The 288358-nt window shown below is 29.7% G+C and overlaps 13 protein-coding genes across 22 annotated transcripts; 4 read left to right on the top strand and 9 right to left on the bottom strand.

Moving 5' to 3' along the window:
- Positions 1 to 72570: 72570 nt before the first annotated feature.
- Positions 72571 to 108318, bottom strand: LOC148227843 (protein Skeletor, isoforms D/E-like). The gene is made up of 15 exons (XM_088202665.1): positions 108247 to 108318; positions 108035 to 108168; positions 102755 to 102892; positions 95747 to 95931; positions 94733 to 94895; positions 92523 to 92650; positions 91693 to 91824; positions 78482 to 78581; positions 78221 to 78405; positions 77307 to 77501; positions 76993 to 77229; positions 76760 to 76922; positions 76352 to 76545; positions 76058 to 76285; positions 72571 to 75423 (listed from the first exon to the last, which is right to left on the bottom strand). Exons 2-15 carry the CDS (start codon positions 108090 to 108092, stop codon positions 72922 to 72924), a joined length of 4608 nt encoding a protein of 1535 aa, XP_088058791.1. The 5' UTR covers positions 108093 to 108168; positions 108247 to 108318; the 3' UTR covers positions 72571 to 72921.
- A 15282-nt stretch (positions 108319 to 123600) lies between these two features.
- Positions 123601 to 133344, top strand: knk (cytochrome and DOMON domain-containing protein knickkopf). Its single transcript, XM_088202659.1, has 11 exons — positions 123601 to 123836; positions 123914 to 123990; positions 125950 to 126098; positions 126172 to 126411; positions 127313 to 127420; positions 127490 to 127766; positions 128475 to 128615; positions 128695 to 128830; positions 128897 to 129068; positions 132546 to 132919; positions 133000 to 133344. Exons 1-11 carry the CDS (start codon positions 123764 to 123766, stop codon positions 133308 to 133310), a joined length of 2058 nt encoding a protein of 685 aa, XP_088058785.1. The 5' UTR covers positions 123601 to 123763; the 3' UTR covers positions 133311 to 133344.
- A 431-nt stretch (positions 133345 to 133775) lies between these two features.
- m-cup (ankyrin repeat protein mann-cup) lies at positions 133776 to 146386 on the bottom strand. Of its 6 annotated transcripts, XR_015812068.1 has the most exons (14): positions 146166 to 146386; positions 139857 to 140021; positions 139594 to 139751; positions 139313 to 139493; positions 139075 to 139250; positions 137526 to 137621; positions 137277 to 137454; positions 137106 to 137206; positions 136879 to 137034; positions 136014 to 136166; positions 135494 to 135947; positions 135291 to 135425; positions 135087 to 135212; positions 133776 to 135014 (listed from the first exon to the last, which is right to left on the bottom strand). XR_015812068.1 is itself a non-coding variant. In XM_088202662.1 (13 exons), the coding sequence occupies exons 1-13, from the start codon at positions 146321 to 146323 to the stop codon at positions 134787 to 134789; spliced, it is 1992 nt and encodes a 663-aa protein (XP_088058788.1). In that variant the 5' UTR covers positions 146324 to 146386; the 3' UTR covers positions 133776 to 134786. The 6 variants fall into 6 exon arrangements, 4 of the variants coding, with proteins under 4 accessions (XP_088058788.1, XP_088058786.1, XP_088058787.1 ...); XM_088202662.1 differs by lacking the exon at positions 136014 to 136166 and having other exon boundaries at positions 135494 to 135627; XM_088202660.1 differs by lacking the exon at positions 136014 to 136166 and having other exon boundaries at positions 135494 to 135627; positions 139594 to 139767; positions 139858 to 140021.
- A 2535-nt stretch (positions 146387 to 148921) lies between these two features.
- LOC148227840 (luciferin sulfotransferase-like) lies at positions 148922 to 155039 on the bottom strand. Its single transcript, XM_088201150.1, has 4 exons — positions 154562 to 155039; positions 149814 to 150082; positions 149602 to 149755; positions 148922 to 149545 (listed from the first exon to the last, which is right to left on the bottom strand). Exons 1-4 carry the CDS (start codon positions 154758 to 154760, stop codon positions 149184 to 149186), a joined length of 984 nt encoding a protein of 327 aa, XP_088057276.1. The 5' UTR covers positions 154761 to 155039; the 3' UTR covers positions 148922 to 149183.
- A 3424-nt stretch (positions 155040 to 158463) lies between these two features.
- Positions 158464 to 163989, bottom strand: LOC148227839 (luciferin sulfotransferase-like). The gene is made up of 5 exons (XM_088202262.1): positions 163776 to 163989; positions 161275 to 161371; positions 159255 to 159429; positions 159019 to 159139; positions 158464 to 158952 (listed from the first exon to the last, which is right to left on the bottom strand). Exons 1-5 carry the CDS (start codon positions 163987 to 163989, stop codon positions 158567 to 158569), a joined length of 993 nt encoding a protein of 330 aa, XP_088058388.1. The 3' UTR covers positions 158464 to 158566.
- A 1420-nt stretch (positions 163990 to 165409) lies between these two features.
- On the bottom strand, positions 165410 to 171967 carry LOC148227838 (uncharacterized). The gene is made up of 19 exons (XM_088201250.1): positions 171727 to 171967; positions 171478 to 171656; positions 171324 to 171405; positions 171018 to 171245; positions 170821 to 170948; positions 168503 to 168629; positions 168345 to 168432; positions 168155 to 168277; positions 167989 to 168092; positions 167805 to 167921; positions 167608 to 167733; positions 167089 to 167196; positions 166858 to 167025; positions 166694 to 166789; positions 166520 to 166626; positions 166303 to 166450; positions 166124 to 166234; positions 165758 to 165889; positions 165410 to 165680 (listed from the first exon to the last, which is right to left on the bottom strand). The coding sequence occupies exons 1-19, from the start codon at positions 171832 to 171834 to the stop codon at positions 165534 to 165536; spliced, it is 2427 nt and encodes an 808-aa protein (XP_088057376.1). The 5' UTR covers positions 171835 to 171967; the 3' UTR covers positions 165410 to 165533.
- Positions 171968 to 174778: 2811 nt separating this feature from the next.
- LOC148227837 (hatching enzyme 1.2-like) lies at positions 174779 to 176678 on the top strand. The gene is made up of 6 exons (XM_088201505.1): positions 174779 to 175070; positions 175151 to 175268; positions 175337 to 175437; positions 175711 to 175935; positions 176005 to 176203; positions 176263 to 176678. Exons 1-6 carry the CDS (start codon positions 175059 to 175061, stop codon positions 176532 to 176534), a joined length of 927 nt encoding a protein of 308 aa, XP_088057631.1. The 5' UTR covers positions 174779 to 175058; the 3' UTR covers positions 176535 to 176678.
- A 2778-nt stretch (positions 176679 to 179456) lies between these two features.
- mRpS25 (mitochondrial ribosomal protein S25) lies at positions 179457 to 180148 on the bottom strand. The gene has a single exon (XM_088201596.1). It carries the CDS (start codon positions 180062 to 180064, stop codon positions 179528 to 179530), a length of 537 nt encoding a protein of 178 aa, XP_088057722.1. The 5' UTR covers positions 180065 to 180148; the 3' UTR covers positions 179457 to 179527.
- Positions 180149 to 181559: 1411 nt separating this feature from the next.
- LOC148227834 (putative gustatory receptor 28b) lies at positions 181560 to 241876 on the bottom strand. Of its 3 annotated transcripts, none has more exons than XR_015811959.1 (5): positions 241756 to 241876; positions 241596 to 241661; positions 183802 to 183870; positions 183648 to 183737; positions 181560 to 183146 (listed from the first exon to the last, which is right to left on the bottom strand). XR_015811959.1 is itself a non-coding variant. In XM_088201979.1 (5 exons), the coding sequence occupies exons 2-5, from the start codon at positions 185730 to 185732 to the stop codon at positions 183078 to 183080; spliced, it is 279 nt and encodes a 92-aa protein (XP_088058105.1). In that variant the 5' UTR covers positions 185733 to 185793; positions 185898 to 186202; the 3' UTR covers positions 181560 to 183077. The 3 variants fall into 3 exon arrangements, 2 of the variants coding, with proteins under 2 accessions (XP_088058105.1, XP_088058104.1); XM_088201979.1 differs by lacking the exons at positions 241596 to 241661; positions 241756 to 241876 and adding exons at positions 185682 to 185793; positions 185898 to 186202; XM_088201978.1 differs by lacking the exons at positions 241596 to 241661; positions 241756 to 241876 and adding an exon at positions 185682 to 186677.
- LOC148227835 (zwei Ig domain protein zig-8-like) lies at positions 189400 to 212072 on the top strand. The gene is made up of 8 exons (XM_088201980.1): positions 189400 to 189480; positions 204293 to 204502; positions 205228 to 205472; positions 208598 to 208674; positions 208756 to 208892; positions 209760 to 209940; positions 211517 to 211650; positions 211721 to 212072. The coding sequence occupies exons 2-8, from the start codon at positions 204436 to 204438 to the stop codon at positions 211828 to 211830; spliced, it is 951 nt and encodes a 316-aa protein (XP_088058106.1). The 5' UTR covers positions 189400 to 189480; positions 204293 to 204435; the 3' UTR covers positions 211831 to 212072.
- Positions 241877 to 242505: 629 nt separating the features above from the next.
- Positions 242506 to 250185, bottom strand: LOC148227833 (serine/threonine-protein kinase pelle-like). Its single transcript, XM_088203034.1, has 9 exons — positions 250004 to 250185; positions 247387 to 247585; positions 247229 to 247329; positions 246391 to 246453; positions 246187 to 246331; positions 245284 to 245427; positions 244744 to 244870; positions 243752 to 243916; positions 242506 to 243522 (listed from the first exon to the last, which is right to left on the bottom strand). The coding sequence occupies exons 1-9, from the start codon at positions 250139 to 250141 to the stop codon at positions 243153 to 243155; spliced, it is 1452 nt and encodes a 483-aa protein (XP_088059160.1). The 5' UTR covers positions 250142 to 250185; the 3' UTR covers positions 242506 to 243152.
- A 64-nt stretch (positions 250186 to 250249) lies between these two features.
- LOC148227832 (uncharacterized) lies at positions 250250 to 257356 on the bottom strand. Of its 2 annotated transcripts, none has more exons than XM_088203032.1 (11): positions 257153 to 257356; positions 256239 to 256401; positions 255995 to 256192; positions 255779 to 255928; positions 255279 to 255424; positions 255005 to 255210; positions 254444 to 254539; positions 254232 to 254366; positions 251199 to 251309; positions 251016 to 251127; positions 250250 to 250948 (listed from the first exon to the last, which is right to left on the bottom strand). In XM_088203032.1, the coding sequence occupies exons 1-11, from the start codon at positions 257288 to 257290 to the stop codon at positions 250655 to 250657; spliced, it is 1749 nt and encodes a 582-aa protein (XP_088059158.1). In that variant the 5' UTR covers positions 257291 to 257356; the 3' UTR covers positions 250250 to 250654. The 2 variants fall into 2 exon arrangements, with proteins under 2 accessions (XP_088059158.1, XP_088059159.1); XM_088203033.1 differs by having other exon boundaries at positions 255995 to 256174.
- A 2507-nt stretch (positions 257357 to 259863) lies between these two features.
- On the top strand, positions 259864 to 269637 carry sp3 (phosphatidylinositide phosphatase spermathreecae). 2 transcript variants are annotated; one of them, XM_088202459.1, is made up of 17 exons: positions 259881 to 260075; positions 260680 to 261086; positions 261150 to 261398; positions 261625 to 261815; positions 261881 to 262053; positions 262121 to 262313; positions 262374 to 262539; positions 262880 to 263041; positions 263106 to 263176; positions 263402 to 263656; positions 263980 to 264210; positions 266977 to 267145; positions 267211 to 267400; positions 267472 to 267578; positions 267645 to 267759; positions 267818 to 268908; positions 269101 to 269637. In XM_088202459.1, exons 1-17 carry the CDS (start codon positions 259979 to 259981, stop codon positions 269200 to 269202), a joined length of 3969 nt encoding a protein of 1322 aa, XP_088058585.1. In that variant the 5' UTR covers positions 259881 to 259978; the 3' UTR covers positions 269203 to 269637. The 2 variants fall into 2 exon arrangements, with proteins under 2 accessions (XP_088058586.1, XP_088058585.1); XM_088202460.1 differs by lacking the exon at positions 263402 to 263656 and having other exon boundaries at positions 259864 to 260075.
- Positions 269638 to 288358: the final 18721 nt, after the last annotated feature.

Raw genomic sequence — 288358 nt, 5'->3', positions numbered from 1 at the left:
GAGCAATTCTCTTAAAGCTTCGGAGAGATAAATGGTTTAATTAGCATACGAGCTAATATGTCTATAAATAAAAGTGGTGTTTGGGTATTTTAAAAGCATATTAGAAAGACTATTAAAAAATCGTACAATATTACTAAAAAATTAATAGTTTGTAAAAGCCGTAAGTAAAACAAATCGAAATAATCAATATGTTAAAAAAGACCAAATAAATTAATCAATCATAGAAAAAGAAATAAAATAATACTTGATAAGCTTAAAGTATACACAGTGTTACGTATACCAAAATTAAATAGGTAAAAAAAGCATTGAAATACGACATAAAAATGTGCTATTATTTTTTTTATATGAACTATGCTGTATTTTTATACCAAAAGGGCATTTAAAACATTTTTTTGCTTACGTCAGACTTTTTTGATACCATATAATATACTATTATAAGTATTCGCGTTTATAATCTTAATCTAAAGAAAAACTTTCCCCGAAAAATCGATAAAAAGTAATAATAATAATCGCAAATTTTGTTCTCATAAACACGTTAGAACTTTATATTTTGCATTTTTTAAGCTGTTAGTTAATGACTTAGGGGTAAGTTTTTAACATTGAACCATATATTTATATCAGGCAAAAAATAAATAATTTTCTTAAAAACCGTTAGATACCTTATGAAGCACGCTCACGTCTCATGTCCCACCTGTGACGTCCCTCTGAATGAATATGATGCACACAATTTATTAACAAGTAACACTAAAACACACACGTATAAGTAATATTATAATTAACACAATTAACTTGCACTGATCAATACTATTTGAAAAAATATAACACTAATAACGACCGTTGTAATAGTTGCTAGGCTAACAATTTGCTCTGTTTGAGAAACTCGCTTTAGTTACTGCATCCATAGTTACACCATCAACGGTTTTAATAACATAACTGGTTTATATAATTTAACGATCTTAATTATATATATATTTTTTAATTGACTTATTTATTTAAAAATGGTAAGTTCCGTATGTAATATTTTATTATAATTAAAGACAGAGTTTTACAACCACATTCTTGAGCTGAAAATTTGTTTGTATGGTATTACTTCAGTGTATGTATATATTGATGCACATAAATAAAACAAAAAAATATATGTGGCAAAATCTTGGGAGATCTAAATAGGATAACATTTATTTTCTATTTGGCAAAACCTTTTTTCGGACAACTTCGGTCGATATGGCTTTAATTGGTTTTTAAAAACAGGTATTTATCCCTTAAATAAAGATGTATTTTCTGGCTATGAATTTGTATCAGATCAAGAAGAATCGGAGAATGTTCTTATAATAACCCCTGAACCGTCAAAATGAACAAGATCCACTACTTTCGACTTTACTTGCTAACTTTAGACACTAGTTTTGAGTTTTATATATGTATAATAATTTAAGTAAATAAATAATATCCAGGAGTAAATTTGTTGCGAAGTACAATGTCCATCAAAATCTTATGTGTATAGATCCTCTATATTTTTATATTTAATTTGAGAATAATGGTTATAATAAATGGTATTAAGTAATAAAGTAACGTTTTGGCTTCGAATATATAAAATTCTACTTAAATATTTTAAGCAATATTTTATTAAAAATACTCATTGATTATTTGCTAATTTTACTATGATAGAAATAAATCTGTTTATTTAAGACATTTTATATATTTTTTAAATATCACTTTGGTAGAAGCGTTAAGTGAGTATAATAATATAAATTAACCTAATTTAGTTTACTCTCTCATTTAAAACCAAGTCCGTCTGTTCTGACGAATTCGATTCTAATTTTGCAAAATAACCCATCGTACGGGTACGATGGAAAACAAGAGCTTTTTATTAAACCTTTTGTGCGTCGAGTGATACTTATTTACATCACCAGCGATATCGTATATACCCACATTAACCCCGGTGCCTATTTACAACATGAACCGCGAGCATTCAGCATCAAAGCAAAAGGGAAAAACCGCAAATTTCCACCTAATGACCCGAGAGTGGCGCCGAATATTTTCTTTTTACGATCCTGCGCCATAAAGCATCCATCCCGGCCGAAATATCATTATGAAATAATAAAGATCTTATCTATCCAACGAAGTAAGGAGTACTATCTTTTTACGAAGAATTATGAGCCTTAACAGTGGCTTCCTATGGTCATTTTTCATTTTTAAAACCGCAATGAAGTATTTATATTTTTTTACATTAAATTTATAAATGTATCTGACACAGATTAAAAATTTATATAAGAGTGTGACTATTTCAGGGCAAATATTCAATAAAATTGTTAGATGCCTAGAGCTCGTATAATTTTTGTAAAAAAAAATATTATTAGATACCAGTTTTTTTTATCAAACAAAATTTAAGTCACGTACGAATTTACATATTGTTCTCTTTAGAATTCAAAACCGTAATGATTTTTATTTATGTTAGTGTCGTGATAATATAATATATTATATAAAACTAGATTCTCCAAAATTTTCCTAGAATCTCATAAAGGAAAATTCTATTATATGTCCTAAAAGGATATTGCAATTTTGTGGGTTTTTTGATGGGAAAGGCAACTCACATACATAGTTATATATTATATATAATAGCACATTACTATTTAGCATAATAAAATATAGTACAATTAAATGATTTTTAAGAAGGGATGTAAACATATTTTTTTTTAATAATAAAAATACTTATTTATAATTTATGAAGTTGTAGTAAGCCGTTGTTTTTAATTTTATTTCACTTAAAAGTTTTAAATTATTTAAGTACAGTGTGTGCAGCGACAATTATAAAGCACATATAAAACATAAATTGCTCTAGAGAAAATGACTTAATAATAATTAAATATTTGGTTGCATATTTGTATTTTATATTCGTGATGATCATTTGCTTTCAATGAATGTGATTTTCTCAGACTCTCGAATCTTAAATCGCTTGATCGTCTATCAATGTATCAAAGTGTCAGATCTTTAATACTCTTGACCCGAGACGTCTCTGTTGAATCACAGAAGCTGATGTTGGTTGGCCAATTGCATGGTTTTGCATATTTGATTAACAAAATATGTTTGTATTGTAAAAGTGAACATATTTTGAAAGTCATTAATGCAAAGAGTACAAAAAATATATGTGTATAGTTTCTATATTCTAAAAAGTCAGATACTATAATATATATCGCAGATCGTTTATTTATATTTATAATTTATTTTTGACAAGAGCCTTCATTAACCTCCTCAGACCTAGTACACATTGCAATGTACAATAATTTATTGCTTGTTTTTGAGACTATTTGTACATCAAAGTGCACACCATAATATTTTAAAATAAAAATAAATAATATTTTTAATGCCATTTTATTGTACTTTATTAAATAATTTAACAAAAATATTTTTTAAACGAAAAATACTAATTCTTAAGTATAGACCGAGACACAAATGTCTAACAAAACAGCCGCTTCCCTCTTTTCGTAAGCTCTGGTCCAGCTACGACATGCGATCTTTAGAGTTCAACCCAAAGATAAACACTTTTTTATAAATTGAATTTTATTTGCAGCTTACCTACAGCTGGTTATAGAAAAATATTTTTGGGAACAAAAAATTCAATTGAGATTCACAAACACCAAAAAAAATCTAGCTACTCTACAACGATAAAATCAGCAGTCTACGCAGAGCTACAACTCATCAACGATTCAATCAGGTATATTTGATCTAATATATTATTATACCTATGGTTGGTATAAATTTTAAAACCATATTGACTTTACTAGTATAATGAAGTAAAAGTGCTTTTTAAAAACCTTCAATAAGTCACTAATACCATCCAGATTATCTTCTCACGTCAATTCATCAATGAACGTACCATTTTGACACATCTTTCCCACGAGACAAGTTATTAATCAAAGTTTTTCACTAGGCGAGAAATAGGGGAAAAAACCAAGGCTGACCCAAAGCGAGACCAACGACCCAAACTGCGTGAATATGTATGAAGCATCCTCGACTTGCGAATACCGCACGCGGCCAGATCGTGTGTTTTATGGTGAAAACTTTTTGCAAATACGCGTTACACGTACGGCGTAGGGTGGTCCTTGAGGCAAAAGCAAAAAAGAGGAAAGCGTTCGCGAAAATATATGTAAAAGGGGAAAGAGGAGGAGTACTGGAAACAAGATGGAGCAATATTCATTTTCTTCCCTCGAATGTTCCGCTTTTATATCCGCTATTGAAACGTCTCGGGCATCACCTGCGACCAGTATTAATATGTTCTAGGTGTGTATTTATATATTATAGATAGGTTTGTATGTGTGGCTATTTTTAGATTAGATAATATAGACATTCAATATATATTCGTAAAGGGGCATTTTATGTGGTGCTATAGGTCAATCTATAAATAGCATCACAATATTTCGTTTATGTTAGAAAAACCTGCTTTTAAGTAATATAATTTTTGACATAATAAAAATATATTGATATTATATATAAATCAAAGAAAGTTATAATTTAATTTTAGTTTAAAAGACGTTGCAAATTAAATTTTAAATATTGTATAATTATATTATTAAACAAAATTAAATAATGTTATCTATAATAAATAATAATCATTAGTCTAAAAAAATAGAATTCTACGACTAATTTTCTCTACGTAGCATAAAAATTCTGTAATACACAAAAACGTAACTATTTTTCTAGGTGATTTTTCAGCGATTTTGTAGCAAAAATTCAAAATTTTTCATAACTCAAATAGAAATTTCAATATTAAAAAAATATATTGACAAAGAGTTAAGAGTTTCATAATTTTTGAATAAAATTTCTCTACGTAGCATATAACTGATTCAAAATATTAAAACGTTTCTGATTCTTTTAAAGTCATTTTTCAACAGTTTTTTTTTTGTTAAAACCCCAAATTCTGCAATAGTGTGCAAAATATTTGCAAATATTTTTTTACAAAATTTACAAATATGTATTTTTTCGTTCGTATGAGTAGGGCAGGTAAAACCAAACTAATTAATGTAGCATAAAAATTCTGTGATATTCAGCGATTTTGTTGTAAAAACCCAAAATGTTTATGAGTCAATTCAATTGCAAAAAATTGTTAAAAATGCTCATTCGTTCAGAATTCTAAAAGCAAATTACTCTTTGTAGCATAAAAACTGCTTCAACAAATTAAAACGTAGCTGATTGCTTAAAGTATTTTTTGAAAAAATCCAGAATTTTGCAAAAGTGTGCAAGAAAGAAATTTGTAAAATTTAATTAAATATTTTAATTTCGAATAATTTATGGAACAATATTTATTCTTTTAGAATTCCAAAACCAGATTGTTTAAAGTAGCATAGAAATACTTTAAAAGAAAAAACGTGACTGATTATGTGATTTTTTAGCGATTTCATTATGAAAACTCAAAAAACTATTATTCGATTAGTAATTTTTCACAATTTTTTGGCAAATATTTGTTTTTTATAAAATTGTAAAATATAATTGATTTACTTAGCATAAAACTGCTTTAATATATAAAAACTGAACTGATTTTTTTAAGTCATTTCCCAACGGCTGTTTTGTAAAAATCCCGTATTTTTAATTAGTTGATTATATATTTGCAAATAGTTTTGTACGAATTTACTGACAAATATATATTATATTATTCTAAAAATCTTAAGAATAATTGCTCTAATATTTTAATATCCAAAAACTTAGTAATCCATTTTAATAATTTTTAAAGACGTAATTACAAGTTATCTTAAAATTGCATTTTGTTAATTTTTTATTGCAATAATTTTCAATTTTTAATTATAATTTTTATGAATTTATCTAATAATATCTTATATTCAATGAATGTGATATATTTTTAATAATAAAAAATCGCAAAAAATTCAGTTATTGAAATTAAATATTCTTTAATCAGAGTTAAAATCCGATCACATCGTAAAATACGTAGAAATAAAAATAATAATCCTACAAGACTTTCATTTCTACGTATTTCAATTTCAGATTTGAGCTCTTTAAATATTTCTTATGATAATAAAGAATAGGTCTTATTTAACTTTTATATTACTTCAACAGACTTTGACATATAATCTTCACGATTTGGTACTTTAATTATTATTTTATATTTAATTTCAACACATATATATTTAATTAGCAATGATAACCTAAGATCTTGATTTAATTCGCTCTTTTGGTTTGAAAATAGACATAATCTTTACGTACCATTTTCCATGTCAGGTTTTTCCAATGATTCTTTATCATCAAATATAATTAAAATTTGTATTAATAATTATATATTTTGTTATAACATAAATGCCAGTTGCTACTAACAATATATAGTTCAATTTTAGACCGATAAAATTAAACTATTTTGATAATACATTTTTAGATTTAAAATAAGACTTTATAAATATAAATCTACTACATTTAACTATACTGAGTAATAAAAATTGTGTTTATAGTAAATAATTTACATTTATTATAAAACTTTACTGTGTATATTTTTATTATTCTATGAGTTGTTTTATATTATATAATAGATAATATTTGCAAGCATATATTTTAATTACCAATTAAATTGTAAATAAAAAAATGATATATACGGTCACATGGTATATCAAAATTGGAGTAATAAAAGAGAAATATATTCCAATGAAAATTTGTAAGTATTTTATACTCCACTGTGTAAATATTTTCCCAATACTCAATCATATATAATGGCATAATAAAATTGGTAACAAACCAGTTTATAAAATTGCGTTTTCAATAGGTAAAATACACAATATTTCATATTCAAAACGCACAATGAAATAGAAAAATATTTCGACGCTGAACATGTTTCTCGACAATTGAAAATTTCTCTTCGCTGAATTTTTCTCCGGGAAAAAGGGTTTGCGAGAAATATTTTTAAGAGCTCTCGCCTCTTATGACAACAGATAAATGGTATCGTCACACAGTGATAATATTTTCACGGCAAACGAAACGCGAAGTGAGGAGATTACTCTCGCGGTGCAAATTGTTAAACAAACCCAGACCGGTTTTTACAGAGAGAACACAAATATGAAACGCATTAGGGACTGTTTGCGTTGTCTAATGGCCCCTTGAGCACTCTGCGACGAAATCAACTTATTTTAAGTGAAATCTGATTGGATTTTCCAAACGCGTGTGAGAAAATTCTCTTAAAGATGCGTAGGAAACGGTTCGACGCCTCGTTAAAGTCGCCCGTGAAAGTTCTTATCTTTTGAAAGGGAGAGAAAACCTTCGGAATGGAATTGACAAAACCGAAAAAACAATCAGCACATTCACCGTCGACCAATAGGACCCCCGATGGGTAAAACTTTTTCTATCAATGGTCGATGAAAATGGAAGGTTTATTTAATTACTACCAAAAAAATGTCTTTAATAATTTAATTATCATTAAAGACTAATTTTGTATAATAAAAATAATTATATCAGATATTGATTATTTGACACTGAGAAAGCTCATAAATGATTAAAATGTTTTAATTAAAAAACAGAATTGCGAAAGATGCATTTTAAGAAGCTCTATAATAAATAGTCAATTACTAAATGCAATTCATTTAGTGACAAAAAAAACTATAGTGAGAGCAATATTTTAAGATTTTAAAAGCTCTCTGAAACGATAAATTGATTAGAATCCAATATAGTAAAAATATAGATTAGTATCATCATTGTTATAATATTATATTATATTTTTATTTTTTTCTTATATGATAATATTTTTAATAACAATTATACTATCATACAAAGTTATAAATTTTGTTTTGTGTATGAACTTTGAGCTTTGTATCTATTGTAGTTGGTAAGTTTAAGAAGAGCTCTCTAGAGACATAAGCACACGCTACATTGCAATGTTTGCGTTAATCAATAATCCAAAAGAGTTTACCAATTGTATAACTTTGTTTATTCTTATTATATAACCTAATAAAACTAGATAACGAAACAAACCCAAAACAATAAACCGTATAAATAGTATTATATATATATATATATATATATATATATATATATATATATATATATATATATATATATATATATATATATATATATATATATATATATATATATATATATATTCTTACCAGATTCATTCGCTATATTATTTTATACTAAATATCTTACACAGCATTAAATAAAAATTAGTTGTGTGAATCATTATATGAAATTTTATTTTATTGCGTTCAGTCATAAAATCATCCTTGTTTGCAGAGAGGGATCATCCTTCGATTCTCTGTCGCTGCCACGCCACGACCTCTGAGGATCTTCCACGGACATCATCCCTCCGCCAGCTTCTCCACCACCGCTCAGAGCATCACGAACTTGGCAACACCCCTTAGATGGCTTGATATGGTAGTATTATTGATCGTATTAAAAATTAAGAATAGTTTTCTTTTTAAATATATATTTATAATAAAATTCACGTTAATTTAAATGATAATTAGCTTCAAGTGGTTGTAAATTTAGCTATTTTATTTCCGCTTAAAAACAAAGACGTGTGCATAATTCTTTCGCAGGCTAATCGTGTAACCGAAGTGCCACAGGTTAAAATCCGACGAGTCTAATCTTAATTAACCGTATTAATCGCGGCGGCTCCGCGGGTGGGCGTTATTTGGGAAACAACGCGAGATTCGTTAGGAGAAATTAAACGAATACGAAAAGCAATGAAGGGCTGGGATGTTAAAGGGAAACAAATTAGCGAAAGGGCCACAATAACTCGTAAAGCGGTCGTGAGATTTTTATGCTTTCCGAAGAGAGAGAGAGAGAGAGAAAGATAGACCGCAGCGTCATCTGGTTTACGTCGTTGGTAAAGTAAAGCTGGAGTTACTGCTCTGTTTAACGTCGCATAATAAGCGTTAATTCAAAAGAAATGCAAAAAGTTTCTGTAACCTTTTCTGGATTTATATTATATTCAATATTTTCATTGCATTTATTTTTTAATTAAAAAAATATGTCATAATAATATTGTTATAATTATTTTAAATTTGCTAATAAATTAAAGTTTCACTAAATTGATTAAAGTGGTTTTATCGGTCTAAATAATACGTTATTAAGTCATAAATATCGGCGGGTAGTTGTCATAAAAAAGGACAACACCTTTTTTATTTGCAAGTGCTATTTGTATTATTTAACATGGTATTATGTTGCCACGTATACGTGTTAAAAATATTTACTGCCACAAAAGTACTTATTAGAAAGTAAACAAATTAAAAAAAAACAAATATGTCTTTGAGCCTTTATAATTCGCCGTAGTACAAAAAGGGGGCAAAAACAAAATCTCCTTATGAAGGGGCCATGGATCATTCACACTTGAAACATTCGCTTCGAGTGTAAGTGATCCATGTCACTTCAAGGGCTCTTCAATATGGACTTAATGACTTTATACGAACTTCAACCAAGAGAAAGCCGACCCAACTTCAGTTCATCGAAAGTCACGGAAGCTGCCGCTTCTCTCTTCGTATGCTCTGGTATAATTCGACGAATTAAATCCACTTCAGAGGTGACTGAATCCTTTGGATGCAGACATAGAGATAACTTCATGTATAACTAACATACAAACTTTACGTAAATGATATCAATTGTTGCAAAAAAATTTAATAATAACGAACTACTTTGTCTTAAAACATCACTAATACGAGGTCAGTATAAGTTCGCAAATAATGGTTAATAATTTTAATATAAAAATAGTTTAATTTAAATAAATTTATACAGAAATTGGTAAAACATTATTATACAAAATAAAACAGCAGTGTATTAAGTCAAAGAAAGTCGGAACTACTATAATATTTATCATGCGATGCTATTTTTTTCAAGTATGAGTCTTAACGAGAGCAAAGTGGCTTTGACGACTCTCCGAGGAGGCAAAATGAAAAATCGGGCAAATGAAAAACGCTTATTGCCCCTTTTCGGTCGTTTTCTTCAGTGCGCCGATACTGTGAAGTTTTTCTTTTGACTTTCTCTTCTCTCAATGAAATATCTTCGCCCGAGAGGACTGAAGACGTAGCTGCTTCTTTATTAAATTTTCTCATAAAATGCAAATATACATACAACATACTATAATGTACACACTTTATATAAATAAGCATTAAATTATAGTTTCGACGGATGCTGTGTTTGCATACTCTTGCTTGCAGTTTGAGCATGCAAATTAATGTCGTATATTTCGTATTGTGACGTTTTGGTACATTTACATACCTTCATAGGTATATTTCTTGTATGCTTAAATTAACACGTATAAGTAGTATATCTACTTTTTGTAATATAAAATGATTAATTGCGATACATAGTATTTATTGAATTTAATTAAAGTATAAATTTGGATATTAAAAGCAGTGTTATTTACAACTTTGTAGTTATAAATTGTTAAAAAAAAGATTGACATAGCTAGATTTTTTCAAACAAATTTATTGTTGTAAAATAAAATAGTAAATATTTAATGATATAGGATAAAACGATATTTGAAGACACGATAACTGCTGTAGTTTTTATCATATCAATATGAAACTTTTTTTATTAGAAAATCTTGAATAAGTTCTTTATTTAATCTAATCCATTATTTTGTTTCAAAATAAGGTATATATATAAAAATAAAAAATATGCAAAAAGTAAAGAGGATAAAGCGTTATATAATATTTAGAAACTAAATTAATTTCCAATTTACATGGAATAAAAGGGTAAAAGGTTTTTCTACAAAAAATAAAATAATAAAATATACTAGTAAATATTTATTGCGTTTTTAATTTATTTATGATTTAAAATAGAAAATATTAGAAAATATATTTTATTTATGTACTTCCTTGTATTTTAATAAATGTTTATTTTTTAAGTCTAAATTTTTTACTGCGCAAAAGTGTTAATAATACAATAATAAATGTCTCTTATCAGTGTTTATGCTGCTTATTTGTTTGTATAGTTAAAGTGTTTTCTCGTCAATTACAATAAATATTTCACCCACTTCTTAAAGTAAATACTGTTTTATTTGTTTGCGTTACATATTGTTTCAGAATATTACTCTGAGTAAACAAATATATATATATATATATATAATATTTGTTCCGGTCTCTCTCACTTATATTTCTAGTAGCACTCTCCATATAAAATTTCATTTCACACGATGCTTTTTTCTAGAAACTTGGAGTTCTGCAATAAATAATATTTTTAATGAGTTTTTATAATAAGAAATTCCAGAGCTTTTTTTTTAAACGTTACACTTTTATGGTGATGTTATGTTGTAATACGTTTAAAGCGCGCAAAGCCATTAAATTTACAGCGTTCCCAACATGTGTTATATAATCCGTTACACACACTCAGCTCATATATTCCAATATAACACAGGAGGGCCTATCTCTCGTAAGCAAATTGATAATTATCGACTAAAGGGACACGACCGTTAAGACGTTGCCTTTAATTATGAAACGCTTTTCGAGTACACGCGAGCTCCAACTTAATAATCCTCCTTAGCTCTTATAAAATTAATAAGACTTTATAATCGTTCGTCGCTCGAAACAAGTTTCGAAAAGTTGTCATGTCGACAACGGGCGGCGGGGGGTGAATATTTCACAGATTCAATTTTCAATATGTCAAACGGCAGTGTAAAAGTTGGTCTTCGGGTAGAGGGAGTGAGAGAGAAAGATCACAGGCGAAACTTTTTACCGAAAAATTTATTTTATTTCCTCTTTTCGGCGAAAGTCTCCAAAATTGGTTTTTGAGCAATGGCCGAGGGTTCGACGAAGAACAGACGATAATTTGGCGCTGCTCTCGTTTTATGGTTAGGTGCGCCAGAGTTTTATATGCGTCGCTCCTCCCAGGTATGGTATATTTTATGACGTTGTATATAAATCACCCTGATACTGTTTTCCCGAATAGATTCGGGTCACGACCCATTTTGTGGCGCATGGGTTCCAAAACCACATCACTGAGATTAAGTGTTATGAGAACCATAATGTATATAAACGCTTCACCTACACATACTTAATAACAGCTGATAAATAAAACATATTCTCGGTGTGCCATCTCCTTTGGAAGTGACTTTAAAACAAGAGGCGCACAAGAGAATAGATTACGAATGGGGTAGAATTACACGGAGCATAATTTCAGTCAAAAGTTTGTGTTTGATAAATGCATCTGTGGTAGAGTTCTTGGTGCATTTATAATAACGCTAAACAACAATTTTGCTCATATTTACCATATTTAATCTATATTGAAAATTAATTTCAACTTTATTTGTATTTAGTATAGAAAATATGTTTTCATTAGTTAATTTGTGTATATGTTATTGCAGTTTTTAGCTCTAGTTATGCGTGTTTTATCGCATTCTCTCTTTCATTCGTTATATGAATAAATTAAATTATGTTTTATTAACAATTGTCATTTTTACGCACCAGATGGAATTTTTATTTCTAAAATTGGATAGCAAAAGTTGTACAAATACAACATAAATTTAATTCATCGCATGTAATAAGTTTTATTTATTTTTATTTAATATATAAAATTTCATTCATATTTAATACCCACATCATATGTGGGTATATAAGCCAATAAATTCCAAATATATTTTTAAAGCTATTATTATTTATATTCGCTGAAATTTCTTGTTGTCTTGAAAAAAACATAAATAAAAATAATGCCAGAACATAAGATTTTTGTTTGGCAGTTTGGCTCGTGAAAACATATTAAACTCTAAATTTGTAAAAAAACACAATGAAAAATCTTTTTTTTTAAATAAAAAGATCGCAAGTCAAAAGCACATTAACTGGATAGTGTGTACTGTATTTTGTATGCAAATGAATTATTTATCTACAATAATCATGGGTGTCAGTATCGGGTGGCAGTGTCGTTGCACCGATTAGTTTTGAGTCGCTCAGGTCTCTGATTCACCCTGCTCAATCAAAGAAATTGTTTTGAGTTGTTCAACTCCGTTTTCCACAAACTTCCAGGTGAGCATTTTTGGGCGATCATCTGATAATTTATAGACTAATGTTTTTTTATAATAACGATTAATAGAAATTTAAAGACTATTAAAAGTAACTTGCTCGTGTTAAAATTCCGTTTTCACTCAGTATTTGTTTAACCAAATCTTTGTGATAGTATTATTCTAGAGGTTAATTATTAAATTTTGGATTTAAATTCGAAACCGAGTTGTAAATAAATACGAAAAATTTGTTATAAGCAACAAATTAAAAAAAATGTTAACAATACAAATAACTATATCTAAAAAAAATTCGTCTCAAAAGCCACAGGAATTAATTATTTTTTTGTATGTGAAAATGTGTAAAAAAATCAATTTTGATTTTTATATTATTTCAATATCAATTGAAAAACATTTTTGCTTTCTTAACTCTTTTTATGACTTTTTTAAAAATGATATGATTTTTTCCCTTATATACCGTTTTTATAGGTAAATATATTTTTTTAGTCTTCAGTTTATTTTAATATATATTGCCCTACGCTCTTTACCTGTCAATTTTTTTCAACAAAGTCAATAAAAAAATTTAAAGAGTTATTTTTAAAAAAGTTTTTTTGCTGATATGACTAAAACTACAGCAGTTATCGTGTTTTTATCTTACATAGCTGACATTCTAGATCATCAACAAGATGGTAGATCAGGCTGGCTAACGAACAATATGATTAAAACTGCGAGAGCTTTTTTACAAAAATCCTCTAAAATCGATATAAATGACATTGTTTAATTTTTGTTTTTTACTCTCTTCATTTTTTTGACTAAGAATTTTTAAGGCAAAGTTATTTTTAAAAGCCGCTATATTGAAACAACATAATGGATTAGAATGGGTAACAAATTAGGTCGAGGTATAACATAGATCTATTCTTCAAAAAGGTTATATACCAATATAAATAATCTACAGTTATTACATATACATACACATTTTTTATATATTATTTATATTCATTTTTAAACGTTTTTAGTTTACCATTTTTTAAGTTTGTTCTACAGTATAGATTTTATTTTTTTTTAATAGACGCTATTTTAAAATAAGATGGTAAACTGCGTAACAAACTTAATCGCGTATTTATAAAACAACTTTGATATAGTAAACATGATTAGAACTTGACTTGATAACTGACAATTATCATGTCCTTATAAATCTAAATGAATGCCAAAATTGTGATTTAAAAAAAAGTTTGTTTTTGTTAGGTTAAGTTTTTTTTAAATATATAGCAAATTAAACTAGCTAACAAATTAAATCAATAATTTTAGAATATCTATAAAAAAATTATAGAATAAAAATCTATCATAAAAAAGTAACATCATTTTATAATTTAACATATTATAGGATAAAATAGCGTAGTCCATACCGTCTTAGACTAAAAACTCTGAGGTTGTGGGTTCGAGCCCCGGCAGGGGCACTCGAATTTTGTTTATAAAAAATACGCTATTATAAAAAATTGGCCCAGCTACACATAATAATTTATTATCAATATAGATGGCACTGATTTCCAGACTTTCAGTCTGGTGATTATTACTTGTTTATAGGTATTCATTATATCTGATTGACTTACTCAGTTGGTAGAGATTTACCCGGTTGTAACGCATTAGGCTTATGCCTGTTAGGTTACAACAGAAAATTTAATAAAAAATAAAATTGAGGTTCTTTTATCTTTTACAAAAGAGTAAAAACTGATTGATTTTGAAAAAAAAATCCTTAACACAAAATTGAATATATAAATAAAAAACGGGATCATATAAGAAAACAATTATAAATAAATACTTTATATATTTTTTTATGTACAAAAAAAAATATTTACGCAATAAAATAAACATTAACGTTTTTTTAACTTAAATTTAACAGAAAATAATAGTATAACTTATTGATGCTATATTTACCTTCTTGTCATATTTTATGTTTTATTTTTATTAAATTAAAAATTTCATTAAAAATATTTACAATATTTTATGAATTTATTGTTTAAGTTACTTTTTTGTAGCAAAAATGTATTTTAATTACATTTAAAATTTTTGTTTTAGCAGAAAAGCTGACGAAAAAAAAAACGATTTTGCCATTAAGAGATATTACTAAAATGACCCCACTCAGTGGTTACTTCGCCGCCAGCGCAACATAAACTAATAATCTATATACAATATATTGATTATGAACTTTAAAGAACTGATTCTGCACTGAAAAAAGCCTGCAGTTAAGAAAATAATTATGCGTATGCCAAAAAACAGGGATGCCTCGAGATCTAAATTGACCCTTCACAAAATTTTTAGGCCCAGGTTTCAACCCAGAATTCTGGAGAAAATAACCAGAACCTCGCTACCTTAAGCGAAATGCTTATTATATCGTTGTGGTATTTTTTCCACGTCAAATAAAAAAAATATATTTCACAAAAAGAAGCGTGTATATTTATAAAAATAACCTCCCCAAGTCTTATATCCTTACCTTACTAAGATTTGATTAAATAAGTTTAACTTACTATTTACACTTTAATATTATATTTAAAAACACGACGTTATATTTAGCAAATATTATATTGGTTGGATGAGAAGTTTCTCATATAATATTAGTTGGCTCGCATCACAGACATATCTGTAACATATGTACCATATTAGCTCGGAACTTGATACTTCGCAGTATAATATCAATTAAGGCTTTTGTTTTGCTGTTAGCAAGCCTGCTGCAGATGCGGAATTGAAATGCATAGTCATATTCGGATGCTGGCAACATTCCAAAATCGAGTCAGTGCAAAGCCAGCAGCGTCAAATCGGGGGGAGGATATTTTGCACCTTTAATTAATCGCTTTGTAAGGAAATTTAAAAAAAGCTTCGAGATAAAGTCGAGCGGTGAATTTTATTGCGCACTAATGAGAGGATAAGGGAAATTAATTATCGGTTTAATGATGCAGAAAGGTCTATAAAATTTGCCTATAGCTCAGTGGTACATTGAGATTTCAAAACAAAAATGCTTTTTAATTTTTTTAAGAAATAGATTGATATGACTAATCATTAAGCCCCGTCTCGTCTAATTTTATATAATTAGCAGTAGATGAAGTTTTTGTATTAATTTATAAAAATGCTCTATTACAAATATTCATTCGAAGCACTGATACAACGAGGAATCCATCAATGAAGCTTTCAAGCTTTCGCAAAATTCTGCCTCTAACAAAAGTTTGCTTAAGAAGTCAATGGATACAAGTTAAAACATATAATATATTAATTCTATTTCGGTAAAGTTGCATTCGTTGCATTTGCAACCCGACGTACATATATTTCGCCGGCCGTTAGCCGTAGCCTAATGGCGTCTGGAAAGTTTCGATCTAAAATTCGCCAGTGGAATACAGATTTCGTGTCTGGCCGTGATGTTTTATTACAATATCGGAAGTAGTGTTTCCATAAAACTATTTTTTGTGCTGCCACACAGAAAAAGTTGCGGAAAATAATAAATAAAAAAGCTTCTCCGCTCGCGCATTATATCTTGTGTTATACACATTGTTATATAGAATGAAGCTGCTAAGCTATTGTGGCGTGAGTGGAGAGAATTGTTAAGGAGATGACAATGAAACTCAAAAAAGACACATAATACAATATATATTATATTCTCGAAAAAAAATATGTATTCACTGATGTTTGAAATGCATTAAAGTGGCTACCTTTCATATAAAAACAAGAAATTATTTACAAGTAGTAAAATTTTATTACCATCACTGACTAAATTAAAAGTAAATATTGAGTTGAAAAATCAATAAATACATAAAAGTATTTACGAATAACAATAGCTATGCTCATAACTTATGATTTATGTAGTACAAAAGTAAAATTATTACCAGATTTATTAACAAAATAAATTAATAATCACATATAAATAGAAAAATAATTTATTCTCGACATTATTCAGATGTACCAAAATTTAACTAGGATGAATTAATTTATATATAAATATCCTACCTATAAGTCTGTATATTTGATTAATAGCAGATATTAGTTATTATGACGTTTAAATGCTAAGTTTAGTTCATATTTTCCCAATTAAAACCAAATTAGTTAGACGAGATTATCCGTTTCGCTTTTGAATAACTATGATTAATCATTATAATCAGTTCATTACTATAAATACTTTATTATACAAATTATTTATAATACTGTCAAGTATTGTTCTCTTTCTGTTATATACTTCTGAGAGGCAGATTTAAAAAAACTACTGTGATCTTTAGATTTTTTAATCGCAAGAAAAAAATGTTACAATCTATCTTAGTGTTTTTTTAATTAAAAATTAAATAGTTGTTTACACGTCATTGATAAATAAACCAATAAAAATTATATTATTTTTAATGCAAAATATGATAAAACATAATCTTAAAATGTATATATATTTTTTTATATTTTTATTTAATTTTTATTTTTTTTTAATTGCTACTATTTTTTTAAATTATTCCTAACAAAGCGATTTTTTTTTAAATTGCTACCATTTTTAAACAAGATTCTGGATTAGACTGCGAAACAAACTTAGTCATAATATTTACATGATCTAATTTTTTAAAAGTGATAATTAATTGCATTTTAATTTAGATCATATTCGCATCAAAAGATGCTAATATTGAGACACGTCAGTTTTTCGAGGGTGCGTTTTTTTTTGGTAAAACAAATTGCAGTTGACCACTAGTTGCTAATTTGTAATGACCGTTTAAAGAGTAAATGCGACTGATATTTTAAATCCGCTCTGGATTATATCGCATACTTTGCAATTTGAGCTGCTAAAGAGTTTCTCACGGTGGTGTCCTAATTTAACAAAGTGACACACTTATACGATTAAATCGCTTTATGAAAAGTCGAGCTTTTTTATGTTTTAATATCAACAGATAATCCCTCTGATTGTGAAAAAAATCCTTTCTGTGTTATGCCGTATAATTTGCAACTTAAACTATTAAAAAGTTTCTCGTGGAAGTATCATAATTTAATAAAGTAAGGCACCTTTCTTAGACGATTAAATCGCCTTATGAAAAGTCGAACTATATTTTTTTGTGATTTATTATCAACATATAATTGTAACTGATTGTAAAAAGCACAGTGACTCAAATAATGAACACAACTATTGATAATAAAAAAATACTATGGAAGTAAATCTTTGCTTTCTAATGAAATTGTTTAGGATGTGACAATGAGTAATCGCAAAAAATACACATCTAATGAAAAGGATGAGAAATCTACGGTTACAATGGATCCATATTTCGAGATAACGCAAAACAAATCGCTCCTATATATCATCGATGCGAAAAATGTTACGGAAGTGTAAGGAAAAATAAACAACAGCGGAACGTTGTGCTGAAATTTATGGGATGGTTTACTTTATGGGAACCACTAGTGTATTTTGAACAATGGATATACATATATAGTTTATGTATGTATGCAGGATAGTGCATTTGGTCTATGAATAGCGTGCGACCTAATTTTGAATTTAAATTTATTAAAGCCAAGTTTGACTGCTGCGATCGAACATAATTCAGAAGGTAGCTGTTTGAAGTCATAGTAAGTTTTGAGTTGAGAAACTCGTTTAATGTAAAACGCTGTGGTTTTGCTTTTGAGTGGTCTTGCAGCAAAGTGAAAACTTGAGGCAGGTCAAGGCGTGTAAAGACTGCAATAAATTAATATGGTTTGAAAAGGATGGAAACTTTACATATAAATATTTTTAAAGCAATATATAGTGGCAAATTACAATGCATTAGACTTGACCCTTAAATATACATTATTTGGAATGTTTTGTTATGGGTAAGCAACCAATAGACAATGCGTAGTAAAAATACCATTACTATAGTAGCAAAAATAGATCAAGAAACGTAGTTTCATAAGTTTTAAGAATAAATAACAAACTCAATAAAAACATATAAACGATTAGAAAAGAAACTGCAATACAACCATTTAATAAATTATCGGCACTTAAAGAATATGAGTAAGGTCTCCAAATTCGAACTATAAATTTTACGTGATTTAAGGAAAACAGACATTCCATATAAAAAAATACTTATGTCAATATTATCTTGAAATATAAAAAATAAACAAGTACTAAACGAATATTTGCCAATTAATATATATATTATAATTAAATACCTGAATCCGGCTATACAAAAGTTTTTACTTTATAGTGAAACAAAATAAAGTAAAAACTTTTGTAAATAAATTAAAACTTAATATTTATAAAGAAGGAAACATTAAGTGCTGATTAGTAAATTAACTTATGTATTTGTAAGACATCCCTTAAAATAAATAGCCTATAGGCTAATATAAAATAAATTAAAACAAGTCAACAGCATTTTTAGTACAATATTTGTATCTTGACATTATTTTGTAAATTCAGTTAAAGCTTACAATTTAATGTAAGAATAAGTATTATTGCAATATTTTATATCCAATACATATCCTTATATTTATAAAAAAAATATAAATATTGAAAAACACTACCTTTATTAAAAAATCATTATATAAATAATCATAAAAACATTAAAAAAATAGGTGGTCTCTAAATTATAATTGACCCTTACGATACTTATGATGCTTTAAAAATAAAATGTATACACCTGTGTTCCGAAGAGCAAATTATAAACTTTATTACCGTTTTTTTTTTTAACACGAGACCACTAAAAACGTCAAAAATGGCCATTTATACGACGGCGATAAAGCACTGCCCCATACATATTTACGAGCTTTCGGAAAGGGACTTCGAATAAATATGGAACATAACCGATTCTCGAGCCAATGATATACGTGGCGTGAGATGACTAAGAATAATGTGAAGAGAGATTCAGGGCCGCATTTATAAATAAAATAATACTTTTTAAATATTATCTTAGTTTGTGCTTATGTATTTACATTCTCATATGGTATAGATTGCAATGTGGTAGTTTCTCGTCGTCTCCGATGTTTTAATTGGAATGGAGAATTGCGGTTCTGTATACGACGATATGTTGGCAGCGTTCACTAGTATTATATGTAATTCACAAACTAAAAATAAACCTACAAGCATTACATATAAATATGACATTTAATATTAAAGGTTAATAATATAAATATTTTAAAAAAACGTGCCTTATAGATTTTGCCAAAAAATATAGGTTGGACTGTACGTAACTTAATTTATATTTTAAATTAATACCTATACTACCCTTATATAATTTATCAACATATATACATATGAATCTATGAAAATGACTTAAATATAGATGACACAGTAATAAATATTGTAGCACAATTATAATTTTAGCAGATTTAGCAAATCTAACCTAATATTATAATAATATCTTCACTTGTGTTTCCAAATATCTTATTTATTTTATCGTTATATATATTTTTTTCGCGATCAAAAATATTAGAATACAACTTGTATGAATTATATACAATGCTAGAATTGTAATCTATAAATTTATATAGCAAATTAAATGTATATATCTCTATAGCAATATTTTAATTACAATTCCACATTTTTGAGCATATCTTAAATATTTTTTAGATCTATTTTAAATAAGGATCATATGCTTTTGTACCAAAATTAAAAAAAAAATTATATTAAATATTATTCGGTACTAAGTTTGACTAATTATGCTTTAAATCACTAAAAAAATATATGTTTTGCTTAGTTCTACAATAGAACCATAATAAATACTCCTTTTAAAATTATGAAGCAAAACTGTATGACATACAAAGACACTCCTCATAGAATGGAAAACTGTAATGAGGTGTTATTGTTTTTATTTCTTTACTATTTATCATTGAAGATTCGCTGTTAAAAATATATAACTGAACTTGTTTTCTTTCTGAAGAACCGAAGAAGCAAATATCGAAATTTTTGGTTTATTTTGGTTATATTGTTGTAAAAAATAAAGAATATAAATTGACACATATAAAATAAAATTCAGAAATGTTAGCTACAAAAAAGCTTAAAATAGTAATAAGGGTTTTAAATTAAAGATAAAAAATAAAATAATAAGAAAGAATTTAAAATTGATATTCAATAATAATAATATATTAGGCTAGGTTAGGTTGAGTTATGCTATGTTAATTTATGTTGGGCTAAAATATTTGCTTCTCAAACTAAAATAAAATTTGCGAATTATTAGAATTATTTTTTTTAATACAAAAAAATAAGAATAATTTTAAATTTCTGCGCACTAAGAATAACAAACGTTAAAATAATAATATTTACTAGGAATAACTTGTTAGGTTAGTTTGAGTTATGCTATGTTCATTTATGTTAGGTTTGAGTAAATATGTAACTCTCAAGCTAAAATAGAATTTAGAAAATTCTAAAAATTTAGTATATAAACAATAATTTTTAATTATTGTTAAATTAAAATAATTAAAAATATTTTTTTATTAATTATAACAAGCTATAAAAAAAATTATTCGTTAGGAGCAACTTGTTAAGATATGTTCAGTATTATAAATTCTTTTTTATTAAAAAAAAAAAAAAATTGATAAAAGAAGAAAAAACTTTAAGAATTTATCTATAATAATTTTTAATTTTTATTTATTCAAATAATATTTTTCCTTAGCCCTTCAATAAGTATCGCCGTACATGTACGGTTATGAATCTTTCACTGTGTAGGTACCCCAGATAGTAACGTATAACTGAAGGAACATTATAATTATATATTATTTAATTATTGTAATAATATCTATAAAAAATAATAGGAATAAATTAAACAGTACGAAATAAATTCACATAAAAAAAATTATAACAGCCTCTGTATTGATACATAAAAAAATATAAAAGTAAATAATATATATTAAATCTGTAAATTAAATTAACGAAATTTAATAATAAAATTGTTTAATAAATTAATAAAACATAGTTATACAAAAAAGCAGTGAAATAAATTAAAGCAATAAAACGCTGAGCATTACTGATTTTTTTCTATAATTTATTGTATTATTACAAAATAATAATAAATAAAAATAGAAAAATACGTATAAAAAACTCACTCTAAGGTGTATATTAACAAATTAACAAATGTGTATAAATTAACTCATTACTCAAAGGGTTAATAATAATCAAGAATTGGAAATTACTATTTGCTTGTTTGGATAGGTTGAGCTATGCTATGCTAATTTATGTAAGGTTAAAGTAAATATTTTATTATAAAGCTAAAACAGATTTTATAAATTATTAGAATAATTAAATATTATTTATATTCATTAAGAAAAAAGAAAGACATAAATTTTTTATCCATTAAAAATAACTTGTTGGGTTAAGTCAAGTTATGCTCTATTAATTTATGGTAATTAAGTGTCAATAATATTTGTTTAATTCTTATTCTTTAGGAATAATTTAGAATTAGTATTCAATAAAAATATTTTAGAAGACTGAGTTGAGGGATAATATATTAATAAATAATATGTTAGAGTAAATATTTTATTATATGTAAATATTAAATTTGCAATTTATTTTTTGTTAAGAATAACTTATGTTAAGTTGAGTTTAATAATGATGTATATTATGTTATAGTAAATGTTTGTATTTAATTTTACACATAGTACATTTTCAAGTCAAAATAAATATGTTTACTAAATTATTTTATTATTATATACCATATATTATGTAGCGTTTTTTCGAAACGTGATGATCAAGTAATTACAAATACTATATATAAATATACAAATAAATTTTAACATATGTTAAATCGCTATATATTACAATAACCATATATTTACTAGATGCTTAATAATATAATAATAAACTGATAAGAAGCTTCTAATTTAATTAATAAATTTATAAAAGATAAAATTGCTGAAATTGTTCTTAGAATTAATAATATAATGGAATTATTAATCCAGTAAATGTATAATAGTTTGAGCTGTTTCTGAATAACAAGCACCTAATGTCTAAAAATATGTATGTTCTAAGAAATCAAAATCAATTTAAAATAGGACTTTTAATAATAATAACACAATCTTTAAATATATAATATTTACTTGCGTTTTTATAAAATATAATAATAGAAATAAATCAGTAATGGTATTGTTTTAGAATTCTCACTATAATAAAAAATATGTAGATGTGAATTAAAAGTTATTTATAAAATCTGTAGCTTGATACAAAATAATCAATATCTTGTTGAAACTATCATTTTATCTGGTTTTTAATTTAAGTTTTAACAATCTTCACAATTTGATAAAGCTTAGATGTTATTCTTACGTACATTTCGAAAAAACGAAAAGAGAAATCAAAAGTTATAAAAGTTAGCCAACACACAGTATTTCGCACAACATTGCATTTATAAATAAAAATATTGTACAAAACTTCATCCTAAGACGTTGTTCCAAAATACGACTTTTTGTTTGGAAAGGATGCGCGCAATACAAAACATGTTACCCTGCGAATAATACTGTTTTAATACCAACGGCCAAAATAGCTTTTATTTTAATGCGTCAACACATTTTGTGGGTGTGTCCAAGAAACGATGCAATTGCCTCGCAAACATTCTTGTATGTGATTTGCCAAAGCTGTTTTAAAACAGCATTATGAAATATGTAATATTTTGTCACAAAGGGCAAGATGTAACAAAGAGATGAGGTAAGTCACGCTGAAGGGAGATGCATTGGAAGCACAGCAGCACACATTTAAACATGCGAGACATCAGCAAATCGTACAAGAAGCATCGCGTGAATACATAACGATAATACTAGCCGCTCTACCGACAATAATACAATTCGACACATTGTATATGTTTTTAAAATAAACTGTCTTAAAATCACACTTATTTGGATTCAAACTCTGAAATATTATATATGTTAAAATTCACCAAAAATATATTAAAACCAATCTTTTTTGTATTGTCCTAATATAAATTTTACGCTAGTTTAATTTAAAAATAAGTTTCTGAATATATGGCTTTTATTCATACAATAAGAGCAGACTATTATAACATACGTAATGCAAGTAAAAGTTAATTTACAAAATAAAACTATGGTTGTAAATATATCATATATATATGCCACAGAAATATTAAGGTCACATGTCACACGTTAGGAACTAAATCCTTACAGCGTGTTTTTGTTCTCATGCTTATCTTTTAGGTTTATATTTTTTGGTATAGGTCTCAACAGTCTCGCTGCCTGCGTCATCACATCTTAACCCGGCCCTGGGAGAATGTTATTCTTTGTGCGTTCCCCCATTGGATGCAAGGCCTCGGCGCGGGTGAAGGAAGAGAAAGGGAGGCTTTTCTAGAAACCGGGACATAAAGAAGGGACCGGTTCATTTTTATAGTCCCTTTTGCAATCTACCATAAAGCGGTGCACGCCGGAATGAGAATGGAGCGTTCGCGAGGCGGATACGGAAGTTTCGGCCCGTGAAACGTAGATCGTGCCAAACGTGCAAAAATGCCGGAACGCGGATTAGAGCCCGACCAATATCTGAAACTGGCCCTTTTAAAAAGGGTCGAGATAATTTTGATATTGGCGAGAGGCATGTAGCGAATAAACGAGCGAGTATTTTGAATAAACGTCACAAACTTTTGTTTGCGTGCCTGTATTCAGTTTAATTTTAACATTTTTGGACATGAATGTGGGAGTGATGCGAAAAACAATGCAAACAATGCTTTGGATATTTTTACTTAAAATAATATTTATAATATATATTTTAAAATTTATATTTACAGCAATATGTAAAAAACTGTATTATTCTATATTTTTATAAATTAAATCATTTTTTATTTGTAAAAAAAATCTACTATCACGTTTTGCTGAATTATTACTTTTGTCTAACAGATTTTAATTATTTTATTACTTTATAAATAAAAATATGCAGATCTGTGAAATAATATTTATTTTTTATAATTAATGTATTTTATTATTTTTTAAATGTTCAAGATAAATTATATCTGCATCATTTTTGCCAAAAAATATGTAGCGATTCAATCAAAAAGATACGGCGCATCTGCGTCTGAAGTCTCACGAGCAGTGCCTGCAGATCTAGCAGCCTTCAAAAAGTGTACAATCCCTTCCAACGTATATGGTGGGATACGGCTTACGCGTACGACAAAAAGACACAAAACCAGACTAGATACACTCGACTCTACAACGCCCCGACGCTCAGACTACCATTTCACTTCAAAGACTACTTTGCCTCTCCTCCTATTTGAGCATTACCTCTAAGACACGCGCTCAAGAATATGTATTGACGACTTTATGAACGACTAACTGAATAACTAATAACGAAGCGACTACGTACGTGATAGTCATATTATCCCAGAAAAATGGAGTGAAGGGATAATCAAGATTTCTAAAGTATTCCAGGGGTACAAGTTTTTCCCAAAAATAGGTAATGTAGCAAAGAAGAGTATTGGCGATGATTTGTTACGCTAAAAATATATAAAAAAATTAGCTACTGTTGCGACATATTTTCTGAAATTTTATTTTATGCGAATTATTTAAATTGCCATTAAAATATATTAAAAATATTGACTCATAATAATAAATTGACAATATGTCGTGTTTTTTTTGCTGTATAGGACATTTTTAGTCCTTTCATAATTTTTAGTCCATCTAAAATACTTTTCATAACAATATTACGAGTGAATCTAATAATGGACATCTAAACTAAATATTAACCAATAGAAGAGAGCAAGAAACAATTATCCCTTCGCAGAAGTAAAAAATTTAAGTCAAAAGCAATAAAGTCGTGTCGTCGCCGTCGCAATGGAAGCGCTCGTTACCGATCGTTCCCACTGTTATTAATTATGAGCATCTAATATTTATTCTAGCTGATGTATTCATAAACTTTGACTAATTAAGTAATTTAATTTTGAGCGCAACTGTATTAAAATTCAAGCCAAAAACTTACGGTTCGTTCTGTATATCATATTAAAAAATAAAAAATCAGGTGGGCCGGACGTTTGCCACGCTTGGACAGTTTGAAGCAAGCAAAGCGGTTAACGTCAAATTAAAATGAATCTACTGTAACAAACAGGTAAAGTAACAAATAGAGATCAATAATGGAATTTAAATCTTCTTAAACATCTATTAATGATATCTGTGGCAAAATTTAAACATAATTTTTTAACACAATAACCCAAAACCATAAGTAAGGAGAGCTCAAAATGCTCCATAATGGATTCCAAAATTTGTTTTAATTATATAAAACAAATTCAGCTTTGAGCCAGATATTTTATATGCAGAAATTTACAAAGCTATTAAAATACTGAAGATGAACAAGTCCCAAGGTAGTGATGAAGTTCCAATGGAAATAATTAATGAAATCGGAGACAATGGTATCGTCATCTTGTGTGATATATGCAACAAAATATATAAAAGAGGGATGTGGTTAAAGATTGAGTAAAATCTAGATGTATTAAACTCAAAAATTCAGCAGTTCTTAGCTTTGTAGATAAAAAGACATTTGATTAACAAGTTTATAAACAGGTTTATCTGCAAATCCAGAACACGAATATAAAACAGTAAACTTATGTTTTAATCTTATATAATCTAATATGTTCCATAGAATTTTTTAGTTCATTGATTAATTCATTTGGAAAGCTTTCTTTATATTGCGCATATTTTTCTTTCTCCAGAAAGTGAAAATATTCCAATTTGAACATTGAAGAAAATTGGAATTCAATTTGCTTACATATACTATTAACTATTGTTTTAAATAGTTAATTAAATGTGAACTTTTCTTCAATAACTAATTTACTTCTCAGGAGTCTGTGGTAATTTTTTTCAGATACATAAGAATCTCATAATTTATTGCAATTATTATCCTGTTCATATCAAGTAGTTGCAAAACGTCAGTAATTTTTTTACAGCAATATAATTTATCTAAAGATTTAGATTGTAATTTGTTGCATAACACATCAGTTATTCGAAAAAGTTTGAAAATATAACAAGAAGTCTTCTGTTATATTTTCGGTGTTTTTTATTACAGTGTTTGGGTCCCATAATTCACATTTTTTCAGGACGTCTTGAAAAAAGTCTATAAATTCGTTTCTGTAAATCGGTAAAAACCGAGAAAAAATTGATTTTCGGATAATTGAAAACTATGATTAATTGAGAATCCTATTCCTATTCACGATCCTAAGCAGTGAGGAAGCGATTTAAAAAAAGGAGCACATCTAATATAGATGATGATTACATTAAAAATATGCTACTATTTATTTTTTAATAATTATTTAAGGTACACCTTAATAATTACTGTTCAGTAATTGGCTAATTTAAAAACAACAGGCGTGGCTCGTCATTTAATTGCTGCAAATGCAATTACCACAATGTTGCACACAATCGTTGCTATTATTATTTATCAACACGCACATACATACATCACAATGTAATATCGCGCATTATTACACATCAGGGTAGTGTAATATAACAAACGTGACCCAAAGCTTAATAAAAAAAAAGCTGTTCGCGTCCGCGATATTAGTGTAATCCTCGTGTGTGGTACGTCAAAGCATACCTTTTCCCTTTGTCTCGTGACTGCATCTTTCTCCGCCCTTTTTGTGCGTGCACAAATTAAAAAGAAAAAATCTTTGAAGTGCCTTTTTTTACTCGCGAATTCTTCGCGTTCCCGAGTCGCGCCGGAGAATTTCTTTTTTGGCAAAGTTTTAATTACATGCTCACGTAGCCGAGGAAACAACAATAGGGCGTCGGCAACAATAGTGCCGTGTTAAAAAAATGCTTGTTAATAGTGATTTTCTACAATAGGTCGTTTTTTAAAGCGGGATTAAATTATTTTTGTTTAAAAAAACTAGAACTCGTTAAACCTACTGAAAGGGGCTGAAAAAATATTTTTATAACTTCTTTTAATTAGTGAAAGGTGAAATATTTATGATTGATATTTAAATGTAATAAAACTAAAGGTCATACTGTGCGTTTTGTTATACATGACAGTTTCATTGTAGTATAATCGTAAAATACGATGGTATATAATCATAAAATGAAATTGTTTATGCATGATTTTTTATATACTGTTATGAATTATTGCTGACTAGTAATCAAACTTGAAAATGTGACATTGACACTCATTACGTATTTGTAGAGTTTTGTCAAACGTATGATAGTTTTAAAAACTAAACTTTATACATATATGGATGTATAATATTTAGAAGTGACTCACTCTGTTGTTTTTTGATGTAGTTAGCGAAGTAATTATGGCATTATAAATTTTAATTTTAACAAAAGCATTCACAACATAGTCCTCTGTGTTACAAAGGAGCTTAAAATAATTTGTAGCAAAAAGTGAAAAATTAAAATCAACCATAACAAAACATAGTTAATCATATTTACAAAACGTACACAAATTATGACTTCGTCTCTCAAAGTGAATCAGGAAACGTATAATGGAAATTCAGAAATTTGCTCTAAGAGCTTACTTTCATTGCGGCTCTCATACTAACACTAAAAAGAGCGCGCTTGATACAAAAAAACATAATATACCAACAATTAACCAGACCTATTTTAACATCTCCTTGCTCGGTGAGGAGTAACACTTGTAATACTAATTTTATTCTAAATTGCAAGTTCTCTTTAAATATATCCTTATTTAAAATAAAATTATATACTTTTAGCTGCAAGCTTTAAAATGCCTAAACCCATCATGTGCTAGGTACGGATAAATCCGAATCACCACATAGGCTTGTAAGTGCGAAATTCAGATTTATCCCACGCTCAATAAAAAATAATACATTTTTTTAAATGCTGTATTAATTTTCATAAAAAGTTACGTAATTAGTCAATTATATAGTAAAAAATAAAATTAAAGATCCTGAAGGTGAATATAGATACAGCATAGAATTAATATGAAAAAAAAAATTATAAAAAAAAATCTTTAAATTTATTTTTCACTGTAAATTTGCCGAATTACGTGACTTATTAAAAAAATTATTTCAGCACTACCCGATAAAAACTACCTTTTTGTGAATCAAGAGCGCAATAAACAATGTGTTCACGAAATAAAAACCACAAATCTGATATACCTCTTTAAATTAACGACTTTTGGCTTGTGTTCATTTAGCAAAACTTTACTTATTCAAGGCATGAACAACAATTGACAAGTTGTTTTTGTGATTCGCAAAATCATTAATATAAAAGGTCTGACACTTCATCACATCACAGACGATTTTTCGATTCGAGATGAGAAACGATCAAGCGTATCGAGAGCAGACGACCACAATTCGAAACGACAGATATAGCTCGACAATATATCGCTTTTTTAAATTGTACAATTTAACTTAATAAGCTTTTAACAGCTTTCAACGTATATTTTAGCTACAAAGTCAAATTCCTTCAGGATCAAAACCCGAAAAAACTATTTTTTAATATTTTTTATAAGTTCCTTTCACCGAAGTTTGGTGCTCACAATCAGAGCAAGGTATATGTTGTATTTTAAAATGTGTAATTAAATACTTAGTAAAGATGCTATAAAAAATAAAAGACGTTAAACTTTTTCTCTACAAAAAATTTGAAGAGGTTCAGATTAAGGAACAGCAAAAAAAATTAGATATAACGTAAAAATCCCCCAAGCAAATACCACAAGATTCAGGTTGATTTATATAGATAAAAAGGTGATTTATGTATATAAATATATTAAATTTATATATTCAAATATTTTATAAAATATTTCAACATTTTTGTTAAGCCGCCATATTGCAACAAGATGGCGGATTAGGCTAATGAACTATAACAATATATTTTTTTTGTTTTATATAAATCTGATAAAAACATTCTACAATACAAATAATATTATTAAAATCGCAATTACATTAAAATATGCAGCTTTATGTTTATAATGACTTTTATATAAATACTGGAAGTAAGTTTCCAACGTATAATTATTCACTATTTTACTTAAAATATATGTATATAGCATATGAATACCTAAGGGTTGATATCTCGGGTTAAAACATATTTTTTAGAAAAATATGAAGCTTTATATATATAATGATTTTAATACGACTACTGAAAGTGTGTTTTATTTGTTTGTATAACATATGAGTAGCTTGGGGTTCAACATATTTTTAAATAATAAAACTATCTTAAATACAAAGTAGTTATAACTGCTTTTTGCTGTTGAAAAAAAAATTTGGTCTGCAACATTTTGATTAGGGGTGTAAAAAGATTTGGTTCTAAAATATTATACTTATATATATTTTATACAATATACTTTTAATACAACGAACGAAATATTAAGCTTTTATATTTTGACAGGCTATTACAGAACATGTCAAGAATTTTAATTATTTTTTATACAAAATGGAACGCTACACTTGATACTATACAGCACACATTTTTTATAAAAACCTTGTGTTTATAATGATATTATCAATGTTATACGTGATTCCATTTTTTTTCTTTTCGCCAAAGACCTTGAAGCATTCCTAGAAATAGATTATACTAAGGATTGTATGTAAAAATGTTTACTATATAGCATCAAAAAATATCATTTCATGGCCTTTTCTAGTGAAAGAACACAATTTAAATTAAATTATAAAATCAACGTGACATCGCAAACAAGTAGTAGCTGATTTATGTGTCCTACATAGAGAGGACTACAGATTCCATTAGCACACAGAAAACATGCAATAAAGCCTAAAAGATCGAAGAGCTTAATGGTACTGTGTGCCTTGCATAAACACATAGTGCGCAGTTAATTTATACACATTTGCCAATTTGTTAGTAAACACCTGAGAGTGAGTTAATTTTATGTATTTTCCATAATTATTTCTGTTGGTTTTTTTATATATTGCATTTAAAGTAAATTATAGGAAAAAAATCAATGATTCTCAACGTTTTATTGCTTTCATTTATTTTACTACTATTTTGCATAGTATGTTTTTATAAATTATTTTAATATAAATCAATTTTTTTTTTATCATGTTAAATGTTTTTTATACATTATTCAGATGCTGTGAATTTTTTGGCAAGCTTTTTTATATTTTGTACTAATTTATTGGTATTATTTTCTATACAAATTATTTATAATAAATCAAAATAGAAAAAATAATAAATAAACATAATGTTTTTTATTTATTATTTCTTTAGTTATATAAGTTAACATATAACTATCTGAGTTACCTCAAAACAGTGGAAGATCTACCACCGTACATGTACAGAGATACTCCTCAAAGGGTTAAGATTCATAAGATTCATATGTATATAAATAAGATACATTTTTATGACTAAATTCAAGTGGAAATAAATGGCGTCCCTGTTTTATAACAAAATCACGACTTACAATAAGTAAGAGTCGAATGAATTTATTTTTATTTTATTAATTTATTTAGCTTAATAGCTAATCTTTACATCTAACAAATTTAGTAAACATATATAAAAATATATAAAAAATACATAACAGAAAGAAAAAATATACAATAATAAAGACTTAATATTATAATATTTTATTTCTATATGTACGAAGGTGTTTTTTTATTCCATTCATAAAACCCGTTATATTTTTGCTGTTTCGGATTTCTCTTGGAAGACTATTATATAAATTAAAACCTCCGTACATAATTCCCCTAGCCGTACTCGTTTTCTTATACTTAATTATTTTTAAATTTTCTTTATTTCTAGTATTATATTTATGTACATCTTTATTTCTTATTAAATACTTATTAAAATAGTGTGGTAACATATTATTTTCTAACTTATATATAAATACTAATACATTCATACTCAATATTTCTTGAACATTCAACCATTCTAATCTATCAATCATACTTTTACAATTAGTTAATCTATTTTTATTTAAGATTACTCTCATTGCCCTATTTTGTAATTTTTGCAACATTTGTTTATCTAATTTATTCAACATATTTAAAAGTGTTGCTCAATAATTAAAATGGGGCAATATTATACTATTGTAAATTAATTTTTTTGTATTTATACTTAATATATTTCTTAATCTAGATAATAAACCTATTTTTCTACTAATTTTTTTTAATATGTAATTACAATGTTCTTTAAAGTTTAATTTTGTATCAACAATTACTCCTAAATATTTTATATTATCCACTATTTCTATATTAGAGTTATTTATTACTATTTTGGTACTATCATCTAACACATTTTTATAATTAATAAACATACATTTAGTTTTATTCTCATTTAATTTAAGTACATTATTCTTTAACCATATCTCTAACACACCTAATTATAACTATAACTATTTTCACGTGCAGAAATCGTTTTCTTTTGGCACGCTGCTAGCGCCAAAAACGTTTTTTTTATGTTTGTACGCAATTATTTAATTCTTAACGATTATTTTTTTTAGGGGTTCTCAACCATAATGAATCAGTGGCCACAATTTGTTATTAATATAGTCTTTCCACACGCTCCTACATCAAAGGTGGTCGTTTTTCTCTATTGGTTTATTACTTTAGAACGCCTACATATTGTATGCAAATAAATAAATGACTTTCTATTTGACAACTCTAGCGATTTAATTTTTTTTTTACTTACAGCACACATGATGCCTAAAAATAATATAAAACAAAATTAACACTAATACTTATGACGATTGTATTTATAGCATAATGAGTTCTGATTAAATTTTGGATACCGTTTTAATTGGACGCAGAAATTTTAATTGGTTCAAATGTAAGGATTTTTATACTTCAAAAATATATTTCGTTTACGACAATGTCTTAACGAAAATATAAGACACATTAATATATTTAGTAAAAGAGTACAAAGTAAAGTAAAAATAACTTGTATATATTTATATAGAAAAACATAAAGTAATCCAGATAATAAAAAGAAATGATATAATTTTTTTAAATGTCAAATTAATATAAGGATTACAAAAATGTGACTGAAATACAGATAATATGAAACAATATTTATAAGAATATTGTAAAATATGGCAATGAGTGTAGTTGTAAATAAAAATAGATCTACTAGTTGTAGAAGTATGATTAATAGATTGGAAATGTTGGATATTCGAAAAGTTTTAGTATTTATATATTAGTTAAAAAATAATAATAAGAATTTAATAAGAAATAAAAATGTACATAGATTTAGTACTAGAAATAGAGACAATTTGTTATAAAAAATCGAGTACGGCCAGGGGAATTATGTATGGAGGTGTTAATTTATATAATAATAATTCTAAGGCAATCCGTAAAAATAAAAATATAGCATGTTTCCTAAATGGAATAAAGAAACACCTTTGTGCGTTAAGAAGTAAATTATATTATTAAGTTTTTTTTATTTTCTGTTTATATTTATATGTATTATATATATGTTTTAAATAAAAATTAGCTTTAATGGCTCAGTGAATTTAAAATAATATAGAATAAAGAAACATATTTTACAATTAGCTAATATAATATAAATTAATAAATATAGTATATATATAAAAGCTCGCGGTTGTGATGGTGTTAATTTGTTCGTATAGACAGCTCCGAACCGGTCGTTTAATTCCTGATTGAACCGAGCCCGGCTAATTTCGCTGAGTGATTTTTTTCCTTCTCCAAACCGACCGCCAATAATGGGGTCAAGTCTCTCAGTTTCTCCTATTCCCCGGAGAAATGGAGTCATAACCCTCCTAGTGGGAGGCGGCACGCGATGCTTCCACCGGAATTTCTTGCCGCCATTTTACATTAGGATTTGACGAGGCGCGATTAGACAAAATGGCCGCTTACTTCTAGCGTGTAGTGATATGCAGAACGATATCAAAGTGGGGAACTCATTACGCGTGTGAGAACGCGTGCTTGGGATTGTGACGAAACACCCGCGAGTATCACAATACTTGTGATTTACGACGCTTGAAGTTTCGCCACAACGAGAAGTGTTTAGATCTGGGAACTAAACGGCTCTGAAGACTCTCATATTCAACCCATTTAGCTGCGTAATTACTTTGAATGTAACCTAAGCTTGGCTAAAAGATGTTAGCGCTGTTGACATCTAAATCTCACTTACTTTAACTATAAACAAAGTGAGCCATAAGATTTTGTAATTTTTAAATCACTATTGAGCGGTAGTTTAGTCCTTGGAAATTTAGTCGCAATGGACCTATTCACGGGAGAACAATTTTTGTTCCCCCCCCTCCCAAATGACTTCTCTGAGAACACGTAAGTCGAACATTTAGTAAAAATGGCAAAAGATCTAGATATGAAGTTTGAATTTATAGTCTATTTGCGATAACACAGTCAGTTCAAGAGCTATCCATTTCATCATTATTCATATAGCTTTAAAGCAAACGATACGGATATACGTTCGTTATACTTATCATTACTCCGCTTTATTTTTGAACACATTTATAGAAAAAAAAATGTATAAACGTTTTAAAAATCTAGGAAAAATCCAAATCAAACTGCGAAACCTATTATCAAAATTGAGGGAAAACACCACTCGGTTTGACAAGTGCGCATTTCTCAACCATTTAAAGTTTTTATTTTATTTATAAATTAAACTCTATTGCAAACTCCGCCGCAAAGAGGACCTTTGTACTATTCCTTAGAGCAATAAAAACAGCACGCTGTTTATTTAATTAGGTTTCTACTTTTTAGTGAATTGAAGTACAAACATGGAATAAAATAAATATACAACAAAAGTGCAGGTAGGTTAGGTCAGATAATCTCTTGGATAAAAGATGCAAAATGTAGTCATATTGGCACAATTCATATCATGTGTAATAACAGTACGAGTGATCTAAAATATGCACTCTGAGACCATAATAATAATCTTAATAGCAGCCAAGAATGTTGAGAGCTAGTTTCTAAATAAGATGCGCAAAAAAATGCTTCTCTAAAAAAGTTGCCCTTCTAAAGCATCCCAGAGAGGTGGTAGAAGAAATTGGAGATTTTATTATGCAAAAATCTCACACTATTTGGGGTTAGATCAAGTTAATAATATCAATACAATACTGTCAAAATACAAAGAAAAAACAACACCCAGCTCAACAAGTGGACATTCCTTAACCTTTAAAGGTAAACCGATTTTTTTTAAATAGAAATTCGTTGCAAATCCATTACAGAATAGACATTCAGACTGTATGAGACAAACAGCGTACCTTTAAACTATAAAAACGAAGATAAAATATTTATAACATAAAAGAGTAGTACACAAACACTCAGATCATAGTTGCATACTAGCGAATTAAAAACAAAAAAATGTCATTCGGCTTAACAAGTGCGCATTCCTCGATCGCTAAAATTAAACCTTTTTATAAATGGAGTTTCGTAAAATTTAAAAAACGCTCAAATTATAAATCACAAGAGTATACTATTTTTGTAAATATCATTGTATATGTTACTGCTATAAGAATCAGTAATCCAGCTTTAATCTATAAATTTGAATAGGAGCCGAGCGATCGCCACAAAATAGTCAAGAGTTTACTTAAAAATCAACAGTATTTTGCTTTGTTAAACAAATTTAAAATATATTTTTTATACAACGATTCACTATAGACCTAGGTCTAAGAATAAGAAAATCAAACTATTTTTTTATGGAAAAAATAATAATATAATAATACAGCTCACCTGGATCAGAAAAAATTAAGTTCAAAATCTCAGGAGAAAGCATTTTTATGTCCATTTTTGTAAACTTCATCAAGAAAATTATAGCATTTATTTTCTTTTCTTACAGACATCTTGAGTATGATTAAGAGGCAAAAATTCTGGAAATCAATGATTAGGTATTGATTAAAGTAAAATAACATATTTTTTATTTATTAAATATATTTTTCCTATACAAAATAAATTTTATTTTTAGTTAATTAGAAGTAATTATGTCGACTAAAAAATGCATTTATTTTTAATTAAGAGGAAACTGATTTTAAATAAAAAATCCATCTGGCAAAAGCAACAAGAATTAGGTAGATTTCTGTATATATAATTGTATAAAAAAAGATTTTTAAAATTTTTTTTTAAATTATATTTTTACTTTAAAACATTTATTTTTCCTATTTGTTTTAAACTGAGCTACAAAATTATTAAATCAGATTTTTTGAATGTCTTGATTTATTTAAATACCTATTGAAATGATTTTTACCTTATCGTTTTATTTTCTCACTTTTTTTTAAAGCCACTATTTTAAAACAAAATACTCGAATTGTACTAGGATATTTATAAAAGGTATTTTTAGAACAATTTTTCTATTGATATGAATAAAACTACAGACATTATCATGTCTCTAAATATTCACGTGAAAGTTTTTAAAATATATTTTTATTTTGTTTTAACGTTTTTTTTGAGATTTTTTAAACTAAACATATTTTTAATAATTATAAAAAACAACTAAAAGTACAAATATGCATCACGCACACAAGTTATTTAAATAAACTTATGAACAATATTATTTTGCAATATTTTAACGTTTTAAATGCTTAAAATAATAAAATAAATAATCAGGAAAAAAATTATTATTCTTAGAGTTTTACCAGCATTAAAAATAACGGCTTTGATAAAAACACTATTATTTAAAAATCAATTTAATAACAAAATTGTGATTTACTTAAAATTGTACTTACGACTTTATGATAAAAACACAACTTCGGATATTTGATCATATCGTACATGTATATAAAGTGTAAAATTGCTAACTCCATATCTGACAACTTTACCGAAAAAACAAAAACTTTAAGCACAACAGGAAAATGTCTCAAGTTTGTAGTTTAATTGGAGATTTTAGAGATAGCAATTTTTTGAGCATGTTTATTACGATTAAAGGTACAATGTTGTTAAGTCATTTTTACGCAAAAGTGGAGTTAGTAAATTGACACTTTAAACCATCGATATATATTTTACACAACCAGACGTAATTAACATTTTCCAGCAGCAAAAGTTATATATAGAGATGATTAAAAAATCGTGCCAAATATTAACTGAGCCAAATAAATAAATATTATCTTATCCTTTTTATTAAGGAAGTTTTTATTCCACATTAAATTTAATCTTGATCTTAAGAGTTGGTTTTATAGGCCTATTTTTGCATATGTATGCATCTTCAAAATCTTTTATAGGCCAAGTTTTTCGTTAATGAGAAAAATTTTAAGTTTGTTTTTTAAGACCTTTCCATAAATATATATATATATATACATACATAGCAAAGTTAATCTCTTAAAAATATAAATTTTAAAATTAAAATTTATATATGAAATCTATTATAATTTGACATTAAAACAAAACGATTGTCATAAATTTGGCCGATGTGTGATCCCAAAGGTATCTAGCGTGTCATGCAGACAAATGATATAGGTTCTCAAAGGGCTATACCCGCAGCATATTGATAAATAGTACAATTAAAACGCTCGAGGCAGCTAACCCTTTTGATTTGTTCTAGTTTCGGTTGCAAGACTCAGAGTCGCATTATCAAAACCCACAAATACGATAATAATAACTCTCTTCTAATCGCACTCTTTCTGGAAATCTAATTAGGAATAATCTAGATTAACTTTTTTTCAGAGTAGGAGAAGAAATCCTTTAATTTCGCCTCGAACTAAGCCATTTTTCAGCGTAGACCAATTTATCTTCAACATTAATCCACTTTTGGATAATTAAATATTGGACACCAAGCGCTCGGTCATCAATTATGTCGAACGTCGTTAAGGCTACTTTATTCCCATGGCAGCAATTTTTCAGCTAGACAACAAGAAAAAATGAAACAACGTCGATACATTTGGTGTCACATTCTGCGCGAGAAATTTTACACAGGTACTGTGAAATATTCAAAGTTTAAGCGCCCCGAGGGGTTGTCAAGTTGCAAGAAGAGAAACAAACAAGAGTCTCGCTCTAGATCTATAAATCTATAGTCTTATTACTGACTTGAATTCAAAGCACTCTTGTTGATAAATAAGTTTTAGTACATAGAAGTACAATATTAATTTGCCGAAGCGCTTGATAAAGTTATTTGTAAAAATTGGCGTTAAGGGGAATATTTGGCACTGAGATAAATTTCATAAGATTTAATACAAAACCACAGGTATTTTCCCAAAGCAAAACCTTTGTACGCCCAGGAGATTGAGAGAGTGTAGCAAGGTGAAAGTCACGCCCAAGGGCTACGGGTCGTGTAACTAACTCCAATTTGGGCACAAGATCATGTGGTACCAGTTTAGTGTGGCAGAGGTGTCCTTCGATCGAAGAGAGCTAATTCTGTTAAAGGACTTGACGGCGGGATAATGAAATTTCCTCTCCGCCTCCCTTATTTCAAAGCGATTCGTCAAAGGGTCCGGGTCCCGGGCCCGAATTCTTGTTACGCACTCGAATAAGGCTTTATTAACGTCATCCCCTTTGAGGCGCGACAGAGACATTTGTTTTGTTTAAAGTCAGAGGCCGAAAGTTTCGACATTAATATATTTTAATTCAATTAAGCTCACGATTATGATGCGGCGTCGCCAAAGGTCAAGCTCTGAGGTCGCGATGTGAGCTTTTGTAATTTTCGAAACTCTTCTCGTATATCCAGATTTTTGGGGAGTCAGCGCTGAATTGATGAGGTATGTACGATAGAAACAAGATCTGGCCTAAAAAGATAAACAAACTTTGATGACAAAGCAGTGTCTATTAGAGAATAGACAAGCAACTTTTCAGTTACTTGGGGCAGACAGGATTCCTTATTATCTCTGGATCTATTCATCACATATGATAGATGAAAATGTAATGTGCTATAAGAAGACGAACAGGGGGGAAGGGGGGAGACGCGACAAATTCTTGGGACAAACAACACCAGCTGAATAATATAAATTTAATGTTTTTATAAATTGTATTATCAGTAATTTGACAACTAGATTTGATGCAGCAAAATCAATAAATAGTGTATTCAGTTTCATGTGGTTATTTTGCAACTGGAATGATGATAAAATTCAGAAAAAGGCAAAAATACTACGCAACAAATATAATGATGATCTTCGTGAGCTGTTATCTGAAGAACCATTACATTTAAAATCAATATGTGATGCAAATATTTAAATAAAAAATATTTTACCCATACAGTTGCTAAATTAAATAAATCAAATATTAATATTGTTATTGGTTTAAGATTATTTTGTACAATAACTGTCAATAACGTCATTTAAGGAAGGGACAGGTGGGGGCATTTTCCCTCCCCTTGAATTTGACCATTACAGTGAAATCACATCGGAATACATTTTCAACAATAAATATGTTTCTACTAATTAAAATATAATTTATCTGATAGGTGCTAGTAAAATTACTTATGTTGCTCTTAAATATCTATAAGAATAAATTTGACAGTTGCGAAAAATCAATTTGCAAACTCTTTGTCAAATTCTAATTTAATTCAATAAAATATTATAATGAAAGTTAATAAACTATAGTTAAATATAATTTAATTGCCCAAGTAAGTAAAATTAAATTAATACTACTAAAAAAATATACATACACACGGAAACAGTTGATGAAGAAGTGACAATATAACTTTACTGAAAAATATACATTTACTGTAACATATATAAAGATATAATATAAATACATTATGTTTTAAAAAAATTTTCGTGCAATAAAAATATTTTTTTCTACAATCTGGATTTAGTTAACAAAAAATGAACAAATTTATGGAATATTATTTTTTTAAATCTTAACTTTTTATGATGATGATAGCGTGATTTAAATTTTTTTTTAAGTATTAATCAAAGAAAATTTTGCTCAATAGGAGGGCGCAAAAACAATTATCACTTCTCAGAAGTAAAAAATTCACGTCAAAAGCAATAAAATCGTGATGGCGCCATCGCAGTGGGAACGCTCGGTAACGAGCGTTCCCACTGCGACGGTGACGGCACGATTTTATTGCTTTTGACGTGGATTTTTGACTTCTGAGAAGGGATAATTGTTTTTTGCGCCCTTCTATTGGTCAAAATTCGGTTTAAATATGCTTCAATTGATTCTCATTTATTGTAAGTCGTAATTTTGTTATAAAAATACCTATAACCGAGCGTTTTCACTGCACGATTTTATTGCTTTTGACATGGATTTTAATAAAATAAAAAAATGACCACACATCCTTTTAAATAAGTCTTTGCTAACTCATACCTATTAATATTTATTAAAAAATTATATTACGATTGTAAAAAAATATTTTTTTGTCATGGGATCCAGAATCATTATTTTCCCAAAGCCCGGGTTCGCTTTCAGCGGTCATGAAAACGAATTTATAAATAAATAAAATAATTTTCGAAGCTATTCATGAACCACGCTCTATTTTAGTACTGACCCAAAAGCTATATAAGTAATCTGGTATTATTATTTCACGGAAATATTACAAACAATTTGTTTTCTTACTAAGCCCTTTGCATTGTACAATCATCGATTACGACAAATTCTTGTACAGTTCTGGTATGTTCGACCTTTTTGCCTGTCTGGAATGCGAGGTTGTAATTACGACGCTTCGACGAAAGTAAGGTTTTTCACAAATTATACCGTAATAAATATTTTTTTATCATGTGACACCATTGCTAACGGTCAATATAATCTGCAATTAAAATGGTTAAGTATTTTTTTTATTTGTATTTATTCCAAAAGTAAAAACATTGCAATCAGAAAGTTTCATTTCATAGCAACGCACTAAACATAGATTATATATAACATGACGTTAAAGTTGTCTATTTATGTTCTAATAGTAGCATTATTTATTAAACCCTTAAATCACATGCCTTTTATTTTATGTTGTATACAAAAATGAGCTAAAGTAGCTTATTGGTAAATTTTATATACTTAATATATAGAACCTAGCTAAATTTTAATAAATCATCACGATATTCATCCCTAATATTAGGAAAATTTAGAAAAACACAACCTTTGATGATCGACTGGTATTATATTTATATAATAATCACTAATTCAGATCCTCCACACAATAACAATAAAAAAACACAAAGGTTCATATGGGATTTAAACCTAGGTCTTTTATGTATTATACTTTTATACTGGTTATTAAGATATTACATTAACCCTAACAATAGTGCTTAAAGAAAGTAAGACTTTTAATATTATACTATATATATTATCTTTTCATTAATTAAATATATACAAAAAAATGTATAGAATATGGAAAAAACTAAGCTGCTACGACATTTAAAAAATGAAATGACGTTGAAAAAAAAAATCTTGCAGTACAGATTTTTTATCAATTAAATCTAACATTTTTCTTCAAAAAAATATTGAACAGCTTATCAAAAATATTTGGAATGGTAAATAAATTGGTACTGACTGAAACAAGGAGTTGCAAAAGAAACTGTAAACCAGAAGATAATATACAATGCGAATCTTCAAGAAATGGTTTAAATTTCTGAAAAAAATAATAAAATAATGAAAGAATATGATAAATATAGACCCTATAATTAAATTGTAATTTACTGAATTCAGAAAAGTCGTTGGTTACGAGAAAACAAAACGCAAACAATTGAATTAATATGTGATACATTTTTTTTTAAATCAATTAAAGATGTACTAATAAATTATAAGTATGTCATAAATATGGATGATGAAGGTTAAATGTTATGTGTATTTTTAAATAAGTACATAAATGTTTAATATATGTAAATAAGTAATTATTTTTAAATGTGTATTTTTATTTAGTTGAATAAATGTTTTGTATAAAATCTATTTAGATTCAAATTTAATCGTAAAACAAGGAAGTTCATATAAAAAAGCATATTAAAAGTAAACAGCTGCGCGAAGCTTCTCACAATTTTACCGCAAATTATAAAAAAGTTTTAAAATTTAATGCAATTTTTATAAATAGTGGGATGTCGGTTTTTTATGCGACATTATTACTGAATTTTTTAATGTTAAGTCAAATCAGGTATGTTGTCCTATATTCTAAATGGATACGATTTTATATTAAATAAATAAGATTCTATATATTTAATATAATATTGAGATTAAGTTAATGATAGATAAATTTAAAAATGAATTTATATTAAAGGTACTGTGATTGGATTTAAAATAGTATTATGATATTTTTTAATAAACCCATATTTAAATACTATTTAAAATTAAAAACTTCATTATGTAAAAAAACTATATTAAATATTTTCAATCAGATTTACTATAACATAGACTGGTTTATTTTCGAGATTTTTTGAAAAAGATGCAAAATTATAGTTTCTCGTTTTTGATTTATTACAATTTAAAGACTTTCGAGAATTTTTATAAAAATGTTTTTTTTTTGTTAAAAATTAAAAATTTACCAATATTTTTCAATAGTTTTAAACAACTGCAATCATGATGACAGGCGTTGATTTTAAACAGGTGGTGAGAAAAGAGACGGGAATTTTTGATTTTAACTCCGAAAACATTTGGCAGTATAAATTTTATGACCGACTCTAGGAATAACGATTAGTTAAATTTTACTTTTATTATCTAAAACACGATCAATTGCATTAAAATTATTATAGTATTTAATCGCCGGATAAATACAATCAAGATTAAATGTGAATGCTATAAATTATACGATACTATTATTTTTTGCAAAATACGAAAAATATCATTTGATGAAAAATGACTGTTAACTTACTATTTATAAGACTTTTAAATTAATTTACAGTAGTATAAAGTCTTATTTATTATTATTATAAAGCTATTGTTTTTTTGTATATATTATATTTCATTTACACAACTAGTGAAATCTTATAATTTATACATGTTTCTTTATAAAATAGAAAGACTTCTTCGAGATGGTATGTCATCATCTATTACGAGTCCCATGGACTACGAAACGCACTATTCTTACAAAGAAGTACTTATTTATAGAATTTAGAAAGCAAGAAATGAGTTGGTCGATAAGACTTTCAGGGGCGGACTCGTGGCGCACGCAACGCAAATGTGACCCACAAGAGTCTCTACAACTTTTCAATGCTTAAAGTGGATTTTAACTTTTTCTTCATGATCCAGCTGACCCCACTGCTTCCTTTTTTAAACGGCGCCGAAGCGAAAATCCCCCAGCGGCGAAAATATCCACGACGATTCCAAAACGCCCCCGAAAACTTAATGGCTTACTAATGCAATTACCCAAATAGCACCTAAAAGTAGAAGTGATCGTTAAGAGGCAAAATTAGCTTTAAAATGTCCTTTAAATAATATTCCATGTGGTAGATAAAATTTACTATGTACTTTTTAATAGTATACATAATATTATTATTCCAATATAATTATAATGATAAGCATATATATTTAATTTACAAAGAACCACTCCAGCAAATGACCCAACATATCTTACATGAAGAGAATTCTTAGAAATCTATTATGGAGTAAAGATCTCTCATTCCTTCTAAAAGCGGGTTGAGGATTATAAAATATGGGATTAAATTGTAAGCTTAAAATATAGACAAACGGGATATTTCTCCAACTCCTATTGATTTATTTTGTAAATGTATGTACATGGCTTACTTTAAAATTCTGCACATAAGATACGATATATTATTTATATAACAACAATAAATTCAAGAATATAAAAGGCATTTTCACGGATTGTTTTTGTATATAATTCTTCTTTTAATATGAAAATAATAATAATAAAAATCGTTACATAAATATTGTTTAGCTATTAATTAAGGATTTTATACAAAATAAAATAAATTAATTACGTTTGTTCTGGAATATTAAAAAAACAAATCATTAGCGACTGTGAGGCTAAGAATATTTTTTGATAGACAAGCGGAAATTGTGAGGAAGTTTAAATAAAACCAAATATATAACTATTAAGTTAACACATAAATACAATATTTTCAATTAACTTGCTTTAATAATTAAAAAAAATATATTTAATACTCTTGAATTATAACCGATATAATTAATATTAAAATAATTCTGTATTTTACATTATATGCACTTAATTGGTATATTAAAGCTTAATTTGATTATTGTTGCTTAAGAAATTAATTAAAATAAAAACATTACAAAAGTATTGTTTTTATTAGATAAATTTAAAGTACTCATGTTTTTGTATAATCTCTATTAAAATCATGTTCTAAATATAAAATATAATATTAATAAATTCATACATCACTTATGTACATTGAAAATTGTTTCAATTTATTATTAATAGATAAACCATATTGTTGTCCATCTATTTCATTTATATAAATATATTAATTATATATTATACTCTCTTTCTAAATGCTCGCATGTTAACGTTATTAAGAAAAACACAGGTGATCAGAGATTTACCTATATGAAGCAAAGTTAATGTACAGACATTGCATTATTCAGATGATTTTGTATGAGTTTAACTCGTAAAATAATATATTTACTTCTCTTCTATATTTATTTAATTTCCCAGTAAAAAGTAAAAATCAAACAAAGCTTCGTTAATAAACAAACATCAATGAAATCGTTATATTAACTACTCTTTCCTGTTTCATTACCATGAAGTGATCACAATGGTTTCGCTTATGGAGCGCCACCCGACAGTCGTACTCATGCTTTATTAGAAAGAGTGTAAATTATCGTATGGCCATTGATCTAAAATAAGCCTTTTATTCTATTTGATTAAGCTTCTAGGTGAAAACTTATTGACTCATTTCCATATAAGCATTAAGAGAGATTTGTCAAAGGATCATAACAGCAACACAATTAGATTTATTTTTTTTATCTTCAATTAAATTATATTTAAGTCTTCAAAGTTTTACGAGACATGATATGTATAAAATATGAAAACAAATTTGCTAATTTATGATTATTAAATGACCTTGAAAAATTAACTCGAGCGAGTTTAATATAAACCAACACAAATAACGTTATTATTAAATTGAAGAGCTATTATGGAAGGCTTGCCTCAAGACTCAATGTTTATCTGTCTCACCACTTAAATGTTGACGCTCTCTTAGCAGCTCTCTTGCCGTTGTTTTTGCAAAAACATGTTTATTCTTCGGGTCCTTCAGTTTACCACAATATTTATGCAAAAAGCACACACTTTAGCATAATTATCATACGAACAAGTTGTCGTACATTGTGTCGCGCCATTAATCGCTTCGTACACGAGCGTAATTTTGCGCAAATTGATACATCTCATTAATTCCGCGCTGGGTTCACCAAAAGCAGGAGATTAGATACAAGAGGCATTTCGAAAATTACAAAAGCTCCTGCCGCAGTCGAAACACTTGACCTTTAGATATGCCAAAGCTTAATTGAATTAAAATAACTTCAATATTTCACTCCTTAGCGTGATGTATGAGAATAATAAAACTTTACTCTCTTTATATGCGTACGATTTAAAAATCTCTTCAAAGAAATGATTAGAACCTAATTAAGATATATTTAGGTTAAGATCTGTCACCATTGAAATATGTGTATTTTATTATGATTTTTTAATATCAGTATAAAAAAGTTTCTATCGATTTTTTTTAATTACTTGTAAAAAATATTGGTGCAAATTATTTCATTTTTTCAATAATGCAAAAAAAAACATGTTTTACTCTCTCCTGTAAAAAAATATTTTTGTGACAATGGCTGTTTTTTAAATATGATGTTAATTAAAAAACAAACATATTTTTAAATTATTAAGTAATTTACATTGTTATGAAACACTTACATTACCGAAAAATACAAGGCAGTTGGAATTTAAATAAAATATGTTTGACAATCTATCATCTATATTCAGATTTTTTGTTGTAGTGAATTTTCGTTTGAAAAATAATCCGGTCAACCATATATTATGTATTAAAAATAGCAAATCATATTGCAGTCACGCGAACGGTGCCCGCGAACCTAGCAGCCGTCGGGAAGTACGTCCGTATTCTTATGCTTACTTCCAAAGTACGTGGTACGGAGTACCTGCACCACGGAACATAAAACTCGGAATAAAACTGTACTAAATACACTCGACTCTCGCCATTATGCTTCGATGTTCGGACTACTACTTTGCTTCAAGGACTTTTTTGATTATGAACTTACGCCTCGAATCCTATTAAGCATCACTTCCAGAATACACGCTTAATAACAAGTACCGACGGTTTCAAAAAGGATCTACCGTACATACAAAGATAAATTATCGAAGCTACTACATTCGACTTCAATATTTTTAATATATTAATACCGTTTTTAAAAAAAATTTGCATTAATAAAATAATAAAAAAAATATTTCATCTTAATCTACTACATAAATACTTAATAATAATTGAAAAATTTTATTAGTCGTATCGACATGTACACTCAAAGAGGATTCTGTACTCTTTGAGTGCCATTTGTAGGGTACTATAGTTGGACAATTTTATCTTGTCAACATCCTTTGCATATTATAACGTTTTAGCTACTGCAAATTGTATTTTCCTTTATATAAATCTAATGGTATCATTTTGCTGATGGCACTTCTCATATATTGGCACATGCTTTATTATGTGTGTGCGTTCACGTGTGGGTAAGCGAACGTTCGCTCAAAATTAAACGATAAATCTTTCTAAATGATGGTTGGAAAATTTTAGGTCCACACAATACGTGACTGAAATAACAATGGTGTAAATCTTGAACGGCGTTCGATGCTAAACTTGTTTGAGCAACGGCGCCGGGTCTATTCGGCCTGGAGGAAAAACTGGCCAAGTTTTATTAACCAGCTTCGGAGAAATTGGCTGCACGGCTCCTAAAGTCGTGTAAACGTTGGCCTTACATAATGCCGAAAATCAATAACGGACAAAGAAAGTCCGGACGGTCATTTGTAGAATGCAGGCAGAAAGAAACGAGTTGGTCGATAAGACTTTCCGGAGCAATCACGTAGCGCACGCAACGCAAATGTGACCCGCAATATTCGCCACAACTTTTAATTAAGTTGTGTCTATTGTTACCCTACATATGGTCATTGGTTAAAAAGGGTGGAATGTTTCACTCTTATATATTAAATTCATTAAAACGACTATTGTCTTCTTATCTACAACACGATTTAATATAGATTAAAGGTAGAGAAAGAGATTCCCAATAATAGTGAAAGCATCGGAGAGGTTGACAATTTATTTATTGGCGATGATTTATTCGAAAAAATAGTTTTGGAAAATTTATATCATTTACAAATACAAAAATATAGAAAAAACCGCACAATGGAACGATGTGATATTTATTTAATATAATGGATATAGTTCATAAGTTCAACAAACCCCATAATCGAGACGCCGATATTTCGAATAACTATGTCAAGAAATAGATTTAGACAAATTTAAATATTTTTACCATTTGTTAAAAATGTAACAATTTAAAATACTTTTTAGGTAAATTCAATAATGTTTACAACATAACTTTGTGGAACAATCCGGAAAAATAAGAGTCTGCCAGAATCACAAAAATATATAATTACGGCCCCTACAGATGAAACATGGCAGAAAAGGTAACACGCAAATATGGAAAACAAATAAGAAAAGAGATTTCAAATGATACCTACTTTTCATAACAGCAGATGGACACCAAAAAATAACCACAACGACCGGCCTTACAATATATAAGCTTCAATGTATAATGGACTGTAATAAATATATAAAATGTTAATCGCGCCGATCAATACCTAGCAACAAATATTTAAAAAACAATGGAATAAACAAAAAAAATGTTGTTTATTATTTATTTTAATATACATTGTTTTGTTCGTTCAGTGTCTATCAAAATTTGAATCGTTACAGTAAAATTAAATTCAAGGATTTTCTTTTGAGTAAGGCTAAAGGATCGATGCAGAATTCAGTGAAATCTATCGATTCTGAAGACATTTCACCAGTTTCTACAACATCTTACTGTGCCCTTGCTGTCGATCCACCAGAGGCTTTCGGATAAACTGCATAACCATAAGCCAATAAAACTAAAAAATGTGGAGATATATGTGAGAAGAAAATGTCGTGTTTGTTCTGCACGTGGAATAAGGAAAGATACAGCAGAAGTGTGAAATTCCTCTTCATATTGACGAGTGTTTTTATACGTATCAAAGAATGTGAATAGTGTAAATAATAAAAATAAATATAAACAGTGATATAGTGCGGTTTATAAGTGTAATGATAAAAAAAAATATAAATAGTCATATATTGTAAATAATAGAAATAGATGTAAACAGTGATACAGTGCGGTTTATAAATGTAATGATGAAAATAAATGTGTTCGTGACAGTTGTAAGCAGAAAAAGGACGCTGAAAAATTTGGTGAGTGCAAATTATATTATATTATAAACGGATATTTTGTATAAATCGTTTATACAAAAATTAATATCACCATTAAATATCCATATCATTTAATTAAAAATAATTGATTTGTAAACATTGCAATCATTTTCAATTTATACAAAATATTAGGAATGAAAAATACATATTTATTCGTTCATGATTTTATTCCTCAGAGGTTTTTAAGTGCAATAATATTTTTTTTTTCAATTATTTTACAACATACTGATTTATCCGAATTGTTGCTTTTTTCCCCTGGTTTCTTAATCTGTGAATTATTGCGGTTTTTCAAATGGTGAGGAAATTTAAAAATAACAAACACCAGAAAAAATGTTCGTAATTTAATGGATGATATTTTTTGGAAGTTCTTTGATTTCTATATTATCTAATTTATCTAGAGTACGCTCGGGATAAGGATGCCGGTTTGTTATTGTGTGCGTGTACATGTATATGAGAAAGAGAAGCGATGTAGCGTGTACTTCGTTGTCTCGCTTTCTCTTTTAAGGACAGTCGCTGATTCGTCAACGCTGGTATTCGTCATTAAAGTGCAGTGTGGCACAGAGGTTCGATCTTCTCTAGTGATTTATTTTAAATAATTTTGTGTTGATATTGGTTAAACCCAGATATACCCACTGTCCCATGGGTAGGTCATTAAACTCATGCCACTGTTTTTTATTTATAAATGAAATTTTAAGAGAACAAAATTTCTTGGGCATATCTGGGTTAATATATATCAAGGCTTCAAATATACACTGTAAGTTATTCGTTCTTTTACTTGTGGATTAAAATATTTATATTATTTTTCCATTAATCCGTACGTTGTTGGTTTTTTTACACTATTCTCTATAAGGCTTAAAAAAGTTATTATTCTTATCGTTGCGCCAATGATAATTTTTTAATTTATTCAATGGACTCTAATGATTTAATAGAGTCGTCGAGCCATTAAACAATCTACGAATAATTTCTTTCCCCATTTTTTTTGCTTTAAAGAATAGCTAAAGACTTCATTATTTTTTTGACTAGTGAAAGATTTTGAATTTTTCAAATATTTAATTAATGACATCAATGTCTGGTTTCTTCGATTATATAATATATTTTTAATTGTCCGTTGAAATTTCCAACTTAGCTCAGATGTATGTATGTTAAATAAACATATATTTGCTTTTAAAATAAAAAAATTAAATATTCTGAGTGAAATTGTTTTGAGCCACACAGTTCACGCACACAATAACAAACCGGAATCTTTATCCCGAGTGTACTCTACATAAAGCGTAACGATTTTAATTTTTAATTTTGCATTTACATACAGAATTTTAGGTTGAAAAAATTGATGTTGTTTCGATTTCTTTTGATTGGATTGGTTTTATGTTTACCTAGATAGACAGAGTGCCCCTCAAATTTATTTCTGTTCAAGAAGTGTAATATAAAATATTATTTTTTATATAAAATAAATAATTAGGGTTCATATATTTCATAAAAAAAATTCGCGTGCCGATTTAAAAAATGATAAGACGATTTTTTTACGAAAATTTTAAGTAAAACATTATTTATTTTTCATTTTCTAGTACGTAGAAATCGTATACTACTATATCTGATTATCATATAGTGGCAAACTTGATGGTATCACAGTATTTTATTAATAAAATAAAACGCATGACGCAGGACTCATGCCTGAGTTCACGGCCACTAAACAATGTTCTTTCAAGACTCGTATAGGAGTCCTCGGGCGTTAATCTGTTAATATAGTTCTTAACTTTTTCAGACGTTTCAAAACTGTTAAATTGAGTTTAACAAACATTTTATAGAAGTATATAATTTCGCTAGTTTAAATACATATCATGTATTCGAATATAATTTCACTGAAACGCCAGTTAAAATGTAATTTCATTGGTAATTCATATAATGTATACTTAAAAATAAGTTAAATTCTAACTGTGCATATACACATTTAATTAAAAATAATACATATTTAATATAATGTGTCGTATATAATTTTTTTTAATTTAATATATGTCTCAATTATTATATTATATATATATATACATATAGTGCACAAGATCGTTCACATGGATAACAGAATGTTTAACCTAATTGATACAAGATCCGATACAATCGAACCTGTCCTCCCTACTATATCGAAATGGTGTTAAATTTGCCAGGAATTGTCGATGACAACTCCTAGTTTGGTTAATTAATGTAAAGTAGCCAACCACATAGTCCGACTGACTCGACCACTACAGACCACTCGACTGTACTACGATAGCAAATCAAACGCAATTAAACAGAAGCTTTCACAGCCGCAAGATAAACTTATACAGTTCGCAAGCACTTCATTTAAATGTGTATATTCGAGAAGTACGAAATCTGATTGATTATTTCAATTCCGCGCTTCCACGTAAAGCTTTTGAAAGGCTGAGTGCACTAAGAGGGCAATCTACCACATCTTCTATGCTTCATTTAAAACCATTGAAAATTTATGAGCGCACAAGACTTGTCATTATGAGCACCTGTAAGATTATATGCACTATATTTCAAGCGTAGTGGTTTTAATATTCTAGCTTGTGGCATATAATGGATCCAGTAGGAAGTTGCATTTTCATTTTCATTTTTTAATATTAAGTTATGTTGGGTTTGGTTAATTCGTGTAGGTTACGTTTGGGTTTGAACAGCAAAATGAACGTTTCGCAACTGTGAAATTGAGACATTTTAGAGCAGTATATAATTTTACTAGCAGCTATCAGTTAAATTACATTTTTGATAGTAGAAATATAAATCTAATGGTTAGAATGTAGTTGGATGAAATTAAATATATAACATTACTGAAACAAAAGTTCACTATAACATTTATACATTACATGTAAAGAAATAATGATAATTACGTAAATGTATGTATTACTATTTGCTAGAACTCAATAAATTAAATTTTACTGGTAATAATATATATCTACCAGTGAAAATGTATTTCACTTAAATGACATAATAAAAAATATTTTCGGGATAAATTCGAGATTACTTTTTTAATTTTATTTGAAGGATAACCCGAGAGTTTCTTTTATATATTTATATTTATAATATTCATAGTATTTAATTAAATGCCGCATTAATTTGGCCAAATTGCCAAATACTCTCTGCCTTCCCCCAAATGACGTCCCTGTTCTCATGACAACAGAAAGCGGTCTGTGCAATAATTGGACAAAAATTAATCTCTAAATCATTTCCCTTTGGGAAACAGAATTTGCTTCGAAATATAATTATGGTGATTGTTAAAAGTTAAGTGCAGAATATAATTTACTACATATTTCTAAATTCTAGTGAAACCATAATAGCTGAGAATTATTTTCAAGTAAATAGATATTTTCGCAAACTTTAGCAATGTGCATATAAAATTTCCATCTTTGCTCGAACGTCACTTACAAATCGTTAACGAAAATATTTCTGGTTAAAAAACTACCACTTTAACTTAATGACATTTAGAAAAATTAAGTATTAAAAGACATCCGGTTGTCTACTGACCAGTTTCACAGCGAAAATCACTGCAATATGTACTTAAGAATGAGCGAAATACTTTTCAGAGTATCGATTATCATAATAGTGAATTAATAAGTAACTCGAGAAAGCTGGCTAATTTTTAAAATAGATGTTCCTAATAAATTTTCTCAAATTATTTTTAAAAATCAGTATAGACTACATTGATCTGGATTTTAAAATCTAGATAAGTGACCGTGAAATGACGCGGACGAAAACCGTGTTGTTTATTCTCTTATGATTGCTGACTTTTTTTGAATTATGTCAAACAATAGATTTTGAAAGAGTCTGAAGCTTTCAATATCAATATCTAATGAATCAAAAAACCACGAAGTAGTAAGGGAGAAATTGTAAATGTATCAATTGGGGGCGATGAGATTAACATAAAGTTAAATTAAGTCCGTTAAGCTTCACTCATAAAATATACAATAATTTTTACATTTCCTTGAGTTATCTCGGTGGATGAGATCATCATCCTCTGTGATTGGGTTTGTAAGGCTCGAAACTTTGCTGAATCGAGCCGGTTTTTCGATGCCTTCCAAAGACACGTTTCGTCAATAACTGTCAAAAAAAATATTTTAAATCCATATACTTTGCCTTCCATATTCACAATGCACATTTATAGTAAATAAAGTGCTCATTTTCGACAAGATGCTAGCATGTCTCTTCGTATTATGAATGTTAAAATTTCCATTCAAATTTAAGTTTACCGCAAGAAATGTATTGCATCTACAGATAAAAATGTGTATGTACGTGCACAAATAACTCAGTTTTATAAACGTTGAACGATTCCAGAGCACTTTAGGTCGCGAAGCGAATGTAAAAATATATCATTCGAAAAATCATATTTTCCATAGATAGCATATATGCTGTCGCATTTGTTCATAACACAATTGAAGAAGTTCGCTTCGAGCGGCGAACCCCTCAGTTTGCGCTGAATAAGTAAAACGTGGGATTTTATAAATTTTCAGGAGTGGTGATACTCATGTGATCCTCGCATATGGCGAATATTTAAAACAATATTGATTGGGGCTGTTTTACGTTTTGCTTCGGCGCGAAACAAAGCGATCCGGCGAGCGGAAAGGAGCACTCGATATTGAGTCTCTGGGTATTTACTTTTGGCCTTTTTAGGGCTCAAAAAGGACCACCGTGTCTAAGCCTTAGGTATCTGAACAAACTTCTTGATTAATTTTGCTGTCGCTCTTCAAAACAACGATCCTTTATCTATGTAATATTATTATTAATATTTTAAATTAAAGAGACTCAGAAGTTTTAAAGTGAAATTCTAAAAGTAAAAGTAATACACAGAGAGTGTTACATCAATATACAAAAGGTAGTATTGTTTGCAAACAATCGACTACCACTGAACAATAAAAAAGACGTCCAAAACTCCACTAAAATAATATATTCTCGACATAAATTTTACTTCAACAAAGGAGCGATGTTTTAAATATATAAATATAGCGAAGAAATTTTGCGTCAAATGGTTATAAAATCATCTGGTGTGCGGAGTTATTTCTCATCAGCCGATATCAAGTCTTAATGATACTCAATTCTAAAGCTTTCAAGCATTAAATACAAATACGCAGTAATTTATTAATGATGTGATTTAAATTATTAAAAATTAAAGCACATCTCTAGATTATTAGTCCACAACTTTGCGGATTACGACATTCCGACCCTTGTATAAAAGGGTTTTAAATATACTTTTTTGGCGTTGAAATAATTCATTCGACCCTTGATAGTTAATTACCCGTAACCCGATGGGCGATCAATTGGCAATAAAATACGGTTCGGCGCAAACAAACGTAAAATAGCAACGGTTTATTGTTAAAACCGTAAAAGTAATAAAAGTTCGTTATTATGAAATATTTTGATAATGGTCGATGAAAGTATAACGAGTAATTACGGCCCTGGAAAACGGACAATAATAAACATTCGACAATAGCAGCAGTAAAAATATTTTACACATTTGTAAAAACATTGGTTTTAATTTTCCATAAAGTTAAAAATACAATGAGAAACAAAATGGTTACACAAGTCATTTTATGAAAAAAAACTCTCTGTATTACAGGGTTAAACTATGGTTAACTCAAAACGATTATTACAGATTGTTTTTACTGATTTTCTTCGCGATCGCTACAAAAATAAATTCATAGTATATTTTAATGAAATGATCTTGAAGCTTGAACCAAACAATTGTATTGTAATCAATCTATTGCTTATCATAAATATATATCTTATTAAAAACATATTATTTTTTTATTGTAAATTACTATTCTTTCATGTACCGCATGAAAATTGTTTACAGCTAAAAAAAACATTGTAGCAAAAAACTTGTGTTTTCATTAAAATTCCCTTTAATATTTTTATAAGAATTTGAGCATTTAGTTACGCATCGTCTTCATCAGATAAACAAAAAATTATCTGAATTTTAAACATTTTGTTATCGCACAAAGGGTTTTTTGTACTTCGCCAAGGTCAATTACAATTTCATGCTTTTGCATCCATTAAATTAAATTATCTATCTCCTTACAAATTTTATATCTGAGGCATAAATATTTTATAGGAATTCTTAAACACATTGCGCATCTAGACCGAAAGATAGATACGAGCCTTTGTAAAAGAAAAGTGCTTTATTTTGTACGCGAGTGTACACAGATGAATTTTACGAGCCAACCCTAATAAATATTTTCTTTTTTTATCTGACATTATGTCAGTCTTGGAAATCTGCGATTTTATTGAGAATGTTTTAAAGGCGTGTCGTTTTATTATTAACACATGAACGATTGCGATATATTGGATAAAAAAAACTGACTGCCTATTTCTTTAAACCTCAATAAGTAAACTTCGCATTTCTCTTTGTAGTATTTTTAATAAATTATCATCAATTTAGATGGGTTTGGGTTAATGGTTTACCGTTTACTATCAATAAATGTAATATAGTGACATATTTAAAAAAGCTATATTTTCTGCGATCATAAAAATGCTTGCCCTTTGGTTTCTTAATAATTTTAATCTGAACTCTCAATGTGTATAAAGTAGTGAAACACCAGACCGACATGTTTTAATAATTATAAACTAGTATTCCAGCATATAATCAATAGGTTTCACTATGCTCGAATTAGCTCATTTTTTTATAATTATTTATCTGTAAGATTAGGAAATTCTACGAAAACGTAATCTGTATTAATCCATCGAAATTATAATTATATATTAATCACTTAATTTAATCTTTTATGTATAAGTCACCTAAAAGATTAAAATAAAAGTCTTTATTTATTTTTTGTGTAATTAAGCTCCAGGCTTTTGGCTCCGAAATCAATCCTTATCTGACTTTAGAACGAAATATCTGCAGGGATAGATATCTTGCATATTTTGAATAGGGAGTTTCAATATTGTCCTTTTTTTTTAAACCCCACATTAATAACAAAAAAATGTTTAACGAAACTATTTTTTTTTTCTGATACATAAAATTTATATTTTACACACTTCTCACCTTCTTACTTTTTTTTATAATAATTTTATAACAAAACACTTTTATCCCTTATGATTCATCGAACTTTCAAATATAAATTTAACAATCTATTATTTATAAAAATATCACATTTTCAAAAATACAACAAACCATAAAGTCCACAAGGCTTATTAATCAGTAGTAAAATCCTAATACTAAAAAAGCTTGGCACAGCTGTTTACTTTCTTGTATGATTTTATTACTTTTATTATGTTTAATTTGAAGTTTTTGTAGCTGCGAAAATCAAGGAATAAGTTAAGTATTTAGTTCTAAAACAATAAGTATCGGAACGTACTCTCCTTTAGGGTAATCAATGAGATTTTAGTTTATATGAACCCGATGATAGATGGGTTTTACAGATCTTCTAACAGCGATTTGTTAGATCAATTTAAATTTATTTGATCTTCTTGAACAAAAATATTGTTTCGATCTTAGTAAATCTATTAACATATTGAACCGCAACGACATTCTGATGCGTTCCGGCCCCACTTTTTGTTTTAGTAACGCCTCGACGCTCGGGCTACTACTTCGCCTCAAAATTATTTCGTACTACTTACGACGAGGGTTTTTAATTATTCGTTGTTCCATTATTCCAATATTGAATAAAAACTTTTGTGCAAAAAATCAATTTATTGCCTGTAACATTTTATTTATTTAAAATATAATTAATGATTATTTACATTTATTTTAATTTTTCATTAATTATTTTTATAATTGTAAAACTTTTTGCAGTAAAAAAAATATGCATAACAAAACGCTGTGTTACTGATCAGTGATGGCGTGAAAAAAAAATGATTAATTTAATACTTCATACTTTTTGATCAGGAACGTCATTTCAGCTTTGTTAAATCATTAAAATTAATTAGTATTAATTGAATTAATTCAGCAAAATTGATAAAATATTTTAAATTCATAATTTTATCGAATTTATTGTATATACAACATTTTTAGAGACACGAAATTAAATTAGGTAACGAACGAACTGTTGTGCGATTCTCAGAAGCAGGTATAATTTCCGTGTACTGAAAGCATCCGCCATTCGAGTCCCGCTCATTAATAAGGAAACGACAAGGAAGAGAGTACAAAAGTCAAGTCCTCAGCCAACTTTAAATGTCACACCGCAATTTTAACGGTAAACATAACTTTGATTTATCCGTTCGCCATTTTTCTTCCCGATCAAACTTTTCCCAACTGGAAAAACAACATTCGGCTGAGGCACCCCGGTTGTTTTTTCATTAAAAGTAGCTTCTGTTTGATGGAACAAAGCGTCTTATTTACATACGAGGGTTGTTTGGGAACTTTCACGATTTTTCACCGCCACCCCCCAATCGGCGGGCAAACAGACCATGATCAAACAACCGAGCCAAACGTCTGCCATCGGTTCGAATTACACAAAAGCTCCAAAATCGATCCCGACTCGAACTTTCGAGTGGTGTCGAGGATCGAAGCGATTATGCCAATTACCAACGTGGACACGTAACCATAGCTCTTGGTAAACATTTACAATGCTTTTGATTTGAAAAAGTCGTACGCTAAGCGCAAACGGCTTTTGCCGACCGGTCGCATTGTTTGCGTCATTTTTGCCAACGTTGATGTTTTTTTAAATGTCACAAAAGCGCCAAAATGAATAACGTGAATATAGGCTATTCTGGCAGCATTTAACTGGCTTTCAGATGAAAATTAAATTTTTTTCGAGAGAGAGTTTTCAAAAGAAGCGAAGTGAGTGAGCTCATAGAATTTTAAACATCTTTAAGTGATTATGTTTTGCATATCTTGGATATAGATATCTAAAATATAATTATGTTATACTAACTTTAAGCATTTATATTTTTTAAATCAAATTATTAAAGCTCTGGATGAGTTGAATTTCCATAACAATACTACTGTTTTGTATATTATCCTTGAACATAAAAACATTTCATTAGCATATAATATTTGTAAAAAATTATATACGGTACAATTTTACATGTAACTAATTTAATACTTGTAGCAAAAAATTAAACCATATAAGGCAAATGGTAACGAAAGAAAATCAAAAATGAATTTTCTACACAGACATTTGAGAGTTAGGCAAAAGTCATATAGTCTTACGGATAAAACTTTTGCTTAACCTCGTTTATATAATTAAATTTAAATTAAACCAAAGTGATAAACCAGTGGTTTAAATTTGTGACTTATACCTGAAATACATGGTTTCGAAACCTATATGGATCCTAGTGTTTTTCAAATTATATTTTGTCTGAAAAATCAATAATAATTATTGAGATTTTCCTAATCTCACCAGAGAATATCTTGATTAATAATTTAAAAAAAGTTAAACTAATGTAACTAATTCACACTACTTTAATACAAGATGATCCAATTCGAGTTTCCTATGTTGGTAGCACTGTAAATCAGACAGTTGTCAATAATCACGCGTGTTGAAAGTGTCAAATATTTAAAAAATGGATCGCTTGACCACCGAGAATAACACGTATTTATACTAATACACTAAATGCATTGGCGTAGCTAGGGTATGTGGTGCCCGGGGCGATCCTTAAAATTTCCCCCCCCCCCTATACATTTTTTGCATGGTCTTAAAATCAGCATTTCTTAAAATAATTAATTGGTTATTGTTAAGCTCTTGCTATTCGTGGATATATATACATTTTAGTGCATTTAGGGTTAAATACCACACTAGACGATCCCATCGCAAATATGCCGCCCCCAAGCAAGTGCCGCCCGGGCCCGCTCCCCTCGCCCCATCATAGCCACGCCACTGACTAAACGTACATGTTTTTAAAACGTTTATTCAAAATTATATATGTTACACTTATTATTTCAGTAAAATTTCAACTTGTTACCAGCGATAATATAATTTAAATGACAAGCGTAAGTAATAATATACGCTGCTATAAAATGTCTATAAGACTCAATATGACAGATTCAAAACGTCCATTTTCTATTTAAACCCAAACCTACTTTAACTAATAAAAGATTAAAAACTATACTAAGTTTTTGAATTATTATATAATTAATAAGCCAAGCTGGGCTTGGTTAATTCGTTTAGTGAACAATTAATTTATATTTTCACTGCCTTAATTTTGACTTTATCATGTTATGTGTCACCCTAAAACTGTTCGCTTGTGGCGTACAGGTTAAAGGCCACCGTTTACGTCGCTTTTTACACGTTTCACGACTGTCAAAAGGACAGTTTAAATCAGTATATAACCTGTTAGATAGATTGTTTTTACTAATAGAAATGTATATTTACCGGTGAAAATGTATTCCGATATGATTTCACTAAAATGTCAATGAAAATATGTTTTCAGTGACTATTCACATTTACTGTAACATATGCAAACAAAGTTTAATGTCAAAAAAAAATTCATTTCAAGATTTCACAAATGTAGAAAATGAAAGAATTGTGTTAGGCTTCATTTAGTGTTGTCGAAAGTTACGGATTTCTTGCAGTGTAAAATTAACTAAGTACTATATTCTTTAACAACTAGAAGGCTCTTAAAAATATATCGTAAGAAATACTAGCATGTTGTCTGAATCCTCTTTTTTGCACTAAGCAGAGTGTGTTCATAAAATTATTGAATAAATCTCAAGAAGCATCGCAAAAGTAGTGAAATAAAATAAGAATATTTTACGTCTGGACGCAAACTTTGGAAGTGGGCAGCGAAGGGTCGTGAAAAACTTTTTCATTATATTTTCCCGTCGTATATATTTATATTATAAACCCCATTGTATCACATTTTCTCAGAAGCATAAAAATAATAAGTCATAAGCATTTTAATGATGAAACTGTTCCTTACTCGAGCATCTCTCTCAAACTTTATAATTAACAAACTTAAACACCAAATTTATAATTAACAAAAAAAGGAAACGATTCTATTAGTGTTCCACTTTCATAATTGAAAATAACTAAGCAATTTCATTGTAATTAAAATAACAAAGCCTTGAATATACTTTGACTTAATTTTAAAATTCGACTCTTAAAACAACGGTGTTTTAAACGCGGCTCGCTGCCAGATTTGTCCTTTACGTCTATTTAAAATGGCAAATTAAACGAGATAAACTTTCTTTTCATTAGAAGTTCCTTTCTTTTGTGCAAAAACACCGTACCAATAATAAATTTTGTTGCGAATGTAAATGTCTACGGATACTGAGGTACACCGACAAATATATCATATTACTGTATTTTGGAAAACCAAAGTTAAGTAGAAAAGCCCAAATCATTGGAGAAGTGGCCTTTATTTTAGGAACTCATGCCACTTGGTTTGTTTCAAATTTATCTGACAAAGGGAAAAAACTATTTGTAAATTGAAATTTTTTAACATTTTTTATTTATTAAAATTTTAATACCATACGACCTCTTTACTCTAACTTACAATACCAGCTGACTTTTACCAACACTTTATTTAGTTGATCTTTCATTATTATAAATCAATTTATATGGGAAATTAAATAAATTTAATGAAGCACTTTTTAAAGTTGCTAAGGGGCGGTGTCGACAACGCGTCAATGCTTTTTGTGACTTTCGGCTGCGAGAATGTCGTGATCACGTCTCTTATTCTTCCCTGTTGCGGCCAGGACATCAACGCTTAAAAACGATCCTCTTGCACGAGGCATCCAGCTTCTCAACTAGCTTGGCGAACATAAGGATGTTTTGGTTAAAAACTATTGGTGTCTGTGCTTATCGTTGAAATGATCCTCTACAGCTTAACGAAACCTGGTCAATATATTACAGCGATGTCTACTACATCTACAAGACTCCAACCAATTGGTCTAAATAATGAGAGATCGATGGACTTCGAACCTCTTTATAATCTACGGTATTCACCGTATCTTGAACCGTCTTGACTACTCATTCTTCCAACCATTAGAGCACTTCTTAAAAAGCAAAATATTAAATTCTCAACAAACTGTGAACTCTGTTACTCACTATCTAAACTTCTTCGCTACCGACATAAAAATCTATTTAATTTTACTGCTTTTTACTGCCCTTTGACCGCGGATGACGCCTATATAAGTAATCAAGAAAATCACCAGTATTCATTGGGCACCTAAGGTGTCAAGAACCTTTGAGCCTTGTGATGTTTTTTTTTTGTAATTTAAGGTTCAAAAACACTGAAATAATACTTAAATAATGGCGCGCAAAAATATCAGCTGCGATGAAAGAGTTAATGTTTAATAAACCAAAACACTTTTTATTGTTTTTTACTGTTTACTTTGGGTTTGAGGTGGAATTAGAACCTATTGCTACTAACTCTCAACTAGCCCCATTTCCTATTCGTCTAAGCTTCCTAGAATGTCCATTTTTGATGAATTATATATTTATCTTCAAAAATCATCAAAAATCAAAAATCATTGTATTTTATTACCATATGACATATTTCTTGATTATCTTAATATAAGGGTCTCAATTTAAAGCAACCGAAAAAAAATACAGGTCATCCGCAAATAGATTACCATTAAGCATAAAAAACTGTCATTTCAATAGGAAAGGTTTTTCTGATACGTAAATATAAATATTATCTATTTTTATTTACCACAAAATTCCTATGAGGTATGCTGAGCTATGATTTCCTTAAGTAACGTCGACGAGTGTACTTAGGAAAGCACTTCATCTAGCTAATAGGAAATATTTAAGAGCCTATGATTCGTTTTTGTGTACCATCTAATTATCAGTGTTGTTTGAGTTACCATATGCAAAAACAGGAGCAGTGAACAACTTCCCAATAGACACTGGTATCTGATTTTCAACTATTTGTCGAATAGTATTGATTTATTCTCATTTTGATACTCACAGTTGGTGGATTCAAATGTATTTTAGCCATTATTTTTGTTTATAATTTTTATGTATTTTATTATTATGCATTGTTTTTTTCTCTATACATTGGTGTAAACCCGTTATGCCCTGCATATACTACTTTAATATAGATTGATCCAATTCGAATTTCCTATGTTGGCAGCACTGTAAATCAGACAGCTGTCAATAATCACGCGTGCTCAGTGTCAAATGTTAATTTTCAACAATAGATTTACGGAATAACAAGTCTATACTAACTGTGTATCGAAATTTGCGGGAAGATTCTGGTTGAATTCTTACTGAGAGAACAATTCGCAACGTAGTGAGAAATTTAAAGAGACGAGAAATGTTGGAGATGGAGTAAGGCTTGTGCATCGTCGTGGTGCTCGTTCAGCTGAGTATATTGCTACTGTAAAGTGAAAGTGTGACTGAAGAGCCGAAATTGTTAATTCGTCAGCGTTCGCAGCCTTTGGGCTATTCTTATGGCTCCCTTTGGCGCATTTTGAATCTGGACGTGCACCTACGCCAGTATAAAATTCAGACAACACAAGAACTGAAGCCCAGAGACCATGGACAGCGAATAGTTTAAGCAGATTGGGTGTTAAAGCAGGAAGTTGATGCTGATTTTTCAAAGAAAAACTTTTCTTATGAAGCACATTTCTACCTCACTGGGTATGTTAATAAACAAAATTGCTACATATGGGGCGAGGAAAATCTTCATGTGATTCACGAGAGGCCATTATATGCTTAAAAAGTGCGCATTGTGGTCAGGTTGCGTCATTGGACCTTACTTTTTTGAAAAAGATGAAGGTCAGACTGTAACATTCTATGGTGAGCGCTATAGGCGCATGATAGCTGATTATTATTGCCACGGAATCGAAGTATTGATGTGGAAGACATGTGGTATCAAAAAGAAGGCGCAGCTTGAGAGTGCAACGTTGGATATTTTGCATGAAAATTTCATACGATTTAACGCCGTTGGATTTTTTGTATGGTTACACTAAAAGTCGTGTAAACCGACAATCTCGAAACGTTTGAGCACTTAAAAACCAACATATGCCAATTTATAGCCGATATATCGCCCAAAATGTACATAAAACCTCAAAAGTATTGGCTGCTTCATAATTAATGAAAAAAAAGCCGAAAATATCCTTAAATTTCTGTTGTTTTTTTTTTTTAACTTTAGAAACTGAAGTTGAGTCACCCTTTATATCATCTTTATGATAATCTATCTATTTCGCATCATAGCTTCATGTGAGTTTTGACTCTTTCTTGGACTGGATATGCCATTGAACACGATGAGATTTTAGAATGATATACATCCATTGCTATCCTACTAATCTATACAATTATTAGTTTGCCTTCGAAAGCCAAGCTATTTATATCTCTTTGTGTAAATATAATAATGCGCCACAGTGGTCGCCTTTTCACATGCAGATCGGATGCCGATTTGCTGCATGGACGACTGCTACAGCAGATTTTGCGTTATGATACCTCATGTCATATGCACAAAACAAACGGACGGATGGACGGACTTTAAACTTGTTCAGCAGACGGCTGTTATCTTGTTTCGTTGCATCCGACACAGCCACAATCCATTTGGTTGTAAACCCACCCTCGCGGGTTGTCAACCCCCCTGCACGAGCAACGAAACCCTCCAAGTTTGGACGAGCGTCCCGCAAAATGTTATGTAAATTACAGACGACGCGACAGACGCGCGAGTAAAACGCGATTTGGCACCACACTAACGCTGCAACATTTTTCTCTCAACGGTGGTTGTGTTGGAAATACATTTCTGCGTTTACATTTCGCTAGAGAAACAACATAATTCTAAATTACAATGGTTAGATGTTCTAAGATTTTTACGTGTTAAGATCTAGAATCCATTTAAATTTCAATAGATCGTATAAATTGGGTAGGTCTTAAATTTACATTTTATGTTAAGCAATCAAAACATACTTAACTGGAGTTGACTACTTATCTTATTGCATCCTTTTCGCGTTCGTTTGCTTGAGACACTTGATAGACAGACATAACGTACAATATCTCAATCATGAAATAACCCACCCCTTTTCTCAGCGAGAATAATTCTTATTCTTACCCCTGGGGTTTTCTCGGTTAATATTCAAGTTTACGTAATATATTACATGTGTATGTTTATATAAACCGTTAAATCAACTTTACTTGTACATATATGCAATAATGTGTAAGCAACTTTGAGTAATCAAACCTTCCAAGTTAAAGCGACTGCAAAAGGTCAGCAACCATTTTGGCTTTTGTGTGAAGCTGAGTCAGCTTTCGCTCATATTTACTGTGTTGTCTTAGTGAATCTAATCCTGAAATTACAGCAATCTCGCAGTTTGATAGCTTTGGCAAACTAGTCGAACATTTCGATAGCCATCTTGGTCGTTTTAGATTGTCTCTGGTTCAGAGATGCAACTGGACTAAAATCGACTTTTTTGACTTTACTAAAAATCATATGCTAATCTTTACATATCGATTCAAGTTTAAATTTTATATTTCAACTAAAATATAAGTATGTACAAAATCAATATCGTCCTCTTCTTAGCTTCGAAATTTATGTAAAAAGTTGCTATTTAAAATAACCTAACGATACTGAATTAACATATCTGAATGAATAATTCAGTTACAGTTTGTAAAAAGAGAGCTCTTCAATCGTCCTGCAATGGGACGTATATACTAAGCAAATATTTTCCAACCCTCTTCGGGTAGAGCGCAAAAAAAACCGTAGTAGCATTTAAGCGCATTTAAATCTAGATTAAGATTGTTGTCCAGCGTTTATTTTCCTTTTTTTCCCTTTAACGATTATATCGCTTCTCAGTTTATAATATATTATATTTCTTAAATGAGTGCAGGTATGATGAGTGTGGTGAAAATCTATACGAGTTTCTATTTGCATGCTTCTTTATTCTCAGCTTTGTGTAGCTCTGAATTTTTGATGGTGCAAAAAACAAGTTTGTGCAACAAAGTGACAAGGAGGTGCAAAGTGAGGAATTGAAGGATACGGTCGAGATTGAAGCGTGTCTGTAAAAATAAAAAACGAAAATGATTTGAGAAAAAATAATTTATTAGATGAATCGTAAAAACAGAACGTCTACATACATAGGACAAGACAAAAAGCATAATAAAAAGACAAGACAATGTTACAATAGTTCTAAAATGATGTGATAACATAAAGCGACATGAGAATGATTTTATTTTAAAATTTATCAAACGCTATCGAGTTTCTAAGCTCTTCTATTTATTAATTATTAACAAAGTTCTAACCTCACACATCTCATTTTCTTGATATTATATTATATGTTCAATTGCATATTCGAATTCAATACAATTTGGTTATATCTGATAACATATATTGATTTTACACAAAGCAATAATTAAGGATACAAAGAATCCGAATGTGAACTAAATCAACTTTAAATTGAAAATGAGAAGTGAGCTAAAATTAAGCAGACAATGTAAATTCTAAGTATAATATTAAACTAAAAATATAGTTACTATATAAATGTACAATATAAGTATACTAGCGCCAAATCAAATTCTTTTATAAAACAAATTAAATATTGTCGTAATATTCAATGGTGCAAATATACTTGATTATATTTACTAGATTAGATTAATATGACGGATATATATTAATAATTATATATTATTTGCAAAATTTTGCCTAAAATCGACATTGCTTATAAGTAAAATATATATTATATTACTTAATTACAAAACGTGAATTATGTCGCTTAATGATTCACGAATTGAAAAAAAAATGCTAACTCATAATTGCAGATGCAGAAGTTTTCTTTTAAATTTTCGTCATATAAGACAATTTTTGGTTAAAAAAATAAATTAGGTATATGCATAAACTGATTTATCTATTTGCAATGATGAGTCACCTTGCTACAACTTCCCACAATCTTAAAATTACTTTAAATTGCTAAAAAAAAACCCTTTAAACGAACTTATAAAATAGGTTAAATTTTAATTTGTAGGACGAATCATAAGCTGGGCTATACATGTAGATATTGAAACGAATTAAAAAACTATGCTATGGATTTATTCGCCATTAGTTAACATGCAGCACAGTGCATTACTATTTAAAGATCAGAAAAATTTAGAGAGTAGAGAATTCGTGCGGGTACCGCACGAATTCTCAGACGTTAATAAAACCGTTTCTATTAACTATTTTGACCAGATTTTGAAATAGCAAAAGAGGACACTAAAACAAGGTTGTCTCGGACATTTTTGTTTGAGGACAAAGAAGTGCCTTTTTGTAGAGAGAAGGAGGATAATCCTCCACAAAAGAAGACATCCTCTTTTGTGATTTTACATTAACGCATACGCTTCACTTAAGACTAGTCCTGATTTAAAAACAATGCATCCATGATAAACATTGGATGTTTAGGAATGTTTATGGTTTACACTTTATAAATCATTTTACTCTACGATAAAAAAACTTGACGAGATTTAAACACTCCACCCCTCCTTCTCCCGTATAAAACTGGATTCAAAAACCTGAAGGAATGCCTTTTTAAAATAAAAATATTTGCATTTTAATAACTTTTAAGACTCTAGTCAGACAAGCAAATATATATTACCAAAATAATTTTAAGCATAAGGGACATCATAACTACCCTTTGATGGAAGTGGCGAAGGAGGAAGTCTTGACGTAGCAAATATCAATGTTGCAGTGCCTTCAGTGCAATCGAGTGCGATTGCGCGCTACCTCACTTGCGGTAATTCATCAGCTGTTGTCACTTCGATCAGTCGAGAAAGACAGATTGAGCTTTTCTGATTCAGTCAAGATTGCAATTTCCCATGAGCTGAAACATCCGACCCTGAAGCAAATGCAGAACGGGGGCGTGTTGCCCTAGGAGAGAACTATTGCTTTGCTGCAATAGGTACGGTTCGTTGGTCGCAATGACCATGCCCAATGATGAAAATCTCAATTTGATAAAATCCTTAGGACTTGAAACATGGAACACATGTTTTACTTGGAGAAAGATGGTATCAACATTTGGTGAAGTGTTAATAGAGCAAACTCCAAACTGGGTCAATAGGTTCCTCGCGAATTATCGGAAATCAATCAACAACGACGAATTGACTTTTGCTGTTATTACCTCCGTAGATTGTTTATAAAATAATTATTACTAGTGATTTATGTATAATAACTATACGCCATATCCAAAGCTAAGAAGAAGTTTCCATCTTAGAAAAAGTATGCTATCAATATGAAATAAAATCGCACGAGTAAACTGTATTGTCAATTGGATTAAATAGATAATGAATTGAAGCAAAAAAACAACATTTGTCATGTGGCAGTAGAAGGGCTCTGAAAAATGAGCCTGTAACCAAAACCTTTGGGGGGGTTCAAGTAACGAAAAAAATTGGGAATAGTCAATTAAAAATAAATAATTACCGGTACATGGCCGCGGTTTGAATTAATGATAAAAAAAGATGGCTGTCAAAGTGGGCATATGGTCAACAGAGACAACAATCGCGGCCATAACCGCATTCCCGCGAGGGAGTGGGGGCGGGGGACGGTGGGGGTGCGATCCGCGCGACGTGCGGCTCTGGCGTTATTTGAAAATGTACGCAACTATTATTTTTATTTTGAAATCGGAGTACATGGCCGATTTTTTTAGCATTATTGTTATTAGGGATACTCACCAAGGGTCGAGCGCTCGCTACTTCGAGACAGGTGTGCAGCGTTCGCGAATACGACGATAAGAGATCGATCGCGTATCATGCGGCAAAAAATATGCGGAAATGGAATATTTACATTAGACTCCTGGCGGGTGCTGGTTGCGATTGTTTAGTCAGCGGCGACGGCTGCGTGCATGGCGCGGGGAGATCCGCAGGCGACCGGAAGCAGGCGACGACGAATCAACGACGGTAGCGGCCGAATTTGTTTCGACGAGAGGTTAACATGTATTTCCGGTTGCGAACTATGACAGCTGACGTGCGAGAGGCAGCGCAGAGAAACCGCCCGACCGCCGGGCGCCGACTGAACGCGAGACGGCTGCCCGCCAATCGACACACAGCTGGGTGGACACGCTGCGAACGCGCGCGACAACTTTCGCATGGCAACACTCACAAACGTCACATTTCACGTTGCAAGATAAAAAATAACAAATAATATTTTAATAATACACTATCAGTGATAAAATCTATATATTCGATCGACTCATCTTCATAAAAGGAAATCAAATAGTGTTTGAAATGTTTATTTTTTATTATTTCTATAAAATATTGTCATTATCTTCAAAAAAAATACATAATAACGCTAATCGCAATTTAAAACTAATTTTGAATGCACTTAAGTCGACATCTGGCAACATTGGTTTGACAGGTATTCGCGAGCACTGGCGAAAAGGATTCGCTTCGAAAATATATGGGGCATTGAAAATACTACCTACGAACGCTGGTAGTATATACTATACAGGCCGCTGAAAACGCAAACTCTTTCATAAAAATGTTATTTTTTGCGTTGTACGCAAAACACGCGAGTAAATATGATTTTTATATATATTGTTTTATACTATGTTAAATTATAATCGTTTTTTAGTGCTATCAGTGATTTTATTTTTAGCAAAAAAGTATTTTTTATATTACTTTCTTATTCTAATTAATATATAGAACGATCATGTTCATTGAAAAAAATATTATAATAGTATTTGGGTATACATTTTAAAAGGACCACAGATTCCATTAGCATAAAGAAAACATATAGAATTAAGCCTCAACTATGTTGTGATTTGTTTTACGATTCACGCATGAATTAAGAAGCTTGAGGGCACTGTGTACTTGTATAATTACCTAGAGCATGCTTCTCTGGCTTGGTTGTAAATAATGCAATTGACTCTTTTTTTTAAAAAAACGCCTAAAAACGAAATTTGAAATACCTGTTTATTAGTGAATATAAATATTATCTGTTTTTCTTTTCCTTAAAATTGTTACAAGGTATCCTGGGGTATGATTTTCCCGAGTTTACTTCGGAAAGCACTTCTTAAAGTTCTTGGTAAGGAATATATACAATCCAAGAGTTTGTGTATTATACCAGCAATTAATTACCAACGCTTTGGTTCACATGTGTTGTTAGAAGTACTACATAAATATTGGACAATTCCCCAATTAGCACAGTAAATTGTTCTGTAAATATAGATATTTTTATGGGTTTTGATTCTGCATATGCATTCAGTAAAGGCAGCTTTCATAAATTCTTTTTCGTGATTTTTTTACCCCTTCCCCCTTTGTCATAAGATTCATTGAGCCGAAATCCTGTTTATTTCAGTGTTACAATTGTGCGAAACCTCCCTTCCGCCCCCCAAAACTTGTGACATAATTTATAGAAACCGCTAAAGCTGTTATTGTGTTTTATTATATATGTATGTGTTTATGTATTTAACTAAATTAAAATTTATATTTATTTGTAAAACTTTAACCAAAACATAATCATTTTTAGTTCTAATTGTGGTTTAAACCTCTAATGACAGGCGTTAAAAGTATAATTTTTATATAATAACTGGGATGTTTTATTAAAAAGATAATGCAGACATAATTTTATTTTGTTAAAATATTTTATTAATTATTAATGAGTGCCTTAGTGGCCAAATTTGGCCTTCATCTAAAACGTTATTAATTTATTATTGCTATTTGACAAAGACTCCAACCAAACGAGTTGGCCTGAAACATTTTAATAATGACCATGTTTTTTTCTTATTCCGAGCAAGGGTTGGAATAAAACATAAATTACTGTGATTACCAACCTTTCGATATAATTCTGACGATATAAAATAAAAAACTGATATATAAATATTAACAGTAATATTTAAAGCAGAATAAAAACAAAATTAGTTTTAATTATAAAACGCGAATTTTTTGCATGTTTATTTATTTATGTATACATGAAAAATCCAGACTAATTTTAATATTCATGAGTCCTTTTCCGCAATGTTCACGAATCACCTATCAATTCAGTGTTGAAAACTACATTAAAATAATGTTTTTCAACTATATTTTTCATTATTTACACTGAGAGTCGTTTTTTTTTATAAAAACACAATAAATGTATTTATTCTATGCAGATTTTTATGTATTGTATATTTACGAAAACATATTTATATTTATGTTAAGAATGATCGTGTGAATTCTTTTCACCTGGCAAATCGATATTGTTAGATGTTAGTTAAGGTGCCCAGATTTTGAAAATATCAATAGAGGACACATAATATTTAAAAAAAACTATTATTGCTGCTGGAGATAAAAGTGGCATTTCGGATTTTTTTGTTCAAAGGCTATCTTGTAAATTTTTGTTTGGGAACAAATTGCTGCGAGAGCTAAAAAAACTTGTTTTTGGAAAGTTTTAATAAAAAAGACAAAAGGAAGGCAAAAAGAGGACGAAGGACAATTTTTTTGAGGAGGACAATCCTTCTCAAAAGAGGACGTCTAGTCACCTTATGTTAGTTGATATTTAATATATTCATGTGGTATTCATAGAGTCGAGATGGTTCATACAATGAACCGTTTTCGAACCACGATGAGAAATTCGCACTTTTATATTTTGACTTCATAGTTTGAAAATACGTGTTATTATTTTTCTAAATAAAAATAATATTGTAATTTTTCCTAATAAAATGTCTTCTACAACTTAAGAATGTATTAATAGCAGTATCTTTTCGCGTGCCTACTTTAAGTTGGTTGCCACGAATAGTTGTAATTTTCACTGACTAAACACGTTAAAAAGATGACGCATGCTATGCGTGCAAATAACAAATATATTATAGTAGTAAACGCCACTTAAATTTTATATACCTATATTACTTCTTTTAGACAAAAATTATCATAAATATTTGATGTTCCTTGTCTGATAAATGCAACCATGCGTCACCTTCCTTCATCTTTATAATATATTACATTAGTAGCTAATGGAACTTTTCGTGCTAATTTACACAAATTAGATCCTGCATGAAATCAGGGCTTTATACTTTACATAGTCACCATAGTCCCCAGGGCCAGCCCAAGAGATGGGGTATATGGGCGATCAACCAGGGCGTCAGCCCCAAAAGGGGCGCCAATTACTCCAAATGGGAGTGCCGTTTACACCGAATGAAGGCAACATTTGATTATATTTAACACGATAACGATATCTCCTCGATTCCTCGAAAAAATATCAGAGATGGTGTTTGCACAAAATCTAGTTTTTAGCTCCCGCAGTAATTTATTCTTCTCAAACAAACATCCTGAAATGATTTTTAAACAAAATTTTACTTTACAACCTTTTTTATTTATTTAGGTCTCTTAGGAATTTGTCCTCCTCGATAAAAATTCTAAAGTAATTTTTGAACAAATATTTCCATGACCTCTATTTTTTAGCTTTCGTGGCAATCTGTCCTTCGTTATCATTCCCTAAGAAAAAAATAGAAAAAGGATTTTAAAGAAAGATTTCCGCGATGATCTTTTTTTAACTCGATGACCTTTTTTCAAATCACCTTTGTATATAAAGCCCGGGGCGCTGAAAAATCTCGGGCCGGCCCTGGTAGTCACCGTACACATCATTGTATTTGCCAAACGTGGTAATCAGTTTCTTGAATCATGAGTTATAAAATCTTGCAGGGACGTCATTTAGGAAAGCCGGTAAGGCATTTGCTCCCCTCGTCCTCTTGAATTTGACCAGAAAAATGCATGTCATTTAATTAACATTAAAAAAGACAACTGACTGGCAAACAATTGTCATCCCTGAATCTTGAGAAAAGTTTGCGATAACCTAATTTTTCAGTAATCGTTTATTAAAGAAGCTCTGAACACGTTTTGCTATTGTACATAAAGTTCATCAATCATTAAACGCATATCAAGCATTTTTTTAAATTTTATTGAGCTCATCAGTGACAATGGATGGCTTCCATAGCTTTCTACAACAGGAATTCATTGTTTTTTGTTTTAAATTCAAATCATTATTTTGTCTCTCATTAGCTAAAAATGAACAAATAGAATTGAATTTCAGCAGGTGCTTATTCCTTGGCATAGAAATAACCAATCACTAAATAAACTAGTTGGTGGGATCATGAATTTTCCAATGTTGCTTCGACGGGGAGCAGTGTTGCCATGTGAGTAAAAAAATCGCTATTTGTTACATTTATCTTTTATTTACAAATAACCCTCGTACATCAATTTTGGCATTTCGGCGGAACGCCACATCTATCCAATAAATATTAAATAACGCAATTATCTCTGAACCGAATGATGCAGTGGTGAAAGTATTTTTTCAGTATTATATCCGCAAACATCTAATGAGAAATGTAATGTTTATACTTGCTAAAATAATGATGATTAAAGAAAAATGTTTGGTGGATGACTGAAAAATTAATTCTATATCTGCGATAGCTATAATTACGCAGCTACTAGAATGATTTGAAATTATACTCAATTAGAAAGTGATCAAACTTTAGTTTTTGAACTTTTAAAAAAATATATATCTTTGGATTTTGTTTCTCCAATGTTTCCATTCTCTTTCAATTTTTTTACTATGTTGCGAATTGTAGGCCCAGAAGGATGATGGAATTAGTCATAATATTCTTGTAAATTTCTATACACAGTTCGTACAGAATTGTTATCTATGTATGACAAGTGGATAATTTTAACTTTAAATGTAAATGTGTTGTTGCAAGCTAACATTTGATACTTTGAACACGCGTGATTATTAACAGCTGTTTGATTCACAGTGCTGCCAACATATAAAACTCGAATTGGATCATTCTGTATAAAGAAATAAAAACAAGTATTTTTATTACTTTATTTAAAATGTAAATTATCTATGATTCACACTGTCTGGGTGCAGTTCTAAACGAAACTGACTCGTGATCTGTGAGTGGTCAAATAATTGTGTCGATGTTAGCGATAAATCATACGCAATTTATAAATACTTTTAACGGATACCAGAGTATATAAAGCGTATATAATATTGAGGGCGAATTCGATAAGGTGTTATTTTACTTATTAATGTTTTAATTCCAAGTATCACAACGCTTCTTTCTAACTGTATCGTTCAATTTTTGATGGTGACAAAATACTACCAATATTAATTTAAAGTCAGATCGCTATCAAAAGTCATACTATAGTTACAATAATAAATTATAAAAAATAATTTCAATTGTGTACAAGAGATGTCTCTTAATAAAATAATTTTATTATGAGCAACAGGAAACCACTATACTTCTCCTTTTCTCAATAAAATGTAATTGCCCAGTTGTTCAATTCACTGTCACCAGGAAATGAGTAAAATGATTATTAAAGATATAAAATAAAATTAATTTACATAATATTTACACTTTGAGAATATTTTTAGCTTAGAAATATGTTATTTTAAGAAAATACTGATATTAATTTAAAATAATTAAATATATTAGTAAGCTATGTGTATTTTTAGATATTTAAAATGATGAAAACTTATATTAAAAATAATTATGATTCTTAAAGTATGATTTTTAAAGTATGGCAACACTTTTTATTAAATGGTTATTTAAAAATCGCGCTGATTTTAAATTAATTTTTTGACACAGTAAAATGAGTTTTTACTGCTATTTTTAATCTGAGAGAAATATTTGCAAATAATATACAACATATTTGTTTTTGTATTGATTTTTTTTTTATAATTAAAAAAATATTATTATGGCTTAAAAATAAAAATTAGAAAATATTTTTAAAATTTTATTTTATAAAAATATATTTACAACATTTTTTAATTAAATTCTATCCATACTAATAATGTTGGTAACCCACGGGACATTTTTTAACAATAACAGATACCATTGAAAAGTTTTCCTTTTTTAATTTTGTACCAATCTGAGTATTTATCTTATCACTTTCATTTACACATGCACAACATTATTAAAATAATTTATATTATTTTTAATACAATACGAAGAATAAGTGTCAGTCGATATACATATAAACATTTTTTATATACTTACAAGTACAAATTTATAAAACTTGTCTTGACAATACCTTAAACAATATATGTATTTTTAATTATTATAATAAAATTATTACACAAACAACGCACTTAAAACTAAAACAGGTAAAATAAATGTAACACCGAATCTCGAACTTCCGTTTGCGGTGTGAGAATGATGTGCGTGATCATGGTCGTGATGAGAATGATCAGTTTCGTTCTTTATATCGTTACTCTCGGTGTGATCTGGCGTGTGATGTGGGCTTCTCTTTATTCTTCTTTCCGTCTCTTCGTCATCTCTGCCGTCGGCTTCGACGAATTCTTCGTTTACTTCGGATGCTTCGTATTCAATATCTTTAGCTGATGTGTCGTCATCGTCGTCCTTATGTAAAGAACTAACCAGAGTTAATTTTGTTGTTTTAGATGCACCTTTGTTATCACTTTGATAAGACTTATCTAAATTTCCTGGGAGACCGTGACTATTGGTCATGGTTTTCAATTTATTTTCAGAATTCAGTTGCTCCTGCAACAAGCTCGGTATTTCTCCTCTAAACGGGCCAAATTGTGGAGTGTTTATTAAATGTTTAGAGTTGCTGGATAATTTAGCAGAATATATCTTATTATTCGGATTTTTGGCAATTGAACTTGTGAGAGTTGAATCCGATAACGTTTGTCCATCATAAGAGACAACAGTTCCGACGGGAAGTTTAATATCTGTGGTTTTTAACGGAGAGTTGCTTTGATCCGGTGGTAGATAATATGCATCGACGCGATCAGCTGCCATCGTCATATCGTCCATCGGCTTCTTATCAGATTTTTCAGAATCTTTTTCAAAATCATCATCACTTGGCTTCACATAGACTGGCCTCGGTCTCGTGTCTACATACTGTAGTTTATTTCCATTTGAATGGTTCATATTTCCATTCGATTGGAATCTATCCATCGGAGACGGTATGAATATCGGTTCGAATGATTCGGTGAACTGCTTCTCATAAAATTCGTTATTTAATAACTTATTAATTGACTCTTCGGCCTGCTCCGGTTCTTTTGGTTCTTCATCGTGTCTTCTGTTGTTCGTCACAGATTCAGAATCGTAGTCTGTGATTCTATCTTGCCCTGATAGTAAAGGTTCTCTAATGATCGGCTTAAATCCACTTTCAATAACAACAGTTTCGGGTTTAAAACCTGTGTTAACGGCTGGATTGAGCGATATGAGCTCTTCGATAGGATTGAGAGTTGAACTTGGAGTATTCATCTGTTGTGACGGAGTTATGATTAACACATCTGGAGCTTTAGATGTAGCTTCTTCTTCGTATACCGGTTTAACATTTTCAAACTTGTGGTTTTGAACCTTTAGTATGATATTATTCATCGGTCTGTGCACGGGTGTGTAATGATTTTGTTGTTTTGTCGGTATCATTTGTTGATCTAACGGTAATGGATTGTCCATCGGTTTGCCCATGATTATTTGTCCCGGTTTATTTAAGAACGTATTGGTGATTGTCTGTTGAATGATGTTATCCGGACCGGAATGATTTGGAATCTGACCTTTTATAATCTGTTGTCCAATTATAGTCGGTTGGCCCAGGGTTAAAGTTTGAGACATCAGATTCGGTTTACCCATTATGACCGATTGCGGTGGACTCTTAGTAGACGACGGAACAAACTGTGGTTTTCCCATTATGTTGCCATTGTTAGCGGGATGTTTCATAGGCGGGAGCATCAGCGGTCTTCCGAGGTTTGGCATCGGTTGTCTGTTCATTCCCGGTGGCATTTTATAGAAGTTCTTCTTTTGTAAATTCATATTCATAAACTGTTGGTTCATGAATGCCGGAGGAGGCAATCTTGGCGGTTTACCCGGTCTTCTCAATCGCATGTCTCCTGGCATCGGTCTTTTGTACATTATATTCGTATTCATCATAGTTTGTCTATTGTGCGGTCTCAAAAAAGCTTGCAGTGTCATTGGCTTTTGATTATTACCCATAACCATATGCGAAGGCATGTTTTTAAAATCGTCAGGTCTCAACGGTCTATCTTGTTGATTCATTCCGTCGTGTTTAGCCGACGGTTGCTGAAAATGATTTCCCGGAGCCGCGTGATAATAAATAGGATGTCTATCTAAGATTTCCTCTTGAGAATTATGCATGTTAGATTCGTATCTCTCGACGGAATCGAGAACTTGTTTAAATTGACTCTTCGACAATGGGAAATCGATATTTGGTCTCGGATTATTCTCGGGTGAGACTTTTTTGACTTTAGAATCAAAATTTAGATTCGGTATACCGTTGATTTTACCAGTTATGATATCGTCTTGTGGTTCTTTAGATATTTCTCTTATAATAACACGGCTGTCACTACTGACGCTTACATTATGATTGTCCAGATCTTTTGGTTGATTCGATAGTAAATTATTGTCTGGTTTCACTCTAGTGTTGACTCTAATCGAAGGCCGCAAATCTAAATCTTCTCTTGTCTTTTCACCGTCGCTATCTTCTTCGTCAAATTTTTCATAAACTTCATGTTTGTGACTTTCTTCGCCGACTTCACAAGAATCTAAAACGTTGATTTTCCATCCCAAGTAACGATGAGTGAAGCACTAAAATAAAAACATTTATACATATATTAAATACCATTATTTATATTATAAAACGTAGTTAATGCCAAATATGTATATTACTTATTTTAATTTTAAAAAATGTATGAATTATTTTCATATAATATATCAATTTAGCTAAGTTTAAAACCATTAATAAATAATATATTATAAGCGGATCTGGGTGTTCAGTAAAAAAGTAATTATTCAACTATTTAAATGTTTTCCCCCATACATATTATCATTAGATTAAGTAAAGTAACTTTAGGAGCATACTAATTGGTTTTTAATATCATTATTTGCCCTCCCCCCCTTGAATTTGGTGAAAAAAATGCATGTCTTTAAATGAAATACTATAATTTTAATGAAATCGAAATATTAAAAAACGACTACCGACTGGCCAACCTTTACCCCCTCCCCTCTGAAAAAACTGAAATGACGTCCCTGATTTTAAGCCAAAAATTCTTGTATTATATTTCGGAAAAAATCTAAAAAAAATAGTCTGGACTAAAAATAAATCATTGTAGTTTGATTTAACAAAACAAGTGCTGTGGTATGAGCTGGTGCATTGTTGAGTTGATTATTTTGAATGTTTTTTTTACAAAGACTTTTGACATGACATTTGTATTATGATTACCTGGTAATAAACAGTATCAGGAGTATTTCGATCGGGAGTCCATGTAACGACTCCGGGCTCTCCTGCGTCACATTGCAGTGTTAAACTACGCTGATAGGCTCCGAAAGAATTATATGCATCGGCAGGATCACCGTTTATATCAGGAGTCCAGTTACATAATCGTCCCACACCAGTTGGAACAACATCTCCATTACGTGATTGACGTACTCCGGCAAATATTTGTATGTTCTGTTAAAAATAAAATATGTTAGCTTATACATTATTGCATGCTAAAATGTGGTAAAAATAACTAACGCTTCTTTCTTCTGGAGATCTATGTTCATATCCTCCTACTGGGTCATCAGTGATATAGAACGGATGGTAACGAGCTGGGATTTCAGGATTAAAACCTCCTTCTACCACAAAAGTGTATGACTTTCCACGTACAACGTTGATCTCGGGTATTAGTAAGCCGTTAATGTACCAAGAAATACCCCAACCGACATGTCCTGGTAAAATAAAAAGGTGTCATTTAACATATTATGAATTAACTCAAAAGCTTAAATCTCTGTTGTATTTGAATGGTTTTATTTTCACTTTTTTTCACTTTCTTACTATATTTTTATTTGCCTTGTTTATATATATATTTATATTTATTGTTATTTTCTATAGATATTTTTGTATTGTTATATTTTATATAACATGTATATTGCATATAAATACCAGTTATAGCTGGATATCCTTGTTTTCCTCCAGTTGGACCCATTTGAGCAAAAAAGACTCCGTCTTCCGGTTCATCGCAATTGATTGGCGGTATTTCCCAAGCGTTTGATTTTGGTGCAGGTTTTGGAGTCGGAATCGGTCGGCTTGTTCTTCTCGTCTGATCCTATAACACAATTTACTGCATATAATATACTCCATCATATATTTCTGAATATAATCATAATTTTGCATACTTTCAAATGCGCGGCTTCACCAACTTCACTCTCATAATCATCAGAATCAAATTTACTGGCTCCTCTATTTCCGGCGTCTGATACTCCTGACGTCTCTGTTAAAAATTGATTGCTGTTCTTGTTTTTTGTAGGTTTTCTGCTTGCTGGTGGCTTAAAATCTTCCATAACATTATCGTCCATCTCCGGCATTGGACAATTCCATGCAGGAGTTCTTCCAAAGTCCAAAAATTGATCACTCTATGATGGTAAATGTAAATTAAAATACTTAATAATACTTATAAATAAAAGTATTGTGATAAAAATAAAATATATACCTTGAGGAAGTGAGTGTGATATGAGACTTCTTGTAGAGAATTCAACGGTCCGACAGCCCAGACTATTGGCTGCGGCTTATCTGATTTTACGGCTCTATCCAATTCGTCGGCAGCTCGTAATGGACGTTGATATGTTACGATTGAATATCCATTTACCATTGCAGCATTTAGTAAACGTACTGAATTAGTCTTCTCCTATTGATTTAAATGTGTTAGAAACAGTACATAATACAAAACTATCTATTTGCTAAAAAATAAAATGACGGGATATAAAACTACATTTAAATGATTTCAAATGTTCTTGAGAAACCAAATACTACTTTACAAAATTATTTTAAAATCAGTATGGACATGTAAAAATAAAATCATGTGGTACAAGCAAATACTCCTAATAATAAATAATAATAATATTTTTTTTATAAATATTATTATTAAATAACTTAAGAATATAAATAGTTTTGTCATTAAAAAAATATTTGTATTAATGTTTTAAAATTAACAAAAAATACATTAGCTCTAATACTAATTATTCTGACACACATACAATTAATTATATTTGACAATGCACATACGTATGACACATTTTTGAGCTTTGCCTAATTTTGTATGTTTGTACGCGATTATTTCAAGAACGAATTATATGATTTTTATTTGGTTTATATCTATGTTAAGATCTATTCTTGGAAAAAGTTTTGAAATATATTTTGTCATACTGAATAATCAAGAAAAATAAAATATGGAGCTATCAATTCGCATGTACACGCATGTAGTTAGTTTTGCAGAAAATTATCCAAAGTCACAACATACATTAAAAGTTAATTGCGTTAAAATAGTTACTGAATATGAATAGATAGATTATAAACTAATAAAATATGTATCTGTTTCTTAATACAAAATCACAATTATTCACTTACTGCTAGTCTTTCATCAGGGCAGCTTCCTCTAGTTCCAGCACATTGAGATTTAGCATCCAAGTAATAATCATAAGCGAATCCTTTCAATGTTGTTTTGTCCACCCAAGCGACGGTCACATCGGAACCGACCATTTGACTGTGGTCTTCGTCTCCTGATAGTCCAAACGACATGTATTCTCCATCCTCTGCAAATATAAACAATAGTATTACAACTGAATAATCAAAACTTAATATTTTCTACTATAAGTATTTGAACAATACCTAATTTTGCTACCAATTGTACGACGACGCTCTCTCCGGCCACGGCCCACCTCACTTCAAATGCCAAATCGTCATATAGCACTTCACAATTCAACTTTGACTGAAAATGTATCAATTGTGAATTAACGTTCAATGAAATGACTTAAAGCTCAATAAAAAATATTTATTAAAAAATACAGTTACATTAATTAATATTATATATTAAAAAAGTTAAATATATAAATAACCGTTTGTTAATTTCAATCACTGTGAGCACATCACTGGCCATGTCTAACATGATCTTGTCAAATATTTCTTATCACTCGGGTAACAAAAGTAATCATATCACATTAAAGGTAACCATAAATAATATGCATATTTTAAATACACGTCAATATTTTGTTAATTATATTCTCAATTATAAGCTTATCATAATATATTTTAAACAGTAAAACATTATTTAATACATTATGGTAAAAGTTATATATATTTTAATAATGAATGATGATAATGAAAACAATCAGTCTTTCACATCCATACTTTTATATTGTATTAAATTACTATTACTATTTTTATTACATTATTATTTATAAAAATCATCATTAAATAATTGAAAAATATAAATAGTTTTGTCATTAAAAAAATTATTGAATAAATGCTTAAAATTACCATAAAATATACTAGCTCTAATACTAATTATTCTGACACACATACAATGAGTTATAGTTAATAAAACATTTAAAATATAAGAAAAATATTTCCATATTTAAAAAAAATATAGGTTTAAAAATGAAAATTTTGAAACTTTTATTGACGATGCATATTCGTATAAGACACATTTGTATTTGTAAAAGATATCTTGCTCATTTTTAGAACTGCCTATTTTTGTATGTTTGTACGCGATTATTTCCAGAACCTAATATGTGATTTTCATTTGGTTTATATGTATGTTAAGATCTATTCTTGGAAAAAGTTTTGATATATATTTTGTCATACTGAGTAGTTAAAAAAAATTAAATATGGAGCTATTAATTCGCACGTACGCGTATGTAGCTAGTTATGCTGAAAATAGTATTGAAGTATATTTACCCAATGTTATAGTATAAAATATTTAATTTTTAGGGGAAAAACTTAGGAAAGTAGAAGCAGTGCCAATAACAGTCACAACAATGTGTTTGAAGTGTATAAAAATATATAAAAAACAGCATATCTGTCCTTCTCCTTCACTTTTCGGTCAATAGCCGATATTGGCTTGCTAATTTTTATTTTTTAGAGTTGCAAGTACATATTAATGCACGGTGCTAAGTATATATTGAATTATTTTTACCAAAGTAGAATGGGGGTAAATGTAACAAAATGGTAACGACGATGGATTCTTTCTAATTGCTTTGTTCACAACCATTCAATGCTAGTATACTGAATAAAAATATACAGTGCATTGACTCTCACTACTGATCTCTCAAAGTATATAAGAGATTGCTTATATATAGGGTGATTCAACTTCAGTTTCCGAACTTTTTTTAAAATTGAAAGTTCGAAGATTTACTGAAATTTGTGTTTTATTTTAAAAAAATGTTTGGACAATATTCTAAATATTAAAAAAATACAAATTCAAGAATTTTTTATATTAATCGAACATTTGATTTTTAAAAAGTTCGGAAACTGAAGTTGGATCACCTTTACATACATATGTTATAATGAAAATTATCCTCCATCTTTATTCTAAGCCACGCAGTGGCAATCACTGAGCTTTAGAAGATTATTTACTATTGCATCCAGCTAACGCACTCATGCGTTCATATTACTCTCAGGATAATAAAAAATTAACCGCTTTGCAGGTTTCAAGTCATACACGTTAGACAGATGTTTAATATACTTGACGACGTCAGACTCTCGATACAACTCGTATTGTCTATGCAGACCAAAAAAACATTTTTGCCTATTTTTTTACATTTTATGCATTTGTATTGTTAGTGGCTTATACATATGTCAATTAAAAATATATGAATATTGATAATTCTGAGAAAAAAATCTAAAATGTTTTCATTGTTTTTTACCTGTTACTCTACAACACTTTTTATAAGTTTATAGTTTCAGAATTTTCATTTTAAACACTACATATATTACGGTGAATATGTATTCCAGGGAAGCTATATTTTCACTGGTGTTTCAGTGAAATCATATCCGAATACATTTTCCTTGGTAGATATAATTAACCGAACCCATTTTGACTTAATGAAACTTTTAAAACTAACTATAGTTTTTGAACTTTCATTAGGTTAATTCGTATAGGTTAGGCTTGGGTTTGGTTCAATTTATTTTAAATACTCAAATCTGTGACTCGCAATTCTGCGAATCTCTGATCAAACACAGTTTTCCTGATTCTGAGCAGTGAATTTGTAAATGAATTGTTTGAAACATTTTAACTGCCTGATTTAATGAAATTATACTTATACTAGTGAAAATATAAATTCACTGGTATAAAACATTCGCTGTAAAATATACACCAGTCAAATCAACGCTGTAGATTTTTAGAGTATTTATAGACCGCGATGAGTCATATTGCACAAGACATTAGATTCTCACGCCCAATTTCGTATACATATGCGGGAGAAAGTTTCAAGCGTGGTTTTTATATTGATGATGTGCCAAAAACAATCCGCCAAACCCTAGCTCCGACCAAGGCTAGGCACGACCGCCATAAAATTATTGATTCGAGCTTCGGAAGATCTTATCTCAGGCGCGACCTGAATATGCTCTTTTTTATCATCACACACAAAAATATTTCGAAACGCTATTAGTTGAGAAACGCTGGTGCGAGAAGGCGACAATTTATTTGCGATTGTGCAAAAAAAATTGTACATAATTGCATGTATCTGATGTAAAAGGCTCATTCTCAAGAGTTCGCAGATGGCCATTGCATCACACTGCAGAACCAGCTTTTATGTGTTATATAACCAGTGCCAATGCCCCCGTGACCGCTTATCTGTCGCTTGGAGCAAAACCAGAATCTGACCTTTTAATTCAGTCGAATTTGGAGATGGAACAATCAGATTAAAACTGACTATAGAATTTATCATAAAAATCAATCTAAAAATGCATTGTTAGACCTTATCTTATTTCTTTAAAAAATGGGTAATTTAGATTATAAGCATTGCAGAATATGATTATTACAACTTACTTGATTGCTGTTGAGATATAGATATTTTTAAATGAACATTTAATTATAGTAATCTGTAAACACTATATATGTTCTAAAGAATAATAAGAACAATAATTCACAAGCTATTAGTATAGTTGGTTTTATTAGAAAAAAAGATTATTCTTAATGTATAAAGCTTACGATTAAAATGTGTGAAATTTGAAAATCTTTGTGTTAATTTGTTGATTTTGTCGAACAGTGTGACATCAGAATTCTTTGAATTTCTGAAAAAATTTAAATGTGTTCACGAAATCATCTGATTGTGAATAAATACAGTCTTACTGATACTGAGCAGTGAAACTGTAAATCAATTGTTTTTGATACATTTTAATAGCTTGCCTTAGTTAAACTATATTTAGATCAGTGAAAATATAACATCACTGGTAATAAACTATACAATAAATTAATAAAAATTCACACGTGTTAAAGCAAAATAATGATAGATGGAACAAAATAAATTTATGTTTCTATTTTTTACTTATTATTTCTTTTATTTTGCTTCTATTATATATCAGCAGACTTACATAAAAAAAGCAAAATATTTGTATATGTTTCATTAAGAAAATTTTCGGTACTTATTTCGATTCAGTGATTATTGCGTAAACGAAAATTGCGCACGGCGAAATTTTCAAACAAAAATTCTGATTATAAATGATCAATACTATACACATATGTATATTAAATAATTTGTAAATATAGTATATATATAAAAATATGTTTCAAAAATATTTTACAATTATAATAATAATTTATATTGTTATGATACACTTACATGTCCTATAATTACACAAATTTTCATTTAAAAATAGAGAAAAAGATTTGGAATAAAACTAAAATATATTTAGTAATCAAACAATCACCAATGTTCATAATTTTCACCGTGCGCAATTTTCGTTTGTGTTGAAAAACTTCCATTTGCTGTTCAAACCCAAACGAATATAAAAAGGGTATAATGGATATTTTTAGGTTAGGTTTGGGTTTGAACAGAACGGAAAACACAGTGGTGATTAACAACTGTAACACATTTTATGCGTGTCGCCGTGCTAACTAACATTACCCATTTTTTAGTTTAATGTAAACATTGAGTTCAACCATAACAAAAAAAATTAAAATTACTTTTTATAGTCATTTTTTGTCCTGTAACTATTACATTCGACTTTCTTCAGATACATTTAAATGTTACATTGAAAATATCTCGTTCGAAAACTGACATGAACGAGTTTTTGATTACAACATAAAAATGCCAGCTATGCTGAGAATAGCACAAATTCCCTTAAGCTATATTATACGAATTTTAAAGCAGACATGCAATTTCTCAATCACTTTCGTATTTACGTTATTATACAAAAAACACAATGTAACGCGTTGTTATGATATTTTTGTAAAGGTAACATAATCATGCTACTAGTTAATATCATGCAACCAATTAGTTCTGAAAAAGAAAAAAATATACTAGTCCTATATTATCTATTCCATCAATTAAATCTGTAGTTTGATTCAAGTGAAGCTTAGAAAATGTTTTTATTATGACATTCAGAAACTAACTGAAATCATAACATATTTTAATCCCTGTCAAAAATATATTAGATTGATTGCAATATTTTGTAAATATTTTTTTTAAGCTTTTTTTCTAAAAATTAAAAAAAAAATATTATCTGAAAAAGTATATATCATCGTAAAGTAAAAAGCAAATAAAATTTATTTATAGAACATTAGTTGTCATAATAACTAAAGAAAAAAAATTGACGTTAAGGATATGTGATAGACTAAAACGAAATAGCAATACAAACGTTTTAGGTAATAAATAAATATTTGAATAACCATTTTAAGAAAAATATAAATAATTGTTTCTGTAAATTGGTTAACTACATAATTGCACTTCACAGGGCAAAATATCTGTTGTTTACTTTTAAAGTAATAATACGATCTTATGGATATATCTAGTTATTATAGGTCTGAAATCGTAAAATTATCTTGGGACACATAAGTTAAGTGAGCCACTTATCACTTTTTAAGGCAGTTAGAACAACTAAATGTGGTTATTGAACGATTAGATCAATAGACTTTGAATAAAATGAATTTAAATTATGACATGGAATGTTGACAGTATTTTCTCGTCTCGACAGACCCTCTGGTTGCGCTGTGAACTTTTAAGCGATAACGCAACTGAGTGTAACTGTAAACGGCGATTTGTTCTACCTCTGGACCGGCCAAGTGGGTCATGTCTTTCTCTGTATTTATATGGTCTAACAACGCGTTTTTTGAAAAATAATCTATGCTCATTATTGTCAAGTGGGACAGTTGTCCAACGATGGACGGGCGCCAATGGACTCTTTTGTGCCGGCACTGTCGAGTTAATTGGCCAACGTTACTAGTCAAATAGTGAAATGCATTCTTATATGTACAATATATGAGTAATTATTATGAATCATATGATTGCTTTAACAGCACTCAACTATTCGCAAAGCTCTTATCTAAAAAAACAAATTATGTAGAAATATACCACTTGATAATAAAACGAATTCTCTAAAAAAATTCTCAACAACAAAGAGCTCTACTTAAGATAAAACTCTAAAAATATCAAATTAAACAAACAAACATTTTTATGGTATACTAAAAAAATTAACTGAGTTTTTTGTCTTTATTAATTTTACTTTTTTTGTCATTATTAATTTACTTTTTTTTTTTCATTAATGAAAGTAGCTTAAAACATTATATTTTCGTTTGAGTTCGTTAGTCAACATAATCCATCTTGTTTTCATAAAAAAAAATATTTTAATATTCAATAAATATTTTAATTAAATTTTAAGAATCGCAAGAATTCGTAACTCCGTTAAAAAATTGATATCAAATTAAATTGCACTTTTTTGTCATTATTAACTTACATTTTTTTTGTTATTTATGTGAGTAGCAAAACTTCATATCAATATAAAACTTTTGTTCAAGTACGTTAGTCAATCTAATCCGCCATTTTGAATAATGGCTATTCAAAAAAATCATTACTTATAAAATAAAATGAAATGATAAAAACGTTTGATAGTATAAATCTAAAAAACAGTTTGTAAAAAATAAAAAATCGTAGCACCTATATAAAATGACGTAGAAAAATATTTTTACACACTTTTATGTACAGACTACAGAAATAAATTTTTGCGGTCTTTCCGGCTGGAATTTACTAAATTTACCTATCCATTATTGTTGATATAAGAAGAATCAAGTGATATGTTAAATGTATTTCTGAAAAAGTGACTTTGTGTAATATTTCATTTCCATTATTCAGAATCAGAAAGAAAATTATTACTTGAACAAATACATTTACTTAGTTTTAATCCTTATTCTCACATTCAGATTCCAAGTATAGCTTATCTTATCTTTGACTTGAAAATGAATTAAGCCATTGACAGCAAAAATTCGTTTAAAATTCACGACGACATAACCCTTTACATTTACATTTCATAATTTCATGCGACTCAAATACTCATTAATCTACAGCGTTGATATTGATTAATGGTTAATTCTACTTAATAAATATTTATTTCTACTTTTGTTGTTGCATATGAAATGTCGTTTTTATTAAAAAAATCTTCGATTATTGTATAAAGTCATTCAGATTTGTATTAATATAATGGTGTATATTTTCTGTCAAATGCTATTTAAAATATAATATTTTAAAGTTTTTTCCTAAAACGACATTTCATCTGCAACGATCCTTATATATTTGTGTTATGGGAATGTCTGTGATTGAGCTTTCGTCTTTTAAATATCTCTCCATCAATTAAAAACCATAACTTCCTTATATAGATCACAGTCGAGTTTGATGATGATGATGATGATGATGATGTGTTTTTGTATACATATTAAGTACGACCGCTCGGCGGCCACCGTTAACGATCACTGATGCGGAATAACTATAGTATTAACATAAATATGCGCGCACGTCGATTATCTCCTCATTATCATAAATTTACCGTTGTCCAACGCTGACAACGGGCTGAGTGTTCAAGAGTACTGAACGTACGGGTTCGCGTTCGGATTTCCGGAAAACCTACTGAACGACCTGCCCGACTGTTCACCAAGGTCAAGGTCAAACTTCGTTGGCACAATTTGGTAATTGGTTGGGAACTGATATGGTTTCGGGTGGACTTGGTGCGTCTGGTACAGAGGCACCGATCTGTACTGCTGGTACTGGACCGCCGGGGCCAAGTACTGTTGAGGCTGCTGTATCAAGACTTGAGCGTATTGCGGGGGATCTTGACGATAGTAGATCTCCATCGAAGGTTGGATGATGCTCTTGTGGCCGTAGTCCTTATGATCCCTCTGAAGCTGCTGATCTCTAGCCGGTTGGAAATTGTCAGCTCTCCTGTGTATGGCGGACGGAGCTACCGGGTAGAGCAGTTGGAAATTGGCGTCGTTGACGTTCAGCGGCGATTCGAACCTGCTGACTTGCTCCCGATTGGACGCAGGCTCTAGATTAGCTCCGTTTAGGAACCTCTGCGTCGGTGGCCTGTAAGTCGTCGGCCTTTCTTCGCTACCGTGCTGACCCTTGCGTTTTTGACTCTTGTTGCCCGAGGAGAAGGTTGGCTGGGCGTCGATTGTGGAGGAGACCAGCTCTTGGTTCCTTTTCTGTAACAACAGAAAAATTGATGACCTTCAGAGACTGGTGGCGATTGAGTTAGGCGGTTAGGACTGGGTGCATTCTAGGATTCAAGGGCACATGTTCGAACCTTGACCTGGGAGACTGATTATTACACAATTCGTGTTAGTAACAAGAAGCTTTTTTTTTAGTCACAAAGTTAAATATGGGACCTTCGGAAAGATTCGCATTCGAGCGTGCGGATTAGAAAGGAGATTTTCAACTTCTTGTGCATAATGAAGTTTCCTCATCTCTTCTTTGTTAGATTATTATTATTAAACACTCGTTGTATTGTGTTGTACGCTCATTAGGAATACGTTCCGGATTCGACACGTGCTTAAACAAGGTTAATGGACAAAACATAAAATCATTACATAATGTTGTCGTTCGAAAGTGACTCTTCACCTCTTTTTACAATTATTCTCACTGGCATATCACGCAACTTATACAATAAGTGCTTTGAAATTTATTCGCGTTGCTAATAATGATTCTATTATGAAAGCAAGAAGAAAAATTAAATTTTATATTGAGTTAAAACATTGAACATAAATGATAAATTCATTAAATAACCTCATTAACTCTATCAAATGTGTTAAAACATGCAACATTAGCTCATATATTAATAATTTAATAATTTATTAATTTTCTATAACAAATTATTATTCCCTTAGTAACAAATTGCAAGCTCAAAAGTAGCAGAAGTATTTAGACATAAAAATGGATCCGACTTAATATATTATATTTAATCAGATTTATTTTTATAAAATTGCTGAAAATGTACTATAATTTAAATATATATACTCGTATATGTAATCATCTAAAATCTTCCTAAATAAAAAATCGTATGAATCTAAAATATTTTCTATACTGATATTACGATTAGAGTTTCAAAATATTCAGATATAGATTAGTAAACAATAAAATATTCATAAATTCGAATACATACTTGCCAAAAATTATGATCCAATTTCCCCATGGACGAGCTAACTCGTACGTTTTAGTATTGATAGTGAACCAATTGATTCAAATACATGTGATATGGTATTTAGACTTTATATTATTTTTAGGAACTATGTAGAGTTTGACCTAACTTTTTTTACACATGCACATATTATGTATAAATACATTTTGGAAAGTTTTTTTTTCTAAAAAAACCAGTCATTATACAGTTAAATATAGAGTATATGCACACTTCTGTGTTATGAAAATTAGTACATGAATATCTAAACCATTTATTTAAATTTTTTAAATCAGTAGGAAATTAAACATTATTCGCATTGTCTGACTCTTAAAAGTGTAGATAGAAGCAGTGATGTTGCTAATCATTATTCATGGTCCTAAAGTGCAACTGAGAATATTTTTAAATAGTTTTTATTAGAATTGCCAAATATTCATAATATTCAAGTATACGAATTTCATATTGAAAACGATAAAATGTTCGAGTATAAATTTGTCAATCAGAAGTGTTTCATACTTTAAAAAAATTGAAGTGTCATTTTACTTATTTCTATTGCTAAAAATATGCTTAATAAATATTAAAATAATAAGCTACTTAAAGCAGACTTGAAATTAAATTCAAAATAAATAAAAAAAAGTGCAATACCAGCTTTTGAAAAAGTCCATAATTTATGGAATTTGACAGTTACAAAGTGTTTTTTCTGTTGTTTTGTTTTTCGGCTATTACCGCAAAACAAAAAAAGTATGTCTGCAGCGGTACATCAATAACAAATTGATTACCTGCGGCATTAAAATACACAAATACTTGAATAACACACATTTTTAGTGTTTTTAGAAATTGAAAAGTCAAAATATTCTACTATAAATATAGACTAATGCTTCAAAAATATCTTGTAGTATTTTAATTTATTTATTATACATATTATGTTTATTATACGTAATAATCAGCAAGATATACTATTTGTATAAGTCGGTGACTAACACTTGAAAGACCTGGGTTCGAATCCCATATTGATAGGAAATTTCACATATTGAATTTTATATGATTATTATTCGGAATCATCATCACTGATTTTCTTAATTATTTTTAATCTCGCAAATGAATATCGTGATGAACTTTTAAAATAAAATCGAGCTAGACTATGCATCTATTGATTTTTAGCTGTAATATTAGTCAATAATTAATAAAATAAATTTATATTATTTTTTAATTTTCCACTGTAAGCCCAATGCGTTATAAATGCTTAAATCTGTACCAACTAAGTAGGTCAATCAGATATGATGAATATAAATAATTATAAATTATTATGTGTATTTTAATTAATAGATATAATTTTGCAGATCAATAGATATACATAATAATAATGTATTTTTATTAATGAAATTTGAGTCCACTGCCGTGGCTCGAACCTGCAATATTTGGTTTACAAATCTGGATCGTATGGACCACGCTATTCTGATCTTATTTACTCTATCTGTCGGGTGTTTTATACTGACTTGCATGTATTTATTATGTCTCTTTAACGCATTGGGCTTACGCCTGTCAGGTTACAATGAATGTCTAAAATTTGTGTTTAATTGATATCAAATTACTCAATATCGACTAATATTGCTTCTCTGAATTATTTACAATCTATTTGAGAAACTGCTTCTCAAGCACCTAAAACCAATACTTGAAGCAGCAAGAATTTTGCTTTCGTGAAGTACACTTAAGTATAGAGTAAGTTCATGACATTATAATTGTATTGATAAATCATTTGAATGAAAAAATCTTGTATAATACGTAAATCACATTTCTGCATGTGATGGATGAACTTTTTGTAGTCTCATTGGAAACGTTGGATCTAAATAAAAACTTGAGAAGTATGTTGTAATAAAATACGAGAGATGTGTTCTAATGAAGGAGACTGATGGTTTAACAGTTATAATGTTAATAGAAAATTTAAACTTCTATTATAATGACACAAATGGTTCATTACTTACCAGTATTTTAACATACATTATATTTTATAATATTTTTTTTATTAATAAACATATAAAGCTGGGTTATAGACATAGTTAGTATGATTCATATTGTAATTAAATTTGTTTTAAAAGTTAATAAACAATAACTTTTTCAATATTTTTTTACAACTAACATAAATTTAAATAATTTATGTGATATTGACCTCTTCACGCTGGCATTTCACTTGACATTTTTCAACAAATCGACCATGCCAATTGCCTAAATTTTCCCATTGTTCCAGAGCTTAAATATTCGATGCAACAAATCATGTTTTATAGCGGCGCTGCACACTTTCACATACGTGTTTCGAATACGAATGCAAATGCGCCGTGTTTTTTTGCAACAGATTAGGATGAGAGAAAATTTTGCTTCAAAACGCGATTCCAATAGACACGGTCTAAAATTTCAGATTTAGACGTATTTTCACCCAATTAGACGGTATGCAACCAGTCACGATATTTCAATTAATTTAACTCCGTTAAATGTGTACACTCTGATTAATATGAGTGTCTGGCGCACGGGATTTATCTCGTTTGATGTGCCGTTAAGCGACAGGCGTCGAAAACTGACGGCACACGTTCCGGTCCGATTACACTGTACAATAATGTCTTGCCACAAAGATAAGATAACATTCTAGATAAAATGTTCAACTTATTTAAAACCGAATTTTTTGGGTTTATATTAAAACTATCTATATTTTACATATATTACTTCGTTAACTAAGTGATGTATGGAAAAGTCTCTCCCGGAGTAAGTTTGTTGTTGCCATAGGCAATTGTTTTTTTATAGCTACTGTCATCATATTAAGGGCTAGCTAAGGTTACATGCATTTTTTTACTAGAAATAAATATTATTTTTGATGTTATAATGGCATGTTTGTCGATCGTTCCCACTATGACAAGCACAGGACAATATTTTAATTGTTTATTATAAATTATGAATTATTGTCGTATGTAGTGTTTCTTGTTCCTCAAAACTGATCCAAATTTCTCAAGAAAACTCGAGACAAAATGTATTCTAATTGTAATTTATAGAGTCAGCCATAAAACATATATCGTCAAAATATGTTTTTATTTTATAATTAGAAATCCCTGTCGCTTTTTTAACTACCTGCTCTGAATGTAGCTATAAGTATTTTATCTAATATTATATTGATTCTTGTATTCTTAATTTAAAATAATATTTTAACTACCAACTTAAATCATTACTTGTTTTTATAAATGCAGTCATAAAAAAATTTTGAATACTTTTTTTTTATGATTTTAATTTATCGACAAAAGTTGCATTTTTCGTGTAATATAATTCTTAAAAAACCACAGTGTTGGTTTCATAAAAGAGTCTATACTAAAAAAGCACGTCAAGTTAAATTAAATATCACGGTTTTGCTTATTATCTTTGATTATAATGTTAAAGTCGTATTTTTTATTAAGGAGTAATAAATTGCAGTTTTACGATATTTACGTTTTAAGTTGTAATGCTTTAGTCATTGTGTATATAAGACAAATATTTATTATTGGGGAAAAAAATGATGTTTTATATTCATAGATAAGATAAAAGCAAAATTAATGAACTAAAGTCTATACCAAATGTTTTGAGGATTGAACAAAACTATTGTTTTGATCAAAACAATATAATATTCAATACGTTTCAGTAAAAAAATATTATTTTTTTAATAAATATTTACATTTATATTCAATCATATTTTACTAAAAATGATAAGCTCTCTATTTTTATATAAATATAGTATTTTTAATTTAAAAAATATTTTAACTGCCTTTACTTATCATTGTTTTAGAATTAGCTATAGTTTTATTGTAAAAAAGGTATATAAATGATGAAAATACATGAAATATTATATCAAGCATAATTTCCATTATATAACTGTATTAATAAAATATGTGTGAATTAGCAAATAATGATGAAAATAGATTTAATAGTTTATTAAGCATTATCCACATTAAGCAATTGCATTATCAAAATATAGGTTAATTAGCAAATGTCTTAATATCTGCAGACTACATTAAATGTTTTTGACGAATGACATAAAAATGAAAATAATCGGAGCATAATTTTACATTTAAAGAAGATTTGTGACAAACAAGATGAAGTGTAATACACACAAATATTTATTCTTCAAAGTCAGTTAGTGCTCGAAGATGTAGAATAGGAGATTCAATAATTGTAAAAAAAACTCTAATATAAAAATAGCCGTAATAAAAAATACTGATAAATTATCATTTTATTCCATAAAAATCCATAATTTTAATATCAGCTTTAAATCAATAAAAATATGCTATTAAAGCAAAAATGTTAAAATAAAATCGATGATATTAAAAAATGGTATAAGGAAAAACTATTGATACAGCTTTAAGTTTCTTGTCTTTGTGGCAAAAAAGTGCAAAATTGGTTAACAGTGCTTGATTTTTTCAGCTTACCTGTGGACTCACTCCCAGCATTTTCAAAGAGGGCGGCACGTTTGTGACCTCTGGAATTTGGATGTGTCCGAAATCGACGGTGAAAGCCTCGCACCATACACCAAAATGACCCATATCAAAAACAGTCAAGTCCTGTGAAGTAAACGTACAACCATTACAAGTAAGTAAAAGAGTTTTAAACATTTTTATTTTAATTTAGAGGTGCTGCATTTCACAGCTCCATAGTAAAACCGCTTATATAATTAACCCATTACATTTATGGTTTAACTAATTACTAATTGTCTGTATTTGGTTTAGTAAATCTAATAATAATATTATTCTTCATAATTTTTATTGTGTTGAATGTTGAACTGACTGATTATAGAAACAGAAAAACTGACTTATGCATTATCAAAGAAATTGTTTATAATTTATTTATAATCTCTTCTCTATTCTTAATATTTTCTTTCAACATCTTTCCAAAAATTCTGATTTTAATTGTAATTATTAATTGCCCTATATAGTATTTTTTTGAGTTGAGTTTTTCTTCTCATATGGTAAATTTTAATCTATAAATTAAAATCTTTGTATTTTAAAGATCTCAGTTAGGTATTATATCTTTTAAATAATTAAATATATTTTTTTTAAACTGTTAAAAGCAAACTTAACACGCAGTGTGAGACCTCCCATACTCCCACCACTCCCATATTCTCAACGCCACATATTATTATTTATATTTATATTGTATGTAAACACATGTTTTACAGAAACAAAAACATAATATACTTATGCAGTAGTATTTAGCAAATTCTAAGTTAACTGATTTTATTATTAAAAATGATCATGATTACCTGCGGTAATGTTAAAACGATTGTTTTGTGGTCGTATTTCCTCAATGGCGAAGTTTTTCCATTCTCGTCCGGAATTCTTATGCCTTGCGACGATGGTTTGCTACCTCTGCCAACCCAAAATTTAGCGTCTGCGAAACGTATAAGTTATTGTTAATTAAGCGAATGGGGAAAAACATGAAATGAATTATATGCATAGCATTCAGGCGTAGTGAATCTTGTAAGTGTATATATGTTTTTTGTGCCCACGCAAAAAATTCAAATGTAGCTTGAAATAATAGGTTTTCCTCGTGGATGAATCATTCTGATGCGTAGATGTTTTTTTCTTGTGATGGTAAAGATAATTTTAGTGTTATTCTAATATACATATGGCAAGGTCGTTTTATCTCTCGCCTACAGAGTGTTTAAAGTATTGGGATCTTTCATTTTTTTTACCATCAAATATCGGTAAAAAATTGATAATATATTAGAATTACTAGCACAATATAGTTGTGGTATAACATCCTTAAAAACATAGGTTTGAATCATATGTGAACACTAATCTAGTATTAATAATTACTAAAATACATATCACGGATTGACAAACTTTGATTTATTACTTACTTATTTGATTGTGTTTACCTCGTTGTAACGCATTGGTCTAATGTCTGTCATGAAGATTTATTCAAATGAACAAATAATTATTTATAATATACAATTAATAAATGTCACTTTGCAGCTGAATAAAAATTCTAGTCTTCTGCAGAATTTGAACCTGTAAATCTGGATTAGTTCAGCATCTTACAGATTATGCTTTTCTGGCATTTTAAAAAAGTAGGGATGTAATAAAATATTTTTCAATTTTATGATAATATATATATTTAATTGAATAAATAATTAATAATATTATACAATTAATAAATGTCACTTTGCAGCTGAATAAAAAATTCTAGTCTTCTGCGAAATTTGAACCTGTAAATCAGGATTAGTTCAGCACCTTACAGACTATGCTTTTTTGGCATTTTAAAAAGAAGGGATGGAATAAAAATATTGGTTAATTTTATGATAATATATATATTTAATTGAATAAATAATTATTAATATTATACAATTAATAAATGTCACTTTGCAGCCAAGTAAAAAAAATAGTCTTCTGCGGGATTTGAACCTGTGGACTCTGGATTAGTTCGGCACCTTACAGACTATGATTTTCTGGCATTTTAAAAAAATAGGAATGAAATAAAAATATTGTTCATTTTTATGATAATATATGTATATATTTGAGGTGTTATTTATGTCACTGTATGTGATGCGTATGTCATATTTAACGCGTAGTTTGATAGCCAATTATTGACGACGCATTTTGTCACACTCGGCAATTTTAATTTGTTATTTATTAATGATTTTAAGCAGTCGTATTTTTAATGTTTTTCGATAAAATGTATTGTGTTTTTTGCTGTGTAGGGTGCATTATTCGTATGTATTTAAATAAATATATAAATAATTCACTATATATTTTTCTAATAAAAAGTGAAAATTTTTCTGTAGTTAATCATAAGGGTCCAATTCTCTTGCATATAACGTACGATTGACTCTCTAAAAGTTGGATTATTACGGCTCTAAAATATTTCTCATCCATAGCCTAAGATATACTATATATTTTGAAGCATTGAATCTAAGGTGACATTTAAGAACTAATTCGACTGCACATTTCCGATTAATCATCTCGAGTAATGAAGAAGGCTTGCACGAATTTTCCATTATATTGAATAATGGTTCGAGAATCGTGAAGGTGAGGCCAGGACTAGCTCATGGGAGCGATACGTCAAGGTCGAGTCATCGGCACAACATCAAAGTGTGATTCACATTTTTTTTCAATCTTGATTCATCGTCAAATTGCGAATAAATCACCTGAAAGGTCATCAGTTGATTCAGTTTTTAACCCCTAAACCTCTTTGTAGAACGTTATTATTTGCTTGATCAAAATGAAAGATTGAGAGCCGCTGGCATATTACATATGTGTATTGTAAAACGGAATAAGACGTGTTTCGGTCGTGATCATTAGTAATGGTATTAAATTTAATAATCGCACTAGTCTAAACGGCCATGACTTCCTTTCTCTTCGATCATCCGTTGATATAAACACGAATATAAAAAATAGTAACCTTTTTCAATGTCCTGTGTGTATGTGAGTATACGTTTACTTTTATGGCATATTTACAACAAAAACTAACCTGGTGCTTCTCCGTCATAGCTGAAGTTGGGAATGAGCAAAGTTTGAGCGTCCACTATGACTATGGGATCGGATGAGACTTCATGGACTCCTGATAGTCCCGATATCTTCTGAGGCTTGGGATAGTCTAGGTTTTTCGGAATCTTCACATCTCCAAAGTTCACCTAAAATATTATAAAAAATATTTTATGAATTCAATGAGCATCTCTTATTTTTTATTTTCATTTTCTATCAACTGATATTTATTTAAATATAATAAAAAAATACTTTAATAAAATATACAACTAAAGTTTTATTGACTTATCGTTTATAATGTAATACAGTATCCTATTATGTTACATTCACTGTATTTGTCTGATTATTTCGACTTAAATTTTAACATTAAGTAACTAAATTATGCTATGTTTATAACTAACATCACAATAAAAAACAGAAATCATCTTGCTAATGAAAGAGGCAAATCGTAATTAATCAGAAAATTTTTGATATAATATTTTTCCTAAGACTTCATATTATATATTTTATAAAATTGCAAATTACAATACTAAACCATTTTCTACTTCCAATCTACTCCTATAAAAAATACACATAACTTATGAAACATTTCTTCTTATTGTTTTATAATGAAGCTTATGAAATATTCTTTTTTATTGCTCTGTAATTACCATTCACATTTGATAAAATGATTAAATAATGTAAAAATCATTATATTTAATACATGAATTACCAAAACTTTATAAAAAGTTTCGGTTCTTGGTTTTTTATTTTTGGCTGACTGTTGTTCTTGATATTTCCTATTTTATTTTAGCTTTTAATTGTAAAATATATATTACAAAATGCAAAATAGTTTTTATACGTATCGAAACGAACATTAACATCAAATTTACAATGACACATTTATGTTTTCGTTGCTATATAAAAAACTATAGATTTATTAACACACAAATACGTGGGAGTTTAATTCATAGCTTAAAATATGATCTATACTATAACTTATATATAAAATTATACTCACCGAAAATTCGTCGCACCATACCGAGAACCAGCGAATAGAATGGAACGTTTTCCCTTCTGGAAGACTTAGCGTAATATCCTTTTTCCTATATCTCTTCAACACTCCGGCCGATCCCTTTTCATCCCTTAATCTTATGGCTCCGTTGTTGGTCGGAGCTTTCGAGTTTCCCACGTAGAAGAAAGCAGCTAAATATAAAAATATATATATAATTTAGAACCATATCGATTAACGGTTATTTGTAGCAAAATTGCGCAACAACGAGTTCTCAGAAGACGACCGTTTCCCTTATAAGGAATTACCGTATAAATTATATATGTGTTACGTTTGAGTCGTTAGATCGGGAAAAAATTATGGAAAAAAGTTTCAGCATCTCACCATTCCTGTGGTCAAGGCAATGACCGTGATTAGAAAGTGACAGTTAGTTACATATTATGTTCGGTTCAAAAAAATCTTATTAATCTTAGTTGATAACAGGTTATGAAGTCGTATGTGAGAGCACGATATAATAAAAAATAGACATGTGATATTTTAGTAGAGATAATGCTAAAAGATCATTGCCAAAACTTTGATTTATGATTGCTTGTAAATAAATAAATTTTATTATATAATATAATTTATTTAAAACATGTGTGATGATTTTAAATTAAAATTATGTTTTTTTTTTCACAGAACATATTTTAATTTACAGGAAAAAAAATTAAAAATATACAAATCCACTATAGTATCGATAGAAAATAATTTATGTATTAATATTGTATATAATTTTTTTCCAATCAAATCATCTGTATATTTAAAATTATATAAAATTATTAATACGCCTATTTATTATTCATTTAGCGAATCAATCAGTGTCCTATATCTATAAGACATTTACTAGAATTCCATATCGATATTAGTGTTTTTAAAATTCATTTTGATTAGGTATTTCTAGATTTTTTAATCTCACAGATATCGTGATACAAAATTAAAATATAATCAAACTAGGTCTTTCATAATGATATTATTATCATTATAAACCGTGATAATAACAATTAAAATACATGTCACTATTTTTCAAACTGTTGATTGTGTTAACATGGTTGAACGAATTGCTCTTATGTCTATCATGTAGCAACGAAAGATTAACAAAAAATTTAAATTATATTTAATTCAATTAAAATTATCACATTTTTTCGTTTATTGAATCTTAAATATGTAAATAATTTAAGCACAACAGTTTTATACACTGAATTTTTACTTTACTGATCATTTTAAAATATTATTTATATTTGGAATTAAGATTAGCTTTAATAAATCATTTACTATTTGGCAATAATATTAAGCATCCTAAAATATTTTTTCTAGTTTTTTTAAAAGATATAATACTACAATTTTATTTGATAAGCGCATACGTAAATATTTATAAAAATGCCTCATATAAAGTGGGGTTTGGATCTCAATAAATTAGTCACATCTTATAGCTATTATAACACGTTTATTAGGAACTCTGATGATTGATAAAAAAGATATTTCATTTTCTATATATTTTTTTTAAATTTATTATTTGCCATTAAATAACATAGTCAGTTTTTTTAAAACATAAATGATACTTTAGTATTACATAGTTTTAGCAACTTTTTGTATAAACAGTCAAAAAATCTTTTATTGCCATTATAGAAAAACTAGTTTTCATTTAGTGTTATATTTCATGTATTATCTATTCAAAAAATTATGCTTCAATTTTCATACAAAAATATTTCAGAATCGATTCTTAAGAAGCAAAATAAAAATATATAATTTTGTTCTTTATTAATTTACAATTATGTTGAAAAACTTGCACCATTTAATTTAAAATAAGACACATAAAAAATACTGGCAATTTTGTATACTGACTAAAATCTGATCCAATTAAAATAAATATATATTTTTTATAATTGTATTTATAAAGAAAACATATTTATAAAAATATTGCTTTAACAGTTTACGTCTATTTTTTATATTTATTTTAATGTTTCTTTCTTAAATAATTTTAAGAAATAATCGCACTTTAATATAACTCTGATATTTTTTTTTAATTTCTGGAATTGTTTTTTACTTTTATTGAATTTGTTAATAGTTATATAACTGGAATATTTATTATTATATGAAATAAGTTCTTCACATATTACAATTTTATTTTTGAGCATCTAGAAAAATTCATTTATACTGTTTTTTTAAATTAATTTTTAATAATTTTTATTTTGCCTTAATAATATTTATTTTAATCAGCTTTAAATAACAACCAAGGCTTTTTTACTCAATTTTTTTAGAATTTCAAGTATTGCTTGAAAAGAATTTGTTACAAAAAAATGAGATCTTCTAAAATATTGCTTAGTTAATAAATAATATCTTTCGTGTATTTTTCTAAAGAATAAAAATGTATATTTGTCATTTCATCTCATATAGTATCGAGTGATTATGTATTAAAAATATTTGTATAATTCCCAATTGCAAAAACTCTATATAATATGAAATATTATTAAATACAATTTCATTTCCCTTAGTATTATAAAGGTAAAACTAGTTTAAAGTTAGAAGCTCATAAATTTTATTTAGAAAGTTCTCAAACATTTTTACATGATTCTTCCTTACTTGCCAACATTTTTTCTTCAAAAAAGTATCTTTAGAGAATATAGAAATATAATTAGTTGATTATTAATTACTTTTTATTTGTATTTATATACATATATTACAAATATATACGTACAAATGAAACCTATATCTGTATTATTATACCTTATTTATTTATTTATAGTTTCACATTCATTAAAAGGTTTTATAAATTATACATATTTTTACAAAATAAATTCATACATAATATAATTAAAATCACATAAAAAAGTTCATCAATTGAACCAAAGTTCATCAATTCAACGGTCAAAAAGTTTTTAGCAAAATTTACAAATAAATTTAAATATTTGCTATTAAATTAAAAACTGTGAAAATGTGATATTCAAAGACGAATTTAAACGTCTAAGACAAATATAAAATTAAGAAAAATATTCACCATGAATGAGAAAGATTAAAATTATCCGTCGCAAAAGACACAATAAAGGATAATACGTGCATTCGGGATTTTCATTCAAATGGCCGTTCCTAATCTGGTCAAGCAGTCAATGACAATCTATTCTCAACGAAAAACTTTCCACTCTCAGATAATCGGCTGTTCCACCGAAAGGGGCGAAAATTAAAATCTGACTTTCTATGATACTTCTACTGACGTTCACACTTGAACATCTAAATCAAACTTAAGCAATAGGAAATAGAAGATTCGTTCTCAAATCCTTATGATCAACGATTCGCTTAATATTGATGGTCTTTAGGCGTTACTATCTATGCTGAGACGGAAATTTCAAAAGCTTGGACCCAGTAAGTCCGTACAAACTTTTACCAAGAGAAGGCTAACCTAATGACAGAAGACGCCGCTTCTCTCTTTGCATTCTCTGGTCTAGCTCACGTCTGAAATCCAGAGTTGAAGCTTACGGACGCTTTTAGGAAGTGTCCGTAAGCTTCAACTCTGCTTTCACATACAAATTGTACGTGACGATCTTAATTGTAGCACAAAAATGAACAATAAACTTAGACTAAAAAACGAAATAAAATACCATTGACACGAAGGTATATTTAATTACATGTTATTATATTATATATTATTTTATGGAGTATTGTTGCTTTGTAGATTAACAAAATAAATATTAAAAGCTCAGTGATAGATGCGTGTCAAAGTCAATAGCACGATTTCTGATTATAACAAAACTTTCACTAAAAAAATCCGTAGAATCTAAAGTAAATTAAAATTTGTAAATTGTATATGAAAAGTAGGTAAAGAATACAAATAGTCGCAATCTTTTGGATTTTTTATTTTTATAGTCTAGTACCAAATTCGGGGAAAAGTATATGATTGCAACTTGTACAGATCATAAAAAATGCTAATCTGTTTATAATTATTATTAAATGTATATATTATTCGAGTTGAATACATGAAAAATAATAACACAAAAAATTGAACCGGTTTGACGGCCGACCGCTCGTTTGTCTCTTTTTGCTCCAGGTTACAATTTATTAATATTTCAAGATCAAACAACGCAGATGATCTATCGGTAATTATTTTATCAAAAATGATTGCACAGTTCACACACGATACGTTCCGAACGATCGTTATTATAAAGAGAAAGGATGTCGATCGATCGATGAATATTTATGTGTACTATGTTTTTATAGTGTATAAATAAATAATAAAAGTTTCGATTTCGCGCTATGTAAACACGATGCAAATATGCGAAAATGTGTGTTTGTTACGTTTTAGACGCCGCATAATGAGATGTTCACAATAAAAATTTACATTCCGAATGGGATTTTATATCGAATAATATACTTAAAATTCTTTTGTACGATAGAGAACGGATGTCGGTGACCAGGTCATAATATGAAAGAGTATCCATTATGCTAAGAGGCTGTGGCGCCAAAGAGATCAAACTAATTCAATTAATGGTGGCTTTTCATCTAAACCTGTTGTGCTAAAGCCGATGAGGAATTTGCACGGTAATGGAACAAATACGAGGGATGCTCGATTAGTATTATAAATATAAAGAGATTTGAGAGATCCTGTAACTGATATTAATGAAGTATTATTACTTATTAAATTAAAATATGACAGAGAGAGAGAGAGCAATGTTGAAGCTAAAAAATATTTAGAGTAATTAAATTATTGCTTTTCATTATATTTTTAAGAAGCTCTAACTAAAAAAGTTAGTGATAAAGAGACTGAAAATCTTCACATTTAAATGTAATGAAAAAAAAAATATTTAGTGTACCTTGAAATTTTAATAGAAAAGAATATTAAAAATATAAATTGGAAGTACATAAACGTCATTTTCAGTTCTTCATAAATATATTGTGAAAAAAAGGGATAATATAAAAAAAACTAGAAAGTCAATGAGAAGGAACAAAAGTTTTCTTTTAATTCCTTGAATCTGTAGAATGTTTGGAGAGTAAAAAATAATCACAAAAATAATAAATTTGATCATAATAATAAATAAATACCATATCCATTTTTTATTACCTCAGAATGTTAATGGTAATCAGAATCCAATAAAATATGTTAAACCTAAGAATTGATCGTCATTGTAAATAATGCAATATAAATTATATATTTAGCTAGCAATATAATACGTGACTAAATACATACGATATTTTAAATGTTTTATGTTATTTTTTAAACTTTAATGATGACATGACCTCAAAATCCATTCAGTAATATACATAGTTTTTGTTGGCTTTACGAGACCCTTAAGAAAATATTTGTAGCTTAGGTCATATTTATATATTCCCATATATAATTATGACCGTCCCTATATAAAAAAATATTTAATTTTGCTCTTCACTGCATTTTAGCATTTATCTTAAAATTATGAAAAACATACAGAACCCTTTGTAAATCAGATCCAAGTGATATATTTGTTTTATTTCTGATTAAATTACAAAATTCAATATTTTGTATATGTATTTATATATAATAATATATATGTAAAATAATTTATTTAATATCTATATAATCTGTTCTTATAAGATACAACAATATTCAAATCATTGATAAATAAATATGATTAAAATTCTAATTATGAATAAACTATAACTCATTTTCAAAGAGTTGATACTTGTTACTATAACACTTATTTTTTTCTAAAATAAAACACATTTTATATATAAAATAAAAATGTATTTTATTTTATAAAAACAATATTCAAGGAGTTTAAAAATAAATTAGATGAAAATAATACTTTGTAAATTAAATTATGAATAATAAACAAACCATATTTTCCACTTCTATTAAATATATAAGACTCATTGTTATTTTTTAATGGGTTATGACTTGTTACTATTTTAAGAGTATATTTATATAATATTAAAGTAGTGAGATATTTATTTAGTAAAACATGTATCTGATTTTATTAAATACAATTATATTTGAGCAATTTTAAATTAGAGATATTATAAGTATAGTTTTTAAAATAAATTATAAATAATCTTTTTTTATTTTTTATTCATATCAAATATTTTCTAATTAAAATCTAAAATAGCTTATTATTAAAAAAATAATACTAAATATGAGCAACTTGCTTCATGTGAATTATTCATCACGATATTCATCCGTGAGATTAGGAAAATCTTTGCTGATCGATCAGAATCATAATTATATAATAATTATTAATTCCGGTCTCCCAGACACAAATAAATTAAAAAGGCTTACTTCCATATCGGATATGAACTCAGGTCTATCGTTCTGGTTTATAAACTATATTTTTCATATGTATTAAATATATATAACTCGTATTACTTAGACTATATTTATATATAATAAAAAATGTGTCTGCTTCAATAAAATACAACATTATTCTTATATATATTTTGTTAAAAAATTTATTATTATATATTTTATATAAATATATTATAATAAATATATATAACTCTTCGTTATTTTTAAGGTGTTGTTACTGTTTTATATTTAAAGGTTAGTAAATAATTTATATATAATAATACTAATACACAAACATATTATAGTTTCAATCGATAAATCCGTATTTAATTTTTATTGTACATCTTTTGTAAATATAATTCAATATTTAACAATTCAATATGAATTACACAATAACTCTATATAAATGTATCTAGAACTGGTTCTAATTTTGCAACACTAAACCATTAATTTAAATAATGTACTCATTGTACTCTTGCTATAATATATTAATCTTTAAACAACGGATTAATTCATATTAATTTTATAAACTTGCTATGCATATTTACACTTTAGAATTTCGAAAGTAGGATGAAAGTGAGCCAGTAGCTTTCAATGTTTTCATGTGTGTTTAATAGATAATCTACATTAAAGCGAGATTGGACTGTTAATAAACGCGGTCGACTTTAAACGGTTACAATATTATTTATGGAGCCGATGGGTCATAAACGTTTCAATATAAATAACATTCTCACCTGGTCCTTCTCCATCGTACGTAAAGTCCTTGATGAACAGAGTCCTTCCATCCACTGCATAGACATGTCCGGAGACTCCATGGTGAAACTCTGAGAGCTTACCCAGAGACTTTCCGAAATAAGCGCCAGCTGCCTCGCCTGAGAGAAAAAAGTCGAATTCAAAAATTAGTAATCTAGTTAAATGAGCGTGATTATGCTAAAGTCACGCCATCGTTTAAATGCATGAATGGCCTGAAAGCAGAAATCGTCACATGGCATCCGAAGAAAGTGACAATGAATCGACATTATCATAATGGCCTCGAAACACGATAAACTCTAAACTGCCCCAATTGTCTACAGCTTCAGAAACTTTATCACACTTCCACTTCTCTTAAATCAAATATTGATTTTACAATCGAAAACTGGTTGTGGCCATACAAGGTCACCAAACAGAACTGTTGAATGCATCTAGTCATATTATGTAATATCATGCCGATTTTTTGATAATTGTCCATAAAAAAACAGTAATGTTTGAACTATTAAATAGTAATCGCAATATATTACTACTTTTACCGATATGTCAATTAATTTGCAATCATCGATGTCGAAATCAATTAAAGTTGGCCACAAATAGAATGCGTATAAATAGACGACTTGACAAAATCTACTTTGTGTTGGCAATGCGCGAATTAATAATCGATTTGCTAACATTGGCACTTGACACATTAAATGTGTTTCGAAACATAGTAAAAATTTATGAGATCTTTCTTAATGTAAAAAGTGCTCTTCTTAGTTTTTTTTGCTATAGTTTCCCTTCAAAATGAATCACTTTTTTATCTGCTTTGTGTTTCACTTTTATGTTCTGCTTTCTTACCACTGACACCATAGCTATATCTTCTCATATTTTTTTTAATAATAAATTTAAAGCTTATATTCCTTTTGATTTAAATATTTTGAATCCCAGTACTAGAGAATGATTGATCATGAAATAACTTTAACAGAATTACTAATGCTTGATAAAAAAAATTAATATTAATTTCGACTACCAATTTTCCTCTAAAATTAAATAATTTATACTTAAAACATAGAGTAAAATCTCTGTTAAAAAACTACTATTTTTTATTAATTATGTTTTCAATTTTGCTAATCGTATAAACAATCCTAATAATGATTACAAACTAGATCTATTTAGAAGAATTGGATAATGCATATTCGATAAAAAGCTGTCATAATTATTTTGACTAAACTGTACTTTAAAAAAAAATTTTTTTTTTTTGATGTATTTCTAATCTCAATACAAATTAATGAATCAATGACTAAATAATTGTAGAATATTTTACTTGATAATAAATAATTTATACTTAAGTTACAAATACTGCTAATTTTATTCCTAGGCTATACACTACAAATTATCCCTAATATAAAAAATATTATTCTATATAGTATTCAATATTCAACCTAATTTTAATTTTGTCATGTTTATATCTCGTGTTTTAAATATTTTTAATCTTATTTCTACAGAATGATTGAATCTAGATAAAAAAATCAGTTTTGTTCCATATGTTTAAAATATTATTATTATTATTACTAGATGTTCTCAGAATTAACTAAAATTTCTTATATTAAAATATTTTTAATCTTAAACAAAAAAAAAAATGTCTTCAAAAGAACCTTTTATATTTATTTTGAACACAATTCAGCTCAAAATGAAATAAATTAATACTTTACAACATAAAGTTCTTTCTTAATATATAAATTAGTAACTTTTATTCCTTATATTTTGAATATTTCTAATTTAAATACTAAAAAATGATTTAGTACTTAATCACCTATGCAAATTTGACTAGTACTTGATACAAAACTTTCGAGTAAAAAAAATATATCTCACCACACAATTTTTGTTTTAAATATCTTTAATAATATTACTAAAATAAGATTAATTACTAATAAAAAAAATCCTATTTATTTTGATTAAAAATTTGCTTCAATATGAAATATTTTATTATATTATCATAAATTTGATAGTTTTTATTCCTAAAAAATTGCTAACTTTAATAATAAAAAAGTATTGATTTTAAAAAAAATACTTGCTAAGAACCTTTTATATTTATTTCAATAACGAATTCGTTTTATTGTAAAATAAATTAAGCTTTAACACATAAAGTTCATTATAATATTAAAAGCTCGTTATTTTTATTCTTTATATTTTAAATATTGTTAATCTTATTACTATTTACTAATAGTCAATAAAAACATACATATTAATTTTTAATATAAATTCGACCTTTTATCAAAAAATTTATTCTTAAATTAAAATCAGTGACTTTCATTATTTATATTTTTAATATTACTGATCTTACTGTTGGATCAGTGTTAGTTCTTAAAACAATTAGTTAATACGTAAACAAATTAGCCCTAATATTAAATAATTTATAAATCTGTCATTTTTTTTTTTTATTTTTTAAACAATACTAGATTTATTTATAATAATTTACTAATACTCTAAATTAACATGAAATAACTTATAAAAAATACCATACAATTCATTCTTAAAATATACGTAGGTTTTTATTTTTTATTTTTGAAATATTATTTTTTTATCAAAGAATAATTATTTATTAGAATATTTTACTTATGCTTGATCTTTCATATTAATTCTTAAAGAATAAATTAGGAATGTATAGTAGAAGCTTAAATTTGAAATCATATTATAAATGATTTTTACTTCTTTTCAGCTCTATTAATAAAACATTTCTATGCCTCCATATTGAAAAAGCCAAAATTTTGATACAACTTATGTAAATACGTTTTAGATATAATTCGCTAATTATTTTATTTAAATTTCACAAAATCAAACATACTTTACTGTAAAGTTAATAAAAAATATTTATAACACGTATGTACATATAAAAATATTACCCCAATATTTACTTTCAATGCTTTTTATTATACAGAAACCACTTGAACTCTATTTTTTGAACAAGTGTATCATTTTCTACGTTTTTCATATAATTTTAATTTACGATAACCTATTAAAGATTGAATTAATTAATCGTTATTTACTTAACTGCTATATCAAAATATATAAATTATTTAGAGCAGTTAAATAAATACTTTTCAATGTGAGCGTTGACCAAAATGATTTAGTTAATTGCCAGTTTCTATAATATAACATAAATTTATATAAATTTTTCGATTAATATGCATTAGAAACATCAATTATTGTAATTCATAGCTTTAAATTATTTTTTTAATACGTTGCTGATACATATGTTTAATGAGTGTATGCATATATGGGTGAAAGTCGATCTGAACTGCCTAAAAGCGAAAGCTGCACAAAATAATTAACTGGCTGCCATACGTCTTTGCGTCTTAGAAAAAAATTGTCGCAGGCGCGTTTCCAAAAAGTATCTCAAGTTCTGCGAAAGATTTTGTTCATAGAATTGACGTGGAATTCCTGAGCTAGCTGACACAGTTTACGGACCACGATCAAGTCAATCTTGGTTATCTCCACTTCGTTTCGGCTCTCTGGTGCTGTTCAACATCTTGAACGATTTTACAGTTATCTCGGCGCCGACGAGAGAAACCAGTCCAGTCAGAAGGCAAAGAACTACCTTCCGATTTATTGCTACACTAAAACACCCATCTTGCAAGATTGACCCGCGCCATTTACATACACAACAAAGTGCAAATGTTATATACACAAACGGGTTTGAGTCGAAAGATGCAGCCGAGATTTTTTTGAGATGAACGAAAAAAACACACACACAGCATCCACACACAAAAGGTTTAATAATCGCGTTGCATAACGCAAAAATGAAAGGAAGAGAAAGGGAAGTCTTCGAACGTTGAGCAACCTTAATTATATAGACAACAATCGATACTTTGAGAAGCTCGGATCTACGTTTAATTAACGATTGAATCAAGAGATTATTGTAATTTATAGATTGAAAATCTAATGCAATTAAATATTATATTTTCTTATTAATGGCAAGCTATTTATATATTTATGTACAAGTTAACTCAAATTTAGAACATGTATAGTATCGTTTTACATAAATTACATTATATGCATTTGAAAACATTCATCTTGTGTTCGATGCTCATAAATTAATTCAATCCGGCCTTGCGTTCTAAATGTTTAATGTGAAAAAAATCCGGTGACCTTTTCACTTATTCGATCATAATCACTTAACTGTCAACACACACAGTTAATTGGTAAGCAATCATTTGATTTTCCACAATTACACAACTCGATATATATTCCAGTTTCGTAGAAAGCTTTACGTAACAAAATTATACGTGTAACTTAAAAGATTAACTACGGAAGTTCATCTGAATAAGTGATTAAATCGATATAATAATTATATACCGGATGACTTGTATCAGGATTTTAATTCCATCACTCACCTGATTCATATTTTTTTAAGTGTAAAATACACTAGTTTTATCCGCATAAAATTAGCAATATATTTTTTCAATAATAATTTAAGACATCTAGCAATATAATTTTACTATAAATTTAGTTCTCTATATTTTGGGATATATTGAAAATATTTCTATAATTGTTTCACCATCACGTTCATATACAAATATTAGTTTTTCGTTGATTTATTCGATATTTATGCTTAAAACAGCAGTAATAGATTTTTAATTAAAACTCAAAAAATAATGAAATCATAGAATCCATTTTTTACTATGTTACTCTCTAAAGTTTAAATATTATTATTATGAAATAGTAATAAAAATACACATAGCTGTGAATGTCGTAAATAAACTCATGGTCTATAATAAAATATATTTTAAAAGTTTCATCTCATAAATTATATTTTAATAGTCTCAAACGTGAACCGAATTAAAATTGACTTAGTAAGTTAAACTATTTTAAAAAATTAAACATTTATTTTTAAATTAGTATTTATATAAATTCGTACACATTTGTGCTAAAACCTAATGATAATAAAGTAAAAAAATATTTTAAAAATGGAGAACGCTACTGGTACTTAATTTAGAAAGCGCAGCAATTCAATGCAGCTGCAAAAAATCCCTTATTCCTCATTTTATATTATTATTTAATAGTAATATATATTTTTGTAAGAAAAATTAAATTTTAATATCAATAACTGATATTTTTAAATCAAAACATAAAATCACTACATCTAATTAATTTCATAAAAAAATATATATTCTGTCAATGTACATAATTCATAAATCTCTGTCGGCTCATTTTAATATACATATAAATATTCCGTCATCCACCCGAATTCATACTTAAAAATATATAAATAAAATAATGAATACCTGAATATATGATATTCCATACGAAGCACGCTCCGAACCACAGCACCGTATATTTCATTTTAAATTAATATTTACAGTACAATATCAAAACAAATTCACTGATTTATAGTTTATAGACACATAATAATTTGAGCCTGCAATGCAAAAAAAATAGATTGAATTGAATTGAAAAACGACATAAGTCAACTAATCGATCGAATCTAAGCTTGTACAGTGTGCTTTTTCTCTTGCGGAGCTTTGGCTGGCTCACCTCTCTCCGGCGAAGGCTGTGTGCAGACTGCGCTAAGGTAAGAGTCTGCTTACCTACTTATGACGGCAGGTCTTTCTCTTACCTCGGCAGTCTCGTGCAAACAACTGCTGATGGCTATAATGGATCTGTTCCACAATCCGGTGCTTAATCTGCCGATTCGTCCGAGGAATGCTCCGTCATGATACTATTACCATTACCGCTGAGTTTTTCTCAGAAACTCGTTCTTCCGCTCAGGAATTCGAAGCAATTGTTGTTCGGGGCTGACCTTTAGACGTGACATAATGACGATTAATGTACAGTAAAGCGTCCTTCTTCTTAGGGTGCTTTATTATTTTATAGATGGTAGTTGACTCAACAGATAGTGGTTTCCCGTTGTGATCGAAATGATAACATCGCACCGTCGTATAATTTCCATTTACCGAAGGACTGTTCTACTATCCTACTCTTAATTTAATAAAAGAAATATGATGCGTTGATAATATTAAAGGCCATGAGGTTTTTATTATTTATATGTCATTCGAACAAAATAAAAAAGATATCAACCCATCTAGAAAGTAAAGCCACACATGTATATTCTAGAAATCTAGTGACTAAATAATTGTACTAATATTTGAAACCTTTGATTGTAAACTATACATTTTACCTTACGCATAATACTATTGTTCTTCTATCCTTCGGTTATCAATCGCCGGAGTGGTGATTTTAGGCTTGAATATATGTATAATATGTCTCTAAAGCGATGAAATTGACTCGCAAACATCTTCATCTAGGCTTATCTGGAAGATGTCCATTCATTAAAAGTCAAATTAAATGCTTTATTAAACGTATAGGGGGTGCTCGGTAGTTCTATACGATACTAAAAATTTAATCTTTAAAACCAAGCAGTTAAGAACGTTAATTCTTCTGAAAGTCTCAAAATGACTCGTATGGGGGTCCGATCGAACTGATACATCGCTTGTTTTGAAGCAAAAAACTATTTTTTTTATATTTTATTTGGATGTAGTTTAGGCTTCTAAATGTTTCGTGTTTAGCAATCTTTTCGTTAAAATTTAAACCTACTGAGTTACGATCGTTTAAATTTTTATACTTGTCGCCATTTTGCAAAAAATTGACACATTGGATTTTGCTAACAAACATACACATGGTGCTTAAGAATTCTATACTGTCACAAAAATTGCAATTTAAATATGTATAAATAAGCTCACACTGACCTTAACTATATTGCAAATCTTATGAGCGTATGTATGGTGGGTCGATCGACTCATAACACTAAACGTGTTTTGAAAAAAAAAACTTTTTTATTTAATTTTTAATTTTTTTAACGGTATCGTAAGTATATTTGAAAGCTCTATTTCGTATCAAAAATTCAAGTCAATATCTTAAATAGGAACCGAATACGAGCGTTAACTATATGCCGAGTCGCATAAAAGCTCGTTCGGGGTCCCGGTCAATATACCGTAAGACTCAGTTTTTATTAAAAAAAAATAATTAAAAATTGTTTTTTATTGCAAATTAAGTTTCTAAACACTTTTTGCATAGGACATTTTGCAGTAGGATTTTATTTTGCAAAGTTATGACACTTTTAATTTTTACATTGGCCGCCATTTTGTAAAAAAAAATTATATATTTTTTCATACAAAACGTATAGGGGGTGCCTGGTAGTTCTATACGATACTAAAAATTTAATTTTTAATTTTTAAAACCAAGCAGTTAAGAGCCTTAACTCTTCTGAAAGTCTCAAAATGGTTCGTATGGGGGTCCGATCGAACTGATACATCGCTTGTTTTGACGCATATTTTTTTAAAAACAAATTTATGTGATTAATGATTTATTTTTTTACATCATTAAGACGTTTTTATTTAAATAATTGCACATTTAATATTTATTTTAGGATATATCAATAATTGTTTAGTTTTAGGGTATTAAATATAGTGATAAATAATAAAAAAACGATTAATAATTAAGTATTAAGAGTTTTTAATTAATAACTAAACGTCACTAATTTCAGTATTCTTTCTCACTACTTATTTAGTAGTTGTTGATTGTGTTCACACAGCTTAAAAAGATTTCGATTATGCCTGTGTTATTGCAACTGAAGTTTTGCAAAAAATAAATAAAAATACTATTTTTAGATATTAATATTTGTTTAAAAATAAACACAAAAGTTTGGGATTCGCCGTCTCTCAGATCATAATTGATGCAACGTTCCGTTTTGATTGTTTTCATGCTTGATGCTTCCTCTGCGTTTATTTAATAATAAATGTTAAATTTTTGCATATAAAATTATACATGTCGGGCATTGAAAGGAGAATCATAAAAAAGCTCATAACAAAAAGCTCGTTGGCGTATAATGTACTATTGTACATTATAAAAAATCAGCCTTGACACTAAATTCAATATCATCTATATTTTTTCACGATCCAAACGCCTATGAGTTTTATTTAGAAATATATTATATTGAACTCAATAACTCATTTAACCTTTATTCTAATAATAAAACGTGATATAGCTACAAAAACATAATCATTTTACGATACATATTTTCTTGGAATTATGAAGCATTATACAGGTAACTAACTGTATTATACAAAAATGTATGATCATGACTTTCTTTTTTGGAAATGATGACTTGTTTTTAAATATTCATTCATTGCTCCAAAAATGAATAAAGTATTTCTCAGAGAAACATAATAATAATATTAAGTTAATGGAAAAGTTGCTCAATAATACATTATTTTTAGTTACGTTTTATTATTACTTGAATCTATTTTTTTAATTGTGTATTTAATGATCTGGAACAGTACTTACATTAACATATATTTTTATCAACAAAAAATTTTTAGAAAAAAGCTAGGAGTAATATTTAACTGCTCTTATGATCGACTTTGCTTAGACGTGGTAATAAAATATTGTATAGTAGATTTAGCTACACAATTTCTATAATATTTGTATTAAAACGCTTTGAACTATTTTTATTTTTTTTATAGATTTATATACATATAATTTATTGAATTTCACATACTAAAGCGGCATTGAGGTTTTAGCTAAGCAAATTTTAGCCCTTCTGAAGACTTTATTTTTTTTTAATAAAGCAGTTAATTTTTAATAATATACATAGCACATTAACATATTTAATATCTTTCTTATCATTTATTTAAAAACTTAAATAGCTCATTTTATTATAAATATATTTTTCACGTGAATTTTTCATCTTGTGAATTTTATTTTCATATTTTGATTTTAATTCTAAGACTAGCAAAGTTTAACTGAAAAGTTAAATAACAAATTAATGCACATATATAATACATATATGTATATGCATCATTTTAAGACTTTTAAGTTCAACTAAAACATATTAGGTATTCGTTTAACTTTCACGATAAAAAAAATTAAAATAATTAAAGTAACTAAATTATTTTTGGTTCCTACTTTTAATTTGTTTACTACAATACTACTTTACGCAATTTATTAAAAAAAATAGTTTAAGCATAAGCAATCAAAATTTTTATGTGCCATAAAAACATGACACTGCTCGTAATTTATACAGAGCCATAGCTCTTTTTGTATTATTTATTTTAATAAATTATCAATTTAGTTAAATAATAAATTTTATTTATTAATATTTTAAAAAGAAGACGACTTATGATAAATAAAATAATTAAAAAAATATTTACTTACAATTTAAAAAATCTAACAATATATAAGAATGTCTATAAAATTATATAAATGATAATTGCAGAGATACTGCTAATATATTTAGTAAATTTTTAAAGGTATTTTAAGCCAAGAAATCAATGTTTTGTGTAAAATAAGTTATAAGATTTGCTGTAAAGTCCAGATTTTTTTAGGATATTTTAATCCCAAAAACTAATTTAAAAAAATATCATTAGACTTTATTTTTCATTTATAACAGGCTATAAATTTGTGGACATTGTACTTCGAATTTTAATTTTGAGAGTATAAAATATGTTTTATCTAAAACAGGCTATAAATAAACGTCTACATTTTTTTTGCCTTTTTTATGTTCTGAGTCTAAAATTCATATGAAAAGCTAAAATTCGTGGACTTTCATTATAAATTTGTGGACATTTTGCTAATTTTGTTAAATTATTAAAAGTATTTTAAATAATATTTTTTTTTAATTTTTTAATATATTTTTATCAAAGATAATAATAATTATAAATATCTCTTCATTATCATATAATATATATGTATATATATACAGTGGCGTAGCTAGGGTATGTGCCACCCAGGTCGATCCTTAAAATTGACCCCCCCCCCTCCATACATTCTTTGCAGGGTCATAAAATCAGCATTTCTTAAAATAATAAATTGGTTATTATTAAGCTCTTGTTATTCGTGGATTTATATATGTTTCAGTGCATTCAGGGTTAAGATCTACACTAGACGATCACATTGCGAATATGCCGCCCCCAAGTAGTGCCACCCGGGACGGCCAGCCCCCTCCGCCCCCCGCCCCCCTCCGCATAACTACGCCACTGTATATATATATTATATTACTAATTTATCTGAGTCTTTCAAATCAAATATTCAACACATAATAATTAATGGTATATTTTTTATTTATTAAATTATATCATTTCTCCAATTAAAAATAGTAAAAAAGTATCATAGGAGACCATAGACTTATTCTATTATTATCAACATTTTTAATTCTTAAGTTTTAGACAGAATTGTGACTAAGTTACAACAAATTTCAAGATATATTTCTTAATAGAATTGGATTTACTTAAATATTAATAAATTTAATGTATGTATATCAAAGAATTTATTAATCACATAAAATTATTTTTATTAAATACTTAAGATGTTGAATCGTATTAAAAATAATTTATAAATCTGATTTCTAATATTTTCTGTGATGCCAACTAAATTTATTAATTAATTTTTTAATGTTTAATATTTTTCGATTAAACTTTAAAATAATAATAAATTGGTTCAATAATAATTATCTTAGCTGAAATATGAATTAATATAAAATGGTTAGATTTCACAAGACTCTTGGTCAAGACTCTTGGTGTAATGTTACAGTTAGAGATCTAGGTATACTTTTTGATAAAAAAAAACACGAAAAATACACTATTCTTCATGAAAAGAATTCGATCTAAAACTTCTAAATTTTATTTTTTCACTAAAAGAATACCAGAGTGCTTTACTGAGCTAGATTATCACATAGGATTGTTCTCAAAAAATACTATTCAGATGAGAGTATAATTAAACTATCATCAATCCTAATATTTGACATGTCAATAAAAACTTTCGAGACCTTTGCGGTTTGTTTGTATTCAAGTTTATAATAAAAAAATATTGTTTTGTCAGAGAATTCGATCATAAACCATCGATACTTTAAATTCTAAGCATGTCTCAAAATATAACATTACAATGCATTTCTTTCTGGTTCCTCAGTTGCAGCTCTTTGTGATTCACTTCATTGACAAAAAAATAGTCAAATTTCGGCTTTTAGCTATCAACATTCAAAACATGCGTAACTCGTTAGAGACAACGACACACTTGTGAATAATGATCTAATGTTGCGCATTTGCACATTGTGTGTGTATACATTAACCTTATGAAAGCCAGACGAATCGACGATCGGGAAAGTCGACACTTTTGCGCCGTTGCGAACGCCCGTAAAATCCTTTAGTCGCCGGAAGAAAAACCGTTCGAGTGGATATAAAAAAATAAACAAAAATAAAAGCTGTGCACTATAGCTGACTATATAACAAAGAATCGTTCCGTTGCGCAATCGCAAGCGAATCTCCGATGATCATAATGATACACCTCAGATTCGGATAGAACGTGATTCCCCAAGACGAGTGCAAAAGTCATTCTCTTCGATTGAATATTCAGTATGCATTTTTTTATTAGTGCATAATTCAAAATAGCGCTTTCTCTTGAACTGGACACGATTTTATCTCGCTTTTTTTGTTGGTGAGATGATTTATTCCGGAAATGCGGTGTAGCTCTTTTCTTATTCATGAAACGGTGTTTTACCTTTGTTTTCTTAATGTATTGAGTATACATATTAATGATGGAAAATCTTGGATTTATACACATTTTTTATCATTAAAATATGACTAAAAGTTGTCGAATGAGAGAGCTGCTTGTCAGAAAAGGGCTGTGAAAAAATATTTATTTTAAAATACTTTTTGAGCAACCAATTGTTTGTAAATATATATTTGTAAATATAATGAAACCTCAGATTGTAAATAACTGGGTTTACGAGTGTTTCGCTATATGTGAAAATTTTTAAAGCAAGTTTGACTTGATAAACGATTGTCTTGCAATACGAGCAGTACATATTGCGCCACTTTCTTCCTAACTGAACCAATAATTCTTCTTGACAATCAATGATTTTTCTTGCAGTGAAGACCTTTTGCAACTCAAAGTTTTATTGGTAATGGATAAAGCTCCTGCTCATCCTCCAGACCTTGAGAACAACACACTGAAAAAAATAGATTTCATTAAAATCAAGTTTCCACTAGCTACCACTCCATTACTTCATCCCATGAATCATTTCTAACTGCAAAATTCTAATGCTTCGAAGTAACAAATCTTTTGGAAAAATTATTTTCACATTGTGAGCTGCCCAAATTATTTGGTAGGGTTAGTAAAATAACCAGCAATTCTGCTTGGAGAAAACTGTGACTTAATTGCATTGAGGGTTTTTTTCATGAACGAGAACTGTCAATTGTCCATGAAATGTGTACCCTTGATGAGGATTATGGGACTCGAGTAGGATTCTCAATCGAATATATTCGATTTTACTATCTCAGATGAAATATTAGAATTAATAAATTTGCATACCTAAGCAACAAATGTACTCGTTTTTCTCCCAATATACCCGAGTGACTAGTGCCGCTCCAAAATCCATAGTTTTTATGCGTATTTTGTTTCGAAATGCGAGACTATAAGACGCTTTTTCTCAATAAAAAAATGCTTTTACGATTTCAAAAAAACTGAACAAAATGTTTATCGGGTGTATCTACTATGACCGAAATTCACAGAATTCGTTCGATGAATGAAACAAAATGTTGGAAAGGCCCACCCTTTATCATCGTTTAACGTTTATCTCAAAAACAGGTTTATGTCACAAATTTTTATCAAGTCCGAGCTACATTTTTGTATTTGATGTTTTAAGACGCAAATACTTTATTTCAATCAGCTTAATAATTCGATCCGATTTTTATGAATATCAAATTCGTTCCAAACATAAATAATTAGCTATAATATATACAATAAATTTGATAAAATAATGTATTTTAAATGTTCCGTCAATTTTTATAAATTAATTTAATCCCAAAAAATCCAAAAACAATAACATAAACGACGACAGAAATTATGGAAATATTGGTGGAAGTTGATTGATTGAGTCTCAAGCTGATCTTGAGAAGCAAGGCCGAACTCAAAATGATTGGTTTGATTGCTGGCCATTAGATGAAAAAACGATTCTTGCTCAAAAAAAGATAAGGTACTTTGCAGAAACGTTGGAGCTCTTGAAACTGAAACGACGATGAGAATAAAAATATCTATAGAATGGGCCAACATTGAAATTATCTATTCTGGGCAAAATAAAAAGCTACAATTGAGCTCACTTTCGATCACAGAAAACCTGCTGCACACAAGGCAGTGCTAAAAAATATTTCTGAAGGCGGAAAAAAGGAGATTGTAAATATTTTTTTTAAAATCATTAGCTTGTGAATAAGTAATAACAGCAAAAAAATATTAAACTGCATATAAAATAGCAACCATTCTATACTTTTAAAAGTGAAATTATATATTATATTATAATATTCTTCATTCAACAATGATAACCAATATGATGTTTTATTTTATCTTTAGACTTAGTTGTATATTCTGTCAGTAAGCTTATGTTGCATAATTTAATTATAAATTTATGATGATTACGCAAATAAAAATTGCGCACACACATCGAAAATTCTAAATATAGGTTCGATTGTCAAATATATTTTACTTTTAATTCCAACTGCTATTTTTTTTCTCTATTTGTAAGTAAAAAATTGTGTTTTTATAGGAAATGTAAGTGTATCTATCGTACCAATGTAAATACTATTATAATTATAAAATATTTTTAGAACATGATGTTTTTAAATTAAAATAATAGCAACACCTGTCATATATAGCGACATTATTTTTTATTTATAGACATATGATAACGTATTCTTAAATATACATACATATTTGTATGTGTATATTGATTATCTATAATCAGAATTTTTGTTGTTTGAAATTTTCGCTGTGCGCAATAATCACCGAACCTTGAAATTCATATCTAAGCTATTATTTTTTAAGCTGTATTTCGAATTAGTGTGTGTGTAATATGCATACCCTCAAAACAAATTGGAAGGTTTGGAATACTACTCTATTCTATGCAACTTATTCTTGATACGAATTCTATCTACCAGTAACATCTTGCGTATGATATATTATATCTTACTATTGCTATTTAAATGCATACCAATAGTAAATACAAGATTTTACGAGTAGTTAAAACTTACAGTGAATATCTTAAAAATAATAATTACACGTTATATTATGCTTAATAAAATATATTGTATTTACACCTACAAAATTAATATGTATTTTCATATAAATAATAAACACATATCATTTTATAATATTTATTAAATTGTGTAATAAAAAAAATTGCTAATGATAATGAATATGCGCACTAAAACTATTTTTATCGTGCATTATTTAAAACACAATAATCTTAGTAATCATGTTCAATGACGAGTTTCATAGTCAATTTAGCACATAGGAATTCACGTACGCACGCCCACATTCGTTTTCAGCGGGTTATTATTTTTTTGCACGCACAATTAAAACGAACAATGAAAATGGTTTTAAATTCTCTGTGCATTAATAACAGTAAAAAACTGCATTATAATTATTCGATACTTTCGATTTTATCATGAAATTTATGCAAAAATATTCTCAGTGATTTCACTGCGTGGAAAATATAAACGGTTAGGTATACTAACTTATATCAGATTTGAAAAAAATGATATCACGACAGGGTTTACAGTCGTTGCGCAAATGTGTCACTGGATACTGGATCTTACATATTATTATTATTATATTTCATAGAAGAGAGGAAGTTACGAAAAGCCTTCTTGATAAGATATCCAGAGTTATAAAGCGTGCAAATGTTTTGCCTGTCTTCACAATAAAATTACAAAATGTTAGATGCATAAATCATATTACAACGATTTTTTTAACTTAAAACCCGAGATCAATCAACTTGTTGATTGAATGATCCACTTTATCAAAAACTTTCTTAAAATCTGTATATATTACCTATATTTGAGTATTCATTTCAAGAGATTTTATCGCCTCTTTTGTGAATGTTAAATGACTTCTTGATTGATTTTTTAATTTTCAGTTCTATTTTTTTAATTAAGCGATTTATTTTAAAAAAACCTATGTAAATTACAACCACAGAATTTTCGTTGATTTACATGAAGTATGCTTATAAATATTTTACACGTTATAAAACTAATAAGCTTATTAATTTACATACATTTATACTATTACATATGAATGTTATTTTTTACTTAATACAAATCTTTCTTCTGACCTTTGTTTCATTATTAAATCTAGAAATTCTTTAAATTTCTCCATATACTTATTTTTAACTACTTTAAAAAAACTTATATTTTGAAATTATTTTTTTCTAAATTTTTCTTTAGATAGTTATTAAAAAAGTCCAGTATGAAAATGCTCATGCAGAAAAAACGCACGCTTGATAAAATAGCTGCAAATGAAGAAAACATATTTTATGTTTTCTGTGATATTAATGATATAATTTACCAAAATCATATTGCCATTAAATCAATTTTAATGATAGTTTATAGACAAATCATTTATTTATTTAACTTGAAATAACGATACTATATGTCTATAATTATGTTTAAAAACATACAATTATTCTCTAAATCTATACTATAAAACAAAAATACGTGTGTCTGTCTGTCACAAGAACTCCTCCAAAACGGTGAACAGTAGCAACGTGACATTTGCACATGTCATTTTGAGTGTAATTTTTAAGTCAACTGTACTATTTCCAGCCTTTATCTTTTAAATTAAAAGTTTAAAGTAAAGGTGAACAGCGACATGCTGACGACCAATTACGTGCTACTGCAATCCGAAAATAAAATAAACTTAAAATATTGTATATAAGTATTAATATGAAATGTATGAGTTTGAATATATCATAGCCGGATAATAAAGTTGGTAACATTATAAAAATAATCAGAAGTTCCTAAGCCTGTTTTATTTAAAGAACAATTATTGTTTTCGATTCTCTCGATTCTCGTAAAAACAGCAACGTATACTTACAGTGTGTATTTATAATTAATCGTATTAATTCTTAAGATATGTATAATGATCCGTTTCTTCTGTGCGAAAGTAAAAACTACTGCAGAAATTAATTTAAGGCAGGGTAATGTGTTTATAAATGCAAGTGTCATCTTCACTAAAACTTAATCAAGTATCCCGAATTTATGAAATTCGGATGAGACTTCTATAGCGTTAAAATCCATAAACTCATTCACAGGCTGACCAAAAGCATGAAAAATAAATAAATGGGAGTTCTAAACATAAGTCAATCCCAAAGCAAAATGCTTTAGAAATATTTTTTGGACTTGTATCTTCACTTGCCGAATACCCCTCGTAATATCACACAAAGGAATTCTTCTGACAGCCCTGCAAATAACAAAGCCGCGTCTCTGCCAAATGAAATTCGCTTCGGTGCTTTTTGCGATCGCTTGTTTTGGGGTACGTTTTTAGAGGTCTGAAGTAACAAAAAGACGAGTTCAGCGCTCGGACGATGTTTTTGTCTTTCGCAATAGAAAAAATCATCCGGCTTGTGCTGCTGGCTCTTGCACAACGCCGTGGGAAGCAAATCCCCCATAAGAACCTTGAGACTGTCTCGCGAATCAAATTAGCCTTTGCTATGCTACTCTCTCCGCTGCAAATCTTATCTCATCCTTCAGCATCCGATTCGACCGCTTCCTGGTGAGCGTTTGCCGGAGAGAAGGTACTGTTACATAATTAATGTCCAGTTCGCATGCCATGAGAAATAAGTCGTCGTGTTTCAAAACATGCCATTTCGAATTCTTCTTTATTAATACATTCGATTTTCATCATCAGCGGTACTTATTCGCCGCTGTCGCAAAATCGTTATAGCGATGTGACATTTTATAAGAATAATCGCAAAATCGCATCCCCACGACAGCTGACTCCTATTCCCCCCATTCGCAACCTGGGGACCTGTTTGGTCGTATAGAGATCTACGTACTTGCTAATACAATAATATAGACGTGTACGAAAAAATAAAAAATAAAATAAAAACTAGTGTTATCGTCGTAAAATTTCAAAACAGAATAATATCATGCAGTATTATCTACTTTTTATTCTATAATATTCTTATAAACATTTATAACTTAAATTTAATTACCGTTTAACTGAGTAGAAATAAATAAGAGAGATATTCTAAAATAAATATTAAATTACATATTTATTATTTAACTTTTTGACATAATATAAAATAATTATTATTCTATGAGCTAGCTACGACTCGGGTGAAGATCGATATTATCACTGCCCTGACGGTCCATATGGAACGAATACGAAGTTTTATTAATGCATCCCAAAACAATACAGACTCCTACAACGTATAACGTTAATCTAATTCAAACATAACTTCAGATTTCTTTGCCCAAATTAACCTAACCAAATTGTATAATTCGCAAATCTAACTGAATAGTTGGTTTTGAAACTTAGCGCCTCAAATCGCCATCATCGTCCAACGGTACGACACGGTTGCAAAACTATGTTTAATCATATGAAAAAACCGCACACACATGAGATGGTCGATAATGCAAGAAATGTTGAAACATAATCAATTTTAAGCGGCTGCCCTAATGTATTCAAATTAGCCGACTTTGCACAACATCAAAGGAAAACGAAATGGTAACACGTCGTTTCGCCACAATATAATTTGTCGAGATTACTCCCGTCTCGCCCAATCGATGCTCTGACATCATCGTGTTTTGTTGTTGCGAAAAAAAGAACAACCACGCTATTATAGGAACTCCTAATGCGCAATTTGACTAACACGATGCACATCAATTGAGCTTTAGTAAAATTTATTTTGCGGCAGTTTCGATAGTTCGCACATAAATGTAAAAATAAAACGCTTTCTAAAAAGTTATCCAACTATTTTAAAGAATAATATAAGTTCTAAACTTATTTTATTGATTTACTATTTTTATTTGAAACCGCTAGATGGCAATCATATTTATTGATAATAAGACTTATATTAGAATGCTAATGGAGTGATAGTGATAAGTTTTCACGATGCACATCAATTGAGCTTTAGTAAAAGTTATTTTGCGGCAGTATCGATAGCTCGCTCATAAATGTATTTGTAAAAATAAAACGCTTTCTAAAAAGTTATCTCAAATATTTAAAAAAATAATATAAGTTTTAAACCTATTTTATTGATTTACTATTTTTATTTGAAACCGCTAGATGGCAATCATATTTATTGATAATAAGACTTATATTAGAATGCTAATGGGTGATAGTGATAAGTTTTATGGCAAGAATCTAAAGCATCTTCATCATTAGATCAATAAAATCTTAGGTAATTTGTTAAATAAACATAAACCTAACGCTAGGTATATAGTAGCTAGTAAACCAATATTTTTATGATAAAGGTCTTGTACTTGGTTAAATTTGATTCATGATCCCAAATGACTATATATACAGTAAAACTCCGTTAATTAAATCAAAGCCCTTCAATTGATTGTCATTCAAACAGAATAGTGATTTTAATCGAGGATTGATTCATAAAGTTTTGTTTGAATGACACTTCTTAACTAAACAATTGTATACATATTTTTGCGTTTCAGTTTTTCATATAATATTTAACAAAAAATAAAACTTCCTATTATATAATATTACGAATTAATTCAGCCTCGACTTGTTGCGAAGATAAATTAGAATGATTTTTTAATTTTTTGGTATTTTAGCTCAAGTTTCGGGTTACGAAAAATATACAATATTTAAAAAAAACGATATTTAAATATAAAATTAAATAAAGAAAACACATTTATAAATAATTTTGTATTAACTTTCACACACTCTTTTTGAGGGAGGGGAGCGCACCTGATTCTTGCCTCGGGACCCGCGCTTCTTAGCACCGACCTTGCTTGTAGGTATTTGTTATAACTGGTTGACTTACCCACTTATTACTGTTGTAACGCATTGGGCTTGCGCTTGTCAGGTTACAGTGAAAGATTAAAAAAGTTTAAGTAGTTTTGCTTTTGAAAACTCTATTCCCTCCATTAAATGCCGGATAACGAATTCTAGCCCGGTCAGACAATTCTGTAGAAGGGCCTTTATATGCGTCTCCAAAGACTGCATTTGACTTTATATGCGTCTGCAAAGACTGCAAAGGCTAATTGACGGCTTTGTATACAACGTTTTATTCGATGATTTATGCTCAAAAATAAAGAAGGACGTCTATTTTTAATTGTCATGAGTGTTTATTGCTTAATTTTTATTCTTCTCGTTTACAAAATATTAGTTATAAATCTTAATGAACTTCAGATATGATTTTTAATATATTTGATGATATCAACCTAAGACGAAGAAAATACAAATTATTTATTTATTATTTATCCAAGTTTCAAACCACTTTTCACATTTATTTCACAAACTGTGCGCCAGATGGATCAACATCAACAATCAGCGTCAGGTGATTGACTTTTTAATTGGAATTTTGTACGTGATTTGACCTTGAATTTGACTTTGATTCATCGAATTCAACTTTTACACCTATACCGTAACATTAAAAAGCTAAATTGGAATCTTACTGCTTTCGGTATTTGTCAATTAATTTCGAATTCGTAACGTGTACGTTTGAAATCGGATGTGATGAAATGCGGATGTCCGCATAAAATAATGATATGAATATAACTGATGTATCATATATTAATAACTTTTGTAACAAGCGCGTTAAAAATAATAATAAAATTTTAGGTTAATAATTTTATGCAAAAAGTTTATGATTCGGCTACAACCTTCTAGACGTTGTCAACTTATGACTCGTAGTCCGTTTAAAAATATGAATTAATTACATATTTATGAATATGACTCGTTTGAGTCATTTCAGTCGACTTGGAATTTAATTATTGTTCATTAAACAATTTATAAAATCCTTGTCTTTGTACTTGAATAAAATATTGAATCATTGAATACTAAACATACCTGAGCAAATATTCAGTTTAATTTAATAAAATATTTCGAAACACATTTAATTTATTTTGTATATAAAATACATTTAAAGCATGTGATTATAAAGTAAATAAAATAGCATGATAAAAGCATTAATTTATAAAGTCAATTCTTATCACAATGAGCGATTATCCTTATTAGTTAATTAAAAAAGCAAATTTATAGGATTCAATGATATTCTAAAGATAGTCAGGATCGTTGCCATTGTAGGGCTTTCAAACACCTGAACATTTTTTTATAATTTAGAAGTCACTCTAACGACCATTTCAAACTAATTAAAAGAAAAATAAACATATATCGAAAGTGGGACCACACACACGACGGAAAAATGATTTCAATAATTGCGTTTATAATTGGAAATTCATCTATTAGCACATCCATCCCATGATATTAATCACTCATAAATACCGTCGAAATAACTACTCTTTGCTTGGAAAGGATATGCGGTAGATAATACAATCTACCCTGCGCTAATTACTACTGTTCTTCAACTTTCAGGTTACCGATCACCTACATAAATGGTCATCTGAACCGTATCTATTTAGGCGTGAACACATTTCGGAAGTATATACAAAAAGCGATGCAATGACTCGCAAACATCCTCATCTGTGATTCGATAGAGTTGTTTTCTTGTATTATATAAACCTTCTTGAAGAAAAATCAGTATAAAATTTACTTGAGAAAAGGCGAAAAATCCGTACGTACAGACAAAATAAAAAAATCTCTTATTTATTTAATAATTTGCCTAAGTATACTCAATAGTCTGATGTAGCGTGTTTTAAAACACAACGACTCTGTTGCGATTATGGTTTCCTGGTGTTTGAATTGCAGTTTTATTATTGAAAAGCGGCGACTTCGGCCGTGGTCGACGTCAAAGTGTTCCGGACTTACGTCCATGAAAGAATTTTAGAAAGTCGCCGGCGTGGCGCATGGTTGGAAAGGCCTGGAAGAACACGTCAAAAGAACTAGTTTTGTCCGAGCCTCGTCCGCCGAAGCCGCTTTCGCCCTGATTCTTGTCAAACGACGACGGTTTCGCCAACGCGTTTTCGACAAAACACACGATAGAGTACAGTGCAATGTCTTGATTGTGGTTCCCAAACTTCGGGAACTATGTGCTAAAAATCACAATAATGGAGTCCGCTGAGAAAAAAGCCATCTTTGTGATATTTTATGTGACTTTATTGTTCGCGTCGCTGCCGACTGGTGATTAACTCCGAAGCCATTTTATAAAATGTGTGTTTTGAGTTTGTATTCTAACCTCGCATGCGTTTCGGCTTTAGAAATCAACGGCGACGATGACGAGGATGGACCTTACCAAGGAAAACTTTTAGGAAAATTAAATTCTTATCATCACCAGGTGAGAATAAATTACTTGTAATAATTCGATAAGTTTCGTATCTAACCGCTCGTTGATATCACTTCTATTATAAATAACATTTCATAAGAAAAACGTTTTAAAGTATTTTTTTATGTAGGAAAGAATAAATTGAGATTGTCAATATAATATTTTTGATACATTATAAAATTGCATTCTAAAGTAGAATAATCAGAGAATGTCACGGTCGCAATTCAGTGATGTAGGACACATTTTTATAATGCTAGAAGAGAGTGTTGCACTTTAAGACTATTTGCTTTAAATTCAATTGAAATATATAAATAATTATTTTGTATAGAAATTATGATCTGAGAAAATCTTAATAATAATGTTTTACATAATTTTAAGGATTGAATGATTGATATTATTATTTCTTAATGTTTAAATCAAATAGTATTATATTTTTGCTATTTACTGCAATATTTATAATAATTTTAACTGAAATGAAAGTCTTTGTCTGGCAAATTTATGAAAGTTAAATGTTCAAAATAAATAGATAAACATGTTAAAATCTAATAATAATATTCTAAAACGTACGAAACACGACGCCCGCCATTAAAAATATCTTATCGTGATTCTTATCTAACAATTATATCAGATTTCTAAAAACGTCTTAAACTCACTAATAAGATAACTAAAAATAATTATTGAATTATTTAAATAATCAATTGTGATAAAATTTAATACAACACATGTAAAATTTTATTTTATCTTTGTAGTAAAAATATTGTTTTCTTACGTTATAATTTCATAATAATAATAAAAAATATTATCTGGGGTAAAATTTAACGCAAATGTGTAATAAACTGCGATAAATTCAGTCATTATTGTTATATTTACCATATGCTCTAGTTGCTTAAAGAATGTATTACTATGCAAAAACAGAAATGCCACTAATTACTCCAACACAGTGACTTGTGAATTGTGCATGGTGAATTTGCTGCGATAACGTTATCGCTTTAGCTCTTGAGCTAAAGAGTAACATAGTATATGACTATATTATCCTCACGGTCCTAGAGTGCAACTGAGCCAAATTTTAAGTGAATGTCATTCAATTTTATTCACAATAAGATGATCACATTTTGTTAAGGGTCCAAGTGTGCAATCTATATTTTCAACGAATATTATTTAATACAGTATACAAAAGGGGTAAGGTATTATTTTGTGCAGTCCTTCAGAAAAACCATGAAAAAAAGTATTTGGATCAGTTAATAGAGTAAGCATAGATACATACATACATACAAAAATACGTTTAATTCTGTGTTATTATTTTAAATCACTTGAAACCTAGCAGACGTATGCCGAATACGTTACAGCGGGGTAAATCAGTACCAAATGGTGACTGATGTCACTTTGCTGCAGCTGAGAATTGATAGCAAAAGGAAACTTTAAATTTATAATTTATAAATAATTTAAAAATTTAGTTTTTAGATAACATTTTGCAAGTTCTGTCGAAACTAACTTATCATAATTATTGCTATTTAGTAAACGGTGTATCTTTATTGTGTTATATATAGTATAGCATCAATCCATTGAAATATATTTTGCTAGCGCTTTTTATAACTTCAAACAAATATTTAGATTAGGTGTTTTTTTTATTACGAACCATAATCTCAATGTTTTTTAATCTTTGGATTATACTGCTGTTTTAGATTTGAATTCCTTTAATATTAGCTTATAGAAACAGTTTGTATCCTAGTAACAGTGATGTATTATTAAATATAATGTCACTTACCTAGTAACATATATACATATTTTACGCTTCACTGTTTAACTTTGCAATTTGGCAATTTCTTCTAGTGATGAATATTATTTGAGCTGATTTGATCTCATTGGCTCATTTTTTACCCAATTCTGAATATTACTTAGACACTAGATAAAATATATTTACATCCTTATTTACAAATGTCTGAAAGCATAACACAAATATTATAATTTAAGGTAGCCGGTGAAGTTTACGCCGTCGATCAATACACTCTTCTAATAAAGGGATTTAGTTATGACGGTAACGGTGCTGACACATTCTTCTGGGCTGGTGCTGCAAACAGACCCGGTCCTCAAGGTTTTATAGTTCCTGATGAGTACGGAAAGTAAGCAACATAATTAAAATGTATTATTATATATTATATATAATTTTTTTTTTTAATAAACAAATAATTTCAGGACTAATGTATTAGATCGTTATTTAGACAAAGATTTTACATTGACTTTGCCGGATAACAAGAAGATTACTGAGATCAAATGGTTCGCTGTGTACGATCTCACCAATCAGAATACGTTCGGTGATGTTTACATACCGGAAGAGTTTGAGCCTCCGGCGCCTCAAAAAGGCACGAGTTTCAGCAGCAGATCGCATGAAGTGTCCTCGGATAATGTCGTCATTGTTGATTCCAAAACAATAAGGTCAGTTTATAAATTTATAAAACACTGTACAACAATTTTTCACATTTTTTACCACAGCCTTGATTCATCAGCGCTTAATTTTACATATAAATTAAGGTGATGAATATTTGTGAACAAAATTGTATTGTCTCAGCAAAATAACACACATAAATACTAACCTACTACACATCGTAATGCCTCTCATATCACAAAGACTACATTAAACTAAGCTTAAATGTTTATAATTATAATAATTCATTATAATATTATAAGCTAATAAATAAATACGTACTTATTATTTTTTTTTAATTATTAATTTATTTAACTAATGGTTTATAAAGTAAACAAGTATAATCAAAACATACTTATAAAACATCATATAAATATAAAGACTTAAATATTATAATTTATTTCTTAATGCACAAATGTGTTTCTTTATTTCATTGAGGGAACTCGCTACATTTTTATTTTTGTGGATTGTGCTAGGAATTATATTATACAAATTCACACTTCTGTACATTATTCCCCTGGCCGCACTCGTTTTCTTATACCTAACTATCCTTAAATTGCGTCTATTTCTAATATTTAATCTATGTACATCTTTATTTATTATTAAAATACTTGGAATATATAAAAAATCTTTAATATTACTTGAATATCCGCCTATTCCATATTTATACAACTAGTAAATCTATTTTTATTTAAAACTATTATCATTGCCCTATTTTGTAATTTTTGCAAGTCTTATCTAATTTATTAGGCATATATAATATTATTGCATAATAATTAAAGTGAGGAAATATAATACTATTGTAGATTATTTTTTATTTGTTAAGTCTTTTGATTTTAAATTTTTTGATTTTACTCCAGATTGAAAAAGTATTTTATAGTAACAGTCTTCATAAATTTCATGCTATTACAGAATACCTGCATTTGCATATGACGGACTTGGTAAAGATACATACTTTTGGGTGGGAGTCGGACCTCAGCCTTCATCCAAAGGAAAGAAAGTTCCCGATGAATTTGGATAGTAAGTATTTTGTGATTTAATTTAATTCAGTTTTAAAAAGATGAACCGAACTATATTTATTATTTTTAGCCTCGATATTCTACGCAAGTACGACAAAGAGACCATCACACTAGAGCTTCCTGGTGATATAACAATATTCAACATAGATTGGTTGAGCGTCTTCGACTTGGAAACGAAGGAGAGCTTCGGTTCTATTTTAATACCTGATGGCTTAAACGTACCACCATCTTTAGTTAAAGTGGAACCTCACAAAAGCAGTTTGCCAAACTGTGTTCAGCTGCACAAAGATCTACAAGTGTCGTGGGAAGTATTTGGTCCTCAGATAACGATTCAATTAACTGGTCAAGTAAGTAAACATTGTTAAACAAGATAGCCAGTAGAAATAAAAATTAGTTGTATTCTTTAAATTTAAGGACCTTATTTGCGTTCTGGTGAAAGTTCTTTTATATCTCTCTTTTGCGATTTCAATTTTGCAAACATATCAAGTGTTTTTTATTCGAACTTTTCTCTAAACATGCGATTCAACATCGAAATATTATTTAAGTTAAAGAATTCTATTCGCGTTCTAGAGAAGGATTTTGATTTTGATTCTGCAATAACATTCAGAGTTTTTTGTTTGGACTATTTCTTAAGCACATAATTTAACACTGAAATATTATTTGAAATCAAGGACGTTATTTGCGTCATTGATAAGGTCCTATTATGTCGATATTTTTGTTTGGATTATTTCTGTCTCTGTGACATATTGATTTAATGAGTATCCGCTTACTGTTAATATTGTATATGTGTCAATAAATGATACATCTACAATATTCGAGGAAATCCACTTGAATTCAATAACTTTTTCATTATTTATCTTATTAAGTAAAATAAACGTGTTACAACTGACAATATCTCTTGAATCAAGTAACTAATTTCATCGATTTTACATCGTTTTTAAAGCTAAAAAATCATCAAAGGTAAAATAATACAACTTACATATTAGGAATGCCTGTTACTGAATATATAATATAATTATATACAAATTGAAAAAAATTAAAATTGTAATATTTAGGTTACTGAAGAAGAGTACATGTCTTTCGGAATATCAGGATCACCAACTAGCAGTGAAATGCTAAATTCTGATGTCACAGTGGCGTATGTAGATGGATATCAAGGTTTTGCTGTTGACTACAATATAACAGCTCTAGCACCGGTATGACCATAAAATAATTAAAATTATATTTATATATAAAAACAAGCATATTTTATTATTAAAATATTATTTATTACAGTGTATACAAGTACTAGGTCAATACAAAGGCGTTTGTAGAGATGCAATTGTGGGTGGACAGGATAATAATCAATACCATATGTCCAATAGAGAAAATGGTATCAATAGTATAACATACCGAAGGAGTTTAATATCTTGTAAGATGATTTTTATTATTATTATATAATAATGTGTTTATTAAATTCATTTTTTATACATTTTAGCTGATCACGGTGATAAAGAATATGTCACAGAAGGATTCACTTACATAGTTTGGGCAATGGGAAGATTGGATCATAATAAGGAGCCCGGTTTTCATGATTTTTATCCGAAACGTGACACTAAATTGGAGTTCGGTGTGAAGGAGCCAATCAATACATGTTTTGATTTTACAAGGTATTTAAAATATAAGAGAAAACTAATTATACAAAATTACTTTTGGAAACAGCATAGATATTACTTATCTAAGTTTCCTGGAAGTCCGTGATTATTAGTCATAGTTTTCAATTTATTTTCAAAATTAAGTTGCTCTTACAATACAACTCGGTGTTTCTCCTCTAAATGGGCCCAATTGTGGAGTATTTATTAAATATTTTGAGTCACTGGATAATCAGGGCCGGCCCGAGGGGCAGGTAGTATAGGCGGTCACCTGGGGCGTTAGGACTTGTGGGGCGCCATGATACCAAATGAAGGTGCAATATTAAATTTAAATTATCAAACAATATTGTTAAAGAATATAATCTGATATTAGTTTTTTTGGTACACTCTACTACATTCTTAAGATTATTTGATTATTTTACGCGTAAAAAATTGCGATAAAAAAACCCCACAAATTCTTTAATTCCCACAATCGACAAAAATAATATGGTGTCAAATATAATATTAGTTTATTTTAATTTGAATTATATTATTGAGCTCATGTAATGAGTTAATTAAGTATTAGTAGGGGGGGGGGCGCAAATTATTTTTTTGCCTGGGGCGCCAAATAACCTAGGGCCGGCCCTGTGGATAATTTATATATATATCTTATTGTTTAGACTTTTGATAATTGAACTTGTGACAATATACATTGACGCAATCGGCAGCAATCGTCATTTCGTCCATCAGATTTTTCAGAACCTTTTTAAAATCGTTATCAGTCGGTTTTATATAGACTGGCCTCAGTGTCATGTCTACATAATGTAGTTTATTTTCATTCGAATGGTTCATATTTCCTTTCAATTGGAATCTATCCATCGAAGACTATGAATATCGATTCGAACGATTCGGTAAACTGCTTCTCAGAAAATTCACTATATAATAATTTATTAATTGGGTTCCTTTGGTTCTTCGTCATGTCTTTTGTAGATTGTAACAGATTCAGAATTGTAGTATGTTATTCTATCTTGCCTGGATAGCAAAGGTTCTCTAATGATCTGCTTAAATTTTCTTTCAATAACGTCTATTGGTTTGCCCAAGATTATTTGTTCCATTTGTTTAAGAACGAATTTGTGATCATCTATTGAATGATGTTATCTGGGCTGGAATGATTTAAAATTTTTTTTTTTATTGTATCTAGTTTACCCATTAAGACCGATTGTGGATAACTCTTATTAGTCAACAAAACAATCTGCAGTTTTCCAATTATGTTGCCATTGATTGGAGTAATTGCGAACTTAGGATATTTGACATTGACTGTCTCTTTATTCCTGGTGGCATTTTAAAGAACTTCCTTCTTTGTAAGTTCACAAATGCTGGAGTAAGCAATCTTGACAGTCTATCCAGTCTTCTCAATGTCTTTTCTTCGAATGTCTTTTATATATTATATTTGAATTCATTATAGTCTGTTTATTGTACAGTCTTAAATAGCTTTGCAGCGTCATTGACTTTTGATTATAACGCATCACCACAAGCGAAAGCATGTTTTTAAAGTTGTCAGGTTGTATGGGTCTATTTTGACTCATTACGCCTGGAATCCAAATAATAGAGGTAGTTTCTAGTATGCTGCAGACCAGGGCATCATAAAGAGTGCACAATACTAAAGTATTTCTGAAGTAGCACGCATTTCTTAAGATAAAACTGAGCATTTTTAACGATCCGCTGTGAGTCTCTGTCGGCGCCAGTCGACCACACGCTGGAGTTCGCCGTTAACAGTGTGGGAGAGTGAGGGACCTGTTTTGAGCTTGAAAAACCCCAGGCTCTTGAGAGGAAGCAAACTTTGTGAGCACCCAACCAAGGTAGCGTCCTTTGGACTATCAATGACGAGCAAAGCACTGCATTTCAAACCAGCAGGCTAATAAGGGCCTGCCCCTTAGGGACCGGGAGTCGAAACTGGAACTGAGGCATCACGAAAGTGATGTTCAGGGATGAAGCATAGAAATGCAGGAGCATGCAACGCTAATGCTATGCAAAAGCTAAGCAACAGATTTGCAGGTGATCAGGAGGGCGTTTCCCAATAACACTCGGGAGAAGCACTACTGAGACTCTAACAAATAACATAGTACTACGGGGGGTGGATCCCGCTCATCTGGCCTTAAAAGCTGGATGCCGCCCGTTGGGTTGGACTCGTAGAGTCTTATTACTATTTAGTGTAGTAACTATTTGTGAGTCTCTGCCGGCGCCAGTCGACCATGTAACCAGTTAACAGTGTGGGAGAGTGAGGGACCTCTTTTGAGCTTGAAACCCCAAGCTCTTGAGAGGAAGCAAACTTTGTGAACACCCAACCGAGGTAGTGTCCTTTAAACTACCGATGACGAGCAAAGCAAAGCATTGCATTTCAACCCCAGTTGGCTAATAAGTGCCCGGCCCTTAGGGACCGGGGGCTAAATCTGGAACTGAGGCATCACGTAAGTGATGTACAAGGATGAAGCGTAGAAATACAGTAGCATGCAAAGCTAATGATATGCAAATGCAACGCATAGATTTGAAGGTGGTCAGCAGAGCGTTTCCCAAAACACTCGGGAGAAACACTTCTGAGACTCGTAGGGCCCTATTACCGGTAACGGCAGTGGTTCTTGCAATGGAAAACGTAGTAGCACTCTCTGTGAGTCTCTGCCCGGCGCCAGTCAACCACACGCTGGAGTTTGCCGTATATAGTGTGGTAGAGCGGGGGGGCCGTCTTGATGTTAAAACCCAAGCACTAGAGGGAAGCGATATCTCGGGTGACCTACTGAGGTATCAGTAAGAGGCGCTGCTACCAATGACGAAAAAAGCATAGCAAAGCAACGCAAGCAGCCCCTTAGGGGTGACCGAGGGTCGAGGTTGCGACTGAGGCAGCATATACACCCTTCCAAAGAGGGGGGTGGTGCTGTAACTGGGATGATTTGCAAATGCATGCATTTGCAAAAAGCAATGCAGGTTACCAACGAGAGCGCTAGAGGCCGACCTCACGCTCGGGAGAAATACTACGAACTCCTTTAATAAATATATAGCACTACGGAGGGTGGGTCCCCACTCACCCAGCCGTTAAAAGCTGGGTGCCCACCCGCAAGGGTTGGACTCGTAGGGCACTAGTTATGGTAATGGCAGTGGCGCACGCAAAGAATGCCATAGTATACTCTTGTGAGTCTCTGCAATGGGCTGGCTAAATTTCCAACGTTCTTCGAAAGTCACACCTAAATCCTTAGTAAAGGAAGACCTGTCTAGAATCCGTTGAGATAGTAGAAATATTTCGCCGGCATCGACGACCTTGAAAATGAAATTATGTGACATTTCTTTACACTGAAAGGTGTTTGGTTATAGCAAGCCGACTTCCATAAAGAATTGAGACTTTCTTGAAAATTTTCAAATTTTCACATGCCCCCGAATAGCACGACCACAATTTACCGTGTCATTAGGGGGGTCTATTGTATGTATTATTCTTCAATCTATCTATTTATGATTGCTTTATTTTAGATCTGATATAAATTTGATGGAGCCATGGGAGAAGTCCGAGATCTTCGATAGAACGGTCAGGACTTTTACAGCGACAGTTGGACCTTCCGGTGGCAAAAGAGGATATCAGGCTTTAACAGGACAGACTTCAAACGGATTGTCTTGGTACATCAACGGTTTATTGGCGCCAGAGCTATGGTTAAGGAGAGGCTTGACTTATTCGTTTAAAGTATTTGGCGGAAACAATCCTCATTCAGCGGAGTGGTATCATCCGTTGATAATATCGGTAGATCCACATGGCGGATTCGATCGTCTCAGTGATGCGGCGCAGAAGAACATAAGAGTCTTGGCAGGAGTGGAGTTCACTAGAAGAGGTCGTCCTAGACCTACAGCAGGTTAGTAATATCCTCATTTTAAAGTAAGTTCAGTGGATAGTATAACTCATTTTCTAACTTCCATATTATTAACAACATAGCTGGTCCATTGTGCGCTTCGAAGCACGCAGAGGGCAAAGATCGCCGATTAGATGACGATTTCCCAACGTTCAAGAAGTTCAACAGATCTCTCGAGTATAATTGCGAGCCGGGAGAACCGGCCGTCCTGGAAATTACACCAAACACTACATGGCCCGACATAGTCTACTACAACAGCTTCACGCATTCCAACATGGGCTGGAAGATCCACATAGTCGATCAGTACACAAAGAGCTCGTCGCAAATCTGTGCAATAAGTTTTCTACTACTCTCATGCAGTATTATCTTAGGTTTAAGATTCAATAATAATTAAATTGTGATTATTTGAAATAAAAAAGTAAATTTTATACACGGCTGCTTTTATTAATTACACTCTAACATCGAGATACAAATTTATAGATAACACAATCTGTGATGCTTTTGGTCGAATGGTCAAAAATGAGATTTTAAATCGAATCGTATAACAAATCATAAATATTTTAAAATTAAATTAAATTTACAATTTTAATATAATAATATATGTAATGTATATATACACAAGCATAATTAAATCATATAATAATATAACACAAGATTTGTTTCCTTTGGTTTACGATTGCAAAATAAGCAGTTTATCATTAATTTTAAAATCACAATCTTATAAGTGATAGCAATGATAGTGAACTAAAGCCAGTTTTATAAACTGTGTGCCGATGATTATCACCGTAAATATGAAGTGATTAAATATATGAGTAAAATATTGAAATACATATTATAATAATTAATAAACGGCGGGTTATAAGACTCAAATTATTAAGCCATTACAAACGTTTCTTCTACATATAAATATACAAGAATGTAGTCACTTTTAAATACAACCTTCACAGTATTCGAAGTTTTTGAGTAACACACATTTTTATTCATAGCTAATTAATGAAAAAATGTATTGAAGATAATACATGAGTCACATGTAACTGACAATAACAAAAAACAATACTAATTAAAACATATATGATAATTTTGTAAAAAAAATACTGAGCAATTATTTTGTATAACGAAAAATGTATACTTAAAAATTAATAATTACAACCATAATGAATTTATTACATATAAAAATGTAATTCAAAATATTTTTTGAATATTTTGTTAAAACAAATGTTGAAAAAAGCAGCAAGTAATTTTACATATAAACTAAGTTATCTTATCTTTGTGAAAACAATATTTGTTATACAGTTATACAAATGAAATAAAATATTTCTTTAAATTTATTTAGTCCCTGCAGAAGTTTTAAATTTACAAAAATAAATAAATGTTTCTCTAGAGATCTGCAATTTAAAAAATGTGCCATCAATTATCATGTATCAAGCAATACAGAAATGATTTGATCCAAATTAAATTAAACCTACAAAGCAAGTTGGCGTGTCATATTTTAAAAATATAGTTATTATGGATGTCTTTTTATAAGCGAATAAAACCAATTTATGAGCGTATATAAATCAAAAATATCGTAAAACATCCTAACGAATTAATATTAATATTACATACAATATATTTCCATGTCTTAATAAAATTAAATACTAATTTAAAAAAAGCAATTACTTCCGCAGGAACTGACTCAATTGATAAGCAAATTTTAAAGAATTAGAATCAGCCAAAATGCTTGAAATCGAGCGGAATGTTACAAATATGACGATTGTTTATTTAAAAATAGTTCTTTATCCATTTTCTAAAAGTGAAAAAAGGTATGATACTTATAAATCATGTATTCTATTAGACAACGTCCGAAAATCACAATCTTCTATCAGTCGAATCAGCGCTCATGAAACTTGACGAAGTCGACGAGGGTCGTTGGAATTCTTCCATCTTCGTACGGAATCCCGTGAGCGATGACCTGATGAGCAGCCAGGCACTTCAACGTTACGTACTTCATCAAATTCACAGAGCTCTGGCAGTTGTTGGTGATCAGAAAAGCAGGTGAGTCTCCAAACTTGTTCGGTTGATCGATATGAGCACTATATTCGAGCAGCAGATTCGTCAACTGATAATTCAATAAAACAATCATTAATATTTTAGTTTCATATGTGATATAAAACATAGTAAACACGCTCACTTTTGCTGAATAGTTATAAGGTATGCAAGCCACATGCAAAGCCGTGGATTTAGATTCATTTTTAGCGTTGACGTTCGATCCGCAATCCAACAATAATTTGGCGACTTCATGATGTGGAAATATAGCCTGAAACAATATGTATCACGATCAAGTTTTACATTTTATAGTAGGACTAATATTGTTTTATATTTATACAAATCTTACCCTTATATCCACATCGTCTTGATAGTATGTTCCTTTAAGCACATTTAAGCTGGACACTGATAGGTGAAGAAGAGTGTCTCCTTTATAGGCACTTCTTATGTTCATAGATACCAAATCGGTGACTAATTCAACGGCCTAAAATAAGTTAATAAATTTAAAGTTTAACTCACTTTAAAAGTGGCATTAAAATAACAATTTAATACCTCGTTCTTATCTTCTTTATCTGACGCCGTTTCGATGAGTAGATAAATTAAATGTGTAACACATTTCATCGTTTTGTCAAACATCTCAGATTGCTTTTTGAAATATGGTCTAATATCCAAATACGATCTCGTTTCTAAAAGAAGTATAGTTTATATATAAACAATGTAACAATGATGAGAGCCGCAGTAATTGCGTGATCATGATCGACAGTAGAATGATTCAAGTTTAAACTGTCTATTGACCATTTCTTTACTTGGATTGATATATTGATATAAGAAGAACATCACAGAAATACTTATTTTAGTCGGCAACGTAGACGGAAGAGACAGAAAGATTGCTTGACTGAACAGTTGTGTTAAGAACAGTCATTACAGCTGGAAATTTCCACCTTCATTGCACTTAGCAAACTTAGTACAAAATTACTGGTGCGCGATATCACCTTTAACAACATTTCTGGGAACATTTGCATATTTTAATGAAAATTTTATAAATCGGTCTTTCGTCAACATTCATACATACCCTGTCTATCTTTTTTTATCAACTTAATTTCGAAAATTTCTTATTAAAATTAGATGATATTTTGAAGTGATTTATAGATATTACTTGCTTTTTAACCACTTAAATCACAGAATTTGATTCCCGGCTCGCTCCCAGTTTGTTGAATAGTTCCCTCTATAGAATAGAATAGTGAAATAGTCAATAATAAAATATTTAAAATTTCTAAAAATGATGAAACCTAATGAAAAAATATATTTTCTATGAAATTTTGACGGATTTTATTATTAAATATAAATTAAAGAATTTAAAACAAATAAAAAAACAGTAAAATCAAAGACAAGAAATTTCTTCCATTTTTAATCCTTTCGGGGAACATGTTAGAATTGACACACCTTCCCGATCATGCCCGAGTTAGCTCAGAAATTTATATTTTGTGAATTCTCATTTCAAAAATCAGCATATTTTTAAAGTGATTTTCTTCAACTTACCCATCATATGTTTTACTTATGTCAGTAAGTCATTGTACAGAAATATTTTTTTATGTGATAATGTAATGCATGTAAAGTTTAAAGATTACAAAATAGACTTAAATGTATGTACAAAATGTAATATAAATAAATTATCTTAATGGGTCCCGCAAAATTTTGGAATCTAGCTCCACAAAAGCAACCGATTAAAAAAAGTTGGGAGGCTATTAAACCAGACAATGAATAGAAGAACATAAATCAACATTTAGAAGTGTAAGAAGTATTCACATACATGTTTATCAAGTGTTAAAAGTCTCAAATCGTCACTGAATAAAGCAGATTTTTTAAAGTCTCTATGTCGATCCAAAAAACATTCAGGCATACGCTTTCTTCATCCGTTACAAAATAATATAATTTACCTTTCATGTTAGTAGTCAACAATTTAAAAACGTGGACTACGTCTTGGAATCTCGGAAGCGCTTGAGTTCTCGAAAAATCTCCCGAAGCTCCGTTCAATCCACCCACTTTCAAATCAATCATAATCTTGACTAAAGCTTGAGCTGAGAAGCACGTATCTGAAAACCATAACATTATAATGTTAGAACCATGTCATTAAATATTAACTTATTGATAACTAAAGCATTACCTGCATAAAGTATAGAATCTCTCTCTATTCTTATCTGCAAGGCCCATATCCACAAATCGATGCATCTTTGATACCTCAAAGCATCGGCATAAGCAGCGCCTCTGAAATAATTATTAAATGGATAAAAGAACACGCAAAAAATCTTAGCGGTTATAATATTGAAAGTCATACCGGTACATAAGTCTATAAACCGTATCTTTATGATACACGCCGAGGATTCTTTCGCATATGATGAGAGACTGAATGCGCATCATGTCTATATCGGTGGCAATGGAGAGCAAGTCGAAGTTAGATGTGAATTCAACGGCGTATCTATATGCAGCTCTTGGCGGAAGTATCGGTCTTTTAGCTAAATAAAATATATTTTTTTATTGAGTGATTGCAAAAAATATCAGAAGTAATATTTTTTTAATAACAAACCTAAATATGTTCTTCCTCTGTTGCGTATAGTATCAGAAATCCTCCAATATTCCATCGCAAACAGTGAATCGTTGAAATCGTCGAGCATTGTCGAACCTACATTAAATTTATATAATATAATATCAAATTTTGTCAATTGGGAAGCTACTATATCATGACTAATTAATACATATTATAATATTACAACTGTCACATTTAACACTTTAGTTGCCAAAATCTGATATATCGTATTGAGAATTACTAGATCTACTAATGTCATCAATTAAGAATGAACCGGATACATTTCTAATGGGCTGTATTTAGGTATTTTTTGAACATGTATATATATTTTTTTATAATGGATTACGTTGATATTTTGATATTATTCTTAAGTCTTGGCAACTAAAAGGTTAAAAGCGAGGATGTGTTTATTTTAATATTCCATTGATTCCTATATATTTGCTACTATAAATAATTAACAAATACTTAATTTGAGAGGAGTTGACTAAAGAGATGAATGCTTCTCTCATGGTCAATGTTATGTTGTAATATCACTAGTGAAGCAAGCAAAACACCTTTATGTGGTGGTAGATCATAATTCAATAAAAAACATTAAAGGATACGATATAACTGACAATGAAAACTAGTACAATATAAAATAAAAGGTATTAGAAAATTATTAATGATTACTAGTTTTATGCAATATAAACCAAAATAAAAATCAACATCAACATCACATATTAGATATTTCATTTTTGAGTAGAAAGACAGTTATCTGAAACGTAAAAGACAGATGGAATATTTCTAGTTTTATATTTTAATTAATAAAATCACAATGCTTGCTCTATGCATCGACATTATAAAAAATGCCACAAATTCCCCTAAGAAAATTAGCAACAAGACTAGAATTTTTCTGGCTTTGAAAACCATCTATCGAGAACCAAACAATCGTGGCCCCCACAAGGAAGGGGGGGGGGGTTCTAGCCCGGGGGCCCGAAAGGTACTGACACCAGTTGATTATATAAAATTATTTTTTCACTAATCAGTTTATTCGACTTGTAGTACCTTGTCAGTGTACCTGCTTTGACCGAAGTTCATAGAATTCGTTCACTGCAATTTTTAACACTGTGTATAAACCCGTCAATTTGAACGTAAAATAGGTATATAGTGACCAGATTTTCAAAAATAACTAGTTTCCGAAAATAAAAATAATATTAATATATTTGCATTGTTCAAATATAAAAGTCGTAAAAAAACATAGAAAAATACAGTCTGATACAAATCAAATCGGAATCCTGTCAATTTGACGAGTGCTAAAGCCTGTATGTCATCAGGTAATCCTCAATTCAATTACTCCCAAATGTTGATTGTAAAAAAATTGATTTAGTAAATTTTAACTCTTTCACGCAGGTTCACTTGGAAACGTGTGTTTTAATTTTTTATTTTGATTTCAATTAATTAATTAATCAATTTTTAATTACTTATTTTTTTATTTTAAATAAAAGAAAATAATATAATTTAGTTTTAAAAAAATCGGCATTTCGGTAAGACTATTACTTTAAAATATTACCAAGTAACTCATAAGCGTCTGCCAAACGTTCGTCTCCGTATTTGATGCGGTTTGTCAGAAGCTTGAATATTTGAGTGGCTCCTTTGAGACACGCAGTTTGCAAAGCATCGTCGCCAGACCGAGACAGAGCGCATGAATTTGCACCAAAATCTAAGAGCAACTTTGTCGTTTCTTTTCTAAAAATAAATTCCAAGCTCATTATGCAATCAGATTCAGACACGAAATATAACCATCTTACCGATGCTCTTGAATTGCATAATGCAATGCAGTTTTGTGCTGAATGTCGGTAGCGTTGACGTCAGCACCGTTTTCTAATAAATATTTACAGAGCGCAACCGACTGCACTGAATTAATGAGACACGTTCCCCCGTTGTAATTTGGTTTTTTAATATCAGCACCGTTCTCCACCAAGAAGCGAACTGCAAAAACATGAGCAATTTTAGCATAAGAAAAAATAACAATTTAATAGATTCAGAGCCAAAGAATATGTTCCTAAATACAAATATTTTTAATGCAAACCAATTTCTAGATGGGTCATAAAACAAGCGCTCCTGACTGGCGTGGATCCGGTGTCGGATTCAGCGTTGACATCGGCCCCGTTCCGCACCAGACAGCGGATGACGTCCAGCTTGCCCGAGACAGCAGCGCACCACAACGGAGTGACGTAATGGACAGATCTTGCAATAAAGCAACAGTTCACAATAAAACAAAACAGTAACGCAGTTTCCTATACCAGATCATTCAACGTTTCCGATTAGAAGCATTAGTGAGTAGATAAGAACCTGTCGTCCGTGACTTCGTAGAGACTCCGCTGCTCGACATTGACGCCGCAGACGGTTATCAGGTAATCTACTATCTCCACGTTTCCTCGTTTGGAAGCAACGAATAGAGGGGTGCATCTGTCTTTTTCGCGACTGGCGATCTCCTTCCTTATGGTGAATGGGAGTCTGAAAGTTAAAATAATTTGCAATAAGTTTAAAGCCAATCTCATAACTATCTATTAACGTTTTAAGAGCTTAAGACTAAAATGAAGAATAACATAACAAGATTGAATGAATCAGTGAATATAGCAACATAAAAATAATGTAAATTAACGTAACTTTTTAAAAAAATAATATAATCAAATTTAAAATTGTTGAAAATTAATCAAGTGCTGGAAAATTTTATTATATTATAAAAAACAGACTTCATAATCCATTCAATTATATATCATAAGAATCGTTATAATGAATATGTATTTTTCAGTGAAATTATATTTTAACTAGTGAAATTATATTTTCACTAGTAAAAATATAATTTCACTAACTAGACCAGTGAAAATGTATTAAATAAATAATTTATAAAACATTTTAGTTGCGAATCTTCTATTTGCAATTCAAACTCGAACCTAATTCCTTGATTTTTCTCCAGGAGTCAGTAGACAAAAACAATATTTAACCACTTTATGACTGAAATATTTTTCAAAAGTTGTTCAAACGGATATTATTTTTTACCATCAATGTGTCGATAAGCTTTCTTTGTTCTAAAATCCCACTTTATTTTTATTTACCCACTGGTAAAGGGATCAGAGTAGGATATTGGTGAATGAGGCAGAACGCTAGATGTGTAAATTAAAGTGCTGAATAAAACTCTACAAAAGTGAATCTGAAATATTATTTTGCTCATTTATGACAATTGGTTAGAACAGTGAACACCCTATGAATAACTCTGCAACGATTTTTTTATAATATAATAATAATAATAATTTTATAATATAATAATTTTATAATATAATAATAATAAAATTGAACAGAAATAATGATGCATAATACATAATTATGAGAAATAAAACAAAATACACATTAGAATAATAAAATACTAAACGCAAAAAAAAAAACCAAAACTCACCAAATGAGCCATATGAAAAACGCTAAGCGAAATCCCGCACATGTGTGTGCTTATTTTTAATAGTTTTTTTTTTGCATGACTAAAGAAATAGAGTTTCGTCATTGGTTTATAATATTATTCATGTAATTTCTACGTGTATTTGTACATATTTATTGAATCAATATGACTGAAAGTAAAACTGCTAATTTTGTGTAGCAAGAATAAATGGAAGATCAAAAAAGTGTATTTTATTTTAATGATATTAATGACTATTTAATGGTTCTTTTCTAGCTACTTTTATTTTTACAAGGAAATGTTTCATTAGTTCGTTCATGTACCCTAAAGATATTTTGAAGTGAAAATAGTTGTTTCTTGTCATTATTTTTTATATTGGAGGTGTGGAATATTCATAGCATATTTTATAGCAATTAATTCAACAATGACTGTCAATGAAAACTATATATTTCATGTTTTACGTAATACAACCGTGACATCCTTTCACTTATTCACGTATTATATCAAAATACAATTAGCGTTAATTAAGTCTTGTTACACAAAATACACTGTAATAAACATTATACAATTTCCCAAAAACAAACCATGTTGAACGCCGGTGCCTTATGCGTAATTGTACAATAAATGCAAATGAAGAGAAATCAAAACCCAAGAGCAGAAATAAAACACAAATTCTGAGCGCAGATAAGCAGTTGTGAAACTGGCAGGGCAAGATGTACTGGTGAAAACAAATAGAAAGTTCAAAGTAAATGACCTGTTATTGAATAATTTTATTTTTAGGCTTGAATGAAAAGTTTTCATAATGTCGCAAAATTATATTTGGAGCATTTTAACATTTCACGATATGATGTATAGTAAATATAAAATATTTACAGTGTTGCTTTTAAACAACCGTCAAGTAGTTTATGGATTTAAAATTATTTCATTAATTAGTACAATAGCTTCCTGAAAATTAAAACATAATAAATGTTTCATAAAAATTGGTTTTTAATTGTATATTTAAATATAATTAGCCAGACACTATTAAAAGGGCAATGTTCAATATATGTAAATATTTAAATGATTCTATCATAGTTTCATTTTCGAACTAAATTTATTTATGTACAAAACACCGGTGACTGCCACCTGCAAATTAGTAGTATATGTATTATAAACATATTCATAATTCCTTGAAACATAGTGTAACAAAAAGATGATTAACTAATATCGTAACATTGAAAAATGAACAAAGAGTACATAAATTAACTGATAGTATTCTATATTTATTACCCGTGGAAAATAAAATTAAGCTCAACCTGAATATTTATGATGATATTGTATTGTTGTATTTTATAAAATCAAACATTAGGTTATTATATACATATATATGATAGATCTGCAATCAATATGAATTAAATTATTTTATTATTTGTTTATATAATTGTGAGTTGTATCCAATTATTTTAATCTCAATACACATCATTATTTTGGCGTTACACGGTTACTTGCATATGGGTGTATTTTACACCTCACTTAGATAATTTCAAATAGCAGAATACATTTCTTATTGTTTGCTTGATCTTAAATAAATATTGTTTTTACAGCTAAATCAATTAGGCAACGAACAAAAAAAGAAAATCTGCAGATTGTAGTATTTAATGTATATACAGTTTATGAATTTCCAGAGATGCCTACAAATCTTATCTCACTTCAAGGCATACTTATCCTCAAAGAAACGCAACTCTGGTCATAAACAGCATCAGCTATTGATAAAATGAAAGTCATACAACACTGGGTAAATCTGAACGTAAGGCTTAATTAAAATGAAAACCTAATAAGTTATTTATTGTTATTAAACATTAACCTATTCATAATCTTTTAACGCCTCTGACTTGTGTGACCTAATTTCGCTTATTATATATTCTGTCTCACATCCTCTTGAACGATAAAGTAATTCATATTGTAAATATATATATATAAATTTTAGCAAAAAATAAATAATAAGCAGTTCAATTATAACTTTTATATTAAAAAATATTCCACTGAATTTTCAACGATAAGATATTAGAGAAGAAACCGGAGTCAAAAAACAATTTTATTGCATATTTTATTATTTACGGTAGTTCCATAAATAAATGAGCAATTTTTGATATGAATTGCAGAATTTCTTTATTTATTTAATGAACTCAACTGTCGTTAGAAAAACAAACTGTTACTTTACAATTGGATATATGGAATTAAAATTTGGAGTAAAATTAAAAATTTAAAAATGAAAGTAATCTAAAGATTATAATCAAAAGCATGGAGATACATCACAAGATCTTCGCGTAAATGCGGTAAATTAAAAAGTAAAATAAAGTTAGCAATACTATCTCCACCGTTTGAAGAGGCAAGTTTTTCTGGACCATTCCACAAATCCTCTCTTCTTCATAGTTAACGAGCGATTTACTTTATTACTAGAGCTATATCCATATTTTAGAAATATTTTCTTTACTTTCAGGTGATTTGAATTTTAGTAAATCTGTTGGGGTGATTTTATTTGTATTTTTATTTCTTCTCTTTTGTGTTCAGATCTTGATGGATTACTGAGTTATAGACACACCATTGGATGTCCCGTTAACCTCTTAATTGTATACTATGCATCTATATCAGCTTCAAGATGAATACAAGTAGTTTATTGTCAATTATTAACTGACAGTTTTTACCTAATAGCTATTAATGTTTTCTCAGATTATACAATTTTTTTAATTGGACCATATATAAATTTTTTCATATCAATCTTTTGTCCAAATCTGTGTAATCAGTGTTACTTAACCATTCTTAGACAGATTTCTGTTCATTTGTCAATCTAAAGATTTGAAGCCATCGATGGCGCATCCTGGTTTTTTTGGTTAGGTATTTTTACCGAACTTATAGTACTGTAGTCAATATATTAGCTCTACAGTACTATACCTAGAGAAGATATATGTATACATCGGCTTTTTAATTTTTTTTATTTATTATTCAATTTTATAGATATTTTGAAGATAAAATGAGTTTCTATGTTAGGTTATAACAACAAGCTCATCAAGATTTATGCACCTTTGTAAGCACATGAAGCGAAAAAATGTTGCATCTCTACGTTCCATATTTTTCAGTGTTGTATAATTATTTTTAAATTTATTTTTCCCAATAAAAATAGAAAAATGTATCTATTATTAATCAAGTTGCAAAAATATGCCTAAGAACAGGTATTTCTAACCTACTTTTGTCAAGATATTAATAGGGTTAAAAATGTAATTTTATTTTGGTTTTTTCCATCATAAAAATTAAAAATAGATGACTTGTCATCCGTGTTTCAATAATGGGAGCGATTAATAGAGGGTTAGCGGAATAAAAAAACACATTCGTTTAATAATACCTAAATTATAATATTATTTACTTTTTTGCCATATTTTATATATACAGCCTTGGCCATAATAATGTGGCGCCCCTTAAAATGGCGTGTGTGCATAGTCTGACCGAAATATTTAACATATAGTATTAACCGTAATTCTGAGAACTATAATATATAATATAAAGGAATTTGACATTTTTAATTGCTCACTTGAGTTTAAGAAAAGATTGCAGGTTAAATTGTTAAGTCTTTTTTATTTAAATATTATATAAACATTTAAAAAATGGCAAAAAAAAACGCAAATTAAGTGAAGCTAAAAGAGCGAATATAATTTTATTGCAATTTATTCAGTTAGTGAGAAGAAAGCTCAACAGTGTGGGATTCAGAGGTTTTAAAGCTCGACACAAACTGTGACTCTCAGAAATAAATAAAAACGTCATGAAAGTCATTTGGTCCGATGAAACCAACTATAAGATAATTTCAAGCTGAAATTGGTTAATATAAAAAAACTAGTAAAAACTTACTTTATTCAAAAACTTTTAGAGCAATAATTTATTTAAAATAATCATACTTTTTTAATACATTTTTTATGTCTTTGGGACCCCTAAAGAGTTGGATAAGAATATGTTACTGATTGCGTAGTACCCAAAGTGAAATGTTGCATGGCAGCAGCAAGGGTAGGAAATCTGTACACTTGCATTTATATATCAATGTTGGAAAATATTTTCAAGCTATCATCCGATCCCAGCAAGAAAACGCTTTATGCCGTCGGACTTTGGGGTAAAAAGGGTTGCAGCTGTAATTATATAACTAAAAAAAATATAGTACATCCAATAAATAGGGTCGATTAATTTCCATTGTAAAAAATAATTGGACATGGTGATATTTTTATAGTAATTATGTATTCATTAAAACTACCTACAATACTATTGTTTTTGGTGTAGACTATTTCATAGTCTCTTTCCTTAATTATTTCTGTTGTTATTTATTTATTATTATTTTATATTGTATTTATAGTTCTTTATAGAAAAAAATCAGTGATTTTCAACTTTTCTATTATTAAATTTCGTTCAATTAATTTTAAGTATTTTGTGGATTTTTTTTATCAATTCAGAGCCTCTCAATATTTTTTATATAATGTTTTGTTCATTTATTTCGTACTTTGTAATTTATTGCTATTATTTTCTATAAAAATAACTTACATTAAATCAAATTAAAAAATAATATAATATTTTTTATTTATTGTTTGTTAAGTTACATATGTAAATATATAAATATCTAGGGTTAAACGATGGAATGTGCTGTCTTTATATAATCAGATAAACAAGTCTCTTTTCCTTCTACGGTGTATACCAAACCATTGACTGACAAAGGGAAATTTCGTCTTTATTCAAATACCTCTTGTATATTTTTTGGCCAATACAATACCTTCTTGTGCCTTTCCAATTCACGAGTCTTTAAACCGTACATGTACGGTGGTCGATCATTCATTATTTTAAGGTATCATTGATAGGTATAGGCGAGATACTTTTCCTTTCGCTCGCTCGCGTATTAAGTGACGTGAGTGAATGAGAGATAAGGGCATGCGGTCTGCATCGTCACATAACACGCAAGCAAGCGAAAGGTATACATTTATATAAAAAAATAATAGCAATAAATTAACAAAACATTTTATAAAAAATAGTAAAATAAATAAACGTTAAGAATCACTTTAGATGCAATATAAAATAATAATGGTTAATGATACATACAAGACGAACACGGACACGTGTACTTTAACAATAGATCGAAGTGAATTATAAACCAAGGTCGATAGGTATAGGTATAGGTGTAGGTATAGGCGAAAGCGGTTTACTTTTCGAGAGAAGTCCTGAGCTTGGCGCTGAGGCGGGCGCCAGGGGCGGAGTGCCGGCACTCGGCCATCAGCTCGCTAAAGAAGCCCTCCTTGAGGCGAAGGGAGTCGCTCGACGAGAGACCGACGAAGGGCGGCGGCGTCGCGTCGCACGACCCCATCGCGCCGTCGCTCAAAACAAACTAAACGTCAAACATCGATTCGCGAGCACGCGTACCAACTGATTGCCTGAGTTGCCTGCCATCGGTTGGTTTCACTGAGGGGTAATACTGAACGGTTCTGATGTTGTTTTTTCAATTCACAAAACAAGTGTCAATTATAAAAAACGTAAATATTTATTTATTATATATATACAAATGTTTTCAACCTTGTGCACCTGGGGATTGTTCAAAATTAACTAATTAATGCGCAAATGATGAAAGTGCCTACTTTCGAGGTCGTCTGCAATTCTTAAGCAAATTGTTTTCATTTGCTTATCGACAGACTTATATTTTTAAAAAAATACACAAATTTAAGAATTACATTTGACATATTTTATTAATTATTTATTTACTTTTTATTAAATCTTACGTTGTAACCTGACAGGCGTAACGGGTTAAATCTGTACCAACTGAGTAAGTCAATCAGACATAATGAATACCTACAAGTATAGTCCATTATCGTTGTGTTGGAAATAAGGGTGCGTGTACGCATGCATGCACACATACACAGTTTTCCGCGAATTTGTTTACACCGATAGGAGAACGTTACCAAAACTAAATCAGGGCTGTTTTAAAGGTAGGGTGACCATACGTTGGAAATTTAATTAAAAATTATAATGTGTTATATTTTTATTATAAATTATTGTCGTGTTGTGTAATTTTATTATCAATAAAACAATTCCTGTAATATTTTATTGGTATTTTTAAAAATATTATATTAAACAGATATTCAACCTGGAGAGTGATACCAAAACTGCTCTCATGTTTTTTAATTAAAATGAATTGCACTTGTAATTTCACATGGTCACCCTATTATATTTTCTCACCAATACTGTGACGTTGAGGGTTCATGTCTTGGACGGACTGCAAGTATTAAGTAAGTAAGTAGGCTGAAAGTCTGGGAATCGGTGATATCTATATTAATAATTATAAATAATCATGTGTAATATAATTTATTACCAATAGATGTCATTGCAGCTGGGGCTGTTTTATTTTATTGTAGCGCATGTAGGTTCTGATGGCTATTTAATAAAACGACCGTTTTTTGAGAGCTGGCGGGGACGCTGCGTGCTAATCTTTGGCCATGGCGAGAGAGAGAGAGAGAGAATGAATGTTGCCAGTTGTTAAAAACACCCGCTTCTCAAGTTGAGCGGTGGTGTGGCAGCACTGGGAACTGTCAGAACGCCGCCACATCGTAATAGTGCATTTTTTTTATAAATAAAAATTCAAATGCCACTGCCGAGGCTCAGAGCTACTAGTCTATTCCGTTCTATAATAATATAATATAATTAAAACAAAATAAAATTAATTTCGCTTTACAATTACGATTTATAGTTTAACCTCACATAAAAATCCAACTGTTTTAAATCGCATGATCTTGGCAGCTAGTTGATCATCAAAGTCACCAAAACGTGAAATAATATGATCTGGGAACTTTTCAAACGTTTGATAAAACCGCATATCTTCCACATCAATATCTTCGATATCGTTTCAATAATTTTGCTAATTAACATAGCCAGAGATGGAAATGTGCCTCATCAGAGAAGAAGATTTTCTTTGAAAGATCAGTATCAACACCCTGCGTAATCTGCGTAAATTCTTCACTGTCCATAGTCTCTGGGTTCTTGTATTATCTGAATTTTATACGGGTATAGTTGCAAGTTCAAAAGCTGAGAACGCTGACTGCTCTTCGGACACACTTTCACTTACAGCAGCAATATTCTCAGCTGAACTAGCGCCACGATATGTTTTATATGTATTATATCTTTAGTGTATAAACAACTAGCTATATTAGCTAAATAAATTAATAAAATTAATGTTCTCTTTGAATTTTTGGAATATAGCCTCACACGTTTCCATTATTATCATTTCCAAGATACGAGGAGCAAATTCATACCAATTACTAAGTATCTTATTGTTATAGAGAGCATTTGCCTAGCAGGAACAGCCTGATGCATATCGGTGTCTTGTTTTTCAATATTTTTCTCCAATAATGTATCAAATGATTCTTGGTCTATTCGAAGATTTTGAATAATCATCGGGCTCAGTTTCTTGTACAATTGGTTGCAAATGCTCTTGAGTGAAGCGGTACCTCAATTTGTACCATCGTCTGATTTTTTTAGTAGAGTAAGTAGAAACCGCAAGAGTAATTGCAACAAATGCCATATCTGCGTCCGAAATCATCTTGACAGATTGGCAGGTACTAGAATCAGGGTTATCAACCGTCCCAGATATCCCGGGATTGTATCAAAAAACTTTGAAAGATTCAATACGACTTCCTATGACGGCGCAACAAACCCAATGAGTCATAGTGATTGATGCAGCGTCAATCGCTCATCATTCGAAACCGTCAATCACGTAACGATTGATCGTCCGGGATCCTTAAGAGTGAAATGCTGGGTCTGCATACAAAAATAACTTTTAAGCCTGCTTTTTATACAGCAATTTAAAAGGTCATACAGAATAAAATAAGTGGTGGGAGAATAACAATTAATTACACAAGTTGTTAATATATTATTTTTAAATAATATTTATATATTTTTTTAAAGTAAAACCAAATTTTTCAACAAACAATATATTTATATTTTTAACATGTGTTATTTTCACCTTAATGTGTATATTTTTGTTATTAAATATTATGAGACTAAAAATAGAATAACATAACCCAGCCCAAACACTCACGGTATCAACAATATTTTAGAGCATTCGTATATTTTCTAGATTGACTATTATCAACGAGAAGATTCTACTAAACATCATTATCAAATTACATTACAGATGACTTTTCACTGCGTTCATCTGAAGTCTAAATATACAGATGCTAATTAAAACTTAATTCAGTGTCTTTCAAATTCTCTTCCGTCCATTCGTCGAATCTTTTTGCCATCTCTTCTGACATGTAATTCTTCCAATCGCCGTTCTGCCCTTTCCTGATAAATCTCAGGTCGGTCTTTTCCAAAAAATCTTTTCCCTTCGTCGTCTCGAGAATCGGCTCCAGATTTACAGCTTTGTTGCTCCTCATGTTGTCGAAAGACAGATACTCCTTCAAAGTTTCCACTTCTTCGTCGCTCATACTTTTCCCCAAGAAAGAAGCAGTCTGTCGGATTACAGATGCGAGATCTTTTTTCATGTCTTCATACTTCAAACACAGCACGTTTGGGTCGTTTCTTCTCTTCCAGAAACCTGAATTAATCACAAATAAATATGCTTTCTATTAAAACGGAACAAAAAAATCTTACCCATAAAATGATGCCAAATTTGACCAAACGGAACCCTTCCTTCCAAGAAAAATTCACAGAACTCTTCAAAAGTACCGTTCAAGTTATGAACTAATAAGCAATAATGATAGAATGACACGCACAAGTCTTTTGGGTTTCGGATAGTATAGACAATCTGTAAAATAAAAACATGTTAATATATTTTTGATTAACAATGATTTCGATTTAATCACCTTGGGTCTGACTGTGCCGTCTTCTTTTAAGAAGTTTGAGGGTAAAAGTCCCCACGGTAGATGACTCCTGACGTATCTTGGATGTGGAATATTTTTAACCAGATCCACTGACGTTCCTTCTATGGATTTCTTGTGGAAGTCTGGGTAGTGGTCTTGGATGATGGCTGTTAGTTCGACCAAAGGGCAACGAATCTGCTGCAGGAGCTTGGCTTTTTCGTAATTAAGATCGTTTCCAATGAGCCATACCATTTCTTGCGCCCAAGTGGATCCTAAAAATGATTATAAACTAATTGAAAACTTCACTGTAATAAGACTACGAGTACTGGACTATGGATGAAACAATTTTAATCCTGTGGTTAGTGAGTTAATTTTTTTGCATACACATCTTGGGAGTGACTTAATTTTATGCTGTGAAAAAAACATGTTATGTGTTTCATAATTTAAAGAAAATCGGTAGTTCTCAGAATTTTATTCATCAACAATAAATCAAATCATATTTAATCTTTTAATAAAATGAAATAATGTATCGTGAAGTAACCATTAACTGAAATTTTTAAAATATATATTTTATAAGTTTCGTATTTTAAATTGCTTCCTAACTTTGTTCTTATTGTTCCTGCCATAGGAAACACTCGACGTTGCCTTAAATTTGCTGTTAAAATTTCTTTATACTAAACGTCGAAAGGTTTTGCACAAACATTTTTTCTTTCTAAATTGTTTTTTCCTAGTAAAAATATAGGATACAATTTTAATGATTTTCACGTGTCATTGATATTTATCAATGATAAGTAAAAATCATTAAAATTGTAGTATTTATAAAAAAATAAGTTATAATATTTTATTTAAAATTAAAAACAATAAGGCGTATGGGCGTACATGTACGCCCATACGCTATCTGGGACAATATATAATAGTTCGGGCGAACATGTACACTTATACTAATCAAAAAGAGTTAGAATAAGTTATTTTATAAGACATAAGAGAGCCTTCGAAACAATAGACAGAAAAATAATGTTAAAGAAATTGGAGAGTATAGGTATAAGTGATATAGTTTTAAGATGGTTTAATAATTACTTATATAAAAGAAAACAAAAAGTTAAAATAAATAATGTATATTCTGAAGAGAAATTAGTGTCTTATGGAGTACCACAAGGGTCTAAATTGGGACCATTGTTATTTGTTTTGTATATTAATGATATAGTTAATAACGTGAAAAAATGTAAAATTCATCTATTTGCGGATGACACATTAATGTATTGCATAGGTGATAACATTAAAGAAATTGTAAATAATTTAAATAATGAATTAAGTATATTAGAAATATGGTTAAAGAATAATGTACTTAAATTAAATGAGAATAAAACTAAATGTATGTTTATTAATTATAAAAATGTGTTAGATAATAGTACCAAAATAGTAATAAATAACTCTAGTATAGAAATAGTGGATAATATAAAATATTTAGGAGTAATTGTTGATACAAAATTAAATTTTAAAGAACATTGTAATTACATATTAAAAAAAATTAGTAGAAAAATAGGTTTATTATCTAGATTAAGAAATATATTAAGTATAAATACAAAAAAAATAATTTACAATAGTATAATATTGCCCCATTTTAATTATTGTGCAACACTATTAAATATTTTAAATAAATTAGACAAACAAATGTTGCAAAAATTACAAAATAGGGCAATGAGAGTAATCTTAAATAAAAATAGATTAACTAATTGTAAAAGTATGATTGATATATTAGAATGGTTGAATGTTCAAGAAATATTGAGTATGAATGTTTTAGTATTTATATATAAGTTAGAAAATAATATGTTACCAAAATATTTTAATAATTATTTAATAAGAAATAAAGATGTACATAAATATAATACTAGAAATAGAGAAAATTTAAAGATAATTAAGTATAAGAAAACGAGTACGGCTAGGGGAATTATGTACGGAGGTTTTGATTTATATAATAGTCTTCCAAGAGAAATCCGAAACAGCAAAAATATAACGGGTTTCATAAATGGAATAAAAAAACACCTTCGTACATATAGAAATAAATTATAATATTAAGACTTTATTATTGTATATTTTTATTTTTTCTTTCTGTTATGTATTTTTTATATATTTTTATATATGTTTACTAAATTTGTTAGATGTAAAGATTAGCTATTAAGCTAAATAAATTAATAAAAATAATAAATATATTTCATATATGAATAACAAATAAATAAAAAAATAAGTGCTAAAGTTTGCGACGTACAAGAAGCAGTGGCGTAGCTATGGTGTGTGCCACCCGGGGCAATCCTTAAAATTGCCGCCCCCCCCCCATACATTTTTTGCAGGGTCATAAAATCAGCATTTCTTAAAATAATAAATTGATTATTGTTAAGCTCTTGGTATTCGTAGATTTACATAAATTTTAGTTTATTCAGGGTTAAGAACCACACAAGACGATTCCATCGCGAATATGCCGCCCCCAAGCAAGTGCGGCCCGCCCCCTCCGCCCCCCCATAGCTACGCCACTGCCAAGAAGAGTTAAAAAATAAAACCAATCAAGTGAAAATGTAGTTTATCGCTATCAATGAGGAAAAAACGACAAAGAATATTTCTAACTCATTGTATATTATTCATTAAAATTTAGATTTTATGTATCTCAATACACATTAGATATTACTCGATTTGCTTGAAAGCCCAAGATTGTAAAAAGAAAAATCGTGCTTATTTAATAAAAGTAAGGTCATCATAATGTAGAAAGTGAAGTTTCGCATTAGTAACTATGGGCTCACACTATTAACATTCGCAAGACAAATATATATCATTTAAAATTAATCATAAAACATAAATCAAAAACCCCTTTTAGATAATTATTATTATGTTTATATGAATATTTAATTTAGAAACAATCTAATAAAATTATTTTATTGTATTTCAGATGAAATACAATTTTCTACCGATATTTTAAAACACAAATAAAAATTATACAGTAGAATATGTTTTGCCAATAAGATTGATAGAAGTAGTGACACAAAGTAGTACAAGAAATAACTTTTATTTATTGGTTATAATATACGATATATGATATTTATTAAAATAGTTATAAACTAAGTTTTGTATATATGTATATTCTCTAGCAATATATAAATTATGCATTTAATGGAACGTAAAGATAATATTAGTAATAAATCAAAGACCATAAAGCACTCAAATGATAATAAAAATTATACTATAAAAAGCGGTGATTCAACTTATAAAATAATTTATAATTAATAAAATAGTTAATAACAATTCCTAGACTTTAGACTTTTAGTTTTTTACTGTACAATACATAGTTGTAAATAATTATCGGTTATAACGTATTAAGTTAATACAAAGCGTTTCAAGCCTTCCAAAAGTATATAATTATTTATATACATATAGACGGTACATGAGAGACAATTAATCGTGTCGATATGCATTTTTGCAACGATTTAGTTACTCCATTTGCACTCACAACACTATTATGCTTAGTTTTTCACAATTTATTACATAATTGCAATTTTATTTATTAATATACATAAATTCTTATAATATTTGCGTTATTAATTATGCAGTCTATCATAATATATTCACCATTTAAGTAGTGATTTATACACACTAACTTGTTATTATAAGCCTGGGAGCTAGTTAATTTTACGTATTTTTCTATAATTTATTATTATTTTATATTTCATTTATAGTTAATATTAAAATATCAGTGATTCTCAACGTTATATTTTCTTGATTTGTTATGTATTTCTTAATAATTTATTTTAACACTTCTATTACTAAATTTCAGTAATTTATTTTACATATTTTTTTATATATTATTCGGCTTTAGTGGATTTTTTTCTATTATTTCAGAGGCTCTCAATATTTTTTATTAAATTATTATAAAATATTTTTATTATGTTCATTTAATTTTTAAATATAATTTTCAATAAAAAATATATTTACATTAAACCAATTAAAAAAACATCATATAAATATAATGTTTGCTATTTATTATTTCTTTAGTTATATATGTAAACATAGTAGCTCAAAACAGTGAAAGATCGACTACCGTACATGTACGGCGATACCGTTTAAAGGATTAATAGTAGAAAAATGCTGATTACAAAGGTAGATAATATTTTTTTTCATTATATATAGGTAAAATTATTTTATAAGCTTATTATGATTCAAAAAACTTTCACTCTCTTAAAAAATAATAAATGAATTTCTTTTTAATATTATATATATAATATTTGGGAGAATATTTTTACTGAAAACAATTTTACACTGTAAAATATTTAATTGAACTCTTTTCCAATGCACTACTATGATCGAAAATAACGCTTTTAATATACTTAAGTATATCCACATATATCAATTACAGTTTTTTAATTATTATTGGTAAATGATGGAATTCCAAAAATAAAAATTGAAGAGTGACTTTGATTCGTATTAGGTAATTTAACTTTTATGTCTAATGCTTAGCAAGTTTAAATGAATTAGTAGGTATATACATATATATATTATCTTTTATCAATAAATTTCAATAAACTAATGATAATAATAAGAGGTTAAATTTGTATTAATTGTGCGATATTATTGTACTTCGCATACACTCAAAAAATTTGGAAGGTTTGGAAGGCTTTCTACTAATGTCTAAACTATCTAATAATAATAATTATATGGGTAAAGCTAGTACCGTTTCGGAATTGCCAAGTTTCATGATTAATAAATACCTGTTCTTGGAAAAGAACACATCCATACGTCACTCTCAAAAATGGGCAACTGGTGGATTTCATCTCCAATGGTTTTGAAGAGTGTCGGAAGGATGACCCTGCCTGGATTCACTTCTATCATGCTATCCTGTTTGTTAAAGAACCTGTCGAACTTTTCAGCCTCGTTTCCAGTCAAGTCGATGTATTCCAGTGACTTCATTTTATTTATTTTTTTTTTATTTCCTGGGACACTTTGGACACAATCAAATTTTGGACTTCTTTGCACCGCGGTTTTCACTCGACAAATGAAACGAGCCGAACGGAGTCAACTTTTAAATGCGACTTTCACGCCATTTCTCTGAGATGCACATAAACACGAAACAGGAAACTGCACTGAGGGCACTACCACTTTCGTTTTTAAGATACTGCACTTTCGAGTCGGTCATTGCAACGCCACAACGTATGGGCGATTTAGCGCAAAAGTGAATATTGTGTATTCATCGGATCGATAGAGATGTTCAACCATTCAGATCGCAAAGAAATATATATTTTTAATAAAAATATTAATCACATTTTAAAAGAATATATTTCAATACAAGAAGATAAAATAACTTAGAGCTATGTATGGTTCACCAAGGTGTGTTTTTTTAGAAATATTTTATATGAAAATAAAACTTCTAAAAATAAAGGATTATACATTAGTATATATTTTTGTTATATTCAAAATATTTATCCCTTTAATTAAGATATTAATATTATATATATATGTAGTTTTAAATCAAAAAATAAATATATCTACTCTAGGGACCACCCAAGGCTTCCAATATTTTTGGAAATTGTTTATATATAATCGAACGATACTTAATAGACAACTTATCATTCCAAAGAACAGTTATTTTTAACTAGCGTGTAGCATGATTTACATTTACGACTGTCATTGAAAGAATAATTACTAGGCTTAAAGAATTCTCGTATGATTGTAAATATTGGTTAAACCAAAGATATTAAATAATTATATACTTACTAGTTAGATAAATGTCTCAATCTATTTAGCATATTTAGCAAATGAAAAACAATAGCTTAGTCTTTTATTGAGATTTTTTTTATTTTTTAAGTACATATCATATATTATGAATATAAAGCAATAATTGATAAATAAAATAAAATTGACAGTTCAAGCAAAAAAATATTTTCTACTTTTAACGCTCGTCATGGTTAGAAGACTATAACATAGTATTAATTTAATAATTGCTCCGTTATTTAATTTTCTATTAACTGATGTGTGTTGAAATAGAAAAGAAATTATTTTTCAATTGTATTTTTAGGAAGGGGCTATTGTAATTTTTGTCGAAAACATTTTTATATTCGTTGTTTTTCTTCAGGGGTTTCTTTAATTATTTGTTCCCAATGTAATAGGAGCATTCTCGAGCGCTGACATCCTGGCGGCGGCTATAAGAATATAGGACGCGATCGCGATACTCCAGGGTTCTCTGTAGCTCGCAGCTTAAACATGTTGAGCATCGACAGATTGTAAACACAGCTTCAAAAAGTGTTTAATTGATTAGATGCTACGCCGAAAATGAAAGAATTGTTTCGCAACGCTCCTAGTAAAAATACTATGATAATTTTAGTATGAGATATGTCGTATCTCATGGTAATACACCCGTCTTCACAAAATAACAATACAAATCTAAAAAGGTAGGATTAAACCGGAAAATGAAATTTCTAATTTTAGAGTTTAAACGAGAGATTCCAATGAAAATGGTGTCGTTTGCAAGTCAATTACCCGTTGCATCTTGCTTCTGAGTTGTCATGGTATAGTCACACTTATCTAACGTTTTTCTCTTTACCACTTGACGTATAATGATGCAATAGAATTGCATCACTCAATGTGAAATGGTGAAGCGATTCTTTCCACGTAAAACAAAAAAAATATATTTACCAAATTTTTATTAAAAAGCTATTTAAATAATGGACAACAAGTAGTTGTAATAAATGGCACACAACGCAAAGTGTGGAATTCCACAAGGTTCTATATTGGGAACATTATTATTTAATCTATACATAATTGATTTAACCCTATGAAAAAAATGCAGGAACGATTCAACTGTATGCTAATGATAGACTACTAATATAAATATGCATAGTCATCTAACATATATAATATATATGTTTTGCGTTTGTGATTTATAAGTAAGTTTAAATCAAAATCACTTCAGGTTATTCAAAATAGTGCTATAAAAAATTGTTAAATTTGCCTTTCGATGCTCACACGAAAGACATATATATGAAAACTATAATTTTGCTTATAAATATTTTACCAAAATGTGAAATAATGAATTAAATAAACGAAAGTTTAGCCAAAACTTGTACCAAGCGAAGCTACACCTAATCAACCAAGACGACCCTTGAGAAAAGCACCACTTTCACTTCGATCTTTCGATTTGGTCCAGCCGAGCAGTCAGCTTGAATCCTCAAGAGTTCCACTCAATCTTCGATATATTTCAGACACTATATTTTAAACGGTTATCATAATATTTATAAAAGGATAAAGTTAGTTATGGTACCGAGGGTGGTTTCTAGAAGTTTATAGTATTTTTAATAAGACTGTATTCTTGAATAGAATATTCTTTAAATTTAACTCTTCGCATTAGGAGTTAAATTCTTAATTTACATTATTAATATTATTTTAATCATATTTAATTTTGAAAATAAAATCAGGAGTTCTAAACAGTTTATTTCGTTAACTTTTTAATTATTATATTTCGTTTTATATTGTCCAGCTTTCATTATATTATTTTTTTACCAAATCAGAGATTCTCAATATTTGTATTGCACCTGTTTTTATTATGATTCATTCGACTTGTATTTAACAGTTTAACATTACAATATTTGTACAAAAGGTCGGAATGGCTAGACTGGTAACCCAGAGGCTATGGGTTCGGGTCCCTACAAGAAACATTAATTTTTATTTAATAAAAAAACACTATTAATAAACACCAAAGTGACTAGCTTCAAAGTGATATTAAATTATCTTGATTATAAATTAATTATACAAATAATAGCTATTATTTATAGATGCCACCGATTATTTTATATTTTAATTATATTTTTACTACTGAAGTCCAAATATATTTCACCAGTAGATATATATTTCTACTAGCAAAAATATTATTTTATTGATATGCGCTAGTGAAAATATATGGTGTTCTAAAATGCCTATGAAACTCAATTTGACAGTTGCGAAACGTTCATTTGCTGTTCAAATCCAAACCTCACATACAAAAATTAACCAATCCTAACAAAGAGAACAATAAATATGTCATTAAATTAATTGCTTAGAGCCACTATTTTTTTAATGTTTTCAATTTAAAATACTATTAATAATTATGATAATAAAATAATAAAATTAAAAAATACAATTTTATTAAAAATATTTATTTATTAAATATACAAATCTAAAATTTAATTTTAACCGTTTAAATACTAATTTTATCTTTATAAATATAAATATATAAAAAATTCTAATAACCCTACCGTCTGTCTTTTAGGAGCACTGGGATACGATTCGCTGAGTTCTCGCAGAAAGTTGTATATCGCTAAGCATTTCTTCAAATTACTGAAGGGTGCTGTCGACAATCCAGCTATTCTCGAGGAACTCCAGTTTTCGGTTCCAGAACGTCATCGCGTCCTCTTTTGATGTTCGTTGGGGCTAGGACACTTGCCGACTCGCCTATGGCTGTAGTCATCCCGCTCCTTAATACGCTGGCACTACACATTAATGTCAGCTGTGAGGAGCTAGTCCGGTTTGTATCATTTTATTTTAATATTTTATGATTTTTTTTGTTTGCTTCTTTATATGTATTCTTTTTTTTGAATTATTTAAATTACATATATATTTTTTGTGTATTAAGATAATACAATTATTGCTTTCAACCATCGTGACCCATTGGGATAACCTGTTAGGTTTCGATGGTCCTAATTTAATTAAAGTTAATACATAAATAAAGTATACTTATATTATATTTATTTATAATCTGTTCCTTTTAAATTTTCTTGAGTCCATTTTTCGATTTCATTGATTTGCTCTTTTGTCAGATGTGCCTTGAAATCGCCTACTGTTCCTGATCTCATGAAAGACCCTTCAGCTTCAATAAATCCATACTTTCTGTTGACATCCACAACATGCTGATAATTTACAGCTGGATTATTCTTCATATTCTCGAAGCTCAGATGCTTCCGCAGCTTTTTGATCTGATCGTCATCATAACTTTTCCCTAAGAACGCCGATATTTTATTGATAACAGCCGGTAAATCATTCTTCATTTCTTCGAATTTCAAGAATAGAATATTATTCATGTGCCGATGCTCCCAATAACCCAAAATGTGAGGCCAGAATGGAGCAAACGAAACTATAAAATAAAAAGAACATAAAGTTGAATCCACATTCTTGTGTATTAACATATTTTTCATCATACCTTTCCCCGCCATGAATAGCTTATAGAAATCCAAAAAGTTTCCTTTGTATCCTTCCAATAGTCTGGAATGATGGTAGTATGACGTCACGCAATCTTTAGGATCTCTAGCAACGTATATAATCTAAAATTAAATATAAATATTAATTATACGATTCAATCAAAGGCGGCTCTGTTCCGCAGATCTTTTGAAGAGCCGCAATTGATTCGATATATGTAATTGTATGACTATGCTTAACCTTTGGCTGTTTAGTTAGATTACAAATCTCCTCAGGAAGCAAGTTGTATGGTAGGTGAGTTTTTATGAACCTGGTGCTCTTAATGTTATCAACGAATGCAACTGAATCTAATGCGTGCGGTGGTAAGTCAAATTCAGCATTTTTGAAATCACGAAAGTCGAATAATGATGTGTGCCTGCGATAAGTGTTACAAAAATAATGTTAGTGATAAGCGTTATATTAATACAAACACAAGTGCATAAATAATATAAAATAAACGTGTATGATTAACATTTAAAATAAATTATAAAAAAAAAACAAAAAGTAAGCCAGAACTCTCAAAAACACAGATGTGCAGATCGAACGCTGTTCCGATTTAAATTATTGCTCTATTATAAATATCTGCATTTCTATAATACTATATATAAAAATAATTATTTGTACGTCTTCAAAAAATGCTGCAAATGTTGAGAATGGAACGGATCATTATGTCTAAATTAGACAATCTTTAATGCTTTTTCTACTTTTTTAACAATTATCTAAAATGAGATGTGCATCTTAAGTTAATGATATTTTTTTTGTGAAGCAGGTAGTTAGACTAGAAGTTCAATTGTTAACAGATTTATGCTTCTTAGGACATCTGAGTCATTTAAATAAACTTTTGGTGTAATCTGAATACATAATTTATAATCAATAGATGTCATTGCAGTTGGGGTCGGTTTTTAAAATTAGCGAAATTTTATAAATAAAAATTCGGGGTTCGAACTCTGAGTCGTTACGAACAAAATCAGAGACTTGAGTTCTCCCTTAAATTATACAAATATATGATCAAGAAGTCGGGAGATGAGAATATATAATCTTATTTTACTTTCTTGATCGCTAGAACGCTGTTGTAAAATAATTTAAATTTCGGGGTTGACTTAGAATACACGAAAGATTTATTCGGCCTGATCTCGAATTCAGCGGAGTTTACGCGGAATTGACATCGACGACACAGCAGACCATTTTACTTCGATCGTCAGATCTGGCCCGGCCCAGCAGTTACTTTTAATCTCCAAGAGTTGAACTCGATCTTCGAAACAACGTAACATAAACGAGTGGCATAGCATATTATACTGTTCCGAAAGCTAAGAGAGGTTAAGTAGTTATTCAAAAAAATTAAATAAATAGTATAATATTTTTTTCACAATTCTAAATATTATTTGCCATTAAAACAGACTTTGTAAAAAAAATAATTCAAGACTTATTACTAAGAGAAAAGATTTTAACTATATGCTTTATCATGTATAGGTTCTAGATATTAAAAAATAGTAACAGTATATTGAGTTTAGTAGAAATTAATTGGTATATTTTGAGATATTGATAACTACATATTAATATGCACAGTATAAAGCTATTATATATATTGTTTATATAATACACAAAATAATAAATGTGAGTGCAAGTGTTAATGAAAATTTAACGCGCTTATAAGAAATCGGCATCAATTGCAAATTGCTGTATGCGTGTCCAAAAAAATTTATGAATAAGGAAATGTGCGTATAATTTATATATTGATTACACGCAAAACTCGAAAGTTTCATTAAAATCGATTTTTATATAAGCAATTAAAGTGAAGAAAACGACAGTTTAATGTAATTCACATTTAACACAACACATTATTATTAGTAGCATAGATTTTACAACTTCAATGTAAAATTTCACCTTAGGTCTTTTAGTTCCATTTCTTATCGACTCTGGCAAAAATTGCCACGGTAAGTGGGTTTTTATGAACCTCGGAGATGGATTATTACTCACAATCGTGACAGACTTATTTTGATCGAATAACCACTGCATTTCTTCCCGTTTGTATCCTTTAGGACTACTTTAAAATGTTAAAGAGTTATTATATAAATTATATATCATTTAAATTTTGCTGATATACTTCTCGTTCCAAAATTGTTCGTATTCAGTAAATTCCCCTAAAGCTTCTAACCTAAATTTAAACATTCTTTTTGGCTCATTTGAATATTATTAATACACAAAAATATATAAAACTTACTCCAAAAATGGAAATCTTAAATTAATGAACTCTTTAGCAGCTTCAAAGTCTAAATTGTTTGCCAACAGCCAAACCATCTCTTGTGTCCAAGTTGTTCCTAAAAATATACATAAAAAACATAGTTAATTATAAATAAATTTTATTGAAATTATTCCTTAGCTAATTACCGCATTTGGGAAAGCTACAAATCCAAACGTCACTGTTACGAACTTCTAAATTTTTAATCCTTTCACCGAAATCCAAATAATATTCAGGCAACACACAATCATTAACCGTCACGTATCCTTTGCGAAAAACGCTTAAAAAATTTGCTCTTAAAATCTTATTATGCTCTTCTGATACATCTTTGTAAACAAGATTCGGAGACATTTTGTTGTATGTATATTACGTCTCACACTCAGAGTATTTCTATTTTATAAAATGATATGGAAGTGGCTCGAAGTTATATATATATATCATTTTTTTATCGAAGGTCAATTGACACAAAGCACAGACTGCAAATAAAATAGATAAAAAAGTATTGTATTTTTATTAGCAATAATATTGTAAACATGCGACCTTCTATTTTAGCTATAAGTATAGTATGTACTTATAGTAAATTACCTAGTGTTTCCGTATTAAAAAATCATATCTTATATCCTTTAAATCTGATATAATGTTGCTTAAAACGTTTTATTTTAAAAGTGACCCCTTTTTTAAGGTGATAAGAGAGATCTCGTGACCAAACAATTGCGTTAATAATAATATTGAATAAACAATCTAATAGCTAACTTTTAAAATATCAAAGGAAGACACTAAAAATAAAAGGGCAATCTCGGATTTTTTTCGCAGATGACAAATAAGGAGAAATTTATATGTGACCTAATTTTTTTTTATTTAAAAACCATCTCAGAAGTTATGTCTAAAGAAGACAAATTGCTGCAGGAGCTAAAAAAATGTTGTTAAATGGCCGTCTCCGATTTTTTTGACTGAGAAATTGTTTAATGTTCAAGGAGGACAAAGGAGTACAAATATTTTGAGGTGGACAATGCTCCTCAAAATAGGATACAGCACATTTGTCTCAAGACGTTAATCACCTATATGTATAGCCAAAACACTACTATTTGTTTGGAAAGGATGCGCTCTAGACGATACATTATGCTCTGCGCATAATTCTATTGTTATGTTACTCTTGGTTACCGATCGCCGGATCATCTGGACCGTTTTTCTGAAGGCTATAACACATTTCGTGGATGTGTCTAAGAAGCGTTACAATTAACCAACTAATTATTCATCAGCGATATATTAGAGCTGTTTTAAACCAGCATTATCATAAGTATGACACTTGTTCTTAGAGGAGAGAGGCACGGTGAGATATGTACGACACTGAATTAACAGTAGAGACGTGCTCAGAGCCGGCCCAAGGGGCAGGCAGTACAGGCGATCGCCTAGTGGGGCGCCGTGATACCAAATAAAGGCGCAATATTCACTTAAAATTATCAAAAAATATTGTTAAAGAATATAATCTGATATTTTTTGTATACACTACTGTGTACTCTTTAGATTATTTCACGCGTAAAAAATCGCGACGAAAATAAAACTACAAATTCTTAAATACCCACAATCGCAAAAAAGAGTATGGTGTAAAATATATGTAATATTAAATTACTTTAATTTGAATTATATTTTTGCGCTCATGTAATGAGTTATTAAAGTATTCTTAGGGGGGGGGGGCGCAAATTTAGTTTTTGCCTGGGGCGCTAAATAACCTAGGGCCGGCCCTGGACGTGCTAGGAGACTGCATCGAACATCAGCGGATCATTCAGAAAGCCACATAATAATTCACAGCTGCTCTACATACATCACAGTCGACAATAATACAATTTGACACGCCAGCAAAGATTATCCGACTTCCAAGACCTAGCATTTTAACTATACCGCCTGATCTTCATCTACATTTCTCTATATATGGTAATGAAATTTTTTGGCGTTTACTTAGCTGCAAAGTCACACCACTTTAGCAGCAAAATCCAAAAAAAGATAAATAATTTATTTTACTGTAAAAGTAATACAGTTAAGAACTTAATTATGTATTATAACATAATTATAATCTAAAACTTAACTTATGTATTTTTTTATTAACGCAACTCAAATGTTAATTTTATTAAAATATTATTGTGTTATTACCTCCATTGAAATATTATAAGTTAATTATATCGACTATACGCAAAATAAGGACTCGTGTAATGAGGATCAGTCGCTAACAATCTTTTCGCGATGCGGCAATGAAAGTCGACTTTAAAAACCGGATTGCTTCGTTGCACTCCGATTTTTAAGAGACTTTCTCCTCTGAGAATCCTTGTAAGATCAACAAAATATATCAACGTTTATCAAAAAATGCAACTATAAAAGGAAGTTCAACGGTTCAAGAAATTCAATGAAGGCTACCAATGGCGCGTGTAATTTTTTCCCCCAACAAACACCGTAACGAATAGATAGTGTATACAAAAGAAAAAATTTACCGCATTTCGGAAAAGATATAACAAAAGTGTCGTCGTCTCTGACTTTGAAGTTCCAAATTTTTTCGTAGACGTCTTTGAAATAATGCGGAATAAAAGTCCTCTGCTCGCCGAAGTAGCAGAATCCTTGCACGTAAGGATTCACGCAATATTTCATTATGAGTTGATCAGTCTCTTCTTTGGAATCTTCAGTGACCTTCACTATTTTTAAAGACATTTTTTTATAAACAAAAAATACTTTTGTTGCATATAATTATGCTATATATAAATAACGCAGCAACTCTTAACTGAATTCCATTAATTTATGTATTTTTTTCCATGCAAAAGTGGTCTTATCGCAAATGAATACTGATAACGATAAAAAACAGGCATTGCAAATTCTTTATAATTAAATAGTGATCCATCAAAACTCCATTTTATTTTCGACCGAATTCTAAGCCCGAAGTCTGAGGAGCGGTAGTTGATGTTGATGCAGATATGACATTGCTAAGGTTATTAGAGATAAATATTTCGCATACTTTGCTTTTACTATTTTTATTTTTGTCAATAGAAGGGTGCAAAAACAATTATCACTTCTCAGAAGTCAAAAATTCACGTCAAAAGCAATAAAATCGTGTTGGCGTCGTCGCAGTGGGAACGCTCGGTAACGAGCGTTCCCACTGCGACGGCGCCGACACGATTTTATTGCTTTTGACGTGGATTTTTGACTTCTGAGAAGGGATAATTGTTTTTTGCGCTCTCCTATTAGCCGAAATTCGGTTTAGATGCGCTTTATTCGATTTTCACTCATAATATTGTTATAAAGTCTTAATAAAAACGCTTGATAACCAAGCATTTCTACTGCGATTTATTTAATTTGACGCGTATCCCAAACAGGGGCGTTAATTAGGGGGAAATTCACACCACTTTTAATATAGCAAAAAACCTTAGAAAAAGCTGAAATATTGTGTGTTTTTGTTGATGAGAAGTCTGAGGTTTTTTTTGCGTGCGACGTTGACCCTCGTGGGAAGGTCGTCTTATTGCGTATCGAAGGACCAACGAATAATTCAAGATTTGTTTGTTTTTGTACCTACTTGATCATAAGTAGGCTCATCTTGCCTCCGTACATGTCAGAATCCAACAGTATATGACTGGACTTTGGTTCAAGCATCTTGTGACCACAACAATATTTTCAGTAAGCGTGTCCCTAATAAATCAAAACACAAACCATTTAATTTATTGGTGATTTTATTATTAAGAATTTTTCTGATGAATATTATATATTACATTACGTAGTGTACTGAAAAAGACAATTAAACTATAGCCTTTGTTACTTGAACTATTAGTTACATATACAAATATTAATATTATGCATTTATTAAACCGATTTTAACTAGCCTGCTACATATTGCATGATATTTATTAGTCGTTTATATTACATTTTTTATGGTAAATAACACTTGTTTTAATCAATGGTAACAGTATTAGAATTTATTGCATCGTAAATCGATCAAACTTCAATGGGAAAATAACCACCAATTTAGAATAATTATGAGGTTAAATCGTTTTTGCATATATAATTAACTAATAATATTAGTTCAGTCGCTTAGATAATTATTTCAAGTAACGAGAAAGGTTTCCATAATGTAGCAAAGTCAATTTAAAATTATTTATTGCATATATTGTAGTCATAAAATAAGAACAGTACTTAAATAACTAAATACAAAATGTACAAAATGTTATTTATATTATATATACATATATAAAACAATTACAATGTCCTCAACCCATAGAATTGCTGGTCGAAGCTTTGGATGTCATCAAATTGGCGATCATATCCTGAATTTTGTGCATCTCTTCTAATTGTGTAGTAACTTGGGTCAATCTCTTATCCCTCTCCAATAGAGTCTTCTCTAAAGACTTGACGTTCTATTAAATATATAAAAAATATATGTAAATACCGAAATAAACAAATTATAAATAAACACAATGTTTAGAGAAATCACCTGCTGAGATAGCTCAAGTTCGTTTTTCGTTCCCAACAAAACTTTATGGGCTTCATCTAATTTTTTCTCTTTTTGTTTAACTTTATCTTCAAATTTGATCAAAACACTTGCTAGCTCACCGTTCTTTTGAGTCTATGAAAAAAAATTGATTCATTAATTTTACATAGTAATGTATATCACAATTGTGCATTTATTAGCCACAAGCATAATAAACTTATAGTATGATACATAATACATATTAAAATATGAATAAAAAGGTTTACTATATTTTTTATGTAATTACTTATTCAAGTTATACATAGATCTTTAGTTTCTTTCCCTTTTTTATTTTAATATATAGTCATAGACAAAATATAATAGGTTTACCTGATCATTTAATTTTTCAGTCGTTAAATTTTTTTCCGAATTTAATTCTTGAATTTGTAGGTTCAATCTCTCAAATTCACTCGCATTTTCTTCAACTTTAGCTTCAAGTTCCTAAAACAGTAAACATTTAAAAAAAAATGCATCTACAATAAATAATACCACAGCAGTTATATAGCTACTTTTATTTCTTGAGAATAATTCCATTGAACATTTGCAAACTGCTGCTGTCTGTCTAACTTTTCGGCGGCCAATTTCCCTTGGAATTTTTTAATAGTATTCTCTGCATCTATTATTTGCTGGGAAGATATTTTGTAATGGCCTTCCAGTCTGTATATATTTTTTTAAATTAATATTTATTCATTACATTTATAACACAAACATATCATCGCTTCATACCTGATATTGCGAAGCTGCGATTTATACAACAAATCTTCTTGATTCTTGATCGTCCCTTCGAGAATGACTACAGAATGATTCAACGAATTGATTAACTTGTTGGCACTCTAAAATATGTATTTATATTAAAACAGAAAATCTAAATTGATATTTGTGCACGATAATGAAGTTCACCTCTAAACTTGAGTTACACGCATTCAACCTGTGTTCTAGATTAGATATTTTATAACCGTACAATTCCATTATGCTGGATATTGAACCATTATCGAGCTATAAATAATAAAAAAAATCAAGATTGTTGTGAATACAATTCAATTATAAATAAAATAATACAGCACCTCCTGATTGTTCAGATTGGCGATTAGTTCATCGACTGCGTGTTCTTGAGCCGATGATATATAAGAACTAGGTAAGGATTTACTCGACGTATTCCAGAGTGAACTCGTTTGATTTTGACTATTGTTTAACGTTTCAGAATTGAACGATTCTGAAGAATTATCCAAAGCCTAAAATATATATTTTATCAAATATACTGTTATCGTTAAATGTTAATGTAAAAATAACTTTACCTTGTTTATTCTATCTAAAGGAAAATCTGGGTTTCTGATCATTTGGAAGAACATTTTACGTTGCGTCTTATGAATGTTGTCGACTAATCCATTCATAATTTTAAATACCTGCGAAAAAAAAATAGTTACAAATGTTATTTATTATTTATAAAGAGTGACATTTATGATGCATTGAGTGTAACTTTTAATGTAACGATGGTCGTATTTTAATAAATAAATAAACTCAAGAAACAACCGTCAAATTAATACAAAATCAAATACTCTCCTTATTTTTTTTACTAAAAAGGGATCAGGTTATTCCTAAGTAATGGCAATCTCATCGATCGTATATGGTTATAAAAGTCTATTCGTGGAATGTATATCAAGTTCTAGCTGTCACTGTCGTTTAAAAATTGTGATGCCAATCCAGTTTATTATCACATATTCAGTGAAATGAATGAGTACATTTAAAATTGTAGTATTAATTTGTACTAAAATAAATGGAGGCATCATCATATCAATCAATAAGATCGTACTCACCGGAGCAATGTATAAGATGCGATGAAGACAAGCCTTCCACAATTCAGATCTATCGTTCAGTGACAAACACACGTGGCAAGCGACCAACAAAACTTCTTGAATGTACCGATTTTTAGTATTGGATTTCTAAAACAACAATTATTATATAATACGCATCACTACATAAATTCCTACATATACCATAAACTATCTAAAACCTGCGTGTGATATGCGACACTCTGTTTGAATACGTTTTCAAACTTCTCGACGTTGACGTTGACGTATACGGCCTCTCTTGTGGCATGACAATCGCATAACGCACTTATGAATCGCATCTTTAAGTATAAGTTAATAAAAATATAGTGTGATAGACTGTAAAAATAAGACAATGGTATACTTTACCCAATCTAAACCGGCCATTTTGAGGTCCAAGTTAGACGGATCTAATAAAGCACGAAATCCGATCGATATGACCGGCATAAGCTCGTCGGGAAGCATTCCGTCTTCTGTTCAACATAATAATATATATTATAATATAAATAAATACATTTATATAATGAAATATAACCTTCGTATTGTAATATAATTGCTCCGAGAAGATTCAAAGATTGACCCAATAAATCTTTCTCATTACTGGCGTTTACGCATAATTCTGCAATTAATTTATGGCAACACCTCAAAGAGAATAATCCTGAAATATTAAGAGTTATAGTTATACAATATAAAAAAAACTAATTATCACATTAATTAAATCATACCAAGATTAACCAGATTTTGAAGAATATTTATTGTGTAGTGTAAGCATTTTTTGGTTGAACTCGATATGATGAACAATCCAGGACTGAGCTGCAAAAATTATATAAAAATATTTTATGGTGTATTGCTTTGAAATGAAGAATACTTTTTTGAAACTCACTTTCAAGGCATCATCGAGTCTTGTCTCATAATGATCATAGGTTCCCACGTACGGCTTTGTAAAAGGATCGGAACATAAATTGTCGATTAGGAGATCGACATCATGAAGACCATTTTCATTAATTTCTCTGAAAAAATTTGTTTTAGGTTGTTGTATTTTAAATAATTAAAAAAAAAGTTTAAAAAAATCCTAAAGAGGGCAAGACTTTGTTATAGGAATATTACGTTATAGGGGACTAGGCACTCATTCAAAATTTGAGGTTAGGTTCTTTAAACTATATTTTGTGAATTTAACGAAATCAGCAAAGCAAACTTTTCTTCCAATTTTATGTATTAAATGACCTTGTTATTTGAATTTGCAATGCCCTATGTTCTATGCGACACAGGCGCAAAAATATCCATGATTTTGCGAGTGTCAAAGGAGTTAAACGCAACTGTTTGCTATGATTTCGCAATTGTATTCTGATACGATTTCACTGAAATGACATATTTTAAAAAATACTTTCAGGATAGATTTGAGACTACATTCTTTTGATTTTTTTTTGAGGGATAACCCGAGAATTTTTTGTTTAGAATCATTGAGGGCATTTCAGATATTTTTTGGGAGGGGGGGGGGCAAAAGTTGGCCAGTCAGTTTTCGTTTTTTTAACAATTCGATTTCATTAAATGACATGCATTTTTCTGGCCAAATTTAAATAATTAAAAACATTAAAAAAATATCTTGTGAAACCACACTAACCCAATTATCTCGGGTACAGTGACTATGATAAAAACAACCTTAAATTTAAATACAAGCACAAAATGCCAAAACACATATTGCTTTAGAGATTAAAGAAAACATATCAAAGATTCCAGTTTTGCAATGAAATGTACTCAAATGATCACTTATTTGTAGCTTTTTCTTGTTTATTGTGTATTTATTAAGGTTTTTTAATTTTGTCCCTTTTTAAATATTCTTATTTTTTATCAAAATGTAGCTATTAACAAGTTGTAAACATTAACATAGTTATAAACCAGTAAGACGTATATTATATGCAATTATTATGTTTTTAAAACTATTTACATTATTAAAATAAATGTATTTCAAAAAAAACATTAATGCGCAGTTTATATATTTTAATGCACACTACAAATAAAATGTTGCTCAATCCATGCATTTATTATTATTGTAATGCATAAACAATTGCGTTTATGGTGCAAGAATTTATTTAGTTGCTAAACCACCAAAACACATTTTACGGAAAACTCTTACTTCAAAATACCTGGATACTGCGCTTATACCATGAGACACCCAGACGGAACTGCCTTCGGACGCACAGCAGTAACAATTAAAAACATTATTTAACATTACAAAGAAAAAAAATTTCAAGAAGAATACCTTCAGGCGACTTGACAATACATCGTTAACGCTTTCTTACCCAAAGTATAATATTAATAAAATCATAAATCATTTTTCAGCATTTTTAATGCCAAAAATCCTCACTAAAAACATTAAAGGCAAAGAATTGTATGAAGCGGCAGTGGAAAATATCTTGAGATGGATCTCCGCAGGACAACCAACATACTGGCCAACTAATCAGAAAAATAACTATCTGACTTGATTGACTTTTGCATTGTCAAAGGCGTAGATTTAAAACGAATTGTAGCTGAATCATGTTTCAAGCCAGTACTAGTAAAATTACAAACGAATTTAATCCACATACAAAAACTGATTGGATTTTGTTCAGAGAAAACCATGACCGAATTATCTAATTGAACATTCCGTTGAAAAACAATGATGAACTAGAACAAGCAGTTGAACATTTAACAAAGGCAATTGAAGCAACAGCTTGAAAAGCCACACTCGATCTTAATTCAAATGAAAATAGGGAAATCCCACTGTAATATTAACAAAAAAATAGCAGAACAACGTAAGCGACGCAAAGTGTCAATATTCAAGATTACCAAGCGACAAAAGAAAATTCAAAAAAGCCGTTAAAGAACTAAAGGCTCTATTAGACAACTTAAAAGATAACTTGTCGGCCTCAAAAAGCAGCGATTACACGCTATGCAGAGCTACGAAGAAGCTAAAGCAACTATAAAATACTCGCCGCCAAATAGAAACGAAAACAACAAATGGGCTAGGATACTATATTATTAGCAGCTTTAAGTGCCCAATGAGCATTGGCGATTTTCTTGATGACTTCTACAGAAGCCATCAGCGTGAAAGGGTTAATTATCTAAAATTATATGCAATTTCGTACGAGATGAATATTTTTATAAATTTACTACCACTTTTACAAGTACAAAAAATGTAATAAAGTGAATTATTTGTCTTACTTGATTGAAAATGTCAAATTCTTGAGAGCAACTTCTAAGTAATTATGAACATCGTGAGAAGACGGAGCATTCTTAATACTGTTTACGATCATCAGAAATCTGCATACTTGAACGTCGCCACTACCGCTCTGCAATAAAAATGAATAAAATTGTAAATACTAATCATTTTTAATGATATTGATTTTTTATTTAATTACCTTTCTGTAAACGAGAAATTTAATTAGCCTTTTCATGTCTACGATGTCCACCAACAACTTTACGACGATGACGTTTCCGTAACATAAATTCACCAATATGGAGAGCATATTAATAAACAATTCGTTTAGTTCGCTTTTATCGGGATCCATTATGCAATTACACAAGAAAGCGATCAGCTTGTTCAAATACGGTTCTCGCCAATTTATTTTTATACCATTAGATAGATCCTAATGAGATTTAGAATTCGATTATATATATAATAATACACAGTATGTACGAGTTAAAATAGAAAATAGCCAAAGTACCTTCATCAGACGCAGCAATACAATCCTATTTTCCAGAGACATCTCTTTATTCAACAAAATATCCGCCAAAATCGGCATGAATCTGAAAATAAAAAAAAACAAAAAATGTCTTCATATAGACAAATATTTTTTGAAATGATCGTTTAAGCTTTACCCGTAACTTTGGGTCAGCATTTGTCTCGTAGCCAGATCGTTAGAAGCGCGCAAAAGTACAGATATTCCATTAGAATGCGGTCCGTTCGGATGCGACATCACGTCCCATAACGTGCTAAAGAACACAGTTATATCTATCTTATCTGGCGAAATCAAATGGAATTCCATGTTGGAAATTGCCTACAATTACAATAATATTACAATATTAACGATTCAATATAATCTACTATTATTAGCACTTAGCACTTACGTCCAAAAATTCTTTCATCGTGTCTAAATGACTTTCGTTTGGAGATTCGATGAACTCTCTCCCAACATTGTTGAACTTTTTAAGATAGTTAAATATAGTACTATTCATAGTGATCGATAGCTGTTTTCAGCGATTATGTGCAACTTTTCTGATCGAAAACAGCAAACGCCGGCGAAGAGACGTCACGACCGTTAACAACTTGAAACAAACATGTACTTCGTTTTTAATATTTGGCCGTAGCAACATTTGTAACAGCCATAAGAGCTTAATAAAAAATAAAACTTAAAATTGTTTTATTCATTTTAAAATATGGTAACACACCAAAAATACAACACAAACTATAAAAAAAAAAATTATATTTAACATGGTATCGACATCATTCGGAGATGGTATTTGAGCAAAATTTTCTAAATGATCTTTGGCGACGGCAATTAGACATAGATTGAGCCGCTGCAGAAGTATTTTAATGAAATTGGTTTACATGTTGTTTATATAAAAGTGATTGAATGGTGCACGAGGCAGCAACGGCCTTTGCTTATCCGGCAGGTTCACCAAAAGAAAAATGACGCCGTCGCAAGAGTGCCGTAAGCTTTTGGCCATAATAAACCTATATATGGCCCCCCCACAAACCTATTAGTTTTTTAGCGTTCCCGGCAATCTGTATTCCTATAAAATTCTCAGACGAAAATTTCAGCGATGACATTTTTTTAGTTTTCTTCAAAAATAATTTCACAAATAACCTTAGTTTTTTAAAGTCCGAAGCGCTGAACATTCCATTTCCATGATTAAAGGGGAGTTGAAAATAAATAGGAAACTTTAACTCCAAGGGTTATTAACCAAAGCTAGCTAGTAATAGGAAAGTTATTTAAGCATTTTTTGGACAAATTACGTTAAAATCAATAGAATTGTATTGTTCACGTCACAGTGGAAAGGTTTATACCAATATCACGACTTACAATAACTGAGAATCGAATGAAGCACATCAAGACTGAATTTTGAGCAATAGGAGAGCGCAAAAAACATGATTCCTTCTCATAAATCAAAAACTCATGTCAAAGGCAATAAAAGCGTACCGTCGCCGTCGCAGTGGGAACGCTCAGTTATCTAGCATTCATAATATGTCTCTTTATAACAATATTAAAACTTACAATAAATGAGAATAGAATTAAGCATTTCTAAATCGAATTTTGACCAATTGGAGAGCGTAAATAACAATTATCCTTTCTCAGAAGTGATAATTGTTTTTGCGCTCTCTTATTGATCAAAATTAGATTTGAATATACTTTGATCAATACTCTCACATCAGAAGTCCGTAGTAAAGATAGCTATCATATTTTTAAAACACAGTGAAATATACAAGTGTAGACATACTATAAAGCAATATTCTTCTTCAGCTTATATTCCCCTCAGAATTTTAGACTATAATTCGCCACCTGCCCCTCCCCCTCCAAATGATATTTTTTTTAAACATTGAATGTTATATATTAAATTATTGTAGGGGGGGGGGGCTTAATACACTCGTTAAGCTAATTATCAAGGCAATCCAAATGTTAAGTATAACAACGTACTAGTTCGCCAATTGCGCAATATAAACAATGGGTAACCCACAAGAAAGATATTATAGAATGACACTGAACGGACCACCACGGTAATCCCCCGTAAAGTCAGAGGTATAAACAATCCTATTGGACATAAAATAACTCATAAACAATGTGTCAAAGCACGTCATCATTACCCTCGTAAATACAGAGAAATTTTTGTACATTATGGCTTACGCAAACAACACGCCATCGGGCGACAAAAACACTTAGATTCAACCCTAGCATTATTTAATCTTCGAAATGTGTTCGTCTTCTAATTTCATTCTTTCAAGACGTGGACATATTAAACATATAAATGTTTGCTATGAAAGATTAGAGAACCTCATGATGGTTTAATGATCCAAATTTTACCAGTAAAAATATAATTTATCTGGCAAGTACAAGTAAAATGATATGATTTTAACTTTTACATATGTGGTAATATATACATTCACATACTAATCATTATTTATTTACATGCGATGTGTAAATGTTACAGTGAGTGTGTATTTTTAGTGAAATTATTTTTTCACTAAAGAAGTCCAAATACATTTTTCACCAATAAATATATATTTCTATTAGCAAAAATATAATTTAACTTATAGGCGCTAGTGAAATTATATTTTGCTCCAAAATGAAACTCAATTGTTTAAATCCAAGCCTAACCAAGTTCTAAAATATAAGCCAACACATCTCATAAGAGAAAATAAACGGATGAAGAAGTATAGACTGACATCACATCTTCCATATTGCTCCATAGTGTTTATCAAAGTATATTCAAATAATGTTTGATATAAGAGTGTAGGTCAAAGTATATTAAAACCGAATTTTGGTCAATAGGAGGACGCAAAAACAATTATCACTTCTCAGAAGTAAAAAATTCACTTCAAAGGAAATAAAATCGTGTCGGCATCGTCGCAGTGGGAACGCTCGGTAACGAGCGTCCCCATCGCGACGGCGATGGAACGATTTTATTGCTTTTGACGTGGATTTTTTACTTCTGAGAAGGAATAATTGTTTTTTGCGCTCTCCTATTGTTCAAAATTCGGATTAGTTGTGAATTAGAACGAGTGTTACCGTTGCGTGGATTTTAAATAGAGATTCTAAAGCCTGAATTTAGTCAGAAAAATACATGTCATTAAATGAAATACTATGAATCCGAATGAAAGGGATATATTAAAAAAAAACGACCATTGACTGGGCAACTTTTGCCCCCAGCTGAAAAAAATTAAATGACGTCCTTGCACATATAAATACAAAATGGATGATTAAAACATGGTAAAATTCACTATCATATTTTTTATTGATTTTATGTTAATTATAAACTCCCCTCTAATAATTGAAAATCAGTCAATAGTTTTTATATAATATATAAGAAAAATATTATGAAATTAAAATATTATTATTTGTTCTATTTATAAACTACAGTTTGAGGACTGTGAAAATTTTATGATAATGATACACATAGCAGTGTCGATGACTGTAATTTAACGATGATGTTAGCATTATTTTTTATGCCTTGGCGTAGGTTCGTTTTATAATAATTTAAATGTAAATTTGAGATACATGTGAAGTCACCATTAGTATTCTTAGCGAATTAGTCGTTCGATGAAGAAAACTAGTTTAGCGGTCGATGTACAGTTACTGAACGGGCGCCGCTTAAATAATAATTGATTCAGTATCATAAAGCATCTAACTGGGAAAACATCTCAACACCTCAGGAGTAAAGTTGCACTAAATTATAATTATAAAATGAATAAACAGGTATTTGAAGATTTTTCCTTATATATTTTCATTGATACTAAAAAATATGTTCATAATTTTAATATAATTATATATTTTAGATGTTGTGGAAATGGAGATATTTACTCATTATATTTACGTTAAGAGTTAACATTAATCATGGAAGAGTAATACTACCAAAGGTGCCAAGCATAGTTTATCCATCAGTGCCAACAAATTGTATGTGATAAAGTAAATATAAATGTATTTTATATCAGTTATTATAATTTATATGTATATACTTTCAGCTAAATTAGATGCTGAAGTAATAAAAGAATTGCAGGATTCTTCACAAGATCCTGAAGTTATACCTGGATTGTTTCAAGGAGATATGGCGATGAATGATGAAGTAAGAAAATTTACAACAAATCATATTGCAGGATTTTAGAACTAATATTATAGTACATTCATTTTATAAATATTTTAAATGTTATCGTACTCCAAATCATAGAAATGAAATTTAATAAAATGAGAAGAAGAGATGTAATAATCATTATAAAATAAATAAAAAATATATATAATGTCAAAGTATCCCTTAAAATGTTGAAATATTTGTACTAAATTTTATTTTACATATATGTGAGATGTTTATTTTAATTTCATACACTATTTACAATTATAGATGTACAATTATTGGAGAGTGGGACTAAAATGGGACGTGTTCCCTGAAAAACTATGGAAAAATGCTACTGTTCCATATCATATTAGCGAATTATATGAACCAATTGATTACGTTACAATCTACCAAGCGATACGAACCCTAGATTTTCTCTCATGCGTTAAATTTGTACCATGGAATGGAAAGGCAAAGGACTATTTATTAATTTATCCTATCAAATATCCTAAGGTAAATTTAAAGTAGCATAACGTTATGTGTGAATAACAATAATTACTAACTAAAATATATATTTTAAAGGGTTGTTGGTCGTATGTTGGTAGAACGGGTGGAGCTCAATTGTTATCTTTACAACCACCAGATGAGAGAGGACCGAATTGCTTAGGAACTGAAGGGAGAGCAATACATGAAATAATGCACGCTTTAGGAATATTCCACGAGCAATCGCGAGCAGATAGAGATAGATTTGTTAAGATACATTTCGACAATATCTCTCCAGGTAATATCTAATTAATAATTTGTATGCTTACATGTATAAATCTTATTATATATTTTTAGCACACAAGAATAACTTTGAGAAACAGAGCCTAGAGAATACGACATACAGCTTTGAGTATGATTATTCCTCAATAATGCATTACGGAACTCATTATTTCAGCACGGGTAGAGATAAGCCAACTATTACTCCTAAGATGAAAGGAATGAAGATAGGCCAAAGGGGCTATTTGAGTAAAACAGACTGTCTAAAAATAAATGATTTGTACGGTTGTTTAGAAAATCGTAAGATGTCTAAAAAATATTATGCGCTATGTCGAACTTTAGGAGTGTAATAAAATTATTATAGTCTTAGTGTGAATTTATAATTATACTAGTTTACAAAAGTAGTTTGCGTGCTTATTATAAAATGTAATTTATAACTCATTTAACACGAGGCGATGTAAAATATTAATTTGGTAATAAACTACTTTAAAATATTATTGTTTTATTTAGTAAATGCACGTGATAGTATTTTTGGGAGCAAAATGGAATTAGCTTATGTTAAATTTATTGAACTTCCTAATTTACACTATTTATATTATATTAGCATGAGTCATAACAAATTTCTACTCAGTCGAAAACCGTCATTGAAATAAAAACCTTCGTAGTAAATAATCATTTTTTATTTTCTGCAATTAAACTAGTTTGTCTTATTTTTTGGGCTCCTATGGCGTCGACAAAAAATTAACATATCCTCTTATATATGAGTTCAAACTGAAATACAATACGGTGTATAATATAAATTTTGGATTTGGAGAAGGTACTGTTAGTCAGAGAACTGTAAGTTATCAATTAGAAACATAGTTGAAGCTTTTCCGTGTACAGCTGTTTGGTACCTAGCAACGGTGAACGGAAAGACAAAAACTGCAACGTTTTGAAATATGTTCTTAATTAGTTCTGAAAAATAATAGGAAATTATTCTTAAGGAAAAGCATTATTTATTAATCAGGACAATGGTTATATAGTGTAATCAAAAACATGCTCTAAAACCAAGTTTTCTGGGGGAATTCTTCATCAATCGTTTTTTAAAACAGGTAAAACTATTACAGCATAATAATTTTGTATGGAAATTAAAATTAAACATAGAAAATTATCTATAAAATATACAATGTTGATAGAATTTTGAAGCGATATTAAACGAATTAGGAATATATTGTTTACCTCATTCCTCACATTCCCTTGACCTGCAGCCGCTTGTGAGGGTCTATTTGTTTCTTTTTTATGTCCAAAACTAGGCGACTCTCTGGTAACACTAACGTGACGGCGGCGTAAGGCAGGACGTTTTTTTGTGGACTGCGACGGGAATTTGACGACTTATGGGGCTTCGTCCGTCGATCGCTCATTTATATAATATAATTAAATTGTAAAATTTCAATAAAAACACTACTACAGCGACTCATCTGTCAGTTTCTAAAAATTAAGACTGATTTTTCGAAATACGGATTACAATAATCAAAGCGATACTATAAAAGATTTAGACTAATACACAACCACTAAAAATTAGGATTTTTTTGAATAAGGGGTTCATTGATTGTTAAATCGTTAGCAAAAGACCATTTCTGTAAATAAAGTTCGAGTAGCCAGTAAGACGCTTGGTGGAATCTAGTAGAACTTTTTATTAGATTATATTACAATTGGGTCAGACGATAGATGGCGAGATGTTTTCTACGAGCGGTGGTGGAGAAGCTGGCGCAAGGATGATGTCCGTGCGAGGTCCTCAAAGGTTTTGTAGGTGTCTGCAGCGAGTGTCAGTGGCGTAGCCAGGATTTTCTCAAGAAAAAAGGCAAGATAATTTTTGTAATTTATATTTAATTAACATAAAATCACCCGCTGCGCTTCGCCAAGGGGAAGTGGGTCCAGACCCCCCCCCCTTTGCCGCGCCACTATAGCTAAGTAATGAAATAAATTTGAAAAAATAAGATAAATAAAATTCATTTTGACACAGTATGACCTGACGGTTTGATTCATAAATTATACAAAAACAACCCCTGACTATCTGATACGCTTAATACGCTCATACCTGAAAAATAGAAGCTATGTTGTTTCACTAAATAATGAACACAATCCCACGTGAAATTCCAGCTGGAGTTCCTAAGGAAAGTTTGCTCGGGTCGTTCCTCTTTATCTTGTATACGAATGATTTCCCAAAAACATTAAATATGCGTTTATTTATATACTAACGATACAGCTATTTCAACCAGTTCTAATCGGCAATTGTTTTTATTGTCACTAGCCACCACTGAATATAATTATCAAAAAATTTATTTTGTTTCCAAAGTTGTGTAATATCTTATTAATCTTAATATAATACTTATTGAAAGAAAAAAAAAATTACATGGCAAATTAGTTCTTTTGCCTAAGGTGACAAAATGTCTTGTTCCAGCCCTACGTCTCATAATTGTATTTCGACACAGTTGTAGATCTTGACAAATTGTCCTAAAAACATATTTTATTGCGTACTCAAACCAGATTTTAGTTCCTGCAGCTTTTTCTTCGAGTGGAAAATCAGATTGATATTTAGAATGCATCGTGTTGAAATGATGCTTTCCTTTTTTTGGTATTGCGATGGAAAAATTTACAAACTAAGCAGCAGCAATTCTCTTTAAACATGACGAAAAAATAGGTTAATTCTTATTCTTCATGATAATGAAAAGTTTTTCTCATTTTTTGATTACTCATTATAAGAAAACTGAAAAAAATTAATAAAAAATGTGTAAGCGATATAATAAAGAGATCTTTGATAAAAAAAAAATGTATGGTTATTTGCATTATCCGTAATAACATGCAGCCTTTCTACCAGATTATGTTGTAGCGGTTAGATATTTGGTGTAATCTCAGGAAAGCGACGTACGAGTCTTGATCCGTGGTTGTAGTAGAAGCAAATCTTGATTCAGAGATTTGTAGCGGTAAAATCGACCCAACAAATCGGGAGCGAGTCTTATACCTTACTTCTGTGCTCCTTGGCGTCATTCTTTATTTTCTAGTTCCCCAAATAGCTTGTTCCCAATTTACCGTGTTATTGGGAGGTCTACTGTATTAAAATGTTGATAGGTCGTTGGCCAGTCCTGGTATAGACAAATGCCACGGAGCTTGTAGGTCGACAAAGCTAAGAACCCAGAAGCATTAACATTAGCATTACAAGTATGAATAAGGAAATGGGAATTGACAAAACAATTAAATTGAATACTTTTTATAGTTAATGAAAAAAAAAGAAATTACACGTCTAACATTTTTATTATTTATTAATATACATTCTAATTATTATTAAATTATCAACAAAGCTTAGTTATTTTTTAATATATTTACTTTGCCACGTTCCCTCCGCTGCCATCTTTTGATATTTGCCTCTAAAGTGTTTAGGTAAGGCGATGATACCCGAGCAAGGCACTTGGCCGTAAACTTCGCAAATGCACGGCCTTTCACATCCGATCCCGAAATTGGCCGGATTATCTTTTTTTTCCTTGGCCAGCGTTTCAGCCGCGATCACGTCTGCAGGCTTTCCCACCACTCGTATCAAATGGTGAAGGATATCTTTGTGGCTCTTGTTGTCTACGTCGATAAGCAGCTCCTGGCCGTCGTTCATGTAGCATCGCACGAAAGGCGAAGGCGTCATGTTTCTGATGGTGGCTATTTGTACGAAAGGATTGCGGTATTGCAGCTGGGACAGGCGCCAGAAGACAAAGTCTCGGATGCCCTCGTGCCGCTCGCCGAACGTGTTATAGTTTATTGTGAAGATTTGAACCTTGGGGCGCAGCTCCAGGGAGCCCGACATCAGATATTTGGCCGTCCGGCGCACGGCCGCTCTTCCTATCATGAACGGCATAGCGACTTTTAGGTTATGTCACCAGCGAATGTCAAAATACAATTTTCGGCCGGTAGTCCTAACAACAGCAAAAGCGACCATCGGTCTTAACGCTAACTAATACGACCATAAAAAGATTTAATTCATTCTGGCAATTTCATCGTAGCTAATTGCATCAATATAACTAAATATGTCGTTGAAGCACTAATAATCTACAAATATACAAATTATTATTTTTATATATATATTTCATTTACGAAAAATTAAACCATTCTTACTGTAAAAATTAAGGTATTATCGATGCTAAATAAACTGACGCCTGTGAATACTGGATATCTATTCAGCATATATGAAGACAATTTATGAAGCTGTAATTTTACAACTTTTTTGTTTAGACTGCTTCCATAAATTATGTCGCATGTTTGAAGAAGGGGGGGGGGAGGGGTTAGCAGAATTGTGACATTATGAAGCAAACAAGAGTCTGGCGCAATGCCATCTTGTGACATAAGGGGGTAAAACTTCACGAAAAACCTATGACATAATTTCGGAAAGCCGTCTTATTAAACATTTTGAAAAATATTATATTTTTATTCCCCTCCTCGTTTGGTATTTCTTAATTAAAATTATTTTTTGTCGAAATTATAAAAAAAATCTATTGATTTTTATAAAATAATCTAAGTTAAAATAAAACTTTTCATAATTTCCCCCAGGGTCGGCCCGAGGGTAAGTAATCTAACGTTCCAAAGAAACCATAACTAAAAATAAGCACCTTTAAATTTAAAACTTGAAGCTTGAAACTAATATATTCGTGATTCCTTATAATAAATATAACAGAATATAAAAAATATGCAACTTATTATTTATATTCTTCAACAACTTTCTTGTGTTTCTTTGAATATTTATACTTTGAAATATGTTAATTTCGTGCTGTATCATTATTTTTTAAAGAAAAATATTTTTTTATAAATAAAAATAACTTATTTTCAACTTTTAAAAGCCTTAATTTATAACAGCCACAGCTTATTATTTCACTAGCATCTGCCAGTAAAAAGCCCTAATTTATGACAACCACAGCTTATTATTTCACTAGTAGCTGTCAGTATTTTTACGAGTAAAATATAATTTGACATTAGTAGTAGCGCAAAGAAAACGAACAGATTTTTATTTGTATTAATTTTTCTTTTTAGCATTTAAAATAAGATTTGCGAAATTTATTATGAAAAAATACAGTCACAAACATTTTAATGTTATATTTATTTACTACCAACTTTTTATACTGCTGACAATGGTTCAAAATGTGTGGAAAAAATCCAATGGGTACTATACAGAGATTTATAAGAAAGATTGTTTTTATGTTTTCATTTTTTAATTAGTTTGATCTAATTTGTACTTTTTGTTCTTAATGCATAGAGTGAGACATATGGCTCAATCAATATTATAGTAACTATTGCATGCAGTGTAATATATGGTCCTAATATATTTTTGTCAATAAAATTTTCAATATTAGCAAAATGTGTTTTTTTTTATATTTTTTCTTGATATTTCTTCACATATTTTATAGCATATATTTTTTTAAAAACCCATGCGGTAAGGGGTTAACAATCATTCAGTGTAATATTGATGAAAAATTGAACTTTTAACGACAGTATCTAAAAAAACAAGTTTTATTAGTATAAAATATTAGTAGGATGTAATTGTTACCTTGCAAGCAATAGACATTTCCGTTTCTTCTATCATTATTTGATTTACAAGTATCGCAGTAACTTTCGCCTAAACAAATTCATATTAAATAATAATGTATTATATAAAAACATATAGGAATATATAACCTCGTTTATGATTGTGTCACTGGCGTAGATCAATGAAGTCAAAAGAATTGTATATTGAATTATTTGTTGTAAGGAAAAAAGCAAAAACTGAAACTGGGCATTAGTTCCCGTGTGCAGTTGTATTAAGTAGCTCAAAGCATTGTATTCGTTAAAGACCAGTACGACAAAAGACCAAGTTAAAATAATGAGTATCTTTACGGAAAACCCTTTATTTAACGAATCGCAAGTTTCGCATATGACATCGTAAATATTCCATAATTTGGTTATGGTTATTTTTAACTGTTTGATATCTTCTTTGTCTTCGGCTACTATCATGATTTTTTTCAAAGACGGTTTTACAGTGCGAAACTCTAAAATATCCTTAAAACGTTCGTTTAAAAGCCGTAAGTTTTCTTTGATCATCACAGAGACAGATTTAAAAATCATCATTGCTATTGCAGATGTAAAACCGGGAAGGTATAAAGCAAAAGCCAGCTTAAAAGTGAGATTTAACTTCCATAAATTTATAAAATAGTAGTTGACAGCTACTATTACAAGATTGAACATAAAATCGCCAAAAATCGATACCAAGATTTGCCTTTTAATTTTTTTATAATTCATCTTAATTTTTAATTCATTCATGAGAGTATCTGTGTTGTACAAGAGATATGTGGTTTTTGAATAGTAGTAATTATTGTGGAACATTGATAGAAACAGCAAGAAAAATAGAAATGAACCAAAATAGATGCAAAAAATATCGCCGATGCGTACAAATCTGGGGTAGTTGAATACGGAAGATAAAGATTCTCCGTTCACTACTATACATATGATTATTGTGATATAGACAACTTCTATGAATATCGTCCAAATTAACCAAGGATAGTCAAACACTGTCTTGCAATGCTTTTCATAAAACTCGTACTTAAACGGAGAAACTCCGACTATTTTACTTAAATCGATAACAGGTTTTACTACATCTAAGATAGAGTCTGCTCTTGAGATATTTTCCAGGATTTGCCCCATCGCTGACGATTGACTGACTATTGTAGTTTAAAAGAGTGTAATTTAAAAAAATACCATTATCGTTAGTGTTACATTAGAAATAATGAAATATAATAATTATTTTAATTCTGATAATTGAGAATGTACGATTTATTATTTTTTTTAATAATGATACAATTAAATATTCAAGTAATATAACTTAAGCTAATGTAATTACGTTTAAATTACTCGGCAATGCTAATTGTGGCGAATTGTACTAATATGATTAAATACGTAGCCGAAGCGCCGATAATCTGAAAACAAATAAAACATAATTATTTAGTAAGATATGAGAGATAATTAGTATTAGTGTTAGCTCTAAAGCGGCGGTTCCGAAGGCCTAGATTCGAGGGATAATTGCTTTTAGTACTTAATTTAATATTTTTGATTGTGTTGAAGTTATTTATAAATATATTATTGCAATATGACACGCGTTACAACAGTGAAAACACAATCAACAACTATTATCAGACACATTTAGATTACAGTTTACAATCAATCTATGTTACTATGTACAACCCAGCATGATTTTATTTTAATTATTAATCACTATATTTATCAGCGAGATAAATAAAATAATTGAAAACCTAATGATCGACCAAAATTATAATTATATAAAAATCATTAATTTCGATCTCCCAAAAATGATAGAAATTTAAAAATACTAGGGCCCATATGGGATTTGAACCCAGGTTTTTCAGGTATTAGTCACCGTCTATAGGTCGAATATTTTTTCGAAAGATTTTAATACTAACCGTGAACAATAGTGTATTATCAATCTTGAATAGTCCACCGCCTGTTATCACTGGAGATCTGTGCAGAATGTAAGATGAAAACAGATGAAGCTGAAATATAGTATTTAATTATTATTAAATAAAAAAAACATACATGTAAAAAATAATTTCATACTCTTTCAGCTATTTCGCTGTCAGTTTCTTCTATCATCATTTGGTTAATGAGATTTGCTGTTTTCTTTGCCTATGGAATATATAAAAATAGTATATAATATATGTATATACATATATAGGTATATAAAAGTTGATCCAACTTCAGTTTCTGAACTATAAAAAAATCACACCAACAAATTTAAGGATATCTTCGGATTTTTTTATTAATCGAACATTTGATGTATTTTAATAATTAAAAAAATAATATAAATTAAAAAGCCGCTTCTAAAGACTATTTAATTGATATTATTTTAATTATTTGTTTTATTTAAACTTATACTTTTATCAGATTAACCGATATTTTCTGTATGTATTTCCAATTAAAATTACATTCATCTATAGTCTACACAATGAAGCACTTTTTGAAGTTACTTAATGATGATTTCGGCAACTCGTTAATGCTAAATGTTAAATTTAGAACACGATCGTCGGGATGTAAAATGTACGAGAGATTTTACACCTGCCCGGCTATTGGTATGAGAAGCCGGCAGCTCCCACTGCAAGACATGAAAGCCGAAAGGTCGAAGAAATAGACAGATTCAAAACGTCAACCGCATGAACGGTTGATGACGGGTGACTGTAAGCACGAGCACGAGTAACGGCTGAAGTTCTAGTGCTTATGCGCGACCAATTCAATTCCCGATAAGTAATTCATGACGCACGCGTGACGACTGCGTAAGACAGCTTGCTACCAGCCCGCCCGCGCTCCAGTCGGCTTTAGCCGCTCTCTCAACGTGGTTGTCTGTATCCTATTTTCTGAGCGATCACGTTTCGTAATTACGTAAATTAAAAAAAATAATAAATGATAAAAATATTTAATTTTTAGAATTGTTTTACAATCTCAAGGCATGCGTTGTATCTACCGCATGTATGGACCACACGGCACTGATGCGTGTGTATATAGTAAATGCATATTTTAGTATAGTATATGTATGAAATGTCATAAATGTCGTAAGTGTGTTAATTTAATAAAAAAATATAATATAATACAATTAATAACCACTATGTAGTTATTTTGATTTACTATAAATTTTAAATGCTTTTAATAAATTTGAATTATTATTTAAAATTATTTGTGTATGATATTTGAATGTATATCATCTTATTTTTTAAATTTAATGTGTTGACAATATGTGGGGGAGGGGAGAAACTTAATTTTTGCCTTGAGCGCTAAATAAATAGGGCCGGCCCTGGTTATCATTCACAAGATTTTTGCATAATATAATTTTTTTTATATAATTTTGTTTTAAGAATAACAAAAAAATATACACAGTATCAAGTACAAAAATAATTAAAAACATAAATAACTTAAAACGAAATATATTAGGTAATTATGTATAACAAAGACACACTAAACCTATACACATTCAACTCGACCTACTAGAGAATTATATTTAATGACAGACATTTCAATATCCCTGGAGGGAACATTACATAATTAATTAGTGGCTATATATTATGTTTTTATCATATATGTATATATTTTAAGTATCATGTCACAACTTTCAATGGTTCTGAAAAATTACCTTATTAATATTTCGACTGAATTCGTTAGTCAGAATGATTTATGATATATAAAATTAAGAAGTAAATTGTTTGTTAAATGTTCTAATAATATCTTTTTAAAAACTGATAAATATTTATAATCTTTTTATATAAATCTAAAATATATACATTCTTTCTGCAGTTATTTTTTTCTGCAAAGACATTTGTAATATTAAAATTAAAAAAATAAAATATGTAGGCGATTAAAAATAAATTGATACAAATCTACACCATATAGAATTAAACATAAATTTTATATACACACATCATAAGTTGATAATGATTAGTATACTATACCTCTTTCTTTAAGCTTTCGCAGAACGAGATCATCGAAGTGGACAGTGACATGTATTGAAGAGTTTGATGCAGAGAAAACGATAAGAATATCCAATGCTTCGTGTCGCCTGTTCTAAGAAGGTACACGGTATTCATAGCGTTAAATTCATTGAAAACTACAGCCAAAAAAGAACTAGCTAGCATAATGAGCAGTTTTATAGAAAAAGCTTCATTTACCACATCGCTATTCTCGCAAGTGGTATCGTATATTTGCCACACTTTGTTTATCATATCCAATTCTTTCTTGTTATCTTTTTGACTCCTCGCCTTATTCCACATAGGACCGAATAAGTAATATTTCTGACGTCCTTTCTGTAAAATCTTTAATTGTTTATTGATCATCTCTAAATTTGAATGCAATACAAAAACTATGGCGTTGAACATTATAGTAGTGAAAGCAGTAAAGAATCCAGGAGTATACAAAGCAACTCCTAGGTAGCTCGAAGGACGCTTAGTGCCTAAGCCTATCAAGTTCAAGTTCAATAAAATGTAGCTTATATGAACAGCGAGATATGCCAAGATGCCACAAATTAATTTTAACTTCAACATATTGTTATCTCTCTGCAAATTAATCTGCCTTAGTAAGACATCGGTGCGAATTAACAATTTTATTGTTAATGAATAAGAATCAGTGTTGAAGAATACTGATATGAAAAGAAGAAAGAATAATATTGATCCGATGTAGATACGGATAAAATCTCCGATTTTAAAGAAGTTAGAATAGTCGTATAGGGTTGCTAGCGATTCTCCAGTCAAAGACACTTTGACTAAGCATGCTGTGTAGACGCAGATGAGAAGGCCAGACCAGGACAGTAGCGGGTAATTGATGGTAGTTTTTGTATTTTTTGAAGACACGTCAAAGTTAAAGGGCGACATTCCCAAAACTTTACCGAGAAGCAGAATCGGCATGAGAGCGTCGAATACGTCTTTAGCTTTGAATATGCTCTTAACAGACATTGCGAATGTTCGACGGTTAAATAAGTACTGACGCTCGAAAAGTAAATATCGATTTTGCGTGACGCATAATTGATGTGTAGCTTTTACACTAATTGGTTAGGTGTTTGAGCACCCGTTTGATAAAAGTGAGACAATAGTAATTCGAGAACTAATTGTTTAATCAACTCTTAAATTAATATTAAAACGCACGAAATTTTCTCTTTCAGGCGATTTTTCAGAATACTTTAGTTTATTACGAGTGCGACTTAATCGGGAATTATTTTAATAAATATGTGCATTTAAATAAAAACTTTGTTCCATAAACTAAATTGTTTGTGCATTACAATAATACAATATGAGCATTAAAAATATATTTATGTTCAATAAAAATATTAGATTGAGCAACATTTTATTTTTAGTGTGCAATAAAATAAATAAGTTGTGCATTAGCGTTCCGTATGTGTAGCCAACGACCGAAGTTATACAGCATTGGGCGTGATCAGTACCTATTTGTATGGATGACCGCAGGGGACACACCAGGTTTTGTTGGTCATAATGCAACAAGTTAATAAATCATTTACGTAAGGTAAGTGTTGTTGCCAATTTATATAATCCTCATTTTAAATTGATTCGTTGCAGATGGTTATTCATTGGGTGTTAACCCTAAAAATTAAATATTGCTCAAGCAAATATTTTTTATTTAACATAAATATATTTATTTAATGCTCATTTAATATTTTTATTATGCTCAAATATTTTTTTTCATTTTCTAGTATATGCCTTTTTTGTTTTAAGGAGGCTTCAATCACTTGCAGGATTTGTTGTAATTTAGAGGTCACGCAAATTATTATTTGTAAATAAACGAAAGTAAAATTAAAAATTGGACCAATAAACAGTATTTTACACAACAAAGGGGAGAGAGATCCTATAACCAAATATTTAAAAATATAGCTCGGACTCAGAGTCGTGTGAAGAAAAAGCTGTACCCGGTGCAAAGCAAAAATTAAGCACAAAAAATAGTAGTGATAAATATTTTGTTTTATATGTAAAAATAAAATATACGTACATATGAAATTTTATTTTTTTAGTTACTGTATGGAAAAAAATAAATTCCCATGAAAAAATAAACTAAATTTGATTATGAAGCTTCTGATAAATATGCTAATTTAAATGTTGCATCTAAAAATTTAGATTCCTGTGATGAAATAATAAATGGTAGATTTCTATAGTCTACATTATTAAAAGGCCCCCTTGTGATGACTAAATAAATTTTAATACTGCATCTTTATCAAAGGGAATTGCAAAACCTTCCTTCTCTAAAAATATATTTTCTCAATATAAATATTTTAAAAGTTCTCTTTTTGTGTAGAAGGGTCTTTCCGCTGGAGCGGCGGTTACTGAAACAATTTAGAAAAATCTATATGCTGTTTCTAAATGTTTGATTAGTTCGATGTTTAATTAAATCGTAAAATTAATTTAAAAAATGATAAATAGTTAATTTTTGAAAATTCTCATTTCTTGACTTGAATGACTGATTTATGTCCCTTAGATCTTTGAACCTTTTCTCGTCGACGTCAACAAATGATATTGCATATCTGAGTGGGTATCCATTAACAGTTTCAAAAGACTTATTAATTATGGACTTGTCTAACAAAAATGTTTGGTGCGTAAGAACCTCCGCCAAATCAGTACACTAAGGGTCGACGCTTAATACAAAGAAATACTATGCGAATAGGTACTGAAGCCCGGATCACATTTTATACATTTTTTAGATACCAACTCTACTGTTACGTGGTTTTACAGTCAAATAAGATCTGTATTAGGCAATAACAAAGAGTCTGGCTCCGGCCCGAAATATCGAGATTGGTCATAGCACCAAGGATGGTGGAGTCAGAACACTCGTATTAAATTATTTCCAATACTTCCACCACTTCAACAATTTCATTCACATTAAATTAAATCATTAATTAAAACACAAAAGTTTAAATCGATCTTCAATAAAATTTTTCATAATTGTACATCCAATTTCAAAACTGTTTCCCCATAATATTGTATTTCTTAAACAACTCTCAATTTTAATTTAGTTGAAAGTTATTCAGGCTTCTACTGTTCTACTCCTTCTTGATCATATTTACACATAAATGTTATTTTAAATTACATAACGTATTGAATCGCTCTCACGTCACTCGAAAAGTTGTCGTTATAAGATTAATTATACCGCGACCGCTTTCCACGTATTCCATATAATGCAATATTGAAGTTGTTAAAAGTTTGCGACAAAAGGTTGTGAATTTTCCGAACCGAGCCGGAAATGAAAACCGAAGTTAGACGAGCTTTCACGAACCGTTACGAACTATCAAACACGAAAGCTTTCTATAAAGTCTGATTCAGTACACTCCGAACGTCCGACGGAGGCTGATTGTGCAAAACGAACGGGAAACTTTCGCGAAAGACTATATAAACCATAAACAAACATTAAATTAATTTTTACAACAAATAATAATATTAAAAATGTTGAGCTAAAAAAATTTAGAGGTATTTAAAAATAAATGTTCTTACAAACAAATTATCTTGTAATGGGTAAACCTTTTTTATTTTTATTATTGGCATAAAATAAAATTACACACGCTTAATTTGTTCCAAAAAAAGAATAATAATAATAAAAAAGCGAGAAGGGAAAATCGTGAGGGAAAAAATGGATAGTTTTATCTCGCGTTAAAGATTTCAGTACACGCGATCCACGATATAAGAAATAAAAGTTGGATACTTTTTTCGTGGAACTTTTGTGTTTTTCAGTGCAACAGCTGCCGCCAAATGGTTCTCGGTTCGTTTGTTTTATTGGTTTTTCTTGTTTTTTCTCGGCTGATTGTTACGTTGCGAAAAACAAACCCCTATATATTCTATACGGGGAAAATATGATTTAAACTTGGGCAATAAAGTCTTACACGACTTTTCGAACCTTGTATCTTGTTATAAGTATTGTTTATGTTTGAATGTGTTGAGTGACACTCATTTATGATGTACGTACATATATATAAATTAATTAAAGTAATAAATAATAAAAATATCTTTTGTTTTCAATAATATGATTTGCATTCAAAATAAATAAATTATTTTAAAATTGTAAATTATAAATAATACCTAAAAAATATTCATAGTATAATATCTATTCGTTTTCAATGTGTTTTATCTGGATTTTTTTAATTAATGTAATAATAATAGCATATATATTTATTAATAGTGATTGATCAAAACAATTTCTAATTTAAAAAAATAATCAAAGGCCGGAATAGCATAGTCCGTAACCATAGTCCGCACTGGGCTAAAAACTTAAAAACCACGGGCTCACATAACTGCAGCAGACTCGAATTTTAATTTATAAAAATGCGCTATGCTAAAAAATTCCCCCCAGCTCCAAAGTGACATTTTTTAATTATTGATTATAATACAAAATACTTTAGATGTCACTAATTATTAGACTTTCAACCTGTTTTTTTTTAATTGACTTTAACTGACGTATCCAGCTGGTACTGTTTGTTGTGTACGTTGTAACACATTGGACTACCGCATACAAAAAATATTAGCAGGCACATTATATATGTTTTTTTCATTAAAGGAAACAAATACTTAAATGTAAAACTAATAATGTATTATATATTGTAGTAACATTAAATGATATTAAATGAATAATAAATTATAAACAAGAATAAATTTAAAATAAAAACCCTTACATCATTTATTTAATATGTATTTTTTTAAATAATTTAAAAAAATGGTCAGTTTGTAATGAGATTTATTTTTGTATAATATCAATGGCTTACAAGATATCATAAAATACATAAGTAGTAACTTATTAAAGATTTATTTTATTTTTTAAATGGTAACTAACGTATTGTATTTTAATATTCATTAGGAGAAACGATTCTTTAGAATTTAATTTTTACTACTTCATTTATATAAGTTCTTGTGTTATACACAATAAATAATTATATTACATTTATACATATTTATTTATCATACTTATTCTGAAAAATATTTTAATTTTCTTAGTATATATTGCAATAAATTATTTATTAAATATGTATATTTTTATTCTTATTCGTTTAAAATATTCACAATACAGCTAAGCAAATAAAAAAACAAATATGTAAATATAATCCAGTACCTCTGTAGTTATTAGAATATATGTATCCCCCATATTCCGATCACGTACATATATCTTATCTACCCCAATGAAGAAATCGACAATTTTAATATGTTTTAAGGAATATTAAGCGATTTAAAATTTAAAAAATATAAAAATATATAATTCTTAGCAAGTATCGAAACTGTTTATCAAAGAGTAGATATCTGTATTCAGCATACATATTTATAAATTTGTATAGTTATAACTGTTCTACAATATATTACGTGAAAATACAGTTCTATGATTTCTTTGCATAAAAAATAAAGTAAAGTTTAAAAGTCAATATAAAATTAAAGTTACTCCATCGTTTTTAAAAATTAAATTATTTTTAAATACTATGGACTAACATTCTATGAATATAATTTTGAATATTTTTTTATTTCTCTTAATCACTGATTCTATAAAAAACAAGGGGATATCAAATAGCTTTTTTCTTTTAAGAATTATTTACTAAGAATTTATCGAGAAAAATGTCAAATCGAAAATTCTTATTTTTCGAGAAAATAGCTGATTTTTCGAGAATAATCATAGATATTTTGTTAAGAAAAATGTAGGAATATTTTGAAATGTTTAGCTATTTGTGCATTTTATTTAAACTGCTGCAATAAGTGAAGATACGCGCTAGGTGTTTGAAGATATGCATGATTTCTTAAAAGCTTTTAATAAAGGTAATAAGCATATGAATGACAAAAAATTGTTTTCTCAACTACTTTAATCGGTCTTATTTTTGGTTTGATAATCTAATAACTATAAATAATTAAATAAGAAAAAACCACTCCACATGGAAATTGACAGATTGCAAAAATGAATGGGGACTTTCCATAGAGTGAAGCCTAAAAATTTGCTTGTCGGCGAACTTAATTCTTGTTTTTTTTTTTTATTATTAATCATTAGATGTTTTTATATGTAAAGTAACTACAGTTGTTAATAACAATTGTATTTATGATTCAGCTAAATATGGAAGCCCGAAATCTTTGTAACTCAAGGCTCTGTAATCAAACGAAGTAGATCGATCCATTTTGGTACTTTGATTATTAGCATCTATTATAAAAAAAATTGAAATCATCCTATTAAAGTTTGTTCTCTTCAACAATCATCCAGTTTTCTGTTCGTCAATAATATAAAGATATATACAATAATATTCTATATTATTATTTTTATATGTATTTTTTAATTATCAAAATGTTTCGAGAATTCTTCGATAAAATCAAGAAGTGGAAATGAGAATTTTCATTTCTTAAGAAATTAAAAACATTGAGAAACCAGAATACCTAGTCGTGGTGATGAAACGTTAATTTCTGCGATGTTAGTCTTACAGAGCACAGTGATAATAACTATCTTAATAAATATTTTACAAAGATAGTAGGCTAATGGGACGATAATTGATCAGAATGCTATATTCTTTTTCAAGTTATTTCATTTAATAATTTTCAACTGTTTTCCTGATATATTAACCTAATTCCCTTAGCAAAAAATAAATAATCCATTACTTTTCCTACATAATGCACGCACCAGCTAATCTGGTGATTCCTTTTTTGTCCCAATTTGAACTGCACTTTTGACTCTGATTAATAATGAGCAATTAGTGATTAAAATCGACATAGAAATGATTTTTTATGGCGCAGAATCACAGCTAAAGTCTGGGAGATTTGCGTGAATCATGTGCGCGTTTTGTCCAAAGTCAGGATTTGCAGCACCCATCTCAACGAAACTTTCGACATGCGAAAATTTCTAGTTAAAATGGAATGTACGCAGAAAGTCGATCTGCCCAAGGTCTCTGCTATTTCACCGAACTTCAGTTGGAGTCACCCAACACATAATATAGCCATGTAGCAAAATCAAAAATTTAAATTAAAATAGCTAAAGACGTATAATTAAAACTGCTGTCATAACTAAACTATAAAACTAAAAAATGGTGTATTGTAAATGAGTATTATTCTGTATTTTTAATATATTATAAAATGTCAGTTAAAATTTATAGTGCATCGAAAGCTTATTCAATATCGAACAAATGCTTAAAAATGAATAAAGCTTAGTGACTAATAGTTCAAAGAGTACTTTATGGTTTATTGGCTAATTTTATTCCGGTGTCGATATTTTGCACGTCATATTTTCGCAATCAGCACACCATAGTTCATATCGTATGCAAATAACCTTCATCGAGCGGCGATAGAAAACGCCCGCATATGAATAACCAATCCAATTAACCCATTGTGAAAATACAACCAGGAAACCTGAAGATCAGGGATGGCACATTGACGTGTGGCCCAGAAATATAGTATTTTTTCTTCGCCACCGATGAAAAGTTTTCGAGTGATTTACGGTGTGACCCTAAAATTTCAGCGCCGTCTGCATTTGAATAATCCGTTGAAATATTATACCGATAAAGGTTATATAATTCGGGAATAGGATTTTTTATACACCAATGGTGTCCTCACTTCAGATAAGTGGAACATACATAATGATATACGTAGGAGTATATTGAGTTTTCAGATAATAAATTGATTTGAACTCAATATTCAATAATACCCAACACACGAACGAATATCCATATTGCATTAATTTGAGATAAAAATAAACAGAATAGATTTAAACTCTTACATGATAAATATACTTTCGATAAAGCAATAAAAGACATAATGAATATCTACAGGTAAGTATTAACCATCAGACTGAAGGTTTGGGAATCGGTGACATATGCATATATAGTTTATTATAAATTATTATGTGTATTTTATTTTAGTATCAATAAATCTTAGTTTGCAGTTCAGGCGGTTTTTTTTATAAAAGGACCTTTTTATAAATAAAAATTCGAGTCTGCTGCCGTGACTTGAACCCGCGGCCTTTGGTTTACCAGTCTGAGACCTTACGGACTGCGCTATTCCGATCTTTAATTGTTTCTAATAATTAGATCATCTATTGGTTATAAATCTATAGATTTTTATGTATATATGATACATACAAAAATTATTACAGTAAGCGCAAACTTATTTGTAAGACTAGAACAATTTTCAGTTTCAATTTATACAAAAATCGGTAGATTAATTGTATACAAAAATAAATTTATTGGCAATACAGAATTTAATTATGATTTTTAAACTACTTTATATAATTTTGCTGAAACTTTTATATCATCTCTAAATTATGCAAAATAAATTATTTAAACCGTATATTTTAATAAGAATTTCTTTAATTTAAATAAATGGTATTCCAGAGCAATCATTTTGGTAGAAACTTTACAAAGAAATGCAATTTTTAACTATAATATATAGTATCATACATACATAGGTATGTAGTGTATTTTGTTGTTGCTAATTTGTTCTTGTGTTATGACATTTTTGTTACAAAACAATTTAATTAATTGGTTATATTATTTGCACATTAATTTTAAAGATGTTTACATCTTTTAAAGTTAAGAAATTCGTAATCCCTACATAATTACTTCATCCGACGGCGGATTTATACTTTTCGTATACGTTTATCTGAAATTTATCATTTTTACATAAAAAAATAATATTTTATATAAATATTATATCTTGAAAAGATTTAATATAAAAGGACGATTTATCAAACGGTTCGGAAAATTGTTAAAATTGTATACACACACAGGATAGCCGAAAGTAGTTGGAATGTGGTGAATTATGGACAGCATCTGGACGGAACAAAAACCACCCTCGAAAAATAATTAATGGCGAATTTCACCATTGGGTATGGGAGAGGGTGGAAGTCGGAACGATTCTTCGAAAGGGGAGGATATTAAAATACCCATCGGCTTCTTAAGCCTTAAATCCTTCGTGGGACCGCAATTTACATATTTTTTGTCGTCAGAATTTTTTTCGTCGATCGAGTACAATCATTAGGCATAATTAAAAAAAAGATTCCATAATCCCTTTACATTTTAATCAATTTATCGTGTTACCGTCGAAACTCTTTTTATTTATAAATAACGATTTTTGTATAATTTATAATAAATTATTTTCATGGCCCAGTTTATTTAAATTAAAAATACGTTTCAATTTAATTATTCTAATTCTTTTGTATATAATTAAAAATTTATATGTAAAGCAAATATTATAACTGACTTAACAATATTTTATATAATATAATTTATCATAAAATACATATCCCTCTAAATGGTCAATTAATTTTATATCCATAAAATATTGTATAATTTTATATGTAGAAGGATAATTAAAAGTTTAACGCTTCAAACTTTGCGATCCATTAAAGTTGGTAAAATATGATGTCGGATAATAGCATGATCTGATTTCACTTATGAATTATTAAAGCGTGTTTAAAATATTATTTTTTAATACATTAAGTACCCTTAACTAGATTATTGCATTACAATATTTTTTTAACGCTAATTAGTTGATAATTTTATTTAACTTGATTTTTGTCTTTAGTTAAAATTGAACCGCTTGTTGCGTAGTAAACGAATCAGTCTAACCTAATTTTCAAAGAGCTTGGGTTCGTAAGTACGCGTGTGTTTATGTAAAGCTTTCTTTCGAGTCAACATTGGACCAAAGTTTGACTTTAAGAACCTCTTAAGAGATCTTCGCGAATTAGGTACCAAACATTCGTGTACAATTTCTACAGGGTTTTGCGAGAGCGTTTCAATTAGCATCCAAGTGGAGAGGACGGAGGAAGGACTCTAATTAATTAGTTCGTTAATATTGATATTATGCGCTCAATTGATCAAGTTGCTCTTGGCCGAATGAATAATTTTATAAATAAGCATTACGTCTTGATAAAACGTTTTTATTGCAAATGGAGCGAATGAAAGGGCGCTTATTCAATTAATCAATTGGGTAAGAAGAGTGTCTTTATTTCTCTCTCTTTCTTTTACCCGAATCTTAATTGGCAAAATGTGTTTCTGTCATGGCTATGAGAAACTAGATTATCATATTCAGGCATATTTTTAAATCTAGACCTTGTCAGTATCAAAAACTACAAATTCTCAGACTCGAACTTTATTAACATGGAAATTATTTAACCACATTCTATTAAATGTATATATATTGTACGATAACCACTTTTGCTCTATATATAGGATGTTCAAAACCACTTACACGTGCGAACATAAATTTCAATCACACCGAGTCAGTTGGGCACGTGCAGCTTTTCAGTTGCGGTTTTCCTGCACTGGCGAAATTCATTTCTTCTGTATTTAGTACGAATGGGTCTGAAAGGACAAATATGTAACTAACATTCGATTGATTTGCAGATGTTAAAAGTTTGGGTCCCAGTTCTGTCAAATGCAAGAAAGTGAAGATAAATAAAGTCTAGTAGGTAGAGTAATTTTTGATGAGCCGATGCATCAGCATTTATAAATAAGTGAGTAAAAATTCTTGCAAACTTTTTCATATGATTTCTGCGAGCATCTTTAGATAAATTAAATATATGTTAAAGTATTTTTTCATGGTGTTTAATTACAAATAAATTTTCGCGGATATCGATATTTAGATTAGAGAAGATTTGTTTATCATTTAGAATATATTTATAAGTAAAAAAAAAGCATTATTTTGTATGTTCACTATTGCTATAAGTCCTTCATTGCTTAGACTTACATATATACAGTACGATTTAGACTATAAAAAATTAAATTATGCTAAATTTATGTATATCCAATTCCGAAAACTTTTTAAGCAGGATTAATATGTGTAATTAGAAATGGTATTATGTATGTAACTATAATTTAAAATAATATTTTTGTATGGCCACATTTATTTTATCTACATATATAATATGTAGGTAAAATATTGTAGCATTTAGTAATAAATTTTATATATATATATATATATATATATATATAAAAAAAAGTATTTATGAAATTAAATGCGATCTAAAAGTCACTATTAATTATAGGTTAAATACAAGTATAATGAACACACATATTTCAGCAATATCTAAAACAAAAATGAACAATTAATCTTTCTTTCTTACTGGAGAATAAAAGCATTAACATTAACCTTTTGCGATTAAAAATTATTACACAATAACGTGATTCATACATAATATTCCTTAAAAAATTATCTAAAATGTAAATTATAAATAGCTTATGTTTGCAAAAACAATTATGAAATTATGAAGTTTTGTTGTGCAGTATTTTAATAAATGTAGCAGAATTTGCTCATAAATTTTACAACTGATTCATTAAATACAAGTAAAATACTAGTTCTATTTTTCAACGGATAGTTGATAGAACTTTTTAAGTTTTCCATGAATAAAAACTGGTACATGTATGGTCAACAGTAATCAGCGCTCGTTATATCCATACCCTCGCGTACATCTTCTAAATTTATGGTTAGGTCACAGGTTAAAACCCTCTGTGAAGCTTGACGTATTGCTGACATTCGTCAGACAGACGGAAACGAGAAAATTGGAACTGTAGAGTTTCTCAAATGTTTAGTACGTGAAAACACTCTGATAAATTAAAATATACGTAATATACATATTTTGAAGAAAATTCGTAAATCTAGATATTCTTATTACATAAGAAAAAGGAATAGAAAAGTACGAAGCTGAATATTCTACTTTATTATAAATTTACATTAAACGAGAAAATTTCGTCTCTTGCCATATATTATTAGTGAAAATCTCTCTTCAGCTACAAACTCTCTGACGATACACCGCAAAACTACGTGTTTCATATAATGTATTACATCTTGAACATTATAAAAGTTATGTAATGTGTATACTCTTTCAGATATATTATCATATTTTATTTATATACGACGTTATTTTCTTTGAGAGAAACATTATGAATTTTTAAGAATAAAATAATTACGAGCCTGACAGTTCTATATTACACTGAGCCTACATTTGAAGCTGACGTGTAATCTAATTGCTTTTACATTTTTTTTATTATCTAAATTAATATTTGTTATGTTATTATATATCTTTAACTGCGTTTTATTTATTTTATTATATAACATGATTATATAACAAATATATAATATAAATAAATAAAAATTGTAAGATTAATTTACTATTTGGCGTAATCTTAAGACATGACATATATGATTTATTTGTCGATAGCGAATTATCTTATTTTGAAATTTATTCAGGTGTGCTCAATCCTAAAATCACCGTTTTATTTAATAAATAATAAATTACTAAAATCACGTTTCATAGATTTAGTCCAGCGCATATTATTTAATCAAGTTATTTACCTAGTTATTTATTTACTTTTAATCTCAATAACTTAATATAAACATATGTTTTTACTAATTGCAATGTTCGGTTTATAGCTTATATCATTTAAAAAAATAGTGAAAAAAAAACATTTAGTGGGAGTGGAAAAATCAATATCTTAATTTTTAAGGATGTAAGATTTTATCAGTATTGCAACCTAGAGCATGTTTTGTAATATTATATTCATAATTCAACAAACATCGATCAATAATTTAATGTTTATGAAAAAGATTTGCTTTATCAAAAATCTTCCTACAATCTAAGTGATTTTTAACATTTTTATTTTTTACTTTATAAATATCTTTTTTCGGTGTATTATATATTACATTATGTTTTATCTTCTTTTAAGAGATTGTAAAAATATTATTGACAGTATAAATAAGTACGTCAAAATCCATGTTGACGCTTAATCTCTCTAATGGTTTAAAAGTACGTTCTAGTAAATTGTGAGCAACGTTTTTTTATATGTATATTTACATTTTTAATATCAATGCCCTTTTTAAATCTATTTTTAATATTAATTAAATTAAATCTGAGATTATCAAATTTTCAATTATAATATCAAGACATACATTCTAGCTATTTATGTATGTACATCACTTGTCTATAGAAAAATAAGCTGTGGGTTCAAATCCAAAGCCTTGAATTTGGCAACGGAGCTTTTTCTATAAAAAATTGGCTACGACATCGTATTATATTGTTAACTCGATTTAGCTTAGATATTATATTATGAACGTATTGATACGTTTCGCGTAAAAAAGTAATATTATAGGATGATCGTGAACAATACGACTTATACACAATATAACGAACGTAATATAAAGCACGAGCGTAAGTACGGCGCAAATTTATTACCAGGTTGGGTATTACTTTAAGGAAATTATCCAAATAACATTCACCATTCTTATGTTGCGCCAGACTGACACCAAGCAAGATTTTACTGCCGAAAAAAAGCAGAATTTTACGATACGTACTTAATGAAATTTCGTACTTAAATTAAACGGACTGACAGTGGTGACCTTATTTAGATCCTTTAAGGATTGCCAGCTTATTAGAAACTATTAATGAATAATACTGGTTTCAGTATATTTTTTGTAGTAATATTATAATTTAATTGCATTGCAACAAAAACAACATTTAAATAGCAGAGAAATCCTAAACGAACATTTAAAAAATCAGCAAAATAGTAAACACTTATTTCTGAAACCAACAAAAACACATTGTTCGAAGTCGCTGTGAAAGATCATAATCTAAGCAGTTTATTTGCTTAGTAGTGATTTTTTTATTGGTGGAATTGCGGTGCAAATCGTTTTTACGTCCCATCTGCTCCAATTGATTGGAGGTAATGGGTCGGTGGTGATTTATTGAATTAAAACCAAAAGATTCGTAATAAATTCGTACGCAAACGAGCAGCACTTTTGCTTCAATGTTTAGATTTCATTGAGTGTCATATAGTCACCAAAACCAACAAAGAGTGTGACTTATAATTTGAGATAATCAGTGACTAATCAAGAAAAGTGTAGCCTCAATAATATAATAAATAAACGCAAAACTCTGTACAACTGATATTTTATTTTTATTACAAATCTGACCATTATTACTAGATATGTTTTCCCAACGCATTATTATGGGCATTATATAAAAAAATCAACATTTAATTCACATACATACAATACATCACTCAAACACGCTCATATTTGTTTACAGAAAAGCGTTGACGGTATGGCCGCGACGGTTAAGAATAAGGGTAGCGATCGCGACTTTCTAGGACACGGTAAAGCTCCAGCTGAAAATCCATTATTGAATAGATGTAAAGCCAAAAATCAATGAATTGAATAAAACACTCATAGCAAAAATACACTAGGATATAAATATATATAGTATCTATTCTAAAGATACCGGAGAATTTTTTTCATATCCTCTCTAACAAGAAGTACTTCGCTTGGGAATAGCGTACAATATAAATCGTTTGTATAAAGCATTACTTATGATTGACCCCAAGTCTACGTAAAGTGAATTTATGTATTTTCTACGGCAGGGATATGTATTACAAAAAAATAGACGCAGGCTTTTATGCTTTTAAAATATTATTAATTATGATTATTATCATTAAGACTTTTATATTATATTTAATTTGATGCCCATTGTGCGCCGCCTTTGTAAACCATACGCGTACTACATAATATTAATATTAAAATTAATTTTTGTTTCTACATTAACGAGTCTTTGAGGTCACAAATAAATCCAAGACCTACGCCTACCTCAAAGTTCAAAACTTTTAGGTCTTAGTGTAATCTTGGCAAACAACAACACACATTAAACACTCCTTGAGCGTACGTATGTATATGTGTGTATATATACGAATATATTTCACGGCGCAAGATGCACACGATAAATAACAATATTTTGCTAGCGAATTTTCGCGCAGGAATTCGATCGTGGCCCTAATCTTTTGTCCGGCCCTTCGAATAACCTAACCGGCACTTTAATATTTGTTGGGTTAATAATAATAATGCCCGCCGTGACAACCCACAAAATTATCGACACGGTCACGAAGCATTCTGGGGAAAAATTTTCACTAATTTCCGACTGAGCGTTGTTTAAACCTTGGAATAGTTTAAGGTCCGATGGTTTGGGGGGTCGAACCGCATTAGGGCGCGTAATATATTGCTACAACAGTTTCGCCGACTCAGTGTTTGAACCCTCATCATTTTGGTGATATTTCGCCACTTGATTGTAAGCAAATTGTGTATCTGGGTTGTTAGATACAGGAAATAAACCATCGTTCTTCTTCGGATGCGACTTGACACTGAAAGGTTCAAGGGTGTGGACATAGCGGCCCTTTTGAGCAAAATTTATGTATTTTTGGATGACGTGTCGAGAATACAGCAATAATTGATAGTATTGGATTATGATGAAAATATTATGACTAAACCACTTAAAACTAATCTTATCTTTGTATCTGTTTTAACCGGTCGATTGCGAAGTTAAATTCGATGTATTTTTAAATCAACAGATTATGGTAAAAAATATCAGATATTACTCCCTATGTACGCAGTTAATTTAATAACCTTGCAAAGATGTGAGAGATAAACAACTGTTTTTTATTAGTTACATAAAATTTTACCATTTATGTTTTAATAGTGTTAGAGACAAATGTCTAATAATTTATTAATTATTTTCATATGTATTAAAATCGCCTGAGCTCATAGCGCGAAAAAGTTTCGAAAGGCCTACTAGATTCAGTTAGAGAAATAATGAGCATTTTCATGTACATAGTATTTTATTTATCTTAGTACAATGACATACTAAGCCGTGTAGTGAAAATTATTATTATTTTATTTGTTTATTTAATGTTTATTTTTTGAACAACTTATTCAGCTTTTTTCGAGTCTTACGCTTTAAGTCGCCGTTATCAATATGTGAGCTATTTTTTTTTAAATAATAAAAAGTTTTGTAAAAAGATTTTTTTTATTATTTTTAATTATTATATTATTTTGTGTGAAAATACAGATTTAAATATTATAAATAATTAGCAATAAACATGTTAAAGAAATGCCACTTTATTTTAAATTTTGTTAAAAAAAAGTTTTAGCTGAATTTATTTTATTAATGCGTATTAATAAATGTATTTTTTAATATAAGGTTTGGATGATTCTTGAGATCGTACTTACTTTTGTTTGAAAAATAAAAAATTGTTTATTTTTTTAAATCTTAATCTCGACACAATTTTTTCAAAGTAAGGGGTATGTAAAAATGATCTGGTTGACCAAGAATTTTTTTTGAGATTTTAATTTATGCTTAGTAAAATTTGCAAAGCTAAAAATACACTTAACTCTGGATTAAAAACATGAAGTAGAAGGTTGGGTTGACAATGAGGCATTTTTTTAATCAGCATGTGTATTTGTTTCTATGCAGACGTACATACACAATTATTTCATTGTCAAAATACATATTATTTGGAAAATTTGAATTTAATTTCTGGTTCTCCAGAAAACATAAATCTGGGGGGTGGTTTTGATAACGGTGGCGTTTTTCTCATTTCGGGCCAATGTGTGTCCAGGGGTAATTGGATAATAGTATCCGATGTGCCGCTCGAATATAAACTGTTTGTAGTGGATGATGCCGAATCCTAAATTCACTTTCGGTTTTATATTCGGTAGCCATTGTATTCTGGCAAAAAATAAAAGAAGAAATTCTCAATTTAAAAAAAATTGTGAATCATAATAAAACAATTATAATTATCAAATCACAAACCCGATAATGATTTTGCAGCTAACTCACAAATAATTTTCCCCGACCCATTTCGATTTACGAATTACAACTAAGCAGTTTGAGAAACACTGCTATAGAGTCGCGATCGCGTTCTTTATTCTTACTTGTCGCACCAGGACGTCAGCGCTTGAGAACGTAATGTCCAATAAAACCAATTTTTATTTAAATGTTTATTATTTGTTTAATGGCCATCATGACGCATTAGAGTCACAATAATAAGATTTGTAATAAAAAATAAATTATTTAATATAATCGAGGATTTTATACAATATTTTAGTATATATTTTTGATAATTTAATAATAATATTTCATACTGTATGATACGACAATCGACGACGGTACATCATATGTATTACAATTAGAGATTAAAATACCGGTAATATCGGAATTGGGGCAAAAATCGACAATCGGTACTTACGGTATTACAATAACGACGATTCCAAATTGTTTGAAAGCAGAAACAGAGAATAAAATAATGCTTATTGTAAGGAATAATATAAGTAATATTATCGACGATGTAAAAATTGATTACGCAGTATTTACGTATTCTAAAGTGAAATTCAATTGATGTTACTTTTAGCATGAGTAGAATTATATAAGTATAAGAGAGATATATCTTACGAAAATATAAATTATTAAGATTTTACAAAATAAATATGAAATGAGCAATAATTAAAATAAGATTATATAAATAAATTACATCATAATTATATAAATAATTTTAAAAAAATTTACAATTTTCTACGCACTCCAATCTGAAAATCATAATTGACAAAAATAATGAGTAATATAGGAATATATTTTATTAAGATAAATTGGAGAGTGGTGTTTTGGCCTTAATTATAAAAAATTGGGAAGCATCCAGAAGCGCTCTATCAAAGACTATGATCCAAAAGAAGAAAAATTTGGCGCCAGTATTTTCAAAAATATTTTTTCCGACAATATAATTAATGAATAAAAGTAAATACATAAATAGCATAAGTACACAATCGTTTTATTGATTTTTATTATTACTCATAGGTAACAGCTTAAAAAATCAACGTATAAAGTATTTTTATAAGTACCTGAATGTTAAAAGAGGATTGCCTAAAAGCTTCTTATTGTTTGAAGCTCAAAATATGCATCAAAGACAGCAATTTAAATTGAAATTTTACTTGCTTGTTTAATGTATTTTCAAAAAAATATATAAAGACAACAATAGTTACTACATCTTCATTCAATACATTAAAAAAAATATTTCGACTCAAGAATCGTTGGATTTTTTTGCAAATTTCGTAAGCATATATCAACATTCAACAATATATTACAGTATAAACTTAGCAATAAAACATTTATTTCGTCATTAATTGATTGGACAATATTTTTTCGGTCTTTTTTATTACCAATTAATAAAAAATAAAATAATATTAATAACTTCAATACCGGTATTGACTGTGTATTAAAAATCTTGATATTATTGCAATCCCTAATTACTATCGTTTGAGTAGGCATTACGAAACTATTGTGTGAAATAGCTTCGGAAAGCCTAGATTCAGTGAAAGTGGCAGTGAGCACCTACATATAGAATTTTATTTTATTTATCTTAATAAATTACCATAATATACTAAGCCGCGTAGTGAAAAAGTTAAAAAAATATGGATAATTCAGGAGCACCTGATTTATTATATTATATTATAAGTTTTATAAATTTATTTTAAATGTTTTATTACATTTTTATTTTATTAACTACGATTTTAGATTAAAATTATATAATAAAAATTATCTGTGGGATGATATTATTTATTAAAATAATGTATACTTTCATTGTACGATTAGCTATAAAAATATATGAAAATTATATTTTTTCTTCAATAATCCAATCTCATGAATATCAGGACTGGTTACAGGAACCAAATCTATCACCCTTTATAATAATATTGATAATATTTCTACTGCCCGTCAAACCTAATATTTATTTAGCGGCTTGTTGGTTAAATAGAATGATTGATGGCGGATTCAAAGATAGATCGAGATTTCTGCACCACAATATATTGTATAAAGTGCGTACAGAGGATAAAGTGAATTGTGAAATGGACGTGAATAAATAAAAATTATTTATTTATTTAACATATTAAAAATAAAATGTGTCTTTCGAGAACTTTAGTACTTTTTGTGTTTGCTACACAGTTGCATCTCTGCGCGCTTATAGGTGAGTTAAATTTTATTTATTTATTATTAAAAATAATATTTATATGCTTACAATTAAACATTGTTTACGATAAAGAATCTTAGTTTAAAATAATATCAGTTATTTATTTAGTTTATCTTAATAATAAATCATATCGATAAAATAATATTATCGGTAAAAACAAAGCTTAATAACTTTTTATGAAAAGATCATAAATGATGATTTGTTGTTTTTGTAAGTAATGAACTAATTTAAAATTTGCGTTAGACCTTTACCGTTTACTGTCCATTTCGGCTTGTATTTTAAACTAAAAAAATTGCATTAAGCTGATCAACGAATCGATCTACATATATATGTGATAATTTATTTTGTATTGTGTTATAAAAAAAGTAATATTTATTTATATCAAATTAATTATCGCTTATCTTCATCGAAAAATATCTTCCATTTTCATTTGCTAATTACTCTTTCTTTCTTTCGACTCAGCCAGAAAAAACACCCCTATTTATGACGCAAAGTAAACGATCCGTGAAAGCAAAAATGTGAGACATTACTGGTGTAATAACAATATAAAACACAATTCGCATTACCCTCTTCCTTTCACGATATAATATATTTTCGGACGCTTTTCGACTGTTAATTAAGGACGCTTTAATCTCGCGCAGATAAAAGACCCGAAAATGTATTAGCAGATTGCGATAAGCCGATGAAATGTATATTTTTATAAAATGTATTTTTCTTTCAAGTCGTTAAGCCTCAGACATCTCAGAGCGCCGAGGAGAGATCTCACAGCGTTCGCTTCGAGCAGGAGATGCAATCCACGTGGAAATTCACGACGGAGAAGATTGCACATTATCCAAATTGGTCCACCGAGGAGCCGGATGAATCGTTTCCGTTTTTCGAAGACGACGAACTGTATACCAACGTCACATCCCAGCTGGGCTACGACGTTTATTTGCACTGTCGAGTGAACGATCTAGCTGACAAGACGGTAAAGAAATAAAATATGAACGTACAATACATCATATTTTGCAATTCAGTTCTATGAATTAATATCATATATATACCACAGATAGTTCTAAACTTATAGCTAATCTATGAACATCGTTTCAGATTCGATAGATATACTATCTATAAAAATAGAATAACAAATAGTTCATATTATTAAGTCATTGTATTTTCTCTTATTCGTGTCTTCTCAAATTCACTTAAATATGTATAAGGCAGAATTTTCCGTTACCTTAGTGTCTTATTACCTTTTGTATACATAATACACCGAGGTGTTGTATTATTTGTATATTGAACAACAGATGTTGTATTATCATTTATTGTAAAATAATATTTGAAGTGGTATTATTTGTTTTAAATTAATATAACATTACATATATTTTAAGTTAAAAAACTTTCATTCGGTTAGGTTCGAAATTTTTTCGAAAAATTATCCTACTATTCATTCGAAAGCATTTTATTACACGTTGAAATAGTAAATTTAAAAAAGGATGCTAGAAACGAGAAACAAACATTGTTATTGGAGAGAGTTTAAAAAAGCTCAAACATCGTCTACTCAATAAAGCACGTTTTAATTTTAGCTACAGCTTTAGAGTGCTCTAAGGAGTTACGATCGCGTCCCTTATTCTTGTCCGTCACGGCCAGGCGTCAGCGCTTGAAAACGCTCCTCCTCCACGAGCAATCTAGCTTATAAACGTCTTATTAACTTACTTAGTTGATACAGATGAAATCTGATGTAACGCTTTGAGCTTATGCCTGTCATGTTACAACGGAAGATTTAAAAAAATGTTTTTGACACTATATCGGACACATAAATGACAGGATCTGACTCTAAAAGAGTTCGACTGCTAAGCTCTTTCCAATACTAAACTCTAACTGAATGTCTGACAAAGAATACTGACTTATACGATTATACTATCCCTAGTAATAGGACAAAAACATAACTTTTTTTCATCCGGATTTGACCATTAAATATAAATTTTTCGCCATATTATATTTATAAAAACTTGTTTACTAATATAGTAATACTGATAGTAATACAATTGCAGTTATGTTTTTAACGCAACACCTAAAAAGTAATTTTTGCCTTTTGCGGAATATTTTTCATACCTACAATTTAACAAGCGCTTTTCTATTAATATGTACCGTTAATATTTACTTAATTTTGTTTCATCAACTTACTCAATTATGAGAAATAAAAACGGCAATTTTATTTTGGATCTATGGTCTAAATTGGCATTGCTCCGCATTTTTCGAATTTGAAGTTAAAAAACTACTTGATTATGCTGAAATATTTATGTGATATTTTTAGTTTATTTTATTATATTCTATTGGTAATAATATAATTTATTAATAGAAAGCTTAACTCATTAAAAACACGTTAAGGGCTACTTTTCAAGACAAATATTGTTTTGTTCCATATAACCTCATTTTTTTACCATAAATTATCCTAAAATATCCCTCTGTATTGTGTAAATATTGTTCACATTACCTAAAGCTATATATATCTGATTTTTTGAAACACAACAATGTTATTTTTACAAATTATTCATTACGTATTAGTTAAATTAAAAATAAAATATTTTGAAAATTATTTACATTGTTAGATTTTTATATTGTATAATCCGATAAATAAGTTACTCCTAATTATCATATTGCGATACTTATTTACATTGATCATGTAATTTTCTTTCCAAGGTTTAAATATTATTTAAAAATAAAAATTGAGAGTCACTTGTTGAATTTAATCAATAAATTCTCATATCTCAGATAGATATAAAAAATAACTACGACGCAGTTCAATTGAAATGGGTGAAGTATTTTTTTGCTAAATCACTAACACATTATTTTGATACACACACATATATACATACATATATCATTGTAAAAACTGTCAAAACATCATAAGGCCATGATGCATGATACGTTTTGGATTTTACCGAAATCTGACGATAATAAAAATACGACGAATCTATGATACTTGCGAAATCTATAACTACTATATTTGACTGATTATACAATATAGAAATAAAATATGACAAATGCGATTTTATTAGAAGAAAAAATATAGTTTTAACAATGCAATAAAGTTTAAAAACCTCTAAAAAGCATAAAAAAATATAAATTTAAAAAACTATATAAAAACGTTTTATAAATTAATTATAAAAAAATAATCGAAACCAATACAAGTTAAAAAGTAGTGACTAATGAATATTTATAATAAAAAGGTCAAATACCTTATTGACTTTATAAAGGATTAAATCGAATGAAATATTGTACTAAAAATAAAGGAGCATTAATATGTTATTGTAGAATAAGTTATTTGTATATGTTACACTGAATGTGTATTACAAGTGAAAATATATTTTCACTGGCATGTCAGTGAAATCATATCGGAATACATTTTCACCGGTAGATATATATATCTACTAGTGTACATATAGTTTCACTGACAGATGCTAGTTAAATGAAGTTTTAAAGACATTCTAAACAGCATATAATTTGACTTGCGCCCATCAGTAAAACTATGTTTTCGCTAGAACAAATACATGTATATCTACCGCTGATAATGATCCGACAGTTAAGAAGGTAATATGTAGTAAATCCTTGGTAATAAGCAATAACTTATTCAGGTAATACTGGTCTGTGTATCGAATATGTTTGAGTAGCACTGGTCTAGAGTAATAAATGGCGGTCAGTCATACGACGTCATTGTCTCGCTAACCAAACAGAAGAAAAATATGAAATTTTGTAAAACTATTAGATATACAATACTATTATTAATGGTCAATTAGTCATTATAGCTGACTACCCCTAACGTCGAAGCGAAAGGAATGTGATTCAAGGACTATATAGAAAATCTACACCTAAGCTGAAATTTCGGTCTAGTGAAGTGTCAAAGGGCAATTAATTGGGCAAAATATACCCGTATATGCTTTGTCAAAGCTGTTGGTCATTCAACATATAAAAAAAGCTTTGATGACGTTTTGTATGACTCGTTTGAAGTACACGAATGCCCTAATTTTTTTAAAGCTCCAACAATATTAGTTTATCAAGCAAACTTGCTTTCCAAGCGAACGAGCCATTAGCCTTGTGTTTTTCTTTTAGGTATCCTGGGTCAAGAGGAACGGCCAAAGTTTCGAACTACTCACGTTCGGACACCTCACGTACAGCAGCGAGGAAAGGTGATACTTTTACAGCTAAATGTACTATCTACATAGCAATAAAATTTAATCCTACATAAATCTTGTTGCACACTTTCGCAGATACTCCTTATCGCATTCAGAGCCGAATGACTGGAGGCTGTTCGTCAGGGCTACACAGGCAAAGGATTCTGGAGTTTACGAGTGTCAAGTGTCATCCCATCCTCCTCTCGCCAGATGTACCAATCTCATTATTTTGGGTGAATATTTGCATTTTTTATATTTGATATACCAAATATATAAAAGATAAAAGTAGCATTATTTTAGAGTGCCGTCGCCTATCTGAATAATATTGAATTGTAAATTAATAATAATATTCTTTAGATGTGTTTATCAATTACTAAGCCATATAAATGAAATACAGTAGTGTTGAAATGCTAGATAGTGAAAAGTTTAAAATATGTATATAATAAATATGTCGTTTATAATAAATTAGAACATTTTCTTATACATTTTAATGTACTTGTGTATAATGTGATTTTAATTATTGAAAATTAATTTTACATACAGTAAAAACTATTCAAAAAATCACTTTTTTTAGTTTAAATATTCAAGTATGACATAGTTGAATTCAGTGATTATTTGAAGGGTATAAAATAAAAGTTTGAATTGAGAGTTTTTTGTTGATAAATTTATTATTGTGAGGACCACTGATTGATCACCAGATATTATAAAATTAGCTTTCGGAACAAGGGATTAATTCACTTACTTAAAATTAATATGCAAATTAAAATCCCGGGTGCTACAATCGACATTCGTTCGTTTGAATCTTTACAAGTGGTCGGTTGGAGAGTGAACTTACTCCCCCGCGAAGCAATACATTTTGACTAAATTTCCAATGACTAAACTCCCGCGCGCCTCTTCCTCACGCGGTTCCCGATCAGAAACGATTTAAAAAGTGCAAAAATTATAGTGCACCCTGTACTAAAAAATATCGATTTCGGCGTAATTTCAATAAATTTGTTTTATCAAAATTTATCTAATTAAGATCTCAAAAATATAAAACGTTTTTAATTTCGTACCGTTCACGCTTATCGTCGTGATCTTTATATAAGCATTTTTTTCAGTGCCTGTTGTGGAGATAGTCGATAATGAGGGTCGAGTGGTGGCCGAGAGATTCTACCAAAGAGGGTCCACAATAGAACTGTCGTGCGCTGCCAGCGAAACTCCCAGACCATTGTCCGCCAGGCTCACCTGGCTGCACGGGACTAGACCTCTCAATCACGACACGACCAGGGGCGGCATCAGGTATTGCGTGTCAAAATAAATAGCGTGAGATAAGATCTATTTCAGGAACTGGGATTGCCTCACCATTGCGTGAAAAATCGGATCAAATGGTTAGATTTTTTGTGGTATCTTAACTATGATCGCGGTCAAACAAAACCGGAATAAGGTTAACAAATACCCGTATAATTAGAATAAAAAGAGCTGGGTCCTTTCATTGTTGCATGCATTCATTGTTATATGTAGCAGGTATCCCTCAACGTTCTTATCATTACTCAATATAGTTTCATATTTTTATTAATAATAAAAATAAATATAGTTTCAATTCTAAATTTACATTATTTCTTGATAATTTAAAATGAATTAGTACCAAAATAAATAACTATAATAACTACAAAATTTAATCAACGTTGAATTGAAAATATATTTTAAAAAACAAAAGTATTCTATAATATAAATAAGCAAGGTACTGATAAAACACAATAGCTATTGTAATTTTAGTTTAGTGATTAAATATTAACGTATTCATATTCTATAATAAAAAGAGTATATAATCAAAATAAAACTTCCTTATCTTAATATATTTCGTACTAGGGAAGGGCCGCGTTTTTAGTTATATCGTATTGGAAAATTAGCTATGCGAAGTATATTGAATAGCCTAAGTAGAAGCGTTTGATTCGTATATGACACTACACTTTAGCACGTAATTATAAGTATTTTTTACGTCGCTGCGACTGAAAGATCAAGTCATCCCCAAAGAGGGTTGAATTCCGAACGTCTCATGGTTTTGAGCTTGTACGAACTCATTGAATCAAAGTTTGATAGCTCCATTTGAAGTTTGATAATGTTGTCGGGAGGGGGTCCCGAGCGGAAGTTGTTAATGTTACGCTGTTTTTACACATACTGTCAACTTGAGGGAGGCTTAGGGCTCGCCCAATTTTTGCCGCCTTAATAAAATACACGATTTGGGAGTGTAATTGTACTAACCGGTACTCTTACTAAACTTCTATATTCCGTATGACAGTTTGAACAGATTTAAAACGGCCGTTAAATATTTTTAACGAGTGAATTGGCAGTCTGCAAGTTAATTGTTGCAAATATTGTTTTAAAAAGTATATATATTTTAGTTTAGCTATATATGAAATATATCGTACTGGTTCTAAGCGATAAAGGCGATATATTTTTATTTGATTTAAAAAATTGATATTTCGATTTATATAGGTAATCTTAAAAAGTTGAATTTGTATCTAAATCAGATTTTGTACTTTGAAAACGATCCAATTTTTACCATAATAAAAGGCTTGCCAATCCAAAGTTTTTTCAGCCTGACAAGGGTTTCTATTACGCAAATTTTAATCCTCTTGAGTGAGATTCATAAAATCCAATTAAAAACACACACACACATACATCAATGTATCGTATTGTACACAAAAGTATCAAATAAAGTACGTACCCATTGTGGGCAGGTACCCTAAATCCGCGCGTGCGTAAATAGATAATACACACCGAGTTTTCATTGTCGCGAAACTCATCGAAGCGCCAGTTTAATTATTTTATTATTAACATAACACATACCTTGTTTTTGTAATTGAATTTTCAGCGTGAAAACAGAGCCGGTGACGGGAGGGGTTCTGAGCAAACTGTTTGTCGCTGGAGCCAAAAGGGAGGATGCTGGAGTCTATTCGTGCATTTTTGGAGATGCCAGGGCGTCGGTTTTGGTTCACGTTTTAACTGGTCAGTGATTTATGTGTATATCAATGATGTTTGAAATAAACTTTTATGAAAATATGTTTTTATTTCTCAGGTGAATTCGCTGATGCAATGCAGTACGGCTCTGCAGAAAAGCAATTTTCGTCTTTACTATTAATTTTAATATGTAGTACATTATATATTTTATCATTAGTTTCAAGATGACACAATTATTTTAAATGAATACTAAATTGTTACATATCCATTAAAATTATAATAAAAATTCGCAAAGCGCTTTTACATAATACGTTACAAATCGCATGACTGAAAAAGAATATTAGAATATTGTTGAGCTTTTGAAAGATGCACGTTAAATTGTATATAAAGATTTTAACCGTAAAATTCAATACTGATATCATGGAATTAAAATAAAAATAATATTAGATATAAATAATATGACTTGATAAGTTGCTATATAATCTACACATTATCACATTTTATACAATTGTCTAAGTATAAGATTTGTAGAAATTGTATTGTATAATATAATAATATTAATAAATGTGATGTGTTGTATATTTAAATGTAAATAAAAATGGTTATGTGAATATGATGATATAGTTTTATTTTGCTCGATAAAAACTTAAACGGTTTCTAGATCTATTTAAAAAAAATGCTGGTCAAAAGTAGTGAATATTTTAATTTTACATAAACTAAGAAATGATTAGATAGTGAATTTTCATAGTTTTTAAATGGATTCATATATTAAAAAAAAACACAGTAAACAGATCAATAAGACCTCACAGTGTTTTAACTAAATATAAAATTATTGATTTGTACTTAATATTATATAGTTATTCTTTAATTGCGCATTAAAATTTTATATTAGTTTTATTTTTATTTTTAGACTTCAACAATATGTCATATATTTTCTTTTTAATATTGCTACTTAAAAGTAACATGGTAGAGCTATAAAACTGCAGGGAATATTACCTAATTGTCTAGTAGAAAGCGTCATTTGAAATAAGGTACAAACAAACAAACCCTAGAAGATCACTCAAGATTGACGTAAACAATGAACGCGATAGACTTTCTAAAACCATTAAATAAATCATCGTAATTAAAACTTTTTAACTGTTTATTACCATTACCGAGTATTTACTTGTATTGTAGTCTGACACTCAAAATATATACTCATGTTTTATTAGAAGGGGTAGGTTTAATATTGGCGGAATTTGACAATAAAAAGCTTTTGTTAGAGAACCTACACAAATGTTGACAGTTGCTTAAAGCACCGAAGAGCAAAGACGCAGGAAAAGAGAGAGATGTACATCGACAAACACACACATTTCGAGAGGCACCAACAAGGACTTCTACACTTCAACAATTGTATTAATCTATACTTTTCCTTATCGCATTCGACACCGCCGCCCGACACTGACACCAGACTTACATCTGAATTTTTCTACAAATATAATATAATAGCATACACGCTAAACTGCACATTTATTGTAACGTATTAAATTAGCTGTTTAGCTAAAATATCAATAGAACCACATGTACAAAAATAGTTTAAAATAATGATATTTACAACTATTTTTGCCTAAATGCTTTGCCACTATAATTTACAAAGTCAGTGACTCCCAAGCATACATTAATTTTACCATTTTGAATACAAAAAACAATCTTAAAAAAATTAAGACATTTTAATTTTGACTTAAAAGCGTTGACTAATAAAAAAGTTTTTGTCTTAATTATCGAAAATAAGTATAGCTTATGCAAAGAGTGCGACAATTATGCGTTATGGCACTACTTTTATATACTGTGTCATTTGCATAACACGGATATGCAGATGACACAGTTTTATTTGCTGAATGTGTTCAAACATTACATCTCATAGAACAAGTACAAAAATCCTGTATTCATCATAATATAAACATGTAATGTTCTTTCTATTGTTTTATACAACGAAAAACTTTAATGATGACTATAAATGTGTAAAAAGATTTTAACACTGATAAATAAACAAAGCTTGAATACTTTGATCATATCATGAAAAATAAAAAAATCTTATTTTCTAGGGAAAAATCGCAGGATGATGCTTAAAATTATATTATTTAGAAAAAAAAATAAAAGACATAAAATAAGCACGACAAACTTGTTTTAAACCGACCGATCATAATAAACACCTACCATGTAAACACAATCAAAACCTACTAATTTATAAGTGCCGATTTTGTTTACTGCAATATATTAGGTTACAGTCTATCATGCTACAACAACAAAATGACAATAAATTAAATAACATTTTACTGAATATGCAGTTCTATCGTATATTTTTTAATGATATAATCAGCAATATGACCCATAGTGATTTTAAAATACAAAATCAGCATATTCTTAATAAATTATTCATAGTGTTAATAATATAAATGAGCAATCTATTGTTATTTATTTATAAAAAATAACTATAGTAGATCCTCAAGAAAAATACAAAGTAATACAGCAAAATCGCGTTAAACAATTTCAATATTCAACTTCACCTCGTTCCACGCAGAGACGGGCAACAGTTTTGAGTTTTGTGTTTGTTTCGGGCAGTGTCAATCCTAAACTTAGCCCTGGATTAAATTGCGGGTCCGCAACTGCGTAAGGTCCAAACAACTGTGCGAATAAATCAAACTTTTCAACGATTCGGCGAGATATTCCCAGCGGCAGACTGTTTAAAGTTTTTCGTCGTCCGAGGCGAACAAAAACGCTAAATAAATCCAGCAACTGTCAAAGTATGTCGAGATACAGTCACATCCGAGTCAATATAAAAAGTGAGGACACTTACACGCCGCGTATCGAAACTTGGGCAATTTTTCACAGTACTAAATCATTCTGGCTGCTTTGATATTGTGCCAAGTGAAAAATGAGTGAAAAATAAGCAAGCGATGCGTCTAGCATGACTGCGGCCTCGGGCGCCGCGATTTAATGGGCGACGTTGCTATAATTTGGGACACGGTCAATTGGGCGACGGCGATTGGGCGACGGTCAAATGGGCGATTCAAAATGGGCGACGGACAAATGGGCGATGGTCTTTTGGGCGACGGTCTTTTGGGCGATGCAATAATAATGCATTACAAATAAATGTGATGCAAATCATGATCTTATAATTATTTAAATAATTACCATAATTTAATAAATATTAAAATATATACATACATATACGTACATACGAAAATATAAGTAATATTTTTTAGAATAGAATTAAAAGATGAAAACATTATTCGGTCTAAGCAAAATATATTATACCTACATAAGATATAGTATGTATATATTTACTTATCATCTGTGCTTATTTAATCATAAAATATCACTTAAACAGCTTGATTTTTTTTATTCAAGAATTTAGGAGAGTTACCCGCTATCATAAAACGCTTAAAATACACGCCTTAAGTCGGTAATTTTATTATAAATACCTACCTGAGAAATGTTTATAGTGGGCCCTTACGCGAATTTTTTTTATGTTTTGAGCCTTGGAAACTACTGTGAGAACAAACTTTTGGAATTTCCAAAAATCGCATATTTTACAGTTATCTATTATAAATTAGATAGAATAGTTATATATAAATATAATAACACAGAACTAGCGCTGATAAGTGTTTATCGTGAATTTTGCCCTTTACGCGATTTTTTTATGTTTTGGGACTTATAAATTACTGCGAGAACAATCTTTTCGAGTTTCCAAAAATCGCATATTTTACCGTTATCTATTTTAAACTGGTTAGGGTAGTTAAATATAAATATAATAGCCTAGAACTAGCGCTGATAAATGTTTATCGTGGATTTTGACATTAACACGAATTTTTTTAATGTTTTGCTCCCTGGAAATTAGTGTGAGAATAAACTTTGGGAATTCACAAAAATCGCATATTTTACAGTTATCTATTTAAAACTAGATAGGGTAGTTATATATAAATATAATAACCCATAACTAGCGCTCAGTATACTTTTGAATTTTTACTGAAAACGTTCGCAAAAAGTTTCGTTGCGTCTTTGAAAATTATTTTTGTCGTGGTTTTCAAACACTTTGTCACAGTGTCATTGTGTTTTTTGTAAAAAAATTCAGTACAGCAAGAAAATAAGTATGTGTCTTTTTATTCACAATTGGGTTATATTTTATGTGTTATTTATAGATAATTGTTTTTTATAGTTACCACAGTTTATATTCTTCATAAATAGATAATTCAGGCATATTAAGTCAAAAAGGCAAGGAAAAATATGTTTAGAATGGATATCTTAATAAAAAGAATACACCAAGGAATTTTTATAAAAGTTTTGAGGTACAATAGAAAAAATATCATAGACTATTTACGTGGTATTGCATATAATTATAATATGAGTTTAATATTTTGAAAATAAAATTGTTTTTCATTTAAAATACTTTTTCGTTTTAATGTATATTTTATTAATATTTACAATAAAGCAAAGCGTGCAAGTTTTTTTAAATTTCTGTCGCCCATATGACCGTCGCCCAAATAACCATCGCCCAATTGACCGTCGCCCAATTGACCAGAATCGCCCATTTGTCCGTCGCCCAATTGTCGCGTACCGTATAATTTTGTAGGAGGAATATAAGGCGCACGTCGTCAACACACGGCTATTTCACGGGTCGGCAATCGTGCGTTGACGTGCCATGATAAAGTAAACACGTTTAGACTTTATTTTTGAACGGCAATAAATAAATAAAAAATATTGTTCACGTACTCTTGTGAGAAGGGGTGTTTTATAGGGTGTTTATCAAGTGACTACATTGAATTTTGTTATGTATTTGATAAGCAATTAAAATACAGCTTGTATTAAACAAAATATTCGGCAACACCATCTGTCCCCACATGATATGAAAAATAGTTTTCCTGAGTGAAAATTAAGAACCAGGTTACATGAACGCAGCAAGATTAAAAAAGTACGACAAGTTTAATCGAATGACAAAGTTTTTGTTAATATTTTATTTTATTCTAATATAATCATTCAGTCTTATTTATTTTTTTATCACTAGAAGAAAAATAATAACAACTCGATCTTATTTTTCACGAAAATCCAGCAAGTTGTATTTTTAGATATACATCAACGTGTATACTGAAAGTACTCCGATTAGATTCATACTAAATAAAAACTAATTCATGTTGTTAACAGATTTTTACACAACTTTATTTTGATAACAATGTAATTACATAGCTCGCAAATTCTTTGAGAAATTTTCTCTATGACAAAAAAATACCCGAGCAGCATTTAACCTTTCATAAATCCAAATTTGCAAAATGAAACTCTTTACTACGAATTTTATAAAAGAAAGAGACTTTTTTTATTAAATCGTAATTGGCTGGATTTTCCGCCCATAGTTTTCTTTCACAACAAAATCTAAAAATTTCCATAGTTTCAGTCGTCTACGCAGACTAATCATAGCGATTCGTGACTGGAATTTTTCGCGTTGGTAAATCGTGCAATATTTTTTTGTCATTTCCATCAAATTTAACACCATTTTCGATTTATTACTCTTTAAAAGGTTCACTTTTGAATGGCATTATCATAAATTTGCATCACCGCCAAATACCCTCTTCGTGCATTGGCTCGGATTTGACCCCAGAAAGTCGTTTTAAAAATAAATATTTATGTTCAGACGGCAATTTCGTACCAAAATTTGCTTTATCTATACATAGCGTATATACGTATGATACATTATATATACATAGTCACTACTAAATAAACAAGAAAACGTTGCCCTATTTTAAGTCATAAGGGCTTCTCTCTCTCCAAATATTTAATATTGCAATTAAAACTTATTTAAATATATTTTTATATTTTGCTTATTGCTTTTGATAATTCGTAAGCACACTGAAAACCATTAGTAAACAAAATTAATTACTATAAGACATAACACATATTACATATAAATTTATAATAAACTATGTTTTAGACAATAGATTGTATTGTTAATTAATTAGAGAATATAGAATTTTGGGTACAAAATTGTCGTTTTCGTTGTTACGTATTATATTTACTTATAGTATGTATAATATGTAATATATTTTCAGTGAAGTCTTACATTTTCACCGATAGATATATATTTCTGCAAATGAAAATATATCTTTACAGAAAAATACACATTCACTGTAACATATATAATCTGGGTGGAATTTGATTTTTACAACGTACAAGGTACAAAGTTTTTTTATATAAATTATCTCAATAGTTTAGATATTGACTGTATCATTTGTGCAATTATGAATATATTATGAAATTTGATATTGCCAAATAAAAATGATGTTAAAGTGTTTGCATAATTATGATTTAAAATCAATAAGATTTAGTAAAGTTATAATTTTATTAGATATATAATCCGGGTTTTGGTACCTGATTAATAAGCTTATTCAGCAGTAATATTTGGACAACGACCTATACTTGGTTCATGGTTTTTAGGAGAGTGCTTTTTGAACTATTAAATAATACCGTTTAATATTTGCGATCGTTTGTTTGTCCGAAGAAAGAGAAACTTTTTTTTAGAAAGTCCAAAGGATACAAATAAATCAATTAGTATTAAAATCTTTTAACACTATACACCAGGGGCGCGGAACCTTTTTTTATGCCAAAGACCATTTGGATATTTATAAAATCATCCGAAGTTATCATTTGTTTGTCATGCATGAACATCAAAATTCTCTAAAAACATCATAAATCTTCGGCGACAAGCTAAGCGTAATCTGTAACCATGTTTTTAACATAAAAATAATATAAGATGGTATATTTTTAAATTGTTGAGAAATTGGTACAGTTTTAAATTCATATCTGCGGTGTGCCAACTCAAGAGTTCGCGGGAATATCCGGCCCGTGGGCCGGATGTTCCCTGCCCCCTGCTATACACAGTCACTATTTTATATTTTTGCTACCGACTTGTGACACACGAGTGTTTAGTCAAGCTCGCACTAAGTAGAGCTACGCTAAGTACTGACCAAGACAACGAAGAAGACCCAAGGAAGGTTTCTTACTTCACATCAAACCTGCTACGAATTCTAAGGTTCAAGGGTTCAGCCTGATCATTGGAAAGGATTTAGAGACTACGTGACGCAAACTAGGCTACGAGAATAAAACATATTTATACAAATTCTACGTAAATATAAATAGCTGTGTATAAAAATAAACACGCGACAGAAAGGTTCGCACACGTCTAAATATATCCAGTAAGTTTATCTTGGGAGCACTTGAATATGATTTATTGTGTTTCCGTCAACACTTTAATATAATAAAAATAATCTACAAAATATGTATTATTTATACAGCTTTATACATAAATAAAACAAATGTAATTTTAATTTTTTTATCTATTTTTTTAATTTTTAATATCAAGTCTTAGCAAAAATAATACATACATATATTCTAATTTTTATAATTCAATATTTTTTTTATGTATAATTTAAGTAACATTATTTTTAGTTGTTATACATAATAAAATTTCGAAAACTTTCGAAGAATGTCTTTTAACCCTTTCACGTATGTCTACCAAATGATGGGCAACCTAATGGAGTTACAAGCGCGGAGCTAAACATATGATGGGCTCGTAAAATCACACATTTTTAACGAAACTAGAAAGAGATAGTTGTCCATTTAATAATTAAAAATCAGTTCAGCGATTTGATTTAAATAAGGAAGTTATTCTGAAAAAACCGTTATATCCCAAACCTGGTAGTGTCATTCCATATAATAAAAATATGAAATATTATTTAAAAGATTTTATAAAATAAAATAGTTTGATCGCAAATTACGATCATTGAGAATGTCAATTATTTCAAGACAATTCATTAAATTTATTTCGACATTATTATTTTATGTTATTCATTAATTTAAAATTTTAACAAAATTATCATTATTTAAGGGAAATTTATTTTTGTAATGAAAGATTTAATACAATATTTTAGTATATATTTTTTTATAATTTATTAATAATAATCCACGTTGTACGAAAAACAACGACAGTACACCATATGTATTAAAATCACATGAGCCGAAATAACTTCTAGATGAAAGGTCTAGATTCGGATTCGGCGAGAGCAAAAGTGAGGACTTTCATATAGTATTTTATTTTATTTATCTTAATAAAGTACCATGATATTCTAAGCAGCAAATTGAGAAACTATTATTTCGATTTAAACTTTTAATGTTTATTTTTCGAACAGTCTTGATAACTTTTTCGAGTTACTTAAGTCACCACAGTCAATATGTGAGATATGGGAAGGAGCTGGAAGATTTTTTTGGAATTGTGGTCATATATTATATTTTAGGTGTGCACCATAACTGTTTTTAATGTTTAATTCTATAACTACTGTTTGTATAATGCGAACCTATCAAGTCATGATGGTCAGATTTTTAATTAAAAATAAATAAGTTAAATTATATTATACAACGTAAGAATAATAAACATACTATCCCTAGTGAAAAGCTATAGTAGAACTTCACGCAGAGAAAAAAATAATAAAAAATCGACGTACATATGAGGTGATTAAGGCTGCGTCCTTTGGGTCGTTCTCAAAGGTACCCAAGGCGATTACTTGTAAATATATGTGAGCTCGGAGCTCAAGGAGAAACGTCCTGCTAACGTCCTCTCGCACCTTTGTTCTCTCGGAAAAAGTCAAATATTTTCCGGTTTTATTGCCGTCGACCAGACAGGTTGGGGCAGATTCAGTTACATTTTTCGAATGCTTCCACCTACTTTATTTGATTTCCGTCTCTCAGTATTGCGCCGAAAAGCACTTGCAACGGTACGCGAACGGAATTCCACCGACGATTTGCATAAATATTTATTAAAACGCTTTGTTTCACGTGTCCTGTTTTCGCCATTTGTTTCACGTGCAAAAAATCGGTTTCCGACATTATCCGAAAATCATAATGTCAAAGAGCGAATTTAAAACCTCTGATCTGTCGCTTAAGCTTCATCATATTGTAAATACATACATAGGTGTACATATAAGTTAAAATTATATTTAAATTATTTTATTTTTCATAAATTAAACACAAAGCATTAAAAATCTCAATAAACAAAATGCTATGATCAGGACCGGTGCGAGGGTTAGGAGAGAGAGACACTTGCCTGAGGTGAACGATGGAAAGGGCACTAAATTGGTGAAACCGAATAAAAAAAATTATGGAAAAAAATAATAAATAATTAATTGACCGTCTTTTTGACTTTCTCAACTGATCGGTAGTACGCATAACAGGAGTAACGAGAAGTGTGCAAGTCATATATAATTAACCGGAAGTGATTTTGTTTGTGTTTTGTTTCGACTTCTGAAGTTTCTTTAAAATGTATGTTTTCAGAAGATTATTAAATTAAAATAATATAATTTTTGAGCGAATAAATTGATTTACACCCTCACTGATTGGTGATTTACATACACATAAAAAAATATCGACAGGTGTTTATATTATTATTTCTCTAATCAAAGTTCGAGAAAACATACAACTGTCATTGACACATTCGACAAGGTTGAAGTGAAGAAGGGTTAATTAAAAATTGCAATGCAAGAAAATTAAAAAAAAGGGATATATATTAATTTCAACTATCCTTCTTCATGACCGCTAATCACCGATAATTTAAAATGTATAATGAAACATGGAGAATAACAAGGAGAAGAAGCAGATTTTAAGAAATTTACATCAGAGGATACAAGATAATTTTCGAAGGAACAGTTTTCAAAAATATGTTCAAACGGAGAACGAATTCATTGCAATAGGCTTTTTTTTCAAAAAATCTATATCAATATTCTGTTTTATGTACATTATTTTTATTAAAGGAGAAAAATCAGATTCTGCTATCAAGGATTTACAGATTAGAAAAATTTAAACAGAATTTCCAATCATGAGAATTCTGTATCTCGTTGTGACACAAATCTTAAATGGAAATGTGATAATTTTACTATTCCAAATCACTGTACCCTCTGTTGAAAGAAGCTTCAGTAAATTGATAATTATAAAAAACAGTTTTAAAGTTAATATTATCCCCATTATTAATTTTATAATTAATATTATATTTTATATAAACACAAACTTCTCCGCTCTATTTAAATCTTGATACAAAGATTGATTTAATGACAAATTCAAGTATGATATTTACTTAAACTGAAATGCTACATTTATTGGATTGTTGTAATTAAATAATACACAAATAAATATTTAATAATTTATATGTTTTATTTAATGTACTTAAAAATCACATATTTTTGAATTTCAGTTTTTCATACCCTATTTTTGAAATAAAAATTGCTGTTATATAATATTATGAAATAATTCTACCTTGACTCGTTCCGAGGATAAATTAAAATGAATTTTTAACTTGTTTGTCTTTTATCTCGAGTTCCGGGTTGCGCAAAATATAGAATATTGAAAAAAAAACGGTATTTTATTATAAAATTAAATAAAAAAAACATATTTATAAATCATTTCCCGCGTTTCTTAGCACCGGCCCTACCGACGGATAATAAAACAATCGAAATTGATGTTCGTCATTTAACAACCGTAATCGAACAAACAAAAACATGAACAGTACACACGCGTAAAAATATATCTAATTATATTTCACTTATTAAATATCGAATATTAAATTAATTTATATTAAATAAGAAAGCAGTGGCAAAAAACTTAATCTCTGCAATTAAAAAGTTATGTAAATAAGCTGATTGATGATGAAGTTTACGGCGAATATCATCAATCACGAATCATCTTATAGAGATGAATCAGTAATCGCTTTAATGGTTATCAATATTTTTAATAGCATGAGATCGATCAACTTGTTTTATATATTTTAACAACTTATTGTATTATAAACCTCTTTGTTTGGATGATACCTCATGTTTCATTTATGTACATATGTGTATTAGAATAGGTGACTGTGGGTCATACCCTTACAGAGGACATAGACAGGAGTTTCAGCTCATTAGCGAGTTAGGCATATCGCCGGTAACGAACCGGTCCTTTTTGTTTAGACCCCCGAAGGCAAACTTTGCACGCTGCACGGCAAGGTGCACATAATTTATTGCGTTTGTGGAACGTAGGTAATATAACGTCGAAGTTCTAGTTGCGTTAAATTAAGTATTATAGTTTGCTATTTTCAATTGATATATATTATGCCGACCCTCTTCACGAGTGAAAAATTGAACTTATCCTATGCTCATAGGTCCGTGTAGAAACATCAGACGTATGTAAGTATGATGAATGGGTCCTTTGGAATTGTGGCGAGATGGATATCTTTTCTTTGTTGTGAAGAAAGACGATAACTATGTTACTCTCAATGCGATATGGTTAATATTCAACGGCTTTTATCGACAAAAAAATTACATTATACCTAATTTGCATACATTTCAAGTAGCTCGAGGGAAATATTTTCAGATTATTTTACTATACAGTATTTATATGAGACCGTTTAAACATAGTCAAAGATAATTTTAAAATATATTTTTATAATGAATATCCAAAACAAGCTGGACTTATACACAAAAGACCTGAGTTTAATTCCAAATGTAGTGTTTTTCAATTTATTTCGAGTCCAGGAAATCTGAATTATTGGTTATTATAATATATAGTCATAAATCCGATCATCATATAATATTTTTTCTATCTTTCTTATCTCACAGATAAGTACTGTGATGAATAATGAAAATAAAATCAAGCTAAGTCATGTATTGTAAGCTGTAATAATAGTATAAAAATTAAAATAGATATCACTGATTTTAAAGTCATGTTGTAAAAACTTTAATATCAATCTGGTGTCTAAAATTTAGAATATATTAATTAATATATATAGGGTTTATAAACATCCATTGTAATTATCGGACGATCGCTTACAAATATTCACATTGAAAATTATGCTTTCATTAAAGGATGCATCGAATACGCTGCTAGACCATAACGCGATTGGTTATAAATTAGCTTTCTTTCCCATTCCTCTAAGGTTCAATAGATCTGAATAAAAGATGACACTTGGTCACTCAACAATCTCAAAGATAATTACCTATGTGTGCTTTAAAAATTGACAAAGTATGATGCTCTTCTTTTATGCTTTCTGGTTATCCGCCTATAAGTAAAATCTTAACTGTAGTTCATCTTCCTTATGATTTTTTATCGTAATCGCAAAGCGACCACAATGGTTTCATTAATCAAAGTTCACATGGAAGATATTCAAGTGCAGGTTTTTTCAATACGGCTTAATTGAATTATATGAGCATTTCCCAATTTGTCAAAGTTTTTATTAGATTTATACGTTCTCTCGCAAACTATTTGATGAATATGAAAAATTATTTAATTCGGCATGTGTATTTCTCCTGAGTGAATGTTTATAAACAAAACCATTGTAGTCGCTTTGGAACAATAAAAAATCACGAAGAAGATTAAGAATAGCTGAGCGAAATAATGCCTATTGTACAATACTTATTGTTTAATGGAACAAAACAATATTTTTTGTGAATATATATGACCATCTCGAAAGACTATTGGTATAAGTCGGTGACTAATATTCGAAAAAACTAAATTTAATTCCCATGTGAACTCTAATGCTTTTAAAATTATATTGTAAAGATCAGAATTAGTGTTTAATATATAGTCACCATTCAAATTAATCATCATAGACTAGGTTTTCATAAATTTTCCTAATCTTACGGGTAAATATGGTGATAAATAATAAAAATCAAATCGAACTAGGTCGTGCATATTGACAATCTATTAATTATAAACTGTAATAATATTTTATAATTATTAAAATTTCTGCACTAATTTTAGTCTGATTTCTCATTACTTAGTAATTTTTAATTGTATTTATCTCGTTGTAACTCATTGGGCTTACGCCTGTCATGTTGCAACGGTAGATTTACATTAAATAAATATGTATTCATTATAATCATCAAACGATTGCCTACAAATGTTTAAATTGAAAGTGATACTTTTACTAAAGCGTTGTTAGACATTAACGCGATTGGGTCTAAATTAGCCTTTTCTCCCATTCGTTTAAGCTTCCTCGATGAAGCTGTATAAAAATGACACTTGGTCAATTAAAAATCTCAAAAATATTAATTCACATGTGCTACACAACAATAATAAATATCAGTACTAAATATGAAAAAAATCGTGTGCTAAAACAACAAAAATATAATTATTTAATTATAAAAAGACGTGTTGTAATGAATATCGCGTTAAACTCAGAATGTCTAAGTGAAAGCTGCTGTTTTATTCGGGTTTATAAAGATTGTATCAGTTGATTCAGCGTAGCTCCGTTTAATGCAATTTTCAAGTCGGGAGCGAAGTAATAGTACTGTGGTCAAATTATTAAGTACAGTAGTGTTTTGGTTTATTTACTCATAAATAATATGATAAACTTCAACATTTTTTTCAGTACTTGGTCTATAACTAATCCCAATGATTTGAACTGGACAATGTTACAAAACTTTGATGCTAGATTAAATTACTATATATTTTCTCAACATTTACTATGTTCGCATAGGAAAAAAGTAGAATTTCATTAGGTTATTTAAAATATGTACTTCTTTAATAATCATTGATATTTTAAATATGAATTTCTTAACCGATCAATCTGTATATAACGGTGTATCTAAAACGCCTAGTATTTAAACTACACGTTTTTGTCACGTATTCAAACGTTGACAAAGAAAAAAATGCACCTTAAATACAAATCGCCAACATTGTCCGTCCAAACATTTTAATATAACGAGCGAGAGCTTGTGGAAGTGATTTAGCTGAAAATGCATTTACATGCGAAAGCTTCTAGCGTAAAAATTTCCTAAGAGATTTCTCGGACAAAAAGAGAGCTCTGCTGTGGAAAAATATATATTTTTATTATTATTTATTTTAACACGCCGTAGTCTACCTGTTTTAATGTGTTATTTCAGTCTTGAAACCTAGTAATTAATCTTGGATGTAAAAACACAAAAGGTGAGAATTAAATTAAAGTCAAGGAAACGAGTAGTAAGACAATAATTTAAATAGCAGAATTTACGTTTTAAATTAATATAATTAAAATATAAAGAATTTATAACCAGAAACATATCTAACAATCAAACATTAAAGTGTACTGAGGTTAAAACATATAATTGATGTATTAAATATACATTTAACATGTGATATTATTGTGCAAAATTAAGGATAATTTATTATATAGGTAGTAACTCTATATATTTATTTTTAATAATCAGATGAAATTAATCGATTTATTTACTAAATTACAAGCTAATTTTATTAATAAATTGCGTAAAAGTAGACCCAAATTCCAGAGAAAATATAAGATCTACAACCATTGAACAGTGATATAATAAGGCTATTTATATAAATATTATGATGCTTTAAATAAATGCATAATCGCATCAACAGCTCTCTAAATTACGCATAATTGCGTCATCAGCTCTTAACGAAAATTTTAAAATGAGTTATATAGTAAACTAAAATTTAAATAAAAATGATTCTAGAATACTATTTAATGATTTTTCATGTAATTTAATTTAAATTTAAATTAGCATTAAGAAGGTAAAGTGAATACTATTAAATCACTGCACTATAAATCTAGCCTCGATTTATGTAATATTTCCTGAAACGTATCAACCTCTGTATTGTAATTTTATGTGTAGGGTGCATTGGCGTAATGTTGTAATTAAATAAATAAATATTAATAATAGCTGTATAAATTAATAAAATAAATAAATAAATTATTCTGGTGTCATGTGATGGTGCCAGTAATTTGATTTTTTTTAAATATTACTGAGAAAATTTTCATACAATTCTCATTAACTGGTTCTTAAAACTGTATTATATATGTGCCTGGTACGTCAGACGCCACTGCTTTCACGGCATTCACTTTAATGACTCGCCTGGACGACGAGCAACTTCCAAAGGAAAGAGGAATATGACGAGCGCGGAAGTAGTGAGGCGGGAGAAGAAAGAAAATAGAAATGAAATGAGGAGACGTTAACCGGACCTAAGGGAAACCAGGGAGTGGGAGGCGAAAAGTGGAGGGGGCGGCGCGTCCTGGAGCGAAATTGGAACAAGATGATTCGGAATGTTCGCCGAGGGATGCTGCGACAAATCGCTCGGCGATAAAACAAACTGTGAAACGTAATCAACCGACTGTTGATTAATGAACTTAATTGCAACTTGTATTACGGACGTAATTTATTTCAGCAATAAACTCGCCGCTTGTGCAGCACGTGTGCAATTTGCGCTATTCTATGTTATCATCGGCTGAAACGTAATTGAATCGAGTATGAACGTATATTGTAAAGCGAATGGAAATTGTTAGTTAGGCCCAAAAGTATCTGGATTGAGATGTCCATTGATAAATCAATACAATACCATGACTTTTTAAATACAAAAATACCGTTTTTCAAACAGTATGCAGCATATCTTATAGCTTTAAATTTTATATATTCTCTTATAAAAGCCAAAAATCCATAGCAAAAACGAGTGTAGAACAGTATGGAATAAGCTAGTCAGTGTTTTTATGAAATATAAATATTTCATTGAAAAGTTTTAAAGTTCACAGACAAGATTCAATTTTGTCATGAAACCAAATTAAAATGGAAAAAATGGCAAATAAATATTTCAGAATCACCCTTGTCTTGCTTTTTGTCCGTGAGCGTGGAATAATTTTAATATATGAATTTTCTTATCGTGACACGTGAAACGCTTCACCAATCAGAATATATTGTTGACAGCAAAAACGTGTTTATACTATGAGTCAAAGGGTTAACAGAAACTTTATGAAGTACCGACTATTGTCAACTTGCGGATTATAAACTTAAAAGCATCATAAAATTTTATAATCTTTGATTTATGGATCACCTAATTGTACAAGCAGAATTTGCTCTTTTCATATTTGCAAAAGTAAAAAATAAATATATTTTTTAATTGATATATTTTTTTAATTACACCGGAACAAAAACCGAAATAAAAAAACGGTTTGAAGCTCTGATATCTAATACAAGCAACTAAAAAATATTATTATAATCATACAATGTAGAAACATTGATATAAACTATTTTTTAGTAGTTCTAGATCCGTGTTAAGTAGATTATTTTTTAAATAAGAATGTCATTAGTATATAGAATAAAAATGAACTGCAGAAGTCCAGCTGGATTTTTACGCGGTATCGAGAGTTTATTATAAAACGAAACATCATAGCCTCAACTTTTTAGTTATGAGTGTATTATGTTTATATGATAATTTAAATAATTTATAGGTCAGACCGTTATGCAATTTTTTTTATTTAGCAATAATATTCCTAAACTTTTCTCATATTTAAATTAACTGAAAAATGGTTATAAATACAACAAGAGTAAAGTATTAAAATTACGACTAATTTTAATTTCACCCTCAACTAGTGCTCCCGACATTTCATTAAGATCTTCGTAAAATCCAAAAATTTTCGACATGCTTATTTTCTACAGTTAATTATTATATAGACTAAATAATATATAGTGATACTGCCTTTTTAAAATTGATAAATAAGCTTTTGATTCAAAACTATTTTAACTCAAACTATGCTTTATTTTGTAAAACAGAGATAAGCCTCTATCTCTCTAGTCTACTCTTTTAAAATTTAATTCGATGTATTTTTATTTCCCTAACAGATGATCATAATGAGCAATCTTCGCAGTGACAGAATAGTAGTAAAAGTAATGAGTGGTAATGTTAAAAAAGTAGCAAATTTCTTGACGAAGTCTTTGTTGGAGCTTCTCCAAAATGTGTAATTATGAATATGATCTGATGAAAATACATTATTTAATCAAATTATGCTATATTTTCAAACTTCGCCTAACTAATAAAGCATAAATATTTATCCGGGTGACATTTTATAAATGAAACCATTGTGGTCGCTTTCAGATTAATACGAAAAATCACGAAGAAACTAAGCTACAGTTGAGCGAAATAATGCCTATTATTTTGATTACGTTGATTAATGTTTATGCTTTTCAAAAATCTGTGATGGTCAATGCTTACGTCTATTTTTTAGGAGTTCGAATATTACGATTTCTCTTTTTGAATGTTTATTTGTAAAGCACCTTATTATGTAGGGCAATTATATTATATGCCCTAAAAAATTAGGATATAATATTAAAGTAGGAAAATACTTTTTATCAATCAAGGATGGTTTGATTTATTTTATTACTTCCAGTGATGCTGAGTTGTGTATTGTATATTTAGTCACACATATTTTATTGAATTTATTTTTTCCGACGTCATTTTGTTTAACGAAGCATTATGTTTGGATGAATAACGTCGTTCTACATTGTACGTTCGTGCAGTAAAGCTTTCATAACAAATAGTTCACACAGCACAATCGCTACATTCATTCATTCGTAATTTTCTTCCCAAATGGTTTGAATCTTTCTAGTTTTATTTCATATAGACAATAGTGAATATTATGAATGGAAATATATTTTTCAATTTATTAAAAAAAATCGATTTTAAGCTGTAATATTGAATTATAATTATTAAAATGGATGTCACTAATTCACAGACTGATTTCAGTCTGTTGTCACACTATTTAATTAATAGTTTTAATTGTGCATACCCCGTTGCAACGCATTGGGCCCATGCTTAGCATGTCGTAATGAACAAATTACAATAAATAAATATTATAAGATAATTTGAGCCATTGAATACCATTATAAATTATATGAACTCATTTTATATACTCACTGCTTTTATTTGAATTAATAATAATACGAAATAAAATGAGTGAGATATTTAATATTTTTTTCGAAGCGTGTTTCTGACAGTCAAGTTTAACTTGCATGGATGTTTATATTGAAATTCCCGTTAACCGACATCAAAATTTAACCCGCAGTTGTTTCGACCGGTCATTGTGACAGTTTTCCTATGCGGGACGTGAATGAAATTTGGTTTGCAAATCGGTGGGTAGATTATTGAAATTTTAAAAACAAGTATCGCCAACCGCAATTAGCGACAGCCCTCGGTTCATTTCAATACCGTATACAAATGAACACGAAAAAAATATTAAAAAAATTAACAAAGAATGTTTAATGCGGTAAAATCAGTTATTTTTTATATAGTAAGAACGATGAGAAATATTGGATTAATATTTTTTATACATATTTTATTATTGTAAATAATTTTAATATCATATGTGCGATTAGGAAAATCTAACAAATAATATAATCTAGGATAGTAATATATGTACATACTAATTTTACATATGAATATTTTTAATTTAATTTTTAATGGCAAAATTATGTTTAGACGAATTTATCTATTATTATTGACTTCTAAAGAATTAAATTTTATAGTCACATCTGAATAATTTAAAACTGAAAAACTTATTGTATTACAATTTGCCATATTTCTAGCATATGTTCAAAATATCATTTACAACTGATAATATTCGTGAGCTCACTTGGGATCCGGATACATATTGTTGACCTCGGCTATTATCGCCTACATCAAAATAAATCGGATTATCTATGATATATAATGTTAAATTAATTTATCAATAACAAGCATCTCTAAGGAATATAATATATAATATATTAATTCAATATATTCCGAACGGCTGCGGCTGAATCAAGCCTGTTTATCGGTATTTATACAGAGCAGGGAAGAATTTTATTTATTCCATTTACATTATTGGTTTTCTATGTACACGTCATAACACTCATACATATTCCGGATATTCGCAGCTCTAACCCCATTTCGTATCGACAGCCAGGAGAATAATTCGCTAGACGTTTTCTTTCCACCGCATGTCTAAATCCCTCAAACGTAATGTATATGTAAAACGGGTGATTTTGGAAAAAAGAATAAATTTATCCAAAATTCGAACTAGTATGCATTGAGCGTCAAAGCAACACCATCTATATAGAGGCCTAAGAACTCAGTAGCACTTTTCTTATGACGTCATCAGCGTCGGGACAAGCGAGAAGTTTCATCGCGTTTGGTTACGCGAATTTGTTTTTCTTTAAATATAGATTATTATGTGTTATATACATACATATTTGTTCATAGACACAAATGTATTATATATTATATTTAAAAAAATAAGTTCGAGCATATATTAGATTTGTTGAGTCTAAACGATTAGTGTAAATCGTAAACAAATAGAAAACCATATGTGTGTATTATTTTTTTTAATCAACAATTTTTATAATATTCTTATAAATTATATTTTACTCTATTTTTTCCATATTAATAAATAGTGCAGTAAAAAATAGTTTTATTAAATAAAAATAAAATATAATACAGAGAAATATGTTTACTGTTATAATTACTAGACACGATTGGTATCCCTTTTCCTGATGACATTATAAGCAAGCTGTCTGACCTATTATACTAGTAATTGTTGGTAGAAGATGTTATAAGTCCGTTTATTTAAATATTATAATATTTTTGTCATGTTGTTGTCATATACAAACTTTTAAGCGATCAATATGTATGGAATTGCTGTTATAAGACAACAATTCAAATGTTATTTGAGGAATATTATTTATTTTTAAATATAAAATGATTCAACAATGATGATTATAAAGTCAATGCATGACATAATATTTCATATTTGTATATTCAGTTGAACGTTAAGAAGAATAGAAGAGAATATTTTTTTACTAAGTAACAAAATAAAATATACTTTATAATATATTATTTACTGTGTTTAATTTTATGGCATACTGCTCAAATTTTCTCAAAAGTAAATATACAAACGATGTTGCTAGAAACATCAGATTGATTGGAAAGTCTACCATATGGAGTATCAAAATACGCGTGGGAAATATATTTTATCACAAAGACCAGAGCTTTGTCGACGTTGGCAAAAAACCTGCATTTTGATTGCTCTAAATTAAAAACATAATATTTAACAAAGATGATGTCTCAGATGATAGCGAATGAATATATTAGAGCAAAAATAATATATTAAAATTTATATTAGAGAAAAATTATATTGCTTTGAGAACTCGAGCGCCTTATTTGGAAAGAATATGCAGGAAATTTCATAAGAGCACATAGTGAAAATCAAAGAAGCGTACGTATTCGAAGAAGTTTGGTTAAAAGATTGAATTCAAAGAACGTTAATAAACAAAAGTTAGCTTTAATTCTGCTATCAAAGATCTGTATAAATTCAGTAACAATTCAGTATTAAAAGTGACTTGAAAAAACGTATTTAATTATAAAGAGTATAAAAATGAAATGTGAAACTTTAGCGAAGATAACAATGTGTTAAATTTAACCGATTAGAAACGCGAAACTAGAAAAGTGCTTACAAATAGATTTCGCAATTATTATAAATTTGTCGAAGCTTTTTAAGGACCGGATAAAAAATATGAAAAGCTGCTTTAAATTACATTTAAATGATATTTGAATATAATTTTCTTTAGTAAAAATCTCGACAAAAAGTGAGTTCCAGCACATTATTTGTTTAACAATAAGCCCTGGATATTACCAAATTCAATTTGACAAGATTATTACAAATTTCTACTTAATTATAGGTTTTATGTTTTTTGTACTTTTGTGATATATTTTTCTATAATGTTGTATGCACATTTTTTTTAGCAAATATAATAAAATAGTGTGTTTATGATCCATTTTATGTCCTTAGACATAAAATGGTCCCACGGTTGATGTGCCAGTGGTTGATGAAGAATAATTGTAATTTTAGAAAATTGTAACCTCACAGTTTCCTCTATCATCAAAATAATTTTTAATTTCTACAATGTTTCCTGGGGTACAATCGCCGCTTGAATACTGTAATAGGAAATTCTCAAATTTACTCTCCATTGATAAATTACATGAGTTGAACTGCGGCCCACCGTATATTTACACTGCCACTGTTTGCTCACTAATTCAAGTGTAGTGATCCCTAGTCTGAATTAGGGTTTTATTTACACAAGCGACAGCGATCGCGCTCCGTCGACTCACGAGCAAGACAAACGCAAAGGTCAGTATAAAGGTACCTAACGCAAAATTGCTCATTATGCGCGCTTAATTATTTTCTGTTAACAACTTTCTGACGATTAATATTGAAGATGTTTCGCGTTTAGTACATATAACTTTTAATTGACTTCGACGAAAGCACCATAACGAGGCGTTTTCGGTAGAGATCCATTTACGCGGATGTAATAAGCGTCACCCTTTATCGGCTAATTGAAAATTTTGCCCTTCTTTTGCTCGTTCCGAGTCGAAATTGTCGATTTTATGTTATGATCCTTTTTATGTTCCTGTAGACTACGGTCCTGATTTAAAAAAATTGAGATATCAAGGATAAATATGCCACTTACTAATCTTAATTTTCAAATTTATCAAACAATGGAAACAAATGTGGCACATAGTAAATATAGAAAGATACATAACGGTTGCATAAAGAATCATCATATTAATGAAAGAGTTTCGTCAGACATTTTGTACTTGTAGGTAACATAATGAAAGTTGCTTTTTAACCAATATTTAGTAAGTAGCTGTCACAAAATGCAACCTTGTCGTAGTCCTTCCAAAATCAGATTTAGTGTCTAATTATAACGAAGAAATCCATTTTTGTCAAACTAGGCTTTTATGATTTATTTACATGAGTTATTTCACAATCCCAATTAATTGTGAATAGAAAAGTAGTTAAATCGATACACCCGAGAGTGTATTACTAGTGAAAAATGATTTATTTGAATTAAATTAAGACCATCGTGACCAAACAGGTTACCCCTATGTCTCACGATGTTCAAAAAACAATACATATTATTATTTTAATACACAAAAAATTATAGTACTACAGGCATCTAAATTAGGACCATTGATATAATTAATAATATAAAAAATATGTAAAATACATCTGTTAAAGAACGATTCATTAATATATTGCATAGGTAATAGTTGATAATATAAAATATTTAGAAGTAATTGTAGACAAAAAATTAAATTTAGATACATTGTAGTATATAACCAAAAAAAAAATTAGTAGAAAAATATTTATATTATCTAGGATAAGAAAGATGATAAGTATAAATACAAAAAAAATTACAATAGTATTATATTGCCTCACTTCAATTATTTTGCATCAATATTATATAATATATGCTTAATAAATAATACAAAAGGATGTTGTAATAATTACAAAATAGGACAATGAGAGTAATTGTACATAAAAATATATTTACTAGTTGTAGAAGTATTATTAAAAGTTTGGAATGGTGGGTATTTAATAATAAATAAATATGTATATAAATTTAATACTAGAAATACAGATAGTTTTAGAATAGATAGGTATAATAAAACTAGTATGGTCAGGAGAATATTGTATAGAGGTGTGAATTTGTAAATTAATATTCTTAGGACAGTCCACAAAAACAAAAATGTTGCGGGTTTTCTTAATAAAATAAACACCTTCGTGCATTAAAAAACGAATTATAAGATTAACGTTTTATATATTCTGTTCATGTTTATATTATGTTTTGAATATATTTGCTTAGTTTAGAAATAATTAGCTATATTAGCTAAATAAATTAATAAAATAAATATACTAGATATAGCTCGCTAATGCATTTGCTATCTTTCTGTTACTTTAATAATCACGATCATTCAGATTTAATCGTGTCAAAGATTCGAAAAGTTTACAAATTATAATACCAATAAAATCATTAAACATATAAATCATGAAGCGTCTTATTTAAGACATCCTCCGATAAATTAGCATCGCAACTTGCGTAGAAATAAACCACACGGTACAAATATGATTTTAATATAAGTACTTTGGTATAGTGTGATATTTATATTTACAAAAATGGATTAATTATTGTTTCTATAATTTTATTTTTGCTAGTGTTTTTTGGAAAACTTTTTCTGATGACAGTCTCGAGAAAAAATCGAGCAGACACTTTACTCCGCCGGGTCTCACGGAATTTCAAAAATAGTCTGGTTTTGAATTGATACGCCAGCACAGCCTTAACCGACAGTCGTAACGAGCCTTTGATGTGGGACACGAGTCTATAGTCTCTCCGTTGTCCCTTTGAGACTTGGTCGTGTTTACGTCTCGTTAGGCCTCGTGTCAGACAAACGAATCGCATTAGTAATCTAGGAGTCGCGAGGTGCGTGCGTGATGAAAATTCCCCATTATTCTTTCTCTTGCGACGAAAAAACTAATCAAAACGTAGGGGTGTCGACCCACTCCGCGAGCGCCATTGTCGAAAAGCCACCCCCGGGGGGCGGCATTCCACCGAAGCCACGGAGCCGTCTGAAAATTTCATCATTGACGGAAAACACGGCGTTCGAATTAATACTCGCCGAGATGAAAAATCATATTCGACGCCTTTCGAATTTATATATATTAATAATTTGTACACACAATTCATAAATACGCGTTCGTATATTTACTTATTGATTTCTATAAAGCGAGTAAATACAAAAAAATAATAATAATGAATCATTGGCGACACGCGAAAAATTATTATTATTTTTGATGGAATTATTTTAAGCTACAGGGTGCAAATAGTTTTAAATCAACGAGATTTTAATTACGGAATGCACTTGTAATTCAATAAGCAAAGCAAAAAGCAGACAATAGATTAATGTAACCGGCAAAAACATTCACAGAATACAACGGTTATTTGTATACAATCATTTCGTCAAAAAAAAGCCGTGTCAAAAAGTGCTTTCAAGAAAAAACATCGAGCTGTAGATTTTTTATTAGTAATATTATTATTATTTTCTATTGCAATCTAACTGTCCTGCGACTAATAAGTAATATTTATTTATTTATGTTCCGTAATACCATTAATCCGCGTCTACACTTTTCGTTGGGTCACAAAAACTCTTCATGTTTGGTTTTCAACTTCGAGGAGACGAACAGTCTCTTCGTTGACATACCCTTGCAGCCTCGTTTGATGGGCTGTTGCTGTTTTTGTATTGCCTCGCTTAGTCTCTATACCAAGATCACGGTGGAGATCACCGTTTCTAATGTACCAGGACGCGTCAACTATGCATCTAAGTACATTGTTTTTGAGTCTTTGAATAACCTCACGAATTGTTTTACTGGCACAGACCCACGGAATTTCAAAAATAGAAAACAAGCTACTTATGTACAAGCAGCCGTTGGGAACTAATGGTACAGCGAAGGGTTCAACTTAAAAACTGAAAATACTCAGTTGACCTAGAAATGTCGCAAATATCACATCATTACTGTTCACCGTTTTGAAGGAGATTTTGTGACAGACACAGACGTGTATTATCTGTTTTATACCTAGTAGTGATATCTGCGCATGTTTGTATAATGCTCATCATGACATGTTTGTATAAGGCTCAACCTGTCAAGTCCCGATAGTCTGATTCGTAATAAAATAATAATTAATAGTAATATCTTATTTATAATAAAAAAATATTATTATAAGTAAATAAAATACTGCAAATTTCAAATGTGCAAAAATAGTATATGTATAATAATTTATCTTTTATCAATTTGACTTTGAATGAAATATAAAGATAAAAAACTATCTAGAAGTGATAACACAATATTAAGGTTAAATGAATATAATAACTTTCATGGAATTAAAATTTACAAGAAATAAAAATATTCGCTGATAGTAAAAGAATATATGTGAATTAATAAATATTGATATTTTTACATGTAGATATATTTAATTTTATATTCCAAGCAATTTTAAAAATAGATAATTGAAAATATTTATCTTAAATCATGAATAAATTATTACATAATTCTTATCAAGATAACTTAATCTTAATTGCATTAAAAATAAATTGCATCTATTTTAATATATATTATGTAATAAAATTAATTGTGTAAAAATAATTTTAAGATAAAAGATAAAAGTTATAGATAAAATTTTATCTATGCGATAGAAACAAATAAAATAAATGACAAATCAGCAAAATCTTCAGTTTAGTGCAAATATGGCACCTATATATATAACTAAATCATTGATTCAGAACCCTCCGGAAAGGGGTTATTTTTATTCGGAGAACATAAAAGATTTCCGTTCATTATTAAAACAATCTACAATAAATGCGAGTATAAAAATAATAGCATGCTCCATACACGTGGCCGGAGTAGCGAAAGTACAAAGCTGCGAGATTTTAAACCTCAACTCTAAGAGCAATATGTTCTTCTTCACACAAGACTCTTACGAAAAACTAGACGATCAAATCAACAGTGCCGTTGAATTTTTCACAAGCGATCATTTGAGCGAAGATGTCGTCGGATCTGGAATATCTTTTTCGAAGATTACGTCGTGGTATACTTCAATATTACCTACAAAGGGACAGCTTCCAATGAGAGAAATGCCAATATTAAGATCGATAAGTCACTCGTTCATTGATGCTTTGATATGGTTGAATACTAACAAAGAAAGCTGGATTAAGGAATTGGATATAGATCAATATATGAATAATATTAGCAGTGTTAAAATTGCTAAAATTCAATCAAAGTTGGGAATAGATAATTTGTGTGTATTCAATTCAAGTGGATTGATATTATATGCTAAATATAATTCAATTTCAAAGAATACTTTGATTTCATCGGTTAATTATTTACTGTTTAAAGACGGTACATTTTACCCTATGAAAGACACTAGTGAGTTTCTAAATGAAGAAGCAGGTAAAGCCATTTGTCAAATATGTAACGATTATCATACGATTGAAAGACCATGCGATTATAAAATAGTCAGTTGTACACCGACAGATGAGAATGAAGAATTTGTTTTGGATTCTAATAAAGTGATTTGGTCAGATGATAGACGTTTGATTAGACATGTTGTTTATGCACAATGTCAAACTGTAAATGTTAAAGGATTGAAAAAAATAACTACAATTGCTGTTATTATCATTAAATCAATGGACAACGTTTCAGATGGAGAGCTGGTCTATAAAAAGTACTACACAGTTTTGGATATGGAAGGAGCTAACGATGATGATAAAGAAATCAATCTGGTGAAAATTATGTACAGGGACATTGAAGATTTCTATGAAAAATTCAATGTCAAAGAGAATATGATAGAATCATGTTTTTATTGTAAAGGAACTGAGAGTGAAATGTGCCGTAAGATATATTCATTAACTAGAGGTACATATATATACTTGTGTGAAAAACATTCGAATGAAAGCGATGAACAATTTTTTGAACACAATTATTTACCTGTATATGTTTATAATTTCACGGCATACTGTTCTAATTTGCTCACTAGTGAATTTATAAGCGACGATGCTGAAAATATCGCATTGATTGGTAAATCTTCTAATAGAATATCGAGCATCAAAATACGAATGGGAGACATATTCTATCACTTCAAAGACAGTAAAAATCACTTACCTGGGACTTTAAAAATGTTGGCGAAAAACTTAAAGTTTACGTTTACTCCGGACAATTACACTAAAACTATTGAAAATATTTTACCGCACGATTGGTTCGATTGTACTGATAAATTAAATCAATCGTTACCGATCGAGAGAGAAAATTGGTATTCAGCAATAACAAGCTTAATGCCAAATGATTTAGAAATAAAAAAAGCTCTCGACTTTTCCGAAAGCAAAGGAATGAAAAACTTTGGCGAATACTTAAAATCCTGCTCCTTGACAGATGTGTTTGTACTGGCCGAACTATTCGAAGAGTATCGAAGGCAGTGCATAAAAGAAATCAATTTAGATCCTGTCGAGTATCACGGGGGTCCTGCAATGGGTTGGTATTACGCTAGACAGTTGATGAATCACCTCGGCACGCTACCTTGGACTCCTCCAGCGGAGATCTATTCCATTTTGCAAAAAAATATACGCGGAGGTATGGCTCAAATTATGCATCGCCATGTAAATAAAAAACAAGGTGCAATTATGGGATTTGATGTCAATACTCTATACTCATCGGTGATGATGTCTCAACTGATGCCGAACAAATATATCGGAGCAATCGATGTAAATAAGTTAAAGGCAGAATTATCAAAATTAGATCAAAGAAAAAAATACGTTATAATTTACGTGGGAGATATAACATATCCACCTGAAATACATGATAACATTGCTTTGAGGGCATATCCTCCAGCGCCTACTCACTACTTGGAAAGACTTTGCGGTACTTTTCATAAAAAGGAAAACTACTACATGCTAGACGCAACTAAAGAATACTTAGAATCTATCGGCGTTATAGTTGAAATCACAGAAGCGTTCGTTTTCGAAGGAGAGATTTTATTCAAAGAATACATTGAAAGAAATCTTAGGAAGCGCAAAGAAGCTACGAATCCCGTTATCAAGGATCTGTATAAATTGATGAACAATTCAGTATTCGGAAAGGCTTGCGAAAACGTATTTAAATATAAAAACTACAAAATCGAAACTAGCAAGTGTGGCGATGATAACAATTTGTTTCATTTAGAATCGTTTATGCATCTGCGTGACAATAAGATTCTATGCCAAGAACCAATAAGGAAAGTGAAGCTAAACAAAAGTCCCCAAATAGGATTCGCAATCGTCGAATATGCCAAAATTGTGGTTTATAAATTCTTTGACGCTCTGGTTAAACAATTCAGCGATATAGTTTTCTTATACACCGATACGGACTCTGCGTTTTTCCAGCTACCTGGAAAGAGTTATCATGAAGCTTTGAGAGATATAAAAAAATCACCCTATTTAAAAGACATGGTAGATTTGAACTTCAACGAATTTTATACAGTTGTGCCTCCGGAGAAAACGCCAGGTCTGTGGTCTTTGGTTTATCCCAATAAGATTATAAATGAATTCTTTGGCCTGAAGAGTAGAACGTATTGCTTCACATTCGACGATAACACTAAGAAGATGAAAACTTCAGGACTACCGACTGAGGAAAAGTACGCCATAGACGAAGAAGGCTTCGGGAGAAAATTGACGGAATTGCAGCACTTGTTCACTGACAAAGTTAATATTTTAGTAGATAAAGATAAAAATATTATTGCCAAAACTGTCGAAGGAGAAGATTTGGTTATTGATTTTAAACGATATACAACCAACGATTTTAAAACTACAATCCCGTGGGGATATAAAGGATCAGAATTTAAACATTTACACGTAGATATGGAGAAAAAAGAGAATATTTTAAAATCACTATTACAAGAATAGAATAGACTGTTTTGTCAGAATTTAGTTTTGTCTCTATCCATAAATTGTTACATTATTAATCGAATTATGTAATTAAATAGATATAAAAAATATATAATAAATTATATAAACATATATTTCACAAAGACTATTATTTTTATTGTCAAATGACTTCTTGTTTCATATGAATGATATCAAATTATTATAGATAATAATAAAAAAATACGATAATTACGCAATTTTTCTTATATTGACAGTTAATCTTACAAAAGTTAAATAGATTATATATACTAAAAGTCAATCTTGAGAATAGATAAATATAAAATAATACTGATGATTGACAGTGTTCCTAAAAATATATTTAAGCGTGGCTAATTACTGATTACTTACTGAGCTTATGTATTATATTGTATAATAATATAGAAAGTTGCATCTAATACAAAATTAGAATTTTAATTATTATTTTCAGACAAAGAATGCATAAATATTTCTACAATTTTATATCAGATGTGATAATATTAATTTTAACAAATATATTTCTGGGTAATACTTGAGAAAGGTTTTCCAAGCCGTGATCTAATAGGTTGATAAAAAAAATAGTTATTATCAACATCATAATAATAAAAATCTGAGAGTTAAGGCAATGGTATTTAGAAATCATCAATAAAGATTTGGCTCAATAATAAACATTGGAAGGTGGAAAAACACCCAGAATTGTACAATAGCTACGTAGACTTCCTCGCATCGAATAAGCATTGTTTGAATTATCATTTGTTTTATTGGACGGTCGCCCAACGTTGAGCTTTGAAACCAGCTTTCTATATAGGGAGTTAGACTGACCGCGCACTAAGCAATCTGGCTGCCGCAGCCAATCGTGTTTGCTACGTCGGGCGAGATGCATGGGAAGGATAAAAAATTAATTACGCTGGCCAAAAAAATTATAGGAGATATATACTAAGGCAATTTTCAGAAAAGTTAAATGGAAATATGTATATATAAAAACTACAGCATTTTATTTATACAACATATTTTGATTAACAGTAGTTTTTTGCTCCCCTTGTTAGACATTTATACCAATAAACTACACTTAATCCCATTTTCAACGCAAAATTGTTTACAAATACTTCATACAATAAACTGTAATAATTTTTTCCGGCGTTTAATTAGCTGCAAAAGTCACACCACTCGGCCACCAATTCTGAAACTACCTAAAAATAATTTCTGGTTTTGAGACCCAATGGAGTGACTTCGCAGCCAGAAATAGACGCCAAAATCTGGTAACAATTTATTCAGTGGTGTGAAAAAATAATTGGACCAGACATTATTTTTCATATATTTGTACTTAAGACTACTCTCACAACATTTTTTGTGAAACTCCTTTATCAGTACTCTTTTCCGTTATCATTTTAAAAAAAACTCAACCGACTCAAACCAATAAAAATATAAATAAAATGCTCCAGATAACAGAAAACTATCAATTTAAACATTGTATGTAAAATGTATCACTTTGAATCATTCCTGTAAAGTTTAAAGAAACTTTAGGTTGGGTTTACTAATTCAGGTTTGACAATGGTTTATTAAAGTATTATATTTTAATATCTACTAAATATTATATAATGAAAATTTAAGTTTAAGAAAGATAACTCGCATACGACGCGTTCTAGTATGTTTTATAAGTGTAGTGTTTTACAAAGAATATACTAAATGTACTAACAAATATCCCGCATTTTGACTAATTTTTTTAGGAAATAAAATAACCGTATCGAATAAAATTGTAAAAATGTTCTACATAATTCGGATAATTTTTAATAACATCGTTTCGTCACGTTATTAACTATCGTATATACATACAGCTGAAGATGATAAATTTAACGTATTACAAATCATAAACTCACTTTTCAGTCTCGGCGGCCCGTCGACAGCAAGCGAAACTTCAACATTTGATGACGAAGGTCGAGTCACTGTAAAAAAACACGTTTTATAATCGTTTACATCGTTTAATCGACGTTTACTTCTAATCATCGCATATATTACAGTGTAATAGTTAAAACGTACCTAGTTAATTTGCACTCCAAATCTTTACAACCGGTCAAAACAACGATGCAGATGTGTAATATCGCACGAAAAACCCTACCCTGCGCCATTTTGTTTTCTCTCATGTAAAAAAATTTGAAAAACGATTAAATATTTAAATCGTTTTTATTTTTATTCAAAAAATATTTTTTTTAAATTAATTATTTAAGACCATCTATCCAATCGCGGCAACACTGTGGTGTTTCAATTATTATTACATATAATAATACAATATTATAAGATATAAGTATAAAATTATTATTACTATATTATATAAAATTATTATATTTATATTCCAAATGATCATTTATATTTTTTAACGTATTTTGCTTTCTTTTCTTTAAATAATTATCAAATCATTTTCAAACTATTTCAAAAGCTTTCTTGATTTTCTTTAATAATATTTACATCTAATTCATCAGTACTGTTTCCTTTTTTCAATTTACAAATTATATTGTGAATTTTTCCAAAGATATTGATTCAAATTCACTAAATTTTACATTCAATGTTACATTATTGTATTGTACTAAATTGTTAAACTGGGGTATTGTATTCACAATCTCTTCTATACTGTCAATATAGCAAGTATTCATTTTTTCTGCTATTATATGAGGATCTTTATATATATATTTCCATATTTATTATGTCTACTACTTTTCAGTATTTACTCTGAAAAGTGACATGATCTATTTTGATATTGAAAAACACTTACAATTTGTAAAGCAAACACAATTTTCTGAAAAAAATATATTTGATTCGAAATTTGACATATATGTATATACAATATATAAAAAATACTGTTTTTCATTTATCATTCTCATAAAATTTGATAAAAGTTATATAATATAGCATAATTAAACTACTACATAAAAATTATAGTTATTGTAACTCCATTAACTATGACACAAATCTAAGGAATTGTAAACTTATACTATAAAGTAATATGGTATAGAGAAAATAAACTAACGACACAATTAATAATCAGAGCACAATTCCACATACAATAAAACTACAAGTGAGCGTTTTTTAAAAAAATTGCAAAACAAAGTATTTGTTAAGAATGAGAATCAACCTGGAACGACAGACAAACCTCAACAAAAAGTATAGCTTCAGAAAATATGGAGCAGCAATTTAACAACAAAATAAACAAAGTACCCAAGATTTCAAATAGCCAAGATTAACATAAAAAAAATCTTCACTATGCTGATAACATTGAAAAATTGGAAGACTGCTTTTCTTCAGATTAAATATACATATTTTTAATTTAGATATAATACAGAAAGTTTATTTAGAACCAATCCATTATTTTTACACTCTTGGCATAGGATCATAGTTATGGTAAGTTACAGTCATATTTAAACTATTTTATTATCACTTTCTCATCTCGTCAATTCAGGTGATGGTATGCCCATTAACTCTTGCCACACATCTACCATATGAGGTCTGTCGCTGGCTCTATCCTGAACACATTTGATCCCTACTGTGACCATTTTCACGGACGTGAAAGGATCGGATTCTCCGATGCGCATCAATCTAGCGTCTTGAAATCCGTCCATGTCGGTATGATGCAATCCACAATAATCAACGGCATAATCCTTCAAAAACCGATGCTTGCGACGAGTGTCGTAAGCCGGCAAACCGGAAACCAATTCGAAAAGTACAACTCCGAAACTGTAAGTATCCACCTTCATAGACAGTTGACGACCTCGAAGAAATTCATCAGGAAGATACGGTTTTGTGCCATGAACTCTGAAATATATATAAATATGAACATTATTAAGATTTGATAAAATACTATGAATTTTAATGAAAAGAAAATATTAAAAAAACCAACTTTTGTCCCTCCTGGAAAAAGCTGATATGACGTACCTGTCTCTTCAGAGGTAAAATGCTATCATATAGTTGAGGACTAGCTTGCATTCAATAAAAAAAATCTTACAGCAACTAGAATTAGATTTTGCATTTTTTAAATACTTGCCTTGAAACTTCCATATGTGTCAGTTCATCACTGTTAGGTCCGATTCGCGCAAGTCCAAAATCGCCAATTTTGGGAGAATCGCCCGAATCCAGAAGAATATTTGCCGATTTTATATCACCATGTATCAGAGGTGATTTTGAAACAGTGTGTAAAAATTGTAGACCTCTAAAAAAATAGAAAATATATTATAACAGTTCCAGTTCAAAAATGTTTTATTTTTGGGTTTTAATACGCATCAATCTTTGCAGCATAGAACGGAATGGGAAATGCACTGTTGAGTCTTGGGATAATTTTGGATTCCCAGATCCTAAAGGATAGATACTTCTTCATTTATTGCTTCAGCGAATATCTCATATTTAAACATATCCAACTGCTTAATTGAAATTACTAAACGAATTTTGATAGCAGTAGTGATACAGCCTCTACCTGTGGCTGTGTGAGCTTCCCAGTCTTCTTTGATGTCTCTCCAGAGTCGGCTTGTGCTTGTCTGTCTGCCGATGTGAGCAAGTGTCACATATTTTATAATGATCGTTCGAGACAACTCTGACAAATTACAGTTTTGTATGTTTATGAATCAATTGCATCGCTTCTTGAACACAAAATGTGTTTACGTCTTAAGAGAAAACATGGTCCAGATGGCTACTTCGGCGATTGTTAACCAAGAAGTTTAAAAAACAATCGTAAACGATTTTATTGCAATACAATAAATCTTAATAAAATCGACCAACTTTTGCACCCCCCCCCCCCGCATCCTCTAGAAAATGCTAAAATGACGTCTCTGTTATAAGACCGCTTTTTTCGTTGTTCAAGTGGTTGTTATGGTTGCCCTAAAATTGTTACTAATAGAGCAAGTGGTTGAAACCCCCCGCATAGATATTACTTTTTAGTTCAACCAAATTACAAAAGTTTAACTTTTATAATGCGAATTATAAACGGTTCCGGAAAAGGTGGATAAATATAACTACTAATCTTTAAATACAACTATTACATACTTGGCTACACCTTGCGATATAAGAAGTCGCTGACACCACGATAACGGAGGCTGAGAAGTTCTACATCTTAGTCTATCTTCTAAAGATCCTCCTACCATCAATTGGTACACAAGACATGGTTCTTTTCCTTTTTTATAAAAATAAAAAAACAACATTAGTTCAAATCTAACGACTTATTAATTTAACATATATAATAAAAATACTAAAATTATTTTTATCATTGATAATAATAACATCTATTATACTAATCAATAATATCAGATCTTTGGAGTGCATTAAAAAATTGAATAGCTTTACGTCATACTACTAATGAAATTTAAAGTGCCCACAAATAAAAATTGAACCAGAAATGAATTGAAAAAAATGTTAAGTAAAATAGTCAATGATTTTCTAGAGAAATATATCCCAACATACCTAAAATAAACTAAATAATAAGGCAAGTCTGTCCTAGATACAGAATTGCAACTATTTATTATATGACTATCAATTTTTAATTTGCAATCGAAATAAATCATTGTTATTTAAACATATTATACTAACCACCAATGCTATATCCGTACAATGGCAGAACATGGTCGTGTCTACATCCATTTAGATACCTAAGCTCGCGTAATGTTTCATCTGAGACTTTGCCGTCGGAATTCTTCAATCGTTTAATAGCAACTGTAGTATTCTTCCAATCACCTGTAAAGCAAATTAATAATTAAAAATAAGAATAAGTTATTATTGAATTTATATTCAGGTAGTATTTATGTAACTATACAATATTTTTGTCAAAAGGATAAGATTCAGCTGTTTTGCTAGTTTTGTTTCGTTAGGTCATTTATTTTTTGAATAGTTAAGTGACGAAACCCATTTAAATTCATCAAAGAAGCATGTCTGTCAATCCAGCAAGGGTACGAGTGGACTAGAAAGATCCATCAGAAATTCCAAGTAGTGACATTGGAGTCAATTGCGATAATTAAACGATTTTGTATCCATCCACTTGCATTGTACACCATGAGGTCAACATTGAATGATGTCTTTTTATGAGTGACCAAAAATCCTCCTTAAAAATTTTAATCCTTGAACAAAAATTTCTGAATTTTTTTAACTCCTATAGCAACATCTCCTCCTTTGTCTTCCTCGAACAAAATCTGAGATAGCCTTTAAACGAAAATTAAAAATTTCTGGAATGACCATTTTTTTGCTTCGCAGCAATTGGTCCTTCTCAAACATAAATTTTCGAAATGCTTTTTTTAATTTTTAGTGTCCTTTGATATTTTTAAAATTTGGTTACCTTTTTTATATCCTTTCTTTAAAATCAATGTCTTTATTCGAGTGGCCCATATAAAACATAGCTTTGAAGTAAACAAATAAAATATTTTATCAAAGCAATTTTAGAATGGCAGGAAAATTCACACATACATACACATATAGCAAAATATAGCAGTATATACACACCTTTATAAACAACGCCAAAACCACCTTTTCCCAAAACGTTTTCATGATTCCAATTTTTTGTAGCTATAGTGAGTTCACCATAAGGTATCATCAATAAGCTTCCGACGCTTTCGGCCACCGGATTATTACTTTCAGAAGAACATTCCTAAATAATTACAAAATTTTATACAAAAATTTTTACAAATATATTTTTTACTTCCTTACATTAGGAGGATTTGCACATGGCGGTCCGTTAAGTATTTTACTTGAATTTTGTATTTTGACGCCCTAAAATAATAATGAAATTGTTTTATTTTTAATTCCATATTGTAAATAATGTATGAATATAATGGCTCGTATTTTTCTAGTCAGAATTTATATTACATAGATCAAAATCTGTATTAAATGGTCAGAATAAATATTAGATGGTTAGATGGTCAGAATTAATATTAAATGGTAAGAATTATTTTGACAGATGTTCAGAATATTTTTTTTCGGTTGGCTGAAGATTGGTACAACTGGTCAATCTTGGCATTCGCATATCGGCAGTTTATTATCAAGATGTTTTAGGGCCAACTTCTTTGGTTGCGCTCGCAATATTGTTAGATGTCAACACAAAAAGCCAAGTGTGCTCTTTGCTGCCGCTCTGTCGTTATTCCTGCTTCATTCGTCGCTCTGAATACCTTTGAGTACTACATACAATTAAATAGATTCATTAAATTATTCATGGGGTGTTCACTGTTCTGATCAATGCTTGCTCGCACCTAGCCCGTCTAATAGTTTAGGTGTAAGCAAGATATTTTATAAGATAATTTCTAAAATAAATAATTTATTGCCCATTAATATTTATAATTGTTATATTTTTTTATTCACATGATCGTCCTATATTTTTATTCTGACCGTATTCTATTTTTATTCTAACCATTTGATATTTATTCTTGCCCTGAATAATATAATTATGACCAGGCAGTTTATATATACCAGAAATTCTATACTTACCCAAAGTTGATTTAAATTCTGACTATTTAATTTATTGCCGTATATAATTAGCAGTTATATTTACCTGTTCGATGTACTGCACAGGAATTGGCACATTAGATGTATTGTTATTATCTGATGAATATATTTCAGATTGGGTCGATTTTGCATTTCTTCTATATGAATCTAGCGAAAAAAATATATGTAAAAAATATTAAATCAGCAAAAATATTAATACAATACCTATGGATGTACAGCTTTGATCGATCAAACAATGATATCGTGAATCGACTATGGTTTTCAGGCAGTTCATGGCAGGGTGGTGCTTCATTCTGGACAGCAGAACAAATAGCTCTAAAACAGTGTGATTTTGCTGACCCCATCTCGTCAAAAGTGAATCAGTAGGCGATGAACCGCGACGGCGACATTCGTTTTCAATTTCCTGAAACCATTTATTATTATTTTTATGAATATCTAGAAAGAGGCTATGGAATAAAATTCAAGATATATGAAATTGACTCTTTACTGGAGAGTATTAATATAAATTTAAGAGTTATCTGGTAAATGAAAAATACGAATAAGAATACGGCATCAAACCAGAGGCCCTAATGATGTCACCGATTCCCAGACTTTGTATGATGGTTAATACTTACTTGTGGGTATTCATTATATCTGATTGACTTTGCTTAGTTGGTACAGATTTACCCCGATTGTAACGCAAAACATAAAAAAAGCATCACCAATTACTATCTCCCAGACATGATAAAAAATTTAAATTTATTATGATTCATATGGGATTCAATCAGGCCCATGTCATTTAAGTGTCATGCTGAAAATAACCGAAAAGCTCATAAAACGAAATTTTATTGGCGCTGAGATAAGAGATGACTCATTAATCAATGAAGGCTAGAACTACATATAGGGGCACTAAGAAATAGCAGCCCTAAAACTACGCCAGTAGGCCTTTCCCCCCCCCCTCCCCCCAGAGGATCGAGCACCTCTTGGCATTATATTTTTTTCTTTTAATCAGTCTATTCTCATAAAATTTACAATGAATATTTTGAACTTTAAAAATTTTAATTTGCGTATCATTCGGATATAACCCAAACTATCTTTAACCCTTTGGCTACCGAAATCCGATATATCGGCTTTGGCTACACTAGCGAGAACTGCCGGATCCGACGGCTCCGAAATCGAAGTATCCAATACATTTTCAACCGTCTGTAGGGTAATTGCTTAAGGGGTATATAACATTTTTTCAAATATATGTTATAAATATATTATAATCATTATTTTTTTTTAAATTTCATTATTATTTTTATTTATATATATATATATATATATATATATATATATATATATATATATATATATATATATATATATATATTTATATATATGTATATGTGTATGTATGTATGTATGTATATATATATATATATATATATATATATATATATATATATATATTTATGTATATATATATATATATATAAATATGTATATATGTATATATATATATATATATATATATATATATTTATATATATATATATATATATATATGTATATATATATATAGATGTATATGTATATATATATATATATATATATATATATATATATATATATATATATATATATATATATATATAAATAAATATATATATATATATATATATATATATATATATATATATATATATATATATTTATATATATATATATATTTATATATATATATATTTATATATATATATATTTATATATATATATATATATATATATAAATATATATATATATATATATATATATATATATATATATATATATATATATATATATATATATATATATATATATATAAATTTAACCGTCTGTAGGGTATTTTTACTTGAACCATTATTTAAAAATATCATATTTTATTAATTTACGAAAAGTTTTATTTACATTTTAAAAATAAATAACATATTATATACCATTGTTATCGATTCCTGTCGGAGCGTCGCCGCTCACATCTCGTAATTTTTAATACGTCATGCGATAATGACTCTTATTACAGCGTAAATACGAACTAAAATAGCACACAATCGCATATTCATCATTAATTAGGTCAAGTTCGCTGCAGACAGCGTCGCACGTGCGACCGTATGTTTACAAACTAAAATACACATTTTGACTTTTTAATTATTTAATAAAAAGTCCCGGCAGTTCTGGAACATTTTTCCAAAAATGCCCGGCATCCAAAGGGTTAATTACAGCGGATTAGCTATTTAAATTTTCTTCCGAAACAGATTTCAATAAAGCTTTTTATATCTTGAAGATCAGCACGATAGACCAGTGATATATTAGGTGATTAATACCCGAAAGGCCTGGGTTCAAATCCTATATGAGAGATATGAACCTTGTGTTTTTTCTATCGTGTCTGGAAAACTGAAATTAGTGATTATTATGTAAGTATAATTCCGATTGTTTATCACAGATTAGATTTTCCTAATCTCACATATTAGGTATAAAAAAATCTCTAATAATGAGCTAATTAAGCTCATATTGAATATCGTATATGAAAAAATAAAATATATAAATATTTTATCAAAAGCACTAGCCTTTTATTGATATTATACTATATATTAAGTCATTATCAAATTGAACTGGAAAATTATTACCAAAAACAAACAAATTTAATATTTTAGACTAGCAACACTGATTAAGAATGCTGTCATTTGGAAAACCCCAACTTTTAATAGCTATTTTCCCGTATCATAATCAGAACAAATTCAATTTTTTGCATTGTATAAAACTCGTATTTATATCTTATATTAAAATAATATAATCTAATCAAATAATGGGATATATTACCAAAATATCAAAAGCTCTGTATTCCATGTGTCCTCCCAAATCCTTCCACTCATCGTTCAAGTCCAAAACTCGACAAAAGTCCTTTCTGGTCAAATATGGGATCTCATACACATAACACGAACTATTCCGCGCTGTCATTTTACGCAAGAACGTCCTCACAACACAACCGTCACTTTCACAATAGTTTGACAGCTGTGTTGCCAGATAAAAAAAATAAGGTAGAGGGAAAATATAAAAAAATATATATTTACAAATCTTAAATTTATTTCGTAAACAATCTACACATCGAGACATTTGGATATAAATAAAAATGAACAATATAATTATAAATGTTTTATGTGATATATTTAATATAGATATGGGATATTTATTACATTGAATAACACATTTTTAAATAATTATATTTAGTGTGGACAAACATCATACTTGAATTATACAAGTAAACTCATTCTAATATTCAATGAAAAATAAACATCCAATCTCACAATAATTTGCCTGCCTTGATAAATTGTTATAGTTATTTCCACCTTCATGTCGTTTAAATCTAAAAACTAATTTTAGTAACAAAAAAATTCTTACAAGCCGAATTACATTTTTCGGTCCCAATAATAAATAAACCATAAACAGTCTATCTAAAAAGAATGTTCTCGTTTACATCATATCCTCGTGTTCTTCACTTTTTATAATCACGTCGTTGGTATATTGTTGTATGATTTGAATGTTTTCCTTCATGTTGGGATCATCGGACATTTCGCCCTTATCCATCATGTTCAAGCTCTTTGTGGACTCCTGCTTGATTATATTTGGCTTCCCTAAGCTGTGCTCGGTGATGTCGTCGACTTCGTGCACCTGCACGCTACCGTCTTGATTCGGAATAACTTGACTCAAACCTAGCAATTGTTCTGTGCAAACGGTCGTCAATTCGGAGATGTTAATATGCTGCATCTAAAAATAAATAAAACGAAAAATCAAATATAATTAAAGTCATGATAATAAAATCCAAAAAACAAACCTTTTTAGCATCTTGTAAGAGCTGCTGTTGGAAATATAATTCTTTATGGTGAATTTTATTATGATACTTCAAATGGTGAGCTTTCGTAAAGCGCTTATTGCACGGAGTGCATCTGAAAATATAATTAGAATTAATATTAAATTTAAAGATCTCACAAAATATATGTAAATCATATATACTTACGCATATTTTTTTTCTCCGGTATGTGTAAGCATATGATTGGATAGCACATATGAATATGTGAAACTTTTTCCGCATACCTTACATTTGTAAGGTCTTTCTCCCAAATGCAACCTTGAATATAAAATTACGTAAATATATCTTGCTACATATTAAATAAAATTAATTTGATCACATTTATACTCTTCTAATTATTGAAAATATATTTTTTTTAGGAATATGAGACACATTCATGGAAAATATTTTAATTAAAAAATACCCAGCTTATGGGTCTCGAAAGGTTTTCTATGGGGTCACCAAATTAACAGTAGACTAAAAAGTAATATTAAATATAATTTTAAAGATTCAATGCACAATAACATTGTTCAATACGTGATCATCAAAGGCTTTTAATTTCTGCACTGTGATTAGTCGATCGCTGTGAGGGATATATTGGTATGTGTTAGGTTAGTTGTTTTCGATCTTATCGCCCCTTTTACTCTTATTTAACCCTTTCTCGGTCATGCCTGAGTTAACTCAAAAATTTGTATTTTGTGAATTCTCATCTCAAAAATCAGCAAATTTCTCGAGAAAATTATCGTAGCCTTTTTAGTTATTGTAAAAATTAAATTTGTAGGAATATATTACACATGTTTTACAACGGTTGTATTTTTTACAGCTGCATAGAAAAGAATGTGTCAATGCCAGACGTTTTTGAATAATTTTTAAATAAATACTGTGACTGGGAAGTGGTTTAACCCTTTCCGGTCCACAAAAAAAAATTAAATTTTCTACCAGGTCCACAAAGGATTTACAGAATTACAGAGTAAAACAATACATCTAGTTTTTTTTTTAATAAAACTATATTTATGTTTACAATTTTTTTTTTTTTGAAGGTATAGGATAATGCTCTAATTATTACATTTTATACACATCCAAAGTATGATATCGGTGAAAACATTCACAGATGCAAAGGCCGTGCTTTCTCTTACAAGTTACACAAATGTATCGCGTTTCTTTCCTACTCCCAGAAATTTTTCTGTTGGAGCATACCAGGCAATCTTTATACTTCCCTTGAGGGTTGAGGTATAAGAAATGACCCCTTTTGTCCAGTCTTTGCTCCCTATCGCCTAACTATAAAATCAGGAAGTAATAATCTTGATCGAAATTCGGAATCGTTATCACTGCTGCTCAAGACTCTGTAGACTCGTGGTATTGTATGACTATTTATTTCTTTATTAGAATTAGAACTCCAAGCACTCGGGGGAACAGATGGTCCTGGATCAGTTATAGATAATCTTCTTCTTCGGTTTTGTTTGTTTTATTACACCAGAAACTTCTTCATTCTCACTTTCAACAAATAGTTCAGTCACTGTTCACTTCATTCATATATTCTTCATCAATTCTTTCAAACTCGTTGTTATCGCGGTTTTTTTTTGTAATTCTAGGCATTTTTGAGGGGTTCGAATTATTAGAATAATATTACAATTATAAGTATCGGTAATAATAATTATCAAACTGTTTTCACGTGCATGGGTCAAGCGTAACTGATCCGAGTGAGTGACGCGTACCAATCTAGCCACTAAAACAAACCTTTTGTATCCTCAGGTAGAAAGTTATACATTCAAATGCTCATAAAACCATTGAATCCTCATCCCAGTATACCGTTACACTAAATACAAGTGAGAAAAAAATATATTTGCTTGTATTTTGACAATAAACTGATGAAGAAAAAAATGTCGAATGACATTCGACATAGGACTCACTGGAATAAAGTCGATGTCGAATGACATTCGACATAGGACCGGAAAGGGTTAAACATATTTTGTCCTAGATTCACTCTAGACTTTTGAGTCCAAAAATGGATTATCACAAAGAAATGGACGGGAAAAATATGTTAACTATTTTTCAAACGTTTTACCGAAGTCGTTGTTATGGTTATATATGTTGCAGTAAATGTGTATGTTTGGTTTGGACAGCAAATGGACATTTCGCAAGTGGTACACTGAATGTGTATTTTTCAGTGAAATTATATTTTCACCAGTATAAACATAATTTTACAGTGTCAGTTAAAATGTATCAAACAATCGACTTATGTCAATGAAACAGTATTTATTTACTGCGCAAATGATTCTGGAACATGTGATGTGTTGTCGTACAACTACTTTTTGAAACAAAATTTACTGGTAGCATACAGAATCTAACAAGCGGCGTTCACAACTGCCAGATGAAACCATGAGCAAGATGAGGGCGGCAAAAGGAAAATGCTTAATTTATTATTGCGTACTTTTTGAGCAGGGATGCCATTTCAGCTTTTTCAAATCATCAGAATTAAGATCAGATGCGATTCAATTAATTCAGCAAAATTCATGAAACATTTAAAGACATAATTTTATCGAATTTATTTTATATAATAATGTTTGGAATGAATTTAATATTCATAAAGATCGGATTTGTATCGGTGCTTATTTTGTGTGGATTTGCACATAAATTAAATTACTAGAAATAAATTAACAATGATGGAATTATTGAACTGATTGAAATAAAATCTTTGCGTTTGAAACAAGAAATACAAAAACGTAACACCTGTTTTTGTAATAATTGCTAAACGATAATAAAGGGTGGGCCTTTCCAACATTTTGTTTCGTTCTACGAATTTCGGTCATAGTGGACCGCCATTAAACATTTTAATCAGAAATGTTTTTAAAGCTATAAAAGCATTTTTATGTTGAGAAATGTCTTATTGTCACGCGTTTCAAAACAAAATAAAGGCGTATAGATGTCCATGGATTTTGAGTGGCACAAGTCACTCGGTTATATTGAGAGAGAAAACGACTACCTACATTGCTCAAGTATAATACAAATTGTTTCATTTTAAGACTTTTTAAATTTCATTAGATAGTATTTTACAAATATTCGATCAATTATTCGAATATTCATTTAGTTGAAAATCAGGCTAATATTTCGAATAATAGAACATTCAATTGAAACCCCTAGTGACAATCCTCATCAGCGATGAGACAGTGAGAAAGAAGTATAAAAGAATATATGATTTACCTCTCGTGCTTCTGCCGGCTTCCGAAATCACCAAAGTATCTCTCGCAGATGCGGCACTTGTATGGTTTTAAACCCGTGTGTCTCATCATATGTCTTCGAAGTTCCATATTCAGGACGCATGAATATGAACACATTCTAAAATAGAAAAAATCCTTATGTATCATACTCAAAATGCCAATTAGTAAACTCAAGTTAAACAATAGCTTTATTACGTGCACGCATATGGTTTGATTCCAGAGTGTCTTCTCAGATGAGCTTGCAACGAAGCATTAGATCTGAATGATGATCCACACTGATGACATGTATGTCTAAAACACAAAATAACAATTATACAATTTTCAAGCTGCACTTATATATTATAGAATGTCTGCTATGAATTTCTAGTCAAACAAATTTTTAAATAAATAAAATGTAGAAATAGTTAATTCTTTGATACTATGAATTGTAGTGACTCACATAGAGCAAGCTAAATCTTAATGTTCTAGCTGTATTCTGCTGCTGATAGACATGGTTAATTGTGAAGGCTTTAAACATGCGATTGAGACAACAATCTTTACATTTAATATCATAAATTACTAGCGATTTGTCTTTTTGCTCTAAGCGGCTTAAATTCGCCTTGTTTTTACTATTATAATCAACATTCATTAGGGCAATTACTTAATGTGAAATAAACGAGAAAAGCATCCAATATATGCATGAAATTAATTTATCAAAAAATCATTTATAGTCAAATATTAAAAAATACAGTATTAATTTTTTTTATGTATACTTACACTTTATCATATTTATATATCCGCTTGGTGTTCTTTTTTTTGTCCTTCATTTGGGGATTCAGCAGGTTGTCTGGAATGGGCGCCGAGCTGGCCAATATAGCCTCCTTTAACAAAATATCCTCCTCTTCCTCTTTCACGCCGGCATCTTCCATTTTCATAATGTCGAAAGACTCGTTCTTTTTTGACCGACTTTTGCGTTTAGCTCCCTAAAATGGTACAAGTTTAGCACAAAACATAGTACAACTCAAGTAAATAAGTTTAACAAGATTTCTACCTTATCGTCTGATTTGTTTATTATTTGCATTAAATTACCGCTGGTTGGGTCGATGGCTAGATGAACTTGGACTGTGGAGTCAGAGTTTTCGGCTTCATCTTTTTCGTCCTCGGGAGCGTATTCCGGATCGGCGGAATCGTCGATAACTAAAATACAATATAAAATTTTATATAATAATATATGATGCAGTTTGAGAGATATGCTATTTTAATACAACGGTTTCAATACTAAAATATGTAAATTAAAAATCAACAGCATCAGCAATAAGCAACTCATCAAAAATACACAATTTTTTTTATTCGATTTGACAATTTATATCACAGTATGTGATTCATAGTTTCTAGTTATCGGATGTTTAGTATTACATCAATAAAATAAATATAAGCTATTTTAACACAATGGTTTTGATATTTTACTACATCAATTGCATGAGAAATAAGTGACTCATCAACTATGCAGAAAAAAAATCGTTTGATATAATTCCATCGACATAAACTGACCTGCTCCGTCGTCCATTGGACTATCAGACCTTGCAATAATCTGCTCGCCGGTCTCTTCGTTCAAAGTTGTAATTAAAATTTCTTCTTCTTTTACGACATCTTCACTGTCGCCTGAAGATATTTTCTTTTTGCGATTGTAAGGCGATGGATCTGAAAATAAAATTAAATGTAATATCAGTATATTTGCCACATCTATAATCTTATAACAATAATTACCTATCAATCCGTACACGTTGGGATATTTACGAGGGCGCCCTCGTGTTTTTTTTTGATGTTTGTTGTTCTTGTCGTAAGTGCGCAACTTGGGCCATTCTAAGCCCGCGTCCTGCTCGATCGGAATGTCATATTGGTAAACGCAGCCGTCCTCCTGCTTGATGGCCACCGTCTCCACCCCGGCTGAAAAACAATCGTAATCTTGAAAAGTAACATTTTATTTCAGTTGCAAGTCATTATTTATTACCGTTTTTCGACTGAAAGTCTCCATTCGAGTTCTGGAATTCGGTCAGACATTCTTTCAGAGTGTCGTATGATGATATGCATTGCTGTTTGAATTGATAAGCAGACAGCAGTCGGTCGACGCAAGTCAAGCATATGTTAGACGGTAACGGTTCAGAATCTGCGACCTGGTTAAAAAAGAATATAATTCAAATAATAGTATTTTAAAATGCATGAAAATCAACTACGCCCGACATTATACAATTAAGATCGCATACCGCACAAAAAGTGATCTGGAAAAACGATTTTATTAATTTGAGCACCAAGTAGTGGTGTGAGAATTTATAGCTGATATTGTATTTGTTAAAATGTTTATCATCTCAACACTAAAATTACATAGAAAATATTTTCTATGTAATTTTAGTAAAAATAATGTAGATAAATGGTTGTATTTTTGAGTGAAAATAACATATTTTTAAAACTCTTTAAATGATGAATAGACTTTTTTCGTGCATTTCATTATCTATTTCTGGTTATTCTCCCATGAATTCTATATTTATAAGCAATGAAATTGCATAATTTTGAACAAATATAATCAATTTTATATTTTAAAATAAAATTGGTTATATCTGTTTGTGATGAAGCACATTGTTATCAATTTCATATTGAAATTATATATAATTTCACTTTGCTAATATGTGGGGATTAGTGTTGAAAGAATTTAAGTGAAGTGGAGAGGTTCGATAGGACTCCGACCTTGGCGTTAAAAATAAGAACGACGGACGGAAAAATGCACTTTAGAGGTTATGCAGCTTTGACAGGCGACAGATGACGCTCGACTCCCAACTCGGCGGCGAGAGCGGAGCCGGGCGGCATGAAAAAAAACGTCGCGATATAGCAACATTACGTCGGGGTAGCCAGCATGGGCGAGCTAGTAACCTCGATGTCGGAGCAGAACAGATATTTGTCCCGCAGAAGCTCGTTGTTCTCGTCGCAGTCGAAGAGGCTGACTAGTTCGGAGGCTTGACCGCCGCCCTGGAGGCAGACGCGGCACACCAGCTCCCACTCGAGCGACATCCTTCCCCGCTTCGGCCGCTTTGCCCGTTTTACCGACGCTACTCTACGCCGCGACCTTAACCGCTCGATTCGCGACCATACCGCCGTCGCGACCGGCTTATTTAAAACCACTTTCAATGACAAAAAACATATTTACACTATCGTCTATAGATACTAAATGCTCTACCACAATTAATTCTAACCAGAGTTCTTATAATTTTCGAACAAAATTAATTACAAAAATCACTTTTTTTGTTTCCTTGTTCTCAACTTGATTACTAAATAAAAACACTATTTCTTTATTTTAATTTATAAATACATTGCTATACATTGAGCGAAAATTACCAATATTTATTTCGGCGATTTATTATTTATTTAGCTAATATACCAAATTGTTCATACGGTAAATAAATATAAACAAAACATACATATAAAATATAGTATACACGTAAATATAATTTATTTAAAATACCACAATAATATCATTCATTTGCTATTGCATAAATGTATTTCTTTATTTCAATAATCCGCTAATCCGCTACATTTTATTTTTGCGGATTGTCTTAGGAATATTTTTATTTAAATTCACACCTCCATACAATATTCTCCTGGCCATAATCATTTTCTTATATCTATTTATCCTTAAATTATATCTATTTAGCTATAAAATACTCTGGTAACGTTTTATTTTTTGACATATAAAAACTAAAATCTTTTCATCATACTTCTAGAACATGTAAATCTATTTTAATTTAAAACTTCTCTTATTGCCCTATTTTGTAATTTTTTCAATATCATATTATTTCATTTATCAAGCATATATAATATTGTTTAACAATAATTGCAGTTGGTAGAACCGGCCCTAGGATCGGGCGAAGGGAGGCGCCATTTGCTTCTATTTAACACGGTGTCGGAAGTTTGTATAAGCAAAAGCAGTGCCATCCAATTGGCAAAAATGCCATTTATGAATGATTGTTTATTTAGGGATCCTGCAAGAGCTAAAAAAATGGGTCATTTCGGAATATTTTATTCGCTTAAATATGTATAAGATGACCTTTTTATTTCCCTTAATTTTTTAATTATCTTGTTTGTATGTTGCATCTATTAAAAGTTCTTAATTAATTATAAAATAACTATATGTTTTCGTATAAATATTGCATTATGCCTTTAAAAATAATTTTTTTAGATTTTCGTAAGATATCTTAAAAATGTTGTCACTAAAAATAAATGTTTGTAAATAAATTTCCTTGTTGTTTAAGCAAACAAAATAATAAATATTGCTTAACTCTTCTTTAGGTTATTGTTTTATTATTACTAAGTTGTTCTCTAATTTACCACAATTATTATGACTTTCATTCATTGTAAAAATAATTAATGCTGAAATAATATTTGATTAATAATTTGGAAGGAAAAGTGCAAATTGGTTTTTGTCCGAGGCGCTGAATAATCTAAGGCTAGCTTTTACTTCAGCACCCACCGTTTTCTCCAGATATTGATCAAACAATATTTCTAGTTTAATATTTAACAATGTGAATGAAATGCAGAATTTACTACAAAATGTATATTGGTAAAAAAGCAACGGATTTATCAGAAAGGAATCGAAAAGTTATCGGAAAACTGTCTGAAAATAAATAAAAATGATAATTTTTGAAGACGGAATAGCGCAGCCTGTAACGTCTCAAACTAGTAAGTCTGAGGTTGCGGGTTCAAGCTCCGGCAGCGGTACTTGAACTTTTATTTATAAAAAAATGCGGTATTATTAAAAACCAGCCCTACCTGCAGTGACATATATTGTTTATAAATTATATTACACATAATAATTTATGATTAAATATATAGATGTCACCAACTCCCAGATTTTCAGTCTGGTGGTTAATACTTATTTATAAGTATTCATTATATTTTATTGACTTACCCACTACGCCTGACAGGTTACAGGGTAAAATTAAAAAAAAAACAATATACAGTGGAACTTCGACTTTCTAATCACTTGACATACGAGCAAATGATTGTTTTGAAGTTATTCGACATACGAGCGATGTCTCGACATAGAGCAAAATAAAACGTATTGCGAAACTTTATCATTAATTTAAGTAGTATGTATTAACCATTTCAATTGCCATTATTTCATTTAAATTTTCCCTATTTAATATGGATGAATGGCATTGTTGTATATCGGGATGTGCGAACTGGTTAGTTTTGAGGTCTGAATCCAAAACATGTAAACTTATATGTAAGTTTAATTGAGCTCGATGTTCTTTTGGAGCCGACTGTTTTGTCAATTATGGACATTTCCGAACGCGCACAATAGGGGGAAACGGGCGTCAACAGGCATTTCAATTCATTTCAATGGGGGAATATTGATTTGACAGAAGAGTTCCATTATAAAATTATTAAATGAGTAAATGTTATAAAAAAAGAAATAATGAAATTTTATTTTGAAATATACTGAGAAATATACGAAGATTATATATAATTGCAGTGTCATTCCATATTACCCCACTAGTAACGATTGCGACTTTTAGCACAAAATGTAAATAAGAAATACATTTTTTCGAGCATAATAATAAATTTATCGAGCAACTTTTTACACACTAAATTTATTCACGTTGTCAAGATTGTTGTTTACGAATCGCGTACCGCTGGTTTTAAGCCACTGCTTTCAGAGATGTCAAAGTGAACATTCTACAATAAGGCGTTTCTCTCGCCATGGAGGTTTTCAGATCTGAGGAGTACTACGTCTTCGTCAGCGATGCCTCCAGCCTTTGGTGGAACAGAAACACTGGCGACTTTTCTTGCAAGTCGGGTGAGAAAACCTCCTTTCTTTTTTCTCCTCACACTTTCCAATTAGCTTCCATATTACGGTCCGATTACGCATATTTTGGTAACATTTAAAAGAAACACACGTATAACCCAATATAGTAAAAAATGAATATATCTTTAATACTATTGCATCGGTGAAAGTGTTTAATAAAAATAATTCATAAATAATATATATAATAGAATGCCTTATTGCTACAAATAGCTTTTGTGTTTGACAGAAAAATCTACAGCTTTATAGAATATAAAATATATCAGTTAATCTACACTTTTAAATTTCACTCAATTTTATTTTATGTCTCATAACATATTTTGTACATTGGCTCAAATATATCATCAAATGAAAACTGAGCCCACATAAATCACGGTTGCACAAAGAGCAATTACTTATCACCGAGCTCATAAATTAATCTAATCACTATTGAACAGTTTCAAAAAGCTTCGTAAATTTGTAGCCTCGAAGCTTGGACACTCAATGTTTAGCTTTGCGTCTATCATTCGATTATTACATTAAAAACGTATTGTTCTTAGCTAAAAATTAATTAACAGAATTCAACTCTTTTCTAATAATTTATTTTATATATTTTCAGCATGGGATTTGTCGAGTTTGCAAGATATCGAATGCTTAGGTCTTACTTCGGCAGTCGTTGGAAAAATAGAACATGACGCAGTGTACGAAGCCAAATTGGCGATTGTCAAAGATTGCATTCCCGTCGGCAATCTTTACGATGATCACCTCATTTATAAAATACAATCCATCTGCTTACTGTCTCTTGGAAACGAAGACGTCGATTTGAACCTCGTTCCGTGCAAAAAGCATTCAACGGGCACAAAGATTCCTAACGCCGACGAAGTACTTAAAAATAATAAAAGAGATGGAGCGAAGGGTTTGTTCGAGAACTCTATATTTGTTAATAAAACTTGGGGGGCAGTAAAAAGTGCCGGTAATACGATTAAGAACACGACTCAACAAGCAGCGGCAATTGCTACTTCGCAGGTATTTAATATCATTTTTTTAAATATGATAAAGATAATTTTAATGTGATTTTAAAATAAATAGGTGAAGCAGACTGTGCGGAAACGAAGGGATTCTAAAGAACGGGATCGTTTAGAGAAGCGAATCACTGATGAATTACATAAGATATTTGACGATACCGACAGCTTTTACTTTTGCAAGACTGCTGATATTACAAATTCTTTGCAAAGATTGGAGAATGTGGACGCAAGCATTCTCGGAAGTCATTGGAAACATGCAGACGAGAGATTCTTTTGGAACAAACATATGTTGAAAGATATATTAGCTTTAGGCGTAAGTATTGCGTTTATTGATTATCTGTAAATTACATAGAAAAGTCCTTGTGTGTCCAAGTGAGTCTCTCTTTATCCTTCTGCTCTCTGGTCAAGTTTATTTTTTATGTACTCTCACAAAAGCTTGAACAAATTGGGAAAAGGTTTATTTAAATGAATTAAGCTATATTATAAACTATTTTCTTAATGAAATATTAATTTTTTTATTATTTATTTCATGAAAACAGAGTCCAAAATGCGATCCCTGGATAACGCCCATAATTCAGGGACACGTACAAGTGAGACAATGCGAAGTAGACGCCGGAGAATGTTCCCGTCATCTCAACACTGAATCGTTGCGTGGAACTTCAGCTCAACACCGCGAGCTCTTTACGCTCAGTCTCATATCCAGACGCTCCCGCTTTCGTGCCGGAACTAGGTAATTCTTAAATCTGCAATACTTATTAAGAATTTCTATATAAATAAATATTGTGTTCAATGCAGATACAAACGGCGAGGAGTGGACGAGAACGGAAATGTAGCAAACTACGTCGAGACTGAACAGTCTCTCGTGCACCGATCTCATCGAGTGTCTTTTGTGCAAGTGAGGGGCTCGGCGCCGTTGTATTGGAGTCAACCTGGGCTCAAGTATCGCCCTCCGCCGAGGCTCGATAGAGGTTGTAATATTCGCTTTAAACCGGACATAGAAGCGAAGGTTTATTAATGTTTTAAATCAACATTTAGGAGAACAAGAATCTCAAGAGGCTTTTGACAAACATTTCAACAGCGAACGTAGTATATACGGACCAGTGTGCATCGTCAATTTGGTGGAGCAAGCCGGAAGAGAACGTGTCATATGGGACGCTTACAGTAACCACGTTTACAACTACAACTGTCCGGATGTCGTTTACACGACGTTCGATTTCCACGAATATTGGTATGAATCGAATATTTGCTTAAATACTCATGCATTTTTTATCGTAAAAATATTTTACAGCCGAGGGATGCATTTTGAGAATGTATCCGTGTTGACTGCCGCTCTTACCGATATTATATCTGAAATGGGATACTGTTGGAGAGATCCCCAAGGTTATATTTGCCATCAAAACGGTGTTTTCAGAGTCAATTGCATCGATTGTCTCGACCGTACAAATGTTGTTCAGGTATGTATTGAATTGGTCATGTTGAAAGTGTTTAGATATATTAAAAAAAAATGCATTATTGCGAGGTACTCTATCCACTTCACATAGTTTTAAATGTATACGCATGCTGCGGTGAGCCGGTGCATTGTCATAGTGAAGCAGCTGATTTTATTTTGAATGTTTCGATTTGAATTGGCCCAAATTAATTAATTTAATTAAACATCAATCAATTGTGAATGTATATCGTATTTTTGCCGTTGGAAAAGTCCCATTTATTAATGAAATATCAAAAAACTTTCGGCACGATTTATGTATCCAAATATTAATTTGATTGCTTAATAATATTTTTTTCATGTATTAGACTGCAATTGCTAAAGTTGTTCTGGAAATGCAAGTAACGAGATTAGGACTCTCCGGACCTGATTGGCCTTTACCGACGAGTCTTCGTTCCACTTTGCACGAGTTGTGGGCCGATAACGGCGATATCATCAGTCGCCAGTATGCCGGAACAAACGCTTTGAAGGTTGAATTAATTTATTTTGTACGATTGATTTTTTTTTTTTTTTTTAATATATTGGAACTTCTAGGGCGACTATACTAGAACTGGCGAAAGAAAATTTACTGGTTTGATGAAAGACGGAATGAATTCGGCGAATCGGTGAGTTGGTAGTATCGAATGGAAGATATGTCAATGGATGTAAATCATTAAATATTGAAAGTAAACTTTGTGATGTAATACGCAAATATAATACTCCTTCTTTTATACTATGACGCAATAGATTTGCATCCATCGCAGATTCTGTATTAGTGTGTGAATAGATGTATTTAGCTTCTTCTGTACACCACAATCACTAGGTCTTCTTTATGTAATTTTTTCACGCAGATATTACGTGCAACACTTCTTGGACGCGTTTCGTCAGTGTTGCATAGACATTTTATTAGGAAACTTAGTTAACGAGATGGATATTGACGAGCACATGGAGCTGCTCTCCAAATTTAAGACCGTCGGAGGCATAGTCTGCTCGGCCATTGTGCCTGCGATCATAGACAAGCCAGAGTCGACTTTAGTACCGTTTTATTTTAATCAAGCCATAAGAGACGAACTATTGCTGTTACAAATCACGTATGGCCTGTCCAGGTCAGTCTCAACGATTGCCGCTCATTCTCATTGGCTGACAGTTTGATTGTTTTAACTTTTAACGCATCCATTATCAATAAAATTAATTAGCGATACTAAACATATGGTTTTGCAACTGTCAAACAATTAATATGATGCTCGTCATTTACCAAATCTGATCTAAGATGACTTGGGGAATGGTGAGATGAATCATTTAAAATATTAAAGCGTGCCTCATTGTCCTGCCTCCAGGGTATCTCTGGATTTGTATTATTCTTGGTATAGACGAGCAGATGGATTCTTGATGTGTGTTGCGTTATTACATCGGTTGCATATGCTTTTAGTTATTACCTGTCGAGGTTTAAAGATGCTTTCCGTCAGGCTACCATAGATTTGTTGCTCGGTGAGGCGGAAGTCAGCGAACTAATGCTTCAACAAGACGCTGGAGAAAGCGAAGATGAGAAACAAGCCACCGCCGATCACGTAAAGCAACTTATAGAAGATTGTAAAAAGTTGCTCATCAGCGAACCTAATAACGTGGTCGGAGCTTGGGGTTTGATCGACGCTGATCCCGGGTATGTATTATCTATAAATTTCCCATTACCAGTTCAGTCTCTTCTAAATCCCTTCACCTTAGACTATAACCAATCACTCTAGATTTCCCCTCAATAATTGATAAATTTGCTGATTTGTTTAGGTTAGGCTTAAGTTTTAACTGTAAATGGACGTTTCGCAACTGTCAAATAAAGTTTTAACGAGAGTAAGGTGATACATCACATGTTAAAGCCAAAATGTTTCGATCGTAGGTGTATCAATACGGTTTTACTGTTATGTACAATCGATTGTTTGATACATTCTCACTGGCCTAGTTAGTGAAATTATATTTCTTTACTATAGAGCATATTTAATACAAATTAAAGGCTAATACTACATATAAGATAATATTTATTTATTTACGAATGCAATTATACTAATTAAATACAGTTTGGGGTGAATGAGATGCAATTTTAGCCTTTAAAGTTCAGAAAATTTATTGTAGATTATGTTACATGAAAATATATACATAAAAATATATAATGCAGTCTGAGGGGCGCGCTCTAGTGGCGTCGATCTTCTTGACAGCGATTCGGATGACTAATCGGTATTTACATTATTGAGTCATCCCTTATCTTGCCGCACCATTGCATGTTTTTGCCTTAGCTTTTCAGTATTATATCCAGCACAATAGATAAGTTATGTAGTCGGTGACTAATACTTGAAAGACCTGATTTCGAATCCCATATCTTATAAACCTAATCTAGATTTTTTTACAAGGTTTTCCTAGATTTTTTAAACTCACATATTAAGATCATGGTTAATAATTAAAAAAAATCGAGGTAGTTAGCTGTAATAATAATTTAAAATTAATTAAATAAATCACTATTTTACAGATTTAAATTTTAGTACTTTTTGATTGCGTTTACCCCGCTGTAACGCATTGGGGTAACGCATGTCATATTGCAACGGAAGGTTAATAAATAAAAATAAATTTCTGTCATATTGAGCAACTGTTTTAACTTGTTTAATGGTGAAAGCTAAGTGAATTGGAAATAGAAACCACTTGAAGCATAAAAGGCAAATTGCTAGAAATCAACATGATTCGGGAAATAATCATATTCTCGCCTTTAAATCACATACGTGCTTAAAATTAGGTTTACGGGTATAAACCCGTTAATTTGACGAGCGTCATTAAAAATATGTATATATATATAGTGACCAGATTTTCAAAAGTAAGATGTTTCCGAAAATAAAAAGAGTTAATATATTTGCATTGTTCAAATATAAAAAGTCGTAAAATAACCCAGAAAAAATACTAAATCAAATCAGAAATATTAATTTGTCGGGTATCGTAAATCTAGTGTTAAACGTCCCATAGCACAGTTTTATTGGATTTAATTCCTCAAGATAACAAATTAAATATTCAGACTTTAAATTAACTTTGGATCAGAATAAATATAAAATTGTTGGAACAAAAATAGCATACAGTCAGAATAAAAATATAGGATGATCAGAATTCAAATAATGAATGGTCCTAATTGTATATTATTCAGGGTTAGAATAAATATCAAATGGTTAGAATAAAATTAGCATACAATCAGAATAAAAATATAGTATGATCAAAATTATATAAAGAAAGGTCATAATTGTATAATTCAAGGTTAGAATAAAAATATAGGGCGATTGTGTGAATTATAAAAAAATATTATAACATTTATATAACATAAATGGGCAATAAATTTATTTTAGAAATTATCTTATAAAATATCTCCCTCGCACTTAAATTGTTAGGTTAGGTGCAAGCGAGTGTTGGTCAGAACGTTGAACACCACATAAATAACTTAATGAATCGATTTAATTGTATGTAGAACGCGAAGGTATTCAGATCGACGAACATAACGGGAATAACGACAGAGTGCACTCATGGCTTGCTGAGTTGACATCTGAGTGAAGCACTCTTGGCTTGCTGAGTTGACATCTGATAATGTTGCAAGTCCAATCAAACAAGTTCGCCCTAAATACCTAGATAATGACCATGTATTATTATGCTAACTATCTATCAACATAAAACTGACCTTGAGGTCAAAGTCCAGAGCATATAATATAAATACTGGCTATTCTTTATAAATACTGAACAATTAACTGTAATAAATACTGACTGAAAAAAATATTCTGATCAGCTGTCAAAATAATTCTTACCATTTAATTTAAATTCTGACCAGTACAATTTAAATTCTAACCATTGAATATAAATTCCGACCGATTAATATATATTCTGACCATCTAATATTTATTCTGGCTGCTTATATTCTGACCTTTTAATATAAATTCTGACCCGAAAAATACGAGCCGTTATTTATTTTGTTAATTGACTAAAAAAAATGCTGCAATTGGCATCATCTTTTGTACCGGGAAATTAATTTCATCGGCTTTTACATAATTGGCTAAAGTATAAAAATATATAATAATAGAAAGCCCATTACTAAATTTAAGCAATTCTTTGTTAAAATTTATATATTTACATTGAATTATAAGTATTCACCTTTATAATAATCTTTAAAAATGACTAAGCCCCGTATGTGGCTCGTGGCATTAGAAAGGTTAAAATTATTATATTGTACAATACAATAATTTATTTTTGTTTCATTCACAATTTTTTAGTGAGTCAAACAAGCTTTGAGAATTATAGTATAATATGATTTTTATTTGTTGGTTTTTTGCTCTTGTCTACTCCTAAGGTTGAGCGCGTAGATCCTTACCTATTTTCAACATTATCACATAAGTGTATTATTCTGTGATTTCAGCACTGGAGATCCTCACGAAACAGAAATGGACAGTATTTTAATTTTGACGCCAGACAGTTATTTAGTCGCCGATTACGACGATCAGTCAGATAGGGTTACAAAGTTTCAACAAATGTCTTTATCCGACATCACTTACATTGAATTTGGCATTCCCGAATCAGCGTCACAGGTATGTTTGATAAATATTTCTGCTTAAAAGTCTTAAATTTATTTATATATTACATATAAATTTAGATATCTCTCACAAACCTCAAATCAAACCTGACCCTGAGTGGAAATCGAAAACCTTCCGAGAACGCACCTTGCATTAGAATACATTATAGACTGGACGGCCAAGATGGTTACTTCCATATGTTCAGATCGACGAATCTTCGTTTCTTTAATAATATGGCTGTTTATATCAAAACCACTGAAGAAGTTTTCGGTATATTTTATTTGTTTATTTTATGTTTGTCAGTTGAATATATTGAGCATTGTTTTTTTTTATATGTTTAGAATCACTTCGATCTATTTGTGAATGTTTTATGGTAAGTATAGATGTTGTTGGATTACCCAAAATTCAGTTTAAGCAGGGAGGAAAGTTAGATAAGCGAAAATCTAAGGTATTTATATGTTATTTAATGGTGAGTTTAAATAATTGATGAATTATTAATCGTATTTGAATTTAGGTTCGACCCAACTCTGACGGAAGTGGTCGCAAGACTTTATATTTGGAATTGTCTAGTTTGCCAGGAGGATTGACTAGAAATTTGAGCGAGACTCAACTTGCCATTAAATCTGCCGGTGAGTGTCCATATTTCGTTTAAAATATGATTTGCTATTAATTCATGGTGAATTTTAGGTTCAAAGGCACTCACAAATATGACTGAACAATTTTCTAAATTGAACAAACTGGGACACACGTTCAATGCAAAGACTAAACCCGAATTGCCAAAACCGTTTAAATTGGATTCCATCGGGAGTACTACAAAAGCTGCCTTTTCGTTGGGCGGCGGTAGCAAATCTTCCACTAAGAAATCAATGAAAAAACACAGCAAAGGCGGACATTCCGACTGTACCAGTTCGGATAACTCCTCCGAAGACGACGACGGAAAGACCAATATTTTTGAGCCGACACTGGATAATTTCGAGCACTGTCAAAGATATGTCGGAGAGAATCCACTCTTAAAATCGAAGACCGATGCCAAGAAAGAATCAGCAATTCAATCCGATCTTCAATTAGAGGCCAACTCGGAAGCATATTTAATGGAGAATCCTTTATATTCTTCCAAAATCGAGCCACCCGGAAACGACACCTTGTCAGATTTCATGACTGATATCGATTCCAGCTTAAATATAAGTGATTCTGGAAAACTCATAGAGAGCCTTGATTCAAAGCCAGAAAGTCAATCGTACAGCATTGCTAAAACAGCTTCGGCCGTAAAGTTGAATCCTTTCAACACGGACACGTTTTCCGCTCACGACTGTCCGAGCAACATGAACACTGAGAGTTTGATGTATTACGACGACAGCTCTAGAAGCAAAACACCTGAAATCACCATTAACGTTGATGGCGTTTCTTCCAAATGGGTGTCGGCCGATTCCAAATCCAACTCTTCGAAGGCACAACCTCCGTCATCTTTAAAACTGAATCAAAAGCTATCGCACAGCTCTGGAGAAGTAGACTTGAACACAAACATAGTGGAGATTGCTGGCATGGATCTCTTCCAAATTGATTCGGATAAGGAGGGCAATCAACCAGTGAGATCTAGCTCACAACACGATCTCAATCTCAGCATCAGCCAATCGCAGAGCGAAAGCGCTCTGAAGCAACTGAAGAACATAACAAGTCCTGTGGCGAGCGCTACTAAAGATTTGGTCTTATCTCCGTTCTCGAAGTTTGCTAAGGGGATGCAAAATTTGGGAGCGAATCTAGACCCTCGGAAGATGCGGGTAAGTTTGGCGATATTATATTTTTAATAAATTTAATTACCTCTTGACTAACGGATCTAAGTTTATAAAATAATTAATATGTCTAAGAAGCATAAATATTCCTCAAAAATAATCTCAAGAATTTTCTCATATTCTCGATCTAAATTTAGATTATAATTAAGTACAAAAATAATGCACTGCATTTTTTTATAGGCACCACCGATGGTAAAACAAATTACAGAACAACAGTACGAAGAGCACAGAAAATTGCAAGAGAAATGGAGAAAATGCAACACTCGTCTCATAGCATTATAAGTCATTTAACCGTAATATTTCCCGACCTGTGTTTGTTCAAATTCCAACGTTTTTACAATTCATATCATTCCAAAGATATTTTATTTTATCGGTATTGAATTTTTATATGGCTTTAATTATTGCAGTATTACTGTACTTTTTAGTATATAATTAGTGTTTTCGTACAAATATTTTAAAACATTCTTAAATATTCCATGTATGTATGTAATCAGTATTAATGTCATCCACCTTTTATTTTAATACTCGACGTATCATGACAGTTTGTAAGATGCTTTAAAATTGTCAATTAATCGTAGTGCTTAATGTGAGTGTCTTTTTGTGGAACAAAAATACAATATATAAAAACACAATGCCAAAGACTTACATATTACTTAAATATTCAATGTATGTCAATGTTTAACATGAAATGCTTAGATTAAAATAACGCGTCATTATTAGTAAATGCTTTGTTATTGAAATGATGTTGAGGTTTGTATAAAATATTCGATAAATGTTTAGAATAGCTCAATTTGTACCCATATAGCGAAATTATAGATATTTTTTATAGAATTTTAGGAATTAGTATTATTTATTTCTAGTCTTATTGCGATGAAGAATAATGATTTTACGCACATTTTATTTAATTATTTATTTATCAATATTATATTTATATAAGAAATAGTGTCATTGTTGCATATTTATAAAATAATCAAAACCCATATGTATAGCTGACGATGTCTAGTCATAAATGTGTTGTAAAAATATGACCAGTTACCAGTGTTTTAATGTTTTATGTGATTGTATCAATGTTTTCCAAATATAATATTCGATGTTTTAAACATTATTAACAAACATTGCAGTAATTAAAAGCTTGCTTGTATCCTATAGCAATAAACGCATTGGTGAAATGGAATGTTTCTTAATTTTTACAGTGTACTTTAATCTTTCCCAACTTTTTGACAACTCCCAACAAGTACTTATTTGGGCAACTCCTTTTAACCATTTGACGGGTAGTATTGATTTGTTCCTATCCGTATATTCGCATTTGGTAGACCCACTGTTGACTAGCCTTTTATATATATGAATTTATTTATTGTTTCTATAAATATTGTTTGTGCAGAATGTGTTGGCGTAAAGCTGTTATTAAATGTCCTGCACATGTATTTAAATAAATAAATAAATAACTCAGGACCAAACGTTAAGCAACAATTTTTATTATCTCGCTGGAGTTATACAAGCGCAAGAGACGATCAGAGATTTGGATGGATTAGGGCCACTTGAAAATAAACATTTTAATCATATAATAAACAGTCTATAAAAAAATAAGGTACCGACAAGTCTATGGAATGTTGGCTATCAGGTACCTGAATTACGGTTTCATGAATAAACAAAACATGTCGAATCAGAACTGTGACAATTGAGAACAAGTTAAAAATTAGATATATAAATAATTTTATAATGGAAAGTAATTATTTGATGAGTATTATAAATAATTCCACAAATAAGCATGAAAATAAAAAAGTCGTCAGTTATTAAAATAAATAACAAATTAGTAACTAAAATAAATGAATAATTAGTTGCAAATATAAAATTAATGAAAAATCTATTTTTTAATTTGTATTTGTTTTGAATTGTCATTATTCTGTTTTGTCACAATTTTAATTCGACATGTTCTGTTACAAGTATCTGGCGTTAGCGTTGAGAAATCTCCAGATGTTTCTAAAATAGTCGTTAAGCGATAGAATTGTAAATAAAAAAAGTAAAACACAATAAAATAGTCTGCTTCCGCCCTAAATTATTGAATTGGTCAAACCGTCGAGAGTAGACAAGAGTAGCACTTGCAGCAAAATTTTATAAGAACGAAAAAAAAATGTTTTGGGCTCAAATTTTTGTCATTCGGGTTTTTAATTGTAGAAGGCTAGCCCTGGAACTGTTTTACAATGTATGATATATAATAAATTGGGAAAAATATTGTTTTTTAATAAAAAAAATCTATCGTTGCGCGGTTAAAAAATTGATTTATCTGTTTAGTGAAAAAAGTAGTTTCGGCACTTCAATAATCGCACTCTAATGCAGCTGACAAAAACATTTGCACTTATCATAAGGCAGCAATTTAACAGAACATTATTTCAAGAGTATTCAAATAAATACTTTGTTCCGTCAAACGAATTGTTTATGCATTTATGTAAAGATTAATCTTCGGATTTTTTTTTTGGAAAAGGATTCGTTGCAGAGAGTTATTCATGGGGTGTTAACTGTTCTGACCAATGCTCGCTCGTTGCCGCTCGCTTGCACGGTATCTGTCCACAGTAGTGCACAAACAATCCGTTTTATGGAAAAAATATTTTACATATTGATCATTTAAATTGTCCTCATGTACTCAATGGAGTCACTATAGATAATTCGGTAGAAATATGAGTTTGCCCCAGAAGATTTTGTCAACAATAGACTGTTGCACGTGCTCGAAAAGTGCGCCTAAATAATGTCGTGCGGCTTAACAAGTGCACATTACTCGGCAAATTAAATTGTAAAATCACCGTTAAAATAATCTCGTTTGATAGCGCAATGGTATTAGTATTTAATAAGCATTACATGAACACGGTTCTTTTATCGGTGATTTCGCAATTAAATTCGCTGAGGAATGCGCACTTGTTAAGCTGAACGGCATTGCTCATGTGAAATTTAAATATCGCATGAAGCTACAGCGTTTTTTAATTTCCATCGTGGCAGATGATATATAATATAATTTCTATGTTCCGATAGAAATACAATTCTAAAAAAATATTAAAAATACATATGATAAGTAAATTCACTACTTTGTACTCCATTACATATTTATGTTACACGTGAGTCGCCTAACACGTGAAAAGATGACGGCATTTAATTATTAACATATTAGTAAAATAAAGCTGTTATGTGAACATTAAGTCAAAGAAGCAAATTTCATGCATTGTTTTTTTATAAATGGAATTTGGTTGTAAATTTTAATCACGCTTCTAGCAGATGACACTGGCTGAATAAATCAACAAACCAAAGAAATTCAACACCAGGCGTAAATTAATATATTAATCTGTAACATTATTTGAGAAAACCAATCTTAGGTGATTATAATTGTAATGTAAGTTTCCAAATTAAAATTGGGAGAATATAGAAAAATTAAATTTTAATTATCATTATTTGTAATTATAAAATACGATACAAATTAAAATTAAACAAGGTCTATTTCAGGTTTAAGCTTGCGATATTTTGATGAGAAAACCGTAATTGTTACCACCGATCTATCCAAAGGTTTACAAATCGACCGTTACTTCCGAGCCGGTTTAAAAAAAAAGTATAAACGCTATAGCACCGTTCCTTTGTTCGTCGATTGTTCCCCACTCCTTGTGCCAATCTTCCCCCCGGAGGGTAATTTCTTCAACTCCATGGGAATTTAAAAATGTGTCCAACCTCCACCTCTGGGCTTTCGCAAAATAAAGCACAAATAGGGAGGTGGCACTTAGACTGTGAACTTAAGCTCGGCTAAAAAAAAAACAACAGGGTCACATTATAATATTCTGCCCTGTGAAATCTGATTGTGTGAGAGCTTTTCCAGTTCTACGTATAACACACGTTTGATATTTTTTGGGATGTGGCTAAAAGCAGAATGTATAATTTTGTGGTTCTTATGAAATAAAATATTTGTAGCGCAATGTTCAAGAATATTAGTATCAAAATTATATAAGTTAAATTTATTTATGTACTGCACAATTTTTTTTATAAAAAAAAAACTTATTTTGCTGTTACAATTAAATACATTAAAATTATAAATAGAATACGTATATATTTAATAAAATATAATAAGTACATCTAAAATATTTATTATTCAATTTTAAAAGAATAAATAAGAAAAATAAGAAGCAAATTAAAAATAAAAAATGACAATTATGTAATAATATGATTTAGGGGTTATTGGTTGACCTTTCGGCCAATAAGACTCAACGTGAATCTGGTAAAATTTTTTATTGATATTTACTTATGTTTTCTCCAAACGGTAGTGAAGCTGACGCAGATGATGATACCCGTGGATGATCCTCAGGGTTCTTGTGGCTGTCTGCAGTGAACGTCAGGAGGTAGTTATACTTGCGGCGAAAGTCGTTCAGGAGTTCCAGGTCGTCTCTCTGAGTCCAGAGCCGGCTCTAGGTTATTTAGCGCCTCAGGCAAAAACTACATTTTCGCCCCACCCCTATTAATACTTTAATAAATCATTACATGTACTCAAAAATATAATTCAATACTATTTTTTGCAATTGTGGGTATTTAGGAATTTGTAGTTTTTTTTCGTTGCGTGAACATAAATCTCGCAGAGGCTAGATTGAACGATAAGACCTGCAATCAAAAAACTCAAGTGAGCATTAAAAAAAACAAATAATTGACAAAAATGTAAAAAAATCATTTTTTTTAATTTTAATTTTGCTTTAATTTTTAATATAAAATATTTTTACTCTCTTTACTTTTTTCTCTAAAATAATTTTTAACGGAGTTGCGAATTTTTTTTATTTTTTGAATAGCCACCATTTTGAAACGAAATGTTGGATATAGCTGGTTAATGAACATATTTGAGATATTTACAAGGTCTATTTTTCGGCATAAAAATTATGGTGATATAGTTAAAGCAGCGGAAGTTAGCGTGTTCTTAATTTTAGGTAAATTCCATATATAAACCTATTATTTTAAGGCAAAATGCGTTTTTATAAGGAATTGAGTTAGGCTGAGTTAGGTTAGGTTAGGCTACGATTTATCGTACCCCAACCTAGCCTAGATTTTTGGGAAAAGGAAAAATATAAATGTATGTACACATGTTTTTAATTTTATACCTTCAGGGACATATGAAGGCGGTAACCAGGGCAGTGCAACGGGTGCAAGGTACCCAGGCTGCATATTATGAGGGTGTCCAATTTTTCTTACAAAAATATTTTTTTGCACTTTTAATGAAAATTAATAATTTAAATTGTTTTTTTGCATTACAACTTCTTATACATTGTTGCACTTGTTGCACCGCCCTTGTAACTTCCCCTATATGTAGATAAATTTAATTTATTTTTACTTACTTACTAGCGGACCCGGCAATGCTTTGCTACTGCTAAATTAAATAATTAAATAAATACAATTTATTTCGATATCAATTCATTTGTCCAACTAAAATAACACATGAATTGAATAGTTTGAAATATTTTTTTTTCTGTATAGTTTTTGATAAGTGTTTTTTCTTCTTCTGCTTTAGCGCCATCTGGATATTTTACGAAAACAATACAAATGTGCAGTATCAATTTAATATTGATTTTATTTTAATTAAATAAATTGAAATTAATGAATTATTAAATTTCAAGGTCACTCCGTCCTCTTTTAAACACTCCCAGCACTAGTAAGAACAAACTAGGAAATTTAAAGCTGTCGCTACAATGATATATGTATTATTTATTGACCTAATTTAATTTAATTAAAGTTGCATGAATTTATTAAAAAAATATTTTTTAATTTCCTTGTAATTATTTCTAGTTGATTTTGGTAAATCATTATAGGTTTTAAATGCAATATATTTTAAAGAATTTGTGCCAAGCTTCAAAGAAAATACTTGAGGGTTGTGTAAATCATCGACAGATCTAATTTATAATTATGTAGCTGTTTTCTGAATTTAAGTATTTAAAATAAGTTCTCTTTATAAAAAAAATTTGGTTATCAATATTAGTTCATATTTTGGTAAAATAGTTATAGGCAAAATTTTAGTTTTCATATATGTTTTTTGTGTGAGCATCGAAAGGCAAATTAAGTAAAAAATTTATAGCATTATTTAAATTATTGTGAATTTTTTTAAATTTAAATTTACTTGTAAATCCCCAAACTTGTATATGTGCATAATAAATGTTTAAGTGGTCTAATTTATTTTTTCTTTGTAAGTATTTTGTATAATCAAATTCCAAAAAAATGTTCTATACAATTGTAGTTATAACATACATGCAAAAAACTTCACTCTCACATGTAAAAAATGCAATTTATCTTCAAGTACGTTCACTTGCGACCAATTTGTCTGATGTCATACATTTTTTTACCCAACGTTCAATTAACATGAAGATTAGTTTAAATTACTTTATGACAATATTTTTGCTAGTTAGATATCTGTTATTGTTTTTTGTGGCTGAGAATATTATTTTAACTATATTAATTTACAAACTAAAAAAACAACTAGTTACTGGTAAAAACGTTAATAGTGTTCCATGACTATGAAAAAACAAGTAGTAAATTGTGGGTAAGGTTGGTTTAATAATATTTTAATACATTTAATTGCAATTTTTTGACAAATATCAAGATTAACTAGCTTAAGTCGCTTTTACAAAGTATGCTTTTTTTTTAAAGCTCACTTTAATAATTTATGCATGTATATTATTTTTTTAATAATAAATTATTATTTTTATATTATATTATATGTACACACAGAAGCTTTGAAGATAAAACCTCTTTATTGCTTATATGCCAACGGCAGGGTATAACATTGGCGGATTTACAAAGTTTTAGCAACTTATTAAAAATGAGACGAGCTTTTTAAATGAAACAAAGAAACGGAGAGAACACTAAAGCGAAAAATAAAAAAATGTATATGAAAGCAGGAGCCGGCATTGGTATTAAAACGTTGGTTCCCGTAAACACTTTTTATGCTTAAATTAAGTTTCTAGGTTTTAATATTTTCTTAAGATAATAATAAAAAATGTGAAAGTGAAATATTCAGCTATTAATATGTAAATATATTTATAATTTATTAATTATGTTTTTTTTATTTAAATATCGATATTATATTTTTACTTAAAATAACATTATTCGTAATATTAATATTTTTAATTGTCAAACATATAATTTTGATTTTAATGTACAGAAAGACAGCACGCAAATAGATGATCAAACGTTAACATGCAAGTCGATGCTCCGCTTGACTTCCTACCTGAGCTGTCGCTAGATATAATTTAGCGCAAGGTTATTGATCCTCTCTAAGCATTACTTGATTTTTTTTAAGACATATAATTATAAAATTGGTTTTACATAATGGAAGATAAACATTAAACTAATAACGGAAGATAAATATTAAACTAAAAATATTTTATGTCATCCCAAATATGACAATGTTTTCAACATAAAATGATAAACAAAGTTTAGACGCAAACCACAAAAAATAGCTTTAGATTGAAAACTATGTTATTAGTTGGAACGGAACGAATCGTGTAAATTGACGTTCGTCCTATTTGCAAACTAAGCGCTTCTCTCCATTTATTTTGGCACCTCTATAACATGTGTATAAAATACATTTTGTGATTTTGCGGTTCGTGTATCTACTAAGTTCTTGGATGTAGATACATATGTATATGTATGTACACATATATGCACGTTCGATATAATCTCTAGGAAAACTCCAGCGTCGCTTTTCCTTCGTTCGTAATTTTTCGCGGCGTGAAAAAATCGCCCCGAGCAACATTTTCGTTTCCGGCAAAAAAGCCTGTTAAATTCTTAAGTAGACGAAAGTTCGCCAGGCAAAAAAATGGCAACACGCTGTTCAGCGCTCCTTTTATTTTGTATTTATTAAAACCATCGCCGGAGTTTTTACGGCATATTTTTAATACTTCCAACTTTTTAAACTAAAAAATAAAACGAATCCCCCTTCGTTGACGGCAAAAAGGAGAAAACGATACGGGGTAAGGTTACTGCCAAATGTTCACATTTTGCTAAAGAAATTTCAGATTTTCCAAATTACGTATCCTCGTAAGCTCATAATCATAGAAATATAACATAGGACAGGGGTTCAACTTTTTTTCTATCCCGACTCAATTTAAAACCTTAATGTGTATTTTTATTTATTTGACAATACCTATAAACCATACTCTATTGTCTAAGCCAGGGCTTGGCAAACTTTTTTCGTGATGGGCCAGATCATAAATATGTCAGGAAGTAAGCTCGAGGATATTTATATAGCTAAGTCTATTTACTTAGCAATAAAAAAGAGGTTTTCATATTTTTTTATACACATTTTACAGACGCACTTTTATAGAAACAGATACACTTTTTTGCATAAAATTTATTGCAAATGGTCATCTGTTAATTCTTACCTAATATTGTAATTTTATGTATTTCATCTTCAAAAATGTATTTTTATATGATCTTAATTAACCATATTTGTCGCTTGTTCTAGTAATATTTTTATAGAAATTTAATTTTCAGCTTATCACCACTTTGCAGATAAAACACTTTATATTTAAAGTAACATAGAAGTTTCTCAATTTTACATTCGAATATATTTTTAAGAATTGAAATATATTTTTCACTTGCATCAAGATTAGAAAATTACTTATTTTAAAATTTTTGACACCATGGAAAATATACAAAGCTTGACACGATTTATGACTCAATCAAAGCCAGTTGTCATGAAAATAACTACTGCAGTGTAACTTTTATATATTGTATAAGCACTGTTTTTTCTTGAAGTTTTCAGTTAAATCCATTAATAAATCCCATGAATTTAATAAAAATAAATAAATAAAATTTCAATCGCTCCTTTGAGTTTTAAAATATCAATAAAGCTTTAATGTGGCTGACTCATCGAACTGCGGTATGATAAGGTCAGAATATTCGACTTCCATTTATAATTAAAAAGTCACGGAATTGACGACATTTATGTACACCGCTGACAGAACTGGTTCAATAACACATGATGAGATTGAAATATGTCCCACAAAGTATCTCTTAATGAATAATACGATGAATAAACAGAGGCTTTGTCTCTCACAAATCGCATATTTAATTTAACTAAACCGTAACCAGTTTTACACATATTTTTATGGCATAAATAAAATAAAAATGTATAATATACAAGCCACCAACTAATAGTATTCATTATGAACATTAAACTCGAGTTCCAAATTTTGGATCTGTAGTAATAACAAGTCACAAATTCTTTAAATATTACTTGTATTTTTAAGAAATGTATGCTTAGTAATAACTTTCATTTTTAGTTACACTTAATTCTAAAAAATACTTATTTTTAATCTAAAATGATTAATATATACATACATATATAAATTATATGTATTGTCTGGCTATAAAATATACTAGCAATTATTTGTAAGCTATAAATTGTTTATGCGAGCAATTGACGCGACAATAAACTGCTAGCGATTAAATGCTGGCGATAATTTTTTCGGACCCCATGAGTCTACTCATGACATAATCACAATAATTGGCGCAATGTTATTTTTTGACACATTGTCAAAATACTATTTGCGCAAAATAAAATATACATATGTTTTATTTTTATTTTTTATATGCAGCGATAAACAATAGCAACGCTTAGAGGCAATTTGCTTCGGGAGATAAAGAGATTCGAACGAGAGAACGGATAAAAGAGAGAGATCGGGACGCGGGTGAGGGGGTCCATTAAAAGGAGAAGAGGTCGGAGTAATCGTGGCTATTATACGGAAGATAAAAGTTGTATTCGCAATAATATAAAAAAAAGAAAGACGAGAGGGAAAGAAAGAAACGAAAAAAGCGAGATTGGAGGAGAATTGTTCATTACGCTTTCATACGCGCGCACGCATAAATACTATTGTTCCGTTTGTTTTATGTTAATTTTATCAAAGGCCAAAAGCCAATATGGCGAAATCGCGTTCGACACAAAGCCGGCCATTTGCCACGAACACCCCCCCTCCACTCTTAAAATATTCATGATATATGGAGAAGAAAGCCACTCCCTTTGAACTCGACTCAGGGCTGAACATATTTTTTTCTGGTATGCATGTAATTGTGAATTATTAATAATGTTCTATGAATGTAAAGTGTAATGCGTTTACATATGCATATTGTATAAAATCCTATCCGTTGAAAAATCAACGGAGAGTGTAATATAAATTAATTAAAAGTTTTATTTTAATGTAATTTATTTATAATTACATTTAAGATGCATTAATATAATCCTAAATTTTCATTAATTGTTATTAAATAGTTTATTTTATAAAATTATTACTTAAGATGGTCAAGAAGCTCGATACTTGGGTGCCGCATTGAATGAGCGGTATACAGCCGTAAAGGTAATTTTATTAAGCAACTCATAACTAAGTATATTCATACACATAATGGGTTTTGAAGGATAGTGTGTACTACGAGCTGCTGCCACCAAAACAATCTAGCGATTCTACTTAGTACTGCACACAATTGCCAAAACAAAAATAAACATTCAACAGAAAAATACGAAAATAAAGAGCATTGTGTTTCACCACAACAATTCCAGACCACAATTTTTATGGAAACTCAAAAAAGCGTGTTTAATATAAATATATAAATTAATATAAATAGGTATATTAAATGTTATTAAAATAACATTAAATATTTTTTTAATATTTACTGTTATTAAATATTAAAAAAATATTATGCTGCACACTTAAAATATATGAGATCTATCCCATATATACATATATAATATATAACGCCTCATAGCTATCACCGAGAACATCTTTGTGCTTGGCAAGTTCGTTGAGAAGCTAAATGGCTCGATCAAGACGAACGTTTTAAAACTTTGACGTCCTGGCCGCGATGGGTAAGAATGAGGGACGCGATCGTGTCTTTCTAAAGCACTCTAAAGCTCGCAGTTGAAAGTCATAGAGCATTACCGGTTTGTCCACCAAATGCTGGAGCACGCCATCCATTAGTGTGGGAGAACGAGGGTAATTGAGGTTAAAACCCAAACATTTTAGGGCCATCTGAGGTAGCGCGCGAGGCACTACTTATGACGAGCAAAGCATAGCAGAGTAACGCAAGCAGGGCCAAAAGGATCGGTCCATTATGGGGTTCGAGGGCCTAGGTTGCAACTGAGGCAGCATATACACTCCTCTTGGATCTGTGGGATGGTGCTGTTACTAGGAGAGCACGTCTTCCCGAGTGCTCGAGAGAAATACTTATGTAGTTCCAATAACATAGTACTACGGGAGGTGGGAAACCCGCTCACCCGGCCGTCAAAAGCTGCGTGCCCGCCCATAAGGGTTGGACTTGTAGGGCTTTAATACTGGTAACGGCGGTAATACACGCAATGAATAACACGTAGCTATACTTCAGCACACCTTAGAAATATCAAAAACTTCACCTCCATAGTGACTTCATTTATTTTATAAAAAATCAAATCCATATTTATGAGAATATTCTGAAACACTTTCAGGTCATCAGCAAATAAGTTTTTAATTGCCATATGTATTTTATTGACGAAGAGAAGAAAAAGCAAAGGCCTCAGATTATATCCTGGTGGTAATCCGATATTATTAAAACTTTCTTGAATTATTATATACTCCGTCATCCGACGACGACGATACGCGGTACGTATAGGCGCTTATAAATCACCAGCTATTTATTTTCATTTAACAGCAATACCGATTCTGGCTTTGGATACCAAAGAATGGTGACTTGTCTATTAGTAGATAGGGACAGATCGGTTTTTTATTCAGTACTTATGGGATTATGAGAATATATGATTGTATTGAAAAAATAATATAGAAATGAAATAATAATATTCCATGTAATACAATATATTATGTAGCGGGATTGGCTTGACCCTGGCGGTTACGTAGAAACGGAAGTCGACCGGAAAATGAAACTTTTGCGGTGACAAAAGAAAGCTCCATCATTTCCGGACTGATAAACACCATTAGTGGAGCTTTATTGGCCCGCTCGCCCGGGAGACACTTTATCTCGACACGGTTGCTTTAGGATGCCTTGTACCGACTTACACACTACATACACACACACAAATAGGAAAACATATACTAGCAAACATTGCGCATGTGCACCGCTGAAAATATTTATTTTATATATTTTTTAATCATTTAATTATATTTTTTTTTATAAGATACGGTAATAATTTTACAATAGCGTAGATGGTTTGAAATGTTTTTAATTTAATATAAGTGTGACCCATAGTTGAAAACAATTTCATGATTAGTTATGTTTTGGTAATATTTATACACTAGATGCTTTACTATAAACATCTGCAATTGCAGTAGTTAAAATATTTTAATAACCAATCGACACACATATAGCTGACTTATATGAGACAAAAAATGAAACTCGTTCAAGAAATAGCGCAAATGTTTAGATTTTTTAATAATCAAGTTGACAAACAAAAATTTGTCACATAAAATGTGACACGAAAGAGCATTAAAAAAAAACAGAAGCCTGAAATTATTATTGTATATGTTATACAGTTCTTTATTATATATTATATACATCGTATAAAGAGGACATGGTGAGGTAGTACACGTGCTATAGCTGATACAATTGCTCGCAATTGTTACATTTTTGCTTTGTATTATTATTAATATTCGTTTGAAATGAAGAAGTTGTTATGTTCAAATTCATACTTTATATAATTAATTACGTGATGTTTGCCGCTGCTAATTACCGCGGTTGTAAGGATTCAACCTGTGTACAGATATGAAAGTGGAGGTGTGGTGTTCACCGCGGGACTTTGCACTAATGGCGGCATAAACGAAGGATGTAATTAAGAAAGGCAGTTAATTAAGTCGTGGGGCTCTCGCTCGCTCTCGCTCTCTCCAGTTTCCTTTTCTCTACACCGCCTACGTCCTCGGCATCCCCTGCGCCCGACGTCCGCCATCTTCCCTCTCCAAGATTCTACAGAGATTGGCAGCCTTTTTGACATTAAGGATAACCATATAATAAGATTAAAATATAATAATGACTGGACTGGATGAAAATATTCAACATGACAAATGGTTAATAAGTCAGATAGTTGTCTAATTATCATGTTCTAGTAATTAGGTGATACAAAAACGAAGTTTTTTCAGAATCTCCGGATATATTCCTTATCAGCAGCTTAAAGAGGTGCGTCGACGCGACTTGAGAGAATCATATACCAGAATACCTGACGATAATAATTTTGTGGCAAATATAAATGGATAATATTTATATTCCCTCGTGAACATAAATTAAAAAATAAGTCAGTTACATTATTTGAAAAAAAATTTTAAGCAGAAAATTCATTCAATTTCCCATTATTTTTGTCAAAATCATGAAAAAATATATTATGTTCAAAACTCCACCTATCTAACTTTTGACTTACTCATGTAATAATTTGTCCTCAATATGCATAATCATATTTTTTACAAGTTCGTCATTCAGAGGCAGATAATAATATATATGGCATTAATAGTAAGTATTCATTTAATATTATTTTAAAAGTAGAAAAGGTTGGCCATTGATGCTTACGCCCCCAGGCGTCACCCTCCCAGACGAGGCGCGCCTCCCTCAAGGCTTATTCAGATAAACTTGTAAACAAAAGCCTGAGCAATAATTATTCCGGCAGAGATATTAAGTTAATGAGACTGAAAGTCATAAAGTGTTATTAATTTGTCGGGGCTCTGTGTTTATTATTTCGACGCCCTTCCGTCGCCGCCTTACGGTTTTGCGCAAAGTTTTCGCTCTTGGCATGCATATGCATGAGGATCGTGTGCAAACTTTCAAAGATTTGTAATCGATGACGATGTAATTGAAACAGAAAAGGCTTGTGAATATAATACATTGATGTAATATTATATAGATTTACCAATTATTTTTTTAACAAAAATAATGACAATACCTTTCTTAAAAAAAATATATATATGAACTAAATAATTAAATGATAACAATTAGAAAAATCTGCAAGATCCTGAACTATAGATATTTAAAATAAAATTAATAATATAAAGTTTAAAAGTAGTATGTTAATAAATGAATATGCAAAAATACAATTTACTTTTAAAACGGTTTAATATATTTTGTTTCCCATAGAAAAAAATGCGCGTGACTTTCGTTCCTACCGCATATATTGTATTTTTGACGTTCGTCCTCATTACGTCGTTATTTTGTCATTTGTGTGAAAAGGGGCGTCCATCTAATGTGCATTACGCTTTGGCCGCAAACTAATTTTCGCGTACGGGCACAGCCCACATTTGTACGCACCCAAAAAAACACAACACATTATCATGTATCTTCACTCCCGTTGACAACGAGAAAAATTAAAATACAAGTCAAATGGTTTCACGTATTGGGTTCGTTTTAAGACCACGTGTCTAAATTCATATGCATATATATTATATAAATATATTTAAAAAAATAGTTTAATCATGAATGTGATTTTCCATGAGTATATTTCGGCATCTCACGACAACTTATAAAAAATTCATAACTGTCAGTTTAATATTTAAAATAATGTTAATGTCATAATCTATAAAAAGTTTTGTCTGAATTAATTTGTTTTGGAATCGTGCTCGTATTTTAAAATACTAGTATATCATTTTTTTTGTAATAAATTATATAAACTTTAGCTGAATCGTTCCAAAACACAATACACAAATACTTTTTATTATCTAAATTTATTTTAAAATAATTATATTTATAATTGATTAAAATTCTAATCACTGCTGACTCTCACTGATAGCTTAATGGCACCGCTGGCTTATCTTTATAAATAGATTAAACATTTAGCTTATATTGCGAAACATTCGTAAATCAAATTACTCGCAATCAGAGGTTTTACTGTAAATATAAATTTGACACAAAAATGTCTCGTAAATTTTGACTATTGTTTAGGCCATGGTTTCCCAAACTATGCTCTGCGGAGCATAAATAGATATTTCACAAAAAATTGAAGTAAATTAAAAATATGTTAGTCTTGCTAATACATAAAAATTGTTCATAAATCTGATAAAAAAGCTTGAAAGTATGTGTAAACATATTCAACATTGATGTGAACAAATTCTGGAGGAAAAAGTTTCATAAGTCGGTGTTCTTTTTTTTAACTTTAAAATTTAATAGAATTTAAACAATATTTTTATTGTTTATTAATTACACGATATTAGTGCTAGTTATGCAAATTTTATTTATGTGATTTTACTTTTACGCAATTTTTTTGGAAATTCACTTGTACGTGATTTTTCAATCTTGGGATCCAATCTGTCAAATTTACAATTATTGGGGATAATTTTTCACTCGTTTTTATTTTACGTGTTAATTCCTGAAACTAATTTATTGCGTTAAAACAGGATTGGGTGTATACTTTTGGAAATGTAAATGATTTAAATAAAATTTGCATAAAAATGAATCGATTTTCTTGTACATTAATTTAGTCTGATTGCTCACAATACAGATTTTTTCCATTTTGACAAAAAAATAAATTATTACAGAATTTACATATTATTCAAAAACTACCCAAGGATCATTGGTTGAAAACAGAAAATTTGACAAATACTTCTACTTATACGTCTATCATCGAAGAAGAAAATAGTCCAAAAACTGATTTCTGCAAAATCGAATATTAAAGAACAAGTGTCATATATGAACAGACCAAAACAGAAGTACGATGAAAGTGATTTAAATTTTGGATTTACGTATATTGGCAATTCAGATGCTCCTGATGCAATGTGTGTTTTGTGTCAAAAAATGCTCGCAAACAGTTCTTTGGCTCCAGCTAAACTTCGCAGGCACTTCGAAACGACACACTCTGATTACAAAGGAAGAGACAAGTAATTTTTTAAGAGATAACGTGAGTCACTAGATAAGTCCAAACTTCAAATGATTACAATTACAACAGAAGCTTCTTTTCGCGTGAGTTATCGTATTGCATTTAATGGTGAAGCTCATACAATTGGAGAGACACTTATTATGCCATGTGAGAAAGACATGGTATCATGAGCAGGCTACTAAAAAAATTGATGCAATACAATTATCAAATAATACTGTTTCACGACGCATTAAAGAAATTTCTACTAGCATAGACAAAGAGTTAATTCGTCGACTTTGGACTTTGCAGTGAATATGCATTGCAAATGGATGAATCTACAGATGTCGTAGGACTAGCTGTGCTTCGTTACACATATGATGAAAGTATTGAAGAAGATTTACTCACGTGTGCATATCTACATGGAAAAACTACAGGAGAATATATATTCAACCGTATTAATGATTACATTACAAAACAAGAGATAGGCTGGGAAAAGTGTATTGATATTTGTACAGATGGTGCTCGTGCAATGGTAGGAAAAATGAAAAATGTTGTATCACGTATCCTGAAAGTAGCTACAAGAGCTACTAGCAGTCACTGTATTTTTCATAGGCATCATTGTTGACTAAAAATAATTCCACAAATTTAAAAAATGTTATGGATGAAGCCATGAAATTTTATCAAATTTTTAACAAATCCTTCGTGGTTGATACATCTTGCATATCTGGTGGATATTTTTACAAAGTGCAATGATGTTAATTTATCATTACAAGGAAAAGGTATTACAATTTTTAATATGAGAAATAAAATTGAATCTTTTGATAAAAAAATACAATTTTGGATTTTATCAGTTGAATCTAATAATTTTGATTGTTTTCCTGTCTTAGATAAATTGAATTTTCAAGTTGATAAAGAAGTTTTTTTAGAACACTTATATAACTTGAAAACAGCTCTTTCGGAATATTTTCCGAAAACTAGTAAGGACGATTCCTGGGTTTGGAATCCATTTTCCGTGGCAGTTAAACCAGTGGGCTTAAGCGCAAGGAATTATGGTAATTAAATTGATTTAATTAATGACTCATTTGAAACAAAAATATAAAGATCAGCCATTAAATAAGTTCTGGGTGAGTCTGGCTGAAGAGTACCCAAAATTGGCAAAACAAGCTCTGGTTTGTTTACTTCCGTTTTCCATGAAGTGGGATTTTCTAAATATATTGCAACAAAAACAAAATACAGAAATAGACTCGACGCCACGGCAGATATGAGAAAACAACTGACCAATATTGTGCCTAATATAAAAAAAATTGTAATTTAAGAACCCAAAATCATCAGAGTCATTATTTGTATTTTTATGTTTATTAAATAAATGATATTTCTTTAATAACATTTTTTATTTTTATTTATACTGTTATGAATTACTCAACCTAAAAAATAAGTTAAGTGTTCCGCCAAAATTTTTGGATTTGCCAAGTGTTCCGTCACTGAAAAATTTTGGGAAGCCCTGGTTTAGGCTAAGAATACTAGATAACAGATTTTATTTGCCTTTTTTTTGCTTAATGTATAAAATAAATTAAGCTGATACGCGTCTCATGCTCAAAATTTCTTCGAATGAACTCTATAAGATAGAACTTTCTTAGTAATATACCTAATAGTAATTTAGAAATTAATGAACCCTTTCACAGATGGTGGTTCTTTTGGAAACGTTTATATTGTTGAAACATAAACGTCACAAGTCCTTTCCAGCATTTGAACAACTTCATTGAACTTTATTACATTTTTAACGCAAAACTTTATGTTATTTTAAAAAAATCTTAATTTATTTTCGCTGTCCTCAATACTTGACTGTCAAACAATTGACTTTTGCATAACAGACAGTAGTAGAACGAAAAAAAGGGTTAATTATTTTTTTATTACAATTAGTACACCATACGTCTATTATACATACAATTAAGTTATATACATATGCAATGTTTACTTAAGACCAGAGGCCACAATATTTTTTTATTAAAACCACGTCAATGGATTCTTGATATTAAAAATATTTTTTCATTCAGGAGATTAATTTTAATCCTAACAGTGTGTAATTAAAAAATAACAGTTATTTATAAAAAATAAAATAATTATTCATCGGGGGTTGAGCTGAAGCTATTGCTCGGCAGCTCGTTAACCGGGATAGTTAAACATAGTTATTTAGCTAGTCAGAGGGGGATATTCTGGATATGTTGGCATTGCCGCGATATTGGGGAGGTAAACAGATACACGTGTCTCGATTGTGCACGCTGTATGAGCCCCAAACGATTATATAATTATGATCAATTATATATATTTTTGCTTTGCAAGATCAATACTGACTTTGATTAAATACTATTATATTGAAACGTGTGCCTTATCTTCTTTGTTATTATTAAATTGTTTATATTGATATATAAAAAAATGCTCAGCAGATTTTCTGGATATATAATAATACAAGTTTTTGACATAGTGTGGCACATAACATTAAAATATGAAATAAAAAAGCACTAATAAATTTTAAAAGTGACTTCAAAATTAAAATTGTCAAGGAAGATGTCATAAATGAGCAAAATAATGTTCCAATTCACTTGTTGTGAAGTTTTTATTTGTGACAATTATTTACAATCGAAGCAACGTCTAGCGTTCGGCCTCCGTTCACCGATCCCACTCTGATTCTCCTTTTTACCAGTGGGTCGGGCCTATTTATACGTTTACATAAAATTGAGAAATACCTTACGATAACGTGAACAATAATATAATAATATATATAAAAGGATACTCAAGTAATAACATTATCTGTATATTTATAACAAAGAAGTGGAAAATGCAGCACGAAAATACAAACAAAACTTGGAGAAACATCTCAATAGGCTAATAAATTAATAATGGATAGATCGACTGGAAGATTTAAGAGAAAAATAATATATTTATAGTTGTCCTGATTTTTTTTCTGAATGTCAGGATGAAAACAAAATTAAAAAAAAAAATTTAATTATATAAGAATATTTTTTGACCCAGAAAAGCTTTTCAATATTATATTAAATTTTTATTTATATATTTAATTGCCAAAACGCCCCTAAATTCGTGCTCATCAATATTCGCTACAAATGAGCAATTTGCTCATGTAGTTAAAATTTTCCAGGTTCTTTGCTGCCGGCAACAATAGCTCCGGTCCTTTGAATATCAGTATAATCTTTCATTAAAATTAAGCCGGTGCAAATTGACAAATCCTTCAATTAACTGCGTTTCCCTATACAACGAGTAAACTGTTACTAAACTCCGGGCGACTCAGCCAAACGCTCAGTTAATACCCTTTCGAGTTAACAATGGGAAAATGATAGCTGACATCAAAGATTCCCAATTTGAATATATTAACTATAAAATAATTATTTTAATGAATAATTTTTTTTAAGTTATAATACCCCCCATTTAAATAAATTCTTTCTTTATCAAACTTTTAGATGTTAAACATTAATATTTTGCCTATATATTGTAATTTACTTTTATCACAAAATTCCGAATGCTTCGATCTCGTAGTCAAATTATTAAGGTTTAATATTTCCTAGTTATTACACCAAAAATTTAATTGTAAGAAAATAATATATTTAGATA

This window comes from Plectrocnemia conspersa, unplaced genomic scaffold (assembly GCF_051122295.1).
Source record: "Plectrocnemia conspersa isolate PC_06_02 unplaced genomic scaffold, ASM5112229v1 ptg000013l, whole genome shotgun sequence".
Lineage (NCBI taxonomy): Eukaryota > Metazoa > Arthropoda > Insecta > Trichoptera > Polycentropodidae > Plectrocnemia > Plectrocnemia conspersa.
Note: the sequence above shows the minus strand (reverse complement) of the source record. Positions and strands in the feature narration are given on the sequence as shown.

Bases quoted from the DNA above. Each gene is read 5' to 3' on its own strand.
- LOC148227838 (XM_088201250.1), bottom strand. From the start codon at position 171,834: ATGAATAGTACTATATTTAACTATCTTAAAAAGTTCAACAATGTTGGG. The intron at 168,630-170,820 runs GTAAGACAAATA...AAATTTTTTCAG, and splicing joins AATTTGACATTTTCAATCAA to AGAAATTAATGAAAATGGTC. The intron at 168,278-168,344 runs GTATGATTTAAT...TTAATATTTCAG, and splicing joins TCAAAATCTGGTTAATCTTG to GATTATTCTCTTTGAGGTGT.
- LOC148227835 (XM_088201980.1), top strand. From the start codon at position 204,436: ATGTGTCTTTCGAGAACTTTAGTACTTTTTGTGTTTGCTACACAGTTG. The intron at 204,503-205,227 runs GTGAGTTAAATT...TTTTCTTTCAAG, and splicing joins GCATCTCTGCGCGCTTATAG to TCGTTAAGCCTCAGACATCT. The intron at 208,893-209,759 runs GTGAATATTTGC...CATTTTTTTCAG, and splicing joins TACCAATCTCATTATTTTGG to TGCCTGTTGTGGAGATAGTC.
- LOC148227839 (XM_088202262.1), bottom strand. From the start codon at position 163,989: ATGTCTTTAAAAATAGTGAAGGTCACTGAAGATTCCAAAGAAGAGACT. The intron at 161,372-163,775 runs GTAAATTTTTTC...GTATATTTTTAG, and splicing joins TATATCTTTTCCGAAATGCG to GAACAACTTGGACACAAGAG. The intron at 159,430-161,274 runs GTAAGTTTTATA...CACTTATCGCAG, and splicing joins TTAAGATTTCCATTTTTGGA to GCACACATCATTATTCGACT.
- knk (XM_088202659.1), top strand. From the start codon at position 123,764: ATGGAGTCCGCTGAGAAAAAAGCCATCTTTGTGATATTTTATGTGACT. The intron at 126,099-126,171 runs GTAAGCAACATA...AAATAATTTCAG, and splicing joins GTTCCTGATGAGTACGGAAA to GACTAATGTATTAGATCGTT. The intron at 127,767-128,474 runs GTAAGTAAACAT...TGTAATATTTAG, and splicing joins CGATTCAATTAACTGGTCAA to GTTACTGAAGAAGAGTACAT.
- sp3 (XM_088202459.1), top strand. From the start codon at position 259,979: ATGGAGGTTTTCAGATCTGAGGAGTACTACGTCTTCGTCAGCGATGCC. The intron at 262,540-262,879 runs GTATGTATTGAA...TTCATGTATTAG, and splicing joins ACCGTACAAATGTTGTTCAG to ACTGCAATTGCTAAAGTTGT. The intron at 267,579-267,644 runs GTATTTATATGT...ATTTGAATTTAG, and splicing joins TAGATAAGCGAAAATCTAAG to GTTCGACCCAACTCTGACGG.
- LOC148227834 (XM_088201978.1), bottom strand. From the start codon at position 186,677: ATGTCTGTTAAGAGCATATTCAAAGCTAAAGACGTATTCGACGCTCTC. The intron at 183,871-185,681 runs GTATAGTATACT...TATATTCCATAG, and splicing joins GCGAAAGCTTAAAGAAAGAG to GCAAAGAAAACAGCAAATCT. The intron at 183,147-183,647 runs GTTAGTATTAAA...ATTTGTTTTCAG, and splicing joins ATAATACACTATTGTTCACG to ATTATCGGCGCTTCGGCTAC.
- LOC148227837 (XM_088201505.1), top strand. The intron at 175,269-175,336 runs GTATGTGATAAA...ATATACTTTCAG, and splicing joins TCCATCAGTGCCAACAAATT to CTAAATTAGATGCTGAAGTA. The intron at 175,438-175,710 runs GTAAGAAAATTT...TTACAATTATAG, and splicing joins ATATGGCGATGAATGATGAA to ATGTACAATTATTGGAGAGT.
- LOC148227832 (XM_088203032.1), bottom strand. From the start codon at position 257,290: ATGTCGCTCGAGTGGGAGCTGGTGTGCCGCGTCTGCCTCCAGGGCGGC. The intron at 256,402-257,152 runs GTTACTAGCTCG...TTTTTTAACCAG, and splicing joins TGTTCTGCTCCGACATCGAG to GTCGCAGATTCTGAACCGTT. The intron at 254,367-254,443 runs GTAATAAAGCTA...TTTCTATTTTAG, and splicing joins ATCAAACCATATGCGTGCAC to AATGTGTTCATATTCATGCG.
- LOC148227843 (XM_088202665.1), bottom strand. From the start codon at position 108,092: ATGAAATATACGGTGCTGTGGTTCGGAGCGTGCTTCGTATGGAATATC. The intron at 95,932-102,754 runs GTGAGAATGTTA...TTTTATATTTAG, and splicing joins GTACGATGGAGAAGGACCAG to CTGCTTTCTTCTACGTGGGA. The intron at 78,406-78,481 runs GTATTGTTCAAA...TTATATTTGCAG, and splicing joins ACAATTGGTAGCAAAATTAG to AGGATGGAGAATACATGTCG.
- m-cup (XM_088202660.1), bottom strand. From the start codon at position 146,323: ATGGGGTCGTGCGACGCGACGCCGCCGCCCTTCGTCGGTCTCTCGTCG. The intron at 139,494-139,593 runs GTTTGCATTAAA...ATGTTTTTGCAG, and splicing joins TATGACCCATCTAGAAATTG to TTCGCTTCTTGGTGGAGAAC. The intron at 139,251-139,312 runs GTAAGATGGTTA...ATTTATTTTTAG, and splicing joins TATGCAATTCAAGAGCATCG to AAAAGAAACGACAAAGTTGC.
- LOC148227840 (XM_088201150.1), bottom strand. From the start codon at position 154,760: ATGAAGTCACTGGAATACATCGACTTGACTGGAAACGAGGCTGAAAAG. The intron at 150,083-154,561 runs GTATTTATTAAT...AATCATTTTTAG, and splicing joins GTGTTCTTTTCCAAGAACAG to GATCCACTTGGGCGCAAGAA. The intron at 149,546-149,601 runs GTAAGATTTTTT...TGATTAATTCAG, and splicing joins AATTTGGCATCATTTTATGG to GTTTCTGGAAGAGAAGAAAC.
- LOC148227833 (XM_088203034.1), bottom strand. From the start codon at position 250,141: ATGACAGCGCGGAATAGTTCGTGTTATGTGTATGAGATCCCATATTTG. The intron at 245,428-246,186 runs GTGTGTATATAC...TTTGCTTTACAG, and splicing joins TTTTGGCGTTGTTTATAAAG to GTGATTGGAAGAATACTACA. The intron at 243,917-244,743 runs GTATGTAATAGT...CTATTTTTTTAG, and splicing joins ATATCGCAAGGTGTAGCCAA to AGGTCTACAATTTTTACACA.
- mRpS25 (XM_088201596.1), bottom strand. From the start codon at position 180,064: ATGCCGTTCATGATAGGAAGAGCGGCCGTGCGCCGGACGGCCAAATAT.